This window comes from Mustela erminea, chromosome 2, assembly GCF_009829155.1.
Source record: "Mustela erminea isolate mMusErm1 chromosome 2, mMusErm1.Pri, whole genome shotgun sequence".
In the NCBI taxonomy this organism is placed as follows: domain Eukaryota; kingdom Metazoa; phylum Chordata; class Mammalia; order Carnivora; family Mustelidae; genus Mustela; species Mustela erminea.
This window is the reverse complement of record NC_045615.1, coordinates 114848033-115136390: the sequence shown is the minus strand read 5'-3', so window position 1 is coordinate 115136390 and position 288358 is coordinate 114848033. Positions and strand designations below refer to the sequence as shown.

Here is a 288358-nt window from a genome sequence, read left to right as displayed (position 1 = left end):
CCATTGCAAAACACTTTAAAATACTGGATAAAACATTTTTTTAAAAAATATTTTAAATGCATAGCTAAGCTCACAAGAGGATAAAAACGTATTCAGAAGTGAAGGAGCCCAGGATGAATCTGGACTAGTAAGCAGGGCTAAGGCTGGCAGCTGTCCAAAGACATTGGCTCCAAAAAGCAAGAGCCTTGGGTTTCAGTGGCTGAGAGAGAGAGTCTTGGGTCTTCACAAAACAAAGAGTTGGAACGGAGGTGCTGAGTAAGCCAAGAGCCTCCAGGGTTGTGCCCTGAATGAGAGACTGAATGAAAAATATAAGCTCTCCAAAGGGATATAACTGAGAAACTATTTTTGGCCTTCAGTGAAGGAAAAGACGAAGAGGAGATTTCTTCTGAGACTCTCTTAATAGAATCAGTCCTCCTATGGATTTGGGGCTACGATTCAAAACTATCTGCATGCTCCAAAAAAGGGAGGAAATTAATTTAAAGTGGTCTGGAATTGGGAACAATTTCAGGTACCTAACAAAAATCTAGGCAGATCACCTCTGAGGTGATATGAACCAGTTCAGATTCTTACAGATAAGGGAAGGAGCAGGCTGGAGTTGGTTTGTGCCGACTTGCGAGAGCCGTTGTCCACATCCCCCACACTGGTAATTTGCAATCAGTGGTGATGGAGGTATCTATCCCACAGAAACTGGCAAACACCACAAATTGGGTCTCATTTTTGTTAAGGGAGCCACTTTGTCAGCACAATACCAGATAAAGGTCCATATCCATGAACTATTAGAGACTCAACAAAAAACCACAAACAGCCAGTATAAAGTAGCATGGTTAGGCTCCTAAAGGATTCATATGATTGAATTATAAGACAGAGGACATAAAGAATTTTTCCTATGCTTACAGACAGAATCACGAACATGGGCAAAGAACAAGAGATTACAAAAAGTGATTCACAGATTTGAAAAAGAGCTTAAGATTTTGGAACAAAAATTCTACAGTACTTCCACCAGCTACAATTCTGCCTTTGCTCCTTCCCCTGTTCTAGAAAATAGGCTTCTCGCAAGACATCTTTTTAGGGACTGGTCAAATGGTATCATCGCCATATTTGATGAATTAAAACAATTCTTGCTAAATTTTTTATGGTATTTCTTTATTTTTTTTATGAAATATACCGTCTTTACAAATACTCTAGAACTATGTGTTAGGTACTTATCCCCAGCTCCTGAAGCCCTTCGTGAGTGAAGAAAGGGATAGAAGTGTTTTGTGCTGACAAGACAACACTTGGCAGGCTCCTAGATAGCATTAGGATGGGAGGCTATTTGCCAGAAAGAACAAATACTGATTCAAAGCTTAGAACATTCAGCCACATGTGTCAGGAGTAAAATAGTTGGGTCCTACAGTAAATATATACATAACTTTGAAAAGGTTGGCCATTTCCCAGAGGACATCACTTTATATCCTCAATAGCAGTGTGTGAGAGTTACAGTTGTTGCACAATCTTCTTCTACTTGCTACTTTTGGTGTGTTTAATCTTAACCATTCTGGTGAATGTATAGTGACTTGTCTCTCATTTTGGTTTTAATTAGCAAATTAAATTTCCCTGTTAACTAATGATATTGAAGATTTTTTCATGGACTTAGTGACTTTGTCTTGTTTCCTTTTGCAAAGTGTTTGTTCAAATCTTTGCCCATTCTTTGTTGGACATCTTTTACTGTTCATCATCTTTTTTTTTTTTTTTTAAGATTTCATTTATTATTTGACAAAGACACAACGGAGAGACGGAACACAGGCAGGGGGAGGGGGAGAAGGAGAAGTAGGCTTCCTGCTGAGCAAGGAGCCCGGGGTCCTGGGATCATGACCTGAGCCAAAGGCAGAGGCTTAACGACTGAGCCACCCAGGCGCCCCTACTGTTCATCTTCTTATTATTGAATTAGTGTCCTTTATACATGTATTTATTTATATATTCTGGATATAAACCCTACATATATCAGATACATGTCTGGAAATATTTTCTCCTAGTGCATGGTTTGCCTTTTTATTTTCTTAATAATGTCTCTCAAAAAGTAAAAGTTTTAAATTTTATGAAGTCAAATTTATCATAATTTTTTTTTCTTCTGTACTTCATGATTTCTGTGATCTAACCAATTATTTTGCCTATCCCAAGATCAGGAAGTTTTCCTAGTATGATTTTAGCTTTATAGCTTTATATTTTATGTGTCATTTCCTATAAATTTTTGTGTATGGTGTATGATGAAAGTTGGGTTTTATTTCTTTCATCGTACATATCCGGTTATTCCAGCACCATTTATTGAGAAAGCTGTTCTTTCCCTTTGGTTACTTGACACCTACTTGAAAATTATTTGACTATATAAGTATGTGGACATATTTCTGAATTCTTTTTTATTCCATTAATCTATGTTTACATCTTAATGTCAATACCCCAATTTTATGACTCTAACATTATAGTAAGTCTTCTCATTAGATAATGTAGGTCTTGCAATATTGTTCTTTCTTCAAGGCTTTTTTGTTTTGGCTATTCCAACACTTTTTCTTTTCCATATATACTTTACTATCAACTTGCCCATTTCTAGAAAGAAATCTGGAATTACACTGAAACTTGAGGTGAAATTAGGGAGAACTGTTATTTTAATAGTACTCAATTCTTCTAACTCATGAATATAGTATCTTTCTCAAATTACTTGGGTCTTCTTATTTTTCCTCACCTGTGGAAACTATTGCACAAGTCTGGCAGATGATAGTTTACTAAATTTATGCCTAAGTAGCATGTTTTCGGATCCTATTCAAACAAGTACTTTTAAAATTTATATACCAATTATTCATTGGTAGTATCTGAAAATACAACTGGTTTTTCTGTCTTGATCTTTTATCCTCCCAATTTGCTTAAGTCCCTTGTTAAATGTATCCCCAGTCTTACATGAGTTTAGATGCCTTTGCAAATGATTTTTGCATCTCAATTCCTAATAATTCTATATTGATATAAAGATACAGTTGGATTTTATAAATAAACTTGTACCTGGGAATTTGCTAAACTCACTTATTAGTTCTAGAAGTTTTTGGTAGATTCTTTAGGACTTTGTACCTATAATCTAACCTACCTACTTTATAACCATGACATGAAGATTATAGTTCTTTTCTGATTTATATACATTTTACTTATTTTTCTTGCCTTATTTCATAGATTAATTCTCACAGTACAATGCTGAATCAAAATATTGAGTTGATATTCTTATCATATTCCAAATCTTAAGATCTTGTGAATGTGTGTCCTTACACCATTAACAACATCAGTAGATTTTGTTGTAGATGCCTTTATCAGGCTAAGGAACTTCACTTCTATTCCAGATTTGCGGAGGTATTTTTCTTAGAAGATGGTGTGAATTTTGTCCATTTTTTCTATATCTAATAATGTACCATTCTTCTCCTTTATTTTATTAACATGATTAATTAAATTGATTTTTAAACATTGATATTAAATCAACCATACATTCTTGGCTCACACTCTATTATACTTTCATATATTGCTAGATTTCATTTGCTAATATCTTACTGAGATTTTCTGATCTTTGCTCATGATGGATATTGGCATGTAAGTTTCTTTCTTTTAATCACATTGTGTAGTTTTGGTATCATGGTAATGCTGATTTTATAAAAATAAGTTAGGAAGTATTCCCCCATCCTCTTTCTTAAAAGGTTTTCTGTAAGATTAGAATTATTTATTTCCTAAACATTTGATGGCATTGTGTGAAGCAATCTGTCTCTAGTTATTATTTTATAGAAAGGTATTTATTATTTTTGGAAAACAAGTTTAGTTTTTTTGATTGAGGTGGGGCTCCTATATTCTGTTTCTTATTAAATCAGTTTTGGTAGCATGTATTCAAGGAATTTATCCTTTTGCATTGGTTGTTTGATGTGTTGACCTGAGATTATTCATAATGTTTCTTTATTTTGTTTCTATGTCTATATTCTTACATGCTGTCTTGTGTTATCTCTCTCTCTTTCTCTCTTTTTTTTTTTTTTTTTTTTTTTTTTTAATTTAGCCAGAGGTCTTCCTATCTAACCAGAGTTTTATCAATCTTATCAGGTCTTTTTTTCCCCCAAAGAACTAAACTTGGTTTCATTGGATTTTTAATTTTTTAAATTATTTTTTACTTATTTTATATATGTGCTTTCTTCTCCTTAGTTTTTATTTAATTTGTTCTTTTTCTAGGCGATTAGAGTGCACACTTAAATCACTGATTTTTAAGTTTTCTACTTTCCTAGTAGCTACACATGTCATTGTGAATACTATGTTAACTATATCCCACAAATTTCTATATACTTTTTTTCTTTTCTATTCCATTCTAATTTCTTTGTGATTTACTCTTTGACCCATGGGTTGAACTTCCATATACTTGAGGATTTTCTGGATCTCTTCTATTATTGGCCTTTAACTGACTTTTGTTGTAGTCAGAGAAGATATTATGTATGAACTATTTTTACTCACACTTCTGACACCAAATGTTTGGGTTTTTTTCCCCACACCAACCAATTCTCTAACTCTCCTGACACCATCTACAATTCAATTCAATTCTGACACTGATTGCTCAGAATTAGCACAGAACCCACAAGTAAAGGCCTCAGTCCAACAAGACTGCACCACTTCACTTACCTATCCTGAGTCTTAAGCATCCTATATTTATAACTGATCAGCTGTAAATCAGAGCGTCCCGTGACCCCTCCTTGGTTTAGTAATTTCCTATTATGACTCAGAGAATTCAGAGAAATACTCTATTTATTATTAACTTATTAAAGGATACAACTTAAGAACAGCTGAATGGAAGAGATGAATAGAGCAAGGTATGGGGGAAGGAACATGAAGCTTCCATGTCCTCTCCAGCTGCACCCAATTCCCAGCTTCTTAATGTGCTCTCCAACTAGAAGCTTTCCAAACTCCAGCTAGAAGCTTTCCAAACTCCACATTTTTTTGTGGAGGTTTTATTTTGCAGACATGATTAATGTGATCATTGGCTATTTATGATTAACTCAACTCCTGGCCCCTCTCCTCCCTGCAAAGGTTAAAGCGTGGAGCTAAACACTTTAACCCTCTAATCATGTCTTGGTCCTTTTGTCCATTTTATTTTATTTTATTTTATTTTATTTTATTTTATTTTATTTTATTTTAATTAAGTAGGCTCTACACCCAATGTGGGACTTGAACTCACCATCCTGAGATTAAAAGTTACATGCTCTAGCAAATGAGCCAGCCAGGTGCCCCCTCATGTGGTCCTTTGGGTGACCAGCCCCCATCCTGCAGCTAACTAGGAGTACCCAGCCACCAATCATCTTGTTAACATACAAAAGACACCCATCACCCTCAAAATACCAAGGGTTTTAGAAGTTATGTACCACGAACCAGGAACAAAAGCTAAATATATATTTCTAATTTATTACAATATATGATTTCAATTCATTGAAATGTACTGACAGCACAGGCAACAAAAGCAAAAACAAACCAGTAGGACTACATCCAACTAAAAAGCTTCTGCACAGCATGAGAAATGATTAATAAATGAAAAGCAACCTATGAAATGGAAGAAAATATTTGCAAATCTTTTATCTGAACTCATACAACTCAATAGCAAAAAAATATTAATAATCTGATTAAAAATGAGCAAAGGACCTACAGAGACATTTTTCCAAAGAAGATATATAAATGGCCAACAGGCATATGAAAAGATGCTCAACATCACTAATCATCAGGAAAATGCAAATTAAAACCACAATGAGATATCACCTCACACTTATTAAAACGATTGTGATGAAAAAGTTAAGAGATAACAAGTGCTGGCAAGGACATGGAGAAAAGGGAACCCGTGTGCATTGTTTTGGGGAATGTAATTAATACACCACTATGGAAAACAGTGTAGAGCTTCCTAAAAATATATCAATAAAACTACCCTATGGAATACAAGAGGGTACAACCACTCTGGAAAACAACATGGAGGTTCCTCAAAAAGTTGAAAATAGAGCTACCCTACAACCCAGCAATCACACTACTGGGTATTTACCCTAAAGATACAAATGTACTGATCCAAAGGGGCACATGTACCTGAATGTTTATAGCAGCAATGTCCACAATAGCCAAACTATTGAAAGAACCTAGATGTCCATCAACAGATGAATGGATAAAGAAGATGTGGTGTGTGTATATATATATACATATATATACACACACACACAATGGAATACTATGCAGCCATCAAAAGAAATGAAATCTTGCCTTCTGCAACGAAGTGGTTGGAACTACAGGGTATTACACTGAGCAAAATAAGTCAATCAGAGAAAGACAATTATCATATGATCTCCCTGATATGAAGAATTTGAGAGGCAATGTGGGGGGTTTGGGTGCTAGGGAAGGAAAAAAATAAAGCAAGATGCGATGGGGGGATGGAGACAAACCATAAGAAACTCTTAATCTCCCAAAACAAACTGAGGGTTGCTGAGGGGGGAGGAGGGGAGGGAGACGGTGGTTGGATTATAGATATTGGGGAGGCTATGTGCCATGGTGAGTGCTGTGAAGTGTGTAAACCTGGCGATTCACAGACCTGTACCTCTGGGACTAATAATACATTTTATGTTAATAAAAAATTAAAAATTTAAAGGTAAAAAACAAGAAACTACCCTATGATCCAGCAGTGCCACATCTTGATATATAGCCTATTGAAATGCAATCGCTTTTTCTATGTGATTTCACTTATATGTGGAATCTAAAAAATGCTGAACTCCTAGAAACAGGGTAGACTGGTGATTGATAGGCACCATGGGTGGGGACAGGGATAAGGGTGAAGGTTGTCACCAAATGGTACAAACTTCCAGTTATAGGAAGAATAGATTCTGGGATCAAATATACAGTGTGCCGATTTTAACAATATTGTGTTGTATACTTGAAAGTTGCTAAGAGAACAAAAGTTAAATTTCTCACCATACACACACAAAAAAGGTAATGAATTGTATATGGTGATAGATGGGGTAACAAACCTCACTGTGGTGATTGTTTCACCACGATTCCATATATCAAATCCTCACATTGTACACTTTAAACTTACACAACGTTACATGTCAATTATACCCTCATGAAGCTGAAGGGAAAATGTGTTGACACATATTTTATGTGCTAGTTTGTGATACTTTTTAGTGACTGTTTTGTGTGCATTTAAAGCAATTTGTCTTTGTGATTTTTTTGGATGAAGTCTACCACAAATGTCCATCAGGTGAATGTGGGTAATAGTGGTTAAGAATTTTAAGTTTTCTGTACCCTTACCAATTTTGTCTCCTTGCTGTCTCAGCTGGTGGGAGAAGATGGTCGAAACCTCCAGCTATAATCGTGGATTTTTCTGTTTTTCTTTTCAGTGCTGACAGTTTTTGCTACAAGTACTTTAAAACTCTGTTACTGTTATATACTCATTGATGATTTTTATGTCTTTTTGATGGAAGAATCCCTTTATTATCATGATAAACTGTCACTCTTTATCCCTGGTAGTATTCATTATTCTGAAGCCTGTTTTATGTGCTATTAACATAGCTATTCTTGCTTTCTCATCTCATTGTCTACATTCCAATCCCTTTTTCATCCTTTTCCTCTAAATGTATCTATATCCTTATATATAAGTTGAGTTTCTTATAGCCATCATGTAATTAGGTAATGCTTTTTCACTTAGTCTGACAATCTCTTTCTTTTAACTATATAATTACATTTAATGTAGGTGTCGACATAATTTGACTTATATTTACTTCTTTGCTATTTTTTCTATTATTCATACGTTGTTTTCTCATTTTATCCTTTTATCTTGACTTCATTTGGAATTGAGTGTATTTTAGTGTTCTATTTATCTTCACTATTGGCTTATTAGTGATATCTCTTTGATTTTTTAGTGGTACTGTGGGGTTTAAAATAAGCATCTTTATTACAACACATCTTCAAATAGTATTATGTTATTTCATGTATAACAAAAGACTCAATGATATACTTTCTATTTTTCACTTCCATGTTTTGTGCTATTATTGTCACATAAATCACATACTAATTCTGTAAGTATTGTATATTCCATAGTACATTGCTATTGCTCTGCTTTAAAAAGTTATATTTTCAAGAACTTTAAATTGAGAAATAAGTATTTATTTGCCCACATATTTACCACTCTCAGTGTTTTTTTTTCGTTTGTGTCAACTCAGATTTCCAACAGATACCATCTATGTTCCACCAAATAATGTCATTTAATATTTCTTGCAGTATAGATCTATCTATAATGAATGTTCCAACTTTTTAAATTTTCCTTTCACTTTTGAAGGGTATCTTCACTGGGTATATCTTTCTAGGTTTAAAATCTCTGTCTACACTTGAAAGATACTAATCCATTGGCTTCTGCCTGGAATGGCTTCTGATGAGAAGTCTTTGATCAGTCTTCTATTTGGTCTACTGTGTGGACACTATCTCTTTTACTCAGATTGCTCTAATATTTTCTCTTTTCCTCTTTTTATTTTATTTATGTATTTATTAAAGATTTTATTTATTGGGGCACTCCTGGGTGGCTCAGTGGGTTAAGCCGCTGCCTTTGGCTCAGGTCATGATCCCAGGGTCCTGGGATCGAGCCCCACATTGGGGGGGGTCCTCTGTTCAGCAGGGGGCCTGCTTCCCTTCCTCTCTCTCTGCCTGCCTCTCTGCCTACTTGTGATCTCTGTCTATCAAATAAATAAATAGGTTAGATTGCTTGATATTTTCCTACTGGCCACTGAGATCTGTTTGTTTCATTTTCAGTTTACTTTTTCTCTTTGTGTATCATTTTTTGTACATTCTATTACTAAATCTTAAGTTCTGTGGTCTTCCTGAATTTTTTTCTGCTAATCTCATCCAGTGAAATTTTCATTTCAGAGGTTTTGCTTTTCATCTCTAAAGTTTCCATTTTTAAATCTTCAATTACTCTTCTCATGTTCTCATTTTCCTTTAAATGATTGAATGCAAACATATTATTCTTTCATGCTCTTGACCACTAATTCCACTCAGTCACATGTGTTTTTGTTGTTTGTGACTGATTTCTCTACCCTATGAATCACAGTTTCTTATTTCCTGGAATGTCTAGTAATTAATTGTATACTAGACCATTTGAATGTTACCTCTTGAGTGTCTTAATTTTGTTGTCTTCTTAACAAGAGTCAAGCTTTGTTTTGGCCTTTAATTGCCATTTTTAAGCTCTGATAGAATCCTGGGTGAATTTATAAATTAAGCAAGGTCTTCAGTAAATGGCAATTTTCCTTAATGTCTCCACACTATACTGATAAAACTTCTTTTGAAATTCATGAGATCTGTGTTTTTACAAAAACTCCCTTTTTTACTTGAGGATTTTTGTGTACATTTCTTTTTCTTAAAAAAAGGGCGGGGGGAGAGAAGAGAAGAAGGAAAAGGACAAATTAAATAGCTAACATTTGTATGGGGCATATTATGTGCCAACCATTATTCTAGCTCCTTTACATATAATAATCTATTTTTTATAATAATCTATTCATATCCTTCAGCAAATCAACATTAGATAAATACCACTGTTACATTCACCTTCCAGAACATGAAGGAGAAGTACAGACAGGTTAATTAACCTGCCCAAGTTCACACAATGAGTGAGGAATGAAGTGGGAATTTTAACCCAAGCAATAAATTATCTAGAGTCTATGTTTCTAATCACATTGTAGTCACTTTCTGCACATGTCCCCAGGACTCCTTTGCTCTGACTGCCACAACAAATATCACAGACCAGGTGCCTTAAACAACAGAAATTTATTTTTCACAAATCTGGAGGAGACTAGAAGTCCAAGAACAAAATGTCAGCAGATTTGGTTTCTTCTGAGATCTGTCCTTGGCTTGCAGATGACCATCTTCTCACCATGTCCTCTCATAGCTTATGTACTGTACATATATACACCCGGTGTCTCTTTCTCATCCTGTAGGGAGAGCAATCATTTTAGATTTGGATACCACTTTTATGACCTCATTTAACCTTCTACATCTCTTTAAAGATTCTATCTCCAAATAAAATAACATGAGAGGTTATGAATTTTGAGTTCATTACAGTCCCTAAATCTTCAGATGAAAATCTAACCTCAGAAAACTGGGTTCCAGATGCCAGGGTAAATCTCTTAGATAAAACAAATACAGAAATTAGGGGAAAACACACACCTCTCCTCTCAAACACTGACATCCTAATTTCAGATGTCAGTGTTAGGGTATCTAATTTTAGTTCTTTAAGAGGTAAGATCATGGGGCAGGCACGTGGGGGAGCAGCCGCAGAGCAGTGGGACTGGGCTGCTGGACCCCGGGGTGGGGGGGCGGCGGCGGGCGGGGTGGAAAAAAAAAAAGAGGTAAGATCATAAGCATGCTATATATGCACTAATAACTAATAAGAGGATTGGGGATCCTTCAGCCCCTATAACCAGAAAAACATCCTTGCTCTATTTACATCATTTTTGTTTTTGTAAAGACAAAAAAGTAACTATCTAATATGTATTTAACATTGTATGTCTTTCTCCATCCTTCATCCTCCAGTAAAAAGCACTAATTTCTCTTCTGTGCGTATAAGAAGAAAAAAAAAAAGAAAGACAAATTAATTTCATGGTCTACAAGACATATTGCACTGAAAATTTGAGTCAAATTGTAAGCTTAAAAAATTATAATAAGGTTCATAACCCTATTATTAACCCTGTGCTATTGCCCTGAAGCCTCAAATTTTATTTTTCTGAAAATCTATGAGGTATAAGGGATATTTTCAGAAGCAACCTTACTTTATGTGTAATTTTTGTAATGCATGTATTGTACATATCTTCACTTTACCTATTGTTTTGCAAATTAGTCATTTTTACATTCCCAAAATGTGTATGCCCTAAGGGCTGAGCTTAGCACTCTGATCTTTGTGAATCTCTGAAAATATCATTTTCAATAGAGATTTTCTTTTAAGTAAATGTATAATTTCTATTATGAACAGGTAGTGCCAATTGCCCAAAACTGACAAGGAAAAAACAACTCTTAATGTATCTATTAAAAGCAAAGCTTGGGAATATATTATTCCAAAGTCATTTCAAATAACTAGCAACTAAAATTCTAAAATTAAGTAAATTTCATAGTTTAACACCATTTCATTTCTTAAAAGAGTTATATAAAGAAATTGACTCTTTGGAGAATGTCATGCTTTGGACAATCATTTAAATTAATCTTCCATAAATCACAATTAATCTTATTTAGCAGATTAGTTCATATAATTAGTTTACATACACATGATTGGAAAAATAAAATGTTCTCAGTTATATAATTGTTTATAATTAAAATGTTAAGTTACTGCCCTAATTTTTAAATTTCCAAACAAAATGTCTAATAATTACTTGGCATTTACTTGGCTTACGTTTTTATTGCTAAACTTGAATTTCTGCTTGGAAAGCTCAAATATCATTTGTTTATCCAGGGGAAAAAATAGCACATTTAAGTAAATGTCAGTATAGATGAATATGTAAATCTTGGAAACAGATACAAAGGATTTGACTCCTTTCTGACAGCATTCTAAAACTGAAAAAAGGGAAAAAGAAAAACCCACATATCATCTTAAAAGCCTTATCCATGCAGAACCAGACTTATTAGAGTTTTGCTCAAATCTGACTTTAAAATCTATGGTAATTCTGTATCATTTGTCTCTGACAGTCATATCACCAGGAAAGAATTAATCTATCAGAGTAACTGTCTCTTCCTCTTTTTTCCCTCCTCTGTCGGCCGCTCATCCTCTTTCTCCTTCTCTCCTTCTCTCCTAATACCTTTCCGCTTTCTTTTTGGACTTTCTTCTTCTTTTTTTCCTCTCCTAATGCCAAAAAGACCCCTTACTTAATTAAACCACGGCTACTATACCTGACATCCTCGAATTTCATAATCAAAGGCTTTTCCTTCATAGAAATATCTATCCCAGGCACGACAGGAAATAATGGGTTTTGCAATATATGGTAGTTAGTTCTAATCCAGGCTCTTTCTAGTACCAAACAAGAAAATTCAAATAAGTAAGAATTAGTCATACTTCAATTTTATTCTATGAATAAGAATTAAATACTGAGAATATAGGGATGTCCTTTTCAAGTTTATTATTTTAAGACCTTTTTGAAGTCTCTACAGGAAGGTTTTAGAAAACAATTTTACTCACTTCTCAGAAGGTCGCTCTTATGGATTCAGTGGTGTCCCCCCAAATTTATATGTTGATGTGCTAACCCACAGTACCTCAGAGTATGACCTTATTTCAAGGTAAGGTCTTTATGAGGTCATTAAGTTAAATGAAATCATTTAGGGTTTGTTCCTAATTCAACTGGTATCCTTTTAAAAAGGAGAAATTTGGAGACCTATACCACATACGCAAGAAGAATTCTATGTGATTATTGAGGCAGACATGAGTGTGGTTCATCTATAAGCTAAGAATAGCAGAGACTGCCTGAAAACCACCAAAAGCTAAGGGACATACATGGAACAGAGTCCCCCTCAAAGTACTCAAGAAGAACAACCACAGAACAATCTACCAACACCATGATCTCAAGCTTCCAGCCTCCAGAACTGTGAGAAAACAGATTTCTATTGCTCAAGCTACTCAGTTAGTGGCACATTGTTATGGCAGTCCTAGCAAAGTAATATGGTATCTCCTTTCATATTATCTCCATTTTTTACTTTTAGGTTTCTAATTCTTTTTTTTTTTTTTAAGACTTTCTTTTGAAATATTCTCTACACCCAATGTGGGGCTCAAACTCACAACCCTAAGATCAAGAGTTGCATGCTCTACTGACTGGGCCAGTCAGGCAGCCGAAGGCTTCTGATTCTGATGATTTCATTTAGGTTGAAAACTCATTGCTGCCAATGATGTAAAAAATCAGCAGAGGTATGAAAGTGCATCTCTATTCACAGTTGAATTATCAAGATGTATCATACCTTCAGATTGGAGAATCTCAACAGTCCAGGCATCATAGAATCTGTTCTACCCCATTATAATATGTTTTCTGGTCTTACTGATATATTTCAATATTATGGTATCAAAAGAGCACAGGCTCAATACTTTAAAACAAGATTTTCCACAGAATGCAAGGTTGGTATACCATCTAAAAATCAGTTAATGTAATACATAATATCAATAGTATAAAGGACAAATGCTACAGAATTATCTCCACCCATGTAGAAAAATAATTTGATAAAAATCAACAATTTTTCATAATGGAAATTATCAACAAAGTAGAAATAGAGAGGAACTTCCTCAACACAGTCAAAGGCACTGATGACAAAACAAAACACACACACACACAAAATATATACCTAACATTGTGCTTAAAGTGAATGAATGAATGTTCACACTGACACTTCCCTGTTTCTAACTAACTGCAACAGCAGATACATAGTTTCTTGGAATAGACTAGATAGTCCAAAAATAAACACTCATATCTGTGGTCAGTTGATTTTTGACAAAGGTGATAAGATAATTAGATAACAGTGAATAGTTTTATGAACAAATGGTGCTGGACAGATGAATATCTATATGTAAAAGAATGAAAATAGAACTATTTCTCACACCATATACAAATTTAACAGAAAATAGATCATAATCTTAAATGTAATTGTTAAAACTATTGAAGTCTTAGATGATAATATAAGCATAAATCTTCATGATCTTGGGTTAAGCGAAGCCTTCTTAGATATGACATCAAATCATAAGCAATAAAAGAAAAAGCAAATTAGGCTGTATTAGTCAGACTTGTCTAGAGAGACAGAACCAACAAAGTCAACAGAGAAAGAGAGAGAGAGAAAGGAATTGGCTCATGCAATTAAGAAAACTAAGAACTGTCAAGATCTGCAGTCAGCAACTGAAGACCCAGGAGGCCCATGGTATAGGTTCCAGTCCAAATTCCTTCAGCCCTGACACCCAAGAAGAGCTGATATTTCAGTTCAAGTCCAAAGCAGGAAAAGACCACCGTCTTACTCCAGTAGTTGGGCAAGAAGAGTCCCCTTTACTCAAAGAAGTGTCACTCTTTTTGTTCTATTGGGTCTTAAACTGATTGAGTGAAGGCTACATACCTTAGTGAAAACAATCTGCTCTATCTGCTTTAAATGTTAATGTAATCCCAAAACATACCCCCAGACACTTCTAGAATAATGTGTGGCCAAATATCTAGGCATTTTCTCTGTGGCCCAGTCAAGTTGATATAAAATTATCCATCACATAGACATTATAAAAATTTTAAAATTTTGTGCTATGAACATTACAATCAAAAAAGTGAAAGTCAACCCCAAAAATGAGAGAAAATATTTGTAAATCATATAATTGAAAGAGGACTTACATCCATTAAAGAACCTGTTATAATAAAAAGGTAAGTAATCTAAATTTAAAATGAGCAAAGGATCTGTACAGGATTTTTTCCAAATAAGGAACACAAGTGGACATGTCTATGGAAAGAAGATCAACATCATTAGTCATTAGGGAAATACAAATCAAAACTACAATGAAGGATTATCTCATACCCACTGGGATGGCTATAATAAAAAAAACGGGGGAAGACAATAATGAGTTTGAGAGGATGTGAAGAAAATGAAACCCACACATTGCTGGAGAGAATACAAAATGATGCAACTTATCATTCTTCAAAATTTAAACCAAGTCACACCATGTGACCCAGCAATTCCACTCCTAAGTACATCCACATAAAAACTATACACAAATATTTGTAGTAGTATTATTCATAAAAGCAAAAAAAATGGAAACAACCCAAATTTATGCCAACTGATGAATGGATAAATAAAATTAATGTATCTGTACCATGGAATATTATTCAGCACCAAAAAGGAATAGAGTATCAGTACGTGCTACAACATAGGAATATTTTTAAATTTTTTTTACATTTTTAAAATTTAAATTCAATTAATTAACATATAATGTATTATTGGTTTCAGAAGTAGAGTTCAGCGGTTCATCAGTCTTATATAATACCCAGTGCTCATTACATCACGCGCCCACCTTAATGGTCCATCCTCCAGCTACCCCAACGCCCCCGCCTCCCTCCCTTCCAGCAACTCTCAATTTGGTTTCCTATGATTAAGAGTCTCTTATGGTTTGTCTCCCTCTCTGATTTCATCTTGTTTTATTTTTCTTCCCTTCCCCTATGCTCCTCTGTTTTGTTTCTTAAATTCCACATATGAATGAGATAATATGAAAATTGTCTTTCTCTGATTAACTTATTTCACTACCTAATAACCTCTAGTTCCATCCACATTGTTGCAAATGGCAAGATTTGTTTTTTTTTTTTGATGGCTGAGTAGTATTTCATTGTGTGCGTGTTACATCTTCGTTATCCATTCATCTGTTGTTGGGCATCTGGGCTCTTTCCATAGTTTGGCTATTGTGGACGTTGCTTTTATCAACATTGGGGTACAAGTACCCCTTTGGACCACTGCATTTGTATCTTTGGAGTAAATACCCAGTAGTGCAACTGCTGGGTCAAAGGGAACAAAACAGGATTCTTAAAAATATATGTTAAGTGAAGGAAGCTAGTCTCAAAATTTCATTCTTTTTTTTTCCTTTTTTAAAATGGCATACACACACACACACACACACACACACACACACACAAAATCCAGAATAGGAAATCTAAATGGAATATGGATTAGTGATTGCCTAGGGCTGAGTTGGGTTGGGCGGGAAATGAGGAGTGTTGTTACCATGTAAGGGACTTCTTTTGGGATGGGTGAAAATGTTCTAAAATTGATTGTGATGAGGTTGCACAACTGATTATACTGAAACCCCTTTAGTTTTGCACATTAATGGGTGAATTGTATGATACACAAATCACATTTCAATAAAGCTGTTAAAAGTAAAGAATGAACTTTTTAAACATTTACAATTGACTTGTCCCATTACAGGAACTTCATTGCAGGAAAGAAGGATTGTTTTTCTCACCCAGATCCATCTCCTAGTTCCTTACCACATCAAAATTATAAATGTTTATTTATATCCAAGACCCTCTTCAAGATTTGTCAGGTAATGTGCTAAAGGGAAGGAGCCCTGTGTCACTAAGGGAGGGGAGATGAGACCATGATGCTCATCAGGGGAGAAAGTTAATCTTCTCATCAAAAATAATCAAACCTCCAAAGAGTTATTTAACATATATTTGAATTCATCGAGGGGAGTAAAACATTAAGAATCTCTTTGTTATTTGAGCTTTTTAACTTTTAAAATACTTGACTTGTGATTCTGTTGTTTATGAAAAGAGTGATAACCTTACCAGTCTCCCCTCTAGAAATGTACAAATCCACATATTTTACCATATAGTTTTTTTTTCCCACAATAGATTTTTTAACTATACGTATGTCCCACCAAGACTGATCATTTCTCACTATCATTTTCAAAGTAACTTAAGGAAGTTGGACATGGTGAGAGGTGTTAGGAGAGAACATTTCTGTAGACAGCAGCAGACTAACGCATGCAAGCAAGGTAAAGTCCGTTAGGAAAGCTACAGTGGTTTCCCAGTTTATATAGTAGTTTTGAGGTTATTTGTGCTATGTCAACATTCAGGTCTCTGTAATTTGGGGTAACTACCAGGCATCCTTTCTTCTAGACTGTGTGCTACACAAAGGCGAAAACGTAATGAATTCTTTTCCAGTGCTGCCCAAGGGCTCAGCCCTTGCCCTTGGACGCATGCTATAGAAGGCCACAGTAAATCACAAAATACTCCAACCACCCTCTCCTTTAATGTCCCCAAGGCATTAAAGAGGACTTTGGTCCCTGAGTCTTTTAGGACCTGATGTTCAACAGCTTCTATTATGAATAACACTCTTCAAGGCCCAGGGTGATGCTTTCCCAGGTCTCGTCCTTTGTGTCCTTGATGGTAGGGGATGGGGTGAAAATTTATGATTGTAAAACTAATTATGTTGGAGACAGACAATGCTTCAGAGTGCAGGAAGGATATCCTCTAAAACAAATTTATCTATCAGCTCCTTCCTCTCAACATAAAATCCATACATACTTGCATAAGAAAGTATCATTTCCTATGAGTGTTTCCGAACTGTGCTTCAGGACGTACTTAGGAATTAATTAGCATAGTATTTGCAACATTGTACATGGCAATTAATGGACATTTTGTAATAGTAATTAATATTATTCTCACATTCGCATTGTGTAATTTGAGACATAATATGTGTGAAGCTTGACAACCTTCACATGAGCAATTTGATGGAAAATGACTACAAGTAGGGGAATAGTTTCATTTTTGTGCATGTATTTAATGTGACAATAATATTTTCAAAAATAATAAACTTCAACTTCAATAATTTTGAGTTAAAATGTTATTTATTGTTATTTATACTTGTATTTTAGTTTTGAATCATCTAGAATAAAAATAACCTTTTTTTTAAAGATTGATTTATTTATTTATATGACAGAGAGAGAGCACAAGAAGGCAGAGAAGCAGGCAGAGAGAGAGAGGGAAGCAGGCTCCCTGCTGAGCAGAGAACCAGATGTGGGGCTTGATCCCAGGACCCTGAGATCATGCCTGAATGAAGACAGAAGCTTTAACCCACTGAGCCACACAGGCACCCCTAGAATAAAAATAACTTCTCAAAACTTACAAAAACTATCTTAATTTTTTGACATTTTCTATTTATTTGTATGAAAATATATGGAAATTTATTCATTTTGAATACAATAGAATTGTTTAATCATTTATATAATTGCTATTAATAGAATATAACTCAAGGGAAAATAATGATTACAATAACATAATTATTGGTATTGCTGAAATGGAGGCAAGAAAAATAAATTTCGTGGAATAAATACATAATAATTTATGAGTTTTTATTTTATCAGTCCTCCAAACTTCACTATTCCATCAACACGAGACCCAGACATATATCATTAATAATTAAATTGAGTTGTTTTCACTACTTTGCTACCATTCATATAAAAACCATGGTTTTCCCCATATTTTTGAGTTTATTGTAAAGGTGTATCTGTCAAGGCAAGCAATTATAACAGGCTTTACATAATAATTTATTACCTTGATTTATAACCTTTAAATATTTAGACCTATGGTAAATAGGCCTGCATTTGCGTTTTTGCTTCAGGGCTACATAAATATTAGGAGCAAGATGATTCCCTTATAACTTTGGAAACCTTACAGATCATTTTTTATTTGCACCTTATTTTGGTGATGGCTGTAACATAATTTGCCTTGTTTTCCACAGCTCTCTTATACAGAACAGACTTTTGATGAGATTTAGGTATCCATAGGCATGATCTGCTGCATCACGTGGTCTGGGGGTCCATAGGGCCCAGCTAGCCAGTGCAAAGCAGGTGTATCTCTGGAATTCTTTTCTGTAGACCATGGTTGCAGACTTGTGCTGATACGAAATCCAGTATTGGCCAACCCACATTTCACACTGAAAATGAACTTGGAATGGTGAAGCATTTTTGGTAGTAAGAGCAAACCGCTCACCAGTTGTCAGAGGGATGCAGTAGGAATATGAGCTGGAACCAGTAAGTCCCATCTTATGATGGTTTCTTAGGGTCTGAGCCCTACAGTGCTTTGAATTGCAACTCCCATGTTAACCACATTAGTTGAAAGGGAGACAAAATATAAGTGACTCTTAATCTCACAAAACAAACTGAGGGTTGCTGGGGGGAGGGGGTTTGGGAGAAGGGGGTGGGATTATGGACATTGGGGAGGGTATGTGCTTTGGTGAGTGCTGTGAAGTGTGTAAACCTGGTGATTCACAGACCTGTACCCCTGGGGATAAAAATATATGTTTATAAAAAAAAAAAATTATAATAAAAAAAAAAAAAAGAAAGTACATCACTCTCCACAACCTATTTTGTTGCAAAGTTACTCTAAGTTTCCTACAGCTGCTGTAATAGATTAGCAACCAACAGTGGCCTACAACATAAATTGATTCTTTCATCGCAGTTCTGGAGGTACAAAGTCAGAAAGACACTGGTTTTACAAAGACACTGCAAAACTGGTGTCTGCAGGTCCCTGTTTTCTTCAGAGGCTGTAAGGGAAACTCCATTCCTTGTTCCTTTCACTTTCTGGTAGCTGCTGGTATGTTTTGGTTTATGGCCATATCACTTCTGGCAAGGCCAGTTGATTCCGTGCCTGCTTGTCTTCACACAGCTTTATCCTCCGGGTGTCGTGAAATCTCCCTCTGCCCCCCTCTTATAAGGATACACAGGATTGCCTTTAGGGTGCACTGGGTAACCCAGAATTCTCTCCCCACTTCAAGATTCTTAACGTAATCATATCTGCAAAGCTCTGCCATATGAAATAACATTTACAGGTTCTAGGGATTAGGATCTGACATATTTAAGGGGGCTGTTTTTTAGTCAAAACAGGTACATAGTCATCTTAGTATCATAGTTTTTTAATCCTACTTTTTTAGAGTTAATACAAGGAAACTAAATTCTCTTAGCTATTTCATTGTTGAAAATTACTTGTAGGATTTTACCTGAAATCATAAGTCTGCATCTATTTCTTAACAAGCATTTCAAATTATAGTTAAAGGGCTATGAATATAATAAGCCACTACCAGACATTATAGTATATGAAATTTCAAATACTCACAGCCATTTTCTTAATAAAAACTGTTAACACATGGCTCTGATTCTCTCACAGATTTCAATGCTTAATTTTACATTTTTCCAGGCTTAAAATTTTAAATCTAAAGGTTGAGAGTAACCATCCTAGTTAATTAATGTTGTCACTATTCGTGATATAACAGTGCTCTTTTGGGGGCTACCCTTAACATGTTAATTATTCATGCTCTGGATTATCATACCAAGTTTTGTAGTATATAAATCCAAGTAATCCTCCAAATGTGTATTATCTTTACCCTGTAATATGTGCTAGGTTGTTTTTTTAACGTGTGCTTTTTCTTTAAGTAATCTCTATGTGCCCAATGTGGGACACATTGGTATCAGGACCCTGATATCAAGAGTCACTCACCCTATTGACTGAGCAGACAGGAGCTCCATACGTGGTAGTTTTAAAAATATACCCACAAAGTCTTTGATTCTCCTTCTTTTAAAACTTGAAGCTTAATTTCCTTCCCCTTGAGTGAGGCTGGACTTAGCGACTCGCTTTTACTTGAAAGAGTAGGTCATCAAAGGCAAGTGGCTTTTTGCCTGCTCTGTCTTGGATCCCTCGCTCCCGGGATGGCGGGGGGGGGTGGGTGGTCTGTGCTGTTAGGGGACAATAAGATGATGCTCAAACAGCACTGTGGAGAGGCTGATACCGCCAGGAACTCGGGCCTCCTGCCACCAACCGGTGAAGAAACGGCATCTAGCCAAGAGCTCCAAGGACTCCTTGAGAGAGCTGTCTCAAGGGCAGATCCTCCAGGAGCTCCTGGGTGGCCAAGTTGGCTCGACATCTGGCATTTGATTTCAGCTGAGGTCATGATCTCAGGGTCCTGGAATTGAGCCCGGTGTCAGCCTCTGAGCTTAAAGAGGAGTCTGCTTGGGATTCTCACTCCCTGTCTCCTCCCCCTTCCCCCCTTCCCCTTCCCTGTGCACACTCTCTTTCTAAAATAAATACATTTTTAAAAAGAAAAAAAAGTCCCTGTCAAACATGCAGATGAGTACGGATCGGGCTGACGTCTTGTCTGCAATTTTATAAGAAACCGTAAGCCAGAACCACCCAGGATGTTGCTCCCAGATTTCTGACTCTCAGAAACTGTGGGAGATAACATATGCTTGTCATCTTTAGCCTTAAGTTATGGGGTAACTTGTTAAGCAACTATAAATGATTCATATAACTAGATGAAATCTCCACATTTTTCTGGTGGAGGATTAAGGATACACCTTGCATTTTCGAGTTGCATGTGATTAACAGTGAGCAGTTTATGTCAATGGAGTCTGTTGGGATTTTGCCTGAATCATTATGTGACTCGGGATCAAAATGTAAGAATTCATTTCTATATATAAATGAATATGTATATTATATATTCATATCCATGTATATATTCATGGGTATATATATATATTTTTTTAATCACAAATAAACCAAATGTAGAACTCAAAAGCCACTGGATATATACAAATATTTATCATGTTAATTTGACGTATTAAGAATGTTGTAAAATATTAACCAGAGTATATTAAAATAAAATACACTTAATAAATAAATAAATAAAATACAATTAAACTTTTAAAAACTGGCAATTATGTGAGATATTACATGATTATGCCATACTGTTGGGCTGAACTGTGTCCCACCAAAATTTGTATGTTGAAGCCAAAACCCCCAATACATCAGAAATTGACTATATTTATGGGGTACCTGGGTAGCTCAGTGGGTTAAGCCTCTGCCTTAGGCTCAGGTCATGATCTCAAGGTCCTGGGATTAAGCCCCACATCGGGCTCTCTGCTCGGCAGGGAGCCTGCTTCCCTCCCTTTCTCTCTCTGCCTGCCTCTCTGCTTACTTGTGATCTCTCTCTCTGTTAAATGAATAAATAAAATCTTAAAAAAAGAAAAAAGAAATTGACTATATTTGGAAATAGGGCTTTTGAAGATATAATTAAGGTCAAATACACTCATATGGGTGGACCCTCATCCAATCTGAGTGGTGTCCTTTTATGAACAAGAGATCTGGAAACACACATTCTTTGTGCACAGAGAAAAGGCCACGTGAGGACACAGAGAGCAGGCGGTCATCTGCAAGCCAAGCAGAGTGACTTCAGTAGACACCTACCCTGCTGACACCTAGCTTCCAGAATTGGGAGAAAATCAGTCCCGTTGGTTAAGCCCCCCAGCCTCTGCCATTTTTTTATGGTGGGTGGAGCAATCATACACTGATTTGAGAAAGGTCAAGAGAAACTTCTTCACCCGTTCTTTTTCCAGATCACCAGATCATGCTCGAATTAATATACAATATTAATTTGGAGGCAACATTTTAATACATATGAAACCAAATAACGTACCCCAAACACATACCACATTTTGTAATAACAGAATTTACTACTCTAGAACCAATAAATTTGCCAATTTTTAAAATCAGATTTTGAAATATAAAGCATATATTTCTAACTATTTTAAAGTATCTCAGTTTGAAATAAGTGTAGGAAATAAGTATGATTCCAAAATGAGTCTTTGGAGCAAAAAGAAAGTTTGTTTAACCCAAATCTCGCTATCACTCATCTTTTATTATCTTCTTTTTAAAATCTGGGCTTTTGCTGATAAACAAGATGTCTTCTCTTTTATTTTCTTTAATTATAGCAAAATACACATAATACCACCTTAACCTAGGCAAGATTTTAAAGTGTCATTTTCTTCTGGGATCATTTTATGACCCTCCCATTTATCAATTAATTCATCCACGGTTTGTTGTCAGCCGCTGAAAGTTATATTTACTATGTCTGAACTTAAAATTCTGTAAGAAAAACAGGATGTTGATTTAAAAAGCTTACTTCCAATACTTTTTTATTGTCATACAGAGACACTCAGGATCTTCCAATGTGTACACTCATTCTGTGTTCTTAGCTCCCCTCACATCCCAGTTTCTTTTTCTTTTCTTTTTTTCCTTCACATGCAGAGACTATCCCATTTTTTTAACACATAAAAGCCAGTTTTTTGTTTGTTTGTTTGGTTGGTTTTTTTGCTTTTGTTTTTGTTTTACATGCAGTGTGCCCAAGAATTCCCACATGCTTTCAGATTCACCTTAGGATCAGCGTGGGAGGAGGCCTCAGGACCCTTCGTGGCACTCAGCAGGGATAGAGAAGTAGAACTTTCTGTCTTGAGTTGGTAAATTGCAAGAAGCCATTTGAAAAGTGCATTGATGTCATGTATTTAGAAGAGTTTATAATACTTTTCAGGTAAAACAGTTAGGATCAGACAAGAGGTTACAGTGAAATGAACATTGATGATTCAGGTGTGCGTGGCTGGCTCAGTGGGTTAAAGGTCTGACTCTTAATACCCACCCAGGTCATGATTTCAGGGTCCTGGGATTGAGACCCACTTTGGGCTCCATAGGGAGTCTGTTTGAGGATTTATCTCCCTTTCCCACTGTTCCTCCTCTCAAATTGTGCTCTTTCTCTCTCTCAAGTAAATAAATATTTTAAAAAATTGATGATTTAGGAGTTGCATGATTGTCCAGGAAACAAATAATTAGGGATCTCTTTATTTTTTAAGATTTCTAAATTTAAAGGTGCCTGGGTGGCTCAGTCCTTTAAGCATCTATTGTTGATTTTGGTTCAGGTCATGACCTCAGGGTTGTGAGATCAAGACTTACATCCGGCTCCACACTGGGCATGGAGTCTGCTTAAGATTCTCTCTCTCTCTCTCTCTATGTATACCCCCCTGCCTTTCTAAAAAGAAAAAGGTTTTTAAATTTTGGAATATGTGACACCATGTTATGTTAATTATATAGAGCAGCCGATTTCCTCCTGAGCAGAGCCTATTGAGTTTTACTTTTCTATGTAAATTGTAACCCACTTAAAAGTCTTTGAATCTAAAGGTTTCCAACAAGGAAAGGTAAAATCTGGGTGGCTCAGTGGGTTAAGCCTCTGCCTTCCACTCAGGTCATGATCTCAGGGTCCTGGGATCAAGCCCCGAATTAGGCTCTCTGTTCAGCAGAGAGCCTGCTTCCCTCTCTCTCTCTCTGCTTGCTCTCTGCCTACTTGTGATCTCTCTCTCTCTGTCAAACAAATAAATAAAATTAAAAAAAAAAAGGTAAAGTAAAATGCACAAATGCAAAAGTATTCAGACAATGGATAATTTAACTTTGACCCATGATACATATTAGGTAATCCTAGACAGCATTACGTAGTATTTATTTAAACTCTCAGGATCTTAGGATAAAAATATAATCTGGTATTCCTCTTGAGGGTCCAGCTCTTGGTTAAAAACCAATGGGTGATTGCTCAGGCCTGATCATAGCCAGTTACAAAGGCCCTACCTAGCAGGTCTCACAAGGGAAAGTTGCCCTCCCTATATCAGTCTGGGTACATAGGCAGTGCCTTGCAGTGTCTGAAGGGACTTGAAGTCAGCCTCCCAGGTTCCGCTGGCTGGTCATGCTCTTATGTCTATCAACATTCCTAGCTCAAGCTTCTATATTCCTAGGTCTCTTTGTCTGAGGCTTTGGGCTGAGGGCTTCTTCAGGCACCTCTGCCAGGGCCGCCTTCATCTTCCTTTTTTTTTTTTTTTAAATTTAATATAATTTTATTTTTTTTCAGTGTTCCAATGTACATTGTTTATGTACCACACCCAGTGCTCCATGCAATATGTGCCCTCCATAATACTCACCACCATCTGCCAAGGTCTTCTTATCAGGCAAAGGGGCAAACCTTGAAGATATTTTTCCCCTTTTGCAGTATTCAGTATTCCCCCCTAGCCACCTGGGGTCTGTAACAATACCACAGTCTTTTTTGTTCAGGGTTCTGTCAATAGTGAGACAACTCCATACCACAGAGATCTAGCAGACTGGGACCAGTGTACCATTTCGTAGGGGAAAATAGATCATGGGGAATTGGCACTTTCTCTGGTTTTAGCCCCTTACATTACTTCTGTAAGCAGTTAAAAACTTAACTCTTGCATTTTTGGCTTGTTTCTTTAGTCCATTACTCTGATACCTCACTGCTTGGCTCTCTTTTTCCCAGCTCAGTTGAGCTCCTGATACCCCTGTTGATGCATACAAGTTACCATATATCATAAGCAGTATAACTAGTTCAACTCTGAAATCCCCTACTCCTGATTTTGTCAAGGGTGATTCTTTCTTAAAAAAAAAGAAGAGAAAAAAAAAAAAGCCAGCATGGACCCTGAGCAAGAGTATGATGGATTTATAATCTACGGAGTTAAGACTTCCTAATGTGGCTTTATTATACTTATTTTGAAATACTGTGGACCAAACACATTTGTATTCAAATATAAATACCTAAACATATTTCTCATAGTCAAAGATTTTTACCCATTCTGCAACACATCGAAATGGATATATCAGAATGTTATGGTTTTGAGTAAGAGAAAACACAAAGTAACTGAAGTAATAAGAAAAAATGATTGACTGCTCTGAATGATAGAACAAGACATCGGGCAGTCTTTAGGCATGGTTTGGTTAAAATGTAATCAGTCTGTGTCTCAGTCGTGGGTTTTTTTCACCCCTTTCTTTCTCTGTGTGCCCTTCTTATCCATAAGCAAGTTTTACTAACAAAAACAAAACGGATTCAGGAATTCCAGACTTCACATCTGTGGGTCACCCTGTCTGAAACAAAAGCAGGTCTTGGCTTTCCCAGAGTTCCCACTCTCTGATTATACCAACTGTGCTCACATGTCAACTCCTAAACCAGTCGTGGTAGCTGGAGGAGTGCGTTTGTTGTTCCAACTGGCTTGGTCTAGGTCATGCTCTATTCTTCACACCAACGGATGGACTGATTATCTTCCCTAAAACCACATGATATCCCAAATAGCAGTTGGAGTCTACTGAAAAGAGGTGAATAGATATTAGGGAGGTAATAAAAGATGTCAAATAAATTGTACAATACAGAATGACTGCATCTTTTTATTTGCCCAGAAGTTAACATATAAACCATAGATTTTCTTACTACTCCCAGCTTGCTTAATTAGCACAACACTTTGCACAATCACTATTTCAGGGCCATATTTAAAGTGCAGTACATCGAAACTGTTTAAGGAAAATGTCCTTGCCATCAACAAATTGTAAAACACATATTCAGTGTAGTCACTTTCTGGGGAGGGAAAACTTTCCATTTTTAAGTTATTCCTGGATAAATTAATCTCAACAAGATTAAAACAACTTCAAAAGTATCTCAGTTGTTTCCATTTCTAAAAATAAGTTGGTGACGGGAGATGACTTGAAACATTCAGTAGATAGTGTCCGTTTTATGTGGGTTGGTCTATGTACAGATTTGAACGACACAAGTGGCAGGTGATATGTTTGCAGTAGTCAAAGGCAAGGGGTAAAAAAAGAACAAGAAGGAATAGCATCAAGACCTCAGTTTAGTAGCCTTCCCTAAACACTGAGTTGTTTCTACAGGTCTAGGATCTAACAAATAAATTGATTAGCTATCTGTTCTAGTCAGTGGTGATGGCATGACATTTAACCAATTTTAAATTGTCATTGGCATGAAATACGTAACTTAACTGTGTTATACTTATCTATGCAATTCACTGGAGAGATCTAATTCATACTGAAAGAACAGCAGGGAATTCCACCTTACAAAAAGTTTCAAAATATACCTTAGGTGTGCCTAAACGAGGATGACTAATACCACTCTTACTGGAATCTATGGAATGCTGTTAAGAAGTGGCCTCCTTTCTTTCTTTTTGTTTTTTTAAAGATTTTATTTATTTATTAGACAGACAGAGATCACAAGTAGGCAGAGAGGCAGGCAGAGACAGAGGGGGAAGCAGGATCCTTGCTGAGCAGAGAGTCCAATGCGGGGATCGATCCCAGGACCCTGGGATCATGACCTGAGCCGAAGACAAAGGCTTTAACCCACTGACTCACCCAGGAGCCCCAGTGGTCTCCTTTCATATAGCAACAGCTCATCTGTACGTTTTTAAAAACCGAACGAGATATATGGGTGGTGTTATCATCTGTAAAAACAGATATTTACAGAATGTCTCAATGCGGTAGCACTGGGAATATAAAGATAAACAGGACAGTCTCTGTATTTAAAGATCTCACAGTCTACTGTTAGAAGCAGAGATGTAAGCAGAAATTACCCCCAAGAGCCCAGGAGATGGAGAGACTAGCTTTACCTAAATTTATAAAAGGCACACAGAGGAGGTAACACTTGAACTGTATCTTAAATTATGGGTAACACTTTTATAGTTAGAAGAGAGAAGGCATAGCATTCTAAGAAGAAAGTCAAACACAGGTGAGGAAAAAAAAGTTGGGAATTTCTGGAGCAAAGGGTATTTGGATATTTCTGAACCTGGAGTTACGTTGAAGTCTGCAAAGGACACTGAGTCTAAAAATGCTAAGGCTTGAGACTCAATTTTACATGATGTGAGAGTCAACAAAGCATTTAAAGGGGCACCTGGGTGGCTCAGTGGGTTAAAGTCTCTGCCTTTGGCTCAGGACATGATCCCAGGATCCTGGAATCGAGCCCCACATTGGGCTCTCTGTTGGGCAGGGAGCCTGCTTCCCTTCCTCTCACTCTGTCTACTTGTGATCTCTGCCTGTCAAATAAATAAATAAATAAATAAATAAATAAATAAATAAATAAAACTTTTTAAAAAGTATTTAAGAATGATTGCTTTCTAGAAGGATGGCCTTGGTAGAGTGTGGCTATAGGGATGGAGACCACATAGGACAAGGTTTTTAAAGTCCAGGTGAGAGATAATCAAGTTCTTAACTATACTAGAATTAAAATAAAAACTTAATTAAAAAATATAAATGCAGAATCTTCATTAGAATTCAAGCTTTTGGAATTATTTAACACCATAAATATTAGGACACCAGTAACATCCTAACTGATCTTGTGTCTGTCCTTGCCTTCTGTGATAGACTGCTTCTGACGTGGTTCCCAGTGATCCCACCTCCTGGTAGCCATGTCCTCCTGTAAGCCCCTCCCCTTGAACATGGGCTGCATGTATGACTCACTCTAAATGAACCAAACACAGTAAAAATGATGGGGCATTACTTCTGTGATTGAGATACAAAAGACTCTGACTTTCATCTTGATGAGATTTCCCTCTCTGCTCTTGATGCTTGCTGGCTCTGATGGAGAGGACTGTCTGGAATGGCACAAAGGACATCCTCTGGTCATCAGCCAACAAGGAACCAAGGCCCTCAGTTAAAACAGACCACAAGTAACTGAACCCTGCTAAGAACCACTCAATAGGCTTGGAGACAGATCCTTCAACTTGAGATTACTGAGGTCCCAGAAAACATTGGACAGCAACATTATGAGGCCCTAAAGCAGAGGCCCAAGCCATGCCTGCATTCCTGACCCATAGAAACTACGTGAAAACAAATGTTTGTGTTCAGCTCCCTAGATTTGGGGATAATTTGTTATAGAACAACAGCTAACTAACACATCTCTCCAAAGTCAATTCTAAAATTGCAGTCAAAAGACTGTTTTAAAGGTCAAGGCTTTCCTCCACTTAAAATCATTCCACAGACTGCAATCTCACTTGGAGCATCAGCAAAAATCCTACAACAGCTTCACATCGACCTCCTGGCTTTTGTTGAACAGGCAACCATGCTCCTTTTCCAGAATATTTGCACTTACTGCTCCATTGGCTCACAAGACTTTTCTCTAAGAGCCACATGGTTTTTCCCTTTACTCTTTTTCATCTCTGTTTCCCTATCACTGAGACCTCTCCTGATTACCCTATAAATTATCAATGATTTCCCTCCCTAACACTTCCTATCTTCCTTCCTTTATCTTTCCTAGCATCTGACTTACACTTTACTTGTATAGGTATGTATTTCCATCTCCCCTTACTAAATGAAGAGCTCCAAGAAGAAAAGGACTAATTTATTATATCCCCAACACTAAAATAGAGCTTACTACATAGTAAGCACTCAGTGTGCTGAACAAATGAATGACTTTCTGGATCTCTAATGGTGGAGTTGGTACATTTGAAAGTTGTAAATGTTTAATGGGAGAAAAACAGGGATGGGACAGGGCCTTACTCAGGAACTATGTAGCAAACAACACATAAACAGCCATAGGAGTATAAGTTGCTATTAACAACCTACCATTGGCTAAGATATGAAGCAAAATTATAATTTAATGCTATTATAAGCTAGTAATTTTTCACATAAAGAAAAAAATCTGTTCCATAATCACAGGCTGTACCCCTAACCTTGGCTAATCATCTTGCAAATGCATGTGATTAGTCACAATGGATAATGTGAAAGGGAGTGCCAGTAGCTCAGGCAGCACAATCCATCACCAGCACAGGGGAAATAACTCAAATTTCGTGTCCTACTAATGGCAGGTCAGTAGCATCAATTTTGTATTTGAAGGGCAATCCAAACCAAATTCCCTAAAATGCACCAAAAATTTTGATAACTACTCTCTGCTAAAATGAACATTAGCTAGCAAAACAACAGGTTTAGCACTGAACGAATTTGTAGCAGTTGGGGAAGCAACCGAATTAAAAAACGCAGGAGCAAATCATGCAAGGCAATCTTGTTGGTTGTTTTGATAGGACGTCTGAATGTATGGTTATTTAAGGGAACAGTATTTTATCAAAATGTCAGAACACCTCACTCATTTTTTATGGACTCTAACAATTTGACTCACATCACCCTTCAATACAAAAACTGTACTTTGAAAATGGGTCAAAGGTACAATATATGGCCTTGTCTGGAATTACCTTTGCATCAGTTCTATAATAGAATGTTTTAAGACCAGAAGGTGAATATAAAAGAGTAAGAAGAGCCTCTAAAAATAGTCAGGAAGGTAAAAAGCTAAGTAAATTAGGGTACCAAAAGACATTAAAGATGACAGAAAGGGATTTTTCAACTGTTTGGAGCTAGAAAAAATGATGGGTTAAGCATACCGCTTAAAATGTTAACAGGTGATAGAACACTAAAATATTTCTATTTGGTCTCCTTCAAGTTGAAAAGGTCCAATTTAAAAAAAAAGGAATTATAGCCCCAGATAGTTGAGAAGATAGTAAAAAGGGCACATAGCCACTTTAAGTGAATTTCAGTCTGTGCGACCAAGCAAATTTCATCTTGGAAGCTGAAGGAATTTGTAGATGGAGTCGGAGCACCACTCTTTGGTATGAGGAAAGGAGCAGAAGTCAGGAAATTGAAGGTAGCTCCCTGTTGCTGTTTTTTAAGTAAGGATATTGCAGTGTTTGGTTCTGTTTTGTTTTGTTTTAAGTAGAACGTAGATGGCAGGCCAAATCTTCAGAGTGGATTAATTAAGCATATGCATTTCACACATCTGGTAAATCATGCAGCGATGGTGATACACCAATGAAGGCTTACACAAACAAGATCTAAACTGAACTTGCTTGCGTTCTTGTTCTGTTTTTGATTTGTTGCTTGTCTGTTTTCTTTTCAGAAGGTCCACATTTGCTAAAAAGAACCCTGAGCTTTGGAGGGCAGGGAAGTGACAATGGGTATGTGTCCTGGCTCTATCACTTTCTTCCTGGGAGAGCCTAGGGAATTCTCTCCCTCATTTCTTTCTGTCCTGTTTCCCATAATACTGCCTCCAAGGGCTGTTGTAAGCATCTCGTAGGCTTGTTGAAGTCAAGCACCTTGCATGACTGGGAACACATAGCTGACTTAGTATTATGGGTTAGTGGAAATCCTCCATTTCTCTGGCTTATATTCCTTTTCTCTTTTGGAACTAGCCTATTTGAAGGCTGTGTGCATTCAGGTTGCTCTCTGTGCTGAGCAGAAAGTTTATTCAGGCAGTTTCAGGTTTGTGAAGGGGAGTATGTTTTGCCCAACACTGCCTCTGACCCCGTAGATGGCAATGAACTAATTAATGCAGGAGGAGATCAGGAAGTACTAGTGGCCACAGATCAAACCACATTCTTCAGTCTTATTAACAATAAAGTTGGGGCACCTGGGTGGCTCAGAGGGTTAAGCCTCTGCGTTCAGCCATGGTCTCATGGTCCTGGGATCCAGCCCCGCATGGAGTCCTGCATCAAACCCAGTATCGGGCCCCACATAAGCCCTGCATCAGGCTCTCTGCTCAGCAGGGAGCCTGCTTTCCGCCCTCTCTCTGCCTGCCTCTCTGCCTACTTGTGATCTCTCTCTGTGTGTCAAATAAAGAAATAAAATCTTTTTTTAAAAAAGTAAAGCTGATGTTCTGATCGCTATCTGACTTTGGTATCTCTGTCATTAGGGGGGAAGATGTGGGGTTGGGGTGAAGAAAAAAAATTATTAGCCAACTGGAACCTCAACAAGAGGACAACAACAATAATGAGAAAACTAGTAAATTGAGATAATTCTTTGATGTTTTATACTTGTTCCTTACATAACAAAACCTTTGACTGCATTCTGATAAAGAAAATGGTTAAATGTATGTCATTAGATAAATAATAAATTATATACCAAAAGAGCATTGATTAATAATACTTAATACTTCCTTAGCACTTACAGAACCCTAGATACTTGGCTAAGGGCTTCATGTATATCAACTTATGCTTCTCAATAGTCATCGAATGCAGATCCTGTAATTCTCCAGTTTATAATTGAGGAAACTAGAGCTCAAAGGTTAAGTGATTTGCCCAAGGTCAAGCAGTTAAGTAGAAAATAAGGATACACACTCAGATCTGTGTAATTCCAAAGCTCATATTCTGACCTAGGCTTGGCAAATTACAACTGGCCAAATCCAGCTTGTTGCTCATTTTTGTAAATAAAGCTTTATTGGAACAGCCATGGGTGTTTGTTTACATATTGTCTCTGGCCACTTCTGCACAACAGTAACAGAGTGGACCAAAACCATATGGCCTGCAAAGGAGAGAATATTCATTCTCGGTGTCTTTATGGCAAAAGTTTGCAAACCTCTGTTCTGGTATAAACCATTATGAAATGACTTTTCAATTGACTATCTTGAAGGTTTGCATCTCATGCTATAACAATGACTCCGATTGGCCCCTCACTTACCAGGAGTGATGAGAGAAAAGCTGGGAGTCTTTCTCATGGACTCTTTTCTTCAGAAACTGAAACTGAACAAAAGACTCAGTGGCCCCCATGGTGTTCTTTTTCACTTTTTTTTTTTTTTCCTCCCTAGAGCTTCAACATTGTTCTGAAATCACTGTATATCCCTTACGGGGTATCTCTTGACAATACCAGATTTGACCTTTTGGAAGAACTAAGGTAATTCCTAACCAGTACAACTGTTCCAAACTGTGTGTGGGGTTTTATCCACTTGATAACGGGAAAAAATTCAAGTAGAGATAAAATATAGAGAGTGAACAGTATACTAAAATTCTACACATCTATCACCTAGCCTCAAATTTATGATCTTTGAGGCTAATTTTATTTCATTTAGAAACTCCACTTTCCCAAGTCCCCAGGTCCAAACCATTTGAAACAAATTGCAGACATCATATCATTTCAGTCATAAATACTAGCAGTGGTTTTCAGTACAGACCTGTAGGTTATCAGTGAATGAAAACCATGCACTCATCAATGTCAGCAGACCTATAACACCGCTCAACCTCAGATATTTACATGAAGTCTCTGCTTCTAGCATGATAATGTATACTATGTTCTCTGTCAAAAAAGGGTCACTTGAAGAGGACGTGCTGTTCAAAAATCCATTAGGAAAAGAGTTCCGAAACTGTTTCTGCAGCTCATATTGTGTGGTAGCAGTTGATCTCAATTGGTCCACAGTGAAGCTCCTAGGGGTCAAGAATAAGAGCATATATCATAAATAAATGTGAGGGAAGAAAGAAAGCAATGGTCATCATGTGCCAACAAAAATAAAAAACGTAACATCTGCCATACATTCTTAAAAGACCCTGTACCTAAGTTACTGAAACCATTATATATGTCCCCAGACTACAATGATGACACAGCTATCCGTTGGAAGCTGTCTTCTAAGTGTGCAGGGAGACATTATAATCTACCTTTTAAGGAAGCCAGCACAAGTTAACAATTTATAGATGCTCTTGAAAGCTACAAGTGTAATTTTGCAAAACAACTGGAAAGGAGAGGTTTCTTGCTGGCTCCTCAAATAACCCCAAACACAACCTGGGGATAAGACAAAGCTAGGTATACTGTGTGTGTATTAATGAAGAACACACCTCTGCCAACTTTGGTCATGTCTCTGTGGGGGAAGAGACCCAGAATTAATTGAGAATCAGAGATTTTGTTCTGTGCTTCAGAACAGGAGGCTTGACAAGAATGGTGTGAGGATCGAAAGACCATAGCCCAGGATTGTCCAAAACAGCAGGTAAGGATTTTTAAGACACGGCGTTCAAAGAATCCTCAGATGAAATCTGTGTGTTGATGTTTTCCATGAAAGAATCAATGGGTCTTTTGAACGTCACACCAGGGAAAACAATGGAAGAGTAAAATCACGTTAAGGTAAATGGTTCATTTAGCTGTGAGGAGTGAGGAGAACAGGCATTTTAATTCCTCAGAGTCCAAACTCTGGATAAAGGTTGGCAGTTTGAAATCTCAGCCTTCATCTTCAGGTCAGAAAAGTCTTCAAATAAGCTATAGATAGGTAAATAAGCTAGGTAGTGGACTGATAGAGAATCTGTCCATATGCAGGTATGTTCCTAATACAATGTAACTCATACAGTGTTGAATTAGTCTACCAGGTTTGTGGTTAAGATGCAGTAGGGACTAAAAATGATTCAATAGGTATCTTTTTACTTCTTCATTTTGGAGTTCAGCCAATCTTTCTCGTGTCTCCTGAGGCGTGACCTGACTTAAAGTTCGATATCCTTCGTCAGAAGCTTCTTCATAGCAATGGCAGAGAACTTTCAGTGTCTACACCTGCAATTGTTCAAAGTTCAGATGGTTAACGCAGACACATCATCAACTGTAATAAAGGTTGGGTATTTCATCTAATTCTTTTGCCACCTAATGCTTGCCTCTAGTTACTTAGGACCCAGAGACTTTTTTTTTTTAATTCCTCTGTGTTATACAGTATTTCTGAGATGTGATGAACATTAACACGTTTAAACCTACCCAAGAGCAGCAATATAAGGCTTAGAGTTTGGTGCTTCTCTTTCTTAGCATCAATCCAATATTTCTACACCATTTTTTTTGGTATTGTTGAGAGACAGAAACAAAAAAAATGTTCACATTTAGTCCAGAAGCTTAACCTATAGCCTGTATAGGATCAAATACTACTGGTTATTACATCCTTAAAGGATCTCATATGACTGCCTCTATATCTCACCGGTAGTTAATATTGAACGGAATGATAAGCACCAGAGAAATCTTGAGAGTGTTGTTTTATGAGTAGAAATTTGCAGTCAAATGCTCTACCACTGAGCTATACCCCCATAGAAATTTGAAGAAGACATTTATGATCTAATCCTCCATGCCCGTTCCCTCCCCCTTGAGCACTAAGCATATAACCAGCAACTTCATACAGCAAAAGTACAGCTCTTTCTACCCAGGAGTCCTGTCCCTGTCTACCTTTTTTCTAAAATTTTTTAAAAAGATTTTATTTATTTATTTGACAGAGAGAGACACAGCAAGAGAGAGAACACAAGCAGGGCAAGTGGGAGAGGGAGAAGCAGACTTCCCGCTAAGCAGAGACCCTTATGCAGGGCTCAATCCCAGGACGCTGGGATCATGACCTGAGCCAAAGGCAGGTGCTTGATGACTGAGCCACCCAGGCACTCCCTGTTCTACTTAAATAAACTTACTAAGTTGCACTGTAAAAGACTCAAGAATTCTTTCTTGGTCATTGTGCTTGATGACCTCACAGCAGTATCGACAGATAATGAATTACAGAGATATATGGGAGGTTCGAAATCATTTTACAATTATAACAGTGGGGAAAAGCCAAAAAGTTAAATTTCCAGTGTCTCTTCCTTAAGTGATCACATTAATATGGCTGGTGTTCACCCATACTGCAAATATTCCCCACCTACCCTTGATGTGAATGGAAAAATCCAAGCTTCCTTTAGGTTGTTAGTGTTTCACTTACAATCCAGTTTATTGGAGGATTTGGTCTCTTCAATCATAGGAGAAATAACTCCTGAGGTGAGATGCTTACTGATTCCTGAACTAACTTACCCTCAAGGCTCCAGTGGAGTAAGATCCCGGTTAAGGTGAACATTGTCCACAGCAGCCCCTCGAAACTACTTTGCCTGACTAATCCAGCTTTTAGCCTTAACAATCTTCCCCCCATTAATAGACTGTAGCTTCTCAATTATCTGGCCATCTGTTCTGTGTTTTTCTTGCACAACCTCTCCGTCTCGCTAATAGTCAGAGCATGCTTCCAAACCACAAACATTTTCCTGTTGATTGGGTGCCTGGGTCTTGAATTTCATATTAACTCATGTTCTATATAAGGGACCACTAACTCTGTTCTTTTCTTGTGTAAGGAAACTACTTGTAATGAAATTTAACTCAGTTCATCACAAATTGACAACTCAGGAAGAATATATGATGGGGAGAGAGACCATTGTAAAGACTTTGGACTAGTTCCTGGAGATTTCTCAAAGACTTCTCATTGACTTCCTCTCTTACTTTAAGAAGGCGCCCTACTTCCAGGGCGCCCGACTGGCTCAGTAGGTAGAGTGTGTGACTCTTGATGTTAGGATTGTGGGATCCAGCCTTATGTTGGGTGTAGAGATTACTTAGAAGAAGAAGGAGGAGGAGAAGGGGAGGGAGAAGGAGAAGGAGGAAGGGGAAGAGGAAGAGGAAGAAGGAGGAGGGACTGGAGGAGGAGGAGAAGAAGAAGAAGGAGGAGAAGGAGAAGAAGGAGGAGGAGAAGAAGGAGGAGAAGGAGAAGAAGAAGGAGGAGGAGGAGGAGCTCCTCTTTGGCATTTTCTTCTAAGATGGAACTCAGGACTCTCCATAGCACAGCTAGAACCAGACTTAAAAATTAAAAATAATTTACCAAGTACTAAGAGTGAGAAGATACTAACAGGGCTAGAAACAGCAGAAGTAACCTGCTACAAAATAGTCAACATTATACTATGCAATGTCACCTACTGGGGTTTCTTGCTGAAATTTCTGCTTGACTGGTTCCTAGTCTCTGCCGGCCCCAGATCTGCCTCAATGGAGCAAAAGTCCTTTTCTTCTGACTACCTGGAAATGTACTAGTGCATAAATGGACTCATTGGAGATCAGATGTGGTAATACTATTCCCATAGAAAGATGAAAACGCTCCTTCCCACCTGCCTAAGCTCTGTCAAAGACAAAAAGTGAACAAGTGAGAAGAATGATTTTATTCATACTATAACAGCAGGAGGAGCATCTAGATCTGAAGATGAGTTTCTCAGGAGGGTAATTTCACCTTAGACTTTTAAATGGAGAAGTAGCTAAGTTATAGATGGGGTGATTTACTGTTGGAATAGTTTTTATAGTCAGAGGAAATATCAGTCAGCTCAACAGGAAATGCTTATGTCTGGGTCCAGCTAGTTCAGAGCACATACATTTTTAATGTTAGCTAAACATTCATGAGACAAAGAATTAGAAATTGGCTAGGGGGAAAATGGTGTCTGGCCTTGTTAGCAGATTCAGGCAACAGGGGAAAGCTATGTGTTTGACCTTGTCACATCTCTCTTTACTCTTGTTGAAGTCATACATAAGGTTGTCCTTAAATAACTACAAGGAAAACAAAGCAATGGGGAATGTCCAGATGTGATATACCTTTGTCAGTGCAGATTTGATCTTGGTGTTTAAAGCTATCCTCTCAAATTAAGCCTCTATGTAGTTGGAAGTTAGTTGGAAATCTGTTGTTTGGGGCTCACACTGTTGAATCATATTTTGAGACAATGACTTCATGGTAACATTTAAGACTATGGACAGGATGCATCACTTACTTCAAGGCATAACATTAGAGACAGAGGTTTAGTATCTTTGCAATATACCTCAAAGCCAAGATCCTGTATTTCTATTTCCCATCCAGAAGAACATGCCTGATAGGCCATTTGGATCAACTTTAAGAGCGCCAAGTAGCCTTTCCTTGAGTTTAGTGGTTGACTGCTATACTTGGTCTATGATGTTAATCCAAGTGCAACAAGAAGTGTTGGTTATGGAACAGACACTTCCCTGTCCAGCTGGGAAGAGGTTGAGAGCTATGTGATTTTTGCAACACCACTAGCCAGTGAATTTAGGCTTATTTGTTGGTTTTATGGCAGAAATGGTATCATTTATGATATTTTCCCAGGTTAGGAGAACTTTCTATTTTTTCAGATTGTATAATTTCCATTATATAATGGGTTTAGTGGCCTTTATAGCACACATAAAGAGAGAATGGATGACCCTCCCCCTCGAGGAGTTCTCCTGAATTACTTACAATTGATGCATTTTGAAGTCACCATTTAAATCTCCAGATGACACAGGGTCAATAGGAGGACTGGTGAATTTAAATAATTGGAAGTCCCAGATAATGTTCCCAAAGATGGAGTGGAAAGAAATTGGTGTGGGGAAGGCAGGTGTAAGCTTACTACCACATAAAAAGTAATCTACTTGGCAGGGGGAAACAGAAACTTGGGGGGGGGGTATAGGAATTAATAATAATAGTTGAAGTTCACCATGGGGTAGATCTCTCAGGAGGCCATAGTCATTGCTTAGAATTCAACAAAGTCTGCAAGGTTAATTGAAAAGTAGTGAAGGAGAAGATAGTTATTAGAAATAAAAGTGCTGATACGTGTGTGTTTTCTTTCTTACACCTGTCCCTGAAGAAGTAGAGTCATGAATTTTCAAGATTTCAAGAGAAGCCTTAATTATGTTGGGAATTAAGTTCCAGGTAGTACATGCTGAGAGGTTGAGGTTGATGAAGTGAGAGTAGTTGAATTACCAATACAGACCATTAAGGGCAAAATCTCCCCAGGATGTGTTGAGGGGAACAGCAATGGGGTGTCTATCCTGGTGATCAGGTGAAGGATGGGTTGAGAGTATAGGGATAGTTGGAAAAAATGGAACAGACGGAATGAAGGATTTCTGTTCTCTTTTTGTTTATATGGTGGGGCAGGAAAGGATTGAGAACAAAAAGGGGCAAAATCATGTTTAAGTTTTGGGTAATAAGAGGAACACTGGTTCAGAGATTGTTGGAAGAGGAGAAGCAGCTTGACAAAAAGTAAACAAAGATACCAGGGATTAACCAGACTAACTGTGCAGGGTCTTAGGTAGAAACTGACCATTTCGTGATGCTCTGTGTCTGTTTGGTGGGTCTTGGGAAAGCAATGTACTTCACGCTGTTGTCTGCGTTTTAGGGCTCTCAAAAGAGCCTCAGTTTAAGGTCATCTGTTAGATCAGATTTCTATTCAGAATGAAGCTGGCATTTTCCTCAATCATGCAGTGTGAGTCCAAGGTTGTACCCCTTGTATATTTGCAGCACTACTGGTGGTTAGGAGGACAGAGTTCGGTCCCTTCCACCTAGACTCAGGATCACTTTTTCAATCCTGTCTTTTCCAGAAAACGGGGTATCCAATCTGGAAACCATGGGAATGTTGGGGTGGGCTGTCTGGGGAAAACAGAATTGACCTGCTGGTGATAAGTATGAGTGTTATTTAATAAGACCTTGGCAGTATTTAAGTTTATTGGACTGAATCAAATTACATGTCCTAAGGTCCACGAGGAGTAATGGATCTTCAGTTTCCTGCCTATAATTATTTCATAAAGGCTGAAGTGAGAGAAGCAAATAATGATCAGTGCTAAAGGAATGACTTTGATCCCAGGCAAATGTGAGTTCCTCGGGGAATTTGGTTGGTTTGGCCCATTCCCCTCTTCCAGAGGACTAAGAATGGTAGGAAGAATGCAATTTTGTGAGAGCAGTAGTACATGTTGAACACCCTGAATATTCTTGCCAGTGAACTGAGTGCCCCTGTTGCTATAGAGGAAAGAAAGGACTAAGTATTTACTGTTCCACCATGGTGGCAGAGCCCGTTTTCAGGGAAATATTTCATCTGTCCTGCAAATATGAAGACTATGGTTTAGAACATGTTCCTACCCAAGAAACCTTGAGAATTGAATAAAATCCATTTACCAGTGGAGAAATGAGCCAGAAGCATCTGGCTCTCATCCTTGTCCCACATTTATGTTTTCACCAGGATTGTATTTCTAGTGGAGTGAGCAAGGGGAGGTTATCTGCTCAATATGAAGGCAGGTGCATTCCCACTAATATCTCTGCAGGAGAGCTTTATTTCCTTGGTCATGATGTGTAATCTCACAGAAGCTAAGGACTAAATCGCACGCAGGAGAAGACAGACCGACCTGGGTGTATCCAAAACTCATTTGAGTGGATAAAAATCCATCATTTTCAATTAGCTTTTTCAGCTTCAGATGCTACCAGTTCCTATGCCTTAAATTCCTTAAGTAGAGAGGGTGCCTGTCTGGCTCAGTCGGTAGAGCATGCAACTCTTTTTCATTTATTTATTTATTTATTTATTTATTTATTTATTTATTTATTTTAATAAGTAAATTTATTTATTTTCAAAAAAACAGTATTCATTATTTTTTCACCACACCCAGTGCTCCATGCAATCCATGCCCTCCAAATACCCACCACCCGGTACCCCAACCTCCCACCCCCTTGCCACTTCAAACCCCTCAGATTGTTTTTTGGAGGTAGAGCATGCAATTCTTGATCTTGGGGTTGTGAATTCGAGGCCCATGTGGGTGTAGAGATTACTCAAAAATAAAATCCTCCAAAAAAAATTCTTTAAGTAGAATTTCAGTGTCTAAAGGAGACTCAGCAAGGGAGAGTAAGTGGCAGTTGACAAGGAGGGTTCTTGGAAAGCAGCTGTGTTAGTGTATTTGTCAGCCAAGGAGTTTTCTTTAGCTTCAAGAGTCTGGCTACTAGTCTGGGGTTTGATTTTGAGAATTTTTCTTGGAATGCCTGGAGATTACAGATTTTTATCTTGCCCTTGTCATCAACATCTGAGGGCCTCTAAGTGTTTATGTCTTTTGGCTGATCCTATTACAGAATTATCTTTCTAGAAGATCCTGATTGATCTATGCCTCAAATTAGGTAAAAAGTGGTAATATGAAAGACTTGATGCCAAGTCATCACCATGAGTTAGTTTTATGTCAAGGCTGCATTTTGTAGAGAAATAATATTGATTTTCTGAAAGGGGGTCATCAGATCATCTTGGGTGTAAAACACTTAGAAGAAATTTGCATGACCTCATTGCTTAAATTAACATCAGGTAGCTGGGGACAAATACAGATAATAACAGACTGTAAAAAGAGTCGTACCACACTCTGGCCTACTTGTTGTAATGGGCCCTAAGTCACTTCAGGCTAAGGCCTCTAGAAGCATTCAAAATGCATTTCAAGAATTCATATTGATTCTGCAGCCCGATATCAAAAGAACTTCTTGGGTTAGACTCTCTCTCAAAATGGCTCTAAGTGCTTATAATTGCATTTCAAACATCTGCTACAACAATCAGCTCTGTGCTAGTTTTTGCAACACATGGATTGACAGACACCATCCTTACTGACAATAGTTCTGATTCAACCTCAGCATGAGTGGTGAAAATTTGTAGTTGGGAACCTTATCTGAGCTGTCACTATTATGTCTTATCAAACCCAAGCAAATGGCCATCCACGGATGGTGCAGACTACTAAGATTGCCTTAAATAAGAATGTTGGAAGAACTGGACTCCAATATTTGCCAGATTTTTTTTTTTTTTGTCCCCAGGGTTAACATTTTCATTTTCAACAACTGGAATTGAATTTTCTGAATTAATTATTGGGGGGAGGAAAAAAGGGGGGTGACAATTCAAGACCTGCTGGGATGGTCTCTTCTAGAGCAGAAATCAGTTTACCATCTATTTTTATGAAGTCCACAAGCTAAGATGGTTTTTGCATTTTTTAAAATAGAAAGAAAATCAAAAGAGGAATAACATTTCAGGACATATGAAAATTATATGAAATTCAGTGTCCCCAAATAAAGTTTACTTGGAACACAGTGGCACTCATTAGTTTATGTATTATCTATCACTACTTTGACCATGGTCATTGTAACCGAGACTTCATTGCAGGCAAAGGCTGAAATATTTACCACTTGGTTCTTTACAGAAAAAGACCCCTGCTTTAGCATGCTGATGGTAAAGAAAATCTCCCTCTGGAAGTCAGTCCCATATTTTTACCTTTTTTTTGCCAAGGGGCACAGTTTTGCTGGAGACTATAGAGGACCAGACTTGATATTTTTCTCTAAAAGACAGAAATGGGCAAAGGCCCCAGTTCAATGATTGATTGATAAGGTCTTCTTCCATTAAGACTTGGTGACAACAGAATCCTTAAATATGCCTCCCCCGGTGCCATCTGGCGTGGCATTTTTAGCTCTGTCTTCTAAAATCTGAGCAGAGACACAAAGAAAAGAAAAGAATCATTTTCTTTGATTCCTATAATAGCTGCAGAGAAGTCAGCTGAAATTTCCATACTTATTAGTAAAAACTCAGAGACACTCTTATAATAAGCCATGCCATAAATGGGAAAAGGATTCTGTTAACTCAGTGGTGGTGGGGGTGCGGGGTAGGGGGAGGATGGAGTGTGGCAGGTAAGGTATGGAGCAAAGGTGATTTCGTGCTTTAAGTGTTAATGCTTTAGGTTCCTTTGTTGTTTAAATTGGTGTTCAGCATCTTTGGTGTTCCAGGAGGTAATTTAAGAAGGGTTCATTTAAAATAGATATCATTCTTGATAAATAACAAATCTTACTTTTCATGAAGTGATCTCGTTAACTTTGTAACACAAGGAGAAATTAAATAATGGTAGGGCTCAATCAGCAATCACTTATTATTACATTATTCACTTGTGAAAGGCTTTATTCAGCTTGTCTAATTCTCTGCTGCCAACTTCTCCTCTTGTGCCTTCTCTGCTGCCTTCTCTTCTCGCACCACTTAAAAGCTGACTTTAAGATAGATGATCACCAATCCCTTTTCCTTTCTCACTTTAATTTTCCTACTTGGGAAATCTCATCCTTATCTATGCTTCAAATAAAATGTTTATGCTCTGACTTTGAAAAAAAATTAATCTCCAGTCCTTGCTGAAAACTCCAGGCTATAATGGAGCCTACCCAACAGTGCCACCTGAATTTTTAAAATGGACTTCGGGGCAGCCTGGATATCACAGTGGGTTCAGCATCTGACTCTTGGTTTCAGCTCAGGTCATGATCTCAGGGTATAGCGTGGAGTCTGCTTGGAATTTCTCTCTCCCTCCACCCCTACCCACCGCACTTGCGCTCTCTCTTAAGTAAATACATAAATCTTTAAAAAATAAAAATAATGTAAATAAAATAAAATGGGCTTCTCAGCATGTGCAGTGAGTGTTCCTGATCCTCCCATGCAGATTCGTCTTCCTCCAAGTCTTCCTGTCTTAATGAAAGTTATCCCTAAGCAGCTGGGCAAACCAGAACACTGGGAGTCATCCTTGACATCGCCCTCTCCCTCATGCCTTCCATCCGAATGACTGCAAAGAAATGAGTCGTATAGTTTTTAAAATATTGTATCATTCATATGCCCACTGCTCATCTCCATCTCCATCCTCCTTGTTTAAGCTACCAGAATGATTTCTCATCTCCCGTTACAGACACTTAACTTGTCTCCCAGAATCTACTTCTGTACACTTTCCATTCCCCTCTAACCTCTAAGCAGGAGCCCAAAGAAGCATATAAACCTGCAACTTCTCTTGAGTCTTCCCTCTCCTATAAACCCTTCAGTGGCTTCCAACTGCTATTAAGGTGAACAGCATTCTTAATGACCAAAGCCACAAACCCTGCAAGATCTGACCTTGGCCTGCCTCACTGGTCTCTTTGGATGGCAATCTCCCCTCTTTTGGAGTCCTTGCCAGATTGGTCTTTTCTTATTTTCCCAAATGTTCTATTTTCTTTTAGGCAGCAGGAACTTTCCACAGGCAGCTTTCCCTGAGTTCAGCTAAAATGCCACTCACAATAGAACCCCCTCAAGACTAGCTAAGTCCATCAGAGATATAAAGCCATTGTGCCTCAGAAGGGTTTTCTGGTCCTCAGTCTCCATCCCTAAGCTCCCAGGAATCTCCTTTGTTCATATGCAAATTTACTCACCTTGCTCTCCAAGACTGGCTCTACCTGTGGAGGAATGTTAAAAAGAGCCATTTTGTTCAACCCCTTAAACAAACAAACAAACAAACAAAAAAATGGGAGGTGAGGACTCCCTGGCAATGGATACCTTCTTGCTTGAGTGATTTTACACCTAGATCATTAAGAGTCTTTCTTCAAGACATTGTTCCTGGAACAAATACGATGATTTACTATCTACTCCTGCCAAAAAAATTGAAAAATATATTTACAATTTTTGCTCTCAGTCTATTTTTAAAATCAGTCTGTCTTTTTAATAAAAAGTAAAGGTAGGTATAAAACTTGTAAAAATCAAGTAGTAAAAAAAATTACAGTATGAAATATAAGTCTCTTCACTGCTGATCCCTCTCCCAGCAGTAAATTTCATTATTTACAGTTTCTTTATAACCTTCCAAAAATACTCAGTATTCACAGTACAAACATACCCACACACACATTTATTTATGGAAATGGGGTCCACTATATCTCTCTTTTCACTTAACTAGATCACCACAGATCACCATATAGAGCTCTTCTCATTCTTTCTTCAAGTTCACTTGAAATGTAGTGAACTCCGTTTGTGGTTTACCATATTTATTGAAACCACTCTCTTTTTTCAACTTACTAATAGACATATATGTTATTTCCAGTCTTCTGTCATTACAAAAAAAAAAAAGGCACCAATGTTTTATGTGTGCTAGCTTTGCATACATGTAGGTACTGAATCTAAGGGGAAAATTCAAGGGAATTGAATTGTGATATCAAAGGATATTTGCTGTTAATCTTTCTGAAAGGTTGATTCCAAATTGTCCCACAAAAAAGATGTATTACTAATTTACCACCTGGTGACTATAGCTAATAATACTGTATCAGATACTTGAGTATTGCCAAGAAAGTGAATCTCAAATGTTCTCACCACACATATTTAAAAAAAGGAAACTATTGTGATGGGATGGAAACAGTGGCTAATGTTATGATGATAATCATTTTGCAACTCATAAATGTATTAGAGTAATAGATTGACACCTTAAACTTACACAATGTTATGTATCAATTACATCTCAATAAAGTCAGGGAAGAAAGCAAAAAAACCAAAACCAGAAACAGTCGTATTAATTTATATTGCCTCTACACTTAAGAGAATGTTGGTTTCTTAACACTTAAAAGTCACCAAATAATATCTAACTCTCTAATTTTTTTTAATTTGAAGAGTTAAAGTTAGTATCCTGATTTTTATTGATGTTTTTTTGTTTTTGCTTGCATTCCTTTAATTATTTAGTGAGGCTAATCATTCTTTCATATCACACTTTCATATCATATCATTTTTATTTTTCTCTGTGAGTCAGCTGTGCATATAGTTTACCTGTTTTTCTTAAATACTTCAATGTTTTCTCACTGATTTCTAAGTTTTTTAATATATTATTCTTCTACCATATATAGTGCAAAGTCTTTTAGCAACTTGATTTTTTATTTTTTTATCGTATTTGTTCAGGCAGAATTTAAAATTTTATGAGACAAAATATATCATTTTGAGCTTTGTGTCTTGCTGTGGTATATATCGTGTGCACACATATCATCTAGATGATTATAGATATGCATATAAATATTATTTTTAAACATGTTTTATGATAATATTTTTATATTTACATCTTTGATCTCTCTCTTATGAAAGAGGGGGATTTGGTGATAAGCAGTGAGTAATAATGGCTGGTAAATTTTAAATAGTAATTATCCCTTTGCCAAAGGAATTTAAGGAGCTCCACAACAGTAATTAAATGAGTATGTGTTTGTTCTTCCCATCTGACAACAACTACCTTGATGGTAGTCACCAAGTGTATTTTATTCGTTTAATTTGTCCTTAGCATTTAGAAAAGCGCTTTACACACAACAGACTCAGGAATTATATTCATTCATTTATTTGATTATATGGATATATTCCTAAAAGAATACTTAATTTTTAAATTATATTAGTAACTCATGTACATTATAAAAATGGAAAATAATAATATAAAGAGAAATATAAAGAAGACATTAAAATTTGCAGGCAAGCCTCCCATCCAGAGATAACCATAACTCACATTTAGTGAATCTTCCTTCCTATTATTTTCTCTGTGTAATATGCTAGTAGGGGTAAAGATAGCATAGTGGAGAGCTTTCTTTTTCTACCATCAAATATGTATTTGGGGAACTCACCTTATCCTACACTATTTCCAGTAGATGTTCGTACTTCCTTCCTTCCTTCCTTAAATAAGGTGTTCTAAAACTTGGTTTTCTTTCTTCCTCCTTCCCTTTCTCCCTTCCTCTCTTTTTCTCTTTGCTTTCTTGCTTTCCTTATTGAAGTGTAATTGACCCACATTACATTAGCTTTAGGTGTGGAAGTGTATTTTCAACCCAGGCCAGGTTCGTCACAGAGGGACTTTCTGCCCCTTCTCCTTTCCTCTCCTGTGACCCAAGACAAGCCAATCATATCTCTCATGGGGAATGCTGGGAAAGGGGATTGTTTTGTTATTTTTATTTTTTATTGGAATTTTACAGTGTGAGAATGATGGAAGGGTTGAGCTGTTGATGGCTTTCCAACTGCAGAGTGAATAGTTCTTGCCAGCAAACAAAGCCAACGAAGTGTAAAGAGATGGGAAGAGAGACACCTAGGAACACTGCTTCAGCACCTAGATCCAACTCTACCTGAAACAACTTCTTATTAACATGAACCAATATATTCCTTTTTGTGTTTCGGCTAGTTGGAGTTATCTTTCTGTCACTTTCACCTGAAATAATTTTTACTATAATAGGAGTAGTTTATAACTCCATAGACTTTCATGGTGTTATGGGCACAGACCCACGAACACTTGACTCTTGACTTCCTCCTTTCAGAGTTCTGCAAGGAGGAGGTTAGGGGTGTGAATGCACCAAGAAAAGAATGTTCTTAGCTGAGTGAGTAAGAAATAACCCTGAACGGGATCAAGGAAAGGTGAATGACAGCACTGGACCGTGCCTTAGAAAGAATCTCTCTCTTCCCTTAAGACTATATATTGAGATTTTAACTGCCAGAGAGGTTGTTTTTATTATATAGTCCCATCAGAAGGGACTGAGTTTTATATAATGAAGATTAGGGAAGTTAATTAAGTGGATTTAGAATTTAATATACAGAGCTTTTACAGCCAAACAGCCTTCAAATAGATGAGTAACTTTTCTTGATAGGGACAGACAGGAGTCAGACTGTTAGAATTTTATCATTTAGAATCTAGCAGTGATAGCATCATATATTCAAATAGTGGGTTTTCTTTTTTAAGATTTTATTTTTTATTTTAGAGAGAGATAAATAGAGAAAGAGAGCATGAATAGAGGGAGGGACAGAAAGAGAGGGAGAGAGTCCCAAGCAGACTCCACACAGAGCATGGAGCCCAACATGGGCTCAATCTCATGACCCTGAGATCATGATCTAAACCAAAATCAAAAGTCGGATGATCAACTGAATGAGCCACTCAGACACCCCTATTATTCAAATAATTTTACAGGGTTAGTGCAAGTCTGAGAAATCTCAATGCATAGTCAACTGAGCTAAGAGAGGAGTTCATAAATAAAAGTTTTGCTTAAGTTACTGTACTGCAATTAAATTGTGGTTATTTGGTAGTCATGAAAAGACAAACTAATGAATGGAGAAATGTTATTAATTCTTTTGTTTATTTTTTCATTCACCTATTCAGTCAAGTATTTAAGGAGTGCCTACTGCAAGCTATGCACCGTACTAGTGCTGGGGACCTAGAAATAAACAAGACAAAGTCTTTCCCTTTGTAGAAGAGACATTCAGAAGCTTCTCAGTTATAATGAACTGAACTTAGAATGCATGTATATCTGTACGTGATGGGGATTCTCTTGCAAAAAGAGGAGAAAAATTGAGGTAATTACCTGGACTAACAGAACTGTAAAATCAGTCAGTGTGGAGAATATGTGTTTGCTTTTTTCTTTCTTTCTTTTTATTTTTTTTAAGATTTCATTTATTTATTTGAAAGAAAGAGAGATCACAAGTAGGCAGAGAGGCAGGCAGAGAGATAGGGGGAAGCAGGCTCCCTGCTGAGCAGAGAGCCCAATGCAGGGCTTGATCCCAGGACTCTGAGCCAGGTGCCGAGGGCTTGCTTTTTTTTCTAAATTTTGTGTACGATTGCCTCAATTCTCCATTTTACCTTCCTAGGAGAACCATTGCCTAAGAATGTCCACAGCACTAATTTTCTCGGAATTTAGAGATCTAGAGATGAAAGCAGCTGTATATATAATTGAAATGTCATGTTATTAAAGATGAGATGCTTTTGCGATTTCTAACACTTATAATGATATGCTCTGGTTACCTAGAATGTTTTTCCCTGTGATTTCTTCCATGCATTACTTCTTTGCTTTTCCAATATTACTAAAATATAGGGGGTAATTATTAGTCCCTTGATTCTGCCCGTAGAGAAACAGAGATATTTAGTAAGTGACTTATTTAAGTGCTAACTCATGACCAGATGATAAGAAAGTCTGATTGCAGGTTTATAAGGGAAACCAGCTAGACCTGCATTTTTCCCAGCTCTTCTGTACTTTTTCATGCACCAAGGGTATGACCTTAAAGACCTTCACATAACCTCTAGGTTTCAGCTTCTTCATCTGGAATATGAAGCAATGAGCTAGGTTCAGGTTCAACTAGCCTTCACTAGGCACCTATTGTGTGCGAGTCATGCTCCAGGAGCTTTCAGTGTTATCATATTCAATTTAATTAAATTTTAAATTAAATTAAACCTCACAACAGGAGCACCTGGGTGGTACAGTCCGATGAGTGTCCACTCATGCTCTCTCTCTGTAAAATAAATGAACCTTAAATTAAACCTCACAACAAATGAGAAAATCCAGGTCCCAAGAAGTGAAGTAACTTGCTTAAGGAAACCCAGCCAGGTCGGTATATTAATCCAGATCTCTTGACTTCAAAAATCAATGCTTTTTCCTCCATATTTTCACATTTCCTATGTATTTTAGCATTCTATAAAGTTATACAAAAATATGCATGCATTCTGATTCATTGGCATATAAACTAAAAGAATTCCTGTTGCCCAAAATACATGGAATATAATGGAGGAATACTTAACATACCTAAATTAAAATTTAGAAGTTTGACTAAGTTTATTTAAATAACCTAATTTTAGGATTTAGCAATGTTTGAGGTTTTTGAGTGATATACGAGGGTGTTAAAAAATATACTACCAGGGGCACTTGGGTGGCTCAGTGGGTTAAAGCCTCTGCCTTCAGCTCAGGTCATGATCTCAGGGTCCTGGGATCGAGCCCCGCATCGGGCTCTCTGCTCAGTGGGGAGCCTGCTTCCCCCTCTTCTCTCTCTCTCTCTGCCTGCCTCTCTGCCTACTTGTGATCTCTATCAAATGAATAAATAAAATCTTTAAAAAAAATATATGCTACCAAAAAAAAAAGTTACAGAAATCCAAATACCAAGATGTTCATGTGTTATCAATATACTGATTCAGAGGTTGATTTGAAGTAGCAGTTATTTTGTTGAGAAATGTGTCATTTCAAATAGACCTTCCTGTTCCATACAGCTCAACAAATGGATTTTGATATGTTAACTGACACTAAAGAAGAAGGAAGCTACTGGGCTTTTTAAAAATATAGATGGAAATTTTTTGATTGACATATCTGCTACTGTACCTATGATTAATTGTTACTAGTTGGCTGATTGTGATCAACATTGTTGGTACATAAGACTAAAACTTATAAGAACATAGCTGATACAACAAGACAGGTTATTAACATTGTCTTTGGGACACAGATACTCAGGCAATACAGCTATTTGGGGAAGATAGGTACATCTCTGGTGTGTACTACATTTCTAAATTTGGCAAAGTCTTATGTTTCATCTGTCATGGAGCGCGTGTTCTGTGTTATTTTAAAATATTTAATTCTGTTGTGAAAATAGAAAAAAAGGAAGAAGAATAGATGACACTAAGTAGAGAAGCAAATAGCTTATGGCACATGGCAGACATAGGGAAAGAAAGTAGGGCACATGTGTGGTAAATAGATAAAAATGATGGGACGAGGGAGAAAATGACCTACAAGGAGAAAAGGATGGAAAACGGACTATGCACCAAATATTTACAGCTCACTAAGTACGCATAAGGCATATGAGGCACTCAATATTTATTGGGTTGAAAACCAGCTCTCCATTGGTGATATCCAATCTGGCCCTATGTATCCTCTATCCAAGAATCACCAATAAATCCCACGGCTGCTTCTCAGGCAAGTTATCATCATGGTCAGGCACAATTGTTCCTGCATCTCTCTAAGAGAGTGAACAAGATGTTGGCCCCAGATACCTTCCGGCTGTTGGATCGCCTTGCTCAAACTTCAGCTCTGGTCCCGGTAAGCATGTCAGCAGTGGGAAAGATTGATGTGTCTGACTTCGAAGGGGCAGAGACAGATAGATGGACTCAGATAGTTCTCATGAACACCATGCCCAATGTTCAGGTGGTGTGATCTTTTATCTGTTTGCATTCCATCCTGTGTGGGTTAACCAACCGCACCCCTTTCTTCTGCTTCTCACCAAGTGCTTTAAATGAATGTAATCAACTATGTGATTTGAGTATCTTTATTTGAATGGTGAGCCTGTTTGTTCCACAACCTCTATGTAACCAGCCTGATCTTGTACTCTCATTGAGGTAATTCCCTACATGGCACTGCTGGCCAATTTTGGCCTCGTATTTCTTCTTTATATTTACAACTGATGGTAATTACACTGGAGTGGGCAAAGAATATAGCATTTCAGAAAGATATTTGGTCATCTAAAGAGAGCACTTAACTGTCACAGGGATACATTCCAATAATAGTCTGGCTGTAGCAGACAAACAAAAAAAGAATTCATGGTTCAGCAGGATCAACCCATAGTGCTTAAAAGCCAATTCTAGTTCAAACTCATTTCGAAAGATAAAATTTAGTGACTTGGTGAAGATCACTATTCCTAGTAACTAGTAAGCTAGAACAGAAGCCAGTGCTGCCTGAAGAGGCTAAGGGGTTATTTGAGATACTCCTGCTGTTCCTATCTGGGTCCTGGGTCATGATTGCTCATGCATTCTAGCACATGCTATGTAATGACTAAAAATATGAACTACAGCTATCACATTTAATAGATAAACATTAAATGATGCAAGAATATACAGAGAATGTCTGTTTACTAACAGTGTATACAGGTGTCACTGAGACATTTCAAGGGCTGAAAATCACTCTTCTTTCCTGCTGTCAATTTAATCATGACATTACACATTGCCCTTCGATTCTAGAAAACTGAACTCCAGTTTTTCTTCTCAAGTTAGTTGAATTTAGCTGGAAGTTCATGCCCAGGTATCGAAAATAGTTAACTCATAAAGGCTTTTACTTACCAGCTGATTATATATCTATATCAATACATATATATATCTAATAATATATGAAGAATTGTGTTGGATATTTGGAATATAAAAATGACCAAAATTTAAACTATGTGAATCAACAATTTGTACTTGGATTGGATATCACCAATGGAGATATCCAATTTGTACTTCTTTCCATGTACCAGACACTATTCTGGGAATTAGAAAACCATAACAGCAGTGTGTGAAACCAGAGAATATTCATTACCAATAAAAATAAATCCACAGCCTCAATTGCCAGCTCAACCATGATCTCAGTGACCCAAGTGGTGGCTTTTGTCCTTCCATTCACTCCTATTATTTTGGAATTTTCCTTTAGGCTTCTTACCTAGTGATCACAACATACCTGCTTCAGCTCCAGGTCTCCAGTCTCTACATTACCATCTCCAAAGCTGGGGGAGTGAGGGTGGTGGAAGAGATATTCTTCTATAAGTCTACCACAGAAAATTTCAGTCCTGAGTCTTCTCTGCAGACTTCCCCTTGGATTATTGTTGATGAGCAAAACCTTCTGTGATGTTGAAACTATTCTGGAGTTTGTGCTGTCCAAAATGGTATTCACCAGCCACATATAGTTAGTGGGCACTTGGCTTGTGGATAGTTTGTTGAGAGAACTGAATTTTTAGTTTTGTTTAATTATAATTAATTTACATTTAAATACTCCAGTGTTTCTAATGTCTACCATACTGGACAGTATAACTTTTGGTTCTTTTTGGCTAGAGGGAGGTTATGGTCATGCAGGGATAGCAAAGGAGGCTGGGAAAATTATTAGCTTTTTCGGTCTCTAAGGAAGAAAAGGTTTGGGAATGACTCCTTGGCAGAAGCAACAGTGTCTGTGATAAAAAATAGCTAAGAGTGTCATAGAGCTCGTGCTGTAGTATGGGAGGCTAACAACATAAAAATATAAACAAATAAATTTTAAAAGGGAGCTATCATCAGGTTTGAACAAGCCATGTTATCTAGACTTAGTCTAGATGATTGGTCTAGATTTTAGAGTAATGAATAGGGAGTGATTGGAGGTAGGAGTAATTTAAGAAGGCAGCTGGAAAAACCTCTAGGAGCTCACAGTCTGGTAGAGAAAGAAGATAAGCATGTAAAATAAATCATTAACAATAAACCAGGTGGCATATACGCATACACACACACACACACACACATATTTACTACATATTCACACATACATAGTTCTACATTGTTCCTATTTGGAGGGACAAGGTATTTGGTGTGTTTCTCCCATGTTTCCTACTAGCCTTAGGTAAAATAGCAAGACAAGATTCACAGCATAGAAGCTTTGGAATGTGGTCCACCAACCATCCTTAAAGCAACAACTGGTGCAACACAGTTTTATTGGACTATGTGTATACATACAACAGCTAACGAGCGATTTCTTATGGAGTTTCTATGGGGTGTTTTAAAGTGGGACAATCACAAACACAGTGAGAACTTTGAAAGGACCCATTACGTCCTACGACTTCAAATGCTATGATGTTCATGACGCCTGAGGGGGTATCAGCAGTAGACGGACCTGTCTGGCAAGAGGCTGAAAGGGCTGGGGTGGCTTAATTAAAGCAAAGGTTTTGATTGGACGGAGGGTAAGCGATGGTAAGTTTCAGACGGTATCATCCTCTGAGATTTTTCTAAGTGTAGACAGGACAGCTTGCCATTTTATGAACCCATACTGGTACAGAAATAATGATAAATGAGGGTCGGATGATTCAAAGGGCTAGCGTGTTGAGAGATAAGGTTTCCTTAAGTTCTTTCCAGCTTGCCTATACCATTATTTCGTGATCTCTAATGAGTTTTATTTTTCAAAGACTTCTGTGCAAGAATGGCTGAAATTATCCATGTAATAAAACATTTCATTTCCTCCATTTTTCTCCTTGGATTCATGGTACCACTTGAGATTCTTTTTTTTTTTTTTATTTTTTTATTTCCAGCATAACAGTATTCATTATTTTTGCACCACACCCCGTGCTCCATGCAATCCGTGCCCTCTATAATACCCACCACCTGGTACCCCAACCTCCCACCCCCCGATCCTTCAAAACCCTCAGATTCTTTTTCTTGTAATTCCATACTTTATATAACTTTCTTAACTACAGTGAAGTAAAAAGAGGATATGTACCAAATTGGTGTTAGTACTTGCGGCACACAAATTTCAAAACAGACATGCACATTTATTTCAACTCTAGGCTGAAATAGAATATGTGAAAATATGCACAGATCCTAAATTCACATGACAACTTGTAGCTATGACGATAGTAACATGCCTATTAAAAACTTCTATTTTGCTTCCACTTCTTTTATAAAGAAAATGGATGATGATAATGATGATGATGATGATAAAGACGATTTTGTTAGTGAATAATAATTCTTTATGTAAATTCAAGAGAGATATAAGCAATTTTGCCTACTTAACACAGAGGCACTTATTTTTACCTTTTAGCTCATATAAAGATTTATTTTATGTATTTATCTTTTAAGTAGGCTCCCTGTCTAAGGTGGGGCTTGAACTCACAACCCCAGCTCAAAGGTCGCCTTTTCTTCTGACTGAGCCAGCTGGGATCCCCCTGATTTACAGATTTAGAGCTACTTAATAGTGATGATGATCTCCCACTTTTTCTACCCATTAGTGTGAGATCTGTAATGTTCAATGCAGTAGCCATTAGGCCACCTGGGCTATTTAAACTCAAATTTAAATTAATTAAAATTAAATAAAATGAAAAATTATCTTACCTCCCACTGGCTACGCATCAAGTGTTAAATAGCCACCTATAGCTGCCATATTGGACAACACAGACCTAGAATATTTCTGTCAGAGACTTATTATTAGCAATGGATACTGTTGGGTTTATACAGTTGAATCTCAAAAAATGTTGGTCAAATGAAGTCCTATTTAAATATTAATGCAAGAGTGTACGTTATATGAAAATGATTTATTTAATATTGAGAAAATTCTGGTTATAGATTCCTCGGAATTGGTCCCTTGGAGAAACTGCTGGGGCCTTAGACCCAGGCAAGAAAAATCCTGTCCTCGTTCTGCATTTTAGAGGGCACCATCTTAGCTCCCCTCCCAAAGAGGACAAATTCTCCAGGGACAAGCGATGTATTCCCCAAGAGCTTGTGTCCCTTTCCTGTTTCTAGACCTAATCCAAGGTACCCAGGGCCCGGGAATTCACCCATTAAAAACTCCTCGGAGTGCCTGGGTGGCTTAGTTGGTTAAGCACCTGACTCTTGGTCTCCGCTCAGGTCATGAGCTCCAGGGTCATGAGATGGAGCCCCTGGTTCCCTCCAGCTGGGAATCCCCTTCAAGAGTCTCTCTCTTTCTGCCCCTCCCCCACTCACAAGCCCTATGGACATGAGAGCTCTCTCTCAAATAAATGCATAGATCTTAAAAGGAAAAAAAAAAAAATTCCCAAGGCTACTTTCAGGTCCTGAGCAGGCCCCTTTCCAGAATCATCCTCCCAAAGGAATACAAAAAAACTGATGTGTACACTGCTAGGCCAAGGGTGACTGTTTGAGGTCCTGGACAGAGCTCGGATGAGTGGGCTCAGGTAACCATACATGTGCTGAAAGTCCCTCTTGCTCAGAAAAGGAGCTGGCACAGGAAGCAAAGTGGGGTGGAAGTGTGTAGGCCAGGGGCTGGGGTCTGGCTCTTTGCTCCCTGCCAGTTTCAGGGTGGAACCACTAGGTATCTATCTCTGCAGACACACCTGGACTTGGGGGTGTTATGAAGGTACGTTACTCAAGGTAAGAAAGCAGTATCTTTTATTTGTTGGCTTGCCATATTACTTGTAAATATTTAAACAGACTATGTCAGCCCAGGTCCTGCAAATACTAGGGTGGGGCTGGCAGCCCTACTAGAGAAGAGTGAGATGTTCTCTTGGCTAGTTTGGCCATTATTGCTTGAACTGGTTAAATCTCAGTTATCTGTGGATGTCAGAGGAAAATTTCCTTCAAAAGGCTGCTGGCCCGTCCAGCGGGACCCGATGCATCCTCTCCAGCGTTCACAGCTGGAGCTGCTGAAGGCCAGAAACAGCTTCTGAGAGTCCACGTTGCCAGAGAGGGATCCGTTCCTTCCTCTGGTGCATTTGGGACAAATGAGACGACCCTGTTCCGAAACAGGGCCTGAAGATCCTTGAGGGGGGCCGGGGTGAGATGGGAAGGTGCAGTTGGTTTGAGGCTCTTTCCCTTTCTTTCTCCGGAGTAAGTTCATTCCTGCTCTTCTCCTCACTCCAAATTCCAGGCCAGGGCTCCGCGGGAGGGATGGGTGGCCCCCAGGGGCGCACAGGGTGGCTTTGTCTGGAGGGCAGCAGAGGGAAGCGAGGGCGAGTGGCCACCGTGGCTGGAGTTTGGACTAGAACTTTCTTCCGCCCTCTTCACGAGTTACCGGTCTCCCGCGGGGTCCTCACAACTGCTGGCCTGAGGCCAAAGCCGGGGCCGGGGCCCGGGCCGGCGAGCCCAGCATCGGGGGTCGGGCCCCGGCGGGCGGCGCGGGTCCCGGAGCGCGCTCTTCCTAACCCGAGCCGCGGGCGGCGGGAGGCGCGAGGAGAGGAGCGGAGGAGGAGGGGGAGGAGGGGAGAGGAGGAAGGGAAAGGGGCGGCGGCGGCCGCGGGCGGGGAGGAGCCGCCGCGGGCAGTGGCCGTGGGAGGCGGCGGCAGCGACGGTGGAGGGGGAGGAGGCGGCGCTCCCGCCGGGCCAGAGAGCGGCGCTGGGACCCGCGCGGCCGTGACCCCGCGGCTCCCCGGAGGCCGAGCGCGGCCGCTGCGGACAAAGGAGCATGTTGGCGCCGAGGAGGGCCCGTCCTCCGGCCGCCATGAGGCTCCGGGCGCCGCCGGGCCCGCGCCGCGCCCCCGCCAGCCCGGGCGCCGGCCCGGCCCGCTAGGCCAGCCCGCCGCCGTTCGGCCCGCAGGCCCCGGCCCGCCGCATGGAGCCGCCCGGGCGCCGGCGGGGCCGCACACGGCGGCCGGCGCCGCTGCTGCTGCCGCTCACGCTGCTCGCGCTGCTGGCGGGCGGAGGCGGCGGCGGCGCCGCGGCGCTGCCCCCTGGCTGCAAGCACGACGGGCGGCCCCGAGGGGCCGGCAGGACGGCGGGCGCCGCCGAGGGCAAGGTGGTGTGCAGCAGCCTGGAGCTCGCGCAGGTCCTGCCCCCCGACACGCTGCCCAACCGCACGGTCACCCTGTGAGTAGCCTCGCGCCGGGTCCTCTCCCTGGGGCGCTTTCTGGTCGCGCGGCTTTCTCTCCGCGCAACTTTGGAGAGGGGTCCTGCCGGCACCCACGCGCCTTTGTGCGAATGAAGCTGCAGGCACGGGTGGTGCTGGGGTGGTTGGCTTGGCAGGCGCGCATCTTGGGGAAGGCAAGTGAATCTGCCCCAGCGGCGCCTTCCAGTTCCGCTAGTTTGCAAAGTAAAAGTTTTCGGGTTCCCCGACGCGCCCCGCGCAGTCAGGGCGCAGCGCTCCTGTGGCTGCGCGGTGCCACGTGAGGATGCAAGTAAACATGCAGTCCGCGGAGTTGTAGCTCGTTCATTCCGTGCTGGGGCTCCCAGAAAACACAGTGCTCCGTAGAAGCGCGGGACTTTCCGCTTCTGTGCACATTAACTTACACGGCCGTGAAGTGTGCAAGCATAGTTTGCAGAATACCAAAACAGCACCGGGACTTGGAACGCCCGCGTGTGTAATTCCCAACCCCCCAGGCTCCCCTTGCCTTCCGTTCTTAGTTTTGTCATAGTAAAAGAACACTTTTTAAAATGGAGTTGTTACTAAGGGCGAGAAATACATTTCAGGTGGAACATTTCAGGTGCACCTTCCAGTACGGTTTTCATGGGTTTGAGCACTCATTTAAAAGTCCAGAAATTTGGGATTGAAAACTGGGTTTCTTGAGCCTTCCATTTCGAGGGTCTTGATATTTGAGGTGAGTTTCCCACCAGGAAGGAGAAGTTTTTGGTCTCATAACACCCTTTGTGCTCAGACTCACGTTCTAGTTTTGCAGGTGTGGTTCTGCCCATTCTGGCTGGACACTTGGTTTTATTTTTGGAACGATGAAACGGTTTGGCAAAGTTTAAGTGTTTCTAATGAAAAGTTTGTCGAACTGAAATACGAGCCCCCTCTATCTTCTTCTGGTTGGTTTCCTAAAGAAGAATCAAGGCTACCACTGTAAAAACATGAAGGCAGGAGAGCCGCATGACCTATGAAAAGCTTAAAATATGGCTTAAGATACGGCGTAAAATATGGTTTTTAATTTAACCCAAATTAAGTGGGATGTATGGGTAAGAGAAGTATAATTTTTATTACACCTTTGTTCTCTCATTTCCATTTGTTTGAATTACGAAAGGTTTAACACAGGAAAACTGTATGTGTTTCTGTCTATGGAGGCATGAAAATGGGTAAAATAGTTTTTGTTTGACTCCTTTACTGACGCTTGACCATTTGGTAGTGGCAGCAGCTGTATTTATTTATTTCTTAGCCAGTTTCTTTGAAGTGGAAATTTTGGATATGAGACCTTTAATTACAGTCTTGAGTCAAGTAGAGAAAAACCCCTGTGTTGGAGGTATCCCTTTTTAACTTTGCAGAAGTTAGTCATCATACATTTGGGTTCTGGATCAGTGGCACTCCAGCTGATTCAAGTTTAGGTCAAGTTTTTTCAGAATGTCAGCAGTTTTAGCAGTATTAAATGGGCTATTCGTAAATGGTGTTTGCTTTGCAGATTTTTAGGAGGTATGGAAAATCACTCTTCAGCACATTATCTGTTAAACTATTTCAGTGAATATTTCATGAGCAGATTAAAATATAAATGCCTTTGAAATGTCATAATCCAGTATTTTTTGCACCTGAAACCTCTTTAGATGAAAATAAAATTAACAGAATTTAGGGAGTGAGAAGAATTTAGAATTAATTTAAGGATCAGCTGACATTCTGGATTAAGTTGGGTGAAGGTATATGGGACCTGGGAGAGGGTCTTCTGGGCCAGTCCCCTCAATTTACTAGGGAATAAATGAGAGAATCATAGCAGATAAGTGACTTGCCCAAGTTCCTATAGAGATTGAGTGACAGGGTCCATGTCCCAGATTTCCGCGGTGCAGTTCAGATGCTTTCTCATCTTTCCCCAGACCTTCATCTTTCTTTCTTTCCTCCCCCTTTCCCCCTCCTCCCCTTCCTCTCCCCTCCTCCCCCTCTTTCCCCCCACCTCGTACTTTTTTAAAGATTTTATTAATTTATTTGACAGACAGAGATCACAAGTGGGTAGAGAGGCAGGCAGAGAGAGAGAGGAAGGGAGGCAGGCTCCCTGCTGAGCAGAGAGCCCAATGCTGGGTCAATCTGAGCCACCCAGGTTCCTCTTTATCTTTCTTCTTAGTTCAACAGTTGTGGGTGTGTGTGTTTCCTGGGTAGTAGGCAGCACATTGAGGTTTAGACTAGGTGTTAATTTCCTCAGGGTGTGGCAAATTACCACACATTCTGCGACATAAAACAACAAATTTCTTTTTTCACAACTCTGGAAGCCACAATTTGGAAAATCAAGGGGTGGTCAGAATGGTGCTTTCTTTGAAGGGCCTTTCAGCTCCTGACCTGCCTTGGATTGTGGCACCCCAGCACAGTCTCTGCCTCTGTCTTAAGGTCGGTTCTTTCCTATGTGCCTCTATGTTTCAGATACTGTTCTTTCTCTTATAAGGACACCAGTCATTGAGTTCAGTTTTGACCCTAAGCCCAGGATGATCTCATCTAAGGGTGCATAACTTAATTACATCTGCAAAGACCTTATTTCCAAATAAGGTCACTTGTAGAGGTAACCAGGTGTGAGAACTTTGGACTCCTTTTGGGGGCATATTGTTCAACTCACTATAGAATAAATAAATAAAACAAGGTCTGTATTCAGGAACATACGAGTATTGGGAGAGAAATATTCATGAATTCAGAGCAGTATGGTAAATGCTCTAATACTGGTGTGCACATTAGCAAAAGGAACTCAGGAGGGCAACCAAAGTCCCCTTGGGACATAGTTGGTGGGATCCAGGATCTTAGGCTCCTGAGCCAACTTGAGAAGGATGAGATGGATAATTGTGAACAAAACAGTGAGTGATAAGTCAAGGGGAGGAGATGAGGGGTATGGTCAGTGGGAGACCCGCCTCTCCCCGAGGCATGCCCTCAGGCTTGGAGGCAGCAAAGTTGCTGCTCTGTGCAGTCAGTGTTGCTAGATGTCAAGGGCAAGTGTCCACTGCCTGGAGTGGTCACAGAAGTCTGTAAAGGCCAGGTCAAGGACAGGCAGTATCTCTGGCTTGAGTTTTAATCCCTTGGGTATGGCCAACGTCTTTCAGGGGAACTATGATATGGCTGCCACAAAGAAAATTGATGGGATAGAATTTTTCTTTTCTTTTCTTTTTTTCTTTTAAATAATGGAAGATAAGGTAATTTCTACCTAGGGGGTGAACTGTACTTCAGCATAGCCAAGAGCTCATATACTTCGACTACCTTAGTGCACAACATTTACTTTCTTATTTAACTGGGTTTATGAAGAAGTCCAACAGAAATCCTCAGCTTGACCACTCTTGTTTCCTGTATCATGTAGTCTTTTGTATTAAAGAATTAAATTCTTTAATTCCTGCCCTATTATTTATATCCAAATTGAATAAAAATTTAACTTTCCAATATTTTTGTTGGAAATAGAAGTTATTCTATTCATGTGTTTCATTTGAAATGCTGCTCGATATTTTGTTTTAAAAATTATTAAGTCTTCAGTGATAGAAGGTTTTTACAAATTTAGCCCTGATATTCAGATGTGTTTTTACCCATAATGCTACAGTGATTCTAGGTAAAGGTTTTCTTCTTTTTCTTCTTTTTTTTTTTGAATTTATGATTTGTCAAGTAACTTAGGGACAAAGTCCATATTTTTATTAGACTGTTCATCAAAGTAACATAATGCGTGAGTTTTGTTTTTTACTTTGTAAAACATTATGCTTGTTTTTGCCGTCAAAGACCTGATAACCAGACATCAACCAGGGTACACAAAAGGGAATGCTTGTATTATTTAGATAACCTAAACCTAGTTGGAAGAAAGGTTTTGCACAAAAGCAGCATTTAGGGAACAGTTGTAGAGTATCTGTGATTAAATAATAAATCCTGTAGTGCCAACTGTGTAAATGCTCTAGGAAGCCTGAAAAGAGGGGACATCAGTGGGGCTTTGGTGGCGCTGGGAGGTTTTCTGGAAGTTTGGACTTGAGCATGGCCTGAGGAAAGGGAAAGATTGGATTGAGTGAGGCATTCCTGAGTTTAGGGTAGGGGTGTGGACAGAGTGGTTCTACTCCAGGGGAAAGGTGGTGTTTTTTGGAGCCAGCGGGCTGTATTGGGTGTTTACAGCCCAGGTGTGGTGGAGGTCAGTTAGGGGAGTATGTACAGGTGGGAAGGGGAGGTGGCTCAGGCAGAACTCCAGGGACCAGTAGTGGAGCCTGAGAAGGTGCAGGTGGTCAGGTGGGGGACTTAGAGGGGAGAATGTGGTCGTAGAAGCCAAGGTACATTCAGGTTTGAAGGAAGGAAGGATTCCGCAGTTCAGAGATGCTGAGAGACCAGAATCTAGGAAACGGAGTTGCTGGGCACTGAGTTGGCTGGCCTGGAGCTTTGGCGCCCTCTGTGGACCGGAGGCCATGAGGGCAGATTGGAGCAGCTTGAAGGGAGTAGGAGGGGCGGGAGGACGGTAGTAGTAGCATCTGAAAGAGGAAGAACTGGGGCGCCTGGGTGGCTCAGTCATTAAGCAGAAAGCATCTGCCTTTGGCTCAGGGCATGATCCCAGCCTCCTGGGATCCAGCCCCGCATCAGGCTCCCTGCTTGGCGGGACGCCTGCTTCTCCCTCTCCCACTCCCCCTGCTTCTGTTCCCTCTCTCTCTTGTCTCTCTCTATCAAATAAATAAATAAAATCTTTAAAAAAAAAAGAGGAAGAATTTGGGGGCGAAGGAAGGTTTCTTAGGGACAGTTAATGAGCGTTAACTGGGCAATAGCTTGGGAGTGGGAGAAATGGATGCTGGAAAGTGAGATGGGGTGGGAGAACGCACGGGAGCAGGTGCTGCTGGCAAAGGGCGCAGTTCATCCCCATGTCAGGAGAGAAGGGCGCGGTGAAGCAGAGGATATTGGGAGTTTCTGCCCCATTGCTTTTATTTTCCCAAAGCATTCAGGGAGGCACGGTGAGGGAGGAAGGGGCAGCAGGTGGTGCGGAGAGGAAGGAGACACAGGAGTGGGACGTCCTTCTGGAAACGGAGAGTGAGCACGCTGGGGATCACAGAAGCCTCAGCAGAGTGGACTTCTGTCCATTTCTGCCTTGTGGTCAGATTCGAAGGGACAGAGATGGTCAGCTCAGTTCTTTGTCCAGCCGCTTTCAGCCCCAAGGTGTGACTAGCTGGGACTGGCCTGGTGGCTTCTTGGCCCAGGAAGTGCATCAGAAGGAGAAACTAGAGCTGTGGCCTGAAGTCTTATGGGTCAGGGTTTTTTTTTTTTTTTTTTTTTTTTAAAGATTTTTATTTATTTATTTGACAGAGATCACAAATAGGCTGAGAGGCAGGCAGAGAGAGAGGAGGAAGCAGGCTCCCTGCTGAGCAGAGAGCCCGATGCGCGACTCGATCCCAGGACCCTGGGATCATGACCTGAGCCGAAGGCAGAGGCTTTAACCCACTGAGCCACCCAGGTGCCCCAGGGTTATGTTTTTATCTTTGAATTCAAATTCTTCCTTACCTCTGCAGCCTCATTTCCCAGTACTCCCAGTACAAATTCCATTTTCTTTTCCTGCACGTGGGTTGAGTCACCGAGAATACTGTAGGCACTGTGCTGTGCTGAGTGCTAGGGCTGTTCAAGGAGAAAAATAAGACATGATTCTTTCATCTAAGGATTGGTCCTATACCCAAAGTCTCTGCTTAATCTAAGTGTGCCTCTCATTGTCCCCTGAGCAGGGCTTAGACTTGGTTTCCTATGTGTCTCTGGTTAGTCTGTCACTCTTGCCTGGAATCTCTGTCCTGGTAAATTCTGCGTACTTCACTGCTGCGAGCTTTTTTCTCCTGTTCTGGCTCTTGATCCGTCCCTTCTCTGAGCCCAGGTGGTGCTTACCATCTGTGTTGTGTGTCACTTTATGTGACACTTGATATTGTTCTCCTAGAGCACATACCGTTTTTTTTTTAATGATTTTATTTTTTTTCAGTGTTCCAAAATTCATTGTTTATGCACCACACCCAGTGCTCCATGCAGTGCGTGCCCTCCACAATACCCACCACCAGGCTCACCCAACCCCCTTACCCCCCCAACCCTTAGTTTGTTTCTCAGAGTCCACAGTCTCTTATGGTTTGTCTCCCCCTCTGATTTCCTCCAACTCACTTCTCTCCATCTCCAGTATCCTCCATGTTATTCCTTATGCTCCACAAGTAAGTGAAAACATGATAATTGACTCTGTCTGCTTGGCTTATTTCACTCACCATAATCTCTTCCAGTCCTGTCCATGTTGATAGAAAAGTTGGGTATTCATCCTTTCTGATGGAGGCATAGTATTCCATTGTATATATGGACCACATCTTCTTTATCCATTTGTCTGTTGAAGGGCATCTGGGTTCTTTCCACAGTTTGGCAACTGTGGTCATTGGTGCCATGAACATTGGGGTACACATGGCCCTTCTTTTCACTACATCTGTATCTTTGGGGTAAATACCCAGTAGTGCAATTAATTGTAGGGTCATAGGGTATAGAGCACATACCCTTGAAGGGAAGGATTGGGAAACCTGTCTTTAGCCCAGTGCTTAGAGTATGGGTGAGAACATAGTTGTTCCTTATTGACGAGAGTCATATTAACAAAGATAATACTGTATGGTGGGACAAAAGGACAAGTGCAGGGGTGGAAGAGGGGTGTAAATTCAGATTTTTACCTTATTACAGCAAATGAGAGCAGTTATTTATTTGGGCAGCATTTCATGGCTGTAGGGTCCCCAGTTCAAGAAGGGTAACATACCCCAGTTCAAGGGTATGTTAAATGTTTATAGTTACACTTTCTTTAAAAAATATTTATTTATTTATAAAGGTTTTATTTATTTATTTGTCAGAAAGAGAGGGAGAGCCACAGACAGAGGGAGAAGCAGGCTCCCTGCTGAACAAGGAGCCCGATGCGGAACTCGATCCCAGGACCCTAGGATCTTGAGCTGAGCTGCAGGCAGACCCTTAACTGACTGAGCCACCCAGGCATCCCAAGATGTGTTTATTTCTGAGAGACAGTGGGTACATGTATGTGAGTGGTGGTGGGGGGTGGGGCAAAGAGAGGGAAAGAGCGAGAATCTCAGGCAGACTCCCCACTAAGGATGGAGTTCAACGCAGGACTCCATCCCGGGTCTCTGAAATCCTGACCTGAGCCCAAATCAAGAGTTGGCTGATTAACTTGCTAAGCCACCCAGCACCCCCCCCATTCACAGTTGATTTAAGTGATCTTATGTGTGCAGTGATTCTGCACATGAGACAGTATGGTGGCAAGTTGCTCAGAAATATTGCAAAATTTGGGGCAAAAGCCAAATATTAATTTTTTTCCAATATGGTGAGAAGGTGTTACATGACCCATCCTCTGAATCTTGTTGCTTCTTGCCTGCTTGGAGTGCTCCAGCATTGTCAGGAGTGTATGAGAGAAGTTGGTAGGTTTGGCAATAAACCACGGGTTAGAATACCAGGAACAAAAGAACACATGAACCTTTGGAGATCCTTGCTCCTGTTCAGCTGCTTTTCTCAGGAGCCTATAATGATGTTTTTGAAAAGTGGACCGGTCTCCCTCCCTGCCCCCCAAAATCAGAAGTAGAATCTCTTGAAAGTAAGTCCAAAAAAGTGCAAAGTTTTAGTATCATCAATGATTTTTTTTTTTTCCTATAAGCTGCATGTCTGAAAGCCATCATTTTCTATGTTGGCTGTGTTCCTGTGGAGGAACCTTAAATCCAGAGAATACAGCTCGTTTATTGTTATGTCAACATTTTTTTCATACACAGACAAAAATTAGGATACAGAGTCCCTTAAATTTTAGTAGCTTATTAAATCAGCTTTTGCAAAGATAAGGAATTGATAGATGCATACGTGCTCAATGAGGTTTTAATTGTTGCCCGACTAAATTTGTTTTAAGACTTAATATAATTTTAATGCTTTGTGTATGGTGTAGCTTGCAGAATTCTGTTCAAATGCAGAGGATTTTAATCTGAGGAGAGAGTTTTAAAGAAAGTAAGCATCCTTTCCCAAGCTGTTTTTTTGTTGTTGTTGTTGTTTGTTTTTCTTTTTTTCTTCATGACTAAACTTTTCAGAAATTTTGCTTGTCTGGTAAGGGCCTGCCTGTTGGATTTGGGGGAGCAGAGATGTAGAAAGCATCTCACAGAAGGCGCGTGTGTATTTTAGTACCAAGCAGAACACAAGGCTTGTCACCCAGGGAAGCATTTCTTGTCCTTAGATCTCTCCTATTCAGGGTTTAAAGGGAACAAAAAGAAAGTTTAATGGATTGTGTAAGAATTATTCAGGACAAATCCCCCCCACCCTCAGCACCCCCCCCCCCCCCCCCCGTCTTCTTTTTCCTTTTTGTAAAGCTGCAAGCCCAGGCTTAAATCTGGCTTTTCCGCATACAGCAGGGTCTGTCCAAAGACCAGAATCCACTTTTAATATTTGCTGTTCTCTAGTGGCATTCTTTTTTTCTTAATGGTTCTAGTATCCAACTTTAATACATTTACCACATTCTCTTATGGCAGCTAATATTTGGGTTTCATTATTCATTTTATTGGTTTAAAAATACAAAGAAAATAATGTAAATTGCATATAGGAAGAAATTGTATTCCCCAATGAACTGTAATCTTATAAATTCTTAATAAAAGCGTAAGTTTTAAAGGATTCCTTGAGGTTAAAACCAGGAAAGAAAAGGAAAAACAGTATTTCGAATGATCGTGTTTTGAAGAGACGTAGAATGAAAAAGTATTTGGTATTTTCTGAAGTAGTGTATTTTTAAAAAAATGGGCGCCTGGGTGACTCAGTGGGTTAGAGCCTCTGCCTTTGGCTTGGGTCATGGTCTGGGGGTCCTGGGATCAAGTCCCACATGGCATCAGGTTCTCTGCTCAGTGGGGAGCCTGCTTCCCTCTTAGTCTCAATAAAATCTTTTATTGAGATTTAAAATAATTTAATTTAATTATTTAATTAATTAAATTAAATTTAAAATAATTTAAAATAAAATAAGATTTAAAAGTAAAAAGTCAAATAAATAAAATCTTTTAAAAAATGATGTATAGTTTTTATACAGTTTTATATTAGTTTCAGGTATACAACTTAGTGATTGGACAATTTTATACATTATGCACTGCTCAGCACAGTAAATATAATTACTATCTGTCACCATTCAAACTCATGACAGTATTGTTGACTGCATTCCCTATGCTGTACTTTTCTTCCATGTAACATCGTGTAGCTTGAAGTGAAGTACGTACCTCTTAATCCCCTTCACCCGTTTCATCCATCCTTTGGCAACTACCAGTTTTTTTCTCCTTATTTGCGTCTTTCTGTTTTTTGTTTGTTTTTTTAGATTCCACATGGAAATGAAATCACATAGTACTTGTCTTTCTCTGACTTACTTCACTCAGGGTAATACCCTGTCGGTCCATCCATGGCAAAATTCTGTTCTTTCTAACGGTTCAGTAATATCTTCTTGTATGTATATACCGCCTCTTTATCCATTCATCTGTCGATGGACACTTAAGTTGCTTCCATGTTTTAGGTGTTGTAAGTAATGCTACAGTAAACATAGGGGTGCATATATCTTTCCGAACTTATGTTTTTGTTTTCTTTGGCTAAATACCCAGCAGTGGAATTACTGGGTCATATGGTATTTCTATTTTTTAGTTTTTTGAGCAGCCTCCTTACAGGTCTCCACAGTGGCAGCACCAGATTACATTCCTGCCACCTGTGCACAAGGGTTGTCTTTTCTCCACATCCCTGCTAACACTTAAGACAACATTTCTTGTCTTTTGATGCTAGTCATTCTGACAGGTGTGAGGTGACATCTTATTGTGGTTCTGATTGCATTTCCCTGATGATTAGTGATGTTGACCATCTTTTCATCTGCGTATTTTCTTTGGAAAAACGCCTGTTCAGGTCCTCTGCTCATTTTTAATCGAATTATTAGGATTTTATTATTATTTCTTTTTGGTGTTGTATTATGTGAGTTCTTTATATATTTTGGATATTAACTCATCATCGGATATATAATTTGCAGATGTTTCTCTCAGGATGCCTTTTCATTTTATAGATAGTTTCTTTTGCTGCACAAAAGCTTTTTAGTTTGGTTTAGTCCCAATACTTTATTTTTGGTTTTATTTCCTTTGTCTGGGAAGACATATCCAGGAAAACATTGCTAAGGCCATTGTCTAAGACGTAGCTGTTCATGCTTTGTTTTAGGAGTTTTTAATGGTTTCAGGTCTTACACTGAGATTTTTCATCCATTTTGAGTTTATCTTTGTGGTATATGAAAGTGGTGCAGTTTCATTCTTTTGCATGTAGCTATCCAGTTTTCCCAACACCATTTATTTGAAAAGGCTGTCTTTTCCCCATTGTGTATTTTTGCCACCTTTGTTGTAGATTAATTGCTCATATCAGCATGGGTTTATTTCTGGGCCCTCCATTCTGTTCCATTGATTTATATGTATTTTTGTGTCAGTATCATACTGCTTTGATTGCCATAGTTTTATAGTATGGTTTTTTTGAAAAATTTTCCCAGTATAATTAATGTACAGTGTTACATTAGTTTCAGGTGTACAATATAGTGATTCAGCAGTTCTATAAATTACTTACTGTGTATCAGGATAAGAGTAACTTGTAGGTTTTTTTTTTTTTAAGATTAATTTATTTTAGAGAGAGAGTGAACAAGTGCATGTGTGCAAGCATGAGTACGGGAGGTGAGGAGGGAGAGGGAGAGAACCTCAAGCAGACTTCCTGCTGAGCACAGGGCCTCCATCTCCCAGTCCTGAGATCATTACTTGAGCTGAAACCAAGGGTTGGACGCTTAACTGGCTGAGCCACCTGGGTGCCCTTCTTCCTGATTTTAGAGGAATAGCTTTTGGCTCAGCATTGAGTATGATGTTAGCTGTGGGTTTGTCCTGTATGGCCTTTATTATATTGAGGTATGTTCCCTGTAAACACACTTCCTTAAGAATTTTTAATCAGTGGATGCTGTACTTGGCAAGTGCGCTTTTTTTTTTGCATCTACTGAGATGATAATATGATTTTTATCATTTTGTTAATGTGATGCATTGTGTTGAGCTTGTGGATAGTGAGCCATCCTTGCATTCCTGGAATATGTCCCACCTGATGGCTGTGAATGATCCTTTTACTAAATTGTTGAATTCAATTTGCTAATCCTGAAATTGTTGAGGATTTTTGCCCATATGCTCAACAAGGATATTGGCCTGTACTTTTTTCTTCTTCTTCTTCTTTTTTGGTCATGTCTTTATTTGGTGTTGGTACCAGGATAATATTGGACTTGTGGAATGAATATGGAGGTTTTCCTTCCTTTTCTAATTTTAGGAATATTTGAGAAGAGTGGGTACTAATTCTTTAAATGTTTGGTAGAATTCCTCTGTGTAGCTTTCTGGTCCTGGACTTTTGTTTGATGGGAGTTATTTTGATTATGTATTGACTTTTGTTAGTAGATCTCTGTTTAGATTTTCTGTTTCTTCCTGATTCAGTCTTGAAAGATTATGTATTTCTAGGAATTTATCCATTTCTCCTAGGTTGCCCAATTTGTTGGCATACAATTTTTTGTAGTAGTTTTTACAGTCCTTTATATTTCTGTGTTATCCTCTTTGATTTCCGGTTTTATTTAAGTCCTCTTTTTTTTCCTTGATAAGTCTTGCTAAAGTTTTATCAATTTTATCTTTTCAGAGAACTAGGCTCTTGGTTTCATTGATCTTTTCTATATTATTTTATGTTTTTGGATTCTTTCATTTATTTCTACTCTAATCATTATTTCCTGTCTTCTAACTTTGGGTGTGTTTTTGTTTTTGTTTTTTTGTTTTTGTTTTATCTGTTTTCCCAAAGATTTTTTTTATTTACTTATTTGCTAGAGACAGGGAGAGAGAGAGAGAGAGAGAGAACAAGCAGCGGGAGCAGCTGGCAGAATTAGAGAGAGAAGCAGGTTCCCTGTTGAGAAGGAAGCCCAATGCAGTACTCGACCCCAGGACACTGGGATCATGACCTGAGCTGAAGGCAGCCACTTAACCAGCTGAGCCACCCAGGTTCCCTGTTTTTGTTTTTTCCTCTCTAGTTCCTGTAGGTGTGGGTTTAGATTTATTTGAGATTTTTCTTGTTTCTTGAGGTGGGCCTGTGTCCTCGTAAACTTCCCTGTTAGAACCACTTTCACTGTGTCCCAAAGTTTTGGACCATTGTGTTTCCATTTTCATTTGTCTCCAGTGGTTTTTTAATTTCCTCTTTGATTTTGTCATTGACTGATTGGTTGTTCTGTTGCGTGTTGTTTAGCTCTGGTGGCATTTTTGATAATTCTTATCCTACTTTTAACAATTGCTTGCTTTTGCATTCATTCAGCAGTTACTCATTGCTTACTCTGTTTGTTGTAGACTTAGATCATAGAGTATCTAGCCTACTTTTCCCTGGTTAGACTTGACCGTCTGGCTCTTTGTGATGTGATTTTTTTTTTTTTTTAAAGATTTTATTTATTTATTTGACAGACAAAGATCACAAGTAGGCAGAGAGGCAGGCAGAGAGAGAGGAGGAAGCAGGCTCCCTGCTGAGCAGAGAGCCCGATGCATGGCTTGATCCCAGGACCCCGAGATCATTACCTGAGCCGAAAGCAGCGGCTTAACCACTGAGCCACCCAGGCGCCCCTCTTTGTGATGTGATTTAACCAGCATCTTGGTCTGTTGCTGCACTTGGCTAAGAGAGCTGGAGAGAGCAGAGGACTAATGGGTGGGTTTGTCGAAATTCTTACAGGCATTTTCTAAAGGGAAATTTGCAATACTGGCTTAAGAAAACCTTGCTGAAGGAACGGAGATACCTTTTTGTTCAGTGACCCTCACTGTTTTCCCCTCATGTCCTCCTGCCAGGCACAAAACCTTTTTCCAATCTAGTGTGTCTCAGATCTTTTATAGTACATTATTGCATCCATTATTTACGGCAGTTCTTTCTGAGAACTTTCATGCCATTACCTGTAGGCAACGATGATGTTTGTGTGAGTGATGCCCCAGCCCCTGCATCCCAGTCCCGGGGGTGTTGAGGGGAGCAGCTGTCTCCACCTTCCTGTAACCCGGATGGTGAATTTGTTGTTGAGGTTTTCAGCCTTGCATGAAAATCACCTGGGAGCATGAAAATCACCTGGGAACATGAAAAGCTCAGATGCCTGGGCCACAGACCTCTTGCTCTTGTTTGATTGCTCCAGAATGAGGTGTGGACGCTGGTATTTTTCAGAGTTTTGCAGGTGATTCTGATGTCACCTGGATTGAGAACCTGTTGTCTCGTAGCCTATCGACCTGAGTCTTAGCCGTCTGGACCTGCTGTCCTCCACTGCCGCAGAAGTAGAAAGGGAGGAACAAACTAGGGGCAGCTGCCTCACCTGGGAGGGAGGGACTCTTAAGTGAAGCGAAGATGGATGAAAATCAGGAGGAATTTTTGAGACAGATTGCTGAAGGCCTTACAGGGTGGGGGAGGCTTATTTACAGGAGGGAAGAACAATGAGCGTTTGTCAGGCCAGGGGTTATGTGCTGCTGAAGGTGGATTTAATACCTGGTCATGGGGCTAAGGACACTAAGGTTTTAGCACGTGCAGTGGCAGCGACTGGACTGAAAGACCTAATAGCAGCCAGCGTTCGTCCAAATCAGTATTTCAGGGCCTGGTACTCAGGGGGAGCAGGCCACAAAACACATAGGGTACCTTAAATCCAGTATTTTAGATTTAAAATCGAGATTTCCTGGGGCACCTGTGTGGCTCAGTTGGTGGATTTTCTGACTCTTGATTTTGGCTCAGGTCCTGATCTCATGGGTCATGGGATCCAGCCCAGACAGGCTTGGTGCTCAGTGGGGGGTCTGGTTGGGATTCTCTCTCTCTCCCTCTCCCCAGGCACACCTTCTCTCTGAAGTGAATAAATCTTATTTTTTAAAAAACAATTTCCTGGTTATAATGCATTATTAATATAAAAGGATGGAGAAAGCATAAGAGGCCCAATTTCCCAAGTATATATATCTGCTCTGGGGATTGTTTTTTGGGGGGTGGGCTGGGGTCTTTACTAGTAAAAAAAAAAAAAAAAAAAAAAAAAAAAGAAGAGCTTATTCTAATTTGCATTGTGATTATTAGTGAAGTTTAATATAATTTGGCATGTTTACAAAGGGTCATTATTATTGACCACTTTCTCTGTACATCTTTCATTTTCTAGTACTTTCTCCCCTGTACTTGATAGTCTCGAGATTTTTTAGAAACTATCTAGTTATCTGGTAACATTTTAGAAATTATTTTCTTGCTGTTTTGGCTGGGGTGAAGGAGGCCAGACCGTGGGCATTCTTGTCATATTCTTGACTTCTTAAGTGATGGGCATGATAGGCAGACCGGGATGTATTTCCTCTATTCTCTGTGTGAGCCTGCATCAGCTCATACAGCAGGCCTTTGCTGGTTGCTTTTAGCTTATTATCAATTCAGATGACAGACATTCCTGGTTCTTAGTTTAAATAAAATAAAAATACATCTCCCCCCCTCCCTTGTTTTGCCTTAAGTATAAATTACACAGTGTTTGAATTGTGTATATTTGATTTTTTTTTTTTTTTTTTTGGTGGTTGTTCCTGAGTAATTCTAATGGGGGGCAGGTCTAAAAAATTATGTTTTCTATACAAAGGAGGCTAAATTATCCAGATCCTTAGAATCTTTGTAGAGTTTTTGTTCAGACTTTTTAGATGACAGTGCTCTGGGCATAAAGGAAATCTTTTAGCAAAATTGCTAGCCCTACATGAAAAAGCACCGCTTCCTCCCTATTTAAGAATGGTGTTTGCAGGCCAGGATATCTCCACAGGAGAGGAGTAAGCATGCCCCCTGCTGAGGCCGGGTCATCAGAGCTCCCCTAGCCCCCTTCTCCCCCATCTCCACAACTGCATCTCTAGTACAGGGAGGTAATGCACAGTATGTGATGGTGAATTAAATTCACTCCCTAGATGGAGGTATTTCTGAATTAGAACATACAGTTCCAAATATGTGACCTGGCCTCATCTAGAATGTTTGTTCCATTGAGGTCAGAGACTCGGTTTTGCTCCCTCTTGCAACTGTAGCACCTGGAATAGGGATGCCTATTTAAGAGCACTTCTGTGGTGGCCTCATAGTGGGGGCTGAAGAGAAAAGGGGTTGCAGATGGTGTTGGGGATGACATTCTTTAAGGCAACTGTTAAACTTTTCTTTGAGTCTGTTTGAATCTGAGTCTAATTAAATTGATTCATTTCCCATCGAGATAAGACTTAAAAGCATCCTTTGTTTTATTGTGCAATGCTCCCCAACTCTTTTCTCACGGAGAGGCAAAGAGAAATGGACGAGTCCTGTATTTGTCTCCAGGACCATGTTTAAGACAAATGTGCTTTCTATTAGATTAATCTTTTTTTTTTTTTTTTTAACCTGCCTTTTGTTTGTGTTTTAGACAAGACCAAGCATAAACCCTTCCTTAATGGCCAAGACTCAACTAGAATTCTGAAGTCCTTACAATACTGTGGGACTTGCAGTCCACCTTGACCATCCTGGGCTGACTCTTCATTCCTTGTAACTAGGTCCTGTCTCTTATTTGCTTGCAACAAGGCAGGCTTCATACTGTTTGAGCTATTTATAATCCTCCCTCTTTTACCGGACTGTGAACTCTTGATGGTGATATTTATTTCTTTATTTTCAGTGTCTAGTGCATAAGTACTTAGTAAATCTTTGTGTAAAGAAATCTTGTTTTTCCCACTATTTTTTTTTTTCTCAAGTAGGAGTGGGGGAAGAATCTTGCATCATCTTTAAGGAGGGATGAAACTATCATGGATAAACTTGAGGTTCTTCAAAGTGGAATACCCAGTCTATAAGGTCAAGGCTTACACCCCCACTCTTCATTGGATAATGGAAAACATCTTACCCAGATTAGTTTGCTACCCTCCTCCCCCGACCTTTTCTTGATCCCCTTCCCTCCTGTCTCTTGAGAAACCATCACTTGTTTTTCCTGTGTATTGAGTTTCTCCCCTGGTTTGTGATGTTTCTCCTGGATATACATAGCCATATCTTTTCTCCTCTCCCCCAAATATTCCCGTAATTGCACCGTATTGGAGGGGTTGCTCTCTTCCTTCACAATAAAGCTTCTTGAAAAGTGGCTTGAACCATTGTCTTCATTCTTTACTTTTCATTTCAGCTTCAGCCTGCTGCTGTCTAGTTTCTGTACCGTGCCTGGTCTGAAATCTGTCTAGACACAGACATGTTCCATTCACTACCCCATGGATCGTCTTCTGGTCCCTTTGCTTGATGGTCCCCACCTCTCTTATCAGGCTCACAGTTCATGTGGTTTGGGCCAGGAAGCCCTTAGAGGGGAGATGGCTCACTTGGCTGTATGGCTTCCCTGCCAGGATCCACCATGAAGGCCATATGTCCTGATTAATGCTTTCTGAAGTACTAGAATGAGTGTCATCCAATCTGAACCCTTGAGAAGTAGAGACTGTCCACTTGAGATTACTGCTTGTTTAAAGAATGCTGGAGAGCTGTTCTGTGACTAGATTTTTCAGGGCTCCTTACTAAAAACAAAAAAAAACAAAAAAAAAAACACCAAACCAAAAACAAAAAGAACCTCTCTTCTCTCCAGGGTGAAGTTGAAAAAAAGTGGTGCATCAGCTCTGCTAGAAGTTAGCAACCACAGATTGGGATCAGGAGTGTAAAAGCTTGGTCAGACTTTCCCTTGTTTAAGCTTTCTAATGTTCTCAGGTCTTTGCATTAGAGTTACCATCTTTTCCCATTTGAGTGATTATAAAACCCTTTAAATTGTGTGTGTCTTGTTGTCACTGTGTGAGCACAGGTGAGAGGGGTGATGGAGGCACTCTACGTGGTCTTAGGACGTTGAGTGGTAGTAGATGGTGGCGGCTCTTCAAAAGGAAAGTGTGGGGACCTGTGGTCGGTGAATACCAGGCTCCCCTTGTGCCTGGAAAATATTGCTGGGAGCTGAACATCATATGGCCCAATCAGGCTCTCTCGTGCCCTTTTATATTTCTGTTCTGCTAATTTATGACTCTACAGGTAACCCTTCATGGTTATATTTTATTCTGACCCTGAGTGATTATTTTTAATTTATTTCAGCTTAGGTTGGGTTATTTTTAGGGGTACATTTATTTTTCTTTTGGGATGTTGCAGGATAATAAAATCAGTGGAAAGATTCTGGTCTTCTTTTTTTTTTTTTTAAGATTTTATTTATTTATTTACTTGACAGAGAGAGACATCACAAGTAAGCAGAGAGGCAGGCAGAGAGAGAGGAGGAAGCAGGCTCCCTGCTGAGCAGAGAGCCCGACGCGGGGCTCGATCCCAGGACCCTGGGATCATGACCTGAGCCGAAGACAGAGGCCCTAACCCACTGAGCCACCCAGGCGCCCAGATTCTGGTCTTCTTAATGTTCTCTTTCAAGAGCATGGGTCTCAGAAAACACAGCTTAGCCTTCTGATAAATTAATTTGATAGACTTGCTGTCTCCAGTTTCTTTAAATAAGATTTTATTTACTTATTTGACAGAGAAAGAGCAAGAGAGCACATGTGGGCAGAGCAGCAGAGGGAGAGGGAGAAGCAGGCTCTCCACTGAGCTGGGAGCCTGATTCGGGGCTTGATCCAGGACCCTGGGATCATGACCTGATTTGAAGGCAGTCGCTTAACCAACTGAGCCATGCAGGTATCCCCTGTTTCCAGTTTTGATGTAACCTGCAGGATTCACAATTGAGTTATGTGGTGACAAACTGTGTTGCTTAGTTTAACTTTCTCCCAAGACCGGTTTGGTAATTACATGGAAATAGAATGACGAGAGAACCGTAAGCTGTCTATACAGCTCTTTGACTTACAGAAATGACTTTATCTTTAGGAACCTCTAAACTGATTTAAAAATTGCAGTAACAACCAACATTCGGATATTTATCTTGTGCCAGGTCCTGTGCCAAATGCTTCACCTACCACATCTCATTCAAATCGCTTTGTGAGGTTGGTATTATCTCCCTCCGACAGGTGTGCCCGCTGAAGCATGGACAGATAAATTGATCCTCTCAAGTTACCTGTTTTGTAGGTTTTGGGCCCCGATCATGACCTTTAGGCCTATAATTTTCAGTATCATGTCCATAAAAAATGTAACCGACAACTTCAGGGCTCACTTTGGCTGTTGAGTGGGGGTTAAGTCTTTGATGAACAAAAGCTATGGGACTTGTTCTCTTTGAACCATTTCTTGGAGGCGGCCGGCTGATGAGATGACAAGGGAACTGAGAATCCTCACCTGCTGGGTGTTCGGTCTAAGGAGCTGTGGGGAAGGAATTAGAACATCCCCTCTTGCTGTCATTGAGGGGTTTAAACTGCAGTGTAGTATTATCGATGATGAAATAAGCAGCCCTTTTCTTGTCTGCATTTTTGAGGTTGAAAACTTTACCTGGGAATAATTGCCCCCATCTCCAGCTTAGTTGCCCTGTTAAGATGCAAGGAATCATAGCAGCATAGGGAAATAGTTGCCTTTTAGGCAGGTTTCCCCTTTTAGAGAGGGTTTGTACCTATGTGTCACAATTGTGCTGGGTGAGCAGGGAACTGGCATTCTTATTTGTAAAGGTGACCAGTAAGGAGGGTACAGAGGAAATAACTATGAGGCTGAATGGATACAGGGGCCTTGATTAGCTCTGCTCCCAAGTAGAATTGTGACCTTCAGCTGATCATAATGTACCTGGCCCTCCCTTTCCTGAACAGTAAAATGGGATTTTGAACCAGATGATCTTTAAGGGCTCTTGAACTGCTAAAGTTCTATGATTTCATATATCCCACTAAAGCAAACCACACCTGATGTGATCATAGAGGTATATTTAAAAATCCACAGACATTATATGCACATTTAATGAAGCTGAAATTGATTTATTAGAATTGATTGGTTGCATTGTGGTAGTAAGTGCAGGGCCTTTTTTCTTGGTGGAGGGAATGTGTGTAGGGTTGGTTCATTCCTTAGGGTCTGGCCTGAGTGGTTCTGGAGCTTGCATGCCATTTTCACCACTCCTCCGGCCGAGTACCCCTTGCTTAACAGGCTGAGACCTGCCCTCATTCCCTAAGGCTGCTCCCAACATTGGAAGCTTGTGCTCCCTTTCTATTAATTGGATTTCTGTTTTGTCTCTGAGTCCCCCCTCCCCCCCCCCCTTAAGATCTTGGTAGGCTTCTTTAGCATTGGAACTCTGGGCTGTCTCTTTGTAGAACCCTATTCCTTCCTCTGTTACAGGAATACAAATTTTTAACCCCCCTAGCTCAGTAAGTCGGTCAGCTTATCTGAATTTCTCAGTCTCAGAAGAAATTTACAGGGTGTCCATAACATTTGGAATTGTAGACTTTCCCCCTTCAGCATGGTGAAGAAACCATAACTTCATACACACAGACACGTATTTTTTCCTTTTATCTCCAGACTTAATGGAGATCTTGGAAATGTGTGTGTCACAGTTATTTTTTCTTTCTTTCTTTCTTTTTTTTTTGTTTAAAGATTTTTTACTTTTTAAAAATTATTTTTAAAGACTTTATTTATTTATTTGATAGAAGACACAGCGAGAGAGGGAACACAAGCAGGGAGAATGGGAAAGGGAGAAGTAGGCTTCCCGCTGAGCAGGGAGCCTGATGTGGGGCTCGATCCCAGGACCCTGGAATCAGTACCCGAGCCAAAGGCAGCCGCTTAACGACTGAGCCACCCAGGTGCACTCACAGTTATTTTTTCTTGCTGGCATGCTCACCCTTCCTGGCTTTGCCTGTATTAGGACATATTTACTACAAACCTTTCAATGCCAGCCTTCTGGCTGAAGCTATCTATTCCACACGGTTTCCTGCTGACCCTTACTACCTAACCCTTCTCTAGGAGGCTGGCCAGTTCCTGGTCACCAGCCCTCCACCAATTATAAAGGTACATCAGGGGTCTTAGGTGACCGTGATCTACTTCTGCACTAGAACCAGGATGGCAAATAGGTTTCTGGAATGTCTGCACCAGTGAACTGGGACTAGCCACCAGGAATGTTGTGTGAGCTTATCAGGAAAGAGCTAGGACTGACTCATGATCTTCCCTGGGCACGGGACAGGGAGGGGGCAGGACACGTGCCATTGTTTGCCATTGGCCGTGGAAGCCCAAGACTCTGTTAATGACTATATTAATCATTTCTTTGGTTTTATAATCTGGGGATCATAATGGGTTTTTGTGCATATCAGTGTTCTTTACAGTTTGAGAGAGTTTCAACAGCTACTTTAAAAGAGTGGCTTAGCCACCTAAATTTACAAAAGGTCTTGAGAGATTTCTTACCAGGAGAATTATTTAGATTCTGTACTTAGTAGTAAGCTCTATCCTTGTCAAAAATATTGATTTCACTCCTCAGCGATAGTTTCGAAAATGTGCTTTCCAAATATCTTCTAGTGGAGTGGCTCCTAGCATTTGGACCAGCTGCCTAAGGATCTTTGGGAGATTGTATTGGAAAAAAGTGCTCGGTTCCCTATATTAAGAACTCTTGCAAATTAGTAAAAAAGAAATACATGATCTATCAGAAATATGGGCCAGTAATAATAGGTAATGTCTGCTGAGCATGCCAGAGCCTGTCCCACATGTTCTAAGTGTTGTATTAGTTAATTCATACAGTTCCCTAATGAGATCATTATTATTATGATCTCTCTTTTGTGTCTGAGGCTGTGGGGCATGGAAGCTTATTATTTTCCCTGAGGTCACTAGCCAGTAAGTGATGGAACCAGGATTTGAGCCCAGACAGTCTGACTCAAGAGCTCCTGCTTGTAACCAGTGTGTTGTAATGGTCAAAGGACATTTCCAGGAAGGGAACGCACATTCACAATTGGAAATGCAAATTAAAATTTTGAGGCATCACTTTTCACTACTTAGATGCAAGTGTGGCTTTGGTAAGAATACTTTGTAGTTGATGTGTATACTTAAATCCCTCCCTGCCTCCCCTCCATTCATTAACTCAAGCATGTCTCCTGTTGGTGTTCATGGACTCATAGCCAGCCCCTGGTGAGGAGGGGGCCCACCCATTCAGTGCCTGGACTTTAGACCTGTACAGCTGTGCACCCAATTACAGGTGTTGATTTAAAGCACTCAGTTTGTGTAATTGGTTCTGCAGCATCAGAAAACTAATACAGACCTTTGAGGGGTTTTCTCTGTTTAAAAGATCTCCCTCTTCTTCTTTGCCCGTTGCATTCCTACTCATTATTTTTAAACAAATTTCAGACACCTTTCCCTGAATCATTCTGCATTTCAGTAATATTTAAACTCTGTTGGGACGCCTGGGTGGCTCAGTGGGTTAAGCCTCCCAACTCTTGTTTTCCGCACAGGTCACAGTCTCACAGGTCCGGAGATGAGCTCTGCAGGGGCGTCTGTGGTCAGAGAGGAGTCTGCCTGAGAGTCTCTCCCGCTGCTCCTCTCCCCACTTGGGCCTGCGTGTGCATGTTCTCTCTAAAATAAATAAATCCTAAAACAAAACAAACAAAACAAAAAACCCTCTATTTCATTTGGATCAGTCCTGCATCCCGCATGAAGCACTTTACACTAGACCTCAAGGACTAATACTGCATGTGAATCTGTCGCTCCAAGCACACAGTAGGTGCTTCAGTATATTCTCAGTTAACGTGTGGTGGGTCCATCATGAATTTTAGCTTAAAAATCAAAGATTTCAAAATTCTGAAAAGACCTCAGTATAGAGTATTCCCTGTTTGATTAAAATGCCAAATAACTTGGTTCTTATTGTATCATAAATATTGTGTCCAGTGTTCTTTATGATGTGTAGATGCCTTGAAAAATGGGGCTCTCTTTTCTCAGGGAGCTGGTGTGTTCGTAAGATAAGATGAAGTGTTCTTTAATATAGAGTTTTCCATTTTTAGGCATGTCAGACGTGTATCTAGCACGGCATAAAAAACCGTTTTGTTTTTCTTAACCAAATGCTATTTAAATACACATAGACTTACTGTTCAGTGTCAGAGCAGAAAAATAGATTATTTCCTTTTTGTTTATAGAGCCGCTGAATAAAGAATCTGAAATAATCAGAAGAGAGAACAGGCCTTAAAAAAATGTCAGGTCTTTGATTAAAAATGCATGGAAACTTGAAAGGTTATTTAATGAACCATTTGAATAGTTAAGTGTGAGCGTATGCCCAGGTTGACACCTGTTGTCTTAGTGTAATTATTAATGGCACCCTGTGTTATTCTCAAGTGTCTGTTTGATGATAAATTAGATTGTGACCCCACAGTAGTATGTTAGCAGTGGATGTCTTTGACTTGCTGTCTCGTTTTAATAATTATTCACCTCACCGAGATTAAAGTTGGAAGTACTGTTGCATACAGCTTCAAGAAGGCAGGTGGATACACTGACCTTTTCCCCTAATTCGCCATGTCTGTGGAAGAGATCATAAAACTAAATGATAAAAACACCTGCATGTTTTCAATGTCTGTTTGGAAATGTAGAGAGTTTTTTTTTTTTTTTTTCTTTATCATGGAACTCAAAAATTTTATTAGACTATGCCTGGGTGTACATGGCTTTTTGTTTGTTTGTTTTGTTTTTTGTTTTTAAATTCGTTTGCCTGGCATATGGCTGGTTTTTATGTCTTCAAACTGGAGACGTGTCCTTTCGTTTTGTTTTGTTTTATATACACGTTTATTAGACATGACTTTTTCTTTATTGTGGTAAAAGACATATAACATCATTTCTCACCATTTGTAAGTGTAAATTCAGTGGCGTTAAAGACCTTTGCAGTGTTTTATAGAAACACTGTCACTGTCTGTCTATACCCACAGCATTTTCATCGTCTCCAACATTAACCCTGTACCCACTACGTAATAGTTCCCTAAGCCCTCTTCCCCTGCCCCCTGCTGACCTCTGTTCTACTTTCTGCAGACGTTTTCCTCTTATTTAATTGAAGCCATTTTTCAACCAGTTCTGGTTTTTAAAAAAAATTTATTTAATTCAATTTTTTAAAAAAAGATTTTATTTATTTACTTGACATGGAGCGTGAGAGAGCACAAGCAGAGGGGAACAGCAGAAAAGGAGAGGGAGAAGCAGGCTTCCCGCCAAGCAGGGAGCTTGATGAAGGGCTCCATACCAGGACCCTGGGATCATGACCTGAGCCAAAGGCAGATGCTTAATCATCTAAGCCACCCAGGCACCCCTTGAATTTTATTTTTTTTAAAGTAATCTCTACACCCAACGTGGGGCTTGAACTTACAGCCCTGAGTTCAGTTGCATGCTCCACCAACTAAGCCACCCAGGTGCCCCACTACCTGTTCCCTTTTTTTGTTTTTTACCCCCTGGAGCCCCTGTTATTTGCATATACTCTAGATTCATGATGTGCCTCCCAGTAGTGATCCTCTTATCTTTTATCGGCTGAATTTAAAAAGTCAAGCCATATGATCTCACTCATATGTGGAATTTAAGAAACAAAACAGAGGAAAGGGGGAGGAAAAAAGAGACAAATGAAGCAGCCTAGAGAGGAGGGGGTGGAAGAAACAGGTAATGGGGATTAAGGAGTACACTTATCATGTTGAAAAAAAAAAGACGCTCCAAATCATTATTTCTTAGGAAAATGCATATTAAAGCCATAGTTAGATCCCACTGCACATCGAATGGCTTTAAATAAAAAAAAGTGCTGCCAGTCCCGGGTGCTGGGGAAGATGTGGGGCAAGCCCTCATACAGTGCTAGTTGGAGAGCAGGATGGTACAGTTCCTCTGGAAAAACAATTTGATAGTTTCTTACAAAATTAAGCATGCATTTACCATATAAGCCAGCAATCAGACTTCTAGAAAATTACTAAAAGAAAGACAGACATATGCTTGCACAAAAACCTCTCTTCAGATATTTATAGATGCTTTATGCATATCACCAAAATTTGGAAGCAACCCAGATGTCCTTGAGCTGGGGAATGCTAAAGCGTGGTCCATCTCTACCATGGACTACTTACTCAGCAAGAAAAAGGAGCACACTACTGACACGTGCAACACGTGACTCTCAAATACATTAAAAAAGGGTGGGGGGAGGTGGCTAGGAAATGATCTTCTAGCTTTCTTGGTTTCTCTGCCCACCCCACTTACCAAATAGCATTTTGTGTGCTCTAAAGCCTTTGTTGCCTTTTGTTGAGTTACTTATGTGTTCACCTCTTCCAAACCCAAGAAATGAGCAGGACATGTAAATGGACACCTTACAAAAGAATATCTAGAAATGGTCAATGAGCACATTAAGAAAAGCTCCACATTTACATGGACAAAAGTACAGATGAGATACTGCTGCAGACCTACTGGAAAGGCCAAAATCAAATAGACTGTCAGACTCTGGAGAGGATGTGGGAAGAACTGGAACCATCACACAGGGCCAGGGGGCACTGTGAAGAGGGTACAACTGCTCTGAGTTCAGTGTCTTATGTATGTATTACCCTGTGACCCAGGAGTTCCAACTCTGCAGATTTACTAAAGAGAAGAAAACTTAGTCCTCAAAAGGACACACACAGCAGTCTTATTGTAGTTTTGGAAACTAGAAACCCAAATACTGATCAACAGGGAAATAGTACACAAATGGAAGTATATTTCTAGAATAGACTACGACTCAGAAATAAAAAGGAACAAAACAGAATACCACAGTGTGGATGAATCTTTAAAAAAAAAAAAAAAAAAGTCAAACAAAAGACATGCCCATACTGTGATATACCCAAACTGTGAAAAATAAATGTCCCCCACAAAGGCCAACCTGACTTATGATGATGGAAGTCAGAACGTGGTTTCTATGGGCTGGGGGCATCACGTGGGGACGAGCAGGGGAGCTGGGAAGGGCAGGGAGGAATTTTCTGAGAGGATGGTGATGGTCACTTGCTCTGTCTTGTTGGGGTGGTGATTACAAAGGCATGTACAGTGGTCAGGTCATCACACTGAATACTTCTGTATGTTTTATTGTATGTATGTTACAGCTCAGTAATAAGGCTAGGATTGTACATTAAAGACGTAAGCCATGTTCTTCCAAAAAACTTAATTTTATATGCTGTTATTACATCTCTGTAGGTTGTCTGACTTGTCTTATGTAGTAGGTTTTATGTCCCATCTGATAGTTCCATGTTAAAATCAAACACAAATGGAGTCTGTACTTGAAAATGCTTTGAACAGACGAAACCTGTTAGTTGTACAAGCGATGCTTAATTTAGTTTATTTTGCAAGACAAGTAAGGTTAACTTGACCTGGGTCACTTCTTGCATATGCCTCTGAAAATCATAAGCAGAACTGAAATAGTTCCCCCAAATTGAAAATTGGTAATGACTAGCCAATTCCCTCTCATTTAAGAAAATTCTGATGTTGTAACCAGTCACTATAGAGCATAAATACTCGCTGCCTTCATGCTCTGTAAGCAGTGTTAGAGCAGTGTGCCTCAGAACCCCCTTCCATGTTTGGTGGGGGTGCTGTGGGTTTTGTAGTCTTTTTTGGTATGTGCACAATGGTTTCAGAGGTGGGATCCCTAGACACAGACCTCATACAACCCCGAGGCCAGTGAGCAAACCAGGTGCCAGTTCCCACAGAGCCCTTTGTGCTTACTGTTATCTCTCACCAACTGTAGAGTTTCTTAGGTCAGTCTCTAGGATCCTGGCTCTGCTCTGGGTTTTGAGCTGTCCAACTTTGTGCACACTTGCTTTCTGTTTGTCTGTTGAAGCTGCTTTAGTAAGTCACCCTCCTTATCTGTAAGGGGAGAAACCTGGGATTCCCTGGGTTTTAGGCAGTGGTGGATTTACGCCATTCCCCATGGTTTGTTTTAAGGAAACTAAAGGTAGAGGTGGCTTCCAGCTGGTCTAAATCTTCTTTTCCTCCCTTTTAGAAAAGATGATCCACTTTAGGGGTACCCTTGAGAAGAGGATTTCAAGTCTCCCAAAAACAGTGAAATGTAATCTTTGGTTGGTTAACAGAGGCCTCCAGAAGACAGCATGGCTTAGAAATACCCTTTCTTTCTGTATTTTTTATTTTTTTAAAGATTTATTTATTTATTTATTAAAGAGAGAGAAAACAAGCATGGGGGTGCGGAGGTCAGGGGGAGACCCCCTGCTGAGCAGGGAGCCTAATGTGGGACTCAATCCCGGGACTCCAGGATTGTGACCTGAGCTGAAGGTTGTCTGTCAACCATCTGAGCCACCCAGGCTCCCTCAAATAGCTTTTCTAAAAACAGTCGTTACAAGGAGACAAAACACTGAAGACAAAATCTCCGACTGAGGCTGAGGACTCGACTCTCCGTCTAACCCGTCTGCGCCTGACTGTCCCGATGGTAATGTTCCATTCGACCTCCCCTCCCCTCCTAAGTTCCTGATGTCCTTGAGAGGAAGACCATCCCGTGAACTGTGGATCACAGCTGCAGCAAAACGTAAACCCTTCACCCAAGTTGTGGTTTGTAAAGGATTGTCCAGGCCTAAAGGTGGATCAAACTACATTTGTAAAGACTTCAAGATTCTTATTGGAGCTCATGACCCAGGATTTCCTGCTTTATAATAATTCATTTACATGCGGTAAGGAGGTGCCCACAGGTGTCTCCATGCAGATGATTGGAAAGACCCTTCTAAAAAGTTTTTGAGGATCCCATCACACATGCCTCAAAAGAACAACAACAATTCAAAAAGTGAGAAAAGTCACTCCTTGAAGCTACACCCAGGATTTTTCCTGTGAGAATTGATTGGGCCATGGTATAGGCCTTTAAGCAAAAAAGGGGCAAATCGGTTACAGATTTTTGATTTTGCTTAGAAGTAGTAGTTAGAGAGCATTTTGATCTCCAGGACTGCTAAGCTGGTAGTGCCTTGTCTGCTCATTTCCTTAATGGGCTTCTCCCTGAGCTTCATGATTTATTAAAGAAACAAATTAAGACGGGAGCTCACTCCCCTTTCTGAGCTCCAACATCTTGATCAGCATTTTGAAAGAATTTTAGAACAGAACAAGGGTTGTCAAGCAAATAAAGTCATGGCTCTACAATTACCAGCAACTACAGGGGCGTCAACCAAACTCTAGAACTAACTTTGTACCTGCCCGTGTTGACAAGGATACTTGTCAAGACTGTAAGCAAAAGGGACTTTGAAAAAAAGGACTTTGCCCGCAAACAACCTAATTATCCAAGAAGAAGGAGCGCTCAACCTTCAGATCCCCAAGATAATAACACCGATGGGGCTGAGGAACCGCCTCGGAAGCTACTCCCAGTAATTCCTATGAATCATCAGGGTGAAATGACACTTGGCATGAATGAGAGATCTGCCCTGTGCTGGTAGATTCCAGAGGTCCTCTTCTACTCTAAATCCCGCCATGATATGCCAGGAATTTCCTCAGGGTAACAAAGCTCTTCTGGTGATAGGTGTTAGTCAGGTTCAAAGAGTTCCTTTATCAGAGCCCATAATTCTTTCCCTTGGCCCCTTCGCTGAAAACCACGCTTTTCTCTTAACGAGACACTGACTCTGTGAATCTGCGGAAACGATTTTCTAAATTCGGAGGCCAAATACATTTTGTCTTTCCCCAACCTCATAAATCTGTTAGCTCAGTGTTCAGACATGGGGGTCTGATCTCATTTAACTCCTCAGGCAAGCTTTGCTAGTGCCCCTCGCCCGCCGGCCAGAGCTGGGACCGCCGCCGAGCTCTCCCACTACCACTCACAAGCTCAGGCTGCTAGAATGGCAGAGAGGGGTTCGGGCTGGGCACAGCTTTGAAGCAGGTAGAAGCCAGACAAAGGAAACCATGACCACTTCAGAGGACCCAGCAGCCAGAGAGAACGCAGGAACGATCCAGAAATCTGCTTCTAATGACCTGTGTCCAAAGTTTAACAGGAAACCAGTGAATCACCAAAGTAGTCATCAGTCACAGTTTACTGTGCGCTCATCAAAAGACTGCAGACCAGGAGCACTCGGACCCAAACATGGAATGAAGCTCCAGGGTAGCTTCTAGGAGTGTGAAGGCAGTGACTGCTGTTTGCAGGGACTGATAGTAATATTAAGAATTATCGTAAATGTAGAGGAATTGGTTAGTGGTTACCTCATATCAACTTGGAGTAATGAGGTCAGTTTTGCTTACAATTTTCAAAAACATAAGAAGTGACCCAGCTTGGCCTGGAACTTTTGCTATCAATAACATTTTACCCCTTTATCAGTTTCTTTTTCTTTCTGTGTGTGGTAAATATATTTTAAATGCACACATCGTAACCCGCTGATCTTTTTTTATTAAGGTGGTTTTGACTTCTTTCCATCTTTCGTCTTGATAGTATCATTTGAATATCGATGAAGATAGGGTTTTGTTTGCACTTTTACTCAGTTAAGTTAAAAAGCGCCCCCCCCCATTTAATTTAATCATGCATCACTGGAAGTTTAACTGCTTCTCTTATAAATGAGCTGGTGGCTAATGAGAGCTCTGAGCTGCGTGAGTGATCGTTCTCTATGACACATGAATGAATCCCACCAACCTCTCCTAAATGTTAAATTCTGAGAGATTTAGCATTTCTACTGCCTTTAATTACGCCGACTGCCATATAATATGCAATCTTCTATTACACAACTTTTTATTTCAGTGCTGTATCATAGTGAAACCTTAATGTGTAAACATTAAGCCGTAATTAAGGATCCAGACTTAAAATTCATCCACAGTTTGTGTGTATGCCAACAGTGACAACGACTGATAAATTCTCAACTTACTCCTTTTCCTAGCAGCTGGAAATTTCCTTTGATACCAATTTTAAGATGGTCCTAATTTTAGAAGGGTGAAAATGTGGAAAACAGTAGCTTAGGGCACTTGTATTGCAGTATTAAAAGACACGAACTAGATAGATTCTGGTAGAATTTTTTATTCCCCCCCCCCAAAATAAATTCCTTAAGCTTCAGAGAGAGGAAGTCGTGAGAACAGCACCGAGGTTTATTCTCCTCGTCTGTACCATAGGAAGCTGGGACATTGGGTACATTGTAGATGCTGTGTTATTAGTTCCTTAAGAGGGATCTTTGAATGCAGAACCTTAAACCCAGCCATATTTTTATTTTATTCATTTATTGAAAAGATATTCTGGGCGTCTTGCCAGTTGGATCCTTTGGGAAGCACAGCCAAGTGTTAAGCAGAGGTTAGAAGTACAAGATTTGTGCTGCTGGAGTTGCATCTGGAAGATGAAGGGAAATGAAGCAGACGTGGGCATGCGACCCTTCAGACTGGGATGCAGAGCTGGCCTCTGTGAAAGGAGAGAGGAAAGGAACAACGGTTGGACAGGACAGTTGTGCCGAAGTCTGGGCCAGTGCTGCTGCAGAGATCGCCCCTTGGGGAGTCTGTGCTGGCCAGGAATGGAGAATCTGTCACCCCGCTGTGCTGAGTCCTTGGCTGGCATTGTTTACAAAGTGGGCGGACTTTGCTTCTAAACTGAGGCAGATCCCCGGGACAGCTGCAGCTGGAAGTTCTCTGCTAACCACCTCCTTTGCAGGGTCTCTCTTGAAGGAAGATCTGAGGAGTGCACCTCCATGGCCACCAGAGTGTCTTATTAAGTACCTGGCGTCATTCGAATCTTAACTGTGCCACTTGGTTTGAATTCTGAACCTGGACAAGTCCCCAAACTCACAGGTTTTAGTTTTATTTTATTTGTTTTTAAAGATTTTATTTATTAGCATAGGAGTAGGGGGAGAGGGAGAGGGAGAAGCAGGCTCCCCGTTGAGCAAGGACCCTGGGATCAGGAGCTGAAGGCAGACGCTTAACCAACCGAGCCTCCCGGGCGCCCTGCAAATTTTAGTTTTAAGGAAAATAATACTGATGTCGTAGGGCGTTTCTGAAGAGTAACTGAGAACAGCCGTATAAGGAGGGGTTGCACGATGGACTCACGTGTTCACTGTTAGATCCATTCTCGTGGGGATGCAGAGATGGTCAGTTTCAGAAAGATCCCCACACGGATTTCACCCAGTCGCGGGAGACACGGCAAATACACAAGTCCCTGTACAGGAATTTCACCAACTGCAAAGTCCTTGTTAAAACAAGGTGATGTGGCAGAGTTGGTGGGCAAAACATCGTTTGACGCACTGGAACTAAAGCCCACCACCCAGAATTTTCTCTGCAGAGCTGAATGAAGGGATGCATCAAGAACTGGGGACACATTGGCAAACAGACTGCTAATATTTCGGACAGAATGTGCATGTTACCGATGGTGTGCTGAATTAAATGTGATTTTAATACAAAGATTTCTCAAATTGATGAGTTTTGCCATCTAGTTAATACTTACTCTTACTTGCTAGGAAGAATTAATTTAGAAAAGAACACTTGATTTTCATTTGCCGGAAACCAAAGAATAAACTGGGACAGAGTGTGCTAAAACAGGCCTTGACAGACTTTCTCTTTCTCCGTAAAGGGCCAGATAGTAAATATTTTAGGCTTTCTTGGCCACGACAGCCTCTGTTGACACTACTCCACTCTGCCGTCATCGCAGGAAAGCTGCCGCAGACAGTATGTGAACAAATGGGCATGGTCGTTTGCCAAAAATATTTTAAAAACATGGAAATTTATGTTTTATGGAATTTTCATGTATCATAAAATACCATTCTTTTGATTTTTTTTTTTTCCCCAACCATTAAAAATGTAAACACCATTCTTAGAAGCCCACAGGCTGTCCAGACAGGTGGTGGGTTGGATTGGGCCACCCCCTGGACTAGGACTTCAGCGAACGTGGGAGTAACCAGTTTTCATTAGCAGGATAAATGAAGCAAAGCACCAAAAGGGACTTATGAGGAGTTAGCATAACTGATTTTAGCTTATCACAGGTGGTCCTAAATTTTTAGAACATGTGCCTATGAAAGTGTCTCAGAAGCTTAGCCTAGCCATATTGTCTGGTTTTATTTTTTTTTTTTAAGATTTTATTTATTTGACAGAGAGATAGAGAGCACAAGTAGGCAGAACTGCAGGGAGAGGGAGAAACAGGCTCCCGGTTGAGCAGGGAGCCCAATTCAGGGCTCTGTCCCAGGACCCTGGGATCATGACCTGAGCCGAAGGCAGCCGCTTAACTGACTGAGCCATCCAGGCGCCCCTTTTGTATTTGATAAAGATGTAGCAATAGCAAGTATTACTCTACATAATAAATCTAGTGCAGAATCAGTTTGTGTTACTACAGTTTCTGTTGCTTGAGCAAATCCGAGATGTCGAGGGATGGAGAATTTTAAAATGTAAATGTATACCTTCAGTCCTTAGTATGTCTTTGAACTTTCTGTGTGAATGCCTAAAGAGCATTCTCTCTTCCCATTCTGCAGCCCCTCATCTGCTATCCCATTTTGTAGGTCCTGTATTTCATCAGAACCAATCCTCTATTCCTGGAATCAACCTAAATATCCAGTCATTAAGTTTCACAAATAATAGTGCAATGAATAATTGTGTTGTCTAAGTATATAATTGCATGATTTAATATATAACATGTATATAGCACAATTGCAAATTTGTCTTTGGGATAAATTTCCAGAAGGGGAATTAATGGATCAAAGGTTGTAAATGCATTTGTACTTTTGCCTTCCATAATGATTATATTGATTGAGAGGAGACTATGAGTGGTGGTTTCCCTCTGATTATAAAATGTGTTATCACGTTTTTCTTGCACTCCTTAAGTGAATTATGGTATCTTGTTTTAGTTTTAATTTGCATTTCTCTCATGATTGTGGTTGTATATCCCTTCATACGATTATGATCCATTTGTGTTTACTTTCACTGAACTGTCTTTTTATGGCCTTTGCTAGTTTTTCTACTGGGGATTTTTTTTTAAAGAGCTCTTTATATATTTGGGAAATGAGGCCTTTGTTTTTGGTAATAGTCATAAGTATTTGTTGCTTATCTTTTAACATGGTTTATGATTTTAAAAATGTAGTCCTCTTTACTCCTTAGTTCTAGAAAATCTTTAGTTATTGTAGTTTCTAAATCTGTCTGCCTTTCATTTTCTCTCTCTTTTTTTTTTTGTCTGTATGAGACTGCCCTTGTTTTAAATATGGCAGTCTCTTAGTCTTCCCCCTTTCTTTTCTAAGGATACTTGTCACTGGATTTAAGGCCCACACTAATTGAGGATGATCTCATCTTGAAACTTTCAGCTTCATTACATCTGCAAACATCCTTTTCTCATTAAGGTCATAGTCCTGGGTTCTGGGTGGGCATATCTTTTGGAGTGCCACCATTCGAGCCATTGTAAGAGCACTATTTGATTGTTTTACTTATTTTCTTCTCCAGGGGTCGACTTATATTATATTACTAGTTCAAGAATTATATTACTAATTATATTACTAATGTTTGATTTGAATATTTAGAGCTCTTGACATGTATTTTCAATTCCTCTCTAAAGGAAAATTATTCTGTGCCTTCTGCCATCCAGGGTGTGGGTGCTGTGCCTAGCATTCCATTCTGGGACTTGAAAGAGCAAGTGACTGAGAACTTGTAATACTTAATTTTAATTATTTCTGCTCCATAAACTTTTGATTTTTTTTTTTAAACATGTCTACATTAGGTCTTATTCCTTTTTTCATGTTTCAGCCAAAATGATATATTGAACTAACCTGATACTGTGTTAAATGTAATAATGGACGTCAAAGTCTTCTTACAGTGTTTAAATTCAAGAGGCAGGAGCCCAGCATCGCGTTCCTAAGCATTGTCTATAGATCAGGTGGTGTTAAAATGTCGCTAGTAGAGAACAGAAATGGGTATACATAAGCTTTATAACTTTGGTCAAGTTTTATACTTTACATTCAGTTACGTCCTAGAAAGTTTGAAATTTCAAAGATGTCAGCAAAAATATTGATTAGAATGGGTTTTAGGTTTATAATGATACGTGAGATTATGCATTTGCTCGCTCCACAGTCTCCAGTCTCAAAATCGAGTATAAAAACTGTCTGCAGAGTAGATTTATTCATACCGATCCTGTTTTCTTGCACAAAATCCTTAAACACACCAAGTAATGGATAGACTGAATATATTAACATGAGGTTGTAAACTGTATTTTTAAGGTTACAGTTATAACTTTTTAAGTGTGATGAAATGTCTTCCTTTTTACTCTTCTCAATAAAATCTATCATTTATTGTACTAAAGCCTTTACGACTGAGCCAACGACAGTCCTTTAGCTGCAACAGTACCGAGTGTAATTCAGCTGGCGCCCTGACAGTTTTTCATAAGCTCCCTCCATATTTGGGAATCATTCTTCACCATACACAGGGCAGTCCTGTCACTGAGTCTGTTACCTGGTAGCCTGCGTAGTTTTCCTTTGTTTCTTTAGTTCTCAGTTTATCGGTGATAAATTCTCAGTCACCATCGGGTTCAGCAGTTTTGCTCATGAGAATATGAATACAGAAAATTACAAGAAGCTACAAGGGAACTTGGTGGTCATTCTGGTCTGATTTTTTCCATCTTGTAAGTGGTGATATTGAAGTTCAACTAGAGAGGTGGCCTCAATCACTTACTGCTGAGGCGGGGGAGTCTCCGTTAAAACCTGGGCTTTGGATCTCCACACCATTGTTCATCCCTCTACTTTTAGTGTCTATTCATAGTGCCTCTTAAGTTGCAAACTGTAGCTGCATAAACATTTCTTGAATATAAATAAATGTGAGCCTTTAATCTCAAAGCTTAAAGTATTCCTTCAGTGTTTATTTCTAAGATAGAATTATATGCAAAATTAACTCAATTTCAGACTCTCCCTGGTTAGGAAGTTTCTTATGTTTTTAATAATCAGAGAAAATATTTAATAGTAAGAATTGTCTGCTAGATATTTCAAAAGGCAGTACAAGATTATAGAGAGTAAGAGAAACTCAAAGAAGCCTCATCACCAAGGTGTTGATCCATTAGGGTGTGTTTTTTCCCAGTCTTTTTTGGTTGTTTTTTTTTAATTTTTAAGTTTTTTATTTTTTATCTCTGCAGAGATTCTTTCAATCAGTGATACCAATTTTGTTTGCCTCTGAACTAAGTGCGAGCATTTTCCTTTTTATCAACTTTCCTCTAAAAGAATCCTTTTTTAATGGACGCTTGAAGTTTTCTTTGAATGTGCCATCATTTTACTCTTCCTCTTACATAATGCTGAAATAAGGTCACAGGGTATCCTTCTTGTCAGACTTGGGGACGTGTTTAGGGATGATGTTCTGAGCAGCATGGTGGGAGGTTCTTGAGGATACAGTGAGGGGCTGCTTGAGAAAGCATTTTTCAGTGACCTTGGTGGCTGTGAAAGAGAATGAGTTTGCTTTTGCCAGAGCCAACCACCTCATTTGTAAAAACCTTTGTAATTTTGATTAGAGAAAATGGTATTGTATTTTAACTGTAGTGTTTTTGACCACCATGTTTTCTGTTTTCTTGGTCCCAATGGTCGACAATGCCCTGTCCTTGTTTTAGCCATGTCTTGGGGGAGAGGCAAGATATTACGCGGTAATATACTTGGATTGCAAGAAACATTAGAATGAGAGAGGATGTGTGTCTTAGAACCAAGGAAACAGAATCTGAAATTTAATTAATACTCATTGAATGTGTCATGCGTTTCCTAATTTCTTTCTAGTGTTTATGAGGTAGATATTGTTCTTCCTGTTTTATGAATGAGGAACGCTTACAGAGAGGTGGAGGGACTGGCCAAGATCAATGGAACTTGAAAGCAAGAGAGCTGAGCTCAAAAACAGGTATCCTTGACTCGAGAAGCTCCTAATAATCATCCCACAAAATAGGCTCTGAAAGGTGAATCAGTCTGAACAGAGATGTTGTTTTTGATTCCACTCATATCAAAAGAAAATCAGATGTCAAATGGCTATTTTTGTTTGAAGACAAATAATTAAAGGTTTTTCATTTAGAATAATGAAAGTAGAGAAACTAAAAATGAATACCTGAACTCCAAGGACCCAGAGGCATTCTGTTATTTGTATATACATAGAATTGCTGTGTTGCACCATCTGGGGGAAGGGGGCCCTGTGCAACTTTGTTCCCCGTGTGAAGGGCACCCCTGAAGTGCATCACGGTGTGTGATGCAGAGCTTTCTGCCCATGAGGCCAGCAGCGTGTCTCTCTGGACCTACGTTGACATATGTTGAACGGGAGGTTTACAGTCGAGATTTTTTGGGTTTGTGATCTGGTTCTGGCATTTGCTCCGGTCCCCTTGGACCGTTAACCTAGTTAATTCTTCTCTGCCTTGGTTTTCTCATGTTCTTATCTCGATGTCTGAATCAGGTAGCTTTAGCACATTCACTTTCTTTATGGAGAATCTTCATTGGTGCTTTAGCTGCAGGGGGCGCATAGCTACAATGCCTAGAGGGGGAGCAAGAACACGGAGTGTCTTCTTAGGCAAGTCCCATCGTGCGGGTGACTTGACTCCGACTTCTTGAAAGAAATTCTTGGTGTTCGGTCGTATCTTTAAGAGCATTGTCCTGATACATCAGATGGAGTATTACAGTAGATCTGCCCGTGCTGTCTGTATGTTAGGGTATGTAAAGGATGTTTTCACACATGGAGACAGTAGATTTGCATACTGTTAAATTACAAATAATGTTCAGCATTGAAAGATCTAGAGGATGCTTTATTTCTTTGTAAGAGCAATATTTTATAGCATGTGACACATTTTTCCCATTAAGTTTCTAGTTTTTAAGTAAGTATGCGACTTATATAAGTTGATTAATTATATAAATATATGTGGTGTTCTTCTCATATGGAACTTGGGAGCTATTTTCTGTTCACTTATCTCCCTTTTTACCTTAAAATTTTTAGTCAAATGTGATGGGAACAATTTAAGAGGTGATAAGATGAGTGGGCTGTTTTAGGTGGTTTCTCAAAGACAGAGAAAGAAGCTCCTGTTTTTGTCAGGCATCTCAAAAACTGCCTAATAAGTGACTTCTTAGAATTCCTTGTAGGTTTAAAAATAAGGAGCTAAATTATTTTGATATTGATGGTGTACATATATTCTGCAACTTACTTTTTTTTCCTGTCATTTTTAGGATTCTGAGTAACAATAAAATATCCGAGCTGAAGAATGGCTCATTTTCTGGGTTAAGTCTCCTTGAAAGACTGTGAGTATTTTTTAATATCTTATTATTATTTTACTTACTGCATTTTTTTTATTATGAGCTTTCTTTGAGTGAAAGATAATACTTAGCCGCATTTTTATTTTAAGTCTTTTCCTGAACTCCTGACTTTTTAAAATAAAAATTTGGAGTTTTCCCAAAATTTTATTATAAAAAAGTTTAAGAATAAAATTTCAAGAAACAGTTATTTAATTGGATGTTGGCAAGCTTTCTGTAAAGGGCCAGATAGTAAATAATTTAGGCTCTGTAGGCCATATGGTCTCTTTCACGATGCCTCGGTTTTGCCAGTATAGTGGGAAAGCAGCAAGAGACAATAAATAAATGAATCGATGTTGAGGTGATGTTATTTGCAAAGTGGGCTGGGGATCATGATTTGCTGACCACTGGCTTTTGGAGCAGAGATGCTGTGTCGAAGTTCTGTCATGAAATGTGGGTGGGGCTTATAAAATAGTCAAGTAGAATTTAAACACCTAAAGGAGGGAACTTTTTGGATCAACTTTGATATGTTATTCATATGTCTTTGAATGCAATAATTGTGCTTTGCTTAGAAATTAGGTCTAGTTTTGTTCATGATCAGATATATTAGTAGTAGTGCTTATTTTTTTGCCTTGGATTTTACAGAGTGCATATTTAATTTGCTTGTATTAGGATTGATTGTCCTAGATCACGTTTCAAATTCCTCTTATTACTCATACATTTAAGATTATATTTTAGGACTTTTTTTTCTTCTTTTTCCTTTGGTGTTGGCTAAACACCCAACGTGGGGCTTGAACTCATGACCCTAAGATCAAGAGTTGCATGCTCTGCTGACTGAGCCAGCCAGACGCCCCTCAAAAACATTTCAGATGTATGTAAGGTTTGAGTAATATAAGGAAGCTCTACTGTGAGCCTCCCCAGTTCTGTGAAATTAGAGATTTCCCTTACTTTCTTGGTTCTCTGTGCTCTGCTTCACTCTTTTTCTTTCTGTGTGGTCTTCCCTTGACCATCTTTCCCAGTGGTTTCTATAAACTCCCGCAAGACATTATTGCTTTGATCACATATGTGTTATTTAAGCATGTATGTAAGAGTTTTTATTTATCCTTTTATATTATCTGTTCTTTTCATTGCTCATGTCTTAAATCAAAAGGGTTTTTTTTTTTTTTTAAAGTAGTCCTCATGTGCAGCATTGAGCCCAACACGGGGCTTGAATTCATGACCCTGAGATCAAGACCTTAGCTGACATCAAGCGTCAAGACACTTACCCAGCTGAGCCACCCATGTGCCCCTTAAATCAAAAGTCTTAAAATCAGGTTTTTCCATTTTTTATAAACATATATAAAAATAGCGCTTTTCCATATATGAAGTAGCAGTACCTTCATACGTACACGTACACGTGTATATGTATGTATGTACACAGACACATGTGTATAGTGTTCAGTGCTTAATTCTCAGATTTTGTTGCTTCTGTTTTCATTCAACTATTCCTGCTGTTCCACGTAGGCCATGTGCCTCAGAGGGGCCGGTCATACCTAAGTCCCAGGCCCGACTCCACGGCGGACGGCCCTTCACTCACATTCCATGGGCCCAGGGTGAGGAACGGGCAGTGACCAATTTAACTGAGTCAGGATTTGCTCAGCACTTTTTGGGAAAGGAATTTCCTTACTGTCAACAGAACAGATGGTTGCACAGCCTAGAGACTGCTGCCACTGGCTTGGGCCGGAGCCGACACACCAAAGATCAGGGAGTAGGGCCCATCTTGGTCAGCAGCAGGGAGGCTGGAGGGGCCTTGCTGAAGTAAGGTGAGGCAGTATGTTCTCATTGGGCTTTCTGTTTCTTGTAAGAAAAGTCATTGTGCTTGACAGATAGCCTTAGCATGTCGCACAATGTCAGGCACTGAGTAGCTGCTTGGTTAATAATGGAAGGATCAGTGGGATCTCTTTTTCCCCAAGGAAGGATGACGGGGATGCCTGGGTTATAAATGTTGTCTGTTGTGTTTATAAACATGTTTTCGTTTTGGCTGCTAGAGATGCTGTGGTTATCCATGCACATCATACAAAGTATGGGTGTGAATAACTACCCTTTTTACACATACTTTTTAATTTCATTTTGGTCTCTGACTTATTTTCCATCATTTATTGATGAGAAATCCCTATACAGGATAGAAACATACCAGGTTGCCACACCTGTTAGGTGATAGGAAGATGCTGCTGTGATTGTTTTTAGCTAAGGGTCTGTTTATACCTGAATCCCAGAACACCACCTCTCTTTTGTAGGATCACAGATATAGATAGGATAGATAGGACTCACACATGCATACGTATGTGTACTACATATATGAGTGTGTGTGTATATATATATATACACATATACACAGACTAAGACCCCAGTGATGACTTTGGGAACTGGGCCGTCTCTGTTGGAAAACATTTTTACCTAAGCTCTGCATTTCCTACAGACCCTTCAAAGCCCACACCTGAGTCTTGACCTCACTGCCGCTGTGTGGGACCTGCCCTCCGTACTGTCACCATGGGAGAACAGCACACCACAGAAAGAAAGAAAAGGAAATAATATGGCTAGGCTCTTCCTGTCTGGTTTTGAGAAGGAAGGACAGGGGGCAAGGGTTCCAGAGGAAGCGCCCTATCAGTAGGGTCTTTGTGAGCATGAGCTCAGACAGAACTCCTTATTCCTGCAGGTTCCTGCTGGGACCAGCAGCTGGAAAGGCCCCAGATGGCCTGAGAGCTGAGGCTGGCTGGTCCTTTGTGGAAACTCCCTGGTCTTTGGTTTATCTTGTGCTCTAAAAAAGAGGTAAAACAAAGGAATCCCGTAGCCAGTGGCTTGACCTTTTGCGAGGAGTTCATGACCAAATACTGATGAATGTCTTCCCAGGCCTTTCCTGGTATAGCTCCATTCATCTTCTGTGGGCGTGGCAAGTCGGTGTTGGTGCAGGGTGATAAGGAGGGAGGCTTGGGGGGCTTGAGGTTTTCCTTCCCCTGTAGCCCAGCACTGTGTTTCTCGCAGTTACACATTCTACAGCCTTGCTCTTCTCTGATTTGCTGTACTGATGTTATAGCTAAAGCCTGTATAGATTTTGTAATTTCCATGCCACCTCCTTGAATAACCTCTTAATTCTTTCTACTCTTTTCATAGCTTTTCTCATTTTCCCTCTCTACCAAGTCATCTAACTTTTTCACATTTTTATTTATTTATTTATTTATTTTTAAAACTTTTTTTTTTTTTTGGAGAGATATCACAAGTAGGTGGAGAGGCAGGCAGAGAGAGAGAGAGAGAGAGGAGGAAGCAGGACCCTGGGATCATGACCTGAGCTGAAGGCAGAGGCTTTAACCCACTGAGCCACCCAGGTGCCCCCAGGTCATCTAACTTTTAACTAACCTACTCCACCTCTGTGTCCCACTGTGTAAAGACTATCTTGTCCTTCCTTCATGTCAATCAACTTTGTTCTTTGAGTTGTAAGCTTTGTATTCTTCTGTGATTTTCGTCACTGTAGGATTCTGTTCATGTACTCTAGTTTGCTTGGGATCTCATCATAAATCTGTGAAATATCTTAGGGGTCTTCTCTTCCAAGACCCTGCAGAGACTTGAGGACTTTGGGTTCTCTGTGTATCAGACACAAGCTGTGTGAATGCAGTGGCTGTTACCAGACTGCTCATGGTTGCTGTAACAAGATACCACAGACTGGGGGCCTCAAGCAGCAGACATTTATTTCCTTCTACTTCTGGGGCCTGGAAGTTCAAGATCCAGGCACTGGCAGGGTTGGTTTCTTGTAGGGCTTTGGGGAAAGGATCTGTTCCGGGCCTTTCTCCTTGGCTTGTAGATGGCTTTCTTCTCCCTGTGTCTTGCCATGGTGTTTCGTGTGTGTGTGTGTGTGTGTGTGTGTGTCCACATTTCCTCCTCTTATAAAAACACTGGTCACATTGAATTAGGGCCCACTCCAATGTCATCATTTTTGAGTTTATTACCTCTTTAAAGAACCCATCTCCAAATGCAGTCCCATTTCCAGGGAAGAAGCGTTTGGACTTCAACAAGAAGTTTTGGAGGGGACAATTCTTAAGACAATGATGTAACATTTTTGTAGATTTGCTAATGTCTGTTTTCTTTGCCTGTTCCTAATTCCTAATTATTCTGCCTTGGAAGGGATGAAAGAACAGAGAAAAAGGACTCAGTTTTTGGCTATTGAGTTCCAAAAGTCTTACCAAGTCCAATACAGAAAAGAAATTTGAGAAAAGGAAACATAAGAGGAACTTCCTCCTTTTCTAGATATATATTCTATGGGCTCACTGGGGAGTGAGAGGGAATGTAGAAAGATCTTATATGTTGGTGAGTCCCTAAGAAGGGTCTCTCTTTGCTTCCCCATCCCTATTGGTTTAGGGAAAGGACAGGGGAAAAGACCATGTAATAAAACCAATATATGGTTCTGAATCTAAGGGCAAAGGGCCTTTGAAGCCTCTTTCCTGGAGAAGAAGCAAACCCTTGAAATTTCCCAGGGCCCATTGCAATATAGGGGCAGAAGAACTGGTCACATAGCCATTGAGGCACATGGGCTAGGACAGTCCTGTAGAGTTTCCCAGGGGGAACAGCAGACTAGCCCTTGTTGAGCAAAGAGATGTGGTTGTTTGCAAAGAGCTGGCAGTAAGTGACTTATTTAGGGTCTGGGCTAGTTAAGTTGAGTTCTGGACTGAAGACCTAGCTAGCTTCTTAAGTGACTTGAGGTTTTTGTAAATGACATCAGTTTCAAAATTTTTGGAGTGTCTGATTTTATTCCTTCACTGCTTGTCCTTCCTGCACGTTTCTCCTTAGGTCTTCAATATGTGAGCCTGAGAGCATTCGGTGCTCCAGCACTGGGCTGAAAACCACTCCCCTCTGCCCTGGGAACCCTCAACCAATGCCTGAGAGCAGATGGTGGACAACCACCTGACCACCCCACCTTTCAGGAGGGGTGACCCCTCGGCTGCTCTATGTTCGCTTCCACAGTTCCCCACTGGGACTGGAGGTCTCCTCATCAGTGCCCCTTGCATGGGCTTCCTTCTCATTAAAGGCTGGTTGCGTTTAATTAACTAGCAAGTACACTTCAGAGATTAAGGAAATCTGCACGTCAAGCTGCCTCCGTCAGTTCCTTTGATTTGAAGGATAGCTTCTTAAGGGGATTCATTTTCTCTCCCTCACTCCCTCTCTGATATAATAAAACAAGCCTGGGTGCACATATCCTTCATTTTAGTGTATTGTGATTCTTCCTCTTTTTTTTTTTTTAAAGGTTTATTTATTTGAGAGAGTGAGAGTGAGCATGCGAGTGGCGGTGGTTGGTGGTGGGGGTCAGAGGGAGAGAATCTTTAAGCAGATTCCCCACTCAGCGCAGAGCCCAACTCAGGGCTTGATCTCACTACTGCTGAGATCTTAACCTGAGCTGAAACCAAAAGTCGGACTCTTAGCTGTCCGAGCCACCCAAGTGCCCCTAGAGTATTGTGGTTCTTGTTATTTATTTAGTGACATTCCTCTATAGACTTATTACTGACACTAAAATGACATACCAGCAATGTGTTTGACTCCAAAGCTTCTGTTCTATCCCAAATGATGGGTCCAGGTCACCATAGCATCTCTTTCTAGCTGTTGCCAGGGCCAGCCGGAGCCAGTAAGAGTGATGAGGGATGTTTAGCCATGGGGCTTTGAGAAAGTTTTCCTGGCTCCTGAGGAATAAAGGAATAAAGAATCCATTCTTTGTCATGACTTTGTGCTTGGAGGTGGTTTGTGGACCTTGACATAGCCTTTCACGATTGAGGGTCAGCCTGAAGGCCGAGTTGACTTTCTGGGAAGGTCAGAGAAACATGGAGAAACCACTTACGCTGTTCTAGGTCTTTATTTCCCTTAATGCCAGAGAATTTCCTTTATTGCTGAAACCTTTTTGAGAAGACGTTTCTGATACTTGCAATTTAAAAAAGTGTCTTTTCTGCTACACTTGACATTCTTTCCTAAAGGAGTTCATTCTGTTTTCTAGGAACTATTAACACACTGCTTTAATTTTGTTTCAGCAATTCTTGGGCACTTTTTCATTTATGTTTTAATGCTCCAGCATAGTTGGATGTAGCAATAGACCCTAAAGTTCAACTCTAGTTCCCTAGGGAAGCTGTGATTGGTAAGGGAAGGGGAGATGTTAAATGAAAGAATCTAGCTCTAAATATCTTTTGGCAATGCCTGATTAATATGGCTATTATTAAGTATTATATAATATGTCAAGGAGTTTTTATTATTAAAGAAAAAGTGTATCTTTAAATCATATTACAGTTTTCAGTTATTCATGAGCGGTATAATGTAGAAACACATGTAGTACATCATTGGCCACAGATTTATGGACTGCTTTAGCTAAATCAGTGCTTGTTGTAGATGTGGTTTAAAATCTGAAAAGGGAAACATATGTTTTAAAAAAAATGGAACTGACATATATTTTTGTTTGCAGAGCTATTTTGCTTATCCAATACAAGTCAAAAATATGTCAACTGAACTTTCTCCTAAAATATCATTTCTCTTCGAGGTGTAGGATGGGGATCATTTGGGCCAGGGGGAGACAGACACTAATAGGTTGGGCCTGAAGATTAATTTTACTTCCTGGGACTTAAAAAGTTGGAAACAAAAACCAATTTTTATTAATGAAAATTTTAAAACATAACACATTTAAAGAATTAATGTAGTAATCTCCCATATCACCAATTTGTTTACCCAGATGCAATAATTAGTAATGATTCGCTATCATTTTTTTGCTTTCTCTTGGAACGTGCCTACACATACCACACATTTGCCAAATTACGTGAAGGTCAATTGCAGGCCTCATGACCCTCTGCCTTTATTGAGAAATGTAAGTAGTTATGAGTGAGATGCAGCTGTCTCTGTGTTGCCTGAGTTTATGAATATCATAATGATTTTGTAGCTAGCTGTAATTTACCAAAAAGACTTTTGTAGTGAAGGTCAGGTAACATAATTCTGTCTCTCAGCCATGATGTAGTTTTTTTATCCATTTATCAACTGTCTTCATCTGGCTGCTGTCACAAAATACCATAATGGGGTAGCTTGCAAACAACAAACATTTATTTTTCAACAAACATTTTAGTTTTGGAAGCTGAGAAGGGTAAGATCAAGGTGCCAGCAGATTCATTGTTCAGTGAGTGACTGCTTCTTAGTTGGCTGTAACCTCACATGGCGGAAGGGGAAGAGGACACTCTGGGGTCTCTCTTATAAAGGCATCAATCTCATGCATTAGATCTTGGCTCTCATGACCTAATCACCTCTCAGAGGCCCCCCCTCATAATTCCATCACTCTGGGAGGTAGGATTTCAAAATACGAATTTTGGGAGGACACAAACATCCAGACCATAGCCGTGTCCATCTGCACTCTGTAATGTCTGTCAGTCCCTCTCAACTGAATAGATGGACGTAGACCCTGCCTGGGTGGAGCTTTGTTCTCTCCGTGAAGGTGGTTTAAGCAATCAGTAGAGAGTGACAAGGGCCACAGCAGAGAAAATACAGGGCACTGTTATTCAGAGAATTTTTTTTTTTTTTTTTTTTTTTTTTGAAAGAGGAATGCTGTTCAAGGTGTAAAGGATTTGTAGGAGTTAGTCAGGCAAGAAAACCAGGATAGAGGTGAGGCTAGATGCTGGGGGAGAGTGTGTATGTCAAGGGCAGAGCAACCGTGTGCCAAGGTCTGGAGGTGAGAGAAATAGGACTCTTTCTAAAAATGTCTTGAAATATGACTAGTAATATGAAGAGAGAAAGGCTGGCTAAGTGTTAAAAGAAAAGTGTGGAGCAGAGTGGGATGTCAGGTAGGGCCAGGGCCGTGGAGGGGCTTGTAAGTTACTTTAAAGTCTGGACTTTATTCTGAGGGAGCTGGAGCTCTTAGAGGTTTTAACCAGTACATGTTCAGTTTTATGCTTGGGAAGATCACTTTATTTATTTATTTATAGTTTATTTATAAAAGATTTTTTATTCATTTGAGAGAGAGAGTGAGAGTGTGAGCTAGAGCACAAGTAGTGGAGAGTGGCAGAGGGAGAGGGAGAAGCAGATTCTCTGCTGAGCAGGGAGCTCAACACAGGACGTGATCCCAGGACCCCGGGATCACGACCCGAGCTGAAGGCAGACACGTAATTGACTGAGCCTCCCAGGCACCCCAGGAAAGTCACTTTAAATGGAGCGTAGATGAGAGGAGAGAGGACAGCAGCCAGCTCTGTGTGGGCGTGATGATGGCGAGGAGGAGGGAGAGGGGAATGGCTTTCCCACAAGGCTGGAAGGCTGGACAGTACCACAGCTAATAGCTTTTTTCAATGAATAAAAGTTATCAAACATGCGGAGAATTTGAAAGAATGGTATCTCTAGCACTTTGATTTAACCATTGCCAATTTCTTGGCATGTTTGCTTTATCTGTCTCCCTCTTGCTCTAGGTGTAAATTGACTCAGTTCCTTTAGTAAATCTCCACTATTGTCAGTCAGAAAGATGTGTTTAAATCCTGACTTCTGGCTTGGCCACTCAGAATTGGGCCTAGTTTCATAATCTTTTTGCATGTGAGTTTTTTATCTGCAGCCAGAATCCTATCTTTTGGGATTGATTCTGAGAGCTTAATGGAATGGTAGGTGATAGATACCAACTTGCTGAAATTAGTGATTTGTGTAACTGAGGAGACCAAAGAGTTAGAGCTGGACTTCAGGCTTGGCTGGATCCAGGGGCTCAGCATTAATTCTTTTCCTATCTTTTGGCTTCATTAGACAGGCTCTTATTTATTTATTTATTTATTTTTTAAGTAAGCTCTGCACCCAACACAGGGCTTAAATTCATGACCCTGCGGTCAGGAGTTACATACTTGATCTACTGAGCCAGCCAGGTGCCCCCTACACAAGCTCTTAAATCATGGTAGCAAGAGGGTCTTGGGGTTACCTCTTGACCTCTAATTAAACCAATGGAAGTGGCCATTCCGTGTCTGCATCTATCTCTTCTCCACTGCCCCAGGCCCTAAGTTTAGTTGGACTGGGTTCATGTAATCCTGCCAAGTTACTAAGACTACAGTGTTTAAAAAACCTGGTTGGAGGTTGATCCAGAGCCATACCTGGAAGAGTGGTGTTGGGGATTCTGGAGCACTGTCTGTACCAGATGGTCTATGAGAGAAGTAGGTGTGCTTCTCTACAGTGCAAGGGAGAAGACAGCAAAAAAAACCTAAAAAAAAAAAAAAAAAAAAAAGAACAAAAAAAACCCAAAACCGCAAAACCTAAAAAAAATGTTTGGCACAGCAATTAAACATAAAATAATTGATAGCAGTCATAGTTTGAGTTATCATTGTTAAATTCTGGAACCTTTCTTATATGCTTTCCTTCCTCACCTCCACCTACTCTAAAGGTTTTGAATTTTCTCCCCCCCAATAGGAATGCATTTTATTTATTTATTTTTTAAGGTTTTGAATTTTTCAATGACTGACAGTCTTCCCCTTTCTCCTCTGGCCCTCAAAACAGAGCGGGTGGGTAGAGTCTCCTGAGGTCTGTGCCCTAGATGTGCATGCTTGGCCTGGCGCTGGGGCCTTTCATGTTAGAGGGCCAGTGTCTTCATCTGGGTTTTCCCAGGAGCAGGTCCTGAGATGGAATTTTGGGTTCAGGTGGTTCATTTGAGTGGTGGTCTGAGAAATCTCACAGATCAGGGAGTGGGACAATGAGAGGGCCGGTGTGTGGTGCTTTCCTGGGGGAGCACACTTCATCCTTATCCCCCTAGAGGCCGGGCTGCTCTTGCTCCCCTCTCTCATGGGGCGGCGGTTCTTCTCAGCATCCCTTATGCCCTTCAGTTCTGACTTCCCTGGAGTGGATCTTAGGAGTCAGCCAGCTGAGAGAAAGGCTGCGGGACAGAATGGCGGGTCGGGGGGGCAGCCATCCTAGGCTTGCTGTCTGCCTCCGGAGCCATTTGGGCCCCTGGCAGGTTTTGGGGATAAGGGATGCTGAGGCCACGGCATTTGTAGCAGGGAACTTACTCTCTGTCTGGTTTTCTTTTTCTCTTCAAGTTGCTACACCAAGGACATCTCTTTCTTTACTCCTTAGTTAAGAGGAGAACTTAAAAGCTGATTAGAAATTCAGAGAGAAGGGTAGGATTGGTGAGTTTACCTGAATATCTCTTGAAACTTTTGTTACTGTCCAGTTCCATTTTGTGAAGCTACCTGGCCTTTTTAGATATTTTCGCTTACTTTATTGAAAAAAACTATCTTAGAGGCTGTGGTACCAAAACAAAACAAAAACCAAAAACCAAAAACCAAAAAAAAAAAAACCCAAAACAAAACAAAAACCCAAACCCAAAAAGTTAGGTCAGTTGCCAGCATTGACAAAGCTGTTTTCTTGTGGAATAGCAAATCTGAGTTCTGATCAATGAAATACTTAGTAATGGTAATCAGAGCATAGATTTTATGCTTAATGGTTATTTTTTTTAAGATTTTATTTATTAGAGAGAGAGTTCACAAGCAGGGGGAGTGGCAGAGGAAGAGGGAGAAGGAGACATACTGCTGAGCAAGGAGCCCGATGCGGGGCTCAATCCCAGGATCCTGGGATCCCGACCTGAGCCGAAGGGTGATTCTTAACTGAGTCATCCAGGTGCCCCAGTTATTTATTTATTTTTTCTTAAGAGTTATAACATACTGGGGGTTCAGTATTATTTAGACAAATAGAGCTCTGATTTGGGGAGGAGAGTGGAATGGCAGTTCTGCCCCCCCCCGCAAAGAATACTTGGTGTGTGACTCTGGGAGTAAGACTCCAGAAAGGGGGAACAGGATTTGCTGTCGAGCATGATGCTTCTGGGGTTCACAGACTGCACTTACTTCCAGAGAAGTGTTATTGAGGTGTTCTGACCAGTGTCTATCACCATGTATTAAACAGCATGGCCAGTGTGGGAAGCCAGTGTCAGTGACACAGCAAGAATGCTGGACTTGGGGTGCCTGGGTGGCTCAGTTGGGTAAGTGTCTGCCACTGGCTTAGGTTGTGATCCTAAGGTCCTGGGATGGGCTCCTGCATCAGGCTCCCTCCTCAGTTGGGAGCCTGCTTCTCCCTCTGCCACTCCTGCAGCTTGTGCTATCTCTCACTCCGTCAAATAAATAAATAAAATCTTAAAAAAAAGGATGCCAGACTTAACAGTAAATAAATGACCGCTGCCACGAAGGGCAGATGGCCAGTCTCATCAGGATGTTTTTGTGAAATTTTCAGGAAACCTGTTCAGAAACTAAACCCAGTGTTGTCATTAGTATATATCAATACTTTGAATGAACCATTAGAAAAAAAAAAGCATGTTATGAAGCAGGCCATACATCAGGTAGTTTTCATTAGCTGATGTGATGGTAAAATTGAATGTGCTTCCTTTCACTGGATGGAAGAAAATAATATGGGTCGGTGCACACTACAGTAAGACTTGCTTGGGGTGCTTCTCTTCAGCACAGGTAGACAAGAAAAGTCAGACACTTTCTGAGTTGGTGTGGTTTGAAAAAGGTATACGCTGGATTTTTCTCTAGTTTATAGACTGTTTGGGCTCAGGCTAACATCCCATGATGGGGCAATCATTATAGAAGATCCCAGAGACATGTCACATCAGTGTCATGCTAACAGGTGGCACCGGTGGCTCAAGACACACTTCTAGGAAGGCCTTTTATTTATTTATTTATAAAAATTTTAAAAAAGATTTTATCTATTTATTTGATAGAGATCACAAGTAGGCAGAGAGGCAGGCAGAGAGAGAGGAAAGCAGGCTCCCCACAGAGCAGAGAGCCCGACGTGGGGCTCTTTCCCAGGACCCTGGGATCATGACCTGAGCCGAAGGCAGAGACTTTAACCTACTGAGCCACCCAGGTGCCTCTAGGAAGACTTTTAAGTCTCCAGTAAGTAAGGGACTAGAGGACCTGGTGAGGTGGTTTGTAGTGGGCGTTGCTCTGCGGTTCTGGATGGTTTTACCAACTCTGTGTGCAGCCCTATGCCATGTGTATTTATAAGGAGATGTCACACACTTCCTTATAACACCAAGGTGTTGCCACTGTTAGGTAAATAAGGGAGAAGGAAGGACAAGAGAAGTTGCAAAGAGTTTCTGTGCATAGTCTGATGACATGTGCCTGAGAGGTGACTGGAAGCCACTCCTGGCTTCAGCAGGCAAGGTTCTGAGTGAGTCCCCCTCAAGGGTGTGACAAAGCTCAAGAGTGGGCCAGCCACTGGCAGGAATGTGGTCAGGGACAGTGGGCCACTGTTCTGCTTCTGAGTGCTCCTGTAGTTGACTGTCTGCTATCTTTGAGACCTGTGTGAACTTTTGTGTGGGGCCACTTGGGTCCCAAGCTGGGCCCAGGCTCCCACCAGAGAGCAGCAGCCTTAGCAAGAGGCCCAGATCCTCACTGGTGGAGGGCTACAGCTGTGGCGCTCACCACTGGCCCCTGGTGGCGGTGTGCTGACATGGTAGGGCTGTGCACAAGAGTGGGAGTAGATTGAGACCACCCTCAGATGCCCTAGCCTTGGGGGCTGCTGGAGCTTTGCTTTGAGCTACATGTTGTGAATGATCACATTTTTATTTTATAGGAATCCTAACCATAGAAGCCCAGGGAGGGAAAAGATGAAAAATACGAAAAATGAAATGACATGAATTTTAAGAGTGTATATTTTAGAAGATGGTTTTTAAAAATTCATTTTAATTGTGTTCACAAATATAATCTCTGATTTGTTTTGATAAAACTCAAGTATAACATACTAAGAATAAAACTGTAGAAAGAATATATAGGATCGTGGCATGGCCATAACTTTGAATTCAAACGAAATAGGGACATATATATATATCCTTTTTTGTATGTGCCTTTATTATATTGACCAAAACAAATGGCTTTGGAATCAGATTTCTTGAATTTGAATTCTGGCTGTGCCACTTGCTATAGAGGTTAACCGTTAGGTGTTGATTTCCTCCCAGTATTGTTGTTTTCTGTGTGGCAGGTATCTGTAGTTTGCCTAAATATTTGTTATAGTGCTTATAAGTGATAACTTTTATTCTGTTTTTAACAGGGACCTCCGAAATAATCTCATTAGTAGTATAGATCCCGGTGCCTTTTGGGGACTTTCATCGCTAAAAAGATTGTAAGTATTTGAATTGCTTGCCTACAAATTTGAACTGTTCTTTTATTTTTCTTTCTTTCTTTCTTTCTTTTTGAAGGTTTTATTTATTTTACAGCGAGGTAGAGTATGCGTGAGAGAGAGAGAGAGAGCGCGTGTGTGCACGGAAGCCTGAGCAGGGGAGGAGCAGAGGGGGAGGGACAAGCAGACTCTGCCCTGAGCGCAGGACATAGGTCTCCATCTCACAACCTTGAGATCATGACCCAAGTTGAAATCAAGAGTTTCATGACCTGAGCCACAATCAAAAAACTGACCGAGGAAGCACCTAGGCATCCCTGGACTGTTCCTTTTATAAAGAGCTGTTACCCTCCTTCAAATTTTAACATGATTAAAAGAAATGGATTTTAAACAATTTTTAGTTTATTGACTAGGTCCATGATAGAAAAAGGAATATTTAATATAGGTAGTGTAGAAAGTGGTTAATTTGTGCAGTAATTTGATTTTTTTGATGATAGATGATTGAGTCCTTCTTATGTTAAGGAAATGATTACTGTATTGGCTTTGAAGTGATGATCATATGTCATGCATAGTGGATTTTCAAGGTATGAATGCGTGCAAACTCTGTCTGTTGTATATGCGTATCATTTGAGGCCCCTTTCTATTAATGGTTTAAAGTCTTGCTTTTTGCATGTATACTTTATCTGTGTGTTATTATTTCAAAACCTACAAGCAATTTTTATTATTTCTGAAGCTAAACAACTCTTCACTCCTTTTTATGTGGTTTCCACAGCTGCCTATGAACATTCTCCTATTAGCGAGGTTGTCCTACACTCGAGCCCTGTGGACTGTCCCACCATCCCTTATTCCTTCGAAAGACATTTCTTACTATTAAGTGCTGGCTGCTTACCATGGCCTGACTTGTTGGGAAGAGCCTACAGACTCTTCGGGGCAACTCTAGTTAATGGAAATAGCCCTACCACACGCACATGGGAGCTGTCACAGATAAAGCCATCCTCAAAACGTGCCAAGGAAGGGAGAGGGTCACCTGGGGGGCAGGGAGGGTCCTGCCACAGGAGTAGACCTTCCAATCTGACCTTGCTCCCGAGGGATGAGTCCTGCATATCGAAAAATAACAAGATGGGCGTTCTAAGCAGAGTGGATGTTGTTGTGGAGCCAGAGCATGAAGTATAAAGTGGAATGCAGTCTGGTCACAGAGAGATTAGGCTCTTGTTGGCCTGAAATGACCTGCCAGGTTAAGGAATTTTGAGTGTCTTTAGACAGCGTGGGGCTAGCGGGACTTTTCGAATATGGAGTTGACATCAGAATTGTGTTTCAGAATGTTTCTGATGGCAGGAAGGAGAAATCATGTAAGTGCACACAATTGGGGCAGAGGATGTTGGGGATGAGATGATGCTTTTATTCTTAACAATCAGCCCTTCCTCTGTCCCTGTCTCTCTCTCTCTCTCTCTCTCCTTTTTTTTTTTTTTTTTTTGTTCTATCATGCCCCTTTGTTTGTTTGTTTATTATTATTTTTAAAGATTTTATTTATTTGACAGACAGAGATAATAAGTAGGCTGAGAGGCAGGCAGAGAGAAAGAGGGGGAAGCATGCTCCCCGCTGAGCAGAGAGTCTGACACGTGGCTCCACCCCAGGACCCTGGGATCATGGCCCAAGCTGAAGGCAGAGGCTTTAACCACTGAGCCACCCAGGCGCCCCTATTTATTTACTTAAAGAATTTATTTTTAAATAATCTCTATGCCCAACATGGGGCTCAAACTCACAACTCTGAGGTCAAGAGTCACCTGCTCTACAGACTGAGCTGGCCACATGTCTCTCTCATGCTCTCTTACTATTTAATGTTTATAAAGTATTGAGGGTGCCTGGTTTTGTTTTCTGTTTGTTTGTTTGTTTGTTTCCTGTTGTCTTTGTTTCCCGTGTTGTTTGTATAATAAAATAAGCTACGTTTGCTCTGAGTTGAATCATGCCAAGACAGTTAAATGCTGACAAGGACTTTCCCTCCTAATACTTTTAACATCTTGTATCTATGATTCTGTCCTTCCAGACTCATTCCTTTTTACAGTCAGGTCCGGTTGTTAGAGTTGGCTATGCTATTTTTGCTTATTTAAAAAATGCTATTTATTCAAATATAATTTTTTTTCATCTAAAATGTATCCTCTGAAGCTCTCCTCTCAATGCCCTGTCTTGGTCAGTCCTAGTGTTCAGAATTCTAGAAGATGAGACATCGCAGGGGTTAAAGGATTCTCCCTTCACTGTGTAACATTGTTTGAAATTTCAGTCAGACTCTGTAGGAGGGGACATTACGACCATGGTTTTTCTTGAGGCCACAGGGTGGCGGTTCATTGTTTTCATCAGACATTGTTGCGCTCCCGACGCCCTGGATTGTCTCAGGAGGTCTCGCCCTGGATCTCTTTTCTTCCCTGTACACTCTGCTCTCCACTGTTTTCCAGTTAAGGCTTTTTAATGAGGGAACTCAGGAAAATAAGGCCCGTCCGGAGCAGGACAGTGGAGTTAATGCAGACTGCAGTTCTGGGTAGGGAACAGAAGTGCTGGAGGCGAGCCGCCATTCCGCTCTACTTGGTGTAGAGCCCAGCAACAGTAGCAATTGGGTCCAGCGGTGAGATCCGGTGGTGAGACGGAGCAGCATCCGTTCTGTTGAATAAAAATGAAGTCTACTGTGGGGGTCCAGTGGTGCGCTCGGTTCCAGAGATCTGGGGGTAACTCTGGGGCACCTCAAGGGGTTGGCAGCCTGGTGGGATCCTGTGTAGCACCCAGGAGCCTGGATGTGGACGTGGACTCTACTTACCAGGAGAGGGAGCCCTGGCTAGAGCGCAGCTGCTGAGAGCCGCTAGGACTCACCGGGCCTGACACAGCCGGGGGTGTGGAGCATGGCCATGGTCAGGCTGCCACACCAGCCCTGGGGGAGGAGGGGCAGCTGTGTAGTGAGCTTGTTGATGACCTTGAGTCGCTTTCTTTGAGCTCCTCCCCAGAGGTACACAGGCACCGTGTTTGGATGGGTCAGTTTGAATCAGGGTGGGAAGAGGAGGCCTCCAGCAGGAAGCCGGAGTGTGGGTGTTCCACCCACCTTATCAGAAACTGGGGCTGAGGGGCGCCTGGATGGCTCAGTCGTTAAGGGTCTGCCTTCAGCTCAGGTCATGGTCTCAGGGTCCTGGGATGGAATGCCACATTGGGCTCCCTGCTCAGCGGGAAGCCTGCTTTTCCGTCTGCTGCTCCCCTTGCTTGTGCTCACTTGCTTGCACACTCTCTCTCTCTTGCTGTCTCTCTATCAAATAAATAAAATCTTAAAAAAAAAAGAAAAGAAAGAAAGAAAGAAAAGAAACTGGGGCTGAGGCCAAACTGTCTTTGTTTTTTTGGCCCTCCTGGCAATTCTCATGCTAATGTTTGGGAACTTCTAGAAGATCTTTTCCTCTAGCTTCCCCCTGACTCCCCGTGAGAGGGATGTGATGTCATATTGCCAGACAAAGACAGACAGCTTATTCTCTCCCTTTGTGATTGGCCCCCCTTTATTTCCAGCTTTTTGGGAGGGAAGCTTTTTAGGAGCATAACATGCTAATAATATCTTCACGTTGAGATACAGGTTGAAGGGAACTTGACTGCTAATACAAAGCTGTTTCATCAGGATGTTTTAAGGATATGCAGAAGATCTTTGGTTCTCTACCCAGTTCTCCATCCTTCAGTAAATAATTTCTCAAGTACTTCCATCCGAAATAAATAAATAAATTTCTTGTTCAGTAGCATTTAATTACTGGTATCGTCCCTAGCACTGCCTGAGCGTCCTTTGACTGCATTACATGTTAAGTAGTCTCTTGTGTTCTTGCCTAGGAAGGTAATTGCCATTTATAATATTCTTCCCACTGGAAAATACATTCTTAATTTCAAACAGCCCATGTGTAATGGGACTTAGGGTATATGGCTTGCAAGCTGAGAGAGTCCTATATGTAAACTCAATGAGATACAAAGATATTCTGTGGTATTCATGTTTGCTGGTTGCTTGTGGTTACAGGCACTCTTTCTTATGAGGCTCTAAATCATTCATTCCAGTTGTGCCTCTCACTCGACAGCACACATAAAGCTTTTTTGTAAGTGTAGCAGGCCTTTGCCTTTATTTTATAGATAATTTGAATCAGGAAGATTAAGTGGCTTTCTGAAGGATAATCTACCAAAAGTAGGTAAAACCTAGACCTATTCACTTTCTCTTTTGCTTTATCAACAAATTCAGGCAGATTCTCAATCTAAATAAAACCCATTATCAATACCTAAATACCATTTTAAATAGGTATAGCTATAATGAAATTGTTTCCCAAAGAATCAGTGGTAATTACACCAGTTAAAGCTCAGAAGTGAAACAAGATAATGAATTGAGCCCAGAAATGCTTGTTTAAGCAGCAATTCACAAAATGATGCCTAATTTTCTTAAACAGTAAAACCCAGAAATAAAAGGAAAATCAGCTGGAATTAAAAAAAAGTCCCATCGGATTACATACCTCACTTTAATATTCTGAGGAGCAGGAGCCTGGAGTCACGGCACGCGCGGGTAACGTTTCGTATTGCTTAAGTTTTTTTTTAATCAAAAGTTGCTATAAGATAGGAAAGGCAGAGCTGTGAAATTTAGGGAAACTCAGGATTACCTGAGCTAGGTTTCAGAATACCTTGGAGAGAAACTTAATGCATAGGTATTCGATTCAGATGTTCTGTCATTATCATTTCTGGTTTCTCGTCCAGCTAATACAGTTTCTGCTGTTATCAAGTTATACAATTTAGAACCCAACAATTTTAGTTCAGAAATGGGTGATGCAAATTGCTTCTCTAAAGAGTAACTCAAAGCATGACTCAGAGAACAGGTACTTTTCCACTACAAAGAATAATATGGACATTGAAGAAAAAGGTCATAAAAATATTTTTGAAAGTTTTGTTTAGAATCTTGCTTTAATTCTTTTATAAAAATCGAAGGGATGAGTAATCCCTGAGGAGGAACTAATAAAAATTAAGATTCATTGTTTTGGGGTTTTCTTAGATACAGCTTAGTAAATCTAGTGATGGAAAAATTGCTGAAAGCCATGCTGTCTTACTTGAAGGTTACAGAAATTCTCATTTATTTCATTTATCTCTACTAAACATTTTTTGTAGATAAAAAGGAAAAAGCTGCATGGATTGAGGAGGAAAAAATATTTGGAAAGTAATAAAAGAAAAACCGTATTTAGAAAGTAACATAAGAATATGAGTGGGGTACGGCACCCCGGTGGCTCAATTGGTTAGCTCCTGATTCTCCTCAGGTCATGATCTCAGGGTTCTAGCAGTGAGCCCTGCGTGGGGGAGGGAAGTTTGCTTCTCCCTCTGCCCTTCCCGTTCCTCGTGTTTACTCTCTCTCTCTCTCTCTCTCTCTGTCTCAAATAAAGAAATAAATAAAATCTTTTTTAAAAAAGTTAAGAGTGAGGCGCCCACATGACTCAGTCGGTTAAGTGTCTGACTCTTGATTTCGGCTCAGGTCATGATCTCAGGGTCATGGAATTGAGCCTCTCCTCGGGCTCCTTGCTTAATGGGGAGTCTGCTGGGGATTCTCTTTCTCCCTCTGCCCCTTCTCCCCTCTCTCCCTCCCTCTCTTTCTCTCTGTCTTTAAAATAAAGAAATCTTAAAAAAAAGAAAAAAGAAAGAAAAAAAAAAGTTTAGCGTGATGGGAAAAAATTATTAGGCTGTTACCTAGAAAAGGTAATCTGGCCTGGAGACTAAACCATAGATCTGTGAGGTAAAAGCAAACTCAGTTTTCTCATTACAGTTAAAACTGGCTATTTAAGGGATGACATCAGAAAGCATTAAGTTTCAGGAATTCTTAAGAAATAAAAGTTCCAGCTTTTTGGTAATTTGTCCCTTTTTCTTTTGTCTGTCTGATGTTCACTGCGACTGGTCTCTGTCCCTAACTCCCCAGCATAATGAACGGTATAGGTCATCTAAGGCATTCTTTCACAGACAGTAAGATAGATTGAGTCTCATTTTTACCACTCCAGTTTTATTGTGAGTCATTTTACAGGAATAAATGCTTGAAATATAGAGGGCACTGTAATTAGTGCTTAGTCTGTACGCGGCAGAAGTCGGTGAGAGCAAGGACTATTTTGTTCTCTCAGTGTTCCCCTTAACTCACTGAAGTAGGTAAACTTCTCAAGGATGCTGAAAACAAAGATCTTGCATGATACCTGGGTGCTGTTCTTGAATATTGAACATAGGAAACCTTCATCCAAGAGAACTAATTGAAGACACTTTTTTCCCTTTTCTCTTTAGGGATCTGACAAACAATCGAATAGGATGTCTGAATGCAGATATATTTCGAGGACTCACCAATCTGGTTAGGCTGTAAGTACCTCTTTTCCATTAAAATATAAGAAAACATGTGAACTGGTACCCAGACATTTATAGACACCTGTGATACGTCTGATAGTAAAGTAGCAGCTGTCAGGATTATGGAAGGAGAAGGCGCTAAGGAGCTGGAAATTCAATCTTGGGGATATAATGTCATCAGAACATAATATTGTGTATTATGCGCGTGCACGTGCGCGCGCACACGCAGAGAGCCAGTCGGGGTATGTGCCTTAGAGAACATGTTCATGTTGGGAGAGATGGGTCAGAAGCTTTCCTGGTCTGGATCAGTTTCCTGGAAGGGGCAAAACCTAAGCTGATGGTGCAGAGATTGCAAAGATTGGATTAGTTAGAAAGGAAAAGAAGCGGAGCCAATGATGCGTAAAGGTGGAAGTGAGAGCAAAGCCGGTGTCAAGGGGAAAGCTGTCGGCATGAAGAGTAAAATCACCATTTGAGTCAGGCCTCTGACTTTGCGATTTGGGGTGAACCCACTTTTCTGAGCTTTTCTTTTTTTTTCCATCTGTGAGGTTCTCAGTACCTCAAAGTTTTTATGAAGATTAATTAGAGTTTGAATGATCTGTAACCCTCTCTTATAATTTACATATAATATAAATGCAGAACTTTGTATAAGCCATCAAATACATTTTTATTTTATTTTTAAAATGAGGAAGCTCTGTTTGGGAGTGACTAGAAATAAGGCTGATTATCTTTAATAGAACTTTGTATGGGAGCATATGAAAGGCAGACAGAGGCTTAGAACTGATTTAACAATAGGAAGCCACTGAAGGACATTTATGTTGGGAAAGTGGCATAAAATCCTGTTTTATAGACTAGTTGTCTGCGAGTAGGGTGCAGGATGAAATTTGGGATTTAGGGTCGAAGGTCTAGTTACAAGGATTGTCTGTGCCTGGTTCTTTCTGTGGCTTTTCAGAATGTTTCTGCAACTTCATTCATGTTAACTTTGAAAAAGCTCTTAGGGCCATCAATAGTGAGATTATTTCATCTTTGCAGTAAGGGAGGCTTCAGTGGACGTGGATGTGGGGGATTGATTAATTCTTTGTATGGATCTGTGCCTTTGTTGATGGAGGATTTCTGGGGAGAACTGTCTCAGAGGGGAAGACGTAACTTGCAGAGGCCGCTACCCTCTCCCTCTCTCTCCACAGTGCAAATAACTGCCAAACCAAAGATGGGGAACCAGAAATGAACTTCTGTGAAGTTTCTGTCCTTTACTTAGGACCTTAATTCCCAGAGAGGTTGTTAGGAGCTTAACAGATCAAAAGCTTTCTTTTTCCCCCTTTTTTCATGAATTTTGATCAGTTTAAATTTTTATTTTTTTGAGAATTATACCTTTAATACTTTTCTATCAGAAATAACTGGTGAGTGGGGATGCCCTGGTGGCTTAGCTGGTTAATCATCTGCCTTCAATTTAGGTCACAATCCTGGGGTCCCGGGATTGAGGACACCCAACACCCACCCCCCAGGGGAGGGGGCTGGCTCCCTGCTCAGCGGGGAGCCTGCTTCTCTCTCTCTCCTTGCCCCACCCCCTGCTTCATTCTCTCTTGAATGAATAAATAATGTTAAAAAAAATAAATAATCAGTGAGTGATGTTTGTAAGAACTTCCTTTATACTGAGCAATTACTGAGATCATTAAGTAATAAAACCACATACAGATTTGAAGGAAAAGTTAAACCTCCCTTCCATCACTTCAGATATATTGTGAGCTGACCTGTACTAATTATCTGGTGGATCATTTTCAGATTTTTCTGTTGCCCCCACAAAGGTACAGGCATACATACAGAGCTTTAAGTGTGTGCTATACTCAGCAATTTCTTGAAAAAAATTATCAGCATGTCATTAATCTCTTTTCAAGAGGGTGACATGTTGAAACAGTTCATGTTTGTTAATAATTACGGAATATTCCAAGTACAGAACTGATTATAATTTAGCCAATTATTCTTCTGTTGCAGGAGATTCCATTTGATTGCGTTTTCCCTTCCTTTAACAAATTGGCCCTGGTAAACATCTCTTGTATATACATAGGTGATGCGTCATCATGCATATTTAACCTACAGGCATTCAAATGTATCTGTTTAGCAAAAAGTCAAGTAAATAAAGAAAAATTAAGATATTAAGAAACCCCAGCGTAGAAGGTGGGCGTGGGGATGGATGGAGATAGTTCACCGGCTACTCCATTCAGGGAGCTGATAGGACATGGGAGTAATGACTTTTCTGTGCTGGTTGTCATTCTCCGTACCTTTTTGCTTCTTTTGTGTAAGTATCTCAGAGCTGGAGTGTGGCTCTAGTGTTTTAAAACGTGTGTAAGTTTTTATGGTTCCCAAACCAAATCCAGTTACTCTGGTGTTCAGCCAGCCTTGCTCCGACACTGGAGGGAAAATTGGTTTGTGTTGGGATTTACGGAGAGGATGGCATGTCTCACTTCAATGTGATTCCTTCTTCTGTGATTTTTAAGAGGAAATAGCTAATAATATCTAATGATTAGAATGAAATTACCTAATAATTAGAATCTAATGATCCCTGTAAAATGCCATTTTTTTTTATACTTAAGTCCTATATGTGTATGATAGAGTTTTATTTTCAACTTACCATTACGGAGTCTTCAAACTTGTAAAAAACAAAACAAAACAAAAAAACGAAACATTAGAGACAATTGTGTAAGGAATCTCCATGCACCCTTTCCTCAGTCTTAACACTTGGCAGCTTCACAGCCAGCCTTGTTTTAGTTCCATCTGCCATCTCTTTGTCTTCCAGATCTGAGTAATCACATAATTCCACATAGAATAGCTTCATAAAAATACTGTTGTTCGCTTTAATTGCATCTAGGTTCCTTTTTAAAAATACAGCAGTGATTTACACTTCCACCAGCACTACCCTTTTCAGAGGCTACATTCACTATCTCCTCTTATACGCCAGAAAAGAGAAGGGCATCTCTTTCCTTGTTCTTTTCATTGACAGATACCCTTTTTTTGTTTGTTTGTTTGCTTAAGTTCCCAGGTAGTTCTTCTGTGAAGATCAGAATCCTTTTATCCAGACATTTTCTATCAAAAATTTGTATGCTACATTTAAAAGCCAATCCAGGGATGTTTCTACTGAATTTCATTGTGTATTAATTTGTGAAGGATTGGCATTTGTAATATTTGTAATATTAAGTCTTGCCATCCAGGAATATACTGCTGCAGGATCCATCTGTTAACTGTCACTTTCTCCCACATGGGAGGGATTCAGCCCAGACTCCAGAGGAGAGACGGGCCTCCTCCCAGGTCTCAGGACATCTTCCTTGAGAATTCTGGGTTTAAGTTCTATCTATTCTTGATACTACAACAGGTTCTGAACAGAGCTTGTGGTAGTTAGACCATCCTGCCATCTTCCCAGAGCCCTCAGCTCTGTTTTACTATTAGAAGCTTCCTGAAGATAGAGTCTACATCCCGAATAGTCAGCCACCTCTATTGAGCACCTACTGTGTATCCCAGCTTATTACTATCTGCCTGGCAAATAAGACCCACAAGGCCTTCTGCTCTTGGAGCTTAGGTCAAGTGTGGAATCGTTACGGGTATAACAAACCACCTCAAATTTTAGCATAGGGTGTTCTGGGTTTAATTCATATAAAACTACGCAAAGGTTGATAATATTTATTAAAGTTATCTGATACAAGGGGAAACAAGATAGGTTAAGTAATTTGCCCAAGGACAACACTGAATTACGTGTTTTAAACCCTGGACTCATTGCACTCTATTGACATATTTTATTCAGTTCCTGGGGGTTGGTGCCCCTGATTATTCAGGTTATCCCTGTCCTTTTCTTGTTTTTACACTTCTTTTTCTTAAGTGAAGCTGAGTTAACACATGAAGAGTAATTCACTTATAATGAGAGCGTGACTAAAGTTCTGGCTCAGTAAGGTAGCTTTTGGGTTCATCTAGTATTTGGTAGAAAGTCATTATCTGATAGTAATAATTTTGTTATTTTATATAGATTAAGAACAAATTTCTTCACCCTTGGATAACGCATTTACTAGTTTCCTTTTTATAATAAAACAACTTTCATAAATTCTTTATAACATTACTCAGTGATTATAGGATATGCTAGCAAATTGTGTAAAATGATAAATAATTGTTAGTGTTTTTTAAATGAAATTACTATTATTATTTTTTTTTTCCTAGAAACCTTTCAGGGAATTTGTTTTCTTCATTATCTCAAGGAACTTTTGATTATCTTGGCTCACTCCGGTCTTTGTAAGTAAGAAATTTTTTTCTGTTTTGATAAATATATCTTGGTTTTTAAAAATTAAAAACAGTTATTAAATGGTTTCAGAGGCTTCATGGGGAAAATTTGGTGATTTTGCAAAAGTTAGACTCTCACTTGAGAGTGTGCATTCTCATTGAAAAACCTACTATAAACCTGAATAATGTGTTTCAGACTGGAACAACCATTTTCTCCTGAGAATACTATATCTCTCTATATTTAGAATAAATAAATTGACAATTAATTTTCTTTCATTTTATTTTAAAGTTAGGAAATATTTTATTGTTTGACTAGTGGATGAATCCTCAAAATATAAAATATCATCCCTCCCTGTGAAGAATCTGTAATTAAGAATATTTTATGTTTTGGGGATTTACCTTTATCCTGTAACCCTTTCCCCAAACTGAATTCACAAGTTGTTAGTGACATTGCTAGGAATGTCTTGCTTTATGAAATCAATGCAAAATCATATGGACTCAGTTCTCTGTAGCTTTAGAATTGGTGGGTCCCCTCCTCCTAGAGCAGTTTTGTTAACTGAGATTGTATGGGCGTGCCTTTTGACAGTAATGGTATTTCCAGCTGAACTATAATATATTTCAAACTATAAGTTATACTAATTTCTATTGGAAATACAGTTAAGTATAATGCTTTTTAAATTTTTATTGTGTATAATTTATGGGATTGACTGTTTTTCCAAGGAAGAATGTCTTCTTCCCTAGCAGTTGCTGTTTGGTGTTTCTTGACTTCTTTCCCACCATCCCTTCTTCTCCCCTCCCCTTCTCTGCTGTTTTTCTTGAATTTTCTAGACCTATCAGTTAGCAGTTTTCCTTGAGATGTAGCTAATACTTAAGCATTCATCTGGCTCCTTGGCATCATGGTGGACCCATGTACATGCTTCTGGAGCCATGTTAGATTAAACTCTGTCTGGTCTTTTTATTGCCATTATTTTTTAGTGAAAACATCTCTTTTTAGCATATTTAGTGGGCTCAGGTCTGCCACTTCTGTGAAGTTGAGAAAATAAAAAAGATGACAAAGAATAATCTGGCTTTTGAGACCCTGGATAGCAGGAATGGAAGAAGGATTTTCCTCCCAAATCGGGGGGAAATGGCCAGTTTTTTCTTTTTTCTTTTTTTTTTTTTTAAGATTTTATTTATTTATTCGACAGAGAGGGATCACAAGTACACAGAGAGACAGGCAGAGAGAGAGGAGGAAGCAGGCTCCTGTGGAGCAGAGAGCTTGATGTAGGGCTTGATCCTGGGACCTGAGCCAAAGGCAGAGGCTTTAACCGACTGAGCCACCCAGGCGCTCTGGCCAGTTTTTGTCTTTTACCCACTAGTGCTGGAAACCGACCAGAAGGTGGTGCTTAGGAGTTAGAAATTAGTCCAATTCTAACTTCCACCTTCCTTTTTTTTTTTTTCCCCCAGAACTAATAAGATAAAGTCTGTGCTGGTGTGCTGTGTTAAGAGCACACGTTATGTTTACTCTTTGAACTTTGATTTATTTGTATAGAACAGGTTACATTCTGTATTAGTTGTTATTTGTTTTGTTCCACTATTATATAATGTCCTGCAGGTTGACAGGGGACAGTATCTGTATTTATTGTTATTAGCTGGACTTAGCATATCGTGCAACACATAAGTAGTGCTTTATAAAACCAAATATTCAATAAATTATGGTGCTTTTATCCCAGTTGTATATATTATCCTTTGTTTCTTATACCCAGGTGCCAACTTATAAAATTTCTTGCCTCATATAAAAATAATTCTGTATTTTCTTTCATATCAACTATGAGGTATTCTTTTACTTTTAGTGGTTTAACTTTATACCCCTTAAGTTGGTAAGTATCTTGGTATCACTTGGTGCAAGTGGAAAAGTGTCCAAGAGAGTCTCCACTCTTGATAAAACTTAGACTCTGGTCAGACAAAATATAACCATGATAAATGGTCAAATATTCCTTTTTGTTACCCAAATTAATAGTTTGTAGGCATTTAAGGCAAAAGCATGGCCATGATGCTAGAACAATTGGAGACGTGTTCAAGGTCAAGTGTTAGTGCCACCATGCTTACTGATGAATGGATAGAAATTGGATAGGCATAAAAGATGGGAGATTTGGTATTCCAGACCCTGGGACTAAGGAGCTTATTGCCTAGAAGAGGGATGATAGCTAGATTCGTGTTTGCATACCAGCTTTGATTTCAACCATTTAGTCCCTGAATTACCAGGGACATGTGCTGGGGTCAGCCATCCTGCCTGTCTTCTCACTGGAAAGGAAAACAGAACCAGTTGGTGTTGTGTGCCTAAGGCCACCGAGGGTGAGCACTAGTGTGCTTGTCACCCAAAGCAGAAGCCAATATAAAGCAAACATGCTGTTTAATTTTATTCACCACACTCACTAATTTGTATTTTGTATGCTACAGAGAATTTCAGACTGAGTATCTTTTGTGTGATTGCAACATATTGTGGATGCATCGCTGGGTGAAGGAGAGAAACATCACCGTACGGGACACGCGGTGTGTTTATCCAAAGTCCCTTCAGGCCCAGCCAGTCACGGGGGTGAAGCAGGAGTTGCTGACATGCGGTAAGGGAGAAGGGAAAGCAGAGGAAGGGTTTGCCGTATTTTACTTGTTACTCTGTTTTTCTTGACAGTCTGGAAGTTCTCTTTATATCGTGCTGGAATTGATTACAACCATTAATCTTCATGGATCTGATAATACATATTTAGTTTATGCGAACAGTTAAGTCAGCTGGATAAAAAATTGTTTTTTGGATTGGTGTTTAAGGTTCTTGGGTTCTGAACAGCTTTCTTTATGAAAAACAATTTCAGGGAATAGTATAGATCTTCAGATTTTTCCATTAGTTGGCAAACCAGGGGTTTGTTGGTAGTTAAAAAAAAAGAATCTGAAGATGCAATCATTATTTGTTGGTAGGAGTGTGAAATAATAAATAATAGAGCCTTTTTGATACAGAATTTGGCAGTATGTGTCAGGGTTCTTAAAAATTTGATAGAGTTTGATCCAGTAATTCTACATGAGGGCTTAATTACTAGGAAATGATCAGCTTTGTATGTCAGTATTTAAATACAAGCCTATCTTTGAGTCTGAAAAATAGGGGATTGGTTGAATGTCTTGTGACACATTCATTTATAATATGCAGCTATTGAAAATCATGATTTTGAGTATTATCTGAAGGCTTGAGAGACATAAAATAACATTTATAAAAAGAAAAAGAAGAAAAAAAAACATAAACCAAAAGCCATCCTTAAAATGATCAAAGGAGATTCCAGTTTAGTCTTTGTAGCTGGAAATAAGCAGTTGTGTATCAACATTTCTTCTTTATTATCATTACTGTTGTAGTTTCACAAGCAAAGTATGCTATTGGATGAAAATTAAGATTTGTGAAAAGAAACAGCATATACATGTATCAGATCATCATGATGTACTCTTTTTTTTTTTTTTTTTTAATTTATTTGACAGAGATCACAAGTAGGCAGAGAGGCAGGCAGAGAGAGAGAGAGAGAGAGAGGAGGAAGCAGGCTCCCTGCTGAGCAGAAAGCCCGATGCGGGACTCGATCCCAGGACCCTGAGATCATGACCTGAGCCGAAGGCAGCGGCTTAACCCACTGAACCACCCAGGCGCCCCATCATGATGTACTCTTAAAATATCTTATAATTTTGAATGGGGGAGGAGAGAATAAAGCAATTAAATGCATCTCTTAAAATTTTGTCAGTTATACCTCAGTAAAGCTGGAAGAGGGAAACTAAAAGAAGTAAACTAAAGCCCATCTTGCATTGCATTCTTATCTCTCAAAGGTAGCTGTTGTCAGAGATAACTTAGTATATTTTCTTCATCTTTTTCTTGTACTTTGAACAAAATGTCATTATACTCTAATGATATTTTGTAACTTTTTTAAACCTGAGATCATGTAAACCCATTTCCTCTTCATATAAAATAGATGCATACCAATCCATGATATAGAGGTTGTTATCAGGTCTCTTTAGGTTGTTAATATTTTCTCTATAAATAATCGTAAGGTTTAATTTCCTTGCATGCATGTTTGTATATGTATTGTTTTTCTTTAGAATAGACTGTTGCTAAAAGCAGCGTACAGTGGGCTACATATTCTAAAGGCCTTTAATGAGCCCATGGTGTTTGTGTGTGTTTTTGCATACATATTTAGAATTTCTCACTTTTATTTGTATGACTGGAAGGAAGTATACCAACTTTTTAACAGTGATGGTAATATATGGGATCTTAAAAGATTTTTCTTTACCTTTCTTTAAATGTCTAAATTTTTTCATTAAGTATGTATTACTTATATAAGCAGAAACCAGTGGTTTAATCAAGGGTAATACTCTCTCCCAAATGTATTCTAAAATTATATATATTTATTAGTATTTACTTATCACTAGTTTCATTCTCAAGGTTTAAGTATCACTTTATGGTTTTTTTCTTTTTCTTTTTTTTTTTTTTTTTTTTATAATTGCTTAGCTACCACCAAAAGGAACAACTTTAAATGTCAGGACTGATTATAAAATGGTTTCATTTCAATTTTACTAATTTTGTTTTCATCTAGGACCCATTTATCTCAGTAGGAGCCTTGTTGGTGCTAACATTAAAATGCTGGTTACTGAGGAAAACCTGTTTCTCCCATTTAAAATAATTTTAATTAGAATTTCTATAACTTTTTAAAAAAATTTATTTATTAGAGAGGGAGAGAGGTGTGTGCATGCATACATGAATGGGGGGAGGGGCAGAGGAAGAGGGAAAAGCAGACTCCCCACTGAGCAGGCAGCCTGACACGGGGCTCCATCCCAGGACCTGGAGATCATGACCTGAGCCCAAGGTAGATGCCTAACTGACTGAACCACCCAGGTTGCACCTCTGTAACTTTTAATTCTGGAGTGTGAATATAGTATTATGTTTGTTTATTAAGTTTTTGTTTTCTTGTCTGTAGATCCACCCCTCGAATTACCATCTTTCTACATGACTCCATCTCATCGCCAAGTGGTGTTTGAAGGAGACAGCCTTCCATTCCAGTGTATGGCTTCATATATTGATCAGGACATGCAAGTATTGTGGTATCAGGATGGACGGATAGTTGAAACTGATGAATCGCAAGGTATCTTTGTTGAAAAGAACATGATTCACAACTGCTCGTTGATTGCAAGGTAAACTTTTTTAGATGAGGAATTGTCTCTGTGGATTTTATTTATTTCAAAATTGTCACGTTTAGTTAGAACTTAAATTGATATTTTACCTTCTTGCATTTAAAAATGCAAACCTTTGGGTTTCCTTTTCCTGATTATTACTCATCTCCAGAAATTAAGTAGCTACCTTTTCCATCCAATTGTGACCAAAAAACATAAGATTAAAAGAAAACACTGTTAAACTTTTTGTTTAAAGTTTTAGGTGGGAAAAGGTAAACTTTTAATGCCAAACATAATTTCTAACCATTTATTGCTGCTAAACTCTGATTTTCACTTTTAGTAATCACCTAATTTTCACTCTGTTGATTAAGGCTACATCTTACGAGATTTCCTTTCTCTGTTCCACTAGTATAAAAGAATATAACACCTGTCCTATTAATCCCATGCCTGGAATGATCATTAATCATTAATTCAAATGATTATTGATTCATTAATTCAGATTCAAAATCATTAATTCAAATGAACTTTATAAAGTGTAAAAAATAGAGTGAAGATATATGTATTATCATCACTATGTATTTTGTTTTGGTAAAATCTTTAACTGTAGGCATTGAATTTCCTTTTTCTTCTCCCTCCCCAACCTCTCTCTGTTTCTGCATGTCTCTGTCTCTCTTTCTTTTTTTCCTTTCTACCAAATTCTTAAAGGCAGAACTCAATTTGAATATTTAATAATAGATTTGTAGTTTCCACACTCCGCCAGGGCGTCTTAGGGTAATAAGAATCACTTCAGATTCATAGAAGTTCCATTTAAAAAAATCTCTATCTATCTATCTAGAAAATAAAGACCCTCTGAGTTGAGAATCATGTCTGTGAGTTTTGGGGGTAGAATGTTCTATTTTATAATTTCTGTTTCCCTCCTGAGATTTCCTGTCTTGTTTCCTTTGTGTCTTCGAACATATTTATGGTAGATGCTTTTCAATCCTTGCCTGCTGTTTCCAACATCTGGGTCATCTTGGGGTCATCATCCCTGACTACTTTGCTTATGTATATATTTTATATTTTACTATTTAAAAAAAACTACTGTTTATGTGTCTAGTAATGTTGGATTCTATCCTGGACAGTATGAATGATTGACTATAGAGAAGCTGGCAAAGTATAGGCTATGGGCCACATGTGGCCTATGGGCCTATGGGCGAAGAATATTTTTTACATTTGTAAATGGTTACATTTCACATGGTTATATAAGTAGCTATATAATATCTTCGATGTTGCTTCTTGGCCAGAAAAGCCCAAAGTAATTACTATCCTGCCTTTAAAGAAAACCACTTCTTGCAAATTCCTGACTGGATTCTCTTCTATTTGCTTGAAGTCAGTTGGTTTTTGTTCCCTCAAGCAGTTAATTTGGCTAATCTCAAACTCCTAGTTTTGTCTTTTCTGTGATGGCAGCAGCTGAAATCTGCTTGAACCCTGCTCTGTCTGTGGGAACCAGGGGCCAGTTAGAGATATGCGTCAGTTTCATATGCAGAAGTTTGGGCTTCCAGCCATGTTCCTTCTTCCTCTGTGCTCTGATTTTTCAGCGAGTAAGGCTGTGAATTTCTGTTTGAGTTGGACCTGTCCTTGGACAAAAGCCATTGAAAACCATTTCCTGCTCTTACTCCCCAGTGCTGATGCCTTCTTCCCAGGGTCGACTTCTCTCTGGTTTCTGCTTGTTTTGGATCACTGGCCATGTGTTTGGATAGTTGTCATTTTGTAGTTTTTCTAGAGCTTATAAGTAATAGTGAACTGCACGGTGGGTAGTTTAGTAGAAGCAGGTCTGCTATAACCAGAATCAGGGTTCCTTTATTAGGGAATAAGATTGTTAGAAACAGTTTATTAGGTCCCAGTGAGAAGACTCTTGTTACCTTACTTGTATTGTGGTGATAAGTTCATAGGCGTATACATATGTTAAACTCATTAAGATGTGAGCTTTAAGCAATTTATTATATGAATAGGTAATAATTGACACATGCTATAACAATAAAGCTTTAAAAATATACACAACCCTGGAAGCGCCTGGGTGGCTCAGTTGGTTAAGTTGTCCAACTTTTGATTTCAGCTCAGTCATAATCTCAGGGTCATGAGATCAAGTGCCACATCAGACTCCATGCTGGGCATGGAGCCTGCTTAAGATTCTGTCTTCCCTCTCCCTCTGTCCCTTGCCCTCCCCACCTCCCACTCCTGATCATGCTTATGCTCTCTCTAATTTAAAACTCTTAAATTAAATTAAAACTTTTGCAACTGTGAAGTAACTAGGTTAACTTTATAAATTTATTTTTGCAAGTCATACTTTAAATTCTGTATAGCAGTACAGAAAATTAATTCTAAGGTTAGCATCCTTGCCTAATAGATTTTTTGGGAGGGACACTTGACTCCTGTGAAAATCTTCCATATGAAGACTGTAGTCCTTTACCCAGAATTTGCCTCCATATTAATAACAGAGTTGCAGAAAAAGGAAATACAGTTATTGAATTGGTTAACCTGAGATAGCTGTTGATTCTTCATTGGTTTCTTTGTTATCCATCCTTCATTAGTAAGAATCAGAGTTTGTAGTTTTCCTCAAAGATAAAATTGAAGCCGCCTCTTCCTCCTTAAATTTCTAAATATGCTGCCTTGTAGGTTCCTGGAAATTCTATTTGGTCGTTAGTTTTCAGACACTGAAGCTATTGCTAAAGGTCATCTTTAAAAACATGTTGGCAGGGGCACCTGGGTGGCTCAGTGGGTTAAAGCCTCTGCCTTTGGCTCAGGTCATGATCCCAGGGTCCTGGGATCGAGTCCCGCATCGGGCTCTCTGCTCAGCAGGGAGCGTGCTTCCTCCTCTCTCTCTGCCTGTCTCTCTGTCTACGTGTGATCTCTGTCAAATAAATAAATAAAAATCTTTTTAAAAAAAAAAAAAAAACATGTTGGCAAAATATGTGAGGACCTTAGCTCCCTGTGGGTGTGCTGAAGTGCCCTGGGACGTCACAGTGAGTTCACCTAGAGAGCTGCTATGGGGTATTTTAAGCTTTGGAAGAAGCATGGTAATGCTTGATGCTTGTGGGACCACATGGCTACCAGCCCTAGGCAGTGATGATGTCCTTTGATCATGCTGCCTTCCTTTTGCTGGTGCCATCCTTGAGGGTGCCGATTTCTTGGTGATTACTATGGTGCAACGCAAATACTGTGAGAAAGTTATCATGGAACATGAAATAAGGGTCTTGCTGTCTGTTCTATATTTGACGTTAGATTAATTTTGGAGCGCTCAAAAGACAAATACAGCCCATCAGGAAGTTGGGTTATTTAGGAATGAAATATTTATCTCAAATTGATGTGCCTTATTTTTTCAAATGACTATGACGTTATTAGGACATAGGTACACAGTTCTGGGATGTAATTAATAATTAGACCATTGGAGGTATTTCTTTGGGTTTGGGGCTCTGTCGAACAGTTTTCTGGTCAGTTAAGGTGCTATGAACCAAGAACTTTTGGGATCCTCTGGATTAGAGAATGATTGCTTATTTTGGAATTTCATTGTTTAAATTTAATGTGAAATACTTTTTATGTCACTTTATCTCGAATATATTTATTATAGCATATTCGTTTATTCACTGACTTAATTAACAAAGATTATAAACATTTTCTCTGATTCAGAGTAATAGCGCCTCAAGGTCTTTATTAGAACATACAATGTTGTATAGCCATTAATGATTTAGGAGACTGGAAAAATGTGTCTTAACTTCAAGGCATAACTTTGTAAATTAATTAAAATGATACATCCTTTATGTCTAATTATCTCTTTATTTTTCTATTTACATAAGAGGATAGCGTGGTGGGCCATGTGGTGGGGAGAAAGGTTAATTGAAGGTTCTGACATTTGCTCTTTAATTAACAGGCCTTATATTAGAGAATTAGGAGTTCATCTTGAAAATTGAATTTACTGACAGCTCTTTAGAAATATAGCTATTTTACAAATTGAAGTACACCTTTACATGGAAAACTCCTTTTGTTAAAACATTAATTGGTAATTTATTAAAGCTTTTTAGAGACTTAATGAGTTCCTCTGTAAAATATCCTTAAATATTTTCTTAATTATTCACTTAGTAATATTAATCTCCTTCCTTCATGCTTGAATATTTCCCTCCGAATCAGTGAAAAGGTAGACATAACTCGGAAACGTCTCCATTTGCCTGAAGAACATGCTGTGACGTTTCCACCTTTGGGTTTGCTGTTCCCGTTCCTGGCTCCGTCCTGTTCTCCCTTCGCCTGCTTGTCTAGACTTGCTGCTGAAGTACTTAAGTGGAGGGACCATTTTTTAAATTCATTTTTATCTAACAGGTGCTTTACCCACACTGTGCATTCAGACTTAACTTGCTAAATGAATGATAGAAGCCTGGGTTGTCTGCCTTTTTTGTCTAACCATTTTTTCTCTGTCTTTAAAATCTTTTTCCATGCAGTGCCCTAACCATTTCTAATATTCAGGCTGGATCAACTGGAAATTGGGGCTGTCACGTCCAGACCAAACGTGGGAACAATACGAGAACTGTCGATATTGTGGTGTTAGAAAGCTCTGCACAGTACTGTCCTCCCGAGAGGGTGGTAAACAATAAAGGGGAGTTCAGGTCAGTGACATGGAGAGTGCTGGAAAAATGATCTGCCCACATCTGTTTTTATTCTTAAAGGTGCATAATTGGTCTACTATCCTCAAGAAGGAAATTTAAGAATATGTATGTATTCATATATATGTCCTTGTATATCTGAGGACTGCCCTTCAGAACAGTGATGTCAGAGTCATGTATGAAGATTAAGAAGAAAACGTGCCTGGACTGTATCTCAGATATGTTGATTTAACAGTCTCTGCAGACAGAGTGTTTCACGTTTCATGGTTTGTTGTAAAATTTAAGAACCACTACTTTAGGGAAACATTTTGGAAATTTTACTAAAATTGCAGAATTCAAAAGGTTAATGGTGTGTCCTGTTTTTTTTTTTAACGGCTTTTTTATGGATGAACTTTGGAAGGTTTGTATTGCTAAGTTACTTTTAACTATTGGCAGTTAAGTAGACGTGATAATTAGGAGAAAGCCAAGTTCATTTTCCTCTCCTGTTTGGTTCTAAGCAAGAAGGACTTTGGGAAATGAAAGATTTTGGATGGCTGAAACTTTGGGAGCCATTGGTGTTGGGCTCTGTGTTGAGATGAGCAGAATGAGTGGAATAATCCTTTTTTTTTTTTTTAATCAAAAATTTAGAATTTGTGAGAGGGAACGACGTTTGTCTTAAACTCTCCTCACTTTCAAGGTTGACGTTTTAAAAACGTGTTTTCAGTATATTACTATTTAATGTTTTTTACGTTCAGGATTTTAATAAGGACCTTGTAGTTGATTAAATGAAGGGAAATATGAAGGGAAATTTACAGCAGCATAAAGTTTGTTGAATACCCAGTTTGTACTCCTGTGATTGCTACTCCTACTGCCCAGATTTTAAGGGTAAGAAAAGTCTTTGGTATTAAGCTTTTAAATCCAAGGTGAATGATTTCACTCATATGTGGAATTTAAGAAACAAAACAGAAGAGCATGGCGGAAGAGAGGGAAAAGTAAAACGACAAAATCATTGAGGGAGATAAACCCCAAAAGACTTTTAATCATAGGAAATAAACTGAGGGTTGCTGGAGGGGAGGGGGATGGGGGGGATGGCGTAACTGGGTGATGGACATTAAGGAGGGCGCGTGACTTATAACGAGCACTGGGTGTGATATAAGACTGATGAATCACTGCCCCCCACCTCTGGACCTAATAATATACTATATGTTAATGAATTGAATTTAAATGAATTTTAAAGGATAAATAAGTAAATAAAAATGAAAAATAAATCGAAGATGAAGAAGCAGTAGCAACATCTTTAGCTCAGCTAATTCTTAAGTACTTTTTTAAAAAACCATCTTTTGTCCTTTAAAAAAAGAAAATTCTCCCTGACCCGAGTATATGGAAATAAATATTTATTACTGCCAATGGATAAGTCCTTTATGTAGATTAACTGTTAATAGATGATATTTATCTGTATACTTTAAAGCAAAACAGATAACACTTGTGAATTTTGTGATATTCTGCATCTTTTATTAAGTAATCATAATGTTTTCCATTTATGGTGGATTTTCTATTTTTGCTCATAATTTGACTATTTTACATTTTTAAAAATAGAAGAATCTGATTATTTGACTGATTAATGAATTAGCTTTTGACACTCCTTAGTGTATTATGCAGTTAAACTTTCACTGCATTAATAAGATTTAGTTTAGTGTTGCTTAATCTGTTTATGCAGATTTGGGGAATTAATTATATTTTGGTATGACTGCTATTTTGATTTATCAGTCCCTATGTTATAGGTCAACTCTAACTTCCATTAAATATATTCAGTTCAGGGTGGCTCAGTGGGTTAAAGCCTCTGCCTTCGGCTCAGGTCATGATCCCAGGGTCCTGGGATCGAGCCCCGAATCGGGCTCTCTGCTCAGCAGGGAGCCTGCTTCCTCCTCTCTCTCTCTCTGCCTGCTTCTCTGCCTACTTGTGATCTCTGTCTATCAAATAAATAAATAAAATCTTAAAAAAATATATATATATACATATATACATATACATATATATACATATATATATATTCACTTCATTCCCAGTTTTGGAGAAAGCTCACATGACAGATTTCTTCCAACTGTTAGTGACAGTCTGGGCCCACAGATTGGTGAAGTCACTTGCTCAGAGGGTACCTTCTCCCAGATAAATTCAGCTGTGTACTGTGTTGGAGGTCTGCTAGACCACCCCATGTGTAGAAGTTTGTTAGGTGGACTCATGGGACCCAGCATGTAGTTGTAGTCATAGGTAAGAGAGATTATAGTGATATAGTAAGATAGGAAGATGGATAGCAAGAGAAAAGACATAGGTGCATTCTGGAGATCCAAGGGCAGGCTTCTTCCCTATTCCTCCTCCAGCCGTGGAAGGGCAGCAACCCTATATGGAGGTGGATACAGGGTTGCTGCCCAGGGAAGCGGGTTGGAGACTCAGTATCCAAAGTTCTTATTGCTGGTGGAGGAGGCACCCTCTGTCTAGCATGTACCATAATTTCAGACTCCCAGCAAGAAAGCAAGTTTCAGCATACACTGTACTGCTTGTCCAAACAGTGTGGGCATGGTGAACACCACTTACCAGTTAACTGTTTGTGGGAAGACTCCCTCAAGTCCCAGGTTTCTATATACCACTGAAGGGCCAGGGCAACAAAGCAGGCCTTGCTAAGGATAGCAGTTCTGTACCTGCTTTGGTGACTTGTCTGCACACCTGGGAACTGTCTTTTTCTTTTTTTACTGGCTATAAGACAATTTTCCTGTGTGTTGATAGCAACATTTAGAACATTTTAAGAAAATATCCTCCGGTATTAAAATAAAGGTGGCTGATAGTTTATATCAGCCTAGTCCATGCTAGCCTTTTAATTTTTTTAAACTCGTTATTCTGAAAGGAATTTGCTGCTTCTTGATTTTTCTCTATGATTATCCATGACCAGTCCCACCCCTCGATTTTCCTCTGCTGTTACTTGTGTCCACGTAGGATTTCTCATCCTGTTCTGTCTCCGCCTGTCTAGGTGGCCCAGGACGTTAGCTGGCATTACTGCGTACCTTCAGTGCACGCGGAATACCCATGGCAGTGGGATTTATCCCGGAAACCCCCAGGATGAGAGGAAGGCTTGGCGCAGATGCGACAGAGGTGGCTTCTGGGCCAGTGATGACTATTCTCGCTGCCAGTATGCAAACGATGTCACTAGGGTGCTTTATATGTTTAATCAGGTAACCACAAAGTCTTCCCCTTTGCTGAGGTTGTTAATGTATGTTAGTTGAAATTCCAGGTGTGTGTGTGTGTGTGTGTTTGTTTTAAATACGAGTAAAGCATGAGGATGGGTGTTTACCTTCAGTTGATCGTGTTTGGGGTCAGGCCTGGTCACCACCCCCTGTATTCAGGGCCCTCTGTGGTGTCTGCTTTCTTTTCCAGTCGCTGCCTTTGTTTGAATATCTTTACCACCTGTATCCACTGGAACAAATCCCAGCCCTCCTTCAAATCCATCTGGGAAGCTGCCTCTTGGGCTTCTTGTATAATCTCTTTGTCACCTGGGATCCCTTGTCATACTCGTGCTCCTCAGATGCCTTTTTCTTGTCTCTGTTCTATGCGTCCGTGGTAAACCTGACCAGATGAGAAACAGCTGGAAGATGGTTTCTGTGTTACATATTTTCTTATGCTCCTTGGTACCTGTTACACCCTTTGTGGAATGGTTGGTGCCAAGTTGTGTTTAAGTCAATAAATAAGCAAATGTAGGACATTACTAGCAGTGCGTGGTGGTATAGATAAATGCTTCCTCCTCCCGCGCACCGGGCTCCAGGGGAGTTATCGATCTCTCCCAGTTGGAATACTCCGGAAAGCCTTTACTAAGCAATTGACATGGAGTGTGTAGAATTTGGATAAGTACAGAGGGAGAGATGGTGCAGTGTGTTGACCAGATGTATTTTTACGTATTATTATATTTCAAAGTTAAAAAAAAAAATTTGTTCAGGTTAGTGACCGTTAATAATTCCAGTTTCCTCAAGTTTGAAAAAGTGTTTTAAGAAGGTCCTGGTGATAAATGATAAAGAGTTTGAATTCATTGCCATGTTTTGAAATGTGAAGATGTCAAAATTCATTGTTCATTTTTGCCTTCTTAATGTAGATGCCTCTCAATCTTACTAATGCTGTGGCCACGGCCCGGCAGTTACTGGCTTATACTGTGGAAGCTGCCAATTTTTCTGACAAGATGGATGTTATATTTGTGGCTGAAATGATAGAAAAATTTGGAAGATTTACCAAAGAGGAAAAGTCCAAAGAGGTATTTTTCTGGTTCACCTTTGTAGCATATAGCATGTCAACAAAGACTCACGTGGTAGAACTCTCTATTTTAAAAATCTTTTTATATTTGCTCTCTTTTAATTAAATGCACTTTTTAATTTCCAACATTATTGTGGAGAAATTTATGCTCCATTGATTATAGTCATCTGTTGTTGGAAGGGATAGAGGTGAACAATCAGTTCTTGGAAATTAAGGTACCGTGACAGAGCAGAGCAACGTCCTGCGTCCACGTTGAGTGTTGGCTGCAGCTCCTTCTCTCGGGCATTCTGGGATTTCTCTTATCCACACAGCCATGTGTTCATCCTTCTCTCTCTCCCTCTCTCACTCACTCTCTCTTTTTTCCAGTTTTATTGAGAAATAGACATTTATCCCTATATTAATTTAAGGTGTATAGCATGATGGTTTGTTTTACAAATATTGTGAAAGGGTCACCACAGTGAGTTAGGCTAACATCCATCTTCCCATAGAGATACAATAAAAAGAAAAGGGAAGACAGGGAAACATTTCTTTGTGTGGTGGGGGCTGTGAGGATTTACCCTAACAACTTTCCTGTATACCACACAGCAGTGGAGCTCTTAGCTGGGTCACCTTCTGTACTTCCTATCTCTAGCACTTACCTCATGACTGGAAGTTTGCACCTTCTTCCCCCTCTTCCCCCTCCCGCACCCTCTGCCCCTGGTAGTAAGTTTGTTCTTGTTCTGTGAGCTTTCTTTTTGCCCACATGTAAGTGAGATCACCGTATTTGTCTTTGTCTGATTTATTTCACTTAGCCTAATGTCTTCAAGGTCCCTCCATGTTAGAACAGATGATAGGATTTCCTCATTTTTTGTGGCTGTGTTCCTGTGTGTGTGTGTGTGTGTGTGTTCCTCTATATTCCTCTGTGTGTGTGCATGTGTATATCACAGTTTCTTTCCTTTATTACTTAGGTTGTTTCCATGTCTTGGCTATTATCAATTAACGCTGTTATGAACATGGGGGTACAGATATGTTGTCAAGTTGGGGTTTTCGCTTCCTTTGGATATATTTCTAGAAGTGGTATTTTGGGATCATGTGGTAGCTCTGGTTTTAACTTTTTTAGGGTTCCCCGTATTGTTTTGCATAGTGGCTCTACAGATTTACGTTTCTACTCAGTACACAAAAGTTCCCCTTTCCTTATATTTTTGCAGGTATTTTCTTGACTTTTTGGTGATGGCCATTCCGCCAAGTGTGAGGTGGTGCCTCATTGTGCTTTTAATTTGTATTTCCCTGATGTCTAGGGATGTCGAAGACCTTTTTGTGTACCTGTTGGCCTTTGATACATGTTCTTCGGAGAAGTATCTATTCATGTCCTTTGCCCGTTTTTTAATTTTTTATTTTTTTGGTTGTTTTTGCTATTGAGTTGTTTTGAGTTCTTTTTATTTTTGCGTATTAACTCCTTACTAGATAAATGGTTAGCACTGTCTTTTCTCCATTGAGTATTATTGGCTCCTTTGCCCAATACTATCTTCTGCTACCTTGAGCTTAGTAGCTTAGTTTGCTCTTCTCTTTCTAGATCCTTAAGGCATACAGTTATGTGGGATCTTTCTTGTTTCTTAATATAGGTGTTTATTGTTGTGAACTTTGCTCTTAGAACTGCTTTTGCTGCATCTCACAAGTTTTGATATATTGTGTTTCCATTTTTGTGTCAAGAACCTTTTTTTTTTTTTTTAAAGGTTTTATTTTTAAGTAATCCCTATGCTAAACATGGGGCTTAAATTTAGAACCCAGAGATCAAGAGTCACATGCTCTACCAAGTGAGCTGGCCAGCCATACATTCCTCAGGAGCCCTTTATAATTTCCTTTAATTTCTTCTTTGCACCATCAGTTATTGGGTAGAGTGTTGTTTAATTTTCATGTGTTTGTGAGTGAATTTTTTTGTTTCCTTCTTGCTGCTGATTTCTAGTTTCGTGACATGTGGGCAGAAAAGATGATGTCTGTCTTCTTAAATTTGTTAAAACTTGTTTTGTGGCCCAACCTATGGTCCATTCTAGGAAATGTTCTGTGTGTGCTTGAGAAGAATGTGTATTCTGCTCTTGTTGGGTAGAATGCTCTGTGTATGTCTCTTAGGGCCATTTCATCTATAGTATTACTCATATCCACTGTTTCCTTTTGATTGTCTAGATGATCTGTCCATTGTTGAGAGCAGGGTTTCAAAGATGGCAACTACTATTGTCTTACTGTTTGTCTCTCCTTGTAGTTCTGTTTTTGCTTTGTTTTTTTTTTTTTTTTTTTTTTTAAAGATTTTATTTGTTTATTTGACAGAGATCACAAGTAGGCAAAGGCAGGCAGAGAGAGAGGGGGAGGGAAGCAGGCTCCCCGCTGAGCAGAGAGCCCGATGCAGGGCTCAATCCCAAGACACTGGGAGCATGACCTGAGCTGAAGGCAGAGGCTTTAACCCACTGAGCCACCCAGGTGCCCCTCTGTTTTTGCTTTGTGTATTTACGTGTTCCAGTGTTGGATTTACAATTGTTAACCTCTTGTTACATTGACCTCCTTATATTGTATAATGATCTCTGTTTGTTTTTTTACTACTTTTAAAGTCCATTTTGTCCAATATAAATACAGCTACCTTCTTTGTTTTGTTTTGGGTTTGGTTATCATTTCCTTGTAAGGTCTTTTTCCATCCTTTTATTATCAGTCTAGGTGTGTCTTTAAGGCTAAAGTAAGACTGTATGCAGCATATTGTTGGATTTTTGCTTCTTGTAGTTTTGTCTTTATCTTTTAAACCAGTCTGTGTCTTTTAATTAGAGAATTTAACTTTCTTACATTCAAAGTGATTATTGATAGTCCTTACTGTTGTTACTATTGATAGAATTTACTGTTGTCGTTTTGTTAGTTGTATTCTGGTTGTTTGTAGATCCATTATTCTATACGATTATTATCCTTTTTTGTTTTTTGATGTCTTTTGGTATGAGCATATTTTGACTTCTTATTTTCTTTTGTGTAATTAGTATAAGATTTTTCTGTGCGGTCGCCACGAGGCTTACATATAACATCTTATAACTTACAACACATATTTTAAACTGACAACCACTTTAGTAGAGTTTGTAAGCTTTACCTTTTCCTCCTGCTCTTCTTCACGTGTTAGTTTTGTGCCGTTATTATTTATACAATGTGAAAAACATGTAGGGGTGCCTGGCTGGTTCAGTCTGTAGAGCATTTGACTTTTGATCTTGGGTCACGAGTTGGAGCCCCATGTGTGGTATAGAGTTCACATAAAAATACTCAAGAAATACCATGTAAATTTTAACAGATTATTGTCATTATGGTTGCTTTAAGTATACTCTTAACTTCGAGAGTTTTAAGCAAATTATACACTGCTGTTGTCATCTTGCAAAATGTAAAAAGCCTATATATTTACCACTACCAGTGAGATTTACATGACTTTTCTGTGTTTTTATGATGTTAGCACTCTTTCACTTCTACTCAGAGAAAACCCTTTAGCATTTCTTGCAAGGCCGATCTGGTGGTAAGAACTCATTCAGCTTTTGTTGGTTTGGGAAGGTCTTAGTCCTTTCTTTGTTTCTGAAGGACAGGTTTTCTGGGTATAGAATTCCTGGCGGACAGTTATTTTCTGTCATATTTTGAACATGTCATCCTCTTCTCTCCTTGATGAAAATGTTTCTTTTGAAAAATCCACTGAGAGTCTTCTGGTGTCTCCCTTGTATGTAACTTCCCTCTTTTCTCTCCTGCTCTTAAATTATTTGTCTTTGACTTAATTATAGTGTTTCTCAGTATGCCCTATTCAGGTTCAGCCTTTTTGGGGTCTTTTGGGCCTCACGGATCTGGACGTCCATTTCCCTTCTCAGATTTGGAGAGTTTTCAGCCATTATTGCTTTAAATATTCTTTCTGTCCCTTTCTCTTTTTTCCTTTTGGAATTCCCATAATGTGAATATTTTCCTTTTTTTGTTTTGTTTTTCCATTGTGTCCCATAATTCCTGTAAGCTTTTTTCATTCCATTTCATTCCCTTTTTGCTCCTTTGACTCTGTAATATCTAATATCCTATCTTCTCTAGTTGTTGATTCTTTTTTCTGCATGGTCAAGTCTACTTTTGAAACTTTTGAATTCTTCAGTTATTATATTTTTCAACTCCAGGATTTCTGTTTGTTTTTGAATGGCTGCTGTTTCTTTGTCAGACTTACTGTTTTGTTCATGCATTGTTTCCCTAGTTTTGTTTAGTTGTCTCTGTTTTCTTGTATCTCTCTAAAGTTTTTTTTTTTTTTTTAGACTTTTTTATTTATTTGACAGACAGAGATCACAAATAGGCAGAGAGGTAGGCAGAGAGAGAGGGGGAAGCAGGCTCCCTGCGGAGCAGCGATTCCGATGTGGGGCTCGATCCCAGGACCCTGAGACCATGACCAGAGCCGAAGGCAGAGGCTTAACCCACTTCACTGAGCCACTCAGGTGCCTTGCTCACTAAACTTCTTTACCAGGATTATTCTAAATTCTGTGTCTGACACCTCATGGATCCTCCATTATTTTAGAGTTAGTTACTAGAACTTTATTAGTTTCCTTTGGTGATGTCATATTTACCTGACTTTTCATGATCTTTGATTCCTTATGTTGGTGTCTTTGCATTTGAATAATGGGGCTCCTCTTCTAACCTTCACGGGTTTTTTTCACTAGTCAGCTCTGTTTGGGTTTCTGGATGTGTCTGCTGGTAATATCCTTGGGCAGGTGGGACCTGCTGTTATCATCTCTTGTGGGCAAGGGAACTGTTAGAACTCTGAGGACGGGGATGGGGCTTGTGCCCCTGGCTGAGAACTGCTGGCTTGGTTCTCTGCCCAGGTGAGGCTGTGAGATGGGCTTTGTGTTTGCCTGAATTGTCTTGTAAGGCTTACTGAATACGGTTGGGACTGGAGACCATGTTCAGGAGTAGATGGAGTCGTGGGTTAGCTCCCATGCCCTGGCAGGACAGTCATCCTTCATGTGAGCTTTAGTTACCCAGATCTTGTATTGAATGGCTTCATTTCTTTTATAATGTCTTGGAAAATGAAACCGCTTTTTAGGAACTTTTTTTGAAATTCCAAATGCTTATAATACACAGGTTAGGAAAATTTAGTGACTTTGAAAATGTTCTTAAAATTCTGCTTAACAGCATGATACCCTTTAGGTGAAAATATTGACAACCACCATTTTAAAAGTGAATGAGCAGAAAATAATGTTTTGAGTCAGTTTTTAGATGTAGATTAATATATTCTTAAACTGTAAGTTTCAAGTTACCCGAACTTGATAGGTAACAGTTTATGGGATAGTTACTTATGCAAAAATGGATTTTAGAGATAGACGAAATCTAGATCAAGTAATGAACAGAAGTCCAAAGAACATTAAATGATTTGTTTGAATTTCTGTACGGTGAGGTTAGGGCAGGTCTGAACACAGAGCCCAGGAATCCTGTGTCTGTAATCCAGAGGCTTTCTGCCGTATCGCGCTCACTTTCTGGTATTCTGGAAGAACTCTGCATACAGCTGTGGGGAAACCACTGCAGTGAATAAAGTCCAATATATTTCTTTATGTAGGACATCTCAGATTCGTTAGTCATGTTAAAAGTTAAATACTGTGCCTTGTTTTTCTAAACCATTCAAACCAAGGACTTTTTTTTTTTTGGTAGACTATTAATATCTTGCATTTTGGCGATAAGTTTGGGGACTTGGAGCTACATACAGCCCTAAGATGTTAGGTGCTTTCTTTAATATGATGTAGTTACTAAAGAAAGGAAAATAGTTACATGTCTTTATGTGAGACCCAGGTCAATAGGACCACTGGATAATGGTCATTTCAGTGTTGCTGTCTGAACTTGAGAGCACAGTTTTCTCAAGAATGGTGTTGATCCTTGGTCGTCTGTCTGGACCACAGCCTGCTCCTGGTGGTAAATTTCCCCAGTGGTGGGAGCAGCTGTCTGGATTCTGGCTCTGTGGTAGCAGTGGGCTCCATTATTCATTTTAATCACGGGTTAGCTGCCACGTGGTGAGACATTAGGCGTGGAAGTGGAATGGTTTGACTCACTAGAATAGTTGGAATATCATCTGGAATGTGGACATTGAAAAATAGTTTGCCATCATGTAATGCCAGTTGGGTTCCCAGGCTGCCCTGTTTGTATGTGAAGGAGCTTTGTGCATCTCTTAGCTAATGATGGGCCCTGCCCAGAAAGTGTCCCTCTCACCGTGTTCACTGCTGTGCAGGGGAAAGGCCATGACTTTGCTGCGTGCTCTGGTAGAAGCATCTTGTTGAGGACTGGAGGGTGAGCTGGTTTCATGAGTTAAGTATTACCCTTGGGCCCTTTATTTTTAAACGGGGATGATATTTGCCCTCTTTAACATTCTTATTTGAGAAGCTAAGAAGGAGGTCCTTTAAAAAGAAAAAATCACCAGCATGCTTTAATTATCTAACTAAAAACTTAGTTTGGAGGAAGCTGCTGTCACTTTCACTGATGACACAGGAGGTAAAGTTTGAATTAACTTTGGAAACAAATGATGGCAAATTATTAAGCACAAACAAGAGAAACAGAGGCAAAATATTCAGGATTGCATAACTGAAGTATGAATGTAATACTATTACCTGTGGCACAGTGACAGACATCCTATCAGATTTTGGAAAGTTGAGGTATAGGCCATAGATTTCACCATTTATTAGAATAGTAAAAAGACATCGTGAAGTTTAAGGGCTTCATTTTATGTTAATTACCATGAAATTATTCTAAGGTATCCTAAAATGCATACAGCTTAGTTGGACAAATAATTAAATTGATTTTTTGCATTACGTCCAAAAAGTTACTCTAGTATAAATAATTCATATGCACAATATTGGGAGGCAGTTGCTTTTTAACCCGTGATTGAGTCCAGGCAGCACAGGCCCGTGCTCTGCAGTCTTTGGGTGTGTGCTGAAAGTTCTCTAGCTGCCAGCTCGAAATGCTGTATTTAGTGGGGTCTTTTTTTTTTTTTTTTTTTTTTTTTAAGATTTTATTTATTTGTCAGAGAGAGAGGGAGAGAGCGAGCACCGGCGGACAGAATGGCAGGTAGAGGAAGAGGGAGAAGCAGGCTCCCCGCCAAGCAAGGAGCCCGATGCGGGACTTGATCCCAGGACGCTGGGATCATGACCTGAGCCGAAGGCAGCTGCTTAGCCAACCGAGCCACCCAGGCGTCTTTTAAAAACAGTGGCAGGTTGTCCATCAGGCAATTGAAGTGTCTGTTCCGTATTTGCCATGGTGATTTCTCTGAGGAAAACAATCTATATGCATTTCAAAAGATGAGAAGAGGCTCTGAAGATCAGATTTGGTCTTGCCTCCTAGTGCTCCCCGTTGTAGATCTCGGAACAAGGCCAGAGCCTTAGTGCTAGCTGATCACAAAGTTCATTTGGCACATTTTAATGTATAGAGTTTTCAAAATGTAAAGTTGTTCACGTACTTATCTTAAGACATAATCACTTCTGTATCAACAGTTATGTTTTCTTTTGTTTTGATTTTCAGTAGCACTAAATTTTTTTTTTTTCCCCTCTTGATTTTGTCAGACTTCTCCATGTTGTTAAGCTGGGCAGAGATCCCACGCCTGGCTTTGTTATCCTTTCTAAAATCTTATTTCTAAAACTAGACTGTGTATCCGAATCCCCTGGAAGGTTTGTTAAATGGGTTGGTGGGCCGGCATCCTGAGTTTCTGATTCAGCCTGTCTGCAGGGAGGTCTGAGGATGGGCATTTAGACAGAGGGGATACTGGGTGGCGTGACTTTGCACGAACTTTGAGAACTGCTGCAGTAACTTTGTTTCTGTCCCTGTCTTGCTTCTTTAAAAAAAAAAAAAAAAGTATTCTTCGGGTTTCACTTCCTAAAAACTTTTCAGAAACTTTTAAAAAAGTTTTTATTTATTTATTTGAAAGAGAACAAGAGAGGGGGAAGAAAAGCGGAGGGAGAAGCAGACTCCCTGCTGAGCTGGGAGCCGGACGCAGGACTTGATCCCAGCACCCTGAGATCATGATCTGAGCCGAAGGCAGTCGCTTAACTGAGTGAACCACCCAGGTGCCCCAGAACCTTACTGGGAAATTTCAGAAGGGTAGGAGAAGTTATCATTAATAGCTGCGTCTTACCTTTCCCCAGGCTTGAAATCTCCTTTCCTCCGTCCGCTTACTCCCTCTGGCCCCACTCCCTCCACTCTCTTCTTCTTTTTCATTGTTTTTTTCCTTTCTCTTGTTTCTTGCTTCCTTTCTCTCTTTCTTGTTTTCCTTTTTCAGTACAGGAACATTTAATAGCCAATGCTGGATGTCTTATTTCAGCTGTAATTTTTCTGAAGTATCAGGAACTTTAAAATGGAACTATGATACCATTAATTATGCCACTCAAATGAGCTCTGAGTCCTTAATATCATCAAATATCTAGTCCTTGTTCAATTTTCCTTGATTAGGTTTTTAAAAAATGTGCACCTTGAGTTACATAATTTTGTAGTTGGTTATATGGGATTTTCTAGACAGATGTCACCAGTGAATAACACTTGGTTTATCTGTTCCTATTTAAATTGTATTCTTCTTCTTTTTTTAAAATTTTTCTTTTTCTGTGTATACATTAGTAAGAACCTCTAGAACATTGCTGATTAATGTTGATGATAGGAAGTCTTAATGGGAATAGTTGAATGTGTCCTTGTTAAGTGTGATATTTGTCTGCTTCTGTCAAATTCCTAACGGGCAATACCGAGGTAAGGGGTTCACTTTGAAATTAGGTCTCAACTTGAGGTTTTTCTGACCTCAGAAATAATGTCATGTCTGACTAGTCTGGTGTGAAGATTAGCTGTGTTTACAGATTGTCAGGGAAGAGATTTTTCACCTCCTTCCTGGTGAAACTGTCTTGACCCTGGCACATTTGCTTGCGGGTTCTCCCTGACCCTGGGGGTGTGCCCCTTTTTGTTACCAGCTTAGTGCGCCTGCGTTGGTGGAGCCTTGGGCCCTGCCTGGAAGGCAGATCACAGGTCATGGCCATCAGAGTTCAACCTCAGGGCTCCGAGGATTCCTGTTGCTGTTTTGCTCTTGGCCTCTGGAACAGTCTTCATCTGACGGGTCAGTGGTGCAGTTTTTCCTCTCACTTGTTTTCGCTCAGCACTTTTCCTGTGTAGCAGGAGAATCATCCTGAGTGCCTGGTTCTCCATCCTCCCAGAAAGGGAGATGCACATATGTCTTTAATCAGGAAAAAAAAAAAAATCTGCTTCCCTCAGGAGAACTGCAGGACTCTCGGGAGTTAAGCTCTTCCATTTACGGGGAAGGTCTGGCTGAGGGTGCAGCAGTCCACCCTCCAGCTCTGCCTCTCTTGAGTAATGTTCCTCTTATGTTCTGAGAATTTGTTGACCTGGAGGAGATCTTCTTCCTTTTCTCCCTTTCCTTTCTTTCCTTCCTTCCTTGCCTGCCTGCCTTCGTGCCTTCCTGGTTTATTTATTTATTTGAGACAGAGAGCACAAGTGGGAGGGGTAGAGGGAGAGAGAGAATCTTAAGCAGACTCCCAGCTGAGTGCAGAGCCTGATGTGGGGCTCGATCCCACGACCCTGAGATCATGACCTGAGCCAAAACCAGGAGTTGGTCCCTGAACCGACTAAGCCATCCAGGCGCCCTGAAATAATTCTTTCTGTTGATGATTGCAGTATTGTCTTCCTTACTTTGACTAGAAACACACCCCTTCCCCGGGTCCTAGAAGCTCTGTGCTGATGCCTATTTTTACCTGGGTCTCTTTTTTCTTGTAAGTCTGTATTTCCCACTCTTTGTTTTCTTAATTAAAAAGAATAATCCTTTTTATTTTGCTAAGCTACTTTAAATCCTTTTTGTGAGGAAATGGGCCATAAATGTGACATTTACTCCACACAGCATTCTTCTCAACCTCTTCCCCACACCCCTCACCTGTTTCCCTGGATCCCCGTGGTCCTCATCGTCTTCCTCCTCATTACCTTCTTTGCTCCCAGACCACAATAAAATCAGATCTTTAATCTTTGCCACAGGCCCTGGTGATTATCACAGTGAGACTCTCACTGAATATTGACTGCTTAACTAAGCAAGCAGAGAAGCCTACAGTGGGATCCTGAGGCACTCAGGACACCAAACCTAGTGAAAAGGGACATAAATACACTTTTTAAAAATAATTTTTTAAATTTTTATTTATTTATTTTATTTTTTATTTATTTTAAAATTTTTTAATTAAATAAATACACTTTTAAAACTTGGCCTCACAATGGGGCAAGTCCTTCATTGAAAGTAAGCAGGGCAATAACATACTTCGTGATAGGTATGATCTCAGTGTTTTTTGTGATTTGTATCTAGGAGATCACGAGGATTGCCTGAACTTAATAAATAATACCAGCTGTTGCTGTTGTTGTTTATTATTATTATTATTTATGACTCTTTTTATTTAGCCAAGTTTGGACTGCGTGTCATTCCTGTACAGCCCATCACCACCTTATCTGTCCCCGAACAACTGCCCAGTTCCATGTAGGAGTCTGTAATTCTCGCTTCTCTGGTTATTAGATTTAATGGGGGGGGTGTGCCCCCTGCTGCTTTGTGCTTAAAAATGCAAACCGGGGAGGGGCCTAGATCCTCCGGCTTCTCTCAGAAATGGCATAAATTGCTTCAGGAGGATATTTGTCTTTAGTTTTGTTTTCTTAATTTACTATGGGATGAAACCTTCCAAGCAATTCTCTTAGGGCTCTTGGTCTCATTTTACAAATGAGCAAACAAACCGAGGCTTGGAGAGGCTCAGTAATTGACTTGTGGACATTTAACTGGCAGGTGACAGAGTGGAAGTCTTAACCCAGGAGTATTTAACCACAGAAATATCCTGTCTTCAGGGTTGTACTCTACTCTTCTGTTAAAATTAAATACCAAGTTTCATTTATGTATTATCTCGTGTGTTTCATATGCTAACATATCAGAAATTCATGAAATTTACAAATGACGTGGATCTCATTTGGATTGGAGTTCCGAACATACATACTGAAAACATGAAATATTCTTACAACAAATGACACTTAATACTTTCCTTGTTACTCATATGGCATTTTCATTTCTTTACTCTTTTCTCTTTGATAAAAGTGCATTCGCACGTGTTTTTCTTTGAGCTTCAACCATTTAGTGTGACAGGTGGAAGAGCAGGTGCGTGATTCCTTCCGACCCTTTTGTGGCTGGAGTGGCCTTCAGGAAATGAGGTCAAGGAGAAACACAATGCTTTCTAATGCTTCCTGCAGTTGCCGGACTATCTTTGTGTGTCAGATCGTAGGAATACTTTTTTAATCCAATGTAATTTTTCATGCACTGTTATCCTTTTTGTGTCCTTTTTTGCCCCTGTGACAGATTCAGAACTGCTTCCATAACCAAGCTACAGAAGTATACAGCATTTTATGATTACCTGCTCTGGGGAATATTTTGGCAACAAATCCCTTTCCTACATTCTTAGCTATTTGGAATGAAATAATGAGAAAGATAGCTTGTTCTCAGGAAAGCAATCACTCTGGGCTAGTATGTGCCCTCTTAGAGAGATTTCTTTTCTTTACAATTATTAACACACGTTAAAGTGCATTACTGGCATTACCTAGTGGGCCATAAGCCGTAGCTCTTTGATCAGGTAATAACTACAGTTTTTCAGTGGAAATGATGTATCCGTCAGGTCTCATGTTGGATCTTTATAAAGTGCATACGTTTAAAACTTCAAAAAAAAGTATGAGACAAGTGGAGTAGTAATTGTGCTAATTTATAAATACCTTATATATTTATTTCTCTAGTACCTTAGAATCTGGATATTCTTGTATATTATCTTTTAGGTGTTTGAAGCCAATGGGAATTTCTTTGGTAGCCGTAGAGGATATTTTAACTGCATCATCTCTTTTACCAATTTGTTTTTGCATAAAAATTGGAAATAGCAATAGGTAATAATAGACACTTAGCCAAGTTATTCCAGCTAATCTGAATTCTGTTAAGAGTTGGAGGTTCTGGGGCACCTGGGTGGCTCAGAAGGTTAAGCATCTGCCTTCAGCTCAGGTGCTGGTCCCAGGGGCCTGGGATCGAGGCCTGGGCTCCCTGTTTGGCAGGGAGACTGCTTCTCCCTCTCCCCCTGCTCTTCCCTGTGCTTGTGCTCTCTCAATCTCTCACTCTCTCTGTCAGATAAATAAATAAAATCTTTAAAAAAAAGTTGGCAGTTATTATTCCAGTTGCTGTATATATGGCTGATAGACATACTGAGCAGTTGGCCTATTAGCAATCACTGCCCTTCTTTATAACTCCAGAAATAAGGGTTTCTTCTCCTCCCCCTCTCCCTCCACCCTCCTCCTCCTCCTCCTGGTCACCCTCCTCCTCCCTTAAAATTTTATTTATTTATTTGCGATAAAGAGCAAGAGAAGGGAAGAGGGAAAAGCAGACTCCCTGCAGAGCAGGGAGCCCGACTCGATCCCAGGACCCCGAGATCATGACCTGAGCTGAAGGCAGATGTTTAACCCACTGAGCCACCCAGGTGCCCCAAAGCGCTTCTGTTAGAATGGCATTCACCCCCATACCTGTTTATTAGGAATATGTAGAATATATACTAGGATGCTAATAGTCCATGAGTTGTATAAAATGAGTAAGCTCTGGACTGCACTGAGGTTAATTATAAGGCCTTCTGGTTCTCGGCTGATCTTGTTAATGCCTTGGGTTTGGGGGAATTGCCATTTGAGAGTGTCTGAGTCTATTAAAATAGGGTGCTTGGGTTAAATCCCATTACTCTTCATCATCTATCCCTCTGGTAGATTTGTTCACTGCAGTTATCACAACCCTAGTCACTTAGAAAAAAAAGTGTTTACTTGTTTGTTTTGTATTTTCCTCAAAAGGTTGTAAGCCCCCAGATAGATCTTGTATGTTTCTCTTACTGTTGTATCTCATTGCTCTGGACAGGGTCTGGCTTACTGTGGTCCTCAATAAATATTCAGTCAGTGAGTAAACGGAACTGTGTAGCTGTGGGCTTCTATACCAGGAGTTTTACTACTGAATGAGGGTATAAATATAAGTAAGACATTGTGTTGTCTCTGCCCTCGAGATGTTTACGTTGGAAATAAAATAAGGAAAGAATTGTGATATACTGTGTTAGGGGCCTTGGGAAGTCAGTAAACTATTTTTAATTGAAGTAGCAGCACTTGAGAGAAAGGCAGTTTTGCTGGATGCATTGATCCTATTTATATATGAACACAGACTTTAAGAAGGCAACCCTCTTTCTAAATTCAGTACAATTTTTTATTTTTTATTGAGGTATAATTGACATATTAGTTCTTAGTGTACAACATAAAATGGCTCAACAGTTGTATGTATGGTGAATGATGACCAGAATAAGTCTACTTAACATCCATCACTATAGAGTTAGAAAATTTTTCCTTGTCATGAGAAAGATCTCTCTTAGCAACTTTCAAATACACAATATGGTATTATTCAAATATATCATACTGTATTATTAACTGCAGTCACCATGCTGTACTTCATATCCCCATGACTTATTCATGACTGGAAATTTGTATGATTCCCTTTACCTATTTTACCCATTCCCCACACCACCTTTGACAACCGCCAGTCTGTTCTCATGATGGGCTTTTGTTTCATTTTGGGTTTTTTTGTTGCTGTTTTTTCAAGATTCCACAGGTAAGCGAGATCCTGTGGTATTTCTTTCTCTGTCTGACTTATTTCACTTAGCATAATACAAGTTAAGTTCCAACCATGTTGTCACAATGGCTATGTAATATTCCAGTGTGTGTGTGGGGGGGCATGCACACATGCCATGTCTTTTTTTTTTTTTTAAGTTTTATTTTTTATTTATTTGACAAAGAGAGAGAGATCACAAGTAGGCAGAGAAGCAGGCAGAGAGAGAGAGGCAGAAGCAGGCTCCCTGTCGAGCAGAGAGCCCGATGCGAGGCTCGATCCCAGGACCCTGAAATCATGACCTGAGCCGAAGGCAGAGGCTTAACCCACTGCGTCACCCAGGCGCCCCCCATGTCTTTTTTAACCATTCATCTTTGGTAGGCACTTAGGTTGTTTCCATATCTTGGCTATTGTAAGTTATGCTGGTATGGAAACGAAGTGCATGCATTTGTTCAAATTAGTGTTTTTATTGTCTTTGGATGACTACTTGGAAGTGGAATTGCTGGATCATATGTTAGTTCTATTTTTAATCCTTTGAGAAACCTCCATACTGTTTTCCATAAGTAAGCGGCTGCACCAGATTATGTTCCCACCTGCAGTGCCGGGGGCTCCCGTCACCACATCCTCGTGAGCTCTTTACTCTTGTCTTCTTGATCGCCATTTTCACAAGTGTGACGTGACATCTCACTTCACTGGTTTTGATGAGAATTTCTCTGATGCTTAGCAATGTTGGACGCCTTTTCCTGTACCTGTTGGTCATCTGTGGGTCTTCCTTGGAAAAATGTCTCTTCGGATCCTCTACCTGACTTTTAACCAGATTGGCTTTTCTGCTGTTGAGTTACATGAGTTCTTACATATTTTTGGATGTACCGAATGCAATGCAATGCACCACCCCTCTTAACACTCCTTCTAGAGCTATCTTCAAAGAAAGGCCTGTGCTGTAATTGAAATGTTAAGAAAAGGGGAGGGGAGCAATAAAATAATGAAGACCACTAACCAGGCGTGGTTTCAGGAACCTAGTATTTATTACAGGAACTTAGTCTTCCCAAAATTCAGAAAAGACAGGATTGTTATCATGCCCCTTTTACCAATGAAGGAAGGCACGGGCAGTTAACTGTCCCGCTCAGCTTAGTGTGGTAAGGATCTGAAGTCGTGTTCTTCATGCCTGTACTCAGTTAGTCGCCCCGTCCCATTGCATTCCGGTACTGCGATCTGGTGGATTTCTTCTTTCCTTGCTGAAGTGAACCGTGGGTGGGATGGACCCAACATTTCCCAGTGCCACCTCAGCCTCAAAATTATACATCGTGGGAAGAGTATTGGGTGCAGAACAGAGTTGAAGAACTCATCTGGGATATTCTGGGATGATCAAAAGACATCTGCTAAAACGGCCTCAGCTTTCTCACTTGGCTTTGGGGCTTACTGCCTTTGCTACTTGTTTCTTGATTAGAGGACCAGGCAGCTTGTAAATCCTCTGATCCTGCCTCTGGAATGCTTTTGTAGTTGTTTCTGCCATAGATCTCCCTCTCATGAACATTTTTCCTCGATACCAAACCTCTTTGACGCCAGTATGTCTCGTTAGCCTGGGCTCCTCATTGCATTTCTCTGACATGGGACATACAAGTCCGCGTCAACAAGAGTTAATTGACACTTTGCTGGCATTGCCTGACAGATGTTTACATCTGTGAATGAGGAACTGAACTTAATAAAAGGCATTCAGTAAAAGAAACAAAACAAGTGGTGGAAAAGTGAGCACCTCTTAGGATCCATTTATTTCATAGCACTGGGTCTTAAAGCATTCACCAAGCTGGGAGGAATGGAGGAAGTTCATTCGAGGTAATGGAAACTGTCTGTGCTGAGACCCATCTAGTGGCCCAACCCCTGTGGGGAACTCATAGTAGCTGGAGACACCTAGGTTTTTGGACATGATAGGATATGAAAGAGGTGACCATGTCTATTTCTTAATAAGAATACTGAGATAACATTTACACAGAAAGAGGTGTTTATTAATTTTTCCCAGAGCTGATGTCTCTTTAATTCTGGGAATCCTGTGATGTCGTCTTTCCCTTCTCCTTGATTAATTTCATTTGCCACCCCCTCCCCCCGCGTCCAATGATGGACCACCTGCCATCCTTCCGCAGTGAGTTGGTGGTTATTTAAGTCTACTCTTTTGAGCTAAATGTTACCAAATGGTCATAACCGAATATGCTTTGCCTCTCCGAAAACGTTTCAGTGAGAAAAAATTAAAGTCTTCACCTGAACATTGAAGACTAGAGGCCAATCTTGGTGTCTCATTGTGATTTTGATTATGTAAAACATCCTGCATTGGTTTTAAAAGTCTTTCTTTCCTCCCCTGCACCCTTGTTAGCTCGGGGATGTGATGGTTGACATCGCAAGTAACATCATGTTGGCTGACGAGCGTGTCCTGTGGCTGGCGCAGAGGGAAGCAAGGGCCTGCAGTAGAATCGTTCAGTGTCTGCAGCGCGTTGCTACGTACCGATTAGCAAACGGAGCTCATGTTTATTCAACAGTAAGTGTAATGTCCTCCACTCGAAGAAAAAAATTCATTGAAAGCCAACTTGAATTTAAAAAAGACAGGTTGTTCCCCCCCAATCCCCATGATAGGGTGGGTATTACTGCTGATTATCACAAAATTTTCTGTTGTCTCACCATTTAAAAGCTCATTTTGCTTTGAGTAATCTACTTTCTTGATAACTGGAAAATACTTTCTTAATTTGCCGTTTGAATGGTTCTCACCATTTAATGTAAAACCACATAAGCACACGGTAGTTTTGCTGTGCTGTCGTAGACCCACCGTCCAGCCCAGCAGATGCTCTGTTCCGGGCCCTGAGGGATGTTCTGAGAGAGTGTCAGATTGCTTGCCCACGTTCCAGTTTCAAAAGAGAACTGGGAGGCCCTCCAACCCCTGTGAACTCTTGGCATTTCCAGCGGTCTCGCTCTTGGAATGATGAGTTTTTATAATTAATAATCACTCAGTTAAATAGTATAAAATTTTATTTGTGCTAAATTGAGTTGGTGTCCTGCTTTTTCTAAAAGTGTGGTAAAATATGATAAATAGGGGCACCTGGGTGGCTCAGTAGGTTAAGCTTCTGCCTTTGGCTCAGGTCATGATCTTAGGGTTCTGGGATTGAGCCCCGCATTGGGCTCTCTGCTCAGGGGTAGCCTGTTCCCCCCACCCCCCACCACCCCACCTGCCTCTCTATTTGTGATCTTTCTCTCTCTCTCAATAAATCAATAAAATCTTTAAAAAAATATGATAAATAACGTGTCATTCCCTTATGACATGCACTCTGATCTGATCCAAGATTTTCATTTCCTAATTATTTTAGTGGGTTCATAGACTGTTTTAGAATTCCTCCTATGATTTTATACGATTAAAGATTATTGTTTTTCCAAAGATCAATTGGATTTTTTCTTATGATACTGTGTTTCATCGTTCCTTTTGCTCAGTGAGGCTTGGGATTACCTCCTTGAATAATACATGGAATGGAGGGCTTCCATGACTGCTATCCTGACAACGTGGTTCAGGGTGATTTCTTTCTCAGATATATGACCTTTCTTGAAACCAGCTCGCCATATTTATGGCCACATTTGGACCTCCCTGGTCATTTAGATCCATTTTAAGTCCTACATTTTTGCCTAACTACTTGGCTCCAAGAGCTTCTTCCTTTATCTGCGCTCATCGGTTCTTCAGAGAACTCAAGGATATGATACAGCTGTAGTGTAGATGTCTGCACTCTACTTCCAAGTGTGAGAAAGGTTCCAGGAAGTTATGCTTCTATAATATGATACGGCTTCCAGAGCACCTCAGAATTGCACTTTTCTTTCTTTTGACTGAGGTTTCACATGCTTGTCATAATTATATGTATCTTTGCTTAGTAAAAGAATGGAATGTCATTTGTTAACAAGTATCATTGAACTTAGTCAGACTCTTCATTATGTGTCCTTGTGCGACAGAAACTAACGCAAAGATTTGTTAGTCTTGAATATTTGGGGAAACCACCAGTTCTTTTCTATCATGCCTGTGGTGTGTGGTGGATTCTAGGTGGCCTTTCCTGTTTTTTTAATTGGTATCTTCCGAAGAGATTTTACACACCTCACACAGAAGTTTTACACTTAAAAAGAAATTGAGAAAGAGGACATTGCCTATATATGGTACATAGAACAGTGCCTTGGCTTTACAGTAGGCATCATTTAGTCATCCTTAAAGAAAGGACAGAGATGCTATCTATCTGCAGAGAGTTAACTTGATCTCCCGGTAATATGAAGAGTGAATAGGACATGAAGTGTTGGAATGAGGGCACTTAAATATTTTTTTAATTTTTAATTTTGCTTTTTGTTTATTTTTTTTAAAATAAGTTTAAACTTTTTTTTTTTTTTTTTAAGATTTTATTTATTTATTTGACACACAGGGAGAGATCACAAGTAGGCAGAGAGACAGGCAGGGAGAGGAGAAGCAGGCTCTATGCCGAGCAGAGAGCCCCATGTGGGGCTTGATCCCAGGACCCTGCGATCACGACCTGAGCCAAAGGCAAAGGCCCAACCCACCGAGCCACTCAGGTGCCCCTAATTTTACTTTTTAAATTTTTGTTTAAGTAACCTCTCTCTTCAACATGGGGCTCTAGCTCATGACCCCAAGATCAGAAGTTGCATGCTCTGCCAGGTGAGCCAGCCTAGAGCAAGGCAACTGTTAAAAGTATATTTCTCAAACCCTGATACTCCTCTTGTATTATCATGAAGAGAGTCCACTGATTTCTGTTAGCTCATTTTTTTTTTAAGACACTTTCATTTTTACCTTATAGTTTCCTACAAAGTGTTCTTTACATGATTTTTAATCAATTTCTCATTTATCTCTGACCCTCCATAGTTTATGACTTGTTTCCTCACTCGGTATCTGTCTAGTTTACGATACCCTTTTGTTTCCGGCCTCTTTTTTTATGTGCCAGTTACCTGCACAGTGTCATTGTTAAGTAAGAAGCTTGGCTTTTGCTTCTCACTTATGTACAGTGTTTTGTGTTTGAAAACTCTTAGAAAGTGCTTTTCCCTCATGCTGTAAATCTTTCATAACTCCTGTTTGATTGACTTTTGAAGTATTCACCCAATATTGCTCTGGAAGCTTATGTCATCAAGGCCGCGGGTTTCACTGGGATGACGTGCACCGTGTTCCAGAAGGTAGCAGCTGCTGACCGGACAGGCCTTTCTGAGTATGGGAGGCGGGACCCGGATGGAAACCTGGATAAACAACTGAGCTTTAAGTGCAATGTTTCAAATACGTTTTCAAGTCTGGCACTGAAGGTACGTTATATTCTATAAGCATTTAAGACACTTTAGTGTTAGCGCTGTCAGATTAGAATACTCCAAATGGTTTGCTTTGCACAATAACCTTATTAGAAGATACTTAGGGGTGGGGTGTGGTGGGTATTGGGATTGTTTTGGCTGTTGCTTGAAAAGAAATTCAGACCTCGAAGGGACATGTGATTTTCATGGGACTGGACACCCGTGCCGTTTGGACCCCATTCTCCACACAGAAATATCAAAATCATACATTATGACTGCCAAGTGGTAAAAAGATGAATATATTAATACATATTAGAACATTTTCTTTGACCTGAAAGTTCATTTTTATGCTCCTGGTTTTAAAGACATTAAAACATTTCCGTAGACGACCTCCAAGTACTGCATGTCCCCTTGGCTCTGGGCTTGCTGGACCTAATGGAAAAGCCAGCCTTGAGATCGGGCATTTGACCAGGCAAGCTGTAGATCAAGATTTTTGGCAAAGAGGTGCCAACATGTGATCTGTCTTCAGAAAATGTGTGTTTTATTGCATCAAGCCAAATGGAAAGCATTTTTATTGAGTTTTAACATTTAGGGTATAGATGTGTTTTGTTAAACTACATCGACGCACATAGTAGATGTATAATTCCGACACCCTAATGGAACCACATTTTCTCATTTAGCTTTGTGTGGCCATGTGTAACTGTGTTCTCTGTAGATTTTAATTACACAGTATGTTCTTTGTTTCTGGCTTGTCCCTGAATTCTATCACAAACAGTATTGCATTCACTTTAAAGGCTGCATGGTAATTGCTCAGATAGGTGTTATATGTCCTGGTACTTTGTGGGCACAACTCAGTAAATACCTAATGGATGAATGGATGGATGTGGGCACTTAGGAAGTACTGAATGAATGAATGAGTGAGTGAATGAATGAAAGAAAATTAACATTATTTTGTTATACCTTGCCGTGGGTGACCTCCATAAAAACTGGTTTGTCCAATTTAGAAGTAGTCCCGGTTCTCCCACTGCCCAAGACAATCTCAGCTAGGTCAGAATGTCTAATGATAATATATTTCCTTGATATAATATACTCTGAGGAAAATTGGCAAGATTTATTTGTGACTCTTCCCTCTGGGAGGGTACTTAACGCACCCAGCCATGCTCCTGCCGACCTGCTGTTTTCCTTATTATGTTGTTCACCGGTAAAAACATACCACAGAAGGCAGAGAAGTAGCATCGCACACCAGCCCAAGAGAGAGAGGCCTGTGTCTTGGAGGAGCACTTAAAATTGATGAACCCTTCTATCTTAGATGATCATAGTCGGTAGAAAGGGATTACAAATGATGAAACCCTACATTTCATCAATTTCACAAGCTACCCCTCTGGGTAAGGAGAGCTCCTACCTGCCAGAGTAGAAAGCTTTAAATGAACACACTCAGATTTGTCAATTTCATACTATTCTATCCTTTTAAGATCATCTGTGGCCAGAAACCAAGGACACATTACACTATTATTCATGCTTCATTGATGGACATGATTAAACCGAGTGAGAAAGGACGATATCCTTCATGACATAAAATTAGTTAAAAATTGTAACATCAACGGGGCAAAATGCTTTAGCACTTTACTAGAAAACTTACTTTACATTTTTAACTTTATACTAGGGCAATTTTTATTCTTTTTGCATGTCTTTTTTTTTTTAATGCCTTGAATATACACTGAGAAGATAATGTGAACACCTCCTAATTGATGATATTACCCTTGAATGGGAGAATGTGCTAATATGTGAAGTTATACCTCTAAAAGGCAGTTCTCTGTTAGTAATAGGAGCCTTACTTGTATTTTATTTCTTCAATTTCTGTCCTTCTGTCTTTGCTACCATCACAGTCTTGTTTGGACTTCTATATTACCCATTTGACTTTCCATTTAGTCTTGGGTCTCTAGGCTCTTCCTTAAAAATCCATCCTTCAGTGGTGCCTGGGTGGCTCAGTGGGTTAAGCTTCTGCCTTCCACTCAGGTCATGATCCTGGGGGGTCCTGGGATCAAGCCCTGCACTGGGCTCTCTGCTCGGCGGGGAGCCTGCTTCCCACTCTCTCTCTGCCTGCCTCTCTGCCTGTCTGACAAATAAATAAATAAAATATTTAAAAAAAAAAAATCCATGCTTCAGGGGCGCCTGGCTGGCTCAGATGGTTAAACATCTGCCTTTGTCTTAGGTCGTGATCCCAGGGTCCTGGGATGGAGTCCCTCCTTGGCAGGCAGCCCGCTTCTCCCTCTCCCACCTGCCCTGCCTGTGTTCCCTCTCTTGCTGTGTCTTTCTCTGTCAAATAAATAAACTCTTTTAAAAAAAAAAAAAATCCACTTTTCTCATATAGATTGGTCTACCTAGGCCTGCCTGATGTTGAACCAGCATGTACCAATGCAACCAGGACAGTCAGTAAGAAATTAAAATAATACTTCCTTACCCTGTATCGTATTTAGCTGCCGGGCCAGTTCCTGAGTACCTCCTTGCTGCTTTTCCTCCAGGGAGCACCACCCAGTCTATCGAACATGTAGATAGTTAAGACAACATGAGCAAATTAATATTTTTATTATTTTTTTTAGTATTTTATTGTTTTAAAGCAGGTGCCTCTTCGACTCATTCCAGTTTTAGTGTTCAAATTCTGTAGAAGTGAGCAAAATTAGGATTTCAGGAAATTTTAATTTATTAATTACACAGTATCAGAAGTTCAGATTGTTTCATAAAGGAAAGGTGCTGAAGTGTAGTAGAAGTATTTGAATTAATATCCCTTAGGATGCGTATTTTTCTCCTGGTTTAATGTCACTGTGAGTAGGGAAATACACATGAATTTTGCATATAAAATAATAAGGGCTCTATGATAACATCTATTTCACATGTGTTCATACTGTGTCAATTTTAGTATTGAAATTAATACTAAAAGGATGTTGTAGAAGTTAAAATAGGATGAGGTTCTCAGTGATTGTTGGAAAGACTGTTACTTAAAGGCATTTTCTGTCTCCCCAGCCTGCAGACCACCACCTGCCACACTGAGGCAGTAATAGTCATAATAATCCCACCCACAGTTCTGTAGCCTCCCGTGCTTGTCATGGTCATGATCCCCTGTGGTCCTCACAGCTGTTTGTTAGAAAGGTCTTTCGATGCCTGTGACAGCGGAGACCCGGAGAGTGTAAACAAAATTGTGCCATGTGAAGGGACCACGGAGTGATCAGTCTGGGACCCCCCCATCTTGGTTCCTTGTTTCAGATCTTGTGTTCCTTTCCCCAGGGGTGGCAGGTGACCTGCAGTCATGAACATTAGACTCCAAAAACATATACTTCCCCAAGGGTTTTAAGGGCACCTTTTCTGATTGATTGGCTATAATTGCCGTGTCTGTTTCCATTGCTGTGATCCATACATTTTAACGTGAACAGATGGTTAAGTGAAATGACAGACTGGTTCCTTGCCTTTAGGTCAAGTGGCAAAAGGGTAAAATCATGACAAATGTTACCAGTGGGTGTTCCTCAATGATTTGATTCATGAGATTTACAACTTTTCCATAATTAATTATCACTTCTTTTAAAGAAATGAATTATACAAATATATTCTTACTATAAAAATCCAAACATTATGCATTATTGATACTTTTTCCGGCTCTCGTAGCCATCCTCTGTCCATCCCAGAGCCCCTGGAATTATTATTGAGCCATATTCCATATTGGACTTTAAAGGATATTTTATTTTATTTTTATTTAAAAATATTTTTTTTTCTCACCATAGCACATACCCTCCCCAATGTCCATCTCCCAGCCACCCCATCCCTCCCACCCCCCTCTGCTCCAGCAACCCTTAGTTTGTTTTCTGATGTTAACTGTCTCTTACGGTTTGTCTCCCTTGCTGGTTTCATCTTATTTCATTTTCCCCTCCCTTCCCCTATGAAATTCTGTCTTGTTTCTCAAATTCCTCATATCATTGAGGTCATATGATAATTGTCTCTCTCTGATTGACTTATTTCACTCAGCATAATACCCTCTAGTTCCATCCATGTCATTGCAAATGGCAAGGTTTTTTTTGATGGCTGCATAGTATTCCGTTGTATATATACACCACATCTTCATTATCCATTCATCTGTTGGTGGACATCTAGGCTCTTTCCATAGTTTGGTTATTGTGGACATTGCTGCTAGAAACAATGGGGTGCAGGTGTCCCTTCAGATCACTACATTTGTATCTTTAAGGTAAATATTAGTGCAATGCTGGGTCATAGGGTAGCTCTATTTTCAACTTTTTGAGGAACCTCCATGCTGTTTTCCAGAGTGGCTGCACCAGCTTGCATTTCTACCAATAAAGGGTAATTATATTATATTAGATTATATTTTACTTTATTTTTTTAAAGATTTTATTTATTTGAGAGAGAGCGTGAGAGGGGAGAAGGTCAGAGGAGAAGCAGACTCCCCAGGACCGCAGGATCACGACCTGAGCCGAAGGCAGTTGCTTAGCCAAATGAGCCACTCAGGCACCCAATAAAGGGTATTTTAAAAGCCAAAGTATGTAGCTTTCATCTGGTGATGATGTGTTCATACTCCTCTGACTTTTTATAATTTCTTGTTGTTTTGGATGGTTTTATAACTTTAAACTTTGGTAGAAAACATTGTCAGACTTCTAGAAATCATAGATGTTGTTTCCTTTTTCAGCTCTTTTAGAAAATGTCATCAGTCTGTCTTCTTTGTAAAATTAATTTGATAACCCCTAAGTAATGCTTTCCCAGAGAGTTGTGTTGTGCTTTTGAGTCATTTTTTTAAAAAAAGATTTTATTTGTTTATTTGACAGATGGAAATCAGAAGCAGGCAGAGAAGCAGACCGAGAGAGAGGTGGAAGCAGGCTCCCTGCTGAGCAGAGAGCTCGATGCAGGGCTCTATCCCAGGACTCTGGGATCATGACTCAAGCCAAAGGCAGAGGCTTTAACCCACTGAGCCACCCAGGCGCTCCATTTTTTAAGTCATGTTGTGTTCACAATAAAGTTGTTTTATTGAATCTTCTAGTTCTTAAGTTTTAATAAATGTCCAGTATGTAACGCTTCATCAGGATTTTGACCTTTTAACTAGTCAAGCTGTTGATGTTTTTCCTTTCTTGCATTCCTCATTTCACACTTCTGATAAATTTGTATACAGAATAGAAATTTACTAGATGAATTTATATCAGACTTTGTGTCTCCATCAGATTATTATGTTTGTAAGTGAGAACAGTAGAAACCTTTTTGTGTATGTTTCTTAGGCAGATTATTTCTACCAAATATCTTCATGGCATCTTCAGTTTAAAATAAGTATTCAAACTTCCAATATTCAAACTTCCGAAATACTTTATTTTGCAGGTGTTTGTGTGTTTCAGCATTGTTCCAAGCACAGCCGTTAAAAACTCATTTTAAAGTCAATCACTTGCTTAAATAGAACCTTTTCAAAAATATAATCATGCCACGCAGACTTTCATTAGTTTTACAAACAGTGGGTTACTTTTATCAAATAAAGTGCCGGGAACTATTATTAACATGGGTGGGGGGGGGGTCCAGAAAAATGAGTGAGATGATCCGCACTCAGAAATCCTGCTATTGTAGTTAAAGGGCAGACAGTGAGTTGGTGCTGTGATAGTGCAGGTGTTAGTCAGATAGAGATGTATGCAGAATGCCACATGAGGCCAGCAGAGGGAGCAGCTGACCGGAAAAGCAGTATAGTGAGGAGTCACGTAATTAATCATCCCAAAAGGCCCCATGTTAAGGATGTCTTTCTCTTGGCTGTCAGCTGCTCTTATTCTGATCCATCTTTGACAGAGCCTGCAGAGTTATCTTGCTCGAAATCATATCTGCCCAGTTCAAGAGTTTGCCAGCGAAGGAAGAGCAGAGCATTTCAGCAAGGGATCCTGGCATGTGCAGTGCTCACAAGTGGCTTAAAAAATGTAGGAAATCACAAGGGTTGGTATAATCAGGGTGGCCAGGTTACAGGTGTTGGTATAGGGAATGTTAGAAGAGGAATTTGAGATGTAAATTTTAGCCAAATCCTATGATGTACTTAGGTTTGGGGGCAGTATTCTCTAAACATTGGCGAACTGGGGTGTTCTTTAATAGAAGAGCAAATATGTTTCTTCGGTTGAAATTCTGTTGGCGATGTGGACTTTGGACTGGAGAGAGTTTGATGTCAAGAGAAAAACTTTGTGGGGCGCCTGGGGGGCTCCGTCGTTGGGCGTCTGCCTTCGCCTCAGGTCATGATCCCAGGGTCCTGGGATAGAGCCCTGCATTGGACGCTCTGCTCAGCAGGAAGTCCGCTTCTTTCTCTTCCACTCCCCCTGCTTGTGTTCCTTCTCTCGCTGTGTCTCTGTCAAGTAAATAAATAAAATCTTAAAAGAAGAGAAAAATTTTGTGATGAAGTCTTAAAACGGAATTTTTTTAGGTGGTTAATTATTTGCCTCCTTGGTATCCGGATTTGATTTTTATTGAATGCTGAATAATTTATAGTTTAACAATTCCTAGTAAAGAAGTATGTAAAACATTCAGCCAGCATATCCAGCTGTTCTGTTTGATACTATGTTTTTCTTAACATAATTTCTAACATGTTTCTTAGTCTCAGGGGGCACTTCTGCTAACATCAGAGTTTACTTGAATCTAAGTTTCTATTAAGTCTGTACAGTTTGTTTGTGTTGACAGTTTGAATCCGTCCTAAATCATCTTAGAATTCCACAAGTCCAAATTAATTAAAGGCACATTTGTGGTAGGCTACATTGGTGCTTAATGTCTATAATTGATTGTTGTAAAATTGATAGAGTGATCACTGAGATTCTTGATCTGTTTAATGCTATCGACATTAGCAGTATTTGTTACCGTGGGAAAATTCACTCTATTGTCTGAAATAATTCCTTGTAATTTCAACCCTTTGAAATGGAGTTTGCATTTCTCTTTATTTTATGCTTCTGTGCTTTGGTGTGGTGTTCAGATACTTCACATACCTGATAAATTGTTCTAGCTATTAAATTTCATATACATACGTTGAGAAACCTGTTCAGGGTACAGTTAGGAAACATTCATAGCCGTCTGAACTATTCTTTCTGGTCTCTGCATGCTAATATGGTAACCTTTCTTTGATTTTGTTTTTCATGTATATTCAGAATACTATCATCGAGGCTTCTATTCAGCTGCCTCCTTCCCTTTTCTCACCAAAGCAGAAAAGGGAAGTCAGGCCCACTGATGACTCTCTCTGTAAGCTTCAACTAATTGCATTCCGCAACGGAAAGCTTTTCCCAGCCACCGGGAATTCAACAAATTTGGCTGATGATGGAAAACGCCGTACAGTAGTTACCCCCGTGATTCTCACCAAAATAGGTTTGTTATGTGGCTTATGTTCAACTGTAGCGACTGGGCAGTGGGACTTTATGAGATGCCGTACCTAAAAAATGCTTATTTTTGTTCCTTCTCATTTTAATGAGTCCCTAGTGAAAAAAGATACCACAGAGTACCCATTAGTGTATAAGTCGACATTTAATCGTTTCTGGAGTTTGTTTCAGAAATGTTTCCATTTCCCATTTTCTCCAGATGGTGTGAATGTGGATACCCACCACATCCCTGTTAATGTAACACTACGTCGAATCGCACACGGAGCAGATGCCGTGGCCGCCCAGTGGGATTTTGATTTGCTGAACGGACAAGGAGGCTGGAAGTCAGATGGGTGCCGTATACTCTACTCGGATGAAAATATCACCACCATTCAGTGCTACTCCCTTAGTAACTATGCAGTTTTAATGGTATGGCAGTTGTTAACTTGATGCATAAACGCTAAATTTCCTCATTTCTTCCCTATGCATATTTAAGCTCAAGTGAAGATTTTTACTTTTAACATAAACTGTTACATTTCATTAGGAGGTGATATTTGGGGTAATTCTGAATTTAAAGGGGAAATTAAGTGATGACCAAATGCAATGTATGGGGTTGAACTTGGTTATGGGGATTTTCAGGAAACTTTATAAGTGACTTACTTCCCCTGAACTCTGACCTTCCGAAATTTGGAGACATTTTGGGTTCATACAGTCCAACTCTTGACTAAGGAAGAGTGACTCATTTGCCCAAAGATACACAGTGAAGAGCGAGAGATTTTCCTTCTTCTCCATCTACCACCTTTTCCCGCTATACACGGTAGGTTTTAGACGCTTGAATTTAGAGTAATGGTAGCAATTTCGATTTAGTCACGGTAAGCGACGGCGTTGACCCAGGTCATGGCTTTTCACGGTTAATGCTAATCAAGCTAATGTTGCTTTCTGTTATTTACGACTGTTCATACCTGTTGGTCTGTGGTAGCCCATTTCTTTAGTCTCAGGGAAACTAAAATCTATAGATGTATATAAACATTTCTATGAATGTATAGGAACAGTTCTTTTATTAATGAGTTACTTAAGTGAATCTGGTTCCTGGGCTGGTGAGTATGAAATTAGCTATACTGGTTTATATTTTATATTACAGTAGATACATGGAGTACGTAGACATGCGTTTGGAGAACAGGATTACAAATCTGAAAGACATTTTTGAGAAATGGCACAGGTTCAGGTTTTGATTATAAAATAACCTGAAATTAGGAAGTACTGGAGGAAAAATAATAGACATACATTGTCTGAACTTCATAAGTAGAGAAAGTTAGGCAAAATAAATGAAACAAAACACACAAAAGACATTTTATAAGCTTCACTGTTAATGAAGTGATACTGTACATGTGAAACTTATTTTTATTTAATACTAGTTAAAAGCGTCTATTTTTGAACTTCCTAGATGTTCTTCTAAACTGTTTAAATTGGCATAATCCTTTTCTAGAAAGAATAAGCTATTTTATCTTTCATGCTTTTAATCTTTTAAAAAATGTAATACACAATTCTTTAAAGCTAAAATTACAATACCGGGATATTTTTCTATTTTCAAAGAATCGCCTTTCTTTTGCTCTTTTAAAATGTAACTGTGCCACCTAGAGGCGCAAAGTAAAATGTATCTGAAATTGTGAACCAAAATTGTAAGAAAGTTAGTATATGGGATTTTTAGAATTGCTAATTAAACGTGAAGGTACAGCTAGTGAAATTATGCGTAGTCTTGAATAAAGTTATATCTGAGATAAAACAGGTATCTCCTAAATTTTGGAAATCAGCATCTTTTTTCCTTCCCTGACGCTGTTTTTAATAATCAATAAAATCCTATTGTCTGGAAAACTGTCTTAATACATGGCTTCCTATAGCAAATCTGAATTCCTATTTTGGCAGATAAAAACCTTTTCCTCATCAGGCTTTAAAGAATTTTGTATTAAAAAAAGAGAGAGAGACAGAATATATTTGTTTGCAAATCCAGAATAGAAACCATGGTTTGCTTCGGTAGGTGTTCTGCTGTGACCAGTTATGTATATCCTAGGTCACAGTGGGAGCCAGAGTAAAAACTTAAGCAGAAATTGGGTTTATTTGAAATAAATGATCAGAAATAGTAGGAATTGAGGCAGAAAGATTCTTGGAAGTTGCGGTCAGTAGGAGATAAAGGTGAGTAGTACGGAGGTAACGTGTAGGGTCAGACTATTTGTGTAGTACTTGATACCCAGTCGGTGATAGTGGTAAAGATAAAATAGCCTGTGGACTGTGATTCCCTTTTGTTACTGTGTTCACAGAGAAATACAGGAAACTAGAGAGCTCTCATTTGTTATTACATCCCTTTAGTGTGGCTTTGAAATTTTGTTTGTGTAAAACTTGCTGAATGAAAGCAAACTCGAGCTTCACCTACACTGTAACTAAACATGCATGCTAGCAACATTTTTAAAACATAATTCTTGGGGCACCTGGGTGGCCCAGTGGTTTAAGCCTCTGTCTTCGGCTCGGGTCATGATCTCAGGGTCCTGGGTGGGATCGAGCCCCACATCGGGCTCTCTGCTCAGCGGGGAGCCTGCTTCCCCCCTCTCTCTGCTTGCTGCTCTGCCTACTTCTGATTTCTCGCTCTGTCAAATAAAAAAAAAAAACATAATTCTTAAATAGGGACTACATTCACAGGGATCAAATGTTTTAATTGTTTCTACACATTAATGTATAGTGAAAACTTGACCTCCACCCCTCTCTCCCATCATGGTTATTATCTGTGCAAAGTAGATAACCTGTCACTAACAGAAGTTTCTTGCCTGTGGAAGGGATTTTCATGTGTATTGAAACGGAATGAATATATAGTACTGTTTTCTCCCATTTTTACTTGAAGGCTGCATGCTGCAAACATTGTTTCAAACCATGCTTTCCCCCCCCATGAAACAGTGTATCTTATGACGGTGATGGTGTCCTTGGAATAATATATTTTATGATGCCTTAGGATGTTAGGATGCTATTGGCTAATTTTCATTAAGTGCTTATGTTCTAGGCATTCTCCTGAAGTCTTCACATGCATTCACTTATTTGGTCATTATAGCTACCTCGTGAGGTCTAGTGCTACTAACATTATTCCCAGTTTACAGGTGGAGAAACTGAGGCATAGTGAGGTTAAGCACCAGGCGCAACTTTGTAAAGTTAGTGTTGGAATCGGGATTTGAATTTAGGCTCCAGAAATCAATGTTCTTAATCAGTCCACTAAATCTCCTTTCTGAATTCTTCCTGTATCTTCCTCATTCTTCTTTTTTATATATATAAGATTTATTCTAGAAAAAGTGCAAAAGAGAGAGAGTGCAAGAATAAGTTGACGGGGGGGAGGCAGAGGGTGAGACTCCCCAAGCAGACCCCCCCCCCCCCACTGAGCATGGAGCTGGATTCCAGGCTCGATCCCATAACCCGTATGAGATCAGGACGTGAGCCAGAACCAAGACTCTGATGCCCAACCGACTGAGCCACCCAGGCGTCCCAGCTTCCTACTTTTTCACCATTGAACGTTATTTTATGTTCCTACCATGACTTATTTAGGTCTCTCTCTGTTTCCAGTAATTGCCTTGTACAATACTATTTTGCAAGAATCTGAGAATACTCATGTGCATGGTTTTTGAGGGACATGGGCACTCTGGAGTGGGATTACTAGATGATAGGCTCTCCATACATTTATTGGTTGCTTATGCCATACAATTGACCCACGTGGTTGTTTTGGTTTATAGTCTTGACAATAATGTAAGTTTTAGTTTTTCCATATCCTTGCCAGTGCTTGGTAGTGCACATCTTTTTTTTTTTTTTTTAAGATTTTATTTGTTTATCTGACAGAGATCCCAAGTAGGCAGAGAGAGGCAGGCAGAGAGAGAGGCGGAAGCAGGCTCCCCACTGAGCAGAGAGCCCGACGTGGGGCTCGATCCCAGGACCCTGGAATCATGACCTGAGTCGAAAGCAGAGGCCTCAAGCCACTGAGCCACCCAGGTGCCCCAGTAGTGCACATCTTTAACTGTAGTCTTTGATGGTGGTATTCTGATATTTTAATTTTATTAAAATTATTATTTAATTTTAATATTTATAATTTAATTCAAATTAAAAATGGTTTTAACTTGTTGTTCTCTGTTGACTAAAGATGCTGAGAACTCTGTTTTCTTACTGTCAGTTTGGGTGTCCCTTTTTGTGAAGTTCCCACTCAGATCTTGCCTGTTTTTATTATCTTTGACTTTTAATTTTTTTTCTCTCAGTTTTATTGAGATATAATTGACATGCCACACTTTTTAAGGTGTACAGCATAATGACTTGACTTCCACATACTATGAAATGATTATCACAATAAGTTTATTTAACATCTGTTATCTTGTATAAATACCAAAAAAAGAGAGAAAGAAACTCAGCAACTTTCAAATACACCGTATAATAGTGTTATCTTATAACTGGGAATTTTTGCCTTTTGATCCCCTTCATCTAGTTCTCCCTCCCCTCATCCCCTGCTTCTGGTAACCACAAAAATGATCTCTTTCTCTATGAGGGTTTTTATTGGTTTGTTCATTTTGTTGTGTTTGTTTTTAAGATCCCACATATACATACATCTTGCCTATTTTTACTTTGCTTATCTGTTGTTTTCTTGCTGACTTACAGGAATTCTTGGTATGAGCAGTGAATAGGAGCTCCTTGTTGGTTTTATGTGTTGTGAATATCTCCCAGTCCATGCCAGTCTTCATGAGTTTGGGCTGCTGTAACAAAGTACCACAGGCTGGGGGTTCATAAAGAACAAAAATTTATTTCTCACAGTTCTGGAGGCTTGAAGCCAAAATCAAGGTACTAGCAGATTTGGCATCTGGTGAGGGCCCGCTTGTTGGCTTATAGATGGCATCTGTGCCCTGTGTCCTCACATGGTGAAAGGGCAAGGAAGCTCTCCGGGGTCTCTTTTATACAGGTACTATTCCATTCATGAGGCCACTCTCATGTCCTGATCATCTCCCAATAGACCCCACCGCTTAATACCATCATATTGGGGATTAGTGTCTCAACATATGATTTTGGAGGGATACAAACATTCAGTCTATAAAAGTGCCCTTGTCCTTTTCCTCTTAGTGCTGTCTTTTTATGAATAGAGTTTCTTAATTTTTCTAAGGCTTTGCTTCTTATATGCTATTTAAAAAATCTCTCTCTACCTCAAAATTAATATTTTTTATCTTTTACATTTAAATCCATGATTTGACTAGAATCGACCTTTGTGTATGGTATGAGGTAAGGGGAGCAAAATCTTGACATTCTTCTTTTTTCCTTGGAGGAAAAATTTAAGAAACATAGAAGTCATAGTCCTTCCCCCCTCCCCCCTCCATTTCTGATTTCAGATCTATTTTTAAACTTTATTTTATTGATAAACTTTTTAATAATTCTTTGAACTCTGACAGAGTGTATTTCTTTGGATTTCCTTCCATTGTTCAGGTCCTAACAGGTTTAGATAGTTACTGATTTATAATTACCCTTATTACTACTGTAATGACAATGGATTATTTAAAACTGCCATTGAAGGGTACCTGAGAGATGGACATTAAGGAGGGTACTTGGAGTCATGAGCACTGGATGTTGTAATATACAACTGATAAATCACTAAAATCTACTTCTGAAACTAATAATACACCGTATGTTAATTGACTGAATTTAAATAAAAAAATTAAAAAAAAACCTGCCAGTGGTTTTACATTTAGCGAGTCTCAGTTTAGAAGTAACACATAAATATGTGAACCTCTGTTTATTAAGTTAACAAAAAGTTTTCAAAAACTCTTCTTCTAGTTGGGGCCTTATTCCTCTTTGTATGGTTGTGGTTTTTTTGTTGTTGTTGTTTTTAACCATATTGTCAAGTGTTTGGATACTCTACATTGGGGAAATTAACTAATGTAAAAAAACTATACTTTTCACTTCCTTTCTCCTTATTTTCTTAAACTTTGTGCCATAAAGAAGACTGACCGATATGACCATTTAGTGATGGGCTGTTGCATAAGCACTAGAAGCAAAGAGTCTTCCCCATTTCCTTACTGTGTTGCAGTTTTTCTTTTTCTTTTCACGGGCGCCTCCTGGTGGTCACACTCAGACAGTGTATTTAGTGATACTTCTGTTACAGTATTATAAAGCTTATGTGTTTACTAGTATGATTGAAAATAATTGTGATTCGGATTTCTGCTTTGTTGCTTTAGATCTTTAACTTCTCTACCATCTTAATCTTCTCAGTTGTCTCAGATAACCTTATATTCTCGTCTTCTAGCGTCATCGAGATAGGTTTTCTGGGGCACCTGGGCAGCTTAGTCATTTGAGTGTCTAACTCTTGGGTTCAGCTCAGGTTGTGATTTCTGGGTCGTTAGGCAGAGTGTCCCATCGGGCTCCGTGCTCAGCATGGAACCTGTCTTGGAATTATTTCTCTACCTCCTCCTGTTCTCTCCACCGTTCCCATACACACTCCCTCTCTCTCTTTCAAATAAATAATCTTTTTTTTTCTTTTTAAAGATAGGTTTTCTTAGTTTGTTTTCTTTATACCTGAGGTCTGTAAACCATTGTGAACATGTAACCCATGGGCCTAGTCCCATGAGCTGCTTTAAGAGGATAATGGGCCCCTTCACTGTAGCCTCAATTTCCCTCTTGGCCCTCAGAGCCTAAAGTACTTCCAATCTGGCACTTTATCCCCTTCCCTGGGTCAGTCTCTCAGTAAGGGTTCTCTTCCCTTTGGGTGGGTCATTTTGTGGTGATAATCCAGAATGCCCCAGAAGAAGCATGCCATGCAGGACCAGTGACAGGAGCATCTGTGCCTTCTTCGATTTGTAACTTGGAATTACAAGAGTCTTTGCCCTTTATTTTCACCTCCAGTTTCTTTCTTATACTGTATTCTCTTCACTTGACTTTTGAAAAATACTAATTGCTTTTAAATGTAAGTATTATATACAGTATATTTTGGGAACTGAGTTGGCGCTTTGTCTGACGTTCCCTTAGATATCATGTGGCCACCTGCATTGGTTGGCTCTCCTATGAGGCCTGTGGAAGGCACAGTGGGGTGCCCTCTCTGGCCCTCACCCAGATCCCACCAGGTGACTGGTGGTGTCTTCACTTTATAGGCAGGCAATGGCTCCAGACTCAGGTAGCCAGCAAGAGAGGGGTGATGTTTGAGGAATGTTACGTATGTGGTGTATGAAGGGTATCTAGAGGCCAAATCCTAGATACTGGAAGTTTATCTTCAGTTATTAATTCTGATTGGGAAGAGTAGCTCTTTGTAGAAATTGAGAGGAAATATGTCTGCTTTTACTAGCATCTAACTGGTTCTCATTGCCGCAGTGTTTGTTTAAATTTTCCCATGGATGTTCTAGACTCTTGGCACATAGTGAGGGCACTGAGGCCCTGTACCATAGACTAATCATGGGAGCATCTCACAGGGGCAGATTGTGCTGACTTCGTGGTGATTGGCTTTTTCTCCTGTATTTTCCCTTTTTTGGTTGTCCATTTACAGCCTGTCAGCTCTCGAGGGCTGGGACTATGTTCTGTGTTTCGCGGAGTATCCGACGCTTGGCGTTGTGCCTGGCCGTGGTAGGTACCCAATTAACATTTGTCAAATAAAGAGATGAATTGCAGGCTTGAGATTCATCACGACACCCGGGAGCTCTCAGATTAGAATTCAATTTCCCATGTTGTATCTCCAGTTTCCTATTAACCATGAATTTGGTCAGGCTCTGTGGGCCTCTCTTCCTCATACGTTACAGTGAGGGGCTTGTTAAGGTATTCTGATAACGATCTTGCTCGATCTATAATTTGTATATTGTCCACTTCCCGATTCTTTTTTTTTTTTTTTTAAATTTATTTACTTGACAGACAGAGATCACAAGTAGGCAGAGGGGCAGGTAGAGATGGGAGGAAGCAGGCTCCCTGTGGGGTGCAGAGCCCAACGTGGGGCTTGATCCCAGAACCTTGCGATCATGACCTGAGCCGAAGTCAGAGGCTTAACCCACTGAGCCACCCAGGTGCCCCCACTTCCCGATTCTTTAGGAAAATATGCCCCCTGTTCCATCTAGCTTTTCTAGATGTCTTGGGCATCTCTGGTTGAAAGATGCATTTACTGTGAGTGGCTTCCTCCATCCCGTTGTCCATTTGCACCTTCCACAGTCCATTCAGAAGGGTCATTTCAGGACAGGATCTGGTGACTCTGCAACCCCTGTTTTCTGGCACGGCGACTGTGGCCAGGGCAGAGGCACCCGCCCAGCCTGCTGTGGTCCTTCACAAGGAGGAAGCCTTGGGGTGTGGAGTGTTTCCATCTGAGTCGGGCACTGTCTGCTTTGTGTTCGGGAAAAGAGACTTGGCAGCTACATTCCCTTGGACCGAATCGTCATGGCGCTTAACTCTCTGTGCCTCACTTGTTTGACCTCTACGATGGGGCTGCTAATACAGCTACAGCCCACAGAGGTCCTCGGTGTAAAGTGCGGCATGGTGCCTGCGTCATGGTCAGCGTGATAGCAGTGACTTGCTGTTATTTCCAGTGTAGATTTTTGAGCTCTTTGCTCCCAAACCCTGTTGCCTTTACCATCTTCAGACATCACTGTGATCTGATTGTGGGTCTCTTTCCCCTGTGACGGGCGGCCCTTCGAGGGCTGGAACCGCGTCTTACCATCCCGTCTCCAGTGCTTTACACCGTGGTCAGTCTGCTTGTATTTGTTGAACTCAGAGTTGAATTTGACCTCAGATGGTCAGCAAGGCCCGTTGAGGCTTGTCTGTCTCGGCGGTACCGCTGGGCCTTATCACAAGGCTGCTGCTGTGTTTCCATGACCCTCAGAGCCAAGCCAGCATTCAGTTTATCTGCGGCTCAGATGCAGAGCAGGTGTTTGTGAGTGAGTGTGTGTGTGTGTACACATATGCATGTGTATATGTATATACACATGCATATAGACACACACACACACACACACACACACACACCATATGTACATACTCTGTAAGTAGCTTACACACTAGAAGTTAGGAAGGCAGAGTAAGGTGTGAAGAAGATAACATGAAACACTGGTTCTTGAGTAAAACAGAGATGTGAGGGTCAACCTGTGTTTGTCCCTGGAGGTAACATCTGTGTGTCATGTCCAGAAACGTGCAGCTGGAATGGGCTTTCTCTTCTCCCTCAGGACTTGACAGGATCCGAACTCTACACCCAGGCAGCCAGTCTGCTACACCCCGTGGTTTATACTACCGCCGTCATTCTCCTCTTAAGCCTTCTGGCAGTCACCGTCAGCTACATATACCATCACAGGTAAGAAAGGCCACTTGGCAAATGGGGGACTTCAAGTCTCAGGGGAGTTTATTTCACATGGAGTTAGGGTAAAAGGGACTTTAGCACTCTGCTGTCCCTCCAAAGGAAGAGTGGTTATTTCAGGACACATTCAGGGCGCCTTCAGTTCATGGAGTTCAAGACATAAGTAACGAGTCCATGAAATGGTAAATTCATCTTTTATAGCATTCAATCTGTTTGTATCTGGGAAAGAATATGGGAGGTATGTGTTGGGGGCTGGGAGGTGGGGCAGGGGGGCAACAGCCGGTGGGTGAGGTGAACTGGAGACCTGTTACCTGTGGAGGTGTCTTCCAGAAGCTTACGGTGGTGGGACTTCTATTTTTGACTCTGTGCATGTTGTGATATTCTTTATGTTATAGATGGCACTCGTAAGGAAGTTTGTGGCATTTAAGCATGGATATGGTTTCCGTTAATTGGAGGCAAAGCTACAGAAACTTTTATTTTATGATAGGAAATAACAAACTAGAAGGATTTGCTAAGCAGAAATTCACTTTGCAAGAGGTTTTGCTAGAATGTATTTTCCTATTTAAGTTGGACTTATATGGCATTTCTTGACATTTAGTTAAGAAACAAAAGGAGATTTTGATATTAAAAGAAAGAAAGACTTCAACATTTTGTTATGAAAGGCCAGAAGGAAATGTACTGGGCATTTAGACCGTGTTATCCTAGTAGGTCAGGAAAAGCAGAGATTGGCACCTTGCAGAAATCTCTTGGAAGCAAACAAGTAATCCAGCTGTCATAAGACGTGGTGACTAGAGAAGCCCAGATATTTCTTATTATGGAGAATTTGTTTAGCCTTTAGTAGGTGCAGTAGTTCCATAAATGACTTGTCTTTTTCAGTGCATGAAGTGAAATGTTAAGAAACTGTATTGAGTTAAATGAGGTCTCAAATCCTGTGTGTGTGTGTGTGTGTGTGTGTGTGTGTGTGTGTGTCTAATAGTTCATGCATTTTAAGTAAAATGTTTAAGCATAAAACATCTACATTTGGCCTTTTATGCAGTTGGATTGCTAACTTGTGGTTGAATATCATAGCGTCCTGCTTCATATGAACTAGCCTGAATATTAATGTTTTTCCTTTTAACAGCTTGATTAGAATCAGTCTCAAGGGCTGGCATATGCTTGTGAACTTGTGCTTTCATATTTTCCTGACCTGTGTGGTCTTCGTGGGAGGAATAACCCAAACCAGAAATGCCAGTGTCTGCCAAGCGGTAAGTCAGGGTGAAAACCTGAAATGGGAAAAAATAATGGTATTAGAAAGTAACTTCATGTTTTTTTAACTATAAAAGGAAGCATGTTTTTTAAAGTTAAACGATGTATGTTCTTTAAAGTTAAACCAAGTATGTTCTTTAAAGTTAAACCAAGTGTCTGTCACTCACACGTTTTTTGAACTATTATTTCATAGCCGAACATGTGACTTAGGAGCTTGTCTCTTTATCCTTGGGAATTCACTGCTACTTGTTACATCTTTTATAATGCTGAACATTTACTTTTAAAAAGTTGTAAAACCCTGACTTAGGCTAAGAGAAAAGTGGCATTTTTTTGACAGTAGGGTTTTATTTATTTATTTATATATTTATTTAAAGATTTTATTTATTTATTTGAGAGCGTATGAGCAAGAGGGTGAGCAGCAGAGGAAGAGGGAGAAGCAGGCTCGTCGCTGAGCAGGGAGCTTGACTCGGGGCTTGATCCCAGGACCCTGAGATCATGACCTGAGCTGAAGGCAGATGCTTACCTGACAGACAGAGTCACCCAGGTGCCCCAATAGTAGGATTTTTAAAGTTGTTTCACCTATTTATGGAAACAATAGGAATTTGAAAAGATTTAACTGTAAGATATAAAAATCAGAAACTTCCCAGGGCACCTGGGTGGCTCAGTCGTTACGTGTCTGCATTGGGCTTGGGTTATGGTCCCGGGATCCTGGCATTGAGCCCCGCGTCAGGCTCCCTTGCTCCATGGGAGCCTCCTTCATCCGCTCCCTCTGCCTGCCTCTCCCTCTGCTTGTGCTCTCTCTCACTGTCAAATAAATGAATAAAATATTTAAAAATAAATAAATGCATACATACATACATACCCGAAATTTTCCATGTATGGTAAATATGAAAAATTAAAAATAGTCAACTTTTAATTTCAAATAAATTATTATATATGTAGCCTCAGTGAACAGTATTCTTCTGGAACATGTGTAAAAAAATCAACTACTCAACATATGAATACACATAAAAAATTGTGCATATTTCCTATATTTGTGTACTGTTTTCCATATGCATGATTGAAGTGGTGCCGTGTAGTCATTGAGTTCAGACTGCCTGGATTTGGGTCTTAGGTCTCCTTTGCTGTTTCTATGGGCAATTCATTTAACTTCTGTTTTAATTGCCAATAAAACGTAACAAAAGATTTACCTCTTCACAAACTTTTAAGTGTACGGTTTAATATTAAATAGAAGTGCAGTGTTGCACAGCACATTTCTAGAACTTTTTCATCTCGCATGACTAAAACACTGTGTTACCCCACCGTGTTACCTTCTGAGGCTTGATTACTTAGATACCTCGTCTAAGTGGAATTATGCAGTGTTTATCATTCTGTGACTGGCTTATTTCCCTTGGCATAACGTCCTCAGGGTTCATCTGTGTTGTAGCATGGGACACGAGTTCCTTCCTTTTTAATGGCTGAGTAATATTCCATTGTATGGTTACACCAGCTCTTCTTTATCCATTTATCTGTTGATGGACATTTAGGTTGCTTCTGTCTCTTAGCTGCTGTGAACAATGCTGCAGTGAACAATGGGGTGCAGATACCTGTTTGAGATCCTGTGATTTCAGTGTTTAACTTTTCTGTGTTTTAGCTTTCTCACCCATAAATTGGGACTAACATTTACGTTGTTGTCAGATGATGTGATATATGTATGTGTGTGTGTGTGTGTGTGTTTATATATACGTGTGTGTGTGTGTATATATATATACACACACACACACACACGTATATAAATCCTACAGGTAATTTACAGAGAAATGATTTGAAGTAATGGGAAGGTTTAGCCAAGAGTGAATATAAGTTTAACATACAGAAGTTGGATGCAGAAATGCAGCTATGAGAAAACATAATTAATGTCAAGATGCCATTTATATAGTAACGAATATCAAGTGCTAAGAAAAGATAAAAGATGTTCATGATTTACAGGCCAAATTGTAATAGCTATTTAAGAAGATGTAAATAAATGAAAGGTATACTAGGCCCAAGGACAGGAAGTGTTAATATCAGAAAGATGGCAGTTCCTCTGAAATTAATATATACGTAAGAAGGGGGTTTTTCACAAAATACAATAAGATGATTTTTAAAATTATGTTAAAAGCAAAGGATCCAAGATAAAGATAGCCAGGACCCTTCTGCAAAGGAAGAGGGGAGCAAGGTGACTGTCTTTCTGATCATCAGAACTTGGGAGGCTCTCGTCATTAACACTGTAGCATTTGGTGTAGGGACAGAGACATGGACCAGCAAGTAGAATGGAGACTCCGAAGCAGCCCCATGTGGGACTTTGGTGTGAGACCAAGGTTTGCATGCTCTTCAGTGTGGGGAAGAGACATGTCTGTGCGGTGTAGAGGAGCTGGGGAAAATCCACGTGGGAAAACATTACAGTGGATCTGTAGTCGTGCCTCGTAAAAATGTCAACTCTGCATGGATTAAAGAACTAGCATGGCCAAGCCAAAATGTTAAAATTCATATTAAAAAATACCACAGTCCTTGGGGTAGGGATTTCTTAAATACAACACTAAAAGGCATTGACTGGAAGAGAGATAATTTAACCAAATTAAAAATAAGAGCCTTTGTTAATTAAGATTCCTTAATGAAGGTGGAAAGACAAGCTAACAAATTGGAAGATGCTTTTCTTAATACATACCCCTGAAAGGGCACTGGAATAAAAAATACACAAAGAACTGTAATCAGTGAGAATGCCACAAACAGCCCAGTAGGAGAGGTGGTGAGAGTGGACAGGCTTTTCAGAGGAGAGGATAGGCAGAGTCCGTACGTACGGGAGAAGGTGCTCAGCATGACGGGTGGTCATGGAGATACAAATTAAGACAATGAGGTAGCATTTATGCCTTTTCTGTCAGCAAAAAATTGAGCTTGACAATGCCAAGTCGTGAAGAACATGTGGGTCCGCATGTTTTCTGCATCGTGGGTGGGAATGTTAAGCGGATGATTCTGGGAGGCTTTACGGTCTGAGGTTAAACACACACAGACCCTGGGACCCGGCAGCCCTGCTCCTGACTCTGAGAGTCCACTCGCCCATATGTAACAGACGTGTGTCTAGGAGTATACGCGTGTCCATGAATATTCATAGCAGCACTGTGCCCAAGAGAGAGAACCTGGAGGCAACCCAAGTGCCCATCAGTGACAGAGTGAGTGAATAAACTGTGATATTATGCAACAGTCAAACTAATGAATTACAGCATCGTCTAACAATATGAGTAAGTCTTAGGAATATATGTGAAAAAATTAAGTCCCATAAATTACATCCACCCTGCTTTTTTTTAATAAAGCGAGAAGTAACTACAATGAAACAGCTCACTTTTAATGAAAATATGTAGATCCACTAAAACTGTAGAAGGAAAGCAAAGGGATGATAAACATAAGATAGAGAGTAATGATTCCCTTGGGGGAAGTGGATTATGTTGTTTGATACAGGTTTTGGTCAAGGTCTTGCCTTTTGTCTTGCTGATAAATTCTTAGACACTTAGGAATAATAACTAATTAAATAAAAGCAGGACGTGCCTGGTCCGGTCCCTAGAATGTGTCCTGAACCTAAGGTCCTGAACCTCAACCTTAGGTTCAGGACACCGAGCTTAAAATGAAGTGTGCAGAAGACTCACAGAAAGGATTACAGCACAAAGAGTACCTGGTATACAGTAAGTGATCAATGGGGAGTGGCTATTACTGCTACCATCACTACTGAAAAAATGCCCTCTCTGCTGTGCAGAGTATTTCTGTTGTAGGCCATTAGTATATCCCACTTAATTGGGGCATATGAGAGGTCAGGTAGTGGGTTTCAAGTCAACTGAATCCATGCATAGAAGATAATCTGTTTTCTCAGTTACTACCCCCCACCCCCAATTCCTTTTCATCCTGTTTGTAGGTCTTGGTTTACTGTTACTGTTTGAAAGATACGGTCTCTCTCCTCCCTCCCCTCATTATCCTGTGGTGTTCATTCAGTCTTCACGATGCCCGCAGCCCGTTGCTGTTGACTGGTGTTTACCTGTTTTCTGTCTCTGGACCCGACGCTCTGCAAGGAATCCCATTAATCTGATTCACCTGTGTGTATCCTAGGATCAGCATGGGACCTGACCCAGAGTGGGTGATACTAGATGTTTAGCAAATATTTATTGGGCAAATGGACAAAAATGGCCTCGGTTTACAAATAGTAGAAACTCATTCGACTCTGGAGCCATTTTGAGCAGAGGCTGTGGGGAGAGAGTGCAGCACACGGTGGTGGTCATGGGAGTCTCGGTTTTGTCTAGAAGTTTTCATTGTTTTCACGAAGCAGACACATTGATTTCACTAAGGAAATGAACAGGAAGAGGCCATTGTGAAGAGGACTGCCTTTCATTGTCCTGAGTGATATTTTATACCTTTTCTAGAAAGCTTTAAAAGGAGGTGAATTTGTAGGGAGTGTTCAGAATCTCTATGTTGAATATCTGTGGCTTAAAGATGTATTTAATTTTTTTTTAAGGGAAAGGCAAGGCAAGGCTTTAGATGTTTTTACATGTCATTTTCTTCTGTTTTCCCACTGTTCTCCCTTTTATGAGAAACATAACACTCTTGCTGTTTCTGACTCAGAATGACTGGCTTCTCTTTGCTGTTACGATAGTTCAGGTAGGTGCCAGCCAAGAGGGGAGTCGGTGGAAGGCAAGCAGGACTGGCCTGGGGTTCCAGACACTAGTAGGTAGGTTCTAATTCTGTGTCTGCCGGGATGACTAGTGTTGATGTAGGAAAGACTTTAGGGTCCGAAGCTGACAGCCAAGGAAGAATTCTTGAGACGTCTTTGGTGCAAGAAGGTGGTTTTATTAAAGCTCAGGGACAGGCTCCGTGGCAGGACAGGCGGCACCGGGGTCATGAGGAGTGGTCCATTATATACTTTCAAGTTGGGAGGGGGTTAGGGACAGCAGAAGTCTCTAAGGACTGTTGGAAGCAAGATTTCTAGGACCTTGAGGGGACTAGCTATTGTTGGATTATTATTATTGTTACCGTCTGGTAAAGTCTTAGTCATGAGATCATTTTTTTTTTTAAAGATTTTATTTATTTGCGAGAGAGAGAGTACATACATGTATTACCAGGGACTGAGGAGAGCAGCAGAGAGAGAGGGAGAAGCAGACTCCCCGCTGAGCAGGGAGGCTAATGTGGGGCTCCATCCCAGGACCCTGAGATCATAACCTGAGCTGAAGGCAGATGCTTGACCGACTGACCCATCCTGGCGCCTCCTTTGCTCATGAAATCCTTTAGATGTATATTGGTGAGTCACATACTTGGGAGATGCCAACATGTATATATATTAGGTGGTAGAGATAAAGGAAGTTTCCAAAGAAATTTTTCTACGTTAAAGTAGGGTTACAGGATCCCGGGGGTTGGGCCAAGCTTGCCTTTTGTCCTTAGCAAAGTGCTAACATCGAGGCAGCTGAGACCCTAGAACAGTGTCTCTCTGCCTGTTGAGGGACTGGTCAGGGGGCTGTAGGTAGTAAGGAAGTATAATAATTTTTCTTCTGCTTTGTTTTCCACAGCAGTATGATTAGTCACTCAACCTGGTAGTGGCTTAATATTTCCTCTATAAAATAAGGGGTTGGTAACTTACATGATCATTAAGGTTCTTCTAGCTGAGCCCCATGTGCACCTATTAGAATCCTCACATGTGCATACCTTACATGCTTTTTTATGTGTGTACACATAATCGGTATAGTTTTATGTTTCTTATTTCCCTCCCAGAGCTCGTAAACTTTATGGAGGGTGAGAACAGCTTCTACGGTACTTTCCTCCCCACGGTGATGGGCTGAACTTGTTGCGGGTGCCGTGAGGCACTTTCCTTCCCACTCTGAGTCTTAAGTCTGATCTTGGGGACCACGGGTACGTTTTTGCAGGTCTGGACTCTCTTTTGCAGCAGGAGCTAAAGGAATGCTGAGCAGCCGAGGGACAGAGTAGCCAGGGCTGTTGACTCCAGGTTGGAAGGGTCCTGGGTTCTGGGTCATGATGTGCAGCCAAATGATTGTGTGATAATTAATTTTCTGGTCCTTGGTTTCCTTACCGATGTAGTGAAAAGATTTGGCCGGATCTTACTTAAGTCACCGTGTTGCTCCACCACTCCATGATTTAATTTATTAAATCCAGAGCCGGCTAACCTTCTCTGCTGTCCTTTTGTGTCTCTTCTCCAGAGTTCTGCCATGGCACGTGAAATGCCTTGGGGACACTTAATCAGTGAGTTTTAAGACATTTTACTTGCCTACTACTTGCCGATGTGTTATCTTAACTTTCATATTAATCCCAGGAGGTACTTGTTACTCCTCTGTTTTACCAATACAGACATTGAGTCTCACGGAATTAAAACAATTTGTCTTAAATCACTAGGGCTGTTGGGTGGCAGATTCAGATGCCAATGTCGCTGACTCAGGTGTCCTCCGCCCCTCCCCTGGGGTCATTGTGCTTCACTGTTTAGTGAGGACCAGCACTGCCTAATAGGGGCATGGCTTTTGGAAACCAGCACACATGGGTTTGAGCTGCAGCCCTGCCACTGACCAGGTGATCTCCAAGGGATGATTGCATGCCTTGCTCAAGGTTAATGCCCTTCACTGAACAGTGACATCAGGAGGATAAAACTGAAGCACATACAAATTGTCTTCATACATGTTGGGGCACAGAGTGGGCATTCAATAGTGGAAGCTGTTACTATTTTGCATATATTCATACATGATTGTATGAATATAAAGATCATTTTTTTTGCACACTCACTATGCATGCTGTACTATCTTAGGGTTATTGATGGTTAAAAATATGATCGTTATAATGTCCCGTCACTAATTTGTGAGAGCTTATGGTTCAGTAACATGAAGTGCAACTCTCTAGGACAATTATTTTATTTTGCAGTTTTGGAAGTTGATGTCCTGAGGTCAGGTGACTTTTTTTAAGTAATCATCTGTTGCGTGTAATTAATCATTTAAATTCCCTATGAATTGGATTCCTTATTCCCAAACTACACACTTTCCACATGTATTTCTGATTTATGTGAAAGAAATTTGACAGTGAGGTTACATTTCAAGTGTCTGATGGAGAAAACAGTAGGAAATATCCCATTCCAAAAGAAGTACCATCTCTGCCAGTTCTCTGCTTTCCCTTTATTCTGGTTCTTGTTGAATATTTGACGATTTGTTTACATGGTGATTACTAGGTGACATCAGACCCCTAAAATTCTACTGTTGGTAATGATTTTGTTTGACTGAAGGCTTTTTATTATCTTTCAAGTGTGAACACTCTGGAAATTTTGAAATGCCTTAGAAAACACTTCAGAATCTAAAGGTTAAGTTTTCCCTCTTAGATCCAAAATCAAAAAATGCTCTATCTTGCACCGCCTGTGTTGAAAATGTTTTCACTCCTATTTTTTTTTTTTTAAGATTTTATTTATTTATTTGACAGAGAGAAAGATCACAGGTAGGCAGAGAGGCAGGCAGAGATGTGGGGGAAGCAGGCTCCCTGCTGAGCAGAGAGCCCGATGCAGGGCTCGATCCCAGGACCCTGAGATCATGACCTGTTCCGAAAGCAGAGGCTTAACCCACTGAGCCACCGAGGTGCCCTTTCACTCCTTTTTTTTTTTTTTTAAGATTTTTATTTATTTATTTGAGAGAGAATGAGTGAGAGAGAGCATGAGAGAGGAGAAGGTCAGAGGGAGAAGCAGACTCCCCAAGGAGCTGGGAGCCTGATGCTGGACTCGATCCCGGAAGTCCGGGATCTTGACCTGAGCCGAAAGCAGTCGCTCAACCAACTGAGCCACCCAGGCACCCTCACTCCTATTTTTTAAACTAACTTACTTCGCCGCTCGGTCTCGTTCTTCTGACCTCCGGTTCTGAGGAGCCTACCGTTTTGAGTCAATGTCAGGGATTTGTCTTGAACGTTTCCATGTCTGTGTACCAGATTCATTTATAATATTTTTACTTCTAGTAATGGGTATGACTCCAGATAGCCTCAGGTTTATTTTATGCTTTTTGTTCCACTTTTCTCTGTAAATATTGCTTTTAACCATACAGACAGTAAAACTAATAGAAACCAAGGAGCCACTTTTTTCCTAAAGCAGAAAATAACTATGAGTTTTCTAGTTTGGCCAAGCTGGATGCCCCCTGCCAGCCACTTCCCGGGTCAGAGCAAGAGTCACACTGGACAATGACTGTCCTCATTTTTGCCCTGCAAAATAAGACTTGGGATTTCATTTGCCTGAAAATGAACTCTGGGCTGCAATCTAAATGCTTTTATCACTGCCCTAGGTTTGATAATGTCAATCAGTCTGATTTTCTTGAGACCTGAGAGCCATCCTCTTAGAATGAAAAAAATTTGTCTTGAAGATTTTCATTAGAAGGATTTTACCTGTGGTAATTATAAAAAAAGAAATGATCGAGCAGATAGTAAGTAATTAGTCAGATAAGAAAGCTGAATAGTGTCCTTGATGCTCCAATGACAGATATACTTTTCCTAAAATGGATTTAAACCTTTCTTAGGTCCATATATAGCTTTGTCTAGAATTTTATCTCCAAATAGAGTTGCTTCACACACAGGTCACCTGTAAACATGTCCTCCATCACCCCCTTGGGAAAGAAAATTAGTGTGAGCACTACATTGATTGCAGATTTCCAGTATTTATTAGGTTAACCTGTTAACGTCTCAAATACAGTGCCCATACAGTCCCTACAGAAATGCTGGATTGAGATGGTCATTGATGATATTCCCACTCTTCTAATGAGGAAAATTAATTTAGAGAGGTTACATTATTTACTTAAAACCACACTCCGACTAAGTAATAATAAAAATATAGATATCATTTTTCTTGATTGCTTCTCATCTGCCAGTCAATGTGCTAAATGCTTTATGTAGATGATCTTAGCCCCACAGTACTTTCGTCTCCCTCTCTTTGGATGAATGAGGAGATCATTGCTTGAGGTGTTACACACCTTTGCTGAGGTATCACAGCAGATAAAGGGAAGGTCTTGGTTTTAGCACCAGATAGAAGTTTTGATTCTAGACCTCATTGTCTTACCAACAGTATATTATGTTGCTGACCTACCTTTACCGTATATGAAAGTTCTGAATTAGAACAACTCAGGTCTGTCACACGAGGCTTGGTGTGCTGTGACTTCTGGCTACTCTTGCCCTCTACCTTCCTCCTTAAAACGGGCCTCAGAAACCGAATTCTGATTGAGAACATGGCATCTGAGAGAAACACACTTTTGATTTAATGTTGTCTAAGAGTCCATTCCATGAGGTATGAAGGATTATCTTGGGTGTACATTTTATGTGGTCTGTGGGCCTCCTAGATTCAAATGTTGGTTTGTTCTGTGAGAGGACCTCATCCTCTGTTCTATGTCTGTTTGGATACTTTGTTTCATTAGGGGGCAGAGGAATCCGTCTTTAGGATATACCTTCATACGGTTTTTGAGTTCTGTTTTCGAAAGTTACATACCAGGTATTTTTGGTAAACCTTGGAGGCAGCTGTTACTGGGGAATTTTTTTTTTTCCTTTAGTTTATATATTCTTCAATCTTCTTTCTAGGTTGGAATAATTCTTCATTATTCCACCCTTGCTACAGTACTATGGGTGGGAGTGACAGCTCGAAATATCTATAAACAAGTCACTAAAAAGGCGAAAAGATGCCAGGATCCCGATGAACTGCCACCTCCACCAAGACCAATGCTCAGGTATCTAAGATCTTTGTTTATTATATTAAATGTCCACTGAACCGTTGAGGTGAAGCTATTTTAAATAAAACAAAACAATGCTGAGTAAATTTTGGAAAGTCCAGAAGGGACTTTGGAAGCTGGGCTTCCTGGGTTTGAGTACTGGCTGCGTAGCCTTGCAGCTGGGAGCCCTTCGTGAAGTTCTCCACCCTTTCCCAGCCTCTCTCCCTCATCTGCAGTGTGGGAATAAATAAGTGCCTTAAGGTGGGACTGGCCGTCTAACAGGCTCTGAGAAAATATTCGCTGTTTTTATTTCCTTAGAGGTCATGTTGGAGATTTTAATCTCCATAAGTGTGTTTCAATTTAATTATTCTCTACAAAAGACAACACAGTTTTGGAGTTACACCCTTCTCCCTAACTGTAATAAAAAATAATGGATTACCGGGCTGGATGAGTAAAAATTGACCAGTGCCGACCTTGTGGATCCACTGCTGGCTGTGTGGCTGGCACTGGGCCAGGCACCCAAGCCTCCCTGCCTCTGAGGAGTTTACAGTCTGCCTGAGGAGACCGTGAAGAAGCCCCTCAGGGCGGTGTGGGAACTGTAGCAGGGATAGGTTCTCATGAAAGTGCAAACAAAGGCGCCCTTAATTTGGGGCGATGGTGGGTATTGGGAAGTATTGGCCATTAGGGATGACCTTCCTGAGTGATTAGGGCAAAGGGGAGAAGCGATGCTGCAGACACAGGATTACGTGGAGACCTGAAGGAACTTGGAGAAATATACTTTGGCTGGAACCAGGGTGAAAGCTCCGTGTCAGGCCTGTGGGAACCGTTTGAAAGAAAATGTGGGGCTCCGTGGAAGACTTTTATCTCAGGGAGTGGCTGGATGAGGTATCTTTCTAGAAGGACAGCCTTGCATTAGGACGCCATATAAACTGGAGAGCCTGAGGATAAGGAATTCTGCTGAGGTCGTTTGAGTGGTCCGCGTGAGGACTGAAACCACAACAGTTCCCCTCATAGAGAATGGAGGGGGTGTGTGTTTGGGACACTTGAAGCAGCCTCTCTGGGATGGATGACCAGTTAGATTTAAAATTGTGGGAGGGAGAGAAATTCAAAGATGGTTTCAGATTACTCTCGTTCACCAAGGGCACCTTAGCACATGGCACTTCTACCGTCTGAGAATATAGAAAATGTAGAATGGGAGGCAGGGAGGGTACGTGCAGAGGAGGTAGGCTCACTAGTTCTTTCTGTGAGTAGATTACATTTTTGGAAACAGGGTGCTCCACAGGGAAGACGTGTTAGGCGTTTTGGAAACAGCACAGGATATGTTCTCACATGTAGTCACTGAAGCAATGATGATGAACCAGATGCCACAGGGATAACTTAGCATGGTCCTGGGGCCATAATGACATTTAGTAGATGGGCCATAGCCAATAAAGGGAAGAACTGAAAGAGAACACCTGAGAACATACAAAATTCAGGGGGTGAGTAGTGCGTGGACAACGGGCGGCAGCAGGCACGCTCGGCCACAGAGTCATATTATACGACTCTATTCGACACCTCTGTCCCTGGCCTTAAAAGAACTGAGAGATGGTGTCTGAAGAAGAGGTTTGGGGATCCCACCCTCCTTCCTGTTAGGTGCCGAGGGGGGAAAAAAAAAAAAAAAAACGAAAACCAAAAACACAAAAAACACCAAGCACAGGTGTTAAATCCCCAATGCTGTCTTCAGCCAGCCAACTCAGGACTTGGGCTGTGTCTCTAGAAGTGGCAGATGCAGAGTTAGGATTATGACCCAGCCTGGGAGGAACTGGCCAGGGCACAGAGTCCCTACTAACTCTTTTCAGAGAGCTCAAAGAAGCTCTGGCTGAGAAAGGATGTTTCTCTTGTAGGACCTGCCACCACTCTGTCTCCCTCTGTTATTATGGCACCGTCATTTTTTTCTGCTGTCCCCAGTGTGTCCACGGGAGAGGGTCATGAAGGGCCTGCGCACGTGTACGTGTGTAGCTGCTGGGACCGGGCACCTGCTTTACCTGAGTGACGAGGGACAAGCATACACAGCGGTAGGGTGTCCCAGAACACGCAGGCTTAGCCAGACATTAAGGAACAATTAATGTCATGTGTTTAGTCTGAACCAAGGCACAGCAGGACATTCAAGTCTACTTGGTAATGGGCTGACCTTCTGGTTGGAAGGCAGTTCCGTCGGCAAGAAAAGAACGAAAACCTTACCTGCAGTAGCCTGTCCTGTCCACAGGGTGGCAGAAGCTGACCAGCTTTCCTTAAGTTGGAAACTTGGTAGCCTGTTCTTAAAAAAAAAAAAAAAGAGCTATCCAAACAAAAATTTTTTAAAAATTTCAGAAACTTATTGTTAACCTAACAGCCCCCAAAAGTTAATCTCCAGCTTGTTAATGGGGATAGGAATAATAATGAGTCATGAAGGAAGGGCTTTTGCAGGACAGGGATACTGGGATGTGTACACCCTGATAACTTGGAGTGATGAGCTGATATTTGCATTATTCCTCCTTCCAGGTTTTACCTGATCGGAGGTGGCATACCCATCATAGTCTGTGGCATAACGGCTGCGGCAAACATCAAGAATTACGGCAGTCGGCCAAATGCACCCTAGTGAGTGTTTTGTGTTCTCTGTGTACCTGGACCCGATTGCTCCCCTTTTTAATGATTTTCCCAGGCCCTGACTTGATTGCAGTTTCTGGAACAGCTCGTTGGTGCGTCGCCTCTGACCCGGTTTCTCGTCTTCTCTTCTAGCTGCTGGATGGCCTGGGAGCCCTCCTTGGGAGCCTTCTATGGGCCTGCCAGCTTCATCACCTTCGTAAACTGTATGTACTTTCTCAGCATATTCATTCAGTTGAAGAGACACCCCGAGCGCAAGTACGAGCTGAAAGAGCCCACGGAGGAGCAGCAGCGGCTGGCGGCTGACGAGAACGGCGCAGGGCGTCGCCAGGACTCGCTGTCTCTGTCTCTCGTCTCCACGTCAGCACTGGAAAATGAGCACACGTTTCATTCTCAACTGCTGGGGGCCAGTCTCACCTTGCTCTTCTATGTCGCCTTGTGGATGTTCGGGGCCTTGGCCGTTTCCCTGTATTACCCTCTGGACTTGGTGTTTAGCTTCTTTTTTGGGGCCTCATGTTTAAGCCTCAGTGCCTTCATTGTGGTTCACCACTGCGTGAACAGGGAGGATGTTAGACTTGCGTGGGTCATGACCTGCTGCCCCGGCCGGAGCTCGTACTCCGTGCAGGTCAACGTGCAGCCCCCCAGCTCCGGTGGCACCAACGGAGAGGCCCCGAAGTGCACCAACAGCAGCGCCGAGTCCTCGTGCACCAACAAGAGCACGTCGAGCTTCAAGAATTCCTCCCAGGGCTGCAAACTGACGAACCTGCAGGCGGCCGCGGCTCAGTGCCACGCCAACGCTCTGCCCTTGAACTCCGCGCCTCAGCTCGACAACAGTTTGACAGAACATTCGATGGACAATGACATCAAGATGCACGTGGCGCCTTTGGAGGTTCAGTTTCGCACAAATGTGCACCCGGGCCGCCATCATAAAAACAGGAGTAAAGGACACCGAGCGAGCCGACTCACAGTCCTCCGAGAGTACGCCTATGACGTCCCAACAAGCGTGGAGGGCAGTGTGCAGAACGGCTTCCCTAAGAGCCGGTCGGGCAGTAACGAAGGACACTCGAGGAGCAGAAGGGCGTACTTAGCCCACAGGGAGAGACAGTACAACCCCCCGCAGCAGGAGAGCAGCGACGGCTGTAGCACACTCCCCCAGAGCAGCAGAAATTTCGAAAAGCCCATTTCAAACAGTAGTAAGAAAGATGCCTTAAGGAAGCCAATTGTAGTTGAACTTGAAAGCCAGCAGAAGTCTTACGGACTCAACTTGGCTGTCCAGAATGGACCAGTCAAAAGCAACGGGCAGGACGGCCCCTTGCTGGGTACAGAGAGCACTGGCAACGTTAGGACCGGGCTGTGGAAACACGAAACTGCTGTGTAGCAGTGGGGAGCTGGGGGGGGTAGTGGTTCTGAGGCAGAAACCCAACAAACTGTGAGCTTCACATTCCTTTAAGCTACGAACGTGTGCAAACGGTTTACAGCCACCTTAGGGATTCGAAACAGTTTTGAATAAACTTCTACATTTGGGATTTTACATATTTTATATCCCCCGATTGTTGCTTTTTTTTTTATGAATTAAAAAAGAAAAGAAAAAGCCCTCCGAGCACTGTTTTAGTTGTAAAGCACCAGCAGGACTTGGAGAATCTGAAATGTAGTTTTTTGGAACCTGTTCTATCTACTTAACATTTCAGGCTTGTATTTAATACAATAAATAGGTGTTTGTCCTTGTGTCAGTCTTACATTTTTGTGTTTTATAAGGGAGGCATGTAGTTCTAACTATATTTACACATGGGGATGTCTTAATGAGAACTATGTGTAAAACAGTTCTCAGACTTTCACATAATTAACTCCAGCGATTATGACCTATAAATCAAAGCTTTTTTGGGTGGATGTATTTTATAAATACAGTTTTAAATGCTACAGGGTTTTTTTAAAGATCTCATGGAATGGTTTTTTTTTTTTTTTTGGAAATCAAAATGCCTAAAAAGCTCTTTCTAAATTGCCTTACTTTGCTGTATCACTTCAGTCCTATTAATATTGTTTTGTCACTTTTGTGGCTTTTCAGTGATTTATATTTTGGTTTAATTTTGTTATACATTCTGCACATCTGTTATTCTTGAATGTAAGGGAGGAGCAACCATAAAAGTAAGAATCATACTCACTTATTCTGAGTTCTTCAGTACTGGCCATTATGTTGGCTTTTACCCTGCTCTTAAATAGAGCTCCTCAGGTTCATGCTGAAGTACTCATCTTTCAGTTGCTTTCAGAGGGCAAAAACTGCCCTGATCCAAATGTTGTCATTGGTGTTCATTCACTACAGTCATTAAACATCCCTGGTCCCTAGTCTCACTGGAGTCCATCTCTGAAATTTTGTTTTGCCTTTTTTTTTTTTTAAGTTATTTAATATGTTGCATTTTAAAAACAATTTTAATGTCAGTATAGTTAATGTGCACTGTTACAGTACTTGACATTAGTATATATTACTCAACACATGTCATAATAAATGTGCTCTTAATCCCCTTCACCTGTTTCACCCATCCCCCACCTCCCGTTTGGTGACCATCAGTTTGTTCTCTGTAGTTAAGAGTCTGTTTCTTGGTTTCTCTCTCATTTTTAATTTGTTTGCTTGTGTTGTTTCTTAAACTCCGCATATGAGTGAACTCACGTGGTGTTTGTCTTTTTCTGACTGACTGACTTTGCTTAGCATTATACTCTCCAGATCCATCCATGTCATTGCAAATGGCGAGATTCCGTTGTTTTTTAAGGCTGAGTAATATTCCTGTATGTGTGTGTGTGTGTGTGTGCACGCACTTGTACATACCACCTCTTCTTTATCCATTGATCTATTGATGGAAACTTGGACTGCTTCCATAATTTGGCTTTTAAATAATGCTACAAAAAACAGAGGGGTGTATATATATATCTTTTAATTAGTGTTTTCATATTTTTTCATATTCTTTGGATAAATACCCTGTAGTGGAATTACTGGTTCACATGGTAATTCTATTTTTAGTTTTTTGAGGGTCTCTATACTGTTTTCCACAGTGGCTGTACCAGTTTGCATTCCTACCAACAGTGCACAAGTGTTCCTTGTTCTCATATCCTTGCCAATACTAGTTATTTGTTGTGTTTTTGATTTTAGCCATTCTCACAGGTGTGAGGTGACCTCGTTATGGCTTTGATTTGCATTTCCCTGATGAGTGATGTTGAGCATTGTTTCATGTGTCTGTTGGCCATCTGCATAAATTCTTTGAAGAAATGTCTTCATGTTTTCTGCCCATTTTAAAATTATTTTTATTAACATATAATGTATTATTAGCCCCAGGGGTACAGGTCCGTGAATCATCAGGCTTACACACTTCACAGCACTCACCATAGCACATATCCTCCCCAATGTCCATAACCCCACCACCCTCTCCCGACCCTCCTCCCCCCAGCAACCCTCAGTTTGTTTGGTGAGATTAGGAGTTTCTTATGGTTTGTCTCCCTCCCAATCCTGTCTTGTTTCATTTTTGCTTTCCCTACCCCCCCAACCACCCTGCCCTGCCTCTTAAATTCCTCATATCAGAGAGGTCATATGATAATTGTATTTCTCTTCTGCCCATTTTTTAAATTGTATTCTTTGTGTTTGGGGGTTGAGTTGTTTCAGTTCTTTATATGCTTTGGATATGACCCTTTATTGGATTTATCATTTGCAAATACTTTCTTCCATTCAGTAGGTTGTCTTAGTTTTATTGATTCTTTTGCTGTGTAGAAACTTCTTATTTTGATGTAGTTCCAGTAGTTTATTTTTGCTTTTGTGTCCCTTGCCTCAGGAGAAATATCTAGAAAAATATTGTTATGGCTGATGTTGGAGAAATTACTATCTCTGCTCCTTCTAGGATTTTTGTGGTTTCAGGACTAACATTGAGGTCCTTAATCCATTTTGCATTTATTTTTGTGTATGGTGTAAGACAGTGGTCCAGTTTTATTCCTTTTGCATGTAGCCGTCCAATTTTCTGAACACCATTTGTCGAAGAGACGGTCATTTTCCCATTGCATATTCTTGTCTCCTTTGTTGAAGATTAATCAACCATATAATTGTGCATTTTTTCTAGACTCACTGTTCTGTTTCATTGATCTTGGGTCTGTTTTTATGCCTGTGACCTACTGTTTTGATTACTACAGCTTTGTAGTGTATTTTGAAATTTGGGATTGTGATACCTCCAGTTATGATCTTCCTTTCCAAGATTGCTTTTGTCTGCCTACTTGTGATCTCTGTCAAGTAAATAAAATCTTAAAAAAAAAAAAAAAAGATTTCTTTTGCTCTTGGGATCTTTTGTGGTTCCAAACAAATCCTAGGAGTCTTTGTTCTAGTTCTGTGAAAAAAAAATGCTGTTCATATTTTGATAGGGATTGCATTAAATCTATGGATTGCTTTGGGTAGTATGGACATTTTAACAGTATTTGTACTTCCAATCCATGAACGTGGAATATCTTTCCTTTTGTTTGTGTCATCTTCAGTTTCTTTTGTCAGTGTTTTACAGTTTTCAGTCTATAGATCTTTTGCCTCCTTGGTTAAGTATATGCTTAAGAATTTTATTACTATTATTTTATTACTATTATTACCTTGGTACAATTATAAATGGTCTTTTTAAAGATATTATTTATTTATTAGAGAGAGAGTACATACAAGCAGGGGGAGTGGCAGAGGGAGAGGGAGAAGCAAGCTCCCTGCTGAGCAGGGAGCCAGACATGGGCTGCATCCCAGGAGTCCAGGATCATGACCTGAACAGAAGGCAAATGCTTTACCCACTGAGCCACCCAGCTGCCCCTGGGATTGTTTTCTTAATCTCTCTGCTACTTCATTTTTATTGTATAGAAATGCAATGGGTTTCTGTGTATTGATTTTGTGTCCTGTGACCTTGCTGAATTCATTTATCAGTTCTAGTTATCTTGTGGAGTCTTTAGAATTTTCTTTATCTAGTATCATGTTATCTGCAAATAGTGAAAGTTTTACTTCTTCCTCACCAATTTGGATGCCCATTATTTCTTTCCGTTGTCTGGTCTTTTCAGTACTGTGTTGAATAACAGTAGTGAGAGTGGACATCCTTGTCTTCTTGTTCCTGACCTTAAGGGAAAAGTTCTCAGTTTTTCCTCATTGAAATTGATGTTAGCTATGGGTTTTTCACATAAGGACTTTGTTATTTTGAGATATGTTCCCTGTAAACCTTTGTTTTGAGTTTTTTTTTTTTTTTTTTTTTTAAATCACAAATGGGTATTATACTATCTGTTGTAATGATCATATGATTTTTATCCTTTTTCTTGTTGATGTGACTTATCATGTTGATCAGCTTCTGAATATCAAACCATGCTTGCGTCTGAGGAATAAATCCCGCTTGATCATGGTGACTGATTTTTTTTTTTTTTTTTTATTTCCAGCATAACAGTATTCATTATTTTTGCACCACACCCCGTGCTCCATGCAATCCGTGCCCTCTATAATACCCACCACCTGGTACCCCAACCTCCCACCCCCCGTCCCTTCAAAACCCTCAGATTGTTTTTCAGAGTCCATAGTCTCTCATGGTTCACCTCCCCTTCCAATTTCCCCCAACTCCCTTCTCCACTCTAAGTCCCCATGTCCTCCATGCTATTTGTTATGCTCCACAAATAAGTGAAACCATATGATAATTGACTCTCTCTGCTTGACTTATTTCACTCAGCATAATCTCTTCCAGTCCCGTCCATGTTGCTACAAAAGTTGGGTATTCATCCTTTCTGATGGAGGCATAATACTCTATCCCCAGGGGTACAGGTCTGTGAATCACCAGGTTTACACACTTCACAGCACTCACCAAAGCACATACCCTCCCCAATGTCCATAATCCCACCCCCTTCTCCCAGACCCCCTCCCCCCAGCAACCCTCAGTTTGTTTTGTGAGATTAAAAGTCACTTATGGTTTGTCTCCCTCCCAATCCCATCTTGTTTCATTTATTCTTCTCCTACCCACTTAAGCCCCCATGTTGCATCACCACTTCCTCATATCAGGGAGATCATATGATAGTTGTCTTTCTCTGCTTGACTTATTTCGCTAAGCATGATACGCTCTAGTTCCATCCATGTTGTCGCAAATGGCAAGATTTCATTTCTTTTGATGGCTGCATAGTATTCCATTGTGTATATATACAACATCTTCTTGATCCATTCATCTGTTGATGGACATCTAGGTTCTTTCCATAGTTTGGCTATTGTGGACATTGCTGCTATAAACATTCGGGTGCATGTGCCCCTTTGGATCACTACGTTTGTATCCTTAGGGTAAATACCCAATAGTGCAATTGCTGGGTCATAGGGCAGTTCTATTTTCAACATTTTGAGGAACCTCCATGCTGTTTTCCAGAGTGGCTGCACCAGCTTGCATTCCCACCAACAGTGGAGGAGGGTTCCCCTTTCTCCGCATCCTCGCCAGCATCTGTCATTTCCTGACTTGTTGATTTTAGCCATTCTGACTGGTGTGAGGTGATATCTCATTGTGGTTTTGATTTGTATTTCCCTGATGCCGAGTGATATGGAGCACTTTTTCATGTGTCTGTTGGCCATCTGGATGTCTTCTTTGCAGAAATGTCTGTTCATGTCCTCTGCCCATTTCTTGATTGGATTATTTGTTCTTTGGGTGTTGAGTTTGCTAAGTTCTTTATAGATTCTGGACACTAGTCCTTTATCTGATATGTCATTTGCAAATATCTTCTCCCATTCTGTCAGTTGTCTTTTGATTTTGTTAACTGTTTCCTTTGCTGTGCAAAAGCTTTTGATCTTGATGAAATCCCAATAGTTCATTTTTGCCCTTGCTTCCCTTGCCTTTTGCGTTGTTCCTAGGAAGATGTTGCTGCGGTTGAGGTCAAAGAGGTTGCTGCCTGTGTTATCCTCAAGGATTTTGATGGATTCCTTTCGCACATTGAGGTCCTTCATCCATTTTGAGTCTATTTTTGTGTGTGGTGTAAGGAAATGGTCCAATTTCATTTTTCTGCATGTGGCTGTCCAATTTTCCCAGCACCATTTATTGAAGAGGCTGTCTTTTTGCCATTGGACATTCTTTCCTGCTTTGTCGAAGATTAGTTGACCATAGAGTTGAGGGTCTATTTCTGGGCTCTCTATTCTGTTCCATTGATCTATGTGTCTGTTTTTGTGCCAGTACCATGCTGTCTTGATGACGACAGCTTTGTAATAGAGCTTGAAGTCCGGAATTGTGATGCCACCAACGTTGGCTTTCTTTTTCAATATCCCTTTGGCTATTCGAGGTCTTTTCTGGTTCCATATAAATTTTAGGGTTATTTGTTCCATTTCTTTGAAAAAGATGGATGGTACTTTGATAGGAATTGCATTAAATGTGTAGATTGCTTTAGGTAGCATAGACATTTTCACAATATTTATTCTTCCAATCCAGGAGCATGGAACATTTTTCCATTTCTTTGTGTCTTCCTCAATTTCTTTCATGAGTACTTTATAGTTTTCTGAGTATAGATTCTGTGTCTCTTTGGTTAGGTTTATTCCTAGGTATCTTATGGTTTTGGGTGCAATTGTAAATGGGATTGACTCCTTAATTTCTCTTTCTTCTGTCTTGCTGTTGGTGTAGAGAAATGCAACTGATTTCTGTGCATAGATTTTATATCCTGACACTTTACTGAATTCCTGTATAAGTTCTAGCAGTTTTGGAGTGGAGTCTTTTGGGTTTTCCACATATAGTATCATATCATCTGCGAAGAGTGATAATTTGACTTCTTCTTTGCCGATTTGGATGCCTTTAATTTCCTTTTGTTGTCTGATTGCTGAGGCTAGGACCTCTAGTACTATGTTGAATAGCAGTGGTGATAATGGACATCCCTGCCGTGTTCCTGACCTTAGCGGAAAAGCTTTCAGTTTTTCTCCATTGAGAATGATATTTGCGGTGGGTTTTTCATAGATGGCTTTGATGATATTGAGGTATGTGCCCTCTATCCCTACACTTTGAAGAGTTTTGATCAGGAAGGGATGCTGTACTTTGTCAAATGCTTTTTCAGCATCTATTGAGAGTATCATATGGTTCTTGTTCTTTCTTTTATTGATGTGTTGTATCACATTGACTGATTTGCGGATGTTGAACCAACCTTGCAGCCCTGGAATAAATCCCACTTGGTCGTGGTGAATAATCTTTTTAATGTACTGTTGAATCCTATTGGCTAGTATTTTGTTGAGTATTTTCGCATCTGTGTTCATCAAGGATATCGGTCTATAGCTCTCTTTTTTGGTGGGATCCTTGTCTGGTTTTAGGATCAAGGTGATGCTGGCCTCATAAAATGAGTTTGGAAGTTTTCCTTCCATTTCTATTTTTTGGAACAGTTTCAGGAGAATAGGAATTAGTTCTTCTTTAAATGTTTGGTAGAATTCCCCCGGGAAGCCGTCTGGCCCTGGGCTTTTGTTTGTTTGGAGATTTTTAATGACTGTTTCAATCTCCTTACTGGTTATGGGTCTGTTCAGGCTTTCTATTTCTTCCTGGTTCAGTTGTGGTAGTTTATATGTTTCTAGGAATGCATCCATTTCTTCCAGATTGTCAAATTTATTGGCGTAGAGTTGCTCATAGTATGTTCTTATAATAGTTTGTATTTCTTTGGTGTTAGTTGTGATCTCTCCTCTTTCCTTCATGATTTTATTTATTTGGGTCCTTTCTCTTTTCTTTTTGATAAGTCGGGCCAGGGGTTTATCAATTTTATTAATTCTTTCAAAGAACCAGCTCCTAGTTTCGTTGATTTGTTCTATTGTTTTTTTGGTTTCTATTTCATTGATTTCTGCTCTGATCTTTATGATTTCTCTTCTCCTGCTGGGCTTAGGGTTTCTTTCTTGTTCTTTCTCCAGCTCCTTTAGGTGTAGGGTTAGGTTGTGTACCTGAGACCTTTCTTGTTTCTTGAGAAAGGCTTGTACTGCTATATATTTTCCTCTCAGGACTGCCTTTGTTGTGTCCCACAGATTTTGAACCGTTGTATTTTCATTATCATTTGTTTCCATGATTTTTTTCAATTCTTCTTTAATTTCCCGGTTGACCCATTCATTCTTTAGAAGGATGCTGTTTAGTCTCCATGTATTTGGGTTCTTTCCAAACTTCCTTTTGTGGTTGAGTTCTAGCTTTAGAGCATTGTGGTCTGAAAATATGCAGGGAATGATCCCAATCTTTTGATACCGGTTGAGTCCTGATTTAGGACCGAGGATGTGATCTATTCTGGAGAATGTTCCATGTGCACTAGAGAAGAATGTGTATTCTGTTGCTTTGGGATGAAATATTCTGAATATATCTGTGATGTCCATCTGGTCCAGTGTGTCGTTTAAGGCCTTTATTTCCTTGCTGATCTTTTGCTTGGATGATCTGTCCATTTCAGTGAGGGGAGTGTTAAAGTCCCCTACTATTATTGTATTATTGTTGATGTGTTTCTTTGATTTTGTTATTAATTGGTTTATATAGTTGGCTGCTCCCACGTTGGGGGCATAGATATTTAAATTTGTTAAATCTTCTTGTTGGACAGACCCTTTGAGTATGATATAGTGTCCTTCCTCATCTCTTATTATAGTCTCTGGCTTAAAATCTAATTGATCTGATATAAGGATTGCCACTCCTGCTTTCTTCTGATGTCCATTAGCATGGTAAATTCTTTTCCACCCCCTCACTTTAAATCTGGAGGTGTCTTCGGGCTTAAAATGAGTTTCTTGGAGGCAACAAATAGATGGGTTTTGTTTTTTTATCCATTCTGATACCCTGTGTCTTTTGACAGGGGCATTTAGCCCATTAACATTCAGGGTAACTATTGAGAGATATGAATTTAGTGCCATTGTATTGCCTGTAAGTTGACTGTTACTATATATGGTCTCTGTTCCTTTCTGATCTACCACTTGTAGGCTCTCTCTTTGCTTAGAGGACCCCTTTCAATATTTCCTGTAGAGCTGGTTTGGTATTTGCAAATTCTTTCAGTTTTTGTTTGTCCTGGAAGCTTTTAATCTCTCCTTCTATTTTCAATGATAGCCTAGCTGGATATAGTATTCTTGGCTGCATGTTTTTCTCGTTTAGTGCTCTGAAAATATCATGCCAGCTCTTTCTGGCCTGCCAGGTCTCTGTGGATAAGTCAGCTGCCAATCTAATATTTTTACCATTGTATGTTACAGACTTCTTTTCCCGGGCCGCTTTCAGGATTTTCTCTTTGTCACTGAGACTTGTAAATTTTACTATTAGGTGACGGGGTGTGGGCCTATTCCTATTGATTTTGAGGGGCGTTCTCTGAACCTCCTGAATTTTGATGCTCGTTCCCTTTGCCATATTGGGGAAATTCTCCCCAATAATTCTCTCCAGTATACCTTCTGCTCCCCTCTCTCTTTCTTCTTCTTCTGGAATCCCAATTATTCTAATGTTGTTTCGTCTTATGGTGTCACTTATCTCTCGAATTCTCCCCTCGTGGTCCAGTAGCTGTTTGTCCCTCTTTTGCTCAGCTTCTTTATTCTCTGTCATTTGGTCTTCTATATCACTAATTCTTTCTTCTGCCTCATTTATCCTAGCAGTGAGAGCCTCCATTTTTGATTGCACTTCATTAATAGCTTTTTTGATTTCAACTTGGTTAGATTTTAGTTCTTTTATTTCTCCAGAAAGAGCTTTTATATCTCTCGAGAGGGTTTCTCTAATATCTTCCATGCCTTTTTCGAGCCCGGCTAGAACCTTGAGAATTGTCATTCTGAACTCTAGATCTGACATTACCAATGTCTGTATTGATTAGGTCCCTAGCCTTCGGTACTGCCTCTTGTTCTTTTTTTTGTGTTGAATTTTTCCGTCTTGTCATTTTGTCCAGATAAGAGTATATGAAGGGGCAAGTAAAATACTAAAAGGGTGGCAACAACCCCAGGAAAAAATGCTTTAACCAAATTAGAAGAGATCCAAAATCGTGAGGGGGGAGAAAGGGGATAAAAAGAGGTTCAAAAAGGAAGAAAGAAAAAAAAAGAAAAAAGAAAAAAAAAAAAAGAAAAAAGAAAAGAAAAGAATTAAAAAAAAAAAAGGAAAACACCTAAGAAAAATGTAAAAAAGAAAAAATATATATGTTAGATAAACTAGTAAAAAATCGTTAAAAAAGAAAAAGGTAACAGTTAAAAAAAAAAAAAATTTTTACCCGAAGGCGAGAAAAAAAAAAAACAAAAAATGAAAAAGAAAAAAATTAAATTAACTGCAAGACTAAAAAAAAATCACAGGGAAAAAGCCATGAGTTCCGTGCTTGGCTTTCTCCTCCTCTGGAATTCTGCTGCTCTCCTTGGTATTGAAACCGCACTCCTTGGTAGGTGAACTTGGTCTCGGCTGGATTTCTTGTTGATCTTCTGGGGGAGGGGCCTGTTGTAGTGATTCTCAAGTGTCTTTGCCCCAGGCGGAATTACACCGCCCTTACCCGGGGCCGGGGTGAGTAATCCGCTGGGGTTTGCTTTCAGGAGCTTTTGTTCCCTGAGCGCTTTCCGTAGAGTTCCGGAGGACGGGAATACAAATGGCGGCCTCCTGGTCTCCGGCCCGGAGGAGCCGAGAGCCCAGGGCCGCACTCCTCAGTGCGCCCTCAGAAAACAGCGCCCAGTTACTCCCGTCTGCCTGACCTCCGGCCGCGCTCCGAGCTCTCCGAGCCTGCGACCAGTTCAAGGTAACACCGAGCTGTGAGCTTACTGTCGGCTCTGTCTCTGTAGCCGGCTTTCCCGTTCCAATACCCGCAAGGTCTGCGACACTCAGACACCCCTGATCCTTCTGTGACCCTGCGGGACCTGAGGCCACGCTGACCCCGCGTGGGCTCCGCCCCGGTTTAGCCTCTGGAGCGATGTCCCTCAGCGGAACAGACTTTTTTTTTTTTTTTAAAGATTTTATTTATTTATTTGACAGAGAGATCACAAGTCGGCGGAGAGTCAGGCAGAGAGAGAGAGAGAGAGAAGCAGGCTCCCGCTGAGCAAAGAGCCCGATGCGGGGCTCGATCCCAGGACACTGAGATCATGACCTGAGACGAAGGCAGCGGCTTAATCCACTGAGCCACCCAGGCGCCCCAGCGGAACAGACTTTTAAAAGTCCTGATTTTGTGCACCGTTGCTCCGCTGCTTGCCGGGAGCCGGCCCCTCCCCCCGGGGTCTATCTTCCCGTCGCTTTGGATTCACTTCTCCGCTGGTCCTACCTTTCAGAAAGTGGTTGTTTTTCTGTTTCCAGAATTGCTGCTGTTCTTCTCTTCGATCTGCCGATGGATTTTCAGGTGTTTGCAATCTTTAGATAAGCTATCTAGCTGATCTCGGGCTAGCTGAAGCAGTCTCAGCCTGCAACTTCTCCGCCATCTTGACTCCTCCCCCTGATTTTTTTTTTTTTTAATGTATTCTTGGGTTTAGTTTGCTAACATTTTGTTGAGGATTCTTGCATCCATGTTCATCAGAGAGATTGGCTCAGAGTTCTCCTTTTGTGCAATGTCTTTATCTGATTTTGGTATCAGGGCAATGCTGGCCTCATAGAATGAATTTGGAAGCTTTCCTTCCTCTTTCATTTTTCGGAAAGGTTTGAAAAGAATAGCTATTAACTCTTCTTTAAATGTTTCATAGAATTTACCTGTGAAACTGTCTGACCCTGGTCTTTTGTTTCTTGGGAGTTTTTTGATTACCGATTCAGTGTCATTGCTGGTAACTGGTCTGTTCAAATTTTGTATTTCTTCCTGGTTCAGTTTTGGTAGGTTTTATGGTTTATCCATTTCTTCTAGTTTGTCCCATTTGTTGGCATATAATTTTTCATTACATTCTTTTATAATCCTTCATATTTCTGGGGTAGTATTATTTTTCTTCTTTCATTTCCAGTTTTATTCATTTAAATCCTTTCTTTTCTTTTTTCTTATTCTGGCTAAAGATTTATCAATTTTGTTGACCTTTTCAAAGAACCAGCCTGTGGTTTCATTGACCGGTTCTATTGTTTTTATGTTTTAGTTTCTATTTAATTTATTTCTGCTCTAATCTTTATTATTTCTTTAATTCTACAGTTTTGGGGTTTTGTTTGTTCATCTTTTTCTAGCTTCTTTAGATGTAAGGTCAAGCTGAATTTTTTCTTACTTCATGATGTTGGCCTGTAAACTTCCCTCTGTTGCTATAAACTTCCCTCTTAGAACAACTTTTGCTGCATCCCGAAGATTTTGGACCATTGTTTTCTTCCTAATTTGTCTCCATGTATTTTTGATTTTGTCTTTGATTTCTCAGTTGACCCATTCATTGTTTAGTAATATGTTCTTTAACCTCTTTATATTCTTTCCAGATTTTTTCTTGGGGTTAATTTTTGGTGTCTTAGTGTTGTATTAAAAAAAAAAAAACACATGTTATGACTTTTGATCTTTTTCAATTTGTTGAGATTTATTTCGTGGCCTAGTATGTGATCCATTCTGGAGAATGGACCATGTGCACTGGAAAAAAATGTGTATTCTGCTAATTTAGGGTAGAATGTTCTGAATATATCTGTTAGATCCATGTGGTCCATTGTACCATTCAAAGCCATTGTTTCCTTACTGATTTTCTGTTTGAATGATCTGTCCATTGATGTGAGTGTGGTGTTAAAATCCTCTACTATTACTGTATTACTACCTGTTTATGTTTGTAATAGTGCTTTGTGTATTAGGGTGCTCCCATGTTAGGTGCATAACATCTATGATTGTTATAGCCTCTTGTTGGGTTGTCCCCTTTATTATTATATAGTGCCCTTCTTTGTCTCTTGTTACTTTGTTTTAAAGTCTGTTTTATCCAAGAATTGCTACCCTTTCTTTTTACATCCATTTGCATGATAAATGTTTCTCCTTCCCTTCACTTTCAATCTGCAGGTGTCTAGGTCTGAAATGAGTCCCTTGTGGGCAGCATATATATGGGTCTTGTTTTTTATCCATTCCATCATCCTGTGTCTTTTGATCAGAACATTTAGTCCATTACATTCAAAGTAATTATTGATAGGTTTGTACTTACTGCCATTTCGTTATTTGTTTGAGGGTTGCTTTTGCTGTTCTTGCCCTCTTTTCTCATGGTTTGCTATCTTTATTGATAGACTTGGATTCTATTCTCTCTTTCTCTCTCTTTCGTTTGTTTTTTGCAGCTCTATTACTGGTTATTGATTTGTGGTTACCATTAGATTTGTGTATAATTACACATAGTAGTCTATATTAAGTTGAAGGTCACTTAGGTTTTAACCTCTATTTTTACTTCTCTCCTCTCCCACATTTTAGGTATTGGTATTATACTTCACATCCTTTTATTTTGTGAATTCTTTTGTTTTGTGAATTCCTTGACTGATTTTGGTAGCTATACTTGTTTTTATTGCTATGTGCTTCCTACTTTTCTTACTCCTACTTAACGGTCTTTCCCTTTCACTCAAAGAGTCCACTTTACATTATTTGTAGAGCTGGTTCAGTGATGATGAATTTCTTTAACTTTTGTTTGCCTGGGAAATTCTTTTATCTCCTTCTATTCTGAATGATAGCCTTACTGGATATGGTATTCTTAGCTGTAAGTTTTTTACTTTCAGCACTTTGAGTATATCATGCCACTTTCTTCTGGCCTACAAAATTTCTGCTAAAAAATCAACTAATAACCTTATGGGGTTTCCCTTGTACATAACTGCTTTTTTTTCTCTTGCTGCTTTAAAATTTTTCTCCTTATTACTACTTTTCGCCATTTAATTACTATGTCTTAGCGTAGATCTCCTCAGGTTAATTTGGTTGGGGCCTCTCTGTACTTCCTGGATCTGGATTTCTGTTTCCTTCCCCAAATTTCAAAGTTTTCAGGTATTAGTACTTCAACCAAAATTTCCACCCCCTTTTCTCTCTTTCCTCCTTCTGAAATCCCTATAATAAATACAAATGTTATTACACTTACACTTGTTGGTGTCACTGAGTTCCTTCAGTCTGTTTTCATTTTATATTATTTTTTCCCCTCTCTCTTCTATTCAGCTTTGATTGCTTTCCATTACTCTGTCCTCCAGGACACTGGTCTGCTCTTTGGCTTCCTCTAGTCTACTGTGTGTTCATCTAGGGTATTATTCATTTCAGCAAGTTCTTCATCTCTGGTTCTTTTTTGTTTTCTCTCTTTATGATCTCACTGAGGTCATATAGTCTTAAGTCTAGTGAGTATCTTTAGGAACATTGCCTTAAATTCTCTGGCAGGTATATTACTTACCTCCATTTTGTTTAGCTCTCTTGCTGTCATTTTGTCCTGTTCTTTCATTTGGGACATACTCCTTTGTTTCCTCATTTTGTCTAACTCTGTTTCTCTATGTTAGGAAAGTAAGCTATGTCCCCTGCTCTTGAAAGCAGTGGCCTTATGAAAAAGTTCTGTAGGGTCCTCTAGTACAGTGTCCCCTGTTATTCAGAACCTGGTGCTTCAATTATCTGCAGTGGTTCCCTTTGCCTGTTATGGGCAGGATTTGGTCCCTGTGTTAGTGGGCCAGTGTGGGGCCACCTTGGGCTTAAGTTGAGTCAGGCCAGTTATTTGCCAGAGTTATAGTCATGCTGAACTGCTGGGTGCTTTCCCTATCTTGTCCTAGAAGTGTTCAATGTGAAACAGGGCCTGCCATCAGACCTGATGTCTGCCACCAGCCCATTGCAGTCAGACCAGTGTGTGTAGTTATCTTCCCCTCTCCCTTGGGCAGGGGTCACTTCGGAGTGGTGCTGGCCCGTCAGGGCTGCTGGCATGCTGTCAGGCTTGTGGCACTGCTTTGTATGGGCTCTAGACAGGAGTAAGTGGAGGGGGTTCATTGGCAGAAAACATGGTATTGGGGCACATAGTACCAGTAAGGTCTGCCTTGGTCCCCTGTGGGAAGGTCAGGCGGAGGGAGTGGATCTGTAGAAGCATGGCAGGTAGATGGGAGGTCGGGTGGGCTTGTGGTGTTAGCAGGTCTTGTGTGGGTCTGCTGTGGTAGGGGAACTTTTCTGTACCTGGCTGGAGGGGGTGTGTCTGCAGGAGAACATCGGGGTGGGGCATGGTGTCAGCAAGTTAGGAAGTGAATGTTGACACTATGCTGGTTCTCACATGTGTCTAGAATGAGGTGTCGGGGGGAGGGGGGACATGGCACCTGCCAGCTCCTTTTTTCTTTCTCCCAAAGATCCCAGGTCCTCCAGCACATGCTCTGAGGTTAGTAAACAAATCTATCTCCTGTATGCCCCAGGAATGTTTCATACTGCTGCTTCTATGCTGCATCTCCATGGGGCTGTTTGCTGTACTGTCTCTTTCACAGTGGTAGGAATTCCATCCTCTGCTGTCTTGGAATAGAGCCTGCTGATTTTTTAAGTTCTGGATGTTAAGCCCTGCTGAATGTAAGAACTCAAGAGATTTGGCCACTTGGTTTTCAAAGCCAAACATTATGGGAATTCATCTTTCCCATGCATACTTCCTGGGTTGGAAGTCTGCTTCTCTCTTCTCTCTCCACCTGTGGTGCCCCTCCCTCCTGGGGAGAATCCTGCAGGTTTAACTCCCAACCTTGTCTCTGCCCTTCCTACCCTCTTCAGTGGGTCCTCTTCTCTACATTTGGCTGTGGAGAGTCTGTCCTATCCGTCTTTGGGTTATCTTCTGGGTTATTTACACTGACCTGGCTGTTACCTGGTTGGGTCCATGGGATAGGGAGAGCTTAGGGTCCTCCCACACCACCTTCTTCCCTGAAAGTTCATTCCTACAACTGCTTTGAGGATCAGAATGGGTCTACCCTGACTCTATTATGCATCCATGCCCTCAGGCAAGACAACACTGGAGAAGTGAGGCACACAGCTCAGATCTGTGACAGCTAACTAAAGGTTTGAATCAAATCAGATTCAAAGTATACATTCAAGAAATGCTGAGAGTCAAGTTTAGCTTGATATCTGAGATGTACTGTTTCACTTAGAGTAATTCTCAAGAGACCTCACAAGATCACTTAGAGTGTGAATGTTCACTTGTCATTGGATTACTGCATTAGACATTATTTTGCTTTGCAATAATAAAACTGGTAGTTCTGTTTAGCCTTTTTTCAGATATTAAAGACACTTTTGTTTTTGTTAGGGGAAACAAGGAAACCAAATGGATAGATTTGATACTTGCAGGCTGAACCTCTGCCTGGCCCAGGGTCTCCAGGGAAGTTGATGTATATGTGTAGGATAATGTTCAGAAATGACAAAGATAAACTAGTAAGAGATGGAGTGAATAATGCTTATTTCCTTATCACTATTTTAATTTTGCCCTTATATTTTGCAGAGCATTCTTACAATATTTGACCTCTTTTTCTGACCCATAGGTCGACTCCATATAGACAAAGAACTTTGTTCTTCTGCTCTTTCCTACCTCTTCACAGAAAGTGAGGAATTTCCCTTCCTGGACACATTGGCCATTCAGTAAGCAACTGTTAAACATAACTTTTTGTAGGTAATAGAAGACAGGAAACCTGGGCCTAGGGGAGGGGTGGAAGACAGGAAAAAAACCCAATACTTGGAATAAAATGAAGATTCCATTAAAAATATTTGGAGTGTGTTGATATTCAAAGCATAGAGAGTGGGGAGCATTGACTTTATGCTTTCCACGCAGTATTTGATGGAATCCGAATGTTATGTTTGTGTATAGGATATGAAGAACACATTGTATCCCCCCACCTTTGTCATTTATGATTTATGGCTCATTGCTGGTTGAGGTTTCTCTATCTTTCATAGAACCATAAACTGTGAAGAGGTGTTTTGGTTTTCTCAGAGATTGGCTAATTCATTTTCCCCATTTAAAATTTTTGGCATCTGGGCCTCAAAGAATTTCTGACTTGAACGTGCTGGCCAGTTATGCTCTAGTGTCTAGGAGCAGGACCCATCTCTGATGTGGTCACCGAGCTTTGCAGCACATGGCCTTGCTTCCCTGGAGGCAATGACTTGGGCTCTGCAGGTTTTTATGATCTATAGTTTAACAAAATCTTCTCATCCCAGTTATTTCTTTTGAGTTTTAATTTCATAATGAGTTATAATTGGTCATGTCCTGCTCAAGAAAATGCATGTGATTTATTATTTTATTCCACGAAAGGTTTTTTAATCCTATGGTCATGCACTGTATATATAATAAAGTGATGTTATTTACTAGTGTTAAATGCTAGCCTATGTTTTTAGGATAACAGTTAAAAATCAGGTTTGTGCTTGAGTATTTCTGTGATGAGATTTATGTAAGTGTACAAATGTATATTAATATTTCTGGTCAAAATAGGTAGCAATTAATTAATTTAGAAATTTGGGATTTTTTGCACATGCAATTTAATGTAACTCTGCACCCATATTCAATATATTTATATAAATGTAATTTATGAACAGATGGCAATTTATATATAGATGCTGAGGCTTACATTTTGCTTATTATTGAAAAATTAGAAAGTTAAAACATGCAAACCTACGTGTTTCAGGTATTGAGTTCAGAATGCCCAAGCTGAAGTTGATTGAGACCATAAAAAATGTGAAAGTAAGAAAAAATTAACTGAAAACATTTCAGCCAGGAATTAAACTAAATCATCAAGAAAAGTAAGTCCTTCAACAGCAATCCAAATATTAAAACAAACGTTAATTCTCTTTCTTTTCAGATTCCCAGAATCATTTAATTATTTTAATAGTCACTCCAGTGCTTTTATCTGAAAAATTATTTGATTATTTATAGCACTTAGGATAGTGTTTCCCAAACTTGGGTCATTCATCACTCTCGCCAATTTTGCCATACTTCTCCAACATTTATATTAATATTGGCATGTGGGTCTACTCACTTTTTTTTTCCAGCAAAATACAAGTGATGATAAATCCAATACATTTATTTATATCAATGAAGCCTACTTCTCTGGGAGAATTTGTAACTGTTTATTTTGTGTACTCTAGTCACTCTAGGCTGGCTCATCCTGTCTTTCCACCTTCCTTGGTAAACCTGCTGGTATATGTGAAACCCTCAGCAGCCTTTGGTCATAGCTTTCTTTCAGCTTCTTTTCACTGGGGATGCCAGTGCCTCAGAGGTGGACACCGAGTGTGAACTTACAGGAGCCCTATTATAGTCAGAGATGGACCACTACCTACACTTATAGAGTTGGATGCTTAGAATTAATTCCTGGCTGAAATCTTGTTAGATTCTTTCCAGCCAACTTTTGCTTTATATTGTCTGAAACACATGTTGTCCTTCTAATTGTGTTATGTCTACAATATGGTGGAAGAAAAGTATGTGTGTGTATATGTTTAATCCATTACTGGCTGCCGTCATCTAGTTTGAGAAGGTCCTGATGAAAATTTTTACCAGAATATTCCATGCACTTCTTTTAAAAGTTCAAAATCTTTCTAAAGGGTTCTTTAGATGAATTCACAATGTAGAGACTCTAGCTAATGCCTTCTGGAATGTTGTGATCATTGTGTTCAGTGTCTTTGAATATAACATCAATGAACATTGGTTTGTATAGGTATTTCAGAGTGTTCACACGAGCAAATAGTGATTGCTCACAAAGCCAGGAGAAGTCATGGGTCCCCAGCTAGGGGACTCTAGACTCCCCCTAGACTGGCTCTAGGAAAATACTCTACATGGAAGTAATGAACCTCCACTACTAAGCAGGGTGTTTGTTTTGTGATTGGTGTCCATCCCTACATAATGCTGAGTAAAAATGTTTAGTGGGCAACCATGATCAACAATTTTTACTGCTTAGTTAAGTATTTTCTTTGAAACTTTGTATTTTAAAGAATGCATCATTTTAAGGGCTTACTGCAGTAAGAATTTCTTGCTGAAGCAGTGCTCTCCTGTATTTGTCACTAGTCTGGCAGCCTCCCTCAGGGGTTTTCACCCCAGCTCTGTGCTCTCTAGGCCTTTCCTCAGAGGGTGAGTGGTATAGCAGATGGGAGAGTTGTACGGATCGGGCCTGGAGATGGCCTATGGCATGTCACATTGACCAGAGAAAAGTTGTGGCCACACCTAAGTGCAAAGTGGGCCAGGAAACCAAGTCCAGCTGTGTGACTCGGAAGGAAGGAGAGATGGTTTGCTGAACAAATAACCAGGTAGCCATAGGGATAGAGTCCTAGGATAGACAAGAGTGAGCTCTGTTCCCACCCAGTCTTCTTAACCTGTTACAAATTTTACCTTCAAAAAAAGCCCTATTATGAGTTCCAAACAAAAGTGTTAGATTTCATGTCAGTTCCCAAATTACGTCATGGTCAACTTTTTTTTTTTTTAATTTTAAATTTTTTATTTTTTATAAACATATAATATATTTTTATTCCCAGGGGTACAGGTCTGTGAATCGCCAGGTTTACACACTTCACAGCACTCACCAAAGCACATACCCTCCCCAATGTCCATAACCCCACCCCCATTCTTCCAACCCCCTCCCCCCAGCAACCCTCAGTTTGTTTTGTGAGATTAAGAGTCACTTATGGGGGGCACCTGGGTGGCTCAGTGGGTTAAGCCGCTGCCTTCGGCTCAGGTCATGATCTCAGGGTCCTGGGATCGAGTCCCATGTGGGGCTCTCTGCTCAGCAGGGAGCCTGCTTCCCTTCCTTTCTCTCTGCCTGCCTCTCCGTCTACTTGTGATTTCTCTCTGTCAAATAAATAAATAAAATCTTAAAAAAAAATAAATAAATGTTTAAAAAAAAAAAAAGAGTCACTTATGGTTTGTCTCCCTCCCAATCCCATCTTGTTTCATTTATTCTTCTCCTACCCCCTTAACCACCTATAACCACTTCCTCATATCAGGGAGATCATATGATAGTTGTCTTTCTCCGCTTGACTTACTTTGCTAAGCATGGTCAACATTTTTAAAAGAATTTGGTAAATACGTGGAAATTCAGTGTCCATCCTGATCTATGTCCTTAATATTCTTATTTAACAGGAATTATATTGCAAGGCTTATTTGCTAAAGGGGAAATATATTCAATGTAATTAATCTCCAGAATTTTTGGTTTTGCAAACTGAAACTTTATGCCCATTAAACAACTCGGCATTTTCCCTTCCGCCCAGCCCTTGACAACTACTGTCCTACTTTGTTTTCTATAGATTTGATTACTCTAGGTACTTCTTATAAGTGGAATCATACATACTTGTCTCTTTGAGACCGGTTTATTTCACTTAGCTAATGCCCTCAGGATTCATCCATGGTGTGGCATGCATCAGAATTCCTTCCTTGTTAAAACTGAATAATATTCCTTTATGCGTATGTTCCCTATTTTCTTTATTTGGATCGCTTCCATCTTTTCACTCTTGTGAATAATGCTGCTGTGAAAATTGGTGTACTACAAGTAACCTCTTTGAGACCCTGTTTTCAATTCTTTTGGATTTATATCCAGAAGTGGAATTGCCATATCATATAGCAATTCTGTTCTTAATTTTTTGAGAAACTGCCATAATATTTCCCTGGGGGCTGCACCAATTTACATTCTCACCATTTGCCCAAGGGTTTCAATTTCTCCAGATCCTCACCAACACTTGATTTTTTTTATTCCATAGCAGTCTTCCTATAGGTGTGAGGGGTAGCTCATTTGGGTCTTGATTTGTATTTTGCTAATGATAAGTGATAGTGAGCATCTTTTCAGATTGTCACTGGCCATTTTGTGTATCTTTGGAGAAATATAGGGATCCTTTCTCTATTATTTCATCGATTTATTAGTTTTTTTTGTGGTGGAGTTGAAGGTACTTTAATATTCTAGATAGTAACCCCTTAGAAGATGTATGATTTGCAAATATTTTCTTCCATGCTGTAGGTTGTCTTTTCATTATGTCACTTGTGTCTTTTGAGGCACAGAAGTTTTTAATTTGATGTCCTATTTATCTATTTTTAGTTGTGTTCCTTATGCTTTGTTATTATATCCAGGAAATTCCTGCCAACCTAATGTAATGAAGCCTTTCCCCTGTTTTCTTCTAAGAGTTAAGATCTTACAGTTAAGTCTCTGATCCACTTTAAATTCATTTTTGAATTTTTTTTTTTTCATTTGTTAGCATTGAATGAACCTCCCTCCACGTGGCTTCAAGCCACCAGGACACAGAACCCTCAGTGCTTAATCTTCTCCCCAGCTCTCATGATATTAGGCTGTTTTGGAAGCTCTCCCTGCTCCAAAACTCCGTAGTAGCCTGATTGCACCACACGAGTGATAAGAGCAACTCTAGTTTTGTTTCTGGCCATATTTACCCATGGATCCTTGCTGACCCAGGTCCACAGTTTATCAAGGTTGACAATTGGGCAGAAGCTCGAGTTACTCTTCATGCAGCAATACCTCATACTGACTTTTCCAAAGCAACATGGGTTGTGTTTACCAAAGTTGATCCTGTGGCGATGCACACGGCCAGCATGACCTAGGCCTCCTGGGTGCTTCTGGTGTTTGCCGAAGCAGCCGTGGCCCCGGCGTTGATGGCGCCGAGGTTTCTGGGTCTTCCTTCGTCTGCATCACATGTTGGCAGCCCAGATGAAAGAGCCATTTTTGTGTGGTTTACGGTAAGGATCCAACTTTCATTTTTTGTGTGCGGATATTTATTCTTTCCTACCTGATTTGTGGAAGAGATAGTCCTTTCACTGTTGAATGGTCTTGGCACACTTGTTGACAATCATTTGACCCTGTAACTGAGGGTTTATTTCTGAGGTCTCCATTCTATTCCATTGGTCTGTATGTCTGTCTTTATGCCAGTACCATACTCTTGATTACTAGAGCTTTGTAATAAGTTTTGAAATCCTAAACTGTGAGGCCTCTAAGTTTGTTTTTTCAGGACTGCTATATTAGTTAGCTAGTAATTAGTTAGCTACTTTGTAACAGTTGTTACAAAGTAGCAAAAAACCAGACTGTTACAAAGTAGCACAGGCAGGGTGTGTAGCGGCAGACTATTTTCTCACAGTTATTTTATTTATTTATTATTTTTATTATTTCTCACATTATTTTCTCACAGTTCTGAAGGCTAGAAGTTTAAGGTCACAGTGTCTGCAGGTTTGGTTTCTTAAATGGCCTATCTGGGCTTTCAGATGATCCCATTCTGTTCTGTTCTCACATGGCCTTTCCTCTCTCTGGGTACATCCCTGGTGTCCCTGTTGATCTGAATTTCCTCTCAGAGTCTGACTGGATTAAGACCCATCCAAAGGCCTCATTTTAACTCAGCTCTTTAAAGGTCCTATCTCCAAATATAGTTACATTCTGAGCTATGTGGAGAGGGCTTGGGGGAGGCTAGAGCTTCAGCATAGGAATTTGGCGGGTATATAATTCAACACAAAGTACTTGGCTACTTGGTACCCCTTGAGATCCCTTATGATTTTTAGAATGGCATTTTCTATTTCTGCAGAAAATACTTTTTGGATTTTGAGAAGGATCTTTAGATCATAGGGTGCCAGAGTGGCTCAGTAGGTTAAGCATCTGCCTTCAGCTCAGGTCATGATCCTGGAGTCCCGGGATTGAGCCCTGCATGGGGCTCTCTGCTCACTGGGGAGCCTGCTTCTGCCTCTCCCTCTGCCTGCCACCCACCCCCCTACTTGTGCTCTTTCTCTCTCTGTATCAAATAAATAAATAAATACTTAAAAAAAAAATCTGTAGATCACTTAGAATGGTGATCGTAATATCCTGACATCCTAATACAGAGCCTTCCAATCCATAAGCGCAGAATGTCTTTCCATCAATTTGTGTCTTCTTTAAAATTTCTTCTAGCGGTGTTTTGTAGTATTCAGTGTACAAGACTTTTACTTCCTTGGTTAAATATATTCCCAAGTATTTTATTCTTTTTGATGCTCTTGTAGATGGGATTGTCTTCTTCAACTTATTTTTGGATTGTTCATTGTTATTGTGTAGAAACAACTGATTTTTGTGTCTTGGTATTATTGTATCCTGCAACTCTGCTGAATTTGTTTATTCTACCAGGGTTTTGTTTCAGTTTTTTTTTTTTTTCCCCAAATCTTTAGGGTTGTCTGTATATAATATCATGTCACCTGGAAACAGATAATTTAACTTCATTTCTAATTGGGGTGCCTTTTGTTTCTATTTCTTGTCTAATTGCTTTTGGCTAGGACTTCTAGTACTATATTGAATAGAAATGATAAAAGTTAGCATCTCTGTTTTGTTCCTGATCTTAGAGGAGAAAGTTTTTCTTCACCATTGAATGTGATTTTAGTTATGGGCTTTTCATAGATGGCCTTGACTATATTGAAGTAGTTTCCTTGTGTTCCTAGATTTTTAAAAGAATTTTTTGTTAGAAGGGGTACTTAATTTTGTCAAATGTGTTTTCTGCAGCAATTGAGAAGATCATGTCTTTTCTCTCTTTATTCTGTCAATGTGGTATATTAACACTGATTGATTTTTCATATGTTAAATCATCCTTTCGTTCCAGGAATAAATCCCACTTGGCCATGTTGTATAATCTTTTTGATGTGCTGTTGAATTTTTGTTGCTAGTATTTATTGAGGATTTTTGCCCTGATAATCATAATCTTTCACCTTTTGATATATGATTTTGAAATAGGTGTTCTGTAGATACCCTTCATGATATTAAGAAAGTATTTTTAATGCTTAGATAGCTGAGTTTTTACCATGAATGGGATCTGGGTTTTATCAAATGCTTTTGTTATATTTTTGAAATACATGGTTTTCTTTTTTATTCTATTACCATAGTCAAGTACTCAGCTGCATTTTGAATGCTAAACCAACTTTGCATTCCTAGAGTAAGTGCTATTTGGTCATATAATATTACCCTTTCTTTAGAAAACTGGATTTGGTTTTCATATGTACTTTTTGCATCTACATTTACTAGAGGAATTGGTCTATACTTTTCTTTTAATATCCTTATTGAAGGGTTTTAGGTGAATGTTATCCTGGTCTCTTAACATGAATTGTGATACTTGATACTTCTCTGTTCTCAGAAGGAGTTTTTATGAGATTGTTTAGTTTTTCCTTAAGTACATGAAAGTATTTTCAAGTGAAGTTACCTGGGCCTCAAGTTTTTTTTTTTTTTTTTCTTTTTCCATAGGTACTTCTTCAGTTACAGATTGAAATTTCTGAAAGATCTTGAACTATTAAAATTTTTCTGTATTTTCTTTTTCAGTTGCATCAGATGTATAGTTTCTTTTTTTTTTTTTAAGATTTTATTTATTTATTTGACAGACAGAGATCACAAGTAGGCAGAGAGGCAGGCAGAGAGAGAGAGGAGGAAGCAGGCTCCCTGCTGAGCAGAGAGCCTGGCGCGGGGGCTCGATCCAAGTATCCTGGGATCATGACCTGAGCCGAAGGCAGAGGCTTTAACCCACTGAGCCACCCAGGCACCCCCAGATGTATATTTTCTTAAACAATCCAGCCATTTCGTCAAAGGTTGACAAATTTATTGTCATAAAGATCTTTTTAATTTCGTCTGAAATTATAAAATGTATACTAGGGGTGCCAGTGTTTTTCAGTTGATTAAGGGACTGCCTTCAGCTCAGGTCATGATCCTGGAGTCCTGGGATGGAGTCCCGCATCGGCTCCCTGCTTAGCAGGGAGTCTGCTTCTTCCTCTGACCCTCTCCCTTCTCATGCTCTCTCTCTCCCTCTCTCAAATAAATAAATAAAATCTTTTAAAAAAATTATTTTTTAAAGTGTATACTATTTTCACCTATTTTATTCCTGATAATTCTACTTGGATTTTGTTCATTTAGGAAATTCTGTCATAGAGGTTTGTCACTTGTGTTAAACTTTTCAGAAAATCAGCTCTGGTATTGTCTATTATGATTGCTTTCTCCTGCTGTGGCCTTTTTTCTTCATTATTCCTTCTCCCTTTTTTTGTGGTTTGCCTTGCTATTCTTTGCCTGGGTGTCTATCCATCTACTTACTCACTCACTCACTTACTCACTTACTCACTTACAGCAGGCTCCACAGCCAGTGTGGAGTCCAACACGGGGCTTGAACTCACGACCCTGAGATCCAGGAGTCAGATGCTTAACCAACTGAATCACCCAGGCACCCCTTTCTCTGACGTTTTAAAAGGGTTTTTAATGTTTCCATTAAAAAAAAAAAATCTACAGTTAGAGCTATGTGTTTCTCTGTGAATGTTGTTTGGAAATAATGAGGACCATAGGATTTAGTGATTGAAATCTTGTAAACTTTGTGTAAATGCCTTCATGTTTTCTTTTTTGTTTATTTTAAATAAAATAATAGGTTACTTCTGCTTGCCTTAGAGTATAGTGAGAAACTTTTTTTTTTTTTTAAGTTCATTCATCATTTCTGTTTTTAACCTGCCCATGAAGGATCCCCTTACCTGCTTAAATTTCATAACTCCTCATTTTGACAGGTTTTCTTCTTTTTCCATGCCATTAGATGTTTCTGGGGTGAATGGCATGTGGTAAAGATGCCAGAATGTGCTTCCGTTTGAGGATACATTGCCTGAGAGACTCGTTGGTGTTGGCAAAACCCGAGGAAAGTATCTCGCTGCAGAACAGTTCTAACTATGATTCAGGAGACACATAGATGATTTTCTCACCTAGAATATTCCCTGAAGTAGTTTAGCTTTATGAAAAAATAAAGAAAACCCTGCAACTTTAGAAATATTATAACGCAACTTGAAAGTTCTTAGCACTGAAAGCAAACTATGTTTGATGAGTTGCGTTTATACGAGATCTCTGTACCTCTACTGACATCAGGGTTCCATTGGCAACCTGAACCCATGGCAGGCCTGAAAGGTTTGGCTGGTTGTGTTGACAGAAGACCTTGATACCTACGGAGGCAGGAATTTGCAGCCAAGATTACCACGCAATACTGAGTGCCTCAGGGACTCTAGCCACATGAAGAAATCTACCCACTTTTAGAGATAGAAAATAGGTTTATCTCCTCTGTGAGTTTATAACCACATGGGTTCATATTTAAATTTTTACTGCCTGCATCCTTCTGTGAATATCCCCAACTAGTAATAGTAAAATAAATATGGCCTTGCTTGATGCCACTTCCACAGATGGAAGAAGCAAACATAATACAAGCCTGAAATTACATACTCTCGGAGACCTATAGGATTTATGAGTCCAGATGTGGACCGTCTCTTAGCTAATCAGCATTATTCTATCCCAGCATTTTGGAGTGACCTGTTACAGTTACGTTCTTATAGCTCTCCATCTCACGCTCATCTACAGTGAGTGACATCTTCAAGCAGTGTGATCTCCCGGCCATAATTAATTACTCCAGGAATGGCTACATGACCCCAGCCAGGGTTACCATTGCTTCTTTGGGAATTTGAACTCTCTTGAAATCTCTTGGATGCCTTTGTGGCTCAGTTGGTTAAGCATCTGCCTTCGGGTCAGATCATGATCCCAGAGTGCCAGGATTGAGTTTGTTCCCTCTGCCCCCTACCCCCCTCAAATAAATAAAAATCTTAAAAAAATAAATAAACAAAAGAAATCTCTTCTAGTCACTTGATGGGTAAAGACTTAGGATCCCTTTGGCTGTCCTATATTCCGTCATGTCATCCTTCAGCCAAAGAGAACAATGCAGAAAACCAGAGGCAGTGGAGACAAGAAACAGAGTTTAGAAATTTCCTCCAGTCCAACTGCATTCCCTGCCTGCTGAGTTCTGTGTGATACATTCTATCATTGTCTCCTGCTCCCCGACTCCTCTTTTTTTTTTTTTTTTTGGCTGAAACTATAGTTGATTTGTTACTTGCTTCCCAGAAGAGTTCAAACTAATACACCAATAGGGCCTCCATCTCAATTTTTGGTGTGTTCTCAGAGATTTGACATCTCTGTTTTGATGGAATAAATACTCCAGATCTGACTATCAAATACTGTAGTTTCATTTTTGCATAATTCATTCTTATCATTTGAGTAGAAATGCCTAATAATGGATATACGTAAGTTATGGCACCATTATATTGTGCATTTTATAAATGTTTTAGCTATCACATTATGAGAGAGAGGCTTAAGAATGAAAAAGTACCTTTCTTTAGGCAAAATAGAGTACACCAGCATCCAACATACACATTTACTGTTTTGCAGGTGAGGTTTGCTCTCTAGCTCAAATTACTCTTTTTCACATGAACAGAAGATTGAGTGATAGCTCTTAATTCAAGAAGGAACAGTATAACTGACTGAAAAGCTATTCAGAAGCAAAAATACTCTCCTAAAAGTATTTTTGTGTTCTATAGAAAGTTACTCATTTAATATTCACCTTTGAATATTGAAATTCCCTTTGACTCATTAAATACATTCTGTCACCAAACAGAAGACAAGCTTTAAGAATTTAACAATTCATGAGGATCTATTTATAGTTTCATGTTTCTGCTTTAGGGAGATAGTTATGTACAGGATGTTAGAGTGGAACATTCCACGCCTCAGTTTCAACTAAGGTGCTGATTCTATGAATATCAAGATACCAAATGGAGTGAGAGCATTGCATACAAATTCTGTAGAAGAAGTGTGAAGGTACCTATTCCACAACTCTGTGTCTATCTGACAAACTAAGGATCAGAGAAGAGGCCAGATAGCCCTTTGTGTGGGGACAGAAGAAACCAGGGAAGGCTGCTGTGTGTTCTCTGAAATGGAGGTATAATGAATTCGGGTCCAAGTCATCCCAGCCCCTGAGAAACATAGACAGCAGGATGTTCCCTCAAAGGTGTCTACATCTTAATCCCTGGAATTAGTGAATATGTTACCCCACTTGGCAAACAGGACTTTGCAAAAACGGTTCAGGATTTTGAGGTGGTGAGATGATCCTGGATAACCAGGTGGCCCAGACCCTGGATAGCCAGGATCCTCTGGAGAAGGAGATGGGAGGGTCAGCCAGAGGTGACGTCATAATCGAAGTAGAGGTCAGAGCACTGTGGCGTGAGCCAGGGAATGCAGCTAGCCTCTAGAAGTTGTAAAAGGCAAGAAATGGGTTCTCCACGTTTCTTCAGAGCCCTTCAAAATAATGCCACCCTAGTGGCTCCTTGATTTTGAGCTCAGTGAAACTGATTTTGGACATCTCATCTCCTGAACTGTAAAATAACGTGTTGCTGTGTAATTGGAAACTAAGACACAGGTTGCTGCTTTGCGGAGAGAGCTCAAGCATGCTGCTGCTGTGATGTAGGTTGACAGGCACAGACTGGGGGGAAAGGAAGGGTGAGTATTTTCTATGGATCAGATACAGGCTTTGCAGGAGAGATTGCTGGCATGTCCAGGACTGCCCTCTGTGGGAGTAGGGAGTCTCTGCCAGAAGAGTCTGGAACTGGGCCATTGACTTTCTGTGGTTTAGGAAGGAATTCCAGGGGACCGTATGCATCCATCTGTGTCAAGGAAACTGTGGCTGAGTTGGTCCCAGAGAGCTCAGGTCCAACATATGACAGTTCCTGTTCCAGTCACACCTTTCTTGCTCTCTTCCCCCAGTATGTCCATTTGGATCAAAGCTAAAGCCACTTGTAGATAGACAGGGAGATGAGGCACAGCAGTGGGGAAGCTGGCTGGCTTCTCTTTCTATGGCAGACGTGGAACTATAGTAGAACCAGCAACCTGGAAGGAAGTGGAAGATTGCACATTAACTATCTTTATTATCATTGTCTTGAGCTGTCATTTCTAATAACCTAGAGATTTTTAATGGTATAATGGGACCACAGAACCTTCCAGCATTTTCTATTTCTCACTAAATCAAGTATAAATACACAGGAGTCAAAATACAGTACACCTTCTAAACCTGACAGAAGTTTTCAAAATGTAAAAATTTAGAAATGATAGTATAATGAATCCCCCTGCTGTGGATAGAATCATGTCCCCAACCCAAATTCATCTGTTGAGGCTCTAGCCTTCAATGTGACTCTAGAAATGGGGACTTTTGGAGGTAACTAAGGTTGAACGAGGTCAGAAGGATGAAGTCCTCCTCTCTCAGGACTGTAAGATGAGGAGCGAGATCTCTCGCCACATGCATGCACACAGGAAGACCACTTGAGGACACAGAAGGTGACCCCCTGCAAGTGGGGAAGAGGGCTCTCTTGCCAGCAGTCAACCATGTCTGCACCCTCACCTCAGACTTCCAGCCTCCAGAACCGTGAGAAATTCCACCCACCTGTGGAATTCTGTCATGACAGCCCAAGCATGTGAATGTACTCTGTCCACACCCCAAATTCAGTAATTATCACTCTTCTGCCACACTTCCTTCATCTGTCCCTCCACCTTCTTCCTCCTTTCCCTCTTTCCTGTAAGGACTATTTTAAATGAAAACTTAGACATCCTATCATTTTTTCTTCTAAATATATCCTCCTGTATCTCTAAAGAACAAAGATGATCCACAGCCTAACCCCTGAAGCATAGAGCATTACTGTTCATTAGAAGCTTACTTCCCACACCTGCTGGGGACACTGGACATCGAAGTGAGTTGTGGGCATGTGATTTGCTTTCACTCCTGGAACGAGAACAGGAGTAACCTGTACCAGTGAGATATTACTGTGTTATAAATCATCCCACAACTTAGTCGCTTCATGCAAGCATTATTTCTCATGATACTGGGGTTTGGGCAGCCATGCTTTTTGGTCTGAGCTTGGCTTATCTCAGTGGTCAGCTGTCAGCCCGGTTGTAGCTGGAGGAGGGCATCGGTTGGCATCGTCTCTTTGCTCTGTGTGTTCGCTCATCCGTCAGCAGGCTAGCTCTGGATCCCTCATACAGGAGTCCCAGGGTTCCAAAGACAAGGAAGAGAAAGTAAACTCCAATGCCCAAGCACTTTTCATGCCTTTGCTGCTGCTGCCGCTGCCGCTGCTGCTTCTGCCTCCTCTTCTTCATCTTCATCTTTGTCTCCTCCTTCTCCTCCTCTCCCTCCCCCATGTCTCCCCCTTCCATTCTTCCTCCCCCCCCACCCACCTCCTCGTTCCTACCTCCTCCTCCTTTTTTTTTCTTCTTTGATTTTACTTATTTATTTGACAGAGAGAGAGAGAGAGAGCAAGCAGGGGACTGTGAGAGGGAGAAGCAATCTTCCCACTGAGCAGGGAGCCCAACGTGGGACTCGATTCCAGGACTCTGGGATTATGACCTGAGCCAAAGGCAGAAGCTTAACAACTGACCACTCAGGCACCCTAGTGCCTTTGCTTCTGATGCATTTTCTGAGGTTCAGCTAAACACCGAAGTCATGTGGATAAGCCCAGATGCAAGGACCTAGAGAACAGACTATGTGCTGATGAGAAGAGCTACAAAGTCATACTTCAAAGGAGTGTGCATACAGATAGGAAGAGGAATGGCCATTTTTGCAAGCTACGGGTAATAAGAGACTCCTCCTGAGCTGTGGTTAACTGAGTGTTTTGATTTGAATGTAGTACATGAAAAGACTGGATAACAAATTAACAGTTGGGAATTGCAACGGAACAAAGCAAAATGGGATTAACAGGAAGGAAAAGAAGTAACAGTTTCTAATTGTTTATTGAGGTAGATAGAAAAATAATACAATTTTATGATTAATAAATCTTGCAAACTTGCTAAATTTACATGGCAATTAATGGTAATTTTCTTGTAGACTCTGTAGGAGTTTCTATATATGTGATCATGTTACCTGCAAGTAAAGTCAGTTTTAATTTTTCTCATCTGTAGGTGTTTTATTTCATTTTCTTAGTGTCATTTCCAATCTGAAAGGAAAACCATTTATTCTTTCACCATTAAATATGAGTTAGGTATATGGTTTTCATACATGCCTTTTATTAATTCAAAGCTATTCTTTTCTATTCTTGAAATGGAAACTCTTCACCATTGTTAGATATTGTTTCTTCTTTCCTAATGTAAGCATTTAGAGCTATAAATTTTATCTTAAATTCTACCTTAGCTGGATCCCCTCAATTTTCATTTTCATTTTGAAATATTTTCTAATTTTCTTCATTATTTCTTTCACCCATGAGTTGTTTGGAAGTATGCTGGAAGATTTTCCAGATGTGATTATTTTTTATGGATTCCCTAATTCAATTCCTTTGTTATCAGAGAACACGCTTCATAAGTCATTAGGCCTTGTTGATTTGAGGCTTGTTTTATATCCAGCATGTGATCTCTCTCATTGAATGTTTGGTGAACATGTGTAAAGGATGTATATTTTACTGTTTTGGATAGAATGTTTCATAAATGTAAGTTAGATTAGTTAGATTGACAGCATTACTAAGGATGTCTACATTCTTACTGATTTCTGTCTACTCATTCTTTTACTGGTTCAGAATATTCAACCTATCTGCCTTCTGTTCTGTCATTTTTTTCTTCATATATTTGAAACTCTGTAATTAAGTGCATATATAAACTTAGAGCTGTTATGCCTGTTGATGAATTGATGATTTTTTTAAGTAAAATATTTATCTTTTTGACTACTTTTAAGATTTCTGTCATTAGTTTTCAGCAGTTTCATTATGATGTGTTTGGTGTGTCTGTCTTTGTGTGTATATTCCTTGGATCTATGTGTTTAATATTTTTATCAAATTTGTGAAATCTGCAGGCTGTTCCTTTGATTTTTCTTTTCCTTACACATAAACCAGCATGACATTGTCCAAAAATCATTGGAGTTCTGTTCATTTTTTATCTATTTTTCTCTCTGTACTTCAGTTTGGATAGTTTCTATTCCTCTATCTTCAAGTTCACCCATCTTTTATTCTAAAGTATCTAATCTCTGTTAAGCCCATCCAGCTTTTCACTTAAGATAGTGTATATTTCATCTCTAGGACTTAATTTGGTCTTTCTTTGTATTTTTCATCATGTCTATGTTTTTCTTTAGAATAAAATATGGAGCATATTTACAATAGCTCCTTTAAGTCTTTGTCTGATACTGTCATCCTATGCCGTTTCTAGTGATTTTTATTGTTGGCTTCCGACCCCCCCCCCCCCATCATTCCTGGGTGACATTTTCCAGCTTCTTAGTCTGTTGACTTTTTTTTTTTTTTTTTAAGTCTGTTGACTTTAAATGAAGGATGTACACTGTGATTTCTATATTGAGTGCTGGATTTTGTTGTCTTAAGCACTAGAGTTTTTTCTTCTTGAAGACAGTTAAGACTCTGGAGGATTTGTTTAATCCTCAGCAGGCTGTTATTTCAGGGGTTTGTAGTGTGGACTTCACCATGAGGCTGGTTTACCCCTAAAACTTAACAGTAACTTACCAGTAACCCTCAGGTGTTTATTCTGGGTGGGTATTGTAGCCCCCCTGCTGTGCCTGGTTAAAACTCAGACATCTGTCAGTTCCACGTAAGAGTTCTTACAGTTTCTCAAATGCTCTTTCCTGAGTAGGTGAAATTTTGCCTCATGCCTGCACAACCTAGCATTCAGTTATTATCTGGAGCAGATCCCCATGCAGATTCCTGGGGCTCTTTCTTTGTATAGTCCTCTCATTTCTGATTCTTTTCTACAAGTACAACCACACTGGCTTTGCTGAGTGCCAGTCTTTCCTTTCTGGACTCACTGACACTCCTGTGCTCTGCTTGGGGTTCTCTTTTCCAGCACAGTTGAGACAGTGCTACCAGGCAGAAAGCTGGGGTGACTGTATCACCCTCCTAGATGTTGCCCCTCCTTTAGGGATTGTCCTTTGCTGCATGTTCTCTAATGTCCACAAAGAGTTTCACATGTTTTCTCCATTTCCCTACTTCTTTACTGTGTTGCACAAATCTGATCTCAGTTACTCTAGCTTTGCTGGAATTGAAGCCCTCTTCCCCATTAGATTTGAAGACAACTTGCAGTGTCATTTGTTCATTCCCTTTAGAGGTGACCAAGGTCTATCAAACAGTTTGCTCAAAATACATTTTCTATTCATGAAGTGCAAATTTTATCAACTCTTTAGAAAATTAGAAGAGCTAATTGTGATAAAGCTACAGCTCTTAAGGTAGAAACAGAGTTGTTAGTAGCTATTAAGAATGTTTCTCAGTTAAAGAGACTAAAACCATATAATTAAGACCATTGGATCTGTCGAGGGAACATTATTGTGCATCTCTGCAGTTTTGTTCTTTTCTGAATTTGGCAGAACTTTTTTTCATTGTCCATACACCTGGTAATAATGTCATTGATTTTCACCATTTATTTAAAGGCTGAACTTGATGTATTTTGTAGAACCATTAATTCTTGGTTTACATGGCTTGTAGAAATCCTTATTTTTCTGGATCAATTTTTCTAATTTGAAGTGATACAGATTTGTCCTCTCTCCTTTCTTTAGCCTTATTTAAGGACCCTGCAGAGACATTGATTTGGAATTAATTAATTTATTTAAAGAAATCAAAAAGCCTGCCAGAAATTCTGTTTCTTTTCATATTTAGTATGGAAATCCTGTTTTCATGGAGTTTGATAATATTAGACCCCATCTAAGTGCAGATATAAAAGGCTAGAGTTTTGGGACAAGCAAAAGGAATCTTTAGAGTTAAAGGAGTCCATATTGTTGCAGATAAAAAACAAATACAACACAAAGGCTAAATATACCAGATTCTACATTTACGGTCATACCCCTTCCTGACATTTTTTTTTTTTTTTAAGATTTTATTTATTTTTTTTGAGAGACAGAGAGCAGGAGCAAGAAGAGAGGCAGAGGGAGAGAGATAAGCAGACTCACTGCTGATCAGGGAGTCTGGCATGGGACTTGATTCCAGGACCCTGGGATCCTGACCTGAGTTAAAGGCAGATGCTTAACTGACTAAGCCACCTGGGCACCCTCATTCCTGACATCTGATACCCAGTAGAAATCTCGTAAGGACTGGCCATAATAATAACCACCCACCCCCATTTCTGCCCCCATTGCCTTTACACTGCTGCCACTGATGAGGACACCATCATTCAGGAACAGTAAGCATCAGAACCAGAAAGAATTCAGCCAAGACTCTGACTTAGCACTATCCAATTGCTCAGTTATTTAAACTGTGGTCCAGTACAGAGAAATTTCTCTGGAAGAATTACGGATGTGGTGTTTGGCAAATGAAATGAACCCAGCTAATTAGCGTAGAACATGCAAATAACTTTTTTAAGAAAATTATGCTAGGAAATGTACTTCCAGCTTGGGCCAAAAAGGACAGAGAAAGTTAAAAATGAGAGAAGACCTCTTGGATTCCAACTTTCATGGCTAAGAAGGAACCTCAGAAGCATTGTCTTCTGGAAACATGGAGAATTTTATTAAAAAGGAAGGATATTTTAGAGGGAGAAGATGAGATTAGAAAATGGCACAAAGAGTAATCTTTCCCAGAGAGAAGATCTAAACTTCAACTAAGAAATATTTCCAGCGTCCTGCTTTTCTTTTTTTTTTTTTTTTGAATGGGAGTGTCCACTGTGGTTATCCTGTTCTGGTCTTGCCAATGCATTTTCATTGAAGGGAGATAGTTTGTCTTCTTAGTTAACCAGGTCTCTGGACCCACAGAAGTTCTTCATGATTTGAATTCAAGCAGCCTTATCTGCATCTTGACAAGATATAGGTCATGAGATCACAGGCTTTGAGTCTGTTACCATAATTAAATGAGACTTCAGGGCCCTGGGGTTGTGGGTTTGCATATTTCCCATTTGGGAAGATTTGAAGTGATTCTGGCTAGAGTATGGATGGTGGTAGATTGCAAAAATTGTCATAATATTTTGAAGCTCTTCTCATCAAAACATGGAGTCTATTTTCTCTCTCTTTTGAATTTAAGCTTAACCATGTAACTTGATTTGGCCAGAGGAACTTAGCAAAAGTGACACAACCAAAAATATAAAAGCTACTTATTCTTACTCCTCTTTGGAGCCCTAGACCGTCATGGAGAGAAGCATGGGCTAGCATATGGAGGAGTTGAGTTCATGTGAACCAGACACAAGCTGTCTCAGCTGAGATGCCGGCACACATGCCAGGCTGCCAACCATTAGATCTATGATTGAAGCCACCTTAGGCCACCCAGCCTTGGCTCTCCCAGCAGAGAACTGAGTTACTCCTGAACAAACCCAGAGAGTTGTGAAAAATAATAATAGGCTATTAAGTTGTGGGTGATTTGTTATGCAACAAGAGCTAGCAAATACAAGTTATCTATGAAGGAGAATGAGCATGAGGATATGTGCTTCTCAAACAATAGGAAGATGTGGGTAGAGGCATTACTCTGAGATGTCTGTTTTGTTTTGTTTTGTTTTGTTTTTGCTTTTGCCCCCCTAGATGAGCATGAGGTTGTGTTCACACAAAGCCTGGTTCAAGAATCAATGTCCATTATTTCTAAATATATGAAACAAATAAATCATTACTATAAGTTTTTGCACAGTCATGACATAAGCACTGAAAATATGACTGGCATTAGTAAATACTTGCCTATTTTCTCAACTCTTCTTTCCCTGGACAGAGATTATCACTGAAAGAAGCTGAATAGAGATTAGCTAGAGATGAATGATCGCTGATGGCTTTCCTGTATTCATTTCTCTCATTCTGTCTTTTAGCGGTAGAACCTATGCCTTTAGATAGGTTCACAACTGCTCATTTAGTAACTACATTTTATGGCCTTTTCTGAAGGAGATTTACAACAAAACCAGTGACACGTAAGCTTCAGGATCCTTCCTTACTTGCAAAAGTCATTTTCCAAACCCAGAAGGGACCCTCTCAATATGTTCACCTAATCTTAAGTTTTGGTATTTGGGTTTTGTTTTGTTTTGCTTTGTATTGTCCTAAGTTTTGAAAATTTGTAAGAGTAAGATACTGTGATCACAGTAGGTTAAGGCGACTATGTCTTTGCTTTCCAGCTTTTTCTTTATTACACTTTGAGGTAGTGGTCACTGGTGTTTGGGGGGATCTAGGGGAAGAGTAGTAGTGTCCATTTAGTTTTCATTGTGATGTATTTGTGTGATTTGCAATCATTTCCTTGGAGAGTTCCATTATCATTAGCTGGCTCAGTGCAGAGGGGGCCTCCAGGGCCCTTAAGTGTGTGGGTACTGGAGGGGAAAGTAGGTTTGAACCATGCAGAGTCGGAAGCTAGACTGTGGAAAGGTCTTTCAGTGATCAGGTTGGGGTCAGAGGTTTCAGTTTTCATTGATGCCTTGTCAAAATGGAACTTCTTTCCCATCTGGAGTATACTTAAAGTGTACAATTATAAACATGCTACACACTTTTCTTACTTACATGAGAGTTGCATGAAAATGAACAGATCAGAATTCCTAAATTTGTGGTACATAAATCTTTAGCAGTTCTACAAACAGATTGTATCTTAAGTTACGTGTTTTATTCATTTCAGAGTATCATATGTTGCCTGATATTGACATTACCAACAGTGGACTGTGAAGCTGAAAGGAACTTTTCTAAACCATCAATAGTGAAATACAAATTTTGATAATCCGTATTACAGGAAATTATTTTTCTGTTCTCGCTTTACAAAATGATAATTAGAGAGTATTGTGTGAAGTAGTAATCAAAATATAGTGTCAAAAACAGGAAAATAGGGGTGCCTGCGTGGCTCAGTCATTAAGCATCTACCTTCAGCGCAGGTCATGATCCCTGGGTCCTGGGATTGAGCCCCGCATTGGGCTCCCTGCTCAGCAGGAAGCCTGCTTCTCCCTCTCCCACTCCCCCTGCTTGTGTCCCTTCTCTTGCTGTGTCTCTCTCTGTCAAATAAATAAATAAAATCTTAAAAAAAAAAACTAGCATAGGATAATAGTATTATGAAAGTTTGGTGAGATTAATACCATTGTTTTTCTAGATTTTGTAATATTTGTGGAAAATGACAGCTTTAAAAATCTGTATATTTTGTTATTTCTAAATAAATGTTAAGTGTTGTGTCTTTTAAATCTCAGACTCCACCAAGCTTGGCTATTTCCCTGTATATGTGACTACTTTCTGGTTGGTAGCATAGGGACAGGAGGGATATATATGACATCAGACACATGTTGTTTAAAATACATTCTTTTTGCTCTTACCCTGAACAGGAATGATGGCTTGATGGTGCTGCGATGGTTAATTTTGTGTGTCAGCTTTACAGGGCCAGGGGGGAGCCCAGATATTTGGTTAAATGTCATTCTGAGTGTGTCTGTGAGGGTGTTTTTGGATGAAATTAATATTTGAATCCTAGCCTGAGTAAAGCAGATTGTTTTTCCTAAGGTGGGGATGGGTGGAGTCCATGCAATCCACTGAAGGCCTGGACAGAACAAAATGGCAAGGCAGGAGAGAAATCATTGTCTTCAAGTGGGAACACCAGCCTTGGCCTGCTTTGGGACCCAGTCTTAGACTGGAATGTAGAACATGAGCTCCCCTGGCGGTGAGACCTCTGGACTCTGATCGGAACTATACCATTGACTCTGCTGTGTCTTCAGCTTGCTGGCTGTCTAGACCCTGCAACTTCTCAGCCTCTGCAACAGTGTGAGCCTTTTCCTTACAGTAACTTGCTCTCTCTAGGTGAGCTATAAAATACTGCTTTTGGGGTGCCAGGGTAGCTCAGTTGGTTGAGCATCTGACTTCAGCTTAGGTCATGATCTCAGCTCAGGTCTTCTCATTCCCTTCCTTCATCTTTCATGATCTTCTTTCGTTTACACCTGTTGGCACCATGTGCTCTACTTCTGGTTAGCCCCAGATTCAGGAAGCCCTTCATTAGTGTATCAGTTACAGTTTCAGGACCAATGACTTAGACCTTACAGACTCAGAGGTGCTGGACTGTGAGCCCCTGAACCTCTGGGGTCATGCCTTGTTCATCTTGTGGTGACTAGAATGTATTTAACCTTTTGCAGTTTTAATTGTCTATAGGATGGACACCATTAATAATGGAACATACTAAATAAGACTATTGTGAGAATCTAATAGGTTTGTACGTGTAAAGAACACATGCCTGCTAAGGACCGCTGATTAAGTGTTAACCCCTTAGTATTTTAATGCTCCTTGACAATCACTACTTGCTTAGTGCCCAAATAAAAGAACAGCTGTGTGCCACAAAGCAAACTAGCTATCCAGGAGTCAGAGGCTGTGATTTCTAGAGCCAAGACATTCATATGGTGGTGGGTAATGGTGGCTGAAGTTTGCATGCACAACAGAGGCTATGAAGTATGTAATGAACTTGGATAAGCCTGAAAGGAAGTTCAAATGGGTTAAAAGATCCTAAGGAAACGAGCAGCAACCAGCTGCTTTAAGTCTTAGCTGTTCTTAATTCTGAGGAGTAGAAAACTCTGAAAGAATTGGAGTTGGGTAAACTTATTTCCTATTTTAAAGGATGAGGAGCTTCCCTATGCCACAAGATCATCCACACTTAGAACATGAGGCAAAGGCAAGCCTCACTGGTCAACCAGTAGAGATACATGTAGCCCCTTTTAGATGTAGACAGTTCATGATGAATGGATGAACAGGAAGGAGAGTAAGTCAGAGGAGTGAGCTCTGTGTCTTACCCACCAAAAAGGATCACACCCAGAGGGCAATGACTGCAAAACTAGTTGTGGGATGCCCTGCTGCTGAGTTGCCTGTCCTTCATCAGAACCCAGGAGATGATGAGAAACTCTCTCGTAGCATCCACACAGGGAGATAGAGACATGGGTATGAGATGGCTTCCTAGCAGCTCCTTAGAGGCCACCCACCCTTTCTGCCCTCCAGGATAGTGTTCTTCCAGGAGGTGGATTAGCTCCAATTCAAGCTTTGTTATATGGATATCTGCACAGTTGTCATGCTGGAGCTGTTCCCTTCTGTTCCAGTAAACTTGGGTAGATCTAAAAAAAACCTCTACAACAGATCACTGATGAGAACGAACATGATCTGTGAACATTTAGAGAATGAGAAGAAGATGTGATGCTAACAAGATGAATTTTGGTATAAATGAATGTGCAGTCATGCCTTTGGTTCTAGGAAACTGACCCTCCCATTAGGTGAGGATGATACTTGGCTTAGCAGAAATCTCCAAAGAAGTAGACTGATGAGTCAGAAAGACTCTGGGGTTTTACTGGATAGCTGAATGTGAAGGTATTGTGATCTGAGAGCCAGAAGAGTAAGTTTGCTTCCTGTTCTGTTCACTTTTAGTATTAGGATGTATGTTTCCAACCCCATGGAAGTGGTTGGCTGAATGTAACCTATGTGTGGGGATATACCTGAACAGTCACCTTGAGGACACACAGTTTAGGTTCAGGAGACTGAAACTACTTCAAAGAAGTAAGGGTTTCTTAGGGTAGAGGAGAATCAAGATGTATTATTTTTTTTTAAGATTTTATTTATTTATTTGACAGACAGAAATCACAAGTAGGCAGAGAGGCAGACAGAGAGAGGGGGGGAAGCAGGCTCCCTGCTGAGCAGATAGCCCGTTGCGGGGCTCGATCCCAGGACCCTGAGATCTTGACCTGAGCCAAATGCAGAGGCTTTAACCCACTGAGCCACCCAGGCACCATTCAAGATGCATTATTATCATTAGTATTAAGTAAAGCCCTGCTATATTGTAGATATCCTGTTAAGTGTTTTACATGAATTATAAATTAAGGCCCCATAATACCACATCAAGTAATTACCATTATTCTTATTTTCCATGTAAGACAATGAAGACTCTATAAGGTTCAATGGCTACCTTTAGGCATCTTACTGACTAGTGCCTGAGCTGGAATCTAAACATAGGACTAACCCCAGGTCCATACTCCATAAAGTACTGTAATATCTCACTGCAATTTTCCCATATTTGAAGGACTTTAATACTTACAAGGGGTATTGTAGACTGAATTGTGCTCCCCCCTCCGCACTCACATGCTGAACGAAGCCCTATCCCCCCAATGTGACTATATTTGGAAATAAGGCTTTTAAATAAGTAATTAAAATGAAATGAGATTATAAGGTCAGGGGTCTAATCCAGTAGGATGGATGTCCTCATAAGAAGAGGTATTGGCATGTGTGCATGCAGGGAAAAGACCACATGAGGACATGATGAGAACATGGCCGCTACAAGCCAAGGACAGAGGTCTAGTTGTTTTCTGTCATGGTGGCCCTAGCAAACTAACAGAAAATGTGAGATTTGCTTTGCATTTAAAAAGTATTGAACTGAGGGTATGAACTGGAGGGGCCCGTTCCAGAGAGGACTCCAAGGAATAGCTCCAAAATGGGATCTGCAGAGAGAGAGCTCTGGACTCCGTCATGGGAGGAACTTTGTAAGGAGTCTCTCAGACTCCCAAGTCTGTTAAGTCTGCTTGGCTTAGAGCTTTTTCTGCCTGCAATACAATTCAAGTGTTTCTAGCCCAGATGACACTTTCTGAGAGAGGTTGACAAAAAGATTTCTATGCTCAGCAGGTGGTCGTGCTAGATCATCTTATAGTCTCACATAATTCTTACCTCATTTGTCTCTGTTCTTTGTACCCATTGAATTTCCTTAAAAGCTTTTTTTTTTTTTTTTTTGGTGGGGGGTGCATAATTTTAGATTTACAGAAAAGTTGCAAGGATAGTACAGAGAATCTCCTTATACCCCCAGCCAGTTTTCCTTCACATTAATATCTTACTTTACTGTGGTGTATTTCTTCCAACTAATGAACCAATATGACACTGAGCTTTTGAACCTTTTTCTTTTTTTAAGAAAAAAAAATGACTATTTTGTCTTGAGCTTAATGAAACTGAAGTGTTTATTTGCTCTGAAAATAATTTTCAAAAATACAAATGTTAGTTCTGAGACTTTTAACTACACAAAGAAATTTCAAGGAAAAGCAAAAAAAAAAATTACTCCTCAAATTTTACACAAGTGGGCAGAACAAAAACTTTAGAGCCTTAAGAATAGATAGATACTTCAAAATAGTAAGTATCATAGAATTCAAGAAATAGGATATGTGTCTGAGGGGGGAAAAAAACAAGACAGCTACTTCTGAAGTTTATTGATCAGAATGTAACTAGGATGACCTTAAGGTTAAGCAAGGACTCAGAGTTGCTTCCATCCTTGTTTGTTTTGTTATGGTTTTGTAGAACACATAACCTAATGGGAAAGCCAGATTTTACTTTGGTTTCTTTGTACTTAGGATAATAGGATTTCTTCCCCTACTTTTTAAGGGAGCTAAAATATAGAAATTCTTTGTGATTGGTTTCCAATCTTCCCAGACATACTTTTGGGTGCAGATGCTTGACTTTGAGCCCTCTGGCTCCCCACATAGAGCCATGGACCCACAGGGACTGCAGTTTCCATGGTGCATGTTATGTAAGGATTCTCATCAGGGTTCTACTTACTGAGTGAGATGAGAGGTGTGTGTCACAGAAGCACAAAGGTACCTGACTCTTCCTTTTAGCCTTGTTGATGACTTACAAATTTTTAGAATTGAAAACTATACAGTGAAGGATATAAAGAAAGATTTCATCCTGTGGTTTTCCTAGGAAATTATCACTGGAAAAAAATGGATAGAAAACAATTATCAACTGTCTCTCCATAGTTCTTGGCATGTTGAAGATTTCCCCTTTTCCTAAACCCCACTTAAAAAAAAACAAAAAAAAAAAAACAAAAAAAAACTACTCTGTAAAATTCCAAGCTTTCCAACGATACTGAAAATGTATTTTCCACTACAAACTGCAACCCCAACAAGTAAGATTTTGATGCAACTCTGTGTCACAAAAGAGCCAACATGGTAACATAAACTAAGCTTGTAAAACCCACACAGAAGAGGGAGTGGTCTGTTTAAATAGCAACATCCATTTGGGCGTTGGATTATGTAACACATACTGAAAAAGTAAAACCTTCTGCCCATTGTTGGAAACTGTTTTAGACATCACTCATTTTGGCAGCCCTTCTTATCTTGTGAAAAGGCAAGACTGTCTCTGTCATCTTCACTTTGTCATAACAAAGATGGTATTTGTCCCCATACTGTCATAACTGGACATGAGAATGTGTTCACGAAGTCAGAGGAGAAACAGATTTTAATTTTACACAGATCTGTGCAGTAGCTAAGAAAAGGAGGAACAACCATAGTTATAGATGCATAACTGACAAAGACCTTAATGAATGATTACAGATAGTATACATGGCAGAATCAATGTGAACACTTGAGACAAAAAGGGAGTCAGCAGATTCCATTAAACTTAGACAATAAAAAGGGATGATTTGTACAGTAATAATGACAAAAACATTACTCCTAATGTCATCTGGATATAATTTGTTAGTCCTTAGATGAGGAGAGATTAGATATTAATAACTGCTCCTAAAAATTTGCTATCTACGTGTTTGCATAATGCAAGTATAAATAGTTATTGAGTAAATAGCAAAGAGTTCATTCTGTATTCCAGGTTCAGTTTCAACAAGTCCTTTTGTTGGTTTTCAAAACCCCAAGTCACTGAATCTGTAAGCAGTGTTTAAGCGTGGTACCACAGTTGGGTAGCCAATGGCTGTGGACCAAACCAGGTAAATGGTCTCCTTCCCAGGCACTACTGAGCAAAGCATGCGTGTCTTCAGGACATAGCCAAACAATGCCCTGAGTTTGTTTGTCTCTGATCTGTGTTTCTCAAAGTGTGGTGGGCTAATCATCTGTACCAGAATTCCCAGAGGAACTTGTTTAAAAACACAGATTTGCGGGCCCTGCCCAGACCTAATGAATCAGAATTTCTGTGGATGTCCAGGAAACTACATTTCAATTAACTGCTTAGAATGAGTGAGCACCACTGTTTTAGATATTATCAACACTAAGGGGAATGAATTCTATATAGAAATTCTATGGGGAACAAAAAAAAACCAATTACCAGTTTTTAATATTTCCTCAGCAATGCTTTCATTTGTATTTATAGATGGTTCTCTAGGAAGGTTTCATTTGGATGTAGAGAATATTTATAGTATGTTTCTGGAGATAACTGTAATTAGCTACCTCAGAACCCATATGACATAACCATGCTGTCCTCTGCAGATGATTTTCACATTACTCAAGCAATGTGTAAAGTAGTTATATAAAAACTTAATTGAAATCATACAACTGAGACAAATCTATTTTGTCAGTTCCCACATTTCTCTATATATCTAAAAACCACCTACGTACTCTCAGAGCAAGTTATATGTGGTTTTATAAACCATCCATGTAAATTAAGGTAATGAATGTAACTAGTACTGTCACTCTACTTCTGATCTCACATATCATATTCTCAATATTGCATTCACTAGGCATCTACAACTATACTTTGCACTTTTATAGCTGGACCAACATAGGGACCAGAGAATGCCGATTTGCGTGACATAGTCTTTCTCTACAGGGTGGTAATATAAAAATATCTATTTTTGAAATATTATCCCAAAGTGATGGTTTTTATTTTAGAGAAGATGTGTTGTAGCAGACTGAAGAACATGATATCCTAGAAGTATGGTGTGATGATTACGAGTGTAGACTCTCTGGAACTGGACCATCCAGACTCAGAATTCAATTCCACTCAGAATTCTACCACTTCTTAGCTGAGTGACCTTAAGCAAAATATTTAACCACTCTGTGCTTCCATTTCTTATCTGTAGAGTGGCAGAAATAATTGCACTGCTCTCACTGGTTTATATGATGATTACATAAGTTATAAACATAAAGGATGAGACCAATGTCTGACAGATAATAAGCACTATTATTATTAATCTGTTTCATAACATGCCAGAATTGTGCCTCAGGTCATTAATCTGTTTTTAGTATATTTTTCTATTCCTATTTGCTTTCACTGGAATATTGAGGTTTTTCTTTTTAATACTAGTTTCAGGTGTACAGCATAATAACTTGATATTTATATTAATTGCAAAAGGATAACCTCAGTAAGTCTAGTTAACGTCCATCACCATATATAGCTGCAAATTTTTTTCTTGTGGTAAGAACTTGTTTTAATATCCGCATTCCCAGCTACTTTCAAATATACAGAACCCTATAATCAATTATAGTCACTGTGCTTTACATTACAACCCCATGGCTTACTCATTTTAGAACCGGAAATGTGTAGCTTTTGACTTCTTCGCCCATTTTGCCCACCTCATACGCCCCACTTCTAATAACCACAAATCTAATTTCTGTATCTCTTGAGGATTTTTCCCTTCCTTGCCCCACACAATGCTGAAAAAAAGATTCAGACTATTGACTTGAATTCTAAATAAAGATTCTTGAGTCTGCTTTTGTTTTGTTTTGTTTTTATCTCATAGACCATAAGGTTGAGGGCTTGGGCCTGGAGAAAGAGAAAAGGAAAGGTAGGGCAGTGACTCTGGAAGGGAAGAACTGGAAAAAGGACTAGGGAGTCCCCAAAGTAGGAGGGAGAGGAAGGGCCCTTCGTTTGGAAGTGACCCATGATAAGCCCACCCTCCAGTGCGGACCCCTGCCACACTGACCTTGCACAGACGATCAAGCTACTCTCCAGCTGTCCTGAACATTTGGAAGCTTCTGCTAACAGGCTGGGGAATCTGGTCATCTTGAGTGGATTTGAGAGTTTGAAGGGAGAGACTCGACCTTGCACACCAAAGTAGAACTGTATAGAACCAGTGGAAAATTGGACAGCTACATACAGAAGAATGAAACTGGACCATTTCCTTAACACCATACACAAAGATAAACTCTAAATGGGCAAAAGACCACAATGTGAGACAGAAATCCATCAAAATCCTAGAGGAGAACGTAGGCAGTAACCTCTTCGACATCAGCCACAGCAACTTCTTTCAAGACATGTCTCCAAAAGCAAAGGAAACAAAAGCAAAAATGAACTTTTGGGACTTTCTCAAAATAAAAAGCTTCTGCACAGCAAAGAAAACAGTCAACAAAACAAAGAGGGAACCCATGGAATGGGAGAAGATATTTGCAAATGACTCTACAGACAAAGGGCTGATATCCAAGATCTATAAAGAACTTCTCAAACTCAACACCCAAAAAACAAATAGTCAATTCAAAAAAATGGGCAGAATACATGAACAGACACTTCTCCAAAGAAGACATACAAATGGCTAACGGACACATGAAAAATTGTTCAACATCCTTAGCCATCAGGGAGATTCAAACCACATTGAGATAGTACTTTACACCAGTTGGAATAGCCAAAATTAACAAGACTGGAAAACAACAAATATTGGAGAGGATGTGGAGAAAGGGGAACCCTCTTACACTGTTGGTGGGAATGCAGGTTGGTACAGCCTCTTTGGAAAACAGTAGGGAGATTCGTCACTTATTTGTGGAGCATAACAAATAGCATGGAGGACATGGGGAGTTAGAGAGGAGAAGGGAGTTGGGGGAAATTGGAAGGGGAGGTGAACCATGAGAGACTATGGACTCTGAAAAACAATCTGAGGGGTTTGAAGTGGCGGGGGTGGGAGGTTGGGGGAACCAGGTGGTGGGTATTAGGGCACATTGCATGGAGCACTGAGTGTGGTGCAAAAATAATGAATACTGTTATGCTAAAAATAAATAAAAAAATAAATTAAATAAATAGGGAAAAAAAGAAATTAAAAAAAAAGTTAAAAATAGAGTTACCCTATGACCCAGTGATTGCACTACTGTGCATTTACATCAAAGATACAGATGTAGTGAAAAGAAGGGGCGCATGCACCCCAATGTTCATAGCAGCAATGTCCACAATAGCCAAACTGTGGAAGGAGCCAAGATGCCTTTCAAAGACAAATGGATAAAGATGTGCTCCATATATACAATGGAATTATACTCGGCCATCAGAAAGGATGAATATCCTCCATTTGCATTGACATGAATGGAACTGGAGGGGATTATGCTGAGTGAAATAAGTTAAACAGAGAAAGACAATTATCATATGGTTTCACTCATATGTGGAACATAAGGAGGAGCATGGAGCACATTAGGAGAAGGAAGGGAAAGCAGAAGTGGGGGGAAATCAGAGAGGGGGCAAGAACCATGAGAGACTATGGACTCTGAGAAATAAACTGAGGGTTTCAGAGGAGAGGGAGGGTGGGGGAATGGGTTCGCCTAGTGGTGGGTATTAAGGAGGGCACAGGTTGCATGGAGCGCTGGGTGTTATATGCAAACAATGAATCATGGAACAGTACAGCAAAAACTAATGATGACTAACATAACATAAAAAAAAAAAGAAAGAAAGAAATATGTGAAGGGGTTTAGGAAGTACAGTCTTCCAGTTATAAAATAAGACACAGGGGTATAATATACAGCATTATAGGGAATATAGTCAATAATATTTTAACAACTTTGTATGGTGACAGTAATTTAGAGTTATTGTAGTGACCATTTTGGAATGTATATAAATATGAAATCACCAGGTTGTACACCTGAAATTAATATAAAAAACTTAAGTTTTTTTTTTAAGAAGCAATGGGGAATTTACCTAAGAATGGAGCAGTAAGCAGACAATTGCTGTTGGAATTCAAATATGTGAATCTAGCTGCATAATGGTAATAGAAAAATGCTAAATTGCACAAAGGTCAAGCTAGAGTTTGGGTGGTTTTAATTTCCACATTCTGGAATTATAGGAATTATACAACCACATTATTTAATTACAGAGTAAAGTTTTGAGTATAGTTAAAAAAAAAAAGTTCCTTCTCAAATAATCCTCTTTAGCATTTTTAATATGTCTTCCCTTAAATGAATCATTCTTTTATCCTTTAACAAAAACAGCTTTTTAAAAAATGTTATAAATTACTTTCTCATGACATAAATCTCCTCAACCTCCCACCACTAGCTACAATATCTCATAGCTTTTATTTGCATTTTCCCAAATCACCAATGACCTTGTCTATACAAATCTCATTCATTGTTTTCCTGGACTTCTCAGAAGTATTTGTCACCAAATCCTTCATCTGCTTTCTTGAAATTATCTTCCCTTAATTTCCACAATATGGCAGTATGCTAATTTACCTTCTTTGTAATTCACCATGATATCTTAGGGGTCATCCTTGGCCTCAGGAAACTTACAGTTTAGTGCCAAGTCCAACATTTTGGGAGACATTACTAAGTGGACGCTACAGTCTCAGTGCATAGAGCTCTTCTCTCCAGCCATTTATTTTGATGCATCTATTAGGCAGTGCCCATTAGTCAGTAGAGCAATGTACTACAATGTACTACAGGAGATGGATACAGGAGAAGTAATCTGCATGGAAGAGATAGGGAAGATTTATATAGGAGATGACACTTGGGATGGGCGTCTAAGGATGGAGAAATTTCAACAGTAAGAAGTGGAGAAGAGATTCCACATGGATGAATTGCTTGAGCTGTGACACACAAGTAGAAAAATATTCTTAACTGTCCTGGGATGAAGAACTATAACTGGGATGAAGCCGAAGACGTTTACTCTAGTAGATTGCTGGGGTCAGGAATCACATAGATCAAGGGTGAAGGCTATGGAACCTGGACTGCTTAATGTAGATAATACAGGGGAAACATTACCAGTTACTGACACAAGAGTGTCACTATTAGAGTTATGTTTTAGAAAAAGAACTCCAATGTCAGTGGGAAGGAGAGATTGGTGTTGGGATATCTGTTAGTTTTTTATGTATCTCATTCAGCATCATACATTGCTTTCTTGGATTACTTTTCTGTGCTAAATGTTTATTTATGCTTTTCCCTCCAAGATGAATTATTTAAGGCAGGGACCACATCTTGTTTTTCTTTGAAGCATACTACAGCATACACAGAAGTTATCACCCTGCCTTGAACATAATCATAATTTTCATTGTTATTAACATTTATTGAGCACTTATGTGATATCCACTAATGCAAAGTCAATTACATGTAACATCTCATTTAATCCTTATATGATTGTCCCCATTTTATACAGGGATTTAGAGAATTTAGTCATTTGCTCCAAATCATAGAGTTGGTAACCAGTAGAGCTTCAAAACAAGTTCTTCATGACTCCAAAGTTATTAGCAACATGGTTAAATTGACTCTCCATACTGGCCAATCAATGAATACCTTTGAGTGATTGGATAAATAAAAATGGTGGAACATGGAATAAATTCTTGGTTTGAGTTAATCTGTATAGGCAGTTAAACATATCCATCCATTCATATCAGGAAGATATATCCAGTGTTTGAATTGTGCAAGTGTATCTATCCAGTATTTTCAGATAATAAAGTTAATAATAATGGTATGAGGCATTTCTTATATGAATAATCATCATTAAAGAACCAAATAGTAAATAATGTTAGTACTCTATCTGGATTCTGTAATAATCCTTTTCACTGTTCCTTTGTGTCTCTAGACTTCACTGTGCTTTTATGCCCATCATTCATAATCTAAAATGATTTTGGGGAAGACTTTCTTTGGTCTACTGGAACCTTCTTTGAATACATGGGATTTTATGTTCCTCCTGGGTTGACCCTTTGGCAATGCTCTTTGCCAATGGAGTTTCAAACCCTCCTTCCTTGACTCAGATTAGAACAACTCTCAGGTGGTAACTTCTTTTTCAAAGTCTCCTGTGGGATTAAGCTGTGTGGGATTTTGCTTGAGATAATACTCTTATTTGGCTTCCTCCCCTTCTGTGTCCTTCTTCCTTCAGCCTCGTGTTGGTTTTACTGATGGGCATTTCCTTGATAAATCCCTTGCACGTGAACCTCCATCTCAGGATCTGCTTCTTGGGAAGTTGACCTAGGAAAAAATATACATTAAAATCTAATGAGTATGCTCATTCCCCCCTCCACCACCACTTTTTTCATTGTTTAACATGGTATTTGTGCCTTTGTAATTCATTCCAGGTGAGAAAGAATCAATGACAAACATTACATGCAGTGTCCTATTACAATGCCTTCTGCTACTATATGACTTTTCATAAGATTTTATTTGACCTTTGATATTTTTTATAACAAGCCATACAGAAAAGTTTTCTGCTGAGTGTGTTCATGTATAAAGGTGCAGCTTATATGTACTTGTTGTATGGAAACCATAAATTGCCTTAAAAATTCCACTATTGAATTTTTGGGAGTTTGAAAGTCTAAGTTCTCAAGTTGTATTCCAAATATAGCCAATGTGCTTTTTAAAAATGGGTACATTTGGAATTCACATGGTTCAGATAATTCCGTTTCTTTCAGCACTATAAGCAAAACATTGATATGTTTTCTTCCTTCATTTCCCAAGCTGTGCATTTTATTTCTTCCAGCAGGACCATGGGTAAGCAAATCATTCCAAATTTAGCACATTGGAAATGTCTCATGTTTAAATCATAGATGTTTTTATGGGTTGTGTGCCTTTTGCTAACTTTATCTCCCACTTTGCTTCAGGTAATATCCTGAATGATGGTAGTTTCTTCTGCATCCAGACTGGTGACTGTGTTCAACTCTCAGCATGGCCAGGTCCTAATAAATAGACTTTAAATTGAGCTCAGTAGTGCTCATGATTTGCAAACTAGTGGCCCTTCTTTCCTCCAACCTGAGATTGTAAATGAGTAGATTGTAAGTGATTACTCTGACCCGATCAGTGTCCTAGTCCTGTTTAGGGGACTGACTGCTGTTGACAGGCAGTGCCACGACCTAACCTAGAAATTCTCCTTGAACTTGGAGGAAAACAGACATGGGGGAAGGGGACAGGACTTTAGTTGAAGAAAAGATATATTTTCATTCTTAGTACTTTTGAAATACTTAGTATTAGTTACTTCCTTTGTCTTGGTGGTTACATTTTAAATTCTGATTAGAGTATATTCTAAAGCCTTACTGAGCAGTAGATGCTCTCCTGTTAACTTTTAGCTAATCTCCCAGGGCAGAAGGCCAGGGTGCCACTGTAAGGCAGAGAGATAGCTGAAGAGAAGAAACGAACAAGGAGAAATGTTAAGTTCTAGGGCCTTTTGGGTGCTAGGCATGAGCGAGGAAAGGAATAAGGCAGACAATGAGCTCAGGCAGGGACGGAGGGAAAGGGGAAGGAAAGGGTAGAAATGAGACAGGGAGATTTGGGACTATGGCAGTGTTCTGAGCTGAGATGGCAGGGGCTTCCTTTTAATGCCTTGGTGGTTTGATCCATGTTAAAACTGTAGGGCCAGGCAAACAAGTACTATATTAAAATTCCTTACATAACAGTTAAGAGTGATTCACTCTTTATAATTGAGGGGCACTGCGGTAGGCAGTGGGGTTACAAATAACAATAATGATAATCAGCATCGTTGTGATAATAATAGTAATAAAAATAGCTTACACTTACATAGGGCTTACTGGTATGGTGCATATTATGTGCCAGATACTTTTCTAAGGGCTTTCCATATATTAATTCCTCACAGCAGGTCTCTGAGATGGTACTATTTTTTCTGTTTTTGTTTTTCAGTTGTTACCATTTTAATTCCCATCTATGGACAATGATTCAGAAGCCTAAGCAGGTGAAGTGCTTTGCTCAGTGTCACTTGGCGGGTAAGAGGTAAAACCAGCCTTCAAACCCAGGCGTCAGAGTTAGCAGAAAACTGCCCTCAGATAATCTGCTGTTGGGTGGAGAGGCAGACAATGCATTAACCATGTCAATGACTGTATATCCCACTTTGTCCTAAATATTGAATTAGTATCTACACAGTAGGTGCCCCAGAGGCCTGGAGCTGGAAGAGAATGTTGTATGTGGCTATTTGTAGAGGTGATAGGACTTGAAGGATTTAAAACTCCCAACTGCATGAACAAAGGGCATTCATTGGTGGCATAGCTGAAGAACACAGGGGTTCCTCTGGCATGGGCACATCCCAGGACACAAATGAAAACATCAACAATATTTGTCTTCCATTCTTCTGGATTTCCTTTATTCTATTGGCTTAGTTCTCAGCAAAGTCCTCTTCCCATGGGCCAGATTGCCCCTAACTGCTTCAGAAGCATGTTCTGCCAGCTTTATAGCACCAGGAAGGAGCTCCTCTGCCTCTCCATGTTTCTAGAAGCAGTTCCAGGACCTGATGGTCATGGATTTGAATTTCTATGGCTACATTGACCTAGCTGCTTCCTGCAGGAGCCAATTACTGCCTGTGGGCCTGGGTTATTTATGCCTCCCTCGTCCAAGGGTGCCTCTCCCAAAGTTAAATGGATTAAAAGTATAGGAGAGGTGGTTTCCCAAAGGAACATCTAAGTGTAGTTCTCAGAGGAAGAGGAGACGATGGACTGTGGGAGGAAAGTGAAACACCAGATCTCTTGCCCCTCTCTTACCAGGTGATGTGTTAACTAACCAAGCCAAGGACCCAGACAACTAAAATAAAGGAAGCCTCTGAAGGTGCCAGAACCTGCTGGACAGTCAGAGAAGGAAGGCCTGATGGAGGAGCTGGGATTTGCATTGGGTTTTTAAGGACACACCTGAGAGGTAAGGCTGGGGAACATAAAGAGAAGGCAGAAATCTTCTTCAGTAAATGGAAAGGCAGTATCAAAGGCCTATAAAACAAAATAGAATGTGTTCTGAGAAGGGCCAATAGTTCAACATGACAGGAAGAGAATGAGATAGAGAAGGTAAAGCTGAGAAGTTTGATTTGGGCCAAATTATGGAGAGACCTTGAATGCCTTCTTAAGAGATATTTAAATTTTATTTATTTATTTGTTTGTTTGTTTTTAAGATTTTATTTATTTAAGAGCAAGCATGAGCAGGGAGAAGGGGTAGAAAAAGAGGGGAAGCAGACCCCATGCTGAGGAGCGAGCCCAATGGGGGGTTCTATCCTGTGACCCTGGGATTATGAACTGAGTCACCCAGGCGCCCCCTTACATTTTGTTATGCAGGCAGTGGATTCTCTGCATATATTACTGCAGAGAAGTCAATTAACCCCAACACGGATTTAAGAAGATTAATCTAGAGGAGATGACTAGCACATCCAGGATTCACAAAGCTTTGCTAATTTCAGGATTGGCGGTCTCCATGCATCTGAGACTTGTTAGAGGAGATCATACAGTGGGGCAGGTACATTGATAAATCCTGTTCCTCAAACTCAAGTGGATACACAGCTGAGCAAACCTATTAACTTTGTTAGTAACTAACTTTCTGGAACAAGTATTTTATACATTTTCTGCTTTATCTAAGCACTTTCTCCTCCCATTCTAGACTTTTCCTCAACTCTACTCCACATCTGTCCATACTCACTTCCATTTGTACATGGACTATCAAAATGCTGCATTCCGAGGTGATTCCATCCTTGTTTTGTCATTGCCCCGTCTTCTGGCTCTAGCCCAAATACAGGTTACTAGAAGTGAATGGCAGAGTCAGTTTTCCAAAAATAACTTAGTGAAGTCCCAGAGGAGAGGAAAGAAAAGAAACAAAAGGTGGGTAGAAGGATACTGAGCCTGCTTTTAGGTTGAAGAGATGAAGCCAGTAGAGAGAATTAAGATGGGAAGAATACCAAGGGAGCTAAGTAATGGAGCAAGGGCCCAGGGCAGAGAAGCATCATGGTATCATGATAGAGACCCCTGGTCCATTAAAGTGGGTGAAAAGGAGCAAAGACTTCCTGAATGTCTTAGCTGGCAAAGTGGTGAACTGCCTGCATCACTGGCTTCCTACCCTGGTCTCAGATCTGGGAATGCTACAGAGGTGAGGAGGTACTGGAGAAATGTGTCCGGTGCTTTGTTTAATCACCTTTTAGGCCTTTCTATGCTTATTGGGATTTAATGGTGACCCACTGAATGTTAGCTTTTGTGGAACATAGAAACATAGATGGTGCTGTCAAACTGTGAGGATCTCCTGGGAGATAGTAGGAAGAATACAGGGTACCAGAGTACCCATGGGAGAGAGGTTGAGGAATCGGCTTCGTTTGTACTCTTTTGTTGTTGTTGTTGGTGGTGGTAGTGGTTTGTTGTTTATGCCTGAGCCACAGCGAGGCCCTAAACCCATAGCTCCAGCTCAGCCTTGGCCAGGCTGGGGCGTCATGTTCGAGTGATGCTGACATTTATCCTAATTTGAAGCATCTAACATTAGAACTAGGCAGAGGGGCTGAGTCCAACCGCACTGCTTATAAGAAGACAGTGGGGTAGTGTTTTAACACGTTTCTTTGAAAGTCAGCAGACAGACAAAAATTAAGTGTAATGCAAGATGAGACCCTCATAATTAATATGCTCAGACTTATACAGAAATACAAATACAAAATATAAGTAGAAAATTTTTAGCATTACTGAATGCTCACAGAACACTTACAAACTCTAAAAATACTATGTGACAATAAAAGGTGTTTTGGGTTTTTTAAAGAGATTTATTCATTTTTATTCATTTTTAATTAGTTTCAGAGATAGAATTTAGTGATAGATCAGTTGCATAGAACACCCATATAATGTTAATTATATCAATAGGTGCCCTTCTTAATGCCCATCCTCCAATTACCCCATCCCCCCACCCACTTCCCTTAAAGACTTATTTATTTATTTGAGAAAGAGAGGGGGAGAGCGTGGACATGAGAGTGTACGTGAGTGGGGGAAGATGCAGAAGGAAGGGGAGAGAGAATCTCCAGGAGGCTCCCTACCGAACACTGAGCCCAGCATGGGGCTGGATCCCAGGACTCTGAGATCATGACCTGAGCTGACATAGAGTTGGATGCCCAACCAACTGAGGCACCCAGGTGCCCCAGTTAAGTTTTCACCAACAAAAGAATCAACATAACAGGAAAATGCAATCAGATTAGAAATCAGGAACAAAAGGAAAGCTAGAAAACCAGCACAGTTTTGGAAACTAATTCATAATATTAAATAACCCTTGGGGAAAAGGACAAATAATGATAAACTGATGAAATAACTAGAATGGATTTACAAAAGTATCATATGACAGAATTTATGGAATATGGCTAAGGGAGTATTCAGTGCAAAATGTATAGCTTTAAAAACATTTACTACAGGAAAAACTGAAGTCAAATGAACTGGTTGCTCAATGAAAAAAAGAATTAAGAATGTGTAATGTTAAACCCAAATAAGAAATAAAACACAATTTATAACAGTAAGTTAACATTTATATTATAGCATTTATTATCCCAGGCATTGTTACTGATGCTTAACTCACTTGATCCACAGTAACAAAGATAAATGCAGAGATCAATGAAATTGAGTACAAGTAATACAGAATATTAATCAAATCAAAAATTAAAATAAGTAAAGTATTTAAAACTATTAAAACAAATAAATCAATTTTTGCATTGAGTCTCATCAAATTACCAAGGAACAGATAATTCCTACCATAGTGATTTATTTCCAGAAAACAGAAAGACATGCTCAATTCATTTTTCCCCAGTTCTATTAAGAAATAGTTGATAAACATAATTGTATAGGTTTAAGGTGTAAGGCATGATGGTTTTGTTTAGATGCAATTTGTTTTATGAGACTAGAAAAACCATTCTTCTAAACACAAAAATATGAGAAAGAGAATTATAGACCCTTTTCACTTGCAAATATGTGACTAAATGCAAATGAGATATTAATTAAATCCTACAATGTAACAATGTATCATGATTAGGGTTTATCTCAGGAATCCAAGTATGGTTTATAACAGGGATTTACTACATCAAGTGGATTAAAGGAGAAAATCACATGTTAACTGAATAGATGCAGAAAGTGCATTTGACAGCATCCAATTCCTATTTGTGATTGAAAAAAAAATCTGGACAACGAGAAATAAATGGAAAATTACTTAACTTGATTAAAATCCACTACAAACATTATGTAATGGTGTTTAATAATTAATGAGGATTCCTCACTCCCCCCATCACTCTTCATCATGGAATTGGAGGTCCTGACCAATGCAACAAGATTATAAAAAGAGAGAGAGAGAGAGACATATCACATATCAAATCAGGATGATCGAGATTATGCTACACTTCATAAAATCTAAGCACTTTAATTGCTTAAAAACCCCAAGAGTGGGTGCCTGGGTGGCTCAGTCAGTTAAGGGTCTGAAAGAAATGGGAACAAAAAAGATTTCAACATACTATCTCAAAATACTGCTTTTCTATTTCTATTCTCTTCCTATACGATTCCACTTGCCCCCAAATACTAAAAAGTATATTGATATTAAAGATAACATGTTTTGGGGGCACCTGAGTGGCTCAGTCGGTTAAGTATCTGACATTGGCTAAGGTCATGATCTCAGGGCCCTGGGATGGAGTCCCCACATAAGGCTCCTTGTTCAGTGGGGAGCCTGCTTCTCCCTCTCACTCTGCTCCTCTCCACTGCTCATGCAAACTCTCTCTCCCTCTTTCGACAAATAAATAAAATCTTAAAAAAAAACAAAACAGAAGTTCTTTTTTGGGGGTCATTTTCGTTTTTATTAAATACACTATATCTTGGCACTTAGGTTTAAAATATATAAACAAAGTGTGTTCATGACATCAAAGGTAACTCCAGATCAGGACGGACACCAATGGCAGGGTTGTGACCTTGGAGAGCACCAGCCTGGCAGCGTGCAGGGCTCAGGGTACAGGGGGCTGGCCAGGCTCACTCTGTGGTGAGCCACCTTGGGGATGAACATGGGGGTCAGCAGGACCTGGGGACCCTCCCCTCTGCTGCCCAGCCTGCAGCTCAGTATAGACTGTGACCCAACCATTCATTTGGTCTCACCTGCCTGGAGTGGACCCCCAAGGCCTGCTACTTTCTTTCACCCGGAGGACATTGGGTCCTCACCCCTTCTTCCTGTGAGCAGTCCCTGCCTCTCCTGCCCAGCCTGGCAAAGCTAGTAAGCAAGGCTGGGAGAGGAGGTGGGAAGCCCACCTAACAGGACAGCCATCACGGTCTGCCTTGGACCCTGGGAAGGAGACAGGGGCTCACCAGCAGACACATGCAAGGGAGGACAGAGATGGGTTTCACACATCAGGTCCAAGGCAAGAACAAAAACGGGACAGAACAAAGGGGAGAAATGAAAGCCATGACTGGAAATGTGTGTGTGGGCAAACATGCCCTCTCAGACCTTACCTTTTCTTTTCTTTTCTTTTAAAGATTTTATTTATTTATTTGACAGACAAAGATCACAAGTAGGCAGAGAAGCAGGCAGAGAGAGAAGAGGAAGCAGGCTCCATGCTGAGCAGGGAGCCCGATTTGGGGCTCCATCCCAGGACCCTGAAATCATGACCTGAGCCGAAGACAGAGGCTTTAACCCACTGAGCCACCCAGGCGCCCCTCTTTTCTTTCCTTGCCTTTCCTTTCCTTTTCTCTTCTTCCTTCCTTCCTTCCTTTCTTCCTTTCTTTCTTTCTTTCTTTCTTTCTTTCTTTCTTTCTTTCTTTCTTTCTCTCGATTTTATTTATTTGACAGAGAGAGATCACAAGTAGGCAGAGAGGCAGGCAGAGAGAGGAGGAAGCAGGCTCCCTGCAGAGCAGAGAGCCCGATGCAGGACACCATCCCAGGACTCTGGGATCATGACCTGAGTGGAAGGCAGAGGCTTTAACCCTCTGAGCCATCCAGGCTTTCTTTTTAAAAAGATTTTATTTATGTGAGAGAGACTGCAAATGGGAGTGTGAAGGGGGAAGGGGCAGAGGGAGAGGTAGACTCCCTGCTGAGCAGAGAATCTGACATGGGGCTGGATTCCAGGACCCTGGGATCATGACCTGAGCTGAAGCCAGAGACTTAACAGACTGAGCCACTCAGGCACCCCTTTCACACATGGTGGCAGCCGAGCCATTCGTGAAAACTGACCCTATGGTCACCCTCTGAGTGGAACTGTATCACGCTGGTCAGTGTTTACTGTGACCAAAACCAGGGTCAGCCGGATTGAAAAACAAAACCAAGAAATCAAGAAACCCCAAACATCATCCAGACATGGGGGTTTCTGCATCCCTGTGACACCCAGCAGGCCCCAGGGGACTTCTCCATGAGACCAGTTGCTCTGATTCCTCCAAGCTTCCAGCCCCCATGCTATACATGGTCTCAGGGTCTCCCACTTTAGGAAGATGAAGGCTGCCAGCAGTCTCCAAGCACTCCATTCGTGGAAATCAGACAGCCCTGTGGGCCCTACATTGCCCTGTGTCTTGGCCAAGTGCCCGCTCAGGTGGGGAGCCAAGGATGTGTCAGATGCCCCCAGGTTATGACTCAGACCCCAACCCATGGCAACTCCTCAAATCCTGCAGCCTGGAGGAGGTGTGACCTTCCTGGGAACATTACAAACGGAGTGGGAAGAGAAACACACTCCTGCCACCCAGACTTGGGCTGTGGAGTCCCAAGATCAGAATAATGCCATTGGGAGAAGGCTGTTCCCCATTAGGAGGCTCTGGTGAAAGAGGATTCAGATTCTCTGGGAAGCCATGGTTAGACAGGAAGGGTGGGGAGGGGCGGGACTGGGAAGAGGCTACATTTAGGGCTGCAGCTGAGCCAGAGGCTGGCCCGACACGGCAAGGGACCTGCAGGCCAGATTCTTGTTCACTCTGGAGCTCCCCGCTCCCTTTGAGCATAGGGGCAGGCTAAGTCTGGCTCTGAGCCCCCTGGGCAGAGGGTCACTAGAACTAGAAGCATGTCCAAGGTCACAGAGCGCCAGGAAGTGGTGTTTGTCACTCCCAGCTCAGGGCATTTAGGGCAATGCCTTCGGAAGGCAGTGCCAGCCCTGGGGAGGAGGGCAGGGGAGACTGTGCCCCATTCACCAAGCCCATTGTGTTTCAAGGCCTGCTGGCTTTACTCTTGGACCACTGGGACCAAGTACAGCCACTCCCCCACCCCCAGCTTGTTCTACAAGGTGCTCCGCCATGACCCGGAAGGTGGAACCAAGCCCACCCCACCAGTTCAGAAACAAAAGGGGTCAGTAGTTCCCCGCACTTTGAAGCTTGGCTCCCTGTCTCAGGAGAGGCTGGCCCAGCAGGGCCCCTAGCTCTGCAGGTGCTACCGACGGACCTGCATGAGGTTGAAGATGGTCAAGCTGATGCCCATGACAATCGGGCCGTCAAAGCAGTTCCTGGGCCATGCGCATCGCCCTCCTCTCGCTGGCTGGCCAGTGATGGAGGTGCGCGGGTGGCAGGTGACCCTGCTGTCTTGGGGCAGCGCCACTCCGGGGTGGGGCGGATGGGTACGAGGCCGACTGCCTGCTGAGACCCTTGCAGACCCCAGATATCCTGCGCACAAAGGGCCGGGCTGTGGGGAGGCTCTTGAGTGTCTGCTGGTGGAGGAAGCTCAGTCGGGCATTGGCCCTGACCCCAGCACGATGGGCTGCAGGCAATCCTTGGGAAAGGATCTTTGGGCCTCTCCCAGGGAGATGCAGCTGAAGATGGGAAAGGTGCTGCTGCACAGTTCTTTGGGGGTCATGGCCATTCCCGCTCTGACCGGTCTGTGAAACCACCTTCTCTGAAGCCGGGGTGCTGGTGAGGAGGGAGGTCCCTGTGAGTGCTCAGCTGGGGGGAGGTGCAGGTCAGCCCAAGGGTGAGAAAGCCCTCATGGAGGTAGGTGAAGTAGAGGAACAGAAGGCCGTCTTGGTAGAAAATCATTTTGAAGACACCTGGAAGAGGATTTGGGGTTGGTCTGGGGAGCTACCAATCTGGCAGGAACTCTGTTTCCCTCAGACCTAATCTCTAGACGAGAGGGAGCAGAGAACCTGCCTGTGATTGCAGGACCGCCTGGGCATCATCTTGGCTGACCCATTGTGCTCTCCTTCACACTGTGACACAGGCGTGGCCAGCTCAGGGTGGCCGGCAGGGGACGTGGTCCCCCTGGGGCACGTGGCCTTTGCCACTGCCTTTGGCCACCACCACCGGCCACCACCACCTCAAGACTTTGTTCCTCTTGCTAAATGCTCCTTATGGGTTGGCAGAGAGGTTGACCTCATTACCACTCAGAGAGGCAGGCTGAGGGAAGAGCCATCATCTTAAACACTGCCACTCATTACGTCTAAGGGGCAAAGACAGCTCAGGCAGGCCTGGCATCCACCATTAAATGCTGTGATTCCAAAGGGGTACATGTCACTTGGCTGAAAACTCAATTGGCCTGAAAGAGTCCCTGGTCCCACCCATGGACAGGGGAGGCAGGAAGTGAAATCCTAATAGGGACCCCGAAAGGGGAAGATAAGGATATATTGGTGGGCATTTCTAACAACTACCATAAAAGTATATTAATAGGAAAAGGAGACAAGACACGAAACAGTCCTTCTTTATAAATTTAAGAGTTCTTTCATAATCCAACAAGAAATAAACAAATTATTATAACTAATAAGATCTGAGACATGAGTTTACAAAAACAAACAGTGGTACTAATCAACACCTGTCATGGGTATTTGAAAAATACCCATGGGAAGAAAAAGTGGATTACTTTTCCTTCCAAACACTCATCTTATTTCACTTCTCTAAAACTGTAGCCCCCTGGTTTTACATCAACTTCACTGGCTGTTCATCTTAATCTTTTTTTATTTCCTCTGCACCTATGTGCCTTCTTAATGTTGGAATACGCTGACATCAGTCTTTGGACCTTTTTGTCTTCCTACTCTCTCTTCCTTGGTGATATCTTTTAATCTTTTAAATTGATATGGTCATGTTACTCATATTTATATGTCTTAGATCTTTCCCTGAATTCCAGACTCACATATACAACTACAGATTGAAATCTCAGTGTCTAATGACATCTAAAAGGGACCTATTCGATCCCTTTATATAATAGCATCTAAAAGGTTAAGGGAGTTTACTTCGCTTAATTTGTTCTTCAGGCAGTTTTCCCCATTTAGTAAATGACAACTCCATCCTTCAAGTCATTCAAAATAAAAACCTTGAAATCATCAGTGATTCTTCTCTCTCTCCAACACTCCACTGCCCAGTTGTCAACAAATCAAGAATGTGGCTTCTCTTACCTCCTCCCTTGCTACTAATTAGTCCTGATCACCACTATCTCTTGTTGAGCCCACTGAAAGAGTCCCTCATGGGTCTCATTTTTCTACTCTTGCCCACTTACAGCCTACTTTCAACACAGTAGCCTAAGTAAACCTAATATCTGAGACATTCGTGGTTTCACACAGTGGGTTCCCTTCCCAGTTAGAGACAGTACAAGGCCGTGGGTTAGAGCATAGGCTCCAGAATCAAACTGATTGGATTTGAATTCTGGCTTCATCCCCCTGTAGTTGTTACTTAAGATGTTTGTGCTGTGGTTTCCTTACCAGTAAGATGCAGAATAATAGTAGTAAGTATATCCCAGGCTTGTTGAGAGGATTAGGTAAATTAATATGTGTAATGCCCTTGGAACAGTGCCTGGTGCACAGTAATCACAATATATGTGCCGGCTGTTGTTGTTATTTTAGTAAATGCCAGAGTTCTTGCAGTCACTTTGAAGGCTCTACATTACCTACCTATCCTAAGATAAGCTCTGTGATAGCCAGGCATGTGTCTGTTTTCCCAGCATGTAAAATAAATGTCTCAGTTATAGCAGGTGCTCAGTAAGTATTTGTTTAATTAATTGATAATAGAATACATGAATTCAAAGGGCCAGTGGAATATAAGGAAGAACTCAGAATCTACTCCTGATTAAATGATACAAATCGCACTACAAATCATGGGGAAAGAAAGGACTCTTTGATTGATAATCGTTGAAGAAATTTGCTTTTTGTATGAGAAGAAAACCAGTGTTTTAAAAATCAATGCCAGCTAGAAAGCTAAACTTTAAAAATGTGACTTTTTAGAAAAAACACTAATGCACATGCCCTAAAAATCAAAGATGGGTTAGCGGAAGGAAGAAAAAAAGATTAAAGCAGATATAAATGAAATAGAGAATAGAAAAACAGTAGGGAAAAAAAATCAACAAACCAAGAGTTGGTTCTATGAAAAGATCAAGAAAACTGACATTGAGGGATCTTGGCACAGGGGAGCCGAGAAAGAAAGTGATATTTTCTGTTAAACTGAGCAAAACAGGATCTGGATTATTGTAATTTGAACAGTAAAAGAAATATGGCTTTACTTTGTACTCAAACCAATGAGGGGGGCATACTTGTTACTAATCTTGTGAGTCATTGTATATAAGTGGGATCATAGTATACCTGCTAATTTAGAACTTATTATTTTTCCTTTAGCAATACGTTGTAGACATATTTCCATGAAGAAAATGTATAAATGTAAAAAAAAAAAAAAAAAAAAAGGAGGAGGCACATGGGTGACTCAGTCCGTTAAGCCTCCAGCTCTTGATTTCAGCTCAGGTCATGTTCTCAGGGTTGTGGGATCAAGTCATGTTGGTCTCTGTGCTGGACACGGAGCCTGCTTAAGATTCTCTCTCTCCCTCTCCCTTTGCCCCTTGCCACTCGTGTTCTCTCTCTAGCTCTTAAAAAAAAAAAAAAAAAGTAATAAAAAAGTTTTTTAAGATCTCAAAGAGTGGGCTGGATAATTAGATAATGACTACAACAAAATTAAAGATTTTTGGCAGGAAAGGACAGTGAAGGTAACAAAACAACTTACAAATTAGGGATCAGGAACTGTATTTGCAACATTAAAAGCCAGCGGATTATTATCTAGGACATAATAGAAGTGTTTGTTGATCTGCAATTAAAACAAAACAAAGTAGAAAATAATGAACAGATGTGCATTGGCAATTCACAGACAGGGGAACCTGAATGCTTCTAAGTATCCGAGATTCTTGTACTCACTAATAATCAGAGAAGTGTAAATTAAAACAGTGATGATCTAATCCTTTATACTCTTCAGGCTGGTAATATGAGACTGATACAATCCTTCATAACTTCTGAGATTGGTAATTAGGAAAATAGCAAGTACTGGTAATGGGAATGCAATGGGAATTCTCATTCTGCTGGAGAAAGTGTACACGAGTAGAAACATGGGGGAGAGAGATCCGGCAGTGCAAATGAAATTATGTGTGTGTATCCGTAATACTCCCACAACCCTGTTCCTGCTCATAAACTCCTCTTCAGCACATCTGAGGATCCCTGTTTGCATCACTGTTTGTGGGGGTGAGAAACTGGAGGATGCCTTTGCTGGAGAAAGGGTAAGTAAAATAAGACAGGTGCACGCAAAGACCCAGTCTTGGTTTTGCCACAGCAGACATTAACCACAGACTTGGGCCTTAAAATAGAGGTGCTATCACTCAAGCTCTTACTACTCATTGGGAAACAGGCTGATAGCCTGTATCTTCTGCCCAGATTTCAATACACCAGTGTAAACCATTCACAAGTTGCCCATTGTACTTGTCAGAACGAGCGTGTTCTATTGGCCTTGAGCTCCACATTTTACATCTCTAGTATTCTAGGCAAGTCCCAAATTATAAGCCAATTTTACTTCAGAATGTATTTTGTGACCTTGTTTGGTAATGAGGATGTCTTTTCACGTGAAAAGAATGGTATAAGTGGTCTAACCCACTTTCCTGGACACTGGGTTCACAGCCAAGTTTTAGAAAGCCTGTCATTTATTCCTAGCAGTGTTCCTGTTACAGTTACAGGTTTGCTCAACACACCTACATGTGAGTGTCTGCTGCACACAGGAAAATAAGCTCTTCTTTAAGCTAAAGAAATACTTGGGAGGGGGTGCCCAAGTGACGCAGCCGGTTAAACAGCTGAATCTTCAGCTCAGGTCTTGATCTCAGGGTTATGAGTTCAAGTCCAGAATTGGACTTCAAGCTGGGCAGGAGCCCACTAAAATAAAAACAAAACAAAACAAAGCAAACATTAGATACAACCTTCCCTTCACTTGATGTGGCTTGTATGACTGAGATTCTCCTGAAAGTAACCCATCCTTTTGTTTTAGTCCTAGGTGATCAGGATGTGGATTTTGGCTCTGATGAACATAAAAAAGAAAAGTCAAACTGCAGTGTCTGAAGGGGGAGAGCTAATAGGTCAGAACTTGGAATGGGTTCCATGGGCAGTCAGGCTCTCATTTGTTCATTCATTCATGCAAAGTAGCAACAAATACTGAGTAGGGGTCTGCTCTAGCCCTCCAGGCCCTTCTCTAGCTACAGTGGAGCTACAATGAGGGAACAAAACAGACGGAAGTCTGTTCATAGTCAGCAAAATGTGTAAAACATGCTAGCTGGTGATAAGTCCTAAAGAGAGCAGGAAGTCAGTCAGGACAGAGGCTTAGGGAACTCTCTGAGTGGGCTGGCAGAAAGAAGGTCCACTCTGTTGCACACGCTGGTGACATGTCTGGGATGGTGGAGGTATGTCAGGAGGGGCTGCAGGGGCCTGAATGGAGTGTGTGAAGGAGAATCTGAATAGAAATAATGAGAAATGAGGTTTATTTGATTTTGAACTGCCCCTCCCACACACTCTACTGACGGGTAGGAAAAAGACACTATCCCCTTATCTTTCTCATCACCCTCTCCAAAGGTTAGAGCCTTTGCTCTAAGACTAAAATGGTCTAGGTTCCTATTTCTCAAATCCCCTGATCAGACACCATATTAGTCTCACCCAGGATTTCTCCAGCTTTCTTCCTTACATATTCTATATCTCCCCATCATTTTGTTTTTGTTTTTATCTCCCTCTTTTTTTTTTTAGTTTTTTATTTTTTATAAACATATATTTTTATCCCTAGGGGTACAGGTCTGTGAATCACCAGGTTTACACACTTCACAGCACTCACCAAAGCACATACCCTCCCCAATGTCCATAACCCCACCCCCCTTCTCCCAACCTCAAAATTTTGAAAATAGAACTGCCCTATGACCCAGCAATTGCACTACTGGGTATTTACCCTAAAGATACAAACGTAGTGACCCGAAGGGGCACGTGCACCCGAATGTTTATAGCAGCAATGTCCACAATAGCCAAACTGTGGAAAGAACCTAGATGTCCATCAATAGATGAGTGGATAAAGAAGATGTGGTATATATACACAATGGAATGTTTTTATCTCCCTCTTAAACAATATTTCTTTCTTCCCTGAGGATGAGAATAGCTACGCTTTAAGAAGAAACCGATCTAATTTAGTTCTTACTAAGGTGCTTGTCAATAGGAATAAATCTTTAATTGATGTAGCATCAAGTCCTGGGAGGAATGGAGTTCTGGAACTGTTGCCTTGCCCTGAGCATTGGCTCTGGGCTCAGGGACCTTAGCTGGTTGTTCAGGATATTTTCCCTTTGCAGACTCTAGAATCCAGAGGCTCAAGAGCAGTTTTGTTTGTTTGTTTGTTTGTTTTTCAGTGATGGAACCCATTTGGTAGTGGGAAGGGCTGAATAGGGCAGGCTTTGCCCAGAAACCTCATTGGTCTGCTGGGATTTGTGATGTGCTCTCTGCAGCACCAGCCAAAGCTGAAGACAGCCCCTGCATGGACTCAGGAGCCCAGCATGGCCTTCTGAAAGACAGCTTTGCAGGATGCTCTGGGCTTTTGCTCTTATGGCCAGTGAGTCAGAGTGCATGAGGTGGGGGAAGCAGCTAGGGTCAAAAGCAGAAGACAGGATAAATCAGTCCATGAAACAGCAAGTGAGATTTCTGGAGTTGGCTGCCACTGCGCCTACTTTGAAGCAAAAGCAAGAAAGCAAGCAGACAAGAGTATGTGGCTCAAAGAGAGTGAGTGTGAGAGAAGGAACATTCTCAGGAGCCTCGGGGACACCAACATAGGTTTTCATTCAGGATGAGCCTAAGCTAGATTTCGAGTCTGTCTGACCCAACCACACACACATGCCTCTCTCTCCTCATCCATGTATCTATCAGTTCCACCTGTCAGTTGCTCATCTATCTGCGCACCGACCCACGGAAAGGAAAAGCCAACCCGCATTGTCTGGAAGGAGAGGAAGGATGTGGAGTCTTAAAGTCTGTTCCTTGGGCATCCAGACTGTAGCCAAGAGATGAGGGATTCATTCAGTTTTGTCAGCAAATACACAGACACACACAAACGAGGGTATTGTCACTTTCTGTTAGCATAGCAGAGAAATGCACACACGTTCATAAAAACCCAAGGCCACTTACCAGAGCCGAGGGAAAAGTTAAGAGTTTTAAGTAATTTGGCTTTAAACCCAAGGCTTCAAATACAGGTTAAGTGGGGGGCTCAGGGGGCATCCCAGAAGAGCCCAGATTGGAGCTGTGAACCCCGGGAATGAGGGCAGCACCCTGGAATGAAGACTTCTCTCAGCCTCATTTGCCAGAGGCTGCTGTGAGTTGTTAGCAGGAAAAGAACTAGGTGTTTGCAATCTAAGGTAGTTTGGGGAAAATATAGGTAATGTATGGAGAGACTTTTGATAATAAGATGTAATGTTGGAAGATCAAGAAAAAACATGCTGAATTATGGTTTTCATCATTCTTAAGGACTATATTGCACAAAGCACTTTAAAAAAAAAAAAGACTTTATTTGGTGGGGGGAGAGAACAAGAGAGAGCACAGAGGGAGAGGGAGAAGCAGGGTCGCTGCTGAGCAGGGAGCCCAAAGTAGGGCTCCATCCCAGGACCCCGTGATTGTGACCTGAGCCAAAGGCAGATGCTTAACTCACTGAGCCACCCAGGCGCCCCACACAAAGCACTTTAAATTGAAGTGAATCCCAATAATTTATAACAGATGGGAGGTAGGAAAGTTGGATTGATTTCCATTGGTTTAATTGAATTCCATTCTCCCCCCTAAAGATACTTCTCATTTAAAATTTAAAATTTCATCTTTTCAACTGTGTTCCTGGACTTAACCTAAAAATGTGATACGGTCTTCCCCATTAGGAGGTGAGTGGCAAAGATACAGGTACACAGGCTGGAAAGCTGGTGACACTTGTACGCTATGGCCAAAGAGGAAGTGTGACTTTCACCTGAGACACCTCTGAAAACCAACCACGTGCTAAGTAAGCCTACAGCTTGGGGGGAAATGAACAAGTTCAGAATGTGGGTGTGTGTGCTTGTTGCTTATTTCAGTGAAGTCCTGTGAGAGGGATGGACGGATGCAAGCCAAAGGTATGCAGAGGAGGAGGAACAGAGCTCTGGTCTGGTCCCTTCCTGCAGCTGGAACTCCTAAATGTCAGAGAGTTATGTCATGGTAGGTAGCGTTCTGCACCCCAAATGGGGTAAGTGAACAGGTGGTTTTAAAGAAGCTAGATAGGAAGACCATAGCGCCAGACATTTCCTGCAAACCTCCTGTTGAAATCTCTGGTCTGCAGCACAACTCAGGTCTGGGATGCTGCCTTCTCTACCACAGCTCATTTTTCATGTGGCCTTTGCCATCCTCACATGGAAAGCTGAAGGGTGAGAGAAGAGGGAGTTCTCTGAGACCAAGGAATCAAAGGTCAGAACTTTTAGCCAAGCCTAATCCTAATACAGGTGTGAGGGTGCAGGTGGCTATGAGGACAGGGGGTTCACTCACTCTGGAGGTTCAGGGGATCTTCTGAATCTCCTCCCTTTTTCCACCCATCACTTCTTGATGAGCTGATTTTTAATGGAAACTTGATAGACATGTTAGGCATTAACCAAGGGAAAACAGGAAGATTTTCCCTGCAGAGGACATATTGCAAAGTCTGGCATACCTGAGAACAGAAAGAACCTTCAGGTTTACTCAGGTTATAACCCGAGCCATGAAATAATGGTCCGTCTTCTGGTGTACTCGGAATAGCCCAGAATCTTGAAGTATTCAGATCTGAGTTTGAATAGCTGAGTACCTTTTATTTGTTATATGACCATTGGCCAAGGTAATATATTCTCTTACAACTTCCCTGTTACCATCTGTAAAATCGATGAAATTTGCCTATGAGAAATTACATGACGTGTTCAGAAGTTGCCGGGTACATAGTTGCTGCTCGGTAAGCATTGATATCCCGACAACATCACCAATCCCAGATGTTGGGATCACAAATCCCAACATCTGTCACAGACCAGTACATCTTTACTGCTTTGCTAATCCTTTCTTCTTTGCTAATTCCAGCTCCTCCCTTCCCTTCTCTAAACTCCTGTATTTCATTCTTGTTATCAAAGAATTGAGTTTTTCTTTATCCTTTCTCTTATCTTTGAAATTGACTAACAGGATTGTACCTCTAAGAAAGCTTACCATCAACCCCCATGTGCCTAGAAAGTTACTTGTCACAGAATTGGTCATTGGTGATCATAAACTGTAAAAATGAAAAGGGCTTAGGAAAGTATGTCAGTTGAACTACAGTCAATGCTGGCCTTCGTGATGTACACACAACTTACAATCACAGAGCACCTGGAAAATGGGCCAGAGATATATTTACTGAATGCAAACCCAGCAAAACTATTTTGGTGGAAACACACTAAACACTGCAGACATTTAAGGGATTGGGGAAGAGACTTAAGAACATTTCCACCTGTTCTGTCATGTGGCACACTCAGGTCCCTGTTCAGGTGATACCTTCTTGGGGCGTTCTGCTTACCTGGTTTGCCCCTGTGGGAATGAAAACCCTGACCGCCATGATCAGGTGTGTTAGTCATTTGAGGTCCATTTCCTCAATAATACCTCAAATGGGGCATTACTTTGGTGCATTTTGGAGACAGCAAGAAGTAGTTGAGAAGAAGTGAAACTATACTTAAAAGCTGTATTTACTAAATACATTCACGAAAGACAGTGAGTACTTTATCAAAGTTGAAGAACTCATTCTCAGTATGGTGTTCTCCCTAGGACCTGGTCACAGATGTGGCTAAGGGAGTTGTTTCTACTCTGCTTCGTGCGTTGGCCCTCCGATGTCACCTGTTTCTGCATCATTCTGTAGTTCGGGATGGTGTTTCAGATCCACTATAGCTGGGTTTGGATTCTGGCTGGTTTCTTCCTGGCAATATCATTCTGAGTAAGTTTCTGTATCATTTCTGAATGGCTGGTTCTTCTGCTAGAAGTGGGGGTAACACATCTGCCTCATGAGATGACTGTGAACTTAGGGCCAACAGATACGCACCTGTGGCAATGTCTGAGCCACAGAAATTGTTTACTAAAAGATCTAATAAATAATACTTTTGTTTATTGTTGTTGCTGTGCTTTCTTGGCACCCTTTTTAATGTCCCCCCCTCCCCTCGCATGCACCACATGACAGGTTGGTTGGGTCCTGCTAGACAAGAAATGCAGAATTCAAGCCTTGTCCTGGCTTCATTTTTCAGCTATACCCCCACGGAGTCCTCATCAGCCCCGTTTCTCCACCTGAGGTCTTGTGTCTCTACAATTTCTTATATATTAGCTACACTAAAGGAAGACCAGCATTTCCAGTGTGTTCCTTACTGCATCCAGAGAAAGACTTTTCTTCGTGCTTTTTGATAGTGGCTGTGTAGGTAGAGATTTTATAGAACACTTTGACTTAGGAAAAGAAAAAAACTCAAGCCCGCCTGCTAGATCAAAACTTCTCCTCCCATTAATCAAAAACTGACAACGTTTTATTTCCGTATCGTGTTGCTTTTTATACCTGTCGGCTGAACCACCTGGGATTTTGTGGTTTAAACATTTCATTTCCCTATGAGATATAAGGTGGCAGGCACAACAAAAACAGTAAGTTACATGCAATGAACACGTTACTGAGCTAGCATGCTGGGCAGCCTTGGAAAAAATAATCTCCAGGGGTCAATTGGCATGAAAAGTGCCTGTTTGATTCTTTACTCGGGCCTTTAAATACCAATGGTTCTCTTTTCCAAGATAGCAAATTTAAATCCTCCCAAGATTTTAATAGTTTATTCTGAAGGACCCCGCTCATATATAATTTTTATAGACCAATGAAAGCTTTTACATAAAATACTCTGTTACTTTCAATTCCATTTATTAAATAAATATGTATTGAAACCCTACTAAATTCATGGGGACTAACCCAAACCCATAGGGACTGCAAAGATTTCTTGTTTATAACTTATGTGATTTCTTCTTTACATAAATTACGACCTGCTTTACATATAAATAGGGACTTCTTTTAATTATGGCACATCTAAATCATAGTCGTAGCTTTTTTATTTTATGGTATGCATTTTCCAGTGTGAATTAAAGTTCATAAGTCAAAGTAAAAGGAAATATTCAATTATGCAAACACTGCTTTTCCAAAGAGAAAAACAATTAGATTTGTAGCATTTTACTTCAATTCATGGATTATTGAATAAGTGTATTTTGAGCCCCTACTATGTGCCAGACACTTAAGTAGTATCTGGAACATGAATAAAATAAGACCCTTTCTGGGGGCTTGAAATCGATTAGAATAGAAGTTACAACAAAACATAGCACACACAGTGACAAGGTGTATTTAAGGTAAGAAAACTGGTCAGAAGAGTTGGGGGGTGGTGATCTCTCGGTTTCCTGCTCCAACTCCCCCCCAAAACTCTGTTCCTTTTAGTGTTCCCAGCTGATGAAACCAAAAATGTAGGCATCACGCATGAATTAGCCCTTCCCTTGATCGTCCACATTAAGTCCATTAGCTGGTCCAGCCAAACTCTTCCCCTAAACTGCATCTTAAACCTGCCGGTTCACCTCCAACCCCACTATTTTCTCCCAAATTCAGGCTGCTGTCCACTTGCCCTGGGTCCTCTTCGGCAACTGGTTGCATCTGTCTCCCCATTTCCATTCTTGCCATGCTACAGTGTATTCTCTGCACAGCCATAAGTAGGTTTTAAAAAATACAGAGTGAATCACATTCTACTGTCTGAAACCCTTTAGGGGCTTCCTGTTATGCTTAAAATGAAACCCAGCCCCCAGCAAAGACCTGCAAGACCCAATGTGATCTGTCCCACTCCTGCTTCTCTTCCCCTTTTCCTCTCGGCTCCACATAGTTATCGCTGTGAAATGTGCGACAGTGCACCATTGTAGGGGCTGCAAGTTAGAACTAATACCGCCATGTGTATCTCAACCTTTCTTCTGTTTCTGTATTTGTTGAGCTTGCTCTCACCTCAGACTTTCCGCATGGAACTCACTCTCCCTAGACACGCCCATGGATGGCTCCCCATTTTCTTGCAGATCTGAGCTCAGAGGTCTCCTCCTCACCCTCTAGCAGCAACTCACTCCTTATTTCCTTATTCACAGCACTTACCAATATCTGAAATGGTCCTAGCTTTTCTTTTGTTTGTCTTTTCCTCCCAGTCCCCCCGCACCCTTGCCACACACACACACACACACACACACACACACACACGTGTAAGTCTCCTAAGATCAGGGGCTCTTCTGTCTTGTTTCTATCTATCTACACATCACTTATCAATTAGATGGTTGTTGAACGGATGAATGAATTATTTTATTTTTTTAAAGTAATCTCTACACCCAACTTGAAGCTTGAACTCAAGATCGAGAGTCACCTGCTCTACCAACTGAGCCAGCCAGGTGCCCCTTCTTTTTCTCCTTCTCTTCCTCCTTCCTCTTTGTAAATGAATGAATGATTTCAGAAGGAAAGGACTTTGAAATTAGGTAAACGTTTTGTCGGAACAAGATGATAGAGTGAGACCTTAAAACTGTAAGGTATTGTTTCATCCTAAATTGCCTAGTGAGATAGACACTTAAAAATAAGAAACTAGCAATACCACGGTTAATATTCCATTTGGGAATAACTTCCTGAAAGTGGGTGTAGTATGGACTGAAATATGCTTCACTCAAGGCAGCCAGACCAAGACAGAATACTAACACTTGAAACGTGTTTTGATTTTTTAAAAGCTTTGAGTATCAGAACCGGTGTCTGCATTCAGAAATTGTCACATGGATTATATCTTTCCAATTATACCTTCACTCTCTGGTATTTTTAAAAGTGAAATTGCAATTTAAAATTTAAATACTTTTGTGAGTTTCTCCTGTGTGACTGGGAAGAGGGGTCATGAGAGTTCACTGGCAAATACGTTGGTATAAGTAGAACGAACTCAATGACAAGATCACAAATCGTTTGCAAGAGTCGGAAATAAAAGCTTGTTATCTGTCACTAAAGCCTTCAACATAGGGGGCCTTGAGCTAACAGTGACAAGAATCTGGGGGGAAAAACCCACCTTTACTAAATTGTCTGGGGGCCATTTTTGTTCCTAATTAAATCTTTCAAGTTTTCTTATGATTTATGCAGCTACTGGAAATAAATCAGCTTCCATTTTCTCATTGTCTTTATAGGGAGTTTACCATTTTCCCACACATCATTAGCATTTGTCAGGTAATTATGGAAGCTGGCCTCTTCCAAGCCAACAGTGTAGACCTCTCTAGAAACTACAAAATTAGAGTAAGGGCAACCTAATGAAAAAGCCCCCCCCCCCCCCCGCCAAATTAGCATTTACATTTTCCCAAGAAATTTGTAAGCATAATAAATGTCTGATACCAATGGCATAGGCATTCTTATCATCTGAAGGCTAATTATTCTCATTTTTTTTAAAATTTCTAGTAGATAGTTATTGCTTTTTATTTTTTGGCTTCTGAAAGTTTGGGTTTGTCTCTGTATCCCCCATAGAGCGCATCTATTTTCAGAATTGTACATCCCTCCTGCTCCAGTGACTTCCCGACTTCTAGGCTAGCCTTACCCAGGCACCAAGTCCTTGGTTTTAAACAAACACAGGACATTTTCTTGCAAAAGCTCCACCACCAAGTAAAATTCAACAACCCCCAACTTAACCGAGACTCTTGTGCTATCTGCTTGTGTCTGTCCTTCACTCTCTGACTCCTTACATTTCCTGGCCTATATTCCTGCCCATCATTCCCTCATCCCTTCCATTCAGACTGTAGCACAGTCTTATATATTATCTCTTAGATTCACTTCTTTCAGTCCCATTGGGTACATGCTTGTTCACGTATCACGCCTAAATCAAATCAGCAATGTTCTCATCTGTCTCCCCATCCTTGAAATCCAGATACATTTTCAAAAATAGTTTTTGTAGCATAAACATGACTAGAAAAGCATCCAAGAGCTCCTCACTTACCAGGAAAAGAAAACCCTTCGTGTTATCACGTCAAAACAATTCTCAAAAACTTATCTTCGCACTTAACGCCCCACCTTTTTTTTTTTTTTTTCTCTTTTGGTCAGCCTGCATCTAGATAACCTTGTCTCTTTCCGCTCTTCTCCAATCTTAGCAAATCGTCCTCTGTCATTTCCACCCCGATGAGCTCCTCTCTGCTCATCAATTATCCAAGATTATTTTTTCTTCAAGGCACTTTCCAAACCTCATCTCCTCAGAGACGTCTCCCCCGGACCCTCAAATCTATATCCATTTCCTTATTTCACAACATAATCTAATGTATTGTTTTGTGTGCTAGGTCTCATCTCCCTCATAAGAACTTCAATTCTGCAGGACCAGAAATCTTATTTTCTGCAGCAGCCACATCTTTGACAGTGCTAAGCCTTTTTCAAGACATTTTAGAAAGTATTTGAGGAAACATATAGCAACAAAAAGTCAGTCTAATGTGTAAGCTCCGTGAAGGCTGGGGTTATGCCTGCTCTGTTCCGAGCTGTGTATTCAGTAGGTCACACAACGCCTGGCACAGGGTCGGTGTCCACTATACATTTTGTGATTGCGAGAAGGAATACAAAAGAGCTAAGCAAAATAACAGTAAAAACCCTCTTATGTCCATTTTTATAGTGTGCACTCAACAAGAGTCATCAAGAGAAAGAAAGATACCTGAGATAGAAGGTCAAATCCAAAGACACATATCCATAGGTTAATAATGGAAGCTACAACATACACATGTTAAAAAGCTAGCATAAGGGGATGCCTCATGACAATCAGAATGCAGGCACCTGCTGAACCCTGAGAGGCTTTGGGATTTCTATAACCTTTGGTCTGGTATGGGGACAAGGTGTCATGGAGCAAAAATGTACAATTGCTTTAAGCAGTGAGAAAGCCAGGGGAAGGGGAGCTAGTTCACACCCTCAGGAAGTGAGTGGATCTGCCCACAGAGGGATCAGTGCAATATGTTCTTAATAAAACTAATATTTTAGTGTGCTTTTTTCCATTTTGGGTTAGATCCCCATGTTCGGAGCTGTGATTTCATACTCTATGTTCTACTCTAGCATTCGCTATGACTGTGATCAATAATATTTTGTTTGATACATTTCTTTAATATCTTTTACCCGTGCAAAGTGCAAGCTTCCTGTAGGCTTCTTGTATCCCTCATGTCTGGAATGGAGATGGAAGCAGAGCAGGTGTTCAATGCATGTTTGCTCAATGAATGAGGAAATCTAAGTCTAGAATCAAACAAGTGTGTGTGTGTGTGTGTGTGTGTGTGTACACACTTGCTTTCGAGAGACAGAGAAATAGACCTACAGGGTAGAACTGAAGACTCTAGAAAGGTCTCAGAGAAACATTCAAACCCATTAAGGGAATAATGGAAAATAAGTGCTAAGAAAAAAGAAGTAAGAGTTGACATGGCAAAATTTAGAGTTGAACCCAGTCCCTGGCTCCTACACAAGAAATTGCTCACCCTTTTTGACAATTTTCCTTTAATTTGTGAACTCATAGGCTACCCTTCTCAAGGGAGTATCGTGAAACAAATTTGAAAAAAAAAAAAAGAGAAGGAGATACAAAACACAGTGTAACAGAATGTGTTGTACATGCTCGAAAACCATTCAAATTCTTGTAAAAAGAAACTAGAAATTATTTCCTCCAATTTTGTCCTATATTAAATACTATGTGTGTGTGTGTGTGTGTGTGTGTGTGTGTGTGTGTACAGTATATACCTACATCTGTTTCTCACGCAGAACTCAGACTACATCTGTCCATATTAGTGGACGATTTTTGCATTTAATTAGTGATAGATTTTTGCATTGATATGTAAATAAGGAAAAAAGTGAGATTTAATTTTTTTAAGATTTTATTTATTTATTTGAGAGAGAGAGAAGAGAAGCAGAAGGAGCAGCAGAGGGAGAGGGAGAAGTAGGTCCTCCGCTAAGCAGGGAGCCCAATGTGGGGCTGGATCCCAGGACACTGGGATCCAGGACCTGAGTGGAAGAGAGATGCTTAACTGGCTGAGCCACCCAGGCACCCAAAAGTGATATTTTCTAAAACAAAAAGTTGAAATGATCTCTTCCTCCTTCTTCTGTCCTTTTCCCTCCCACCTTCTCTCTCTCTCTCTCTCTCTCTCTCTCTCCATTTCCTTCCTTCCTCTCTTATTTTTTTGAAGTAATCCAATCAAAATAAATACCAGAATAGTTTTTAAAACCACTATTTTAGGGGCGCCTGGGTGGCTCAGTGGGTTAAGCCGCTGCCTTTGGCTCAGGTCATGATCTCAGGGTCCTGGAATCGAGTCCCGCATCGGGCTCTCTGCTCAGCAGGGAGCCTGCTTCCTTCTCTCTCTCTCTGCCTGCCTCTCAGTGTACTTGTAATTTCTCTCTGTCAAATAAATAAATAAAATCTTTAAAAAAAAAAAACCACTATTTTAGTATATCTTCCGCAGTTCTGACAAACTTAAAATTTTGCTTTAGATAGTAAGGGCCACAATAAATTTTTTAAAGAAAACCCCAAGGTAAATTCTGTTGACCTTTCTATCTGGTATGTGTTGGGCATTTTTCTTTAGTCACAGGCTGGGTAACGTGAATTTCTGTAGAGGGGTTCCTCTGTGACCTAACTACCCAGTATGATGGCATAAAAATCAGTGTGCTCTTGACAGACCACCTTGTAAGAGGAAGACTCAGGGAGAAAACTGAATCTTGGGCAGGGATCTTTTCTTGAAATACAGAGCCAGGGACTTTTTTTTTAAAGATTTATTTATTTATTTATTTATTTGACAGAGAGAGAGAGAGAGATCACAAGTAGAGAGGCAGGCAGAGAGAGAGAGAGAAAGAGAGAGAGAGGGAAGCAGGCTCCCTGCTGAGCAGAGAGCCCAATGTGGGACTCGATTCCAGGACCCTGAGATCATGACCTGAGCCGAAGGCAGTGGCTTAACCCACTGAGCCACCCAGGTGCCCCGAGATTTCCCTCTTAAAATTAAAATCATTTCAAAAATACTGGAATTAAGATCTGATGGTAAAATTGTCTGCATCAGTCCAAATCTTTTTTCAACCACTGTCCCAAATGCAGCTGCTCTGTGCTGTCAGAAGAATGAAATTAGAGGTGAAGTTTAGGAGAGGGAGTAAAACATGAGCAAAACTTGTAGAAGAAGAGCGTTTCCCTCTTAATGGATTCTGTTAGACTTTGTCATTTAATACTGACATAACTATTAATGCCACTTATTGGACATTGAACAGGTGTTGGGAATTTTGCATATGTTACTTAATCTTTGTAGCAGTTCTGTGAGGTAAATTTTATTATCTTTATTAATCCTCTCTTGTGGAGGAGCAGACTGAGGGTTCAAGGAACATCCTCAAGCCACACAGCCACTAAGTGGCCAAGCCAGGGCTTAAACCCAGGCAAAAGGATTCCCAAGAACACAAGCTACACAGGGCACCATTGTTGGCAATGATGGCACGGTCAGAGCCTGTCCTCAGGACAGAGGCTCCAGTGGACTGATTATATATAATTGGGTGATCTTTTTTTGATCCAGATGGAGGAGAGGGATGTCTTTATTCATTCCTGGTGGAAAACAAGTGCATGTTTTCTCCTGAAGAATGAAAAACCTCAACCTCAATTAAAGCTTTGAAACGTGATGTGGCCTATGTGATAATTTACTTTATTTGCAGTTTACCTGTCACTGACCTACAGCGGTAGCATCTGGCTTTGCTTACTGAAAAGCAGGCATTCGTGATTAACTGCCTCTGACTGTTCTTTTCCCAGAGCTGTCTGCATCTGCTGTGCTTTGGAGTTGGAATTTCCGAAGCAATTCCTCCTGACATGAAAATTAGGTTCTATAAAAACAGGGGTTTCATGTCAAAAAAGGAAAATGAGTGAGGTCGTAATAATTTAGTACTCGGTTTTCAAAGAAACAGAGCCCCCAAATAATACATGGGCTGTTTAGATTAATCGGTTTAGATAGAGTCCCTAAATAAACAATATTTTAACACGTAAAATGACTCTCCTTTTCTGGTTTCTCTAAACATTTGACATTACTGTCCTCATCGTCAGTGTGTGTGTGTGAGCTCATGGGAGGGACCTAACGGAAGTCAGGGAAATCTTCCTGAAGGATCTGTCTAGGGAAAGGACTTAAGAAAGCTAGACTATGGAAAGGGCGATATGTTTTTGGCAGAGGGGGAACATGAACAAGAGGATAAAGATGTGGGAGGAAGGAAGAAAGTTTAAGAAGGCTGCGGTGTCAGTGGGAGAGGCAGAATGGCTGGCCAGGCAGGTAGGAGGCAGATCTGGGAAAGCATTGTGCATTATATAAGTGAGTCTAATTTTACTCCACAGGCAAGAGGGAGCCATCAAAAGATGCTAAGCAGAGTAGGAACATGGTTAGTTGCAGATACTAGAAAGCTCTCTGGAAGCATGGCATCAATTAGATTGGAGAGAATGAAGAATAGAACAAGAGAAAGAGCTAGTCAGGAAGCTACTAGAACGACCACTGAAGGAAAGGATTCTGACTTGAACTGAGGCAATGGCAATTAGTACAGACGGCGGTGGACAGAAGAGGACTTTAGGAGTTTGAATCTCCACGTATGGTGACTGATTAGACATGCAGGAAGGGAAAAGAGTCAAGGATGACTATTAGGTTTCAGACTTGTTCAACTGTCTGAACAGGGATGGTGGAAAATATTAGCCAGACAGCACAGGTAGAGGCCATTTAGTGTTGGGAAGTCTTGGAGAAGCAAGAGGATATGGGGTGCCAGTAGGAGTAAAAACATCACTTTCATTTCCACGGAGATAGGAGAGCAAGGCACAAAGAGGGAAGAGGCTCCAGATAAGCCCGTGCTGCCACAGTAGATGAGACAACAGTGCTCAGAAGATGAAAGGACTTCTTCAACCTTCTCTAAGAGGTGACAGGCAAAGTTTTGGCCAAGCGTAAGGATCAAGGTATTAGGAGAACAGTGAGGGGTGGTGAAGGTATGAATTTTTGTGGACAATAGAAAGGAGTGAATGTTGCCTAGGAAGAGGCAGAGGGGTGCCTGGACAGGTTAGTGGCTTTGAAAGGGCCAAAGAAAGCCATAAATTTGTAGAGTGACCATTCTGCTCAGTTTGTGAGATATAAATTCACCCTACTGTATTCTACTCAGTTACTGTACTATAACTCACTATTCTTAAGACCACGGTGATGGCAGGGACCATGTTTCATTTAACTTGGAGAATCTGCAGTGTTCATAACAGGGCATGACCTGTATTAGATGCTCAATATACTTTTGTTGACTTGAAATTTGGGCAGCTATAGAGCAGTAGACATGAAATACTATTAGCAAACAGCACTTTTTTTCTCCAAGTGTATTAAATGGCAGTACCTTGGAGAACTCTGAAAGTAGAACAGTCAATATTTTAGGATGGTTCTCCCAGGAGTGACAGTTCTCTGTATGAACAGGTGTATCTGAAAAGACCAATTTGCTGCCAATAGTCACTTTCCTGCTGCAGACTTGGGGTTTAATGATTTAAGGCGAGGCAGAGCACCTGGCATTGTTTACAGGGCTCTTTCTTCACAGTGACAATCTAAAAGAGTCTGTGCAGGGATTTCAGGGAGAAAAGTGAAGGAAATTGGAAAAAAGTGATAAAAAGGGATAACGAAGGAGAAGAGTGAGCTGAGGACAACTGCCAATTGCAAGTTGTTGATTGACACAGTGTACGCTGTAAGGCAAATAACGGTGGAATCAAACTAAACCAAAGCCTCCCAAAACCGCACTTAGGTCCTAGTTTCTTCTCAGCCACCAACCAATTATATAATCTTCCATGTGACCTTTGAGCAGTTCTCTGAGGCTCAGTTCTTTGTTAACGAAGAGGGATCATACTTTGTGCATCAGATAATTCTAACTAAGAAACATTTTGTGAACTCCCCAGCATTTCACAAATGTGGAGTCCAGGCTACAAATAGGAACTATTAACCCAAACAAACATGCTTCCATGGGGCATTTATCATTGCCTCATTGCTTTCCCTCTGCTCATGCCGCCGCCCAGCTCAGTCTTCTGTTTCTTCCTTCAGTCTTTTCAGAATGAATTTTATCTCCAGAAAATCCTTACACAGAAGTTGAAAGTTAAATATAATTTAGTACTTACCTCCCAAGGTAGTACATTTTTGGTATATCCAGGATGATCCTCGACATGCCATCTTTCCAATTTCTAAAAATTTACAATGAGGAGCTCATTTGTCAACACAGCCCAGTGAATGGTTTTGAGCTGCTGTTATGCTCCAGGCCCTGTATTAGATGCAGGGAATACAGAGATGAGGTACAATAAGGGAGATGAACACAACTGATTCTATTTAAATAGATACTAGATGTTCATAGTAAAGTATAAAATATGAATAGAAACAGGAAAGAGATTAGTTTTGTCTGGGAGTTTTTGAGAAAGCTTTCTAGAAGCTGTGATATTTGACCTGGGCCATGAAGAATGAACACCATTGATACAATTGCACCAGACATAGAGCAGAAAGACATAAGGTAGAGAAAACAGTATGGGCCAAGTCCTAAATATAGCAAAGAGTGCAGTGTGTTGAGTGGACAGGTGGTTTAGCTGTCAGAACGTTCATCCCACTATGGTAAATTCTCACTAGAAGTTAAAAAGTCAGATATGGTTGTGAGGGTCTCAAACATGGCTATTCCCATTGCTTTTGGAGTTAGGGCCACCAGAGATTCTGGAATAGTGACATAGAAGGGTAATGATAATCCTTGCTGCATATACAACAACTGTTACTAGCAGTGACATAACGAGCTCAGTGGGCTAAGTCACACTGTGCTGTGGAATATCCCAAAGATGGCTAAAGATTTGCTGTGATTTGGGAAACACCGAACAAAGGAGAAGAAAGGAGCATGTGAGTCAGCCTTTATAGACAGAGCACACATAGTCCCCACCACTGGAGATTTTGAGATAACTGTAAAGTATATGATAGCCCACCACTCCCCCCTAAATTTTTCTGCATCCCATGACAATTACATAGCTACAGCTTGTTTCTAAGCATCAGAGGTGGAACTGGATTTAATTTAATTGCAGGCTCTTGTTATATGTGGGCACTTGGTCCAACTCTCTGATGTCTATAAACCTCCACGGGTTCCTTTGTGTAAAAAGATGAGAATAATACTAATTTTCCAAGATGGCAGGGATGATTTACAATGAGGGATATAAAGCCACCTACAGAAGGCCTGGCATCTGCCACGTGGTCAATAAATGGTGCAGGGGCTACTCTTGTCTTCCTTCTATTGCCTCTTCTCTGTATTTAATAATTGTGATGGTTTAATTTGGCCAGTTTCACCACCAGCTCTCACACTGTTTTAAAGATCGTTGTCCCCATCTCACTGGTCTTGCCATAGCCAGAGTTCCTGAATAGGAATAGATGTGGGTGATAATTTTCTTGTGAGAAGGTAGATTATGAAACGTGCTTTACCTATTTTATAGATGCCCACACTGAGGTGGAAACCTTGGATGTACCCCAAGAAATTCAGACATGGAACTCAAACTATAATTAAATGCCTTTCCCTCCAAGCCTGCAGACTCTGTCATTTGCCTCTGCAATCTTGTCCACGCAACTATATGTCATCTGAGTGCTGAAAGGAGCAACTTCCATGAGACTCTCTGTGCACCAAGCAATAGCACCATGGCTCAGGTTGCACAAAGAATGTGTCCTTTAGAAAAATCCAATTTGAAAAAAGTGAGAGTAATAACAAAACAAGGGATTGTAATTTAATCGCATCAAGCCAAAGATAGAACATTTACCATGATCGAATAGTAACGGTGATGGTAAAAGGAAAGAGTAATTCATTTTTGTGGTATTAGAATTGGAATTTCCCAAAGATCAAAACAGAGCTTCATTCTTTGGACTCATGTTGATGATACTGTCACTAACAGAGAATGCTAGGAGCAAGAACTGAAGCCACTGCCTGTTGAATAGCTTCCCTCAAAATTTATTGTCCCATTTATGTATTTGAAAATCTGAATTGTAAAAGGAATGATATATGTCTCAGTTAGGAATGGCCTTATATAAGATTTTTCATTTTAGAAATTTATTAATATTCCTTAGGCAATTCATCCTTCATGAGAAAGGCAATGGTGGCCTGGCATTTAATAAGTTTGCAGCAACATTCAGCTCTATTGATCTGAATTGGTATATCTGCCTTTTCCCTTGATAGTTTATTACTCTGATTCACAGGTAGCAAGATGTACAGTTACCCAGTTTCTATTGACTATGTGAGAAAATGTATTACCTGTCATTGAATATATTGCAAGTCTTGGGGATAATTTACACAGTATATTTTGGTTTTGTATATTAAATTAGTTTATTCTGGCATTAATGTCGGTATATAAAAATAGACTAATGCTCAGTGAACACTGACTGTATGAATGAATGAGTAAATACCTTGTATAACATCAAAGAAAATAAGTGATGGATTCAACAGTCAAGTTTTGTGCTTTAGAACACTTAAGTCCTTTGGTCAAGGAGAATCAGTTGGTTGGGCCAGGGGTAAGCCCAAAGCTCACAACTCAGATCTTGATGTACTGTTTTGGCTGCATATCCTACTTACTTAATCTAAGTTAGAAGAGCTGATGGAGTTAGTCTGAGTTAGATTTCCTGAGGTGGCATAAGAAGCTAGGAAAACCAAAGTGATAGAATGAGATCATCAAAGAAATTAGATTGTGAACTGGGACCTTGGTGGGACAGATTTTCAGAAGCTGATTGACTATAATTTAGAAAGATTCTAAGAAATCAATATGAGCATGGGTAGATGGTTGTGGTTGGTTTTGTTTATTGATAGATACATGGTTATGTTCTACTGGCTGAAAGCTTATCAAGTCAAGATAAACTAAAAGTGTTTTAGGATTTAAATATATAATGATAATCGGAATAACTAGGGAGTCTTCTAGGTTTTTCATGGATTTCCATGGATCATCTTACTTAAACATGATATTACTCCTACCTTCATTTTATAGTTTACTGAGTCCTAAAGAGTTTGTTTTTCATGTACGGTAAACACAGTGGTAGACTCAGAGCTTGAGCTTTTGGAAGCTGATGGCAAGGTTTGGCCTCTAAATAAGCAGTCTTCAGAGGTGGAGTATGCCTTGGCATTGCCAGAGGACATTTCCTGATATTTTGCATCCCGTGTATCTCATTACCTAGAGTTACTGGTGGTCATTTCTATCCAAGTAGAGAAACAAATAAAATATATCTTATCCTAAACAAACAAAAAGATTGCAATTCTACCATTCACCATGTATGTCAAGATCTTCTATAGTTGCCATTTTGTGCTGATGTTTGCATTCATTTTCATTAAAGATGTTACTGAGAACTCACAATGTGCTAGACAGTATAGTAAGTTGTTGGATTCCATCATGAAAGAAAATGACAAAGATCCTTGTCCTCATAGATCTTATGGATCTTGCATTCTACCAGAGGAGATAGAAAATAGAAGAGAGATAGAACCTATAAATAAACTATAGGGTTTATTAGAAGTTGGCCATTACTATAGATAAGGAAAAAGGCTAATAAGAAACATCAGGTGTGCCTTGGTGGGGGATGGTCATTTAAAAGAGTGATTGGCACATGTGTTATTGAGCAGGTGTTAGTTCAGCAAAGACTTAAAGAAGGGAGGGAGTGCACCATGTGTATTTAGGTGCAATGATTGTCATTGTGAAGAGGAAGCTAGGTGATCCCAGGTGCCTTGTCATGTCACTAAGGGTGAACCTGTGGTCATGGGTGAAGTCAAAGCTAAATGATCTACCTGTAGATTGGTCCCATAACATTAGCCTCATCAGACTCTTGAGAAAACTGAAGGTGTAATCTGTCATTTCTCAGAGTAGCTTTGTGACAGAGTAGCTTTGCCTTCAGGTAGTCACAAGCTTCCTCCTGACAGCTCATAAATCCTGAAGTCAGCATGAGCCATTAGTATGGGCCCTGCTCCAGGATGAAGTTTGCTTTGCTTAATATGACAGTTTTCTGTCTGCGAGCCCCAGATGTGAGGGGTCACCACTCCAGCCTCTAGAGGGAATGCAAGATGTCCTCTTCCTACCCATTCCCCACCTCACCAACCCCTTCCCACTCCCCAGGGTTTTGATTTTCTCATCCTTAACATCAGGTGTTAAGACCTAGGACAGTATTAGGTCTTGCTGTTAGGAGTTGGAGCTTTTCATATAAGTACAGTAACTCAGAATGAAAATCCTGATAAACTTCTAATCAGAATCTCTGATTGGCATTTACCTGGGTCTATAATTAACAAAAACATAGGATGGATTATTACTTTACAAATGCACTATGGAGGACCAAATATTTCAAAATATATGTTCCTTGGAGGAAAGACCTATTTACCAGACGAGGAAAGCTTCCTTTTCATTGTACAGTTTTTATTGCCCTCTTTTTTCTTCTCCTGCCACAGGTTTGGCCTTCAACTAAGTTGGCTATTTGTCTGGCAAACCACAAAATCAGGTTAAAAGCCAGCACAGACCAAAAAAAAAAAAAAAAGTCATAACAGGGTCACTACCTCATTGAGGTTGGGTTGACAATCTAGGAAAAGAGATTTTTGTTGTGCAGAAACTTTTATCTCAAACCCAGCCTGTTTGACAGGGAATTTATTTCACTGCAAGTAGTTATCAAATACCAGCAAAGCCTCTGAAAAATGCTGAAGTAGGTCCCTGTTCAGGGCCCTGTCAGCACTTAGTGTCAAGCAAATGAAAACTGATTTTCAATTATTTATAGAATCTTTTATGAATAGAGAGTGTGTATGTGTGTGTCTGTGTGTATGTGTGGTGTGTTTTGAATCTGGTTCTCTGATGAAATTCTATATTTGAGTAATTCTGGATAAATGGAGAGTTTCCTGCCCCAGATATGGTGGAAGAGATGTCTAGCATGGTTTTGGGGGAAGGAGAGATTTTGGAGTCAGACCAGGCCTTAGACTGACCCATATTGTGATAAAGGGCAAATTGCTTAATTGTACGAGGCCACAATTTCCTGATTTCTAAGAATCAGTTTTGCAATAGTTCCCACCTTGAAGGCTTTTTACAAAGAGTAAATGAAAGAAGATATGAACATGAGGTAAAGAAACCCATGAACTTGTCCAAGGCCCTTGATTACAAATAAGGAAACTGTAGCTAACTTGTTTTCAAGGTGCAAACCTAGGATTCTGTCTTCCTATGCTCAGTGCTGGGCACAGAGGTCTTTCTGCTGCAACATGCTGGAGGAAAGAAAAATACTTCTAAACACATGTGTTACCTACTATAACTAGGTAGAGCTCTAAAGAGCCTACCCTCTCTTTTTAAGTCTCATTATAGAAAGTTGGATTCCAAAAGGCTAAAATCTTATAGCAACTAACCATACCAGGTGGAGTTTCTAAACAAGGCATCTTGGTTGAAGGATGGGCTAGTGTTTGACAGGTGGCCTCCAAAAAGATCTGTCCATGACTAATCCCCAGAATACACATATGTGACCCTTTTTGGAAAAGAGGTCTTTGCAGATAAAATTAAGTTAAGGATCTTGAGATCAAGGGATTATCCTAGATTATCCAGGTCCTAAATCTAATGACAAGTGTTCTTAGAATAGACACAGAGAGGACAGACACAGAAAAGGAGGAAGAGTGTGACCATGGAAGCAGAGATTGAGGACAGGCTGCCACAAAATGCCCAGAAATGCCCATGACCTTCAGAATCTGGAAGAATTTTCTCTAGAGCCTCTGAATGGATCATGGCCTTGCCAACACTTTGATTTGAGACCTGTGGTACTGATTTTAGACTTTTGGCCTCTGGAGCTATGAGAAGATCAACTTCTGTTGATTTAAGTCACCAAGGTTATTTTAATTTTATGGCATTGTTAACGGCAGCCCTAGAAGCCAAGGTGGGAGGTCAGAAAATCTGAGACGCAAAACTTAAACAAGATACATGTGAGCTACATCACACGCCAGCATGGAAATGGGGGGAGGCCAAGTGTCTCGGCTTGCATTCAGGCATGGAAATGCTGTCCTGAGACCATGTGTCTAGGCACGTTAATTCAGTCAGTGTCTGAGAAATAGAGAATGTATGCCTTCAAGTTGCTTATGTCATTTGTTAGTAAACAAGCCAACTGACAAATCAGTTATATGGCAGCATGCCAATGGCTACAGTAGAGGGGAGGTATAGATGCTGTGTCGCTTAGAGAAATGAAGCTTGAGCCCCAGCAGGGACAGGGGGACCACCAGCACTGGCTTCTGAGAGACACAGATGGCTGAGCTAGGACCTGAACCTGTTGGCTTAGAGAGAGGGAGGTTTTTCCTCACAGGAGGAGCAGGGGGTGGTTTTCCTCACACTTTATATGGAGGTCCCAATGGCCAGATTTTCTATTTATTATCGTGTCTTCTCCCCCTTTTCCATGACCTAGTATGTCTATATAAGGAACAGGATAGCGGTTTGCTGGGTTGAGATTACCATTAGACAAAGAAATGTGGCTAACACATGTGAGCCAGGTGTTCTGGAAAGATAAGCTCATAAGTGGATAAAGGCAAAGTCGAGGAGGATTTCAAACTTCCATTCACCAGGTGGGAGCAGGTCCAGCTCTGCATTCATCAGCTCTGCCTCTGGCTTCACTGTTCCTTCCTCAGGGGCTCTGCCTCCCACTCATTTCACCCTTGGACTGGCCTCCCTTGCAGCCCCCTAACTCCCATACTGGACAGTGGGACTGAACAGGAGAGAGGGGACAAATCTCTTTTTATGTGTTGCAAGCTCTGAGCTACATTCTTTGTGTGATCTGACTTAGCCCTCATCACCTTCCTCTAGGGAAAGTATCACTATTTCTGTTTTTCAAAAGAGGAAACACTCTTTCCTAAAGTTGAAAGGCCTTGGGAGATCTGGCTTTTGCTTACTTCACCTCCAACACTAGTTGCTCTCTGTCTCATAATTTACACTGTAGATATGCCAACCTGTTTCTAGTCTCCTTAGCACAGTGGTTCTCAAAGAGGAGCAATTTTATTCCCTAGGGGTAAAATCTGATGATATCCAGACATATTTAGGATGACCACAACTGAGGAAGGGGATGCTATTGTCATCTAAGGAACAGAAGCCAGGGACGCTGTTAAACATTGAGCAATGCACAGGACAGCCGTCCTCCCCTGCAGGGAAGAATTATTTGGCCCCACATACTGGTAGTTCTGAGACTCAGAAGCCCTGCCTTAGTGCATATCATTCCCTCTGCCTGGTCTGCTCCTGTCCCTTTTCCTCTCTTAGCTGAGTGTCTGTGACTCACATAAGACCCAGCTGAGATGTCATCTCCTCTAGGAAGCTCTTTCTGATCCCTCCAAGTGGGGCTGGGTGCCCCACCTCTGTGCTCCCACACACAGCCTATCTAGCATTCCATTGTTAATGTTTCTGCATTGTCCTATTCATGAATCAGAGGCTCCCTCTGGGCAGGAAACCATATTCTATCTGCCTTTGTATCTCTTGTAGCTAATGGAAAGCCCTGGCAGGTTGCTTAAGATATACTTGTTGCACGAATGAAGTGGTGCTGTGGGTTTTATATGCTGTAAGAAAGGGAAAACCAGGAGCACTTGACTGGGTCAAATCATTAAGCTTCTGCCTTCTACTCAGGTCATGATCCCAGGGTCCTGGGATCGAGCCCCACATGGGGCTTCCTGCTCAGCAGGCTGTCTGCTTCTTCCTCTCCGTTCTGCTCATGGTCTCTCTCTCTTTCTCTCTTTCTCAAATAAATAAATACAATCTTAAAAAAAAAAAAAAAAGAAAGAAAGGTAAAATGAGGGGAAATGAGGTAACTGGTCTCAGCACATTGTAATTGGCATGAAAAGAACATGGCAGGAAGTGTTCCTGTGGAGATGTTGCCCCACTTACTGCTGGTTTTAGCATTGGTTTCCTAAACCAAGAAATAGAAAGAGAGAGGAAGTCCTGGAGAAAAGAAAAAGTAGCAGAATATACCAGATGCATGTCCTTTCCTCCTTAACTCCTACTACTTTCCCATGTTGTGAGAACTAAAGGAATGACAAAAACAACCTAACAAAAATTGGGGCTGGCCTTTGTGGATTAAACAGCTATCAGATTTAATGGCAGAAGCATGGAGATATGGCGTGTTTGTGCAAGGACATGGTTTCAAGAAAACCTAGTTGGCACCTTCCTTGCTTCTGTCAGAGAAATTCAAGTGACAGTAGCACTTTTTCTGTCTGCCAAAGGAATATTGGAGGCACTTGACATGCTGTTTTTGTTTTGTTTTGTTTTGTTTTCAAGAGAGTGTCTGTGACAGCCTTCAAGCTCCCTGGCTTCCTTTGGCGCTCAGAAGCGATGGCAGTCAAAGGAACATTGGGGAACAGTCTTCATTGCTTTTCTTCTGCGCCGCTTCAGGATTTAGAACAGCACAGGCATGGCTGATGAGGTGACTGCAGGTGTGTTAGTCAAAGCTTTTCTCCCTGGAGCAGAAGAGGCGTCAAAGGCGGGGAAGAAGGACTTGGTGAAACATGAGCACTCCAGTACCTCCACAGGCTTGAAATGTGGCTCCAGCATTTCTTACAAAATTCCACACATGTGAACCTTTGGATACTGATTTTTATATTTTAACTTCATTTCTGTTAATAAACAGAGGATGAAATTTGAACATAAAGTGGTTATAGAAAACTTAATTTAGTGTAGAGCAGCCTGACAGAAAAGATAGATGGACATCTTTCTCCCCACACTGATATTTCCCTCTAATTCCCAATAGCCCTGCTTTCCAAGACTCATCCAAACCCTTTTATTCCTTAAGGAAAAATAACATAGTTAGGAAGATTATCACAAGACCAGCCAAGGGAGCTCTTTCATGAAGAGTATGCTACATAGAGCAGACACGGTCCAGCAGTCTCCAGCATTCAGTGAGCACACAGTTAGACTTTGAGCTCCTTTCATCTGAGAGGAGTTTGGACAGTGTTACACTGAACGGCATGCTGTCCATCTCCTATGCAAGGGGCCATCTGTCTTTATTGCACAGCCAAACCTGAAGTTATTAATTCTTGCAGGACGGAATGCCACGTACTCCTCCCACTCCTGCAGCAACAGAGAAGTCAGACTAGGGGCTGGGGAGACAAGGATTGAAGGCAGACAAAACTGAGAGGGAGTCAAAGGGAAACTGGATAGTTTCAAGTTTTTTTTTTTTTTTAAAGATTTTATTTATTTATTTGTCAGAGAGAGAGAGGGAGAGAGAGCGAGCACAGGCAGACAGAGTGGAAGGCAGAGTCAGAGGGAGAAGCAGGCTCCCTGCGGAGCAAGGAGCCCGATGTGGGACTCGATCCCAGGACGCTGGGATCATGACCTGAGCCGAAGGCAGCTGCTTAACCAACTGAGCCACCCAGGCATCCCTGGATAGTTTCAAGTTTTAATACAAGATCTAAATTTTCATGCAGTTAAAATCCCTATTTCTTCTTTAGGATATGCCTAAAAACAAAACAAAACAAAATCCCTTTCTGTCCCAAGGTTATAAAAATACTTTACTATATTTTCATCTAAATGTTTTGAACTTTTGTTTTGTATTTAACTTTTTATTTAACTGGGATTTTTTTTTTTTGAAGAGGTAATATAAGGCATTTGTTTTTATCTTTGTCCATATTGCTAATGAAGGATTCCAGCTTACTTATATTAAATCATAACCTTTTGCTCAGAGACAGAATTACTATAAAGCTAATGCAACATAAACTTTAGGTATCTTCACTTTACCAGACTCTTCTAAGACCCCAGCAAGAGTTTTAACACTGTAGTTACATAGCCATATATTTCTATAAACCTTTCAAAAATATTTTTGTATTCTTTTTCTTAAAGAAAGCACCTGTTCTAAATTGTTATAAACTTCAGGCTTCAGCAAACCTGGATGCATCTGGGTGCCTATTGATCTTTTAAAATGCTGTCTGTGGTAGGCAGAATAACAGCCTTCTAAAGGGGCCACATCCTAATCACCAGGACATGGAAATACATGAGGTAACATGGCCAAAAGGAATTGGTGTTACCAATGGAATTAAGGTTGCTAATCAGCTGTCTTTAAGATATGACAATTATCCTAGATTACCCAGGGGAGCCCAGTGTAATCACCAGCATCCTCAGAAGTCAAAGAGGAAGGCAGAAGGAGCTCTGACTCCACAGAACGGTGAGAGATGCAACATGGTGGGCTTTGAAGATGAAGATGGGGACAACAAGTCAAGGAATGTAGGCAACTTTGACAAGTGTGAAAAAATAAAGATGCTGATTAGATGTGCCAGAAACATACTCCTGCTGATACATTTCTATTGGTCCAATGAGACCCTTTGGAGTTCTAAACTGTTGAGATGTAACATAAATACATGTGTGTTGTTTAGGCCACCAAGAAATCGATTCTTCTTATTCCTGAACACTGTATATGTCTTCACTTATTTGGGGCAGCTGTTCCCTTGAATTTTTCCCTTTTTAATAATGGTTTATTATTTTCTTCATCAAGGTCTTGAAAATCTTTTGTGAAATTTATTCCTCAAACCTTAAGTTGTTTTTTTTTAAAGATTTTATTTATTTATTTGACAGACAGAGATCACAAGTAGGCAGAGAGAGGGGGAAGAAGGCTCCCCGCTGAGCAGAGAGCCTGATGTGGGGCTCGATCCCAGGACCCTGGGATCATGACCTGAGCCTAAGGCAGACACTTTAACCCACAGAGCCACCCAGGTGCCCCAAGCCTTAAGTTTTTTTGTTGATATTATTTCATATATTTCAACATGTTTCATATATTTTTCTATTATATTTTCTTTTTTTTTTTTAAAGATTTTTATTTATTTATTTGATAGACAGAGAGAAATCACAAGTAGGCAGAGAGGCAGGCAGAGAGAGAGGGGGAAGCAGGCTCCCCGCTGAGCAGAGAGCCCGATGTAGGGCTCGATCCCAGGACCCTGAGATCATGACCTGAGCCGAAGGCAGAGGCCTAAACCACGGAGCCACCCAGGCGCCCCTTCTTTTTTTTTTTTAATTTTATTTATTTATTTGACAGACAGAGATCACAAGTAGACGGAAAGGCAGGCAGAGAGAGAGGAGAAAGCAGGCTCCCTGCTGAGCAGAGTCCGATGCAGGGCTCTATCCCAGGACCCTGAGACCATGACCTGAGCCGAAGGTAGAGGCTTAACCCACTGAGCCACCCAGGAGCCCCTCTATTACATTTTCTAATTGATTATTAACCACATAAAGAAGGCTGCTCATTTTTCTTGCTGAAGTTCTTCTAGAAACCTTGCTGAATTACCTTAGTTGTTCTGATAATTTGTTGGCAAATCATCTAGGAATTTTTATAATTATATTATTTGCAAATCAGGACATAATTTCTAGCCTCAATTCTTATATCTTATTTATCTTGGCTAGGCCTTGATACACTGCTGAATGTAAATGATCTTGGTTGTATCCTTGTTTTGCACTTTTGTTCTAAGAAATTCCTTTAATGTTTGGTTGTAAGGAAAGAGACTTAGTGTAGTTCTTTTCATATATAATTTTTATTGAGAAAAATAGTTTCCCTGTTTCTTTGTTTATAGGTTTTCTTCATGAAATTGTTTTTGTCAGGTGATTTTTCCTTTTTTTTCAAGCTTTTATTTAAATTCTAGTTAATATATGGGATAATATTGGTTTCCGAAATAGGATTTAGTGATTCTTCATTGATTGAGATCATTATATGTTTTTTTCCCTTAATATGTTATTCTAGTGATTATAGTAATAGATTTTCTTTTTCTTTTTTTTTTTTTTAAGATTTTATTTATTTATTTGACAGACAGAGATCACAAGTAGGCAGAGAGGCAGGCAGAGAGAGAGAGGAGAAAGCCGGCTCCCCACTGAGCAGAGAGCCTGACATGGGCTTGATCCCAGGACCCTGGGATCATGACCTGAGCCGAAGGCAGAGACTTTAACCCATTGAGCCACCCAGGCATTCCTAGTAATAGATTTTCTAATTTAGAATTATCTTTGCTTTTCTGGGATTAACCTATTTTAGTTGTTATACTTTTAATAGATTACTAAATGTATTATACTTACACACATTTTCAAATTTTGCCTCTATATTTTCAAGTGAGATTGGCTAAAATATTTTTCCCTTGTGCTGTTCTTCTCTAGTTTTGATATCAATGTTACAGTAGCCTCATAAAATGAATTTGTAGCTTTCTTTTTTAATATTCTGTGATGCAGTTTGTATGAAATAAGGATTATTTGTTCCTTGAATGGTTAATAGAAATCATCTCTAAAAATCACCTAAACTTAGTATCTTTTGGATTTCATGTTATTTTTCATCTACTCAGCCTTGGTCTATATGTGTTATCTTGGGACTTAGACTGAAGGGTCGGATTTACTTGAGACATGCTGTTCTCATGGGAAGGGAGGAGCAAAAGGCCAGAACAAACTGTGCAAGCATGTGTGTAGTTTCTTTGCAGAGGTGGCAGGGAAAACTACTGTGTCTTCCCAGGGAGTGATACCAGGATATTTGCTTAGCAGTTGAGTGGCAAGTGTTGAGAAATCAAAAATAGAAATACAGATGGAGAGGAGATCTGTGGTGGCAAAACTCTGATAAAAATGATAAAAATGATACCTTTGGTCACTTGGAGAGCTACCTATGTGCTGAGTGTACAGTTCTTAAGGGAGGGATTGAAAGGGATTGTTAATAGGTTTATGTTGGTTGTTATGAGCTACACTTTGTAAATTATTTCTATAGTTCATAGACTATGTTTGTAAGACACACCTTCATTTTGTGTACTACCCAGAAAGGGAAAAATAAACTCAATTAAGTTCTCCATAAAGACTTTTTATTGCATTGGTTATGAAATGTGGCCAGTCTTAAGAGATTAACATGAGAAATGAATAGGCATCTTATAATCAATAAAATGTGGTGCAAATAAGAGATGAGCTCAGAAAAGAAATGGGTTGTTATATGCAAAAATGAAAGGGAATAAGGTTTACAAAGTCAGGGTCCTACTGAATTGGATGTCAACTGCCTGCAGACTCAAAGGAAGAGATGAGATTTTAAAAGGCTGTGAGAGACAGATGCAGTGAGACTTCTTAGTTGAATGGAGTGACTCAACTTTAAGGCAGAGTTCAGCTTTGAGTCAAATAAATGGCCTGTCTACTCAAGCTTTACAGCCTAAAGGCAGAGAGAGAGATAGTCTTGGGGGTAAGGAAGTAAAGAAATAGAGAGATATGTGATCTAAATCTACAAAATAACCTTGAACATAGTTATCAACTCATGGATCTTACTAGAAAAAAGGAAATCAGAAGCATAATGATTATTTGATGGGGTTTGCTGCCAAAGGGTTCTTGAGCCTTGCCTAAAAGAAAACCTGACTGTTCAAGGAATCTAAGAACAGCCCTCATGCAGGACATGGGCCATGTGACTGGTGCAATTCTCAACAAGGGCACACTCTCCAACACCCAAATTAGATGTGGCCAACGTGGGTTAATAAATTGGAAAGAATATCCTTGAGTGAATCCACAATTAAGAAGAGTTTTTCCTTCAGAGAGCAGAATTGGAGTCTATTCAAGGAGCTCTCACCTGTTTCATGGTAGACCTCCACAAAGTTGGTCCAGTGGTATTTCGGAGTTGCTAAAGACAAGTGACAATGAAGCATCTCCCAATTTTCCTTTTTTTGACTGGAAGTAGTCTACCTGTTTATTCTGTCCCTGAGCCACCACTGCATATCGTATGTGGAAGTGGAGGAAGGTAACTTGTCTTTTTAGCTCATAGGCTCTTTGCTATTTAGCTCATAGACAATGAAAACCACATCCAGAAATGGAGAGGTCACCCAGAAATCCTGGACTCGGAACTAGTTTCATTGTAGGTCAGATCTCTGGGTTGCCTCTCTGGGGAAGGGTGAGCATGTTCTATATGTGTGTGGGAAAGAATGAAATGCATATTTGGAAATCATTAAGTAGGGACATCTGCAGTGACAATGATAGGTATCTATCAAACCCAGTTCATTTCCCTGCAGACTACATTGGAAAATCATATTGCTCGTTCCCCCACTGTGTTATTGGAGTAATATGACTGAGTTCTGGCCAATAAAATGTGGGCGAAAAGTGAAATATATTATGCCACCTCTACACCTTGCCATCAACCCCCCTGAACTGACCTTTCTCTCCTTTCAAGGAATTTAGAGGGTTTGTGTTGAGGTAGAAGCAGTCTCTTTGAATGCCAGCAAAAACCAAGACAGAGAAATGCACCCCCACTCCAGTACTCCTTCCGCCAGTAACTATGGTTGAAAATGAGCAATTCAATTCTATTCTGTTCGAATGAGATTTTGTTTTTTATATCTTATTGCAGAATAACTTAGCCTAGCATAATTAATACAATCAATCAACTTCTCTCCATTAGATATTTTTTCATTTGGCTTACCACATACTCATAAATATCACCCTACTAGAAAATAATCTGTCTCTTGGCCTCAGAGTCTCTTTAAGCCCATCTTGCCATTCTCTGTTCAAAGAACAACTTCATGAACCTTCTTCTTCATTCAAGGTCTCTACCTCCTCCCACTCTCATTAATTCCAAACCCAATGGTCAATTCTTTGTTCTTATTTAATTTGAATTCCTAGCAGCATTTGTAATTGTTGACCATGCCCCTTTCTTTGTTTTTGTTTATGTGTGTGTGTGTGTGTGTGTGTGTGTGTGTGTGTGTTCCTACTATATTGGTCATTTCTTCTCCACCTTCTTTGCTGGCTTCATCCCTTCGTCAGATCTCCAAATGTAGGACTGACACAGAGCTTCTTCTCGTAGCTCCCTAAGTTATACCCTACATAATCTTGTCTCCATTTTGCCTCTAAAGCATGCCATCTTTATGATAGTGGAACCCAAATCTATAGATTTATTTCAACACTCTAACCTGAGCCCAGGGTTTTTATATTTAACTACTACTCAATTTCTCTATGTGGAGGCCTATTTGGTATTCCAAACTTAACATGAGAAAAGCAGAAATATTGATAGTCCCTCCTCTCATATTTATTCTTCCCCCAAATTTCCCATCTCTATAAATGGCATCACTGTCCTCAGACCCTACACCTAGGATCCTTCTTTGACTCTTCTATAATTGTTATTTTCCTCATACCCCTTAACAATCAATCAGCAATTTATCTCACCATCACCACTAACTAAACTGTAAATAAGCCACCTTCATCATTTGGTTTGAAATTTCCTCCTAGATTATCTTATTGTTTCCTTTGCATTCTTCCTCAGAAAAGCCCCTGGGATCTTCAGGAAAAATGAATCAGATAATATCACTCTTCTGCTAAAGGTCTTTAAGAGTCTCTGATTGCAACTAGAATAAAATCCAGATTTCTTACTTTACCCCCTCAGGTATTACATAATCTTTACCCTGCCTGACTCTTCAATCCGGTCTCCCCTATTTGCCCCTTCACACTCTACATGTTAGTCTTACTGTTCTTGTTATTGTCATTCAATTACATCAGGTTCATTCTACCTTAGGGCCTTTGCACTTCCAGCTTCTTCTGGTTGGAATGATTTCCTTTCAGATCTTATCAGGGCTGCTTTCTTCTTCTTATTCTAGTCTCTACTCAAATATCCTTGTCCCAGACAAGGAAGTAGATAATCCATGAGTTATTTTCCATCCCTTTAATCAATCCATTTTTAAAAAAAAAGATTTTATTTATTTACTTGACTGAGAGAGAAAGAGATCACAAGTAGGCAGAGAGGCAGGCAGAGGGAGAGGGGGAAGCAGGCTCCCTGCTGAGCAGAGAGCCCGATGCAGGGCTTGATACTAAGACCCTGAGATCATGACCTGAGCAGAAGGCAGAGGCTTAACCCACTGAGCCACCCAGGCGCACCCCCTTTAATCAATCTTCATAGCATGTATGTGGTGCTGAAATTATAATTTTTCCTTGTGTATGACCAATTCATTCAAAAAGGCTTGACTATATTTTAGTAAGTCATACACTTCCAGTATCTTAGCTTAAGTCATTGTATTATCATTTATAAACAAGTAAAGGAAGCGAGATATTTAGCCTTTCTATTAGGAAGTCTTGAGCAGTAGCTAAATATCATGGATGCGATAGAAATTGAAGAGAAGTGCTGGCTTTTGTGCAGAGAAACTTAATAAAACCATTGGATCAAAAAATTACTTAATTATAACATGCCTGAGTTTGAATGCTACCTGATTATGGCTTCATTTCAATTTACAGCCAAGATTCTCGGTGCAACCAGCACTTTGAAATGTCATGGCAACATTGCCTCCTGGCACATCTTATTCTTGGTGAAAAAAAAAAATTTTTTTCCCTTCTTGAAAGTGCCACTTTCATTCAAATGCAGTCAAGTCTTTGTCCTCCGATGTGTCTATTTTCAGGGGTAGTTCACCCCCTGTAAGCACTCATCTTCCATGCAATAGAATGTAATTCTATTTTTTAAAAAATAGAATTAAAAGAGTTAAATTAACTAAATTAAATTAAAAGTTAAAATTCTTAATTTTCATCCTTTAAGGGGATATCCATGCAGACCTTCTGTGATAGAAGCTTTAGGTCTGGGTTCAGTCCTCACTTCCCAAACATGGTCTTTTCTTACTCCTGTTCCTCTTCCTGCTGTTGTCCCTCCAATCCTGATGAATACAACATTGCTCAGTTTTCTCAGCCCCAGCTCTCTCTGGTTGGTCAGGAACTTCTGAGGGTAAAAGAACAGTCTAGTCACCAAGCTCCTCTTCTTTACAACCCTGTTACCTCTTATTCTTAGATATGATTCCTGGGTAATTCCTACTGAGCACACAATCTGGAAGGTGGACTCAGACCTGATCTGACTTTTAGCATGTTGCTCCCAACAAGAAGACTTGGGACCCCATTGTGGTAAGGGGAATTATAAAGTGCTTGATATTTTATCAGATGACTGTTCTGTACTCTTTCGCCAGAATCTTAATTCCTGCCATTAAATCCATCCACAACAAAAGTTAACAGTCGCGTGTTGGACAGGATGTTGTGGAAGATATCAACTGAGCTTCAACTAGTCCAGATATCTCCTAGAGAACTAGTTTGCCTTTGAACTGGTTCCTATTTGACCAACCCACTTGAAAAAAGTCCTGGGAGGCCTAATCTGAATTAATACTTATTATCCTTTTGAATATATCAAAATATTTTCAGAATGAACTTTTAATTTGAATAATAAATAGATCCATCTGAAGGGGAAAATTTCTTTTTATTCTTGAGAATGAGGTCTGTATTAGTTTGCTAGGACCACCCTAACAAAGAACCACAGACTGGGTGGCTTGAACAGAGCAGAAATTAGTTTGCTTACAGTTCTGAAGGCTGAAGGTTTGAGAACAAAGTGTTAGCAAGGTTGGTTTCTTCTGAGGTCCATGGAAGAAAGTCTGTTCTAGGCCACTCTCTTTGGCTTATAGATGGCAATCTTCTCCCTGTGTCTTCATGTTGTCTTCCCTCTGTACATGTCTATGTCCAAATCTCCAGTCATATGGCATTTGGACCCATCCTAATGACCTCATTTTAACTTAATTACCTCTGTAAAGACCCTGTCTTGAAACACAGTCACATTCTGAGGTCCTGGGGGTTAGGACTTCAACATGTGAATAAGGGGTGGGGTATAATTCATCCCATAACAAGATATTCAGCCTTTTGAGAAACATTCCATTGACAGTTACATTCTGTCTCTTACATGACCACCTGTGGCTAAATGACAATAATTAAGGTGGCTAACACCTTAGTTAATTTCTGTCTAAGAAAGTTTGCACTGGCTGTTTCCTTGACCTGGAATGTTCTTCCCTACGTGGCCGTGTGGCTGGCTTCATCACTTCCCTCAGGCCACTTAATTAAATATCACTGAAATGAAGAACATCTCCAAGACCACCAGTCAGCACCTTCATCTTACACCCGTTACCTGCTGCTATTTATTACTTTACCCTGCTGTAGTTTTGTTTATAGCACGTAGTAAATAGGAAATTAAAATTTTTTGTTTACTCGAAAAAATGAAAAAGAGCAGTGACAACATCCATACGTAACCTTCACTGAATCTTTACTATATGCTAAACCCTTTTTGAAGCCCTTTATGTGATTATTGCATTGGATTTCACAGCAACCCAAGAGGTTGTCACTATTTTTAACGCTACTTAGTAAACGAGGAAATGTTCTTATCATTGTATTTACTAGTGTGCACTGAATGATACGTATTATGAACTTACACGTATTTGTTGAGTGAATGAGTAAAGGACTACAAATGAAAAGCTGAAACAGAGAGGAATCAAGTGGGCTGGCAGGGCGTGGTTACCCAGATCCAGAATAACTTTGAGAATAATTAAAAAAAATTTCTTTGTCTATTGCCAAGAATGTCTGATAATACATATATGGATTCCCATGTTATAGAATCATTAAGTCATATGATTCAGTGGTTCTTGATGGAAAGTGTGCATCAGAATCCATGGGGTGACTTTTAAAAACTACCAGCCTGGTTCCCAGACCCATGGAATTAAAATCTTTTAAGGAAAGCCTCGGGCAAGTGAGTTTTGAACTCTAGGCTGACACTTCAATCACACCTAGGGGTGGAAGAGGGAACCCCATGGCCTTGGAGGTCAGGGGGCATCATAACTCATGCTATGCAACATATTGTTATCAGCATGGCCTTTGGAGGTCATTTAGACCAGGGTTTAAATCCTAATTCTGTGCTTGCTTTTGATGTAAATACCCTAAACTCCCTGACCCAAAGATCCTTCAAATGTAGAATGAATATAACATTTCCTATCTTATAATATTGTTCTGAGGATTAGGTGAAATTACATACTGTTTAGTACAGTGTCTAGCCCAGAAGTACTCCATACTTAAATAGTATGCTAAATTCAAGGCCCGTAGGAATGTGAAGGAATGATAGAAATAGCTTTTTTTTTTTTTGCATTAAAACCAGTCTTTGAGATATCTGAAGGACACTTCTGTGCCAGAATTTGCTACTTTAAGTACATCAAACCCTTGCAGATGTCCCAAACACAGTATGACCCCTGGCCAAAATTTTCAGCCACAAAATCTTCTTGATCATGCCAATGGACTCTCAGTTCTCATGAGAAGTTCTCATGAAACTCAACTCAGAGTTTCTTGGGGCTGCTGCCAAATAATGGCAGCTAGTATCTCTGCCTCAGTTACCAAGGACCAATGGTCACTTTATCCACAGCTGCAAGGTGATTATAACCACTTATTAATTTGATCCAAGTTGAATAATTTGAGAAAGATCACCAGGTATTATTTCATTACCCCAAATCATTCTAATATGTTAGCAGAGGAAAAAGTCACCCATGAAGTAGATTCAAGTAGAGGAAACCCCTAGCTCAGATTGGTTCTCCATCATGTGGATGATCTGAGAAGTCTTCCACCCTCAGAATATTATAATTCTAGAAACTTGCTGAAATTTTGACCTTGTTGGCCTTGGCTTTCCTAGAGCTCTGTAGATGTGAAGGTGATTAGCATACTGTCTGAATCACTTACCCTTTCTGTTGTTCACTGAGCACAGTTTAAATGGAATCATTTGCATAACTGAATGTTCCTTTCTTCAGTGTTGTGGAAGGAGTACCTTGTTGTGAGTTATTCCATAAGGTGAATTATCTTAATGGATTCAGTGTGTATGAAATATTAACAGATGTTTGTGGAAGTCTAAATCTATTTTGCTTTGTTTAAAGATGTGATTTAAGCTCATCTGTCTTCAAATAGCTCTTAAATGATTCAAATAAATAACTAGTCAATCACCAAGCATGTTTCTAAGGCAAGGTTGGGCCCAGAGAAAGTATGCATGCCAAATTGTATTTTAATTTTTCAAGGAAACGGATGATTTTCATTGTTTGAGGTGTTCACCATTTCTAAGGGAAGGTCTGAGCCTGTTCCTATGCTGAGCTTTTTTGGTAGCTTCTAGAAAACTGAGGAGATGAATTTGCCTGTGGCAACAGTGTTCTATATTAGGAAACGTGCATGTTGGCAGATGGTCAAGGGAGTGCTACCTGAGTACAGAGAGCTATTTAGGACTATTCAAATTTAAATCTCTGATTTAAGCTGAACACAGTGGAGCAATAAACCCATTTGTTGCATTTATGCTTGGCTGAAGTCGGAGGAAATGTAATATTGGTATTATCTATTCTTGTGGCTATAGACATAGTATTTGCAAATAGGTCATTGTTTAAACATATTTGCATAGCAATGAAAGTATAACCTCCAACTGAATAACTTAATAGAGAAAATAATAATATTTGTCACACATCTATTGCAGAATATTTATGGTGTGGTGGGTGTACTCAGAAACAGGGTTATATAATCTAGGAGTCTCTTGTACAACATGGCATATATCTGCATGGGCTCCACAAGGCTAAAAAATATATGCCGAGCAGTTTTAGATTTAGAGAAATAAACCTACTTTTCTTTGAAAACCCATTTCTATTAGTTATTCTATAAAAAAGCAAGCAGTTTAAAAACACAGTTTAAAAATAGGTCTATCAAACCTTCTGAAGTTCTAAAAGTGGTCTTGAAGACAATTTGGCTATAACTGGACACTATACCTTGGATTTCTTGGCACTAATAGAAAAATAGGCAATTGTGAAACCCATACTTAATCAACTAAGATATTAATTCCCCACTTACTTCCCTTACTGAACCTAAATGAAACATTTTTTTTCTAATGTTTAACTTATTAGTGATTTTGTTACTGTAGCCTTTATGGTGGGGCAAGGAAAATTTAACATGTAAGTAGATGATAACTAAACTTTAATCCATACTTCAGAAATACAAATATTATTGGAGCTGAAAGAAAACATTGAAGGCTTTCTAGTTCAACTTCTTCATTAGTTAGGAAAAGAGAAAGAATGACTCACATAAAGTTAAATCACTGATTAATGACAGAACCAGAAGACAGGTCCAAGAGAGCCCAGATTAATTAGGATAATTAAAATTAACAGCAAAAGCAAGACCTATCAGTAATTTTCCTGACAATATTTCATTCCATGGCTTTTCTTTTTTCACAGAATCAAATATTATTGAAAAACAAAATTACAAAGAAATCACCTTTTATTCAGATTTTTCTTTAGGTGAATATTTTTATTTTATTCCATACTTAGTATACATGTGGGGTATATGTGTATATTTTTCCTCTCTCTCTCTACATATATATAAATATAAGTAAATATATATATTTATATATGTATTTATTTATAGATATATATTTGTAAATATTTATTTACATATATATTAAATATATATATATATTAACTCTGGAACTGAATGAAGTGGGAGCAAAATGTTTATGTTATAATTATTTTAGCTTCCTGAAGGATTGATCCTTTTATCATTATAACCTATTCTTTGTCTCTAGAAACACTTCTTAAATAAAAACATTTTTTTTTTTAATAAAAAGAGAGTGAATGCACAAGCAGGAGGAACAGCAGAGGGAGAGGGAGAAGCAGGCTCTCTGCTGAGCAGGGAGCCTGATGGGCTCAATCCCAAGACCCTGGGATCTTAAAGTCTATTTTGTATGATATTAGTATTGTCATTTGACTCTCTTTTGGTTATTGTTTACATGCTGTTCTTTTACATTCAATCTGTTTGTGTCTTTGGACCTAACGCGTGTCTCTTGTAGACAGTTAAAAGCTGGATCATGTCTTTGTATACATTCTGGCAGACTTCCTTTTGATTGGAGTGTTTATTCTACTTACATTTAATGTAGTTCCTGGTAAGACGGAATTTACCTCTCTCATTTTGCTATTTCTTTTCTATATGACTTGTGTTTTGTTTCTTTATTTCTCCATTACTGTCGTCTGTTGTGTTAGATATTTTCTAGTGTTCCACTTTTAATTTCCTTGTGATTTTTCTCTTATGTGTTTTTTGTGTTATCTTCTTAACAACAACTTTGGAAATCAGATCCCCCCCCCCACCACCCACATAGACTTTGTTGTTTTTCTGTTTGTTGTTTGTTTAATGAGTTTCTGAACAAATTTTGTAGTATCTCTATCCTGTGTTGTGTGTGGTCACTGAAGTCTCTGCTCAGTTAGCTTAGTGATCAACTAATGTTTGGAAAGAAATTCCCTTAAATGCCTTGAGCAATAAGTCATCAATCTTTTCCAAGGGATTCTGTATAGTTTGTTGGGTGCATGCCTTCAATACTTTGGCAATTTACAACTCCACTTTATCTTTCTCTTACTACATGCAAAGAGCCTCAAGGTTAGCCAGGGGTAAAAGCTTAGGGTCTTCTCAGATCTTTCTGGCATGCACATGGTCTTCTGGATCCCCAGGAATATACCAGAGGTTTTCAAAACTCTCCATAGACATTTCAACTCCTAGAATTCTTGTTTAAGTTTTTTGGGAAGCCTCTTATGTCCCAATTTGTGTCCCCAGCTTAGGCAGCTATGATATTAAACAATTGCTGCTGTTTACTTTTGGGACAAATATCCTGGGGTTAGGAATTTTCCCATGGAGTCAGAGCTGAGTAGGTCATCTAAGGACAAGTCCTGTGACTGGGGCATTTACAGGGAGCACCAGAGAGGTTAAATGGTGACAATTCTCTGGTGATTGGGCTTTTTGCAGTGCTTTAAATCCATTCTGTCCTCTCCAGTGTCTGCTAGACTGCTGTTTTTCACAGCTATCACAGTTGTGGCAATGCTAGTTTTCAAAGCTACTGCAGAGCTTGGAAGAGGGTTATGGGAATAATGTAAGTCAAAGCACAGTAAATCTCATTTTCTTACTGTGAATCAGTTGTTTTCACTTAATAAACATGGCTCATATTATTATAAGCCTTTCGTTAATTTCTAGCATTCCAGAAAAGTTCATTTGGAAAATAGTTTGTCCATTTTCTCTTTGCATTTATTGAGGCATGGTGTTTTGGAGGTCCTTACTCTACAGTGGAAGTGTTCCTCCCCTACTTGAGATTTGAAGACTTAGCTTAGACATTATCTCTTCCAAGAGGTCTATCTTGAACTCCTAGGATGGACTAAATGCTCTGATGTTGAGCCCTCATTGCATCTGGGGCATACCTTTCCATAGCACTTGCCATAGTGTAGATAGTGTAGTGAAATGTTGCTGCTCTTGTTACTGTTTTGTGGTTTTGGTTTTTTTTTTTTTTTTTTTTTTTTATTAGTCTGTAAGTTCTTCAAGAACAGGGGCAAGGTCTCATTGCTCTTTGTGACTCCTACTCTTTTTGCAGTGTCTGACTTAGCTTATTTATTCAGCTGTGTTCTCTTTCTTTAGGTACATGCCAACTGCCCTCATTCTAAGATCATTCAAAGCAAATAAGAATATAAAAGTAAAGGTTAAATTGAATATTTGAGTGGCCTTGGAGATAGGGAAATACATTTAGGGCTAAGATTCATAATGCATATGATTTCATACAATTATCAGGTTGAGAATGAAAGCTGGCCTTGAGATGCTTATGCACAGACTTATACGAAATTCTGGTTTCAGATGTGGAGGTATGATTATAAAACAGAAAGATATAAAAAAGTATTACAACTTATATCTCCAAATAGCTGTTATCCTTTTTTGTCACTGTAGGAATTAGACTTATTTCCAACAATATTTTCCCAATACAGATCTCTCCTTGGGAACCAACTCTTACCAATGTAGTCCCATTACCAAAAGTATCCTGCACCAGGTTACCCTGGACCTTTAGTTCACATTGAATTTGACCCATTCCCTGTGCTCAGTCTCTCCCCTCAAAGGATGAAGATTTACCTATCAAAATGATATGAGTGAAATACATAGTGCCCAAGGACCAAATTCTTGGTCAAAAGAGGCTCATGGGAGACAGTCCCCTAAGTTGCTCATGGGGCTCTGCCATGGCTTTTTTTTTTTTTTTCAAGATTTTATTCATTTATTTAACAGAGGGAGAGAGACAGAGAGTGCGCACAAGCAGGGAGAGCAGCAGAAGAAGCAGGCTCCCCACTGAGCAGGGAGCATGATTTGGGGCTTGATCCCAGGTCCCTGGGATCATGACCCAAGCCGAAGGCACTCATTTAACCAACTGAGCCACACACATGCCCCTGCCATACCTTTTTTTTAGCTAATGTGTCAAGAAGCTCTCTCTACTTGAAGTGGCATGGCCAGAGTGTCTAAGTGCCTGAGGGTCCAGCGTCTTAATTTGTGGTAGTGAAAACACTGCCAAGAAATTAAGACAGAGTTAAACAAATAGCAAAAGGCATTTTCAGATAGATTCGATTTCTTGCTCTCACACCATATCACATGCTTATTACAGAGGAAGGGTAGAGTGGTATTTTAACAAGTATGAAGCCTTCTGCAATGTTGATGAAATGATCTGTAATACAGTTCTCATTATTTTGTGCAGCCTTGGCATTGAGCTCAGAGATTCAGAACCTATAGTCTCTCTTTCATGAAAAAAAAAAAAATGTAAATTAACTCTTTCATTCTCCAAAGGTAAAAGAATGGTGACTCAAGGTCAAAAGCTTTTAAATTTAATAAAGATGACTTCCTGGCCACCTGCTACTCCACAAGAATTTAAAGAAACAGTTACATTTTTTAGGATGAATTCATGAGATGAACATACTGTCCTTTTGAATTTTCTTTTAAAAAAGTGAATAGTTCATAAACACAGTACTATCAAACTACTTAATTTCCATTTCTTTTAAAATAAAATTTTCTTAAAAAATAACGTTTTGAACAGAATTCTTGCCATGAACTTTGAAACTATAATGAAACTGCTCTTGGGTGAAGGATTAAGGAAATGATTTTTTTTATTAATAGCAGGAACTGACAGGAATTGGAGTTTTAAAATTTTTTCTCATTGTTAATGGTAAGTGAGTCTAGGTGAAACAGGTCAGATCCAGCTAAATTTAGAGCCAAGTTTCCAATTTCTGTAAAACAGGATTAAAAATTGGAATAGTTTTATGTCTGGAACATCCTGAATATTTTTCTCTCCTTTTTATAGCAAAGATTTGGTACGTTTGATTGACTGGTGATTTTTTTCCCCTTGGTATATAGCTCAAGGCATAAAACAAAGAAATTTCAAGCAGTAAACAGTCTATTTTGAGTTTATTAAGATCCAGAAATAAGACAGAGAATTAAGAAGAAGAGAAGCAAGAAATATTATGAGAAAGGAAAACATATAGATAATCACAATATTCTTATTTTCTCTCCCATGAAAGATGATCATATGGTAACATTTTTCAGGTTCAGAGTTTGCATAGCACCTGTACCAGATACCATGTTCACTCCGTTCCTAGTAGTAATCAGTAGGTACTGGCAGATGACAAACTTGACTAACCCAAATGGTTTCACTAGCTCACAAATCCATGGAATTTCATCTTTCATGTAAGGTTGTGAGAAGGGATAGCCACAAGGGATTCTATAAGTGAAACAGAGCCCCTCCCCAAAAATGTGGTGGCTGCTTTAGATTTGGTCAGGACTATGTCCTTCCTAGAATTCATAAGTGCCTGGTCACAGGGAGTGATGTAGTGAGTCCATCGGCATGAAGGGCAGAAGCACATCCCCATGCAGAATTTTGATGAGGGGAGAAAGAAGTGAGAAATATTCATTTGATTCAAAAACAATGTCTCAGAATCAGAGAGGAAGGAGATTTGGGGTACAATGCCCTTCTTTTAAGTTATTTCCTAGCCCAGTATCATGGACTCATGTTTGAGTATTCCCAAGAAAGGGCTACAAAGGATTCAGAAGGGTAATCTCATCAAATCCTCACCAAGAAGTGGGAGCTCAGAGGCTTGGTACCAAGACCCACAGAGCTGAGTGCAACATGGAGGTAGTGAGAGCCTGTCTGACCTTCATTATGGAGGTGACAGCTGACAGCACTCTCTTCTAAGATGGATGTCTTGAGACAATAATGCATACAAGGTTAAGAGAAAAAAAAATCGAGACTAATTTCCAAACCAACGAAATACTGGGCTGATCATAAGAAGATGGAAGTGGACCAAAGGGTCGGAGCAGAAATTTTAGATCAGCAACATCCTCCATGTTTGTTTTGAGCCATTGTAGTTTTCCTAGGGAAGTGTTCCTAATTGTGGTGATGGCTTTGTGAGCCTCTGAGTCCTTACGGACTACTAGAGAGGGAAGAAGCCATAATAACCGTGTCAAAAGCCGCCTTATATCTAAAAGGACTAAAATGGTAAGCACTTGGAAAAACCTGTGAGAACACCCAAGAGTTTATAAGAATACAATATTCAATAAAGGGAACTGGAGGTCTTACAATCATGGATGGAGGCAGCGTCAGAAGAACATTGTGTGAAACTCTGAATGCAGCCCTCATTTTACCACCAGCCTGTTGAGGCCAGGAAGAATTTTCTAGAACTTAAGGAAAAGTGTCCCTCAATCCCTACAAACATTAAACTTAAGGAGAAATAAGAACTTGAAAAAAACCTTATGCATATAGTTAAAGATCACTTTCACTTATGTTTTTCACCAGGGCTGGTTTTATTTATTTTATTATTTTTTTTAATTTTATTTATTTATTTGACAGACAGAGACCACAAGTAGGCAGGGAGGCAGGCAGAGAGAGAGAGAGAGGAGGAAGCAGACTCCCGCTGAGTAGAGAGCCCCATGTGGGGCTCGATCCCAGGACTCTGGGATCATGACCTGAGCCGAAGGCAGAGGCTTTAACCCACTGAGCCACCCAGGCACCCCCAGGGCTGGTTTTAAAAGACTTATTGTTCTCCTCGCTGCATACACAAAGGAAGTGGGCCTCAATTTCCTCAAGTTGCTAAGGTTTCAAAGCTTCTGAGTGGGAGAGTTTGCATGAGCCCTCAGAGCTAATGAGTTGTTCTCTGAGAAGTGATGCTCCCGGTAGGATGCTAAATGCAAAGATCTCATTTGCATGAGGTCACGTACTCTTTTTAGACTTCAGGTTAGGAACAAGTTTAAAACTTCAAGAACAAAGGGATAATTATAAAATGAAATCCTAGGTCTCTTCAGAGAAAGAATGACCCAAAGCACCCACTTTCCTTTTCTGGAGGTTAGAGCAGAACCAGTGAGAACAGGAGGCATGCATGGTGGCCCCTGGCAGTCCCCTAGACCACAGCTGGAATGGGATGGGCATTGCTTCCAAAAGCCAGAATCAAAAATTATCTTTTAGAAAGAGAATCCTCACTCTAGGTACTTGGGTCCTCCAGGGAGCCACCAGAATAACATAGAGATTGAGGAATCTCAAAGAATGATCAGATCAGTTTTTTGTTTGTTTCTGCTTCTTGTTGGCAGCTGGCTCAGAGGAAGCTTCGTCAGTACCACATAGGCTGTCTGGCTCCTCTGGAATTTGCAAAGGCCCATATATCCTAACCCCTTTCTGTCCTTGGATGACACGCAGGCTAGTTCAGTTTCTCTCTGATGGTGTCTGTCGTGGGTTTCTGATTGGCTAGTATTATGGTTTCAGCTTGATGATCTAGAATGGCTTCACTCACACATCCGGTGGGTGACAAGCTGTCAGCTGTGGTACCTCCATTCTCCTCCATATTGTGAAAATTAATAGAGGGAAAACTCACTAAAGTGAAGTTGAGAGGCTAGAAGGGAAGCCATTCCACCTGATGTCACCTGAAGGAAGAATTGTCATTTACAGGTCCCAACAGGGAAAAGATGCATCTTGCTCTCCTACAGTCAACTACCCCTGTAACTCAGTCAATGAGAAACTATTGTCATTTTAAACTCTTGCTTTTTGCCAATGGACTTTTGTTCACTCTTCCCAGTTTCCTCCTTCTTCTCCATAAAAATACTGTTCCTCTCCTTTTTTTTTTTTTTTTGTTGTTGATTTTGACTATAGTTTTGCCATAATTTGCTTATCTTGAATTGCAATTCACTGCTATTCCTGAATAAACCCATTTTTGTTGTAAAATTACTGACAGTTTTATTTTTAAGGTTAATAGTATGGACTTTCCACCCTTCAGGAGCCTACTTCATGTTTATCCCTATGTATTCAAGCATAGCAAAAGAAGGAAAGCCTCTACAAGAAAGCATTTAAAAAAAAAAAGAGTTTATTTATTTATTTGAGAGAGAGCACAAGTGGGTGGCAGGGAGAGGAAGAAGCAGGCTCCCCATTGAACAGGGAGACTGAAGCAGGGCTCAATCTCAAGACCCCGGGATCATGATCTGAACTGAAGGCAGACGTTTAACCAACTGAGCCCCCCAGGTGCCCCAAGTGCAAGCACTTTTAAGTCTCTGTTTGCTTACTGTTTTTTTACTGAACCTTGACAAATCCTCCTTCTTAACCCAAACTCCAACAAATCCCATAGCATATGCTGATACAATTAATTTTTAGAACTCTTAACTATGAAATTTTCAAACATAAACATTGATAGAGAAAATAGTGCAGTGAAACTCGATGCATGATTTAGCTTTAACAGTTATACAAAGATATACATTAAGATATACTTCGTATATACTTAGGAAGATATACTTACGAAGATATACTTACGAAGTATATCTTAATTGTACATCATCATTTAAAACTGCATGCTGTGGCATAGACTGCTATTTCTCCTCCAGATCTATTCACCTCTTCTTCTATCATAATAAAAGCCCAGATTTATAGCTCAAAAGAGAAACTACATTTTCCATTCTCAGTTATAGCTAGATGTGACCATATGATTCATTTCTAGTCAATGGGATATAAGCAAAACTTCTAGGAATGCCCTGGATGGGTATAACTGGGTGTAACTTGTCGGGGTGCCCCGTAATGGAAGCAGCAGCTCCATCCCTTTGCCCCTCCTCTTGTCCGTGTTACAGATAAGGAAAGGAAGCCATCCTGGACCAGAGGCACAGTAGCACCTTAAAGATGAGAAAGCAGCAAAATAGCGCATGTTCTGACCTCTGAGGACTTGGGAGAATTGAACTGCTCTACCTGTTTGAATTATTATGCAAGAGAGAAACACAAATCTATCTACTTCGTGATGTTTGGCCCTCTGGCTTAAACCACAGCTTACTCAGGTCTCTGTTAGCAGCATAAAAACCAGCACCCAAACTGATAGTCTTGATAAACTCCCTACTATGCTTGGAGAATAAAAATCTGATTATATGGGGTGCTGGGTGGCTCAGTGGGTTAAAGCCTCTGCCTTCAGCTCAGGTCATGATCCCAGGGTCCTAGGATCAAGCCCTGCATAGGGCTCTCTGCTCAGCGGGGAGCCTGCTTCTCCCACTCTCTCTGCCTGCCTCTCTGCCTACTTGTGATCTCTCTCTCTCTGTCAAATAAATAAATAAATAAATAAATAAATAAATAAAATATTTTTAAAAATATGATTCTATATATTAATATTACTGTGATTTGGTGATGGCCATTGTATTTTAGCTCAGCAGTTACATTACAGACAATTTCTCCCATTCTTATTTAATATTTCCTGAGTGCTTAAAAGAGTAAAACCCACTTGTGTTGGCCCCTTTCTCCCCATATTAGGCCCATGATATGCATCTATTCTACTCTGGGCATTTGTAGATTGATCACTCTCATAGTCATGTAGTTTTCCTGGTGTGAATATACTACAATTTAATTATGCATTACATGCATTATATACCATTGATGAATACTTAGGTCGTTTTCATTTTTGTGAGCATAGAAACCCAACTGTGTTAGGTGTTTAACTAGGAATGGAATTGCTGGGTCATATGATAGACATGGGTTTAGCTTGATAGATACTGCCAAACATTTTATACAGAGTATATGTACAAATTTATTTGCTATGGTAGTTGTGACAATATCATTTTCTGCATTTACTAACATTTGATTTTGTCTATCTTCTTCAAATTTAGCCGTTGGGTTGGTTTTGCATTGTGGTTTTAAATTACATTTTCCTGATAATTAATAGGCTTTTGTCCCATTTCAGAAAGAAGTATATATAATAACAACTTAGATTTTGTAAGTATGAGGCAAGAAAAAGTATATAATAACCAACTTAGATTTTGTAAGTATGAGGCAAGAAAATTGCCCTGAGTTAGACACACCAAGGTGATTACACTGAGGTGGCTCACTTTTGATCTCATAGTGAATCTGGGTATGAAGATAAAATGATTGGCTCTGGGAGGTCATGGTTTTTCTGTCCCAGTAGTGGTTAAAGCTGATCACTTGAAGGCAAGTATAGAAGGGTTTCCAACAGTGTTTGGAATCCAAATCCATTTCAATGCCTGGTTCAATGGTGTCTTTACAATGTAAGCCTGCTGCTTTGTTTTTCTTTAACTCTCTATTTTAGTATCATCTTGATTTTCTTAAGGTCATGGTCCATAGAGACAGATTCTCATTCTGGATGGAACTCATTTTCAGTAGTTCAGTAGAACCTGGATCAGTAAAAAAAATGATTCAACTTGGAGAAAATGTGTAACATTAAAGCATGTTACATGCAAATACGGCAGAAATAATGGAAATGGTACAGAACCATTCTTATAATATTTAGAGAGAAATGGGACCTCCATCACTTACATTAACCTTGTAAATGGAAGACCCTTGGTATCATACCTCCTTCTATGGACTAATGTGCCTTGATGAATGCTGTAATATTCAATTAGGGCTGAAAAAGTTACATTGGTAATAGTGATTATGATTCATAAAACATTGGAGACTGCATTAAATGGTGTTCCTATGTTCCATCAGATATATTGCTGCTTTCTTTCTTCACCTTCTTCTTCTTAATATTGCTTTCTGAAAAAAAGCCTAGTTTTACTGCAGTTTGCTTTCCAACAAAAAGCTCAGGTAGCCTTTGATCCAAGTGAAAATTCTGGTTAAATGCCTGCCTCCATTTTTTTTTTTAAAGATTTTATTTATTTATTTGACAGAGAGAGATTACAAGTAGACAGAGAGGCAGGCAGAGAGAGAGAGAGAGAGAGAGAGAAGCAGGCTCCCTGCTGAGCAGAGAGCCCGATGTGGGACTCGATCCCAGGACCCTGAGATCATGACCTGAGCCAAAGGCAGCGGCTTAACCCACTGCCTGCCTCCATTTTTACAAAGTGTTAGCCCAACTCCTTCGCATGCGATGTTTATATAATATGAAAGCCTGTCATTCATTGAGGATTTACAGTGTTTTAGATATGTTATGTCTCTTATTTCATGTAATTCTACAACAACCTCACAAAGCAAGGATTGTTATTATCCCATTTCACAGATACAGAAACTGAGGCACATGGAATTTAAGTAACCTACCCAAGGTCACATAGCCAGTCAGTTTTGGAGCTGGGATTTGAATTCAGACTTGGCTGTGACAAGTACCAGTTTTGTCCTCTCAGTAAGTAGTTTTAACATTCTGGTTCTGTTTCTTCAGAAGAAATGATTAAAATATTGACAATATTGGGTTATTACAAGGGTTAAGGAAGATACATCTACAGGACTTACTGTGTACATGAGTGCATAATGCAAGGACTCTAAATGACAGACATTGTTACTATTATTATTGTTATTGCTGTTATCTGTTACTGTTATTATCATTGGTTGTCATATTAGCCCAGTGAATTTCTAAGTGCTGGTAACATCCCTGAAAGGCAGTTACTCTTGTCCCAATTGAAAGAGACTAAGTAACTTCTCCATTGTCATATCAATTGCTATGGAACTCAAGAAGTGTTTTCTTCTTAAATAGAATCCTATAACCCTGCCTCTTCATTTAATCACTGTGTATTATCTCAAGTGAGATGTCTCCAACCAGCTACTCAGAATCTTTGTATTCTAGGCTGGATCAGAGCCAACCTTGAACTCTCTTCTTCTTCCCAGCCCCAAACAGAAGCCCTTCTGAGGGAGTGTGAACTTGTAGGGCGAGGGGTATGGAACATGCATTTCATCTCCCTCCCGGGCAATCTGCATTCTTTTATCATCCCCTGTGCCACCAGAATGTTATGCATGTAGCATAAGCTCATTTAGCCTTTTGGGAATTGCTTTCCTTGAATT

The 288358-nt window shown here is 40.1% G+C and overlaps 1 protein-coding gene across 2 annotated transcripts; it reads left to right on the top strand.

Moving 5' to 3' along the window:
- The first annotated feature begins 55050 nt into the window (after nucleotides 1-55050).
- On the top strand, nucleotides 55051-180017 carry ADGRA3 (adhesion G protein-coupled receptor A3). 2 transcript variants are annotated; one of them, XM_032333984.1, is made up of 20 exons: nucleotides 55051-55319; nucleotides 91260-91331; nucleotides 92826-93095; nucleotides 104367-104438; nucleotides 110727-110798; nucleotides 114978-115049; nucleotides 117477-117637; nucleotides 120014-120227; nucleotides 124676-124840; nucleotides 127839-128040; nucleotides 128952-129107; nucleotides 145123-145284; nucleotides 147867-148070; nucleotides 155198-155411; nucleotides 155622-155830; nucleotides 164587-164711; nucleotides 165835-165958; nucleotides 175542-175687; nucleotides 178190-178285; nucleotides 178427-180017. In XM_032333984.1, exons 1-20 carry the CDS (start codon nucleotides 55066-55068, stop codon nucleotides 179667-179669), a joined length of 4233 nt encoding a protein of 1410 aa, XP_032189875.1. In that variant the 5' UTR covers nucleotides 55051-55065; the 3' UTR covers nucleotides 179670-180017. The 2 variants fall into 2 exon arrangements, with proteins under 2 accessions (XP_032189875.1, XP_032189876.1); XM_032333985.1 differs by lacking the exon at nucleotides 92826-93095.
- The last annotated feature ends 108341 nt before the right edge of the window (nucleotides 180018-288358 follow it).

Bases quoted from the DNA above. Each gene is read 5' to 3' on its own strand.
- ADGRA3 (XM_032333984.1), top strand. From the start codon at position 55,066: ATGGAGCCGCCCGGGCGCCGGCGGGGCCGCACACGGCGGCCGGCGCCG. The intron at 110,799-114,977 runs GTAAGTACCTCT...TTTTTTTCCTAG, and splicing joins CTCACCAATCTGGTTAGGCT to AAACCTTTCAGGGAATTTGT. The intron at 128,041-128,951 runs GTAACCACAAAG...TTCTTAATGTAG, and splicing joins TGCTTTATATGTTTAATCAG to ATGCCTCTCAATCTTACTAA.